At 37.6% G+C, this 203,098-nt stretch overlaps 5 protein-coding genes and 5 long non-coding RNA genes across 13 annotated transcripts; 4 read left to right on the top strand and 6 right to left on the bottom strand.

Annotated features, from left to right (window-relative positions):
• Positions 1-17,895: 17,895 nt before the first annotated feature.
• Positions 17,896-20,297, bottom strand: LOC123867345. Its single transcript, XR_006796392.1, has 2 exons — positions 19,479-20,297; positions 17,896-18,076 (listed from the first exon to the last, which is right to left on the bottom strand). It is a non-coding gene; the product is annotated as an uncharacterized LOC123867345 (long non-coding RNA).
• Positions 20,298-26,120: 5,823 nt separating this feature from the next.
• Positions 26,121-42,409, top strand: LOC123867699 (peptidoglycan-recognition protein LF-like). Its single transcript, XM_045909879.1, has 8 exons — positions 26,121-26,255; positions 26,805-27,006; positions 27,691-27,806; positions 28,114-28,304; positions 34,896-35,028; positions 37,303-37,501; positions 39,239-39,357; positions 42,122-42,409. Exons 1-8 carry the CDS (start codon positions 26,186-26,188, stop codon positions 42,325-42,327), a joined length of 1,236 nt encoding a protein of 411 aa, XP_045765835.1. The 5' UTR covers positions 26,121-26,185; the 3' UTR covers positions 42,328-42,409.
• A 1,709-nt stretch (positions 42,410-44,118) lies between these two features.
• Positions 44,119-48,693, bottom strand: LOC123867913. 2 transcript variants are annotated; one of them, XM_045910245.1, is made up of 4 exons: positions 48,484-48,693; positions 46,433-47,255; positions 45,134-45,286; positions 44,119-44,370 (listed from the first exon to the last, which is right to left on the bottom strand). In XM_045910245.1, exons 1-4 carry the CDS (start codon positions 48,570-48,572, stop codon positions 44,224-44,226), a joined length of 1,212 nt encoding a protein of 403 aa, XP_045766201.1. In that variant the 5' UTR covers positions 48,573-48,693; the 3' UTR covers positions 44,119-44,223. The 2 variants fall into 2 exon arrangements, with proteins under 2 accessions (XP_045766201.1, XP_045766202.1); XM_045910246.1 differs by having other exon boundaries at positions 46,697-47,255.
• Positions 48,694-50,751: 2,058 nt separating this feature from the next.
• Positions 50,752-90,890, top strand: LOC123867357 (tachykinin-like peptides receptor 86C). Its single transcript, XM_045909357.1, has 12 exons — positions 50,752-50,904; positions 57,952-58,187; positions 65,191-65,386; positions 74,303-74,414; positions 75,741-75,842; positions 76,494-76,628; positions 77,145-77,222; positions 80,450-80,600; positions 84,719-84,915; positions 88,426-88,550; positions 90,452-90,589; positions 90,852-90,890. Exons 2-12 carry the CDS (start codon positions 58,074-58,076, stop codon positions 90,875-90,877), a joined length of 1,374 nt encoding a protein of 457 aa, XP_045765313.1. The 5' UTR covers positions 50,752-50,904; positions 57,952-58,073; the 3' UTR covers positions 90,878-90,890.
• Positions 90,891-100,733: 9,843 nt separating this feature from the next.
• On the bottom strand, positions 100,734-117,975 carry LOC123867815. Its single transcript, XR_006796513.1, has 4 exons — positions 117,683-117,975; positions 111,330-111,337; positions 101,891-101,893; positions 100,734-100,746 (listed from the first exon to the last, which is right to left on the bottom strand). It is a non-coding gene; the product is annotated as an uncharacterized LOC123867815 (long non-coding RNA).
• On the top strand, positions 106,960-181,821 carry LOC123867808 (tyrosine kinase receptor Cad96Ca). Of its 3 annotated transcripts, none has more exons than XM_045910078.1 (11): positions 106,960-107,139; positions 141,864-142,149; positions 167,356-167,588; positions 167,951-168,451; positions 168,808-168,915; positions 172,518-172,659; positions 175,218-175,369; positions 175,891-176,073; positions 176,495-176,634; positions 178,739-178,880; positions 181,145-181,821. In XM_045910078.1, exons 2-11 carry the CDS (start codon positions 142,089-142,091, stop codon positions 181,367-181,369), a joined length of 1,887 nt encoding a protein of 628 aa, XP_045766034.1. In that variant the 5' UTR covers positions 106,960-107,139; positions 141,864-142,088; the 3' UTR covers positions 181,370-181,821. The 3 variants fall into 3 exon arrangements, with proteins under 3 accessions (XP_045766034.1, XP_045766033.1, XP_045766035.1); XM_045910077.1 differs by lacking the exon at positions 106,960-107,139 and adding an exon at positions 128,046-128,294; XM_045910079.1 differs by lacking the exons at positions 106,960-107,139; positions 168,808-168,915 and adding an exon at positions 128,046-128,294 and having other exon boundaries at positions 181,145-181,820.
• LOC123867816 lies at positions 161,760-175,035 on the bottom strand. The gene is made up of 3 exons (XR_006796514.1): positions 174,859-175,035; positions 171,457-171,460; positions 161,760-161,769 (listed from the first exon to the last, which is right to left on the bottom strand). It is a non-coding gene; the product is annotated as an uncharacterized LOC123867816 (long non-coding RNA).
• Positions 163,167-169,397, bottom strand: LOC123867817. The gene is made up of 3 exons (XR_006796515.1): positions 169,311-169,397; positions 167,064-167,066; positions 163,167-163,176 (listed from the first exon to the last, which is right to left on the bottom strand). It is a non-coding gene; the product is annotated as an uncharacterized LOC123867817 (long non-coding RNA).
• A 2,048-nt stretch (positions 181,822-183,869) lies between the features above and the next one.
• Positions 183,870-187,755, top strand: LOC123867805. The gene is made up of 2 exons (XM_045910071.1): positions 183,870-184,892; positions 185,018-187,755. The coding sequence occupies exons 1-2, from the start codon at positions 184,582-184,584 to the stop codon at positions 187,293-187,295; spliced, it is 2,589 nt and encodes an 862-aa protein (XP_045766027.1). The 5' UTR covers positions 183,870-184,581; the 3' UTR covers positions 187,296-187,755.
• A 3,990-nt stretch (positions 187,756-191,745) lies between these two features.
• LOC123867818 lies at positions 191,746-192,410 on the bottom strand. The gene is made up of 2 exons (XR_006796516.1): positions 192,205-192,410; positions 191,746-191,914 (listed from the first exon to the last, which is right to left on the bottom strand). It is a non-coding gene; the product is annotated as an uncharacterized LOC123867818 (long non-coding RNA).
• Between the last annotated feature and the right edge of the window lie 10,688 nt (positions 192,411-203,098).

Genomic DNA, 203,098 nt, shown 5'->3' with positions numbered 1-203,098 from the left:
TTTAATTTTCACTCCTTGACGTCATCATAGATTCCTATGAAACTGAGTTCTGTACCTTCGAAGGAAACAGGACCTACCTTTATCGAACCTGTTGTTACCTAATACTACTTACCTATAGATGCAATGAAAATAATATTGAGCGCGCTCCATCTTAGGCTGCATCATCACTTGCTAGCCTGATTGCAGCCAAGCGCTAGTCTATAGGTATAGGTAATTAAAAAAAAATAATGTAGATTGTAGGTATTATGTATTGATTTGACTGTTATTCCGTTCTCTATCTCATAAATATGGGACTACCCTGACAGGAAAACCATTGTAAAGAAAAAAGAATTGTAAAAATCGGTTCTAATTTGACGGAGTTACCTACCTATCTACCAAGGTCGACAAAAATTGATTCCGTACCTATCCCGAAAGAAACCTATTGTTTATTTGGGATACCATAAATTATCTTCCAATTTGGGATTTTGTGAAAGGGATAAAAAATCGTCCAATTACCGTTTTACTATTCCACTTCGAACATAGGGGTGATCATAGTCATCATAGTAGAATCAACTTGCAATTTTACCACCTTAGATTACACCGTAACAACTAAAAAATTACTTACCTACAGTGGAGCGGTCAGTGATTCGTATTTAGTTATTTTACTCCTACTAATTTTGGTAGAATTAAGTAGTTTGAGCGAGGTGTTCTTAAATTTTTCTAGCGGTTTCTTAAACCATTAAAATACATATGATCTTGAATTTTAAGGGTCATTTAAATTTCAAAACGAGGGACCTTGCGATATTTTTGGAGCAGCAGTGATGTAGTTGTCATCAAGCGATACCTCCCACGTAAGTTGCGGTAAACCACAAAATTAGTGTCTGACATTTTCAAAATAACAACGTCTATTTTTAATTATTTTACGCTTTCAAACTAAAAAAAAACAGTCAAGTGCGAGCTGGACTAGCATACGAAGGGTTTCGTACTATCGTACAAGATAAAATACTTTTTTATTTTATTTTCATGGCTCCAATTTCGAAATTTTTATTATTTGTTATAGCGGCAATAAAAATACACATTGTTTGAAAATTTAAACTCTAAGCATTACGGTTCACGAGATACAGCCCGCTGACAGACAGATGGACGGACGGACGGACAGTAGAGAAGTCATAAGGTCCCGCTGACACTCTTCGGGTACGACACTCTGAAAAATTCCATAGTTAAATACAATTTTCTAAAATACTTACTTACTCGTATGACACGCATTTTTCTAAAGGGGACTAAAATATCGTTTCGACTTTTTAAAACTCTCTATTTTTTATGCTAACCGGGCAGTGGATATATTCGGGGATATAATTGTTATCTACTGTCTACTCCCCATGCTAGCCGGGCTGCTAAGTCAACTAAACACGTAACTAAAGCTGGATTCTTATATTTTTGGTTATCATATTGTGGCCCGCCTGAATCTATAAGTACTAATAAATAAAATTGGAGTGTCTGTCTGTAATTTTGAAATAACTACCACATATTAAGTTCAATTTGAACGATACCATAACTGAATCACACGTTTTTAAAATTTTTGTCTGTCTGTCTGTCTGTTTGAAAAGGCTAATCTTTGGAACGGCTGAACCGATTTTAACGGGATTTTCACATACAAGTAGAGGATTGACCAGGGTGTAAAATAGGCTACTTTTTTAACCGACTTTCAAAAAGGGAGTTGTGTTTTTCTACCTATGTACACCAAAATCTCCGAGATTTCTGAACCGATTTGCGTCATTTTTTTTTTAATCGATAGAGGAACTTTGCGACATTGTTTCATAAAAAAATTTGGATTCCAACTCCTCAATCCTGATGCTGCAGGGGATCTGACCAATCCACGCGGGCGAAGCTGCGGGCATCAGCTAGTAGACACTATAATTGCGTAGACCGATCAGATATTATCGTAAATTCTAAGAGCATTTTTTCCGGGTAATGAATCTGTAAATGTGTATTGACCAAAACCATTGATTATAACTATTGATCATGTAATACCGGTAATACCTAATTTCCGAGGTTACCTTGACAGATGACAGCTATATTTTTCACAAGAGTCACAAGGTTTTTATTCACTAATGTAGACTCATAGACCCTACTCGTCACTAAATGATAAGACCAGGTGAAACATAGGCTGTGATTGTGTAAGAGCAAGCACGGCTAGCTTGAGCAGTTGATCGTTGAGTAACTAGTAAATGGATCCCTCGAGTAAGTAGTCATTCATACACAGATACTTTCGCATATTTTATACTAGAGAATGCCCGCGACTTCATCCGCGTGGATTTAGGTTTTTAAAGATCCCGTGGGAACAGATTGATTTTAAGGGATTTTAATGCTTATGTCAATTACAGAGTGCGCGAATCTGACTCGCACTTGGCCGGTTTTTTTAATATTTAGATATTTATTTAAGACTAGCTGATGCCCGCAGCTTCGCCCGCGGGGATTGGTCAGATCCCCTGCAGCATCAGGATTGAGGAGTTGGAATCCAAATTTTTTATGAAACAATGTCGCAAAGTTCCTCTATCGATTAAAAAAGAAATGACGCAAATCGGTTCAGAAATCTCGGAGATTTTGGTGTACATAGGTAGAAAAACACAACTCCCTTTTTGAAAGTCGGTTAAAAAAGTAGCCTATTTTACACCCTGGTCAATCCTCTACTTGTATGTGAAAATCCCGTTAAAATCGGTTCAGCCGTTCCAAAGATTAGCCTTTTCAAACAGACAGACAGACAGACAGACAGACAGACAGACAGACAGACAAACAGACAGACAGACAGACAGACAGACAGACAGAGAGACAAAAATTTTAAAAACGTGTGATTCAGTTATGGTATCGTTCAAATAACCATATGAACTTAATATGTGGTAGTTATTTCAAAATTACAGACAGACACTCCAATTTTATTTATTAGTATAGACTAGCTGATGCCCGCAGCTTCGCCCGCGTGGATTGGTCAGATCCCCTTCAGCATCAGGATGAAGGAGTTGAACTCCAAATTTTTTATGAAACAATGTCGCAAAGTTCCTCTATCGATTAAAAAAGAAATGACGCAAATGGGTTCAGAAATCTCGGAGATTTCGGTGAACATAGGTAGAAAAACATAACTCCCTTTTTGAAAGTCGGTTAAAAAAGTAGCCTATGTTACTCCCTGGTCAATTCTCTACTTGTCTGTGAAAATCCCGTCAAAATCGGTTCAGCCGTTCCCAAGATTAGCCTTTTCAAACAGACAGACAGACAGACAGACAGACAAAAATTTTAAAAACGTGTGATTCGGTTATAGTATCGTTCAAATAACCATATGACCTTAATATGCGGTAGTTATTTCGAAATTACAGACAGACACTCCAATTTTATTTATTAGTATAGAAAAATACTAACACAGTTTACAATAATTCAGGTGTAAACATAAACTCGTAACTTGAGTTTTTCCGTACACCAGCTGCCAGTAGGTACCGTTACCAGTGGTACGGTCTACCTAGTTGTTACAAATTGGTTTTCACTACGGTTTCCGGTATTTATGTGGACATTCCCGTTTCGATAGAGAACCAATGAATGATTCATTAACAGCTACACTATTATACATGCGAATACACCCTACCTGTACCTACTTGCCTTCGAATTAAACGACTTCTGATGAATCTCTTAGCATAGTAATTATTATTATTATCGTGCCAAGAGATTTATGATAAACTAGCTGTGCCCGCGACTTCGTTCGCGTGGAATAGTGACTTTTCGCGCTTTATATAGCCACGGACGCTCAGGCGCGAGGCGCCGTGATTCTTTAAATTGACATAACTTTTTTATTTATGAACCGATTGACATGAAATAAACACTAAATCCTAAGTGAAGCTTACTACAATATATTAGTGAAAACTGTATCTAAATCGAATAAGCCGTTTCTGAGATTAGCGTGCACAAACACACAGACAAACAGACAAACAGACAAACAGACAAAAAAAAAATTAATTACAATTTCGGGTTCGGCATCGATATAATAACAACCCCTGCTACTTTTTTTTTATATATTTCCATTGTACAGACACCACTTTTCTACAATTTTATTATATGTATAGATGACATGTTTACGAACACGCTCGTTGAAGTAAACTCTACAGTCCACACGCCTATATCACCTATACTACGCCCCGGGCCTTAATAGAAGTGAGAATATTATTTATTTGATCATCCAAAATACTAATTGGACTAATTGAACTAATTGGTATTGGTTAATTGGTATTAAAATGAGCACTTTTAAAAATAAAAGTCTGCAATTTTTTTTTGCTGTTGTATCGAGTGAGATGTCAAATGAAAGAGGAGAAAATTCTAAGTTCAGGAATATAAATGTACTACAAAATATACCAAGCGACAGAAAAATTATTTTACCATAATATTTCAGCGTTTATTAAGACGATCGCAGTCGGGTTTTAGTTTTCAAATTTATCTTGTTGTCTGTTTGTGTCTCTATTTTATCTTTCCGCTCATCCGATTTTGAGATTTGGTACAGTACAGAGATAACTTGCATCCTGTAGACCGATAGGAATTGGATAGGATACGGAATTGATTTCCGGGATAAAGAGTAGGTCTGTAGACCCTTTATCCCGGAAATCAATTCCCAAGTTTTTTAAATCTAAGTCGTGCATCATCTAGTATTTATATAAAACAAGATGATGCCTGCGACTTCATCTAAGTGGATAGGTATATTATTAAAGTAAGTATATCCTACTAGTATATCCCTAGGTAATAAAGTCAAAGTCAAAGTCAAAAAAACCGGCCAAGGGTTATTTTTTCCAACATTTTGCACGATAAATCAAAAACTATTATGCATAAAAATAAATAAAAATCTGTTTTAGAATGTACAGGTAAAGCCCTTTCATATGATACCCCGCTTGGTATAGTTATCTTACTTACTTACAGACAGACAACAAAGTGATCCTATAAGAGTTCCATTTTTACTTTTGAGGTACGGAACCCTAAAAACTTACAATTTAGCCACCTACTTAAGAATTTGCTTTTAAAATCACTCTTGGAAATAGGAAAAAAATCCGTTCAGAACTATAATTTAAAAAAAAATTAGGAAACAGGCCAAGTTTTTCCACATCCTCTGCGAAGACTAATAAAGATGAACGTGAAGAATGCTTCGTCATTTATCTACCAACAGGTGAGATTACGACCAACTGTAGCGACTAAGGACTGACTTCGTCATAGAATAACAAATAAATTTTACCTGATTTATAAAATTTTGTAATCTCTCCGAGAAATAGTAACTTGAAAAAGAAACAATTCAAATTTTATTTTTTATTGTAAAATATGAATAATCTACATTTAACAGTAACATGTTTTTATAAAATAAAATAATATTATTTACAATTAAAGCTTGATTAATGGCATGCAAGTAGGTTAACTAAAAGTAGGACTAAAATTAATTTAAAAAGAGACTATGTTTGTAATATACAAGCCTGAATATCTAAACGATAATGGACTGGAGAGGACTGAAATCCGAAAAAGTAAACCTGGATTTCGAATGAGCCGTAGACCGTAGTCTAGAAGAAGCCTACTTATAAATACTAGGTACCTACATTACATACATACATTTGGTTTGTCAAAAGTCAAAAGTAAATTATTCAGCCTTTTGGCAGGATTTTTAAAATTTAGCTATCAATAACTTATAAAGCTTCATTTACACCAGAGCAACATAGTGCGACACTGTGGCATGCCACAGGACCGCATGCGGCGTGATGATGATTTATGTTGCAAAAAGGATTGCCGCATGCTGCAGGTTGTAAAATTAATGTTTGCATTTGTTGCATGCTGCATCGTTGCATTGTCGCTATTGTTGCTCCGGCGTTAAACAGTATCATCTAGTTCGTTATAAATGTTATGTACTTACCGCCCGGCTAGCATGGGCAGTAGATAAAAATTATATCCCCGATTATATCCACTGATTTGTATGACATCAGTGGATATAATCGGGGGATATAATTTTTATCTACTGCCCATGCTAGCCGGGCTGATTTGTATGACATCAGTGGATATAATCGGGGGATATAATTTTTATCTACTGCCCATGCTAGCCGGGCTGGTAGGTATTTACAAGTCGGCTAAATCTCACTTTTTTCGTTGTAGTAAATGAATATAAGCTGGCTCTACTATTTACCCATGGTCTTATAATATTACATTGTTCGGGCCGTAATCCCATGTACTATCATACAAGTTCTCTTCATGGGTAATTAATTTGATGATCTTGAGCTTACGTAACAGTTAACGAGGTGATTATTTATAATTAGAGATTGTAACGTTAATTATTGCTATTCACAAGAAAATACAATTTTCTTGTGAATACCAATAATTAACGTTACTAATTGTAGGTACACGTGTGAAAATATAGAAAAAAAAAATGCTTAGGTGTACTTAACTTATATAACAATATACTTAGATAAAATTGTAAATTGCAACCTATAAAATAACAAGTTAAAAGTTTGCAAGTCAAGTTAAATATCTATCTATATTATTATGAATACCTATGTAAGTATTTGTTTTTCTTCAGCTGAGCTTGCATGCCTCAGAATTTTCTATGTCTATAACTGGTTTCAAAGATGTACGAAGTCTGCTAATCCCACTTGGTCTAACTTGGACTATGATCAAAGCCTTTCTCATTCTGAGAAGACAGTAATGATGATCACAGAGTACGGATCAAAGGTTATATAACACGGACCACCGTGTTCCTGGGGATAACTTTAGATGCAAAGCTTCAATGGAACGCCCATATATCAACACTTGCTGGCAAACTCAGCTCTGCTGCTTACGCTGTTAGAAAGATTCGACAGATAACTGACGTGGAAACTGCAAAAATTGTATATTTTGCCTATTTTCACAGTATTATGTCTTACGGAATCTTGCTATGGGGTAAAGCGGCAGATATTGGAAAAATTTTCGTTTTACAAAAAAGGGCAATACGCGCAATTTATAATTTAAAACCGCGCGATTCCCTACGAGAGAAATTTAAGGAAATAGGTATTCTTACAGTAGCTTCTCAATACATTTACAATAATATAATTTTTGTACGACAAAACATCCTCAGCTACAAAAAAATCGGTGATTTCCATGACAGGCCAACTAGAAATCGTAATAAGCTCGCAACTCCTACGCTCCGCCTCAGAAAAGTGGGAAAGTCATTTGTGGGAATGAGTGTAATATTTTATAATAAAATTCCACAGTCAATATTAGACTTGCCTTTACCAAAGTTTAAAAAATCCATTAAAAGTATGCTCCTGGCAAAAGCATATTACACAATCGAAGATTATGTAAATGATAAAAAAGCATGGATTTGACTCGCTCCAGCAATGCGCGGGTCTGCAATTGCTTGTATAGTATAGAATATTATTGTAAATTGCACAATTGAAAAGAGCAACCGCCGAGTTTCTTGCTGGTTCTTCTCGGTAGGAACGGCATTCCGAACCAGTGGTAAATTATTTGACGATTCAAAAGCACTTGTAAAAGTTTATTTGAATAAAAATCTATTCTATTCTATATAATAGGAGTGGACTTAAATTCGAAAGGTCGACGGTTCAAATCCCACCCGTCGCACTATTGTCGTACCCACTCCTAGCACAAGCTTTACGCTTAGTTGGAGGGGAAAGGGGAATGTTAGTCATGATTCAAATGGCTAAAATTCTTTTATAAAAAAAATCTATGTGTGATGATGATGTATTTTTGTATCAATTATTACTGGTGGTGTTACACTATAAGCACCGTATATCGCGATTCTGGGATCGCAGGACTTCAAGAACATCCAGATACATTGCAACCCTCTAATTATTATTTTCTCGATACACAATTAGTATTCTAATGATTTAGAGGGCATTTTGTATTTAGATAAGTAATATTTTACTTCCCAAGTTTATCTGGATAGGTTTCTTCCCTAAGATCCCGCGGGAAATTCTCACCCAAGTGCATATCCGCTAATTTTAATTAGTACGAAAAATACTATCACTGGCAATAGATCGAATGCTTGAGTTTACTTCAAACAGGGTCCTACCCTACAATTTCAAAGAAGTGTATAATTTGTCTAGGTAGTGTACTTATGTAGTATAATTTTATTAGATATAATATCCTTGTTTAATTATCCTTAGCTACATGAAATTAAATAAATACCTACCTAATGATTGACTTTGACTTTTAACTTAAAATAGGTAATGACTAAAATAGGTAATTCTTGGTCCTTACAAATACCTAATATAAATTTCTACGTTGAGAACATTGAAATTTATTTATGTTTATCTAAATCGTGCGTTGTAAACGTTGTGTGTAGGTACGTTTCCGATCATTGAATTAAATCAAAATCGTTGTTTCCATTCCACTCTCTTAACCATTCACGTTTTAATCAGCAATCGAAGTAGTCATTCATTCTTAGGTTCGAAAGCATTCGAAATATTTTTTCAGTTCGATTATGAAGTATGCTATGCATTGTTTACAAGGTCGACTTGCAATTCTTTTCGAGTCATCTTGGCCGGCAAAAGTTTCCATGTACCTGAAAAAGAAAATAACATTGTTATATTAAAATAATATTGAAAGAAAGAAAGCACGAAATGTAAGAAAACTTTTTATTTGACCACCAACACTAAAAACTATTCAAGTAACAAGTACCCAAGTAAGTATATTGTGGATTTAGGAAATAGTAATTCTTATTATATTTGCTCGATGATAAGATATCTCGACGGACGACAACCAACTTTAAAGTTATCAAGCTTCATTTACGCGAGAGCAACAACTGCAGCAAGGTTTTTGGAGCCGGTGCCAATTGGGTATTTTCCTACATTTGAATTTGATAAATATTATTACTTTATTATAAACTATTACTTTATTATAAACTAGGATAAAAATAATGACGTACGCTGAAAAAAATATTAAAATCCAACAAAGATTTACAAAGTTACAGGCATTTTAATTTTGGAATGGGAGGGTCTTCTATCCCTTTCTCGCAAAACGAAAATTTGTATGAAACCGCAGGAAGCTACTACGGCATTAGCACGGAGTGACGTCATAATGCTATTATCGCTATCTCTGTCTAATCTGAAATATTTAAATGCTTATAACTTTTTTGTTATTTGATCGATTTAATTAGTTTTTTCAGTTAACGCCATTATTTTTATCCTAGTTTATAATAAAGTAATAAAAAAATTGGAGTAAAATACCCTATTAGACGCATGAAACGTCTACATTTCAGGCACCGACTCTAAAAAATATAACTATACTTTCATACTAACTATATTCGATAATAAATTAAATTATTTTTTACTTTTTAGTGTTGTTGGTTATTGAAGTCTGTTTTTTTTTAAAGTTTTTATTTCACAATTTAGTGGCCCCACTGTATTAAAATATGCTAGGTATACCTGGTAAAAAACCTACTGTTTACTAAGCTATTACACTGATCGCGACCAATCCACTCTTATCCATTGATGAGTCCTGTTCTCTATCGCCGAAGATATTCATCAGATCTTTACCAAACTAAAATGAAAATAAAAGTATGACCTACCAAACAAAAAAAGAATTATCAAAATCAGTTCATATTTGGCGGAGTAATCGCGTAACAAACATACAAAAAACATACAGTCGAATTGAAAATGTCCTCCTTTTTTGAAGTCGGTTAAAAAGTACGGTTTGGCCTTAATTAAGCACAGAAAATTCATGCATTATATGCTTACTCAAAACCTTACCTGCGTCTAGTTTAGCAATATTAGTTATATTACGTCGAAATCGCGCATCAATCGTTTTATTTGAAACTGTTACGTGTGCCAAGGGCAAGCGTTCAGCGGCGGCGAGCGAAACATATGAGAAAGTGCCGTTTCGACAGACAAAGCCGAACGATTGCATACTTTTCCAGACCAGTTTTCGATGCAATGCTCAAATGTATTGAGTTCAATGGCCCTACCTTTGTGTATTCTCTTTTATTTACTTATACTGAAGCGGGGTGAAATTCTAAAACACCAAGGGATCACAAGGGATTGATGCTCTAACATGACCAAGCTTCTTTAATATTTTTAAACAACTAAGTTTACATTTCAAGTTCCCTAGTAGTTCGAATTGCCTATGTAGGCTATACGGCTAGTCTGGAAGATACTAGACAGGTAGTTACCTATTTGCCTATTTACCTACTGTGATTGGCTCTATCGTTCGTGCCAGGACAACATTTCGCAAGACTTTTACGCATAATTTTTATTTTTAGGATTCCGTACCTCAAAAGGAAAATGGAACCCTTATAGGATCACTTTGTTGTCTGTCTGTCTGTGTGTCTGACTGTGTCTGTCAAGAAAACCTATAAGGTATCTACTTCCCGTTGACCTAGAATCATGAAATTTGGCAGGTAGATAGGTCTTATAGCACAAGTACTGAATAAATCTGAAAACCGCGAATTTGTGGTTACATCATTTAAAGAAAATTAAAATGTGTTTCAATTTTCAAAGTAAGATAACTAACTATACCAAGTGGGGTATTAGATTATGAAAGGACTTTACCTGTACATTCTAAAACAGATTTTTATTTATTTTTATGGATAATAGTTTTTAATTTTGGACCCTCAGTGCGCGAGTCTGACTCGCACTTGGCCGGATTTTGTTTTTAAAAAATTACTGAAGTTTTTGGCCTGCAGATTAATTATCTTTAAAGCTTCTTTATATTTCATCTATCTTATAATGTACAAAACTCTATAATAAGTTGAAAATTAGCTTAAGAAACGATAAAATAATAGCACAAGGGACGAATTTCTTAACCCTGAAATTTTCAAAAAAAGCAAAGAATTTTAAAAAAAATCATCAAAATTAGAGTGTTTCTGAGGACTTGCTATGATTGGCTATTTTACGGCTTCATTTACTCCACAATCATGTCAGATGAAACTTGAACAGGTAAACAAATAGTCAATCAAAAGCGGCTCCGACAAGAGAGAATGATTTTTCTTATTATTTTATCCAATTTGATAACGATATTATTCTTTTTAAGTAATGAAATCATTTTTATATTTCATTAAGTACCTATCATTCTATCGGTGTAATTTTTAATAAAATCAAGTCGTAAAATTTTATTTTATTTATTCAGCGTCTGTGCTTGACTACAGAACAATTTTTGGTAATAAAAATGATAACTTCAACCCTTTTCAAAGTATAAAACAAAAAACCACGCTTGAAATATCATGGCAATTTTCATACCTAACAGTTTTACATAGATCAAAAAGCTTTTCAGTTTTCGTCCGACACAGTGAGAGATTCAATTACATGTTTAGTAGTCTGTTTGTACGTTTGTCGGTTCATTAGTTCTCTGAAAATAGCTATCCCAAAAGTATTAATTAAATTTTGATAAATAAGAATAGGCTTTATTTTTACGTTCGGCGTTTAGTCATTATAAAATATTCAATATGATGGAAACGAAAGACAAAAATAAGTATCTGTACCTACTTCAAAAATAGAGTTTTTGCTAAATCTGTCGAGTTTGGTATCAAATGAAAGTTCTCGTGTTATATTCATCCGGTATCCAGGTGACACAAAGTCACGGGTAAAATGCTAGATAGTACCTACTCGTACATAGTAAATAGTTGGTAGGTATATTTGACAGCCTCCCTGGCCTGGCTGGTGAGTGCTGTGTCTTATAGGCGGGAGGAGGCTTCGATTCCCGGCAGAGGCAGGTTGAGAATTTATATTTTCTAAATGGTCTCTAGACTGGTCTGCAGCTGGGAGGCTAGTTACCACCCTACCGGCAAAGCCGCCAGCGCGGCGGTTTAGCGTTCGGGCGCAATGCCGCGTAACTATATGTGGCTAACGTACTAGTATATATAAATAAAAAAAATTAACTAGTAATAAGCATAATAAAAAAAACTCGAAAAATAAATACAACCGACTTCATTAACCACAAACATATAAAAGTAAAAAAATATTACTATTTTATTTATTTATCAAAATTTATTACTGACTATATTATGTAGACAAGAGTTCATGTAGTTTTATAATAACATATTGTGGATCAGGTGCCAATTAGTTGCACGATCGTTCACTCTTCATATTGTTTGTGACTCCCAAAGGTGACTCTGCATTGGCACCTTGTTGGCACGGACTTGAATTATTTTTTACTTTTTAGTGTTTGCGGTAACTGAAGTCAGTTTTTTTTCGACTTTTTTTATTTCACAATTTTTAGTGGCACCGCCTAGTTTAAAAATCTACTGTCACAGAAGACTAAATGAGTTACAAAGCTGAAAGTTTGCTACTTGGTGTAAAACGTTGACCCAAAACCAAATATTGAATTAAAAATTCAATTAAATTATTTTCAGAGGGGCCAAAAAAATATTTTTTTTTCTTACTCTAGCATGTGGGGAATCATTCTTTAAGAGTTCATTAAGTAGAGAACGAATATTTTTTTTATTTTAAAAAATAAGGAAATTGGTGCCGTCAAAATAATGTCACTTTTAGACTATTTTTTGACGGGTGCTATCTCAAAACTAGTTAGGAATATGAAATTTGGGTATATTTTGTTACCAAATACTTATTTAAACAACAAATACTGAACAACGATTTGTAAAATAGTTTGTAAGCTGTGACCAAAACAAACGAACATTTTTTAGGTTTTTCTTTCACGGTTTATTGCGATGTCCTAGCTCGGAAAACAAATATTTCATACACCCAAAATATGATGGTCATAATTATGTACGGAACCCTAAAAGAGAGAAGCCCGAATCGCATTTGACCGGTTTTTTAAATTGATTTTAATGTGTCAATTGGATTGTACTAATGCACAGTTAATTTTTCTACAAATTTCGTACGACACTAACTAAACAAAATATATCTAACACGTAAGTAGGTTTTAGCAAATGCGGTTCTTGCAAAATCGTCTAGCGAGTCGCGTTGAAATACGAGCGCCGCGTTTTACTTGAAAAATCATTGGTAAATACAAACAAGATAATTTCGCAAGTGGACACGAGCTATGAACGAAGAAGCGGCGATAGCCTTGTGGCTAAGACGTTGGTCTACTTCGAGGAACCAGGATTTCATCCTTGGAATTATCTATGTGCATTTAAAAAAATTAAATATCACTTGCTTTAGCGGTAAAGGAAAACATCGTGAAGAAGCTTGCAGCCGAGTCGCCATTTAAAAAAATTATAATTTCAAAGGTGTCTGCAATCTGCAAATCTCCACTTGGTCAGCGTGGTGTACCTTCCTACCTAATACTGTGCTAATTTGGCCTGAATTCTTCTCAATTCTCATTCTGAGACAAGATACGTGTTCAGTTATAGTGGACCGGCGATTGGTTGAGAATTGAGATGATACAGTCAAGTTATCTACTAAAGGAAACGTGATAATTAGTTTTTATAATGCACTGGCTGATTTGCTCCGGCTTCGCACGGGTGGGCTTATATTCTGTTCCATTAACTATACGGAGTAATAATTATGTAAGTCAATGACTATAATATAGGTATTTTATGTTAGGTTCCTTGTTTTGTACATTTGGACGACGTTTCTGACGCAGTGAATGAGTGCAGTGGTCTCGGAGATAACTAACTTGGGAAATTTATTTTCATTATCATGTCAACACATCGCCGGTCCACTACTGAGAACTAGTCTGAACTAGTCTAGAACTGAGAACAAGAAGTATTTAGGTATAATAGTCGACAGTAAATAGTTCACAAATCTTTGAGAACATTATGTAGAACTCGCAAGAAGAATATCGTGACAAAACCTGCATGGGTTTTGTCACGATATTCTTCTTTACCGTACCTATAGCAAGTGATAATACAAGAATCTCTATTTATCGGATAGTGTGGCCTAGGTTTAGGTTTTATTAGGTGGTTTAGGATTTTGGTCAGGCTACGAAATCGCTACGAAAGCAATATAACTTTGTATGAACTATGAACGTTCTCGGACGAAATTTTTCTTATTGCAAAGCGATTACGCGTTCCGGTACGATGAATCATATTGATAATAACTGCCATACCACTAGGTTAGCCAAGCCTGCTTCCATCTAAGACAGCTTCCTCAATTCATCACTTACCGTTAAGTACAATAGCAGTTAAGGTTTTGTGAAAAAAAAGAACTTATGTAAACGTATCAAATTTTTTCATACATAAATCAAGAGAAATGCCTATCACTCACCAAATTATTGGGTACCGGAAAGCATAGCGCCGTGTGACGACAAAATGTCGACGAAGCTCACTCACGAGCGTATCGAGAACCCGTCGAAAATCCCTCTGCTTCCCGACGATGAACTCGAATCCGACGAACTCGACGAACAAGACGAGCCCGACGAATTGCTGCAGTTACTATCTTTCCGCGAGAGTACATATTTATGCGCACTCTTTCTCCTTTTCAAAAATCTGTCGAACACTTGTCTTATTGTCGAATGTTTTCTGTCAAACGGATTTGGAAACATTTTAAACACTTTTTTTCACAACACTTTCGTGCGTGCTGTGACGCTTCAGTCAAATGAGTGTGGTATCTACTGGTGGCGTGATCGGTCGAAAGAGGGGCGGCTTGCAAAATGATAAGGTCAAGTTCAGGATTGTATCGGTTGGTAAGCCGGTGGATTACCTAACGCAGCAGCTGTATGAATTACGAAATACAGAAGTCAATGGTTGGTATTATTTGTATATACCTAAGGTCCAGCTGCATGCCAGGCGGTTAAAGTTAACGGATACCGTTAATTTTTGACCGTCAATAAAAGCAAAATCAGTCAGGGTTATCTTCGGACTACCAAAATTCGCTTCCTCGTGCTTTGTGCCACAATATTGGACCATAAAATCATGATGTTTATTTTTCTAACCTTTGCCAATGCTATTGGGTAGGTACCTTGGGTACTAGCAAAGCAATGGATAGTGCCTCTAGGGATGCCTTTATTAATCTATGATCGTAAAAAAAGAAACGTAAGTAGAAGAGACGTAAGTGTAGTATGAAAACAATATGCTTAGTAATACTTATGTCCTAAAAGAACACACGAACAAAATCAATCGAGAAAAACTACTGAATTCTTAGTAAATAAGTCGGTAAGTACTTATTTACAAGCCATGATTTAAGAGGGCTCTCTCCGTCACTCGTTTCATACAATCGTAGTTCCAATTTCATGTGAATATTAAGCAACCAAAGTCCATGAAATTTTGCAGACATATTCTAGAAACTAATATCTATGTCTGTGGTTTTCCAGATTTTGGTTAAAATATTCGGTTTCAAAGTTACGCAGTTTTAAAAAATTTCATACAAATCTTTGAGCCCCTGTAATTTTTAAACTACATATTTTTAGAAAAATCTAAAACACCACAGACACAGATATTAGTTTCTAGAATATGTCTGCAAAATTCCATGGACTTTGGTTGCTTAATATTCAAATGAAATTGGAACTACGATTGTATGAAGCGAGTGACGGAGAGAGCCCTGTTAAAAGACGAGATGTTATAAATTATTATAAAATTTCCTACGTTGCTGTTTATGATAAGAAATATAAAAATGTAAAGTCTCAGAAATGTCCTAGAAAGTATTTTATAACAACAATAGTCTTTTGCGCTATTTAATAATGGGTAATAGCAATTCAAGAAAAAGTCATGGTTAAATCAAACAAGCAATTATTGTTTCAGCGAAGAATGGAAGCAACGCAACTTCTTCACATTTTCACACACTTCATTAGCTTCAAAAAATAAATGGAAGTTTATTTCAAGATATGTTAAGTCATTAGGTACGATAATCGTAGTACATATTATTATTTATTATTATGTTTGTACGAGATGCCTGTATCGAACCTCGACTGCCGAAAAGGACGCCGAAGTCTTAATCACTAGCCTATAATATCTACGCTTCATCCATCTAATAACGTCAATTATATTAGCGCAAAAAGTTTACACGTAGGTACTAGGTAGTTAAAACGAAATGAATAAACCATTGTTTCAAAATCATAACTTAAAGAGGGGTCTCTCAGTCACTCGCTCCATACTAACGTAGTTCGTCTCTCATTGGAATACTAACCAATCATACTCAATGGAATTTTGTAGAAACGTTCCGGGAACTAATATCTATGACTGTGGTTTTCCAGATTTCCGTTAAAATATGCAGTTTCAAAGTTACGCGGTCTTAAATATTCACATACAAATCTTTGAGCCCCTGTAATTTTAAAACCACATATTTTTAGAAAAATCTAAAACACCACAGGCACACAATATGTCTGCTAAATTTCACGGACTTTGGTTGCTTAATATTCAAATGAAATTGGGACTACGATTGTATGGAGTAAGTGACGGCGAGAGCCCTGTTAATACATTTTCTTGTTGCGCTAAATAATAAATATTTCATTTCAGTGAAACATACTTAATAATAGTTTTAGCGGGAACGCGCAGATCTACTTTTACTGGAAAATAAAATTACGAATCTCGTTGAATGATTCTGCAATTTTCGATATGTTTTGGTTGTAATTAATTACTAGAGGTTTCTTTAATGTTATTTACAGATAAACAAACACGGTTTAGAACAGGTTTTTGTAATGATATCGCCAATTAAATCTACGTCAATAGTATTAAGGATGCATTAGCTACGAATAGATCAATAACAATATTATGAATTCATTTTTGAATATTTTGCACCTATTTACCTACTTATATAATCTTTGGAAATTTTGATACTCGAATCATTTATTCAAAGCAGGTACTATTGGTACCTACTCCTTTTGATGGTCAGAGTTGTTAGATTTTTATAATGATACTAGCTGATGCCCGCAACTTCGTGCGCGTGGATTTACATTTTTCAAAATCCCACGGGAACTCTTTGATTTTCCGGGATAAAAAGTAGCATGTGTGTTAATCCAGGGTATAATCTATCTCCATTCCAAATTTCAGCCAAATCCGTCCAGTAGTTTTTGCGTGATTGAGTGACAAACATCCAAACATCCACACTTTCACATTTATAATATTATATTAGGATAGTGGTAATAATTAATTACGTAAACTTTAAACTAAAGCTACTAGGGTTCCAAACTGATATCAATTAGGTAGGTACATTTACTTTTTTGAAAATTTTATAGTAAACCTAGCCTTTGTTGTTTAATAGACTCGCGCACCGAGGACGGAGCCCTCGGTGCGCGAGTCTGGGGTATTTTTTGTGATAAATCAAAAACTTTTATGCATAAAAATACCTATAGCTATAGGTACCTAACCACTCACTTAGATAAATAGTGACTCTGTTACGACAGTGACGGCTCAACTTAAAATAATTAAATGTTTGACTAAAATGGGAGTCAGGCAATTTACATTTGCATAACATTTAATGAGATAAGGTTTTTGAAAAGGCCCAGTATCAAGGGCTTAGGTTGGTAGGTACCTACCTAAATATGATTAAAAAATTCCATTTTAAAAAACGTTTTATTTTTGAATATGGTTTGCCGTTTGAATGTTCAATTTCATTGGTAACGACACCCACCGCCGATGATACCTAATTATTTTTGACGTGACAACGTCTTATAATTCGATAGAGCCGGCTGCACGCACGAAAAAACATGACTCATGCGGCGTTACCTCGCTTTGAGGCGTTCCATGTAAGGCTTGAAGTGCAAGCGAGAGCGACAAAGAAGCACAATCGGCCTTTGTTGTCACGTTCAACTATCGTCAGTAAACCGACTTTACAGACAACCAATTTTTTAACGTAGAGCCTCAGTAGTCAGTGGTGGTGTCGTCACCAAAATACATATAAACCCCCAGCAGTAGTGTCATCCAGTGGTATCGTTGACAAGGCATGAGCAGGCCTAGCTGAAGAAAATTTTATTTGAAAATAAATAGCAAGTGGCAACATAGAGATGTTGCAAAAGAGTGACAAACTATCCAACAAAATATAAATAATTATATAAGACCAATTTTTTTGCAAACAAATGAAAAACAACTTTATCAAAGTATTAATTTATTTGATAAATATATGATAACAATCTGAGCACCTTCTTAGCATACTATGACATTGCGTTATGATAATAATATACCAACTAAACCTATGCCGACTAATCACATCAGTATGGTTAGATGTAGTAGCATTGACGTCACCAAACCAGTTAAATGACCCCTCTCGACCTGAGGACAAGAGAAAAAAGGTTAAAGAATTGTGCAGTTAATAAAATTTGGAACGTAGAACATCAGTAAGTAAACATAAAATTAAACAAATCTATTGATATGTAAGTACTATAGGAAGACAAACTAACGACTGACATAATTAATGGGTTTAGAAATTTTTAAGTACATATCAAAAATTGCGGGACCAGCAGGATTTGAACCAGCATCTTTTGGGAATCGCGCTCAATGCCTTGACCACCCACTAGGGTGGGCTTAGAAACTTTTGTATAATAGGTTAATATGAACGCCCAATAAGAAAGGATTTTGAAAATACTCCAACGGACTTTTTGAAAAACCTAATTCCAGGCGAACTCATAGTTATTATCGGAATGGTCTCTGTAGCTTTAGTAGGTTTTGCCCGCGGATTACCCACATGGAATTCGGGTCAAATTGTATCTCTGGTTCTAGGTACTCGACTAATCAGACTTAGCGTAGTGTTGTAAGTTTATCTTTAAACTTAGGACATCTAAGTTTAATTTTTAACAAAAAAAATTAATAGGTGAATGTAAAAAATACTATTTCAATTTTATAATGATACGTTAACTAGCAACTAAATTATTATTGATAGTTCAAATTATTGTATTATCAAGACATTGTTATCTCTTGAATTTGATCCCTACTCTTAGCCTGTTCAAAAAAAAACTGCAAATGTATACATTTCAAATAATTGTATCTAAGTTATAGATAAGAAATAGTTTGTCTTTATATTTGATTGTTCGCAAATCATTGGATCAATTGAAACTAATTTCAGTGTGTTAGTAGTTTAATTTAATTAAAATCGGTCCCCCCGAATCTAAAATACGGATTAAACAGAGAAGGCAAAAGCAAATCGGTGATATTTACAGCCACTTTGACATATTTCATGAAATCAAATATTATCAACCACTACAATTTGACATACGAATACTATTAAACCTAATTATATCTATTTAGATAGTAAAGTGTACCTACGTGTTAAAGATTGTGTGTGATTGACCTACTCGTTAAGTATTTCATCATGCCCTCATAAATTGTGACCAAACTGACCTAAATGAACTTAATAATACTTAAGTTTAATCAAAGTAGCAAGAAATAATAAAATGCACTGCACACTAAAAGTTTCTACAGGTAATAAGAAGCAACATTTGAATAAATAGCGTAAGGAGACACAAATGCAATATTCTAATTAAAATGGCAAAAAATAAAAACCTAAAATCATGGACTTCCTAAAATTAACATCTCGAATTCGTATCTTATGTTCTACAAGTAGGTTTAGAATAAAAATTTAATCATCTAAGAACAGAAAAAAACATGCTGAAATTTTTGACAATCTAACTGTGGCTACTTGTTAGAGTATTTTAAAAAAAATTGATTATGTACCAACCTTTTTATTGAGTGGGCCACAGCAAATTAGCACAAACACTGAACCATCCACAACTTCATCTTTTTCCGAAGAATTTATGGACGCTCTCGTTACTGCTTGATGAAGACATGGATAAATCGCTGCTTACTCTCTTCGAAAGGTTGCTTTTCTTTCTAAAGCTCAGTCTCGTCTCTCCTTTAATAAGCCTGTCTAAGGCTTGCCTCAACGCCGAGTGTTTCCTTTCAAATGGATTTGAATACATCTTCACTATTGATAATAACTTATTTATTTGTTAACCGTGCGTGCGATCGCTTTGAATTATCACAACAATCTGATGATCGCCGATGCCTCCCACTCCTTATATACGAGTATACTCACATGTGGTGTACACGCAGTTCAACAAGTCTACGGAGTACGGACGTCATTATTTTTTGTTTCAATACTTAGGTCTGCGTTGAAAATTGATGTCACATTGTTATTGATGTGGTTTTTATCCGATTCTGCGTGAGATTATTAACTTTCGAGAGTTCTTGCTAAGTTTAGACTCAGGTTAATTTTATTTACGTCTTCGGAAGGAAAACGTGTTAAAAGCGTTGATCGTTTGTTTACGCTTTTAGTTATGAACGAAGAATTTGCGTTAGCAAGTTATTTCCATGATATCTTTGCTAATATGCAAACAACTGTGAGTGATATAAACACTTGTTTAGAAACAAAACTAAGATGTTTGTTTTTCGTTAATCAAATAATAAGAATCAGGGATTTTACATCAATTTAAAATAAATTATAAATAGGTTGGTAATTGGTATTCACTTCTACCTAATACCACACTTATACTTACTTATCACCCCAAAAGGCAATACGTATCACCAAAACTGTGGTATTATGCACGTCTGTTGTGATTATCATGCCTTGAAGTTTTTTGGGGCAGATGTAATCTGCCATTTTTTTCTGCTAGCAGACAGCCTGGCGAGTGTTGAACTCTTGAACGAGGTCGCTCACAGCTTTCATTGGCATTTATTGGTTGGTCCATCGTTTTTTAGGGTTCCGTACCTCTAAAGAGAAAAGGAATGCTTACTTCGTTGTCTGGCTGTGTGTGCCTCGTGTGTGTCACTTCGTGGGAGCCTTCAATTCAAATCCTATAGAACAGGTACTCCAGTTGACCTAGAATCATGAAATTTAGCAGGTAGAAACTCTTATAGCACAAGTAAAGAAAAAACTGAAAGCCGTGAATTTGTTGTTACATCGTTAAAAAAATATAGTGTGACCGAATAATCTTAAATATATATAGTAAAATATAGAGTTGTTTGAAAGGTGGCTTGATCGAGAGTGTTCTTAGCTATAATCCAAGAAAATCGGTTCAGCCGTTTGAAAGTTATCAGCTCTTTTCTAGTTACTGTAACCTTTACTTGTCGGAGGTGTGATAAATTTTTAATTTACACTTGTAAGTACTATAATATTTCAGCGTTTATTAAGACGATCGCAGTCGGGTTTTAGTTTTCAATTTTATCCTGTTATCACTCTGGTGAATGACAGTTGAGATACTTAGTGCTTTTATCAATTTCCGATTCAAGGATGGGCGAGAGATACGAGCAGTAGTTTACAGAAGGGCAACTGGCAACGACCTAAGGTCAAGTGACGCAGGTCACTTTCTCTGATAAAAATATAATGACTAAGTAGGTTTTACCCACAGTTATTATTATTCTACTTCCGCTTAGGTACTTTGAAATCCAGTTAAAATACTCCTAGGAATGACGTATGGTGATAAACATTGATCTCTTTTATTAACAGTATTATTATTTCGTAGTCGTACTTACCTACCAATCCTTAGGTCGTCATGGCAAACCGAATATTGCGAATATTATGTCGTACAAATATTGCGCAAATATAACCGCATAAGTGCGAGTCAGACTCACCGAGGGTTCCATACTCGGGTATTTTTCCGACATTTTGCATGATAGATCAAAAAATATTATAAAAAATATATAAAAATCTGTTTTAGAACATTAGAATGCACAGGTAAGATCCTTTCATGTTATGATACCCCATTTGGTAAATCACATATAGATGGATGGCACAGTCCGTGTTAGGTATATCTTGTACGAGGTACGGAACCCTTTATGTGCGAGGCCGACTCGCACTTGACTGCTTTTTAATATAACATAGCAGTAGTCAGTTCATGTATAAAGTCACGTAATTAAAACAAAAAAGTCTTATCGAAGGCCTGGATGGTCAGGGCTAGAGTCACGGCTTAGAGATAACCTAGATTTGGTTATCGATTTTCATTTGTGGACTGTGGTTGGTTGGAGTATTTATAGACAGACTAATAAAATTATTATTTATATATATTTTTCATCATCATCATTATCAAGCGATAGATGCCCACAGCTGGCCAGATGTTTCTTGTAGGGACTTTCGTGGGACTTGTACATAGGTACCATGGTCTTGCGTTGACGGCATCCAGCGGGTCTCTGCGACTCACTTGATGTCGACTCCAGCACTCCACCTAGTGGGAGGTCTTTCAATGCTGGGTTTTCCGGTGCGAGGTCTCCATTCTAGCACCTTGGGACCCCAACGTCTATCAGTTTCTTGATCTATGTGACCTGCCAATTGCCACTTCAGTTTCGCAACCCGTTGAGTTATTGTCGATTACTCCTGTTCAGCGTTCAGGAAACTTCGAAATGTCTTCTCGTTCATAAGTCCTTGAAGACCAGTCTATGAACAGTGCGTATTACCAGTGACATATTATGGATCCAAGACATAGTCGCTAACATATTATTTTTCAATGTTCATTGATTAATTATTTTAAAATAGGTACATACCATACATAATAAACGTTAAAAAAATGAGAACACGAACCCTAACAAAGTCTGGATTCTGTTTCATCGAAAAATTTACGTCATTATCATTTCAACTTATCGCTGGCCCACTACTGAGCACGGGTCTCCTTTCAGAATAAGAAGGATTTAGGCCTACCTACCTTGCTGGCCAATAATTGCGGACTGGCGGACTTTACATACTTTACATACTTTTAGCCCCGCAGGTTTCCTTGCGAAATTTTCCTTCATATTAGAAACGTTAGTTATGGGAGCTACCTAAAAAAAATGGTAGGAGTTTGGGACAATAATATGGTGAACCGTGAATCCAAAATTCTTCCGCATAGTAGATAGAATAGAATAAAAATATTTTTCCAAGTACCTACCTGTACCTACTTTTGAATCGTCAAATAAATCTACCACTGCACTGGTTCGGAATATCTTTCCTACGAGAAGAACCAGCAATGCAATCACAACTTTTGTGCTAAGGAGATAGTTCTTTTTACCTGACCTGACATCACTGTACAGTGTACAGGCATAGGGTACATGCGGAGTAAACTATAGCACAGTTCACGACAGTGAGTCCTAAAGGGAAATTCTAATAAAACATCAAGGCGTAGACGTCACTGGCGGGCGTCAAATGGTGGTCAATTTTTTTAAATTCATTATAGCCAAGCGCTTGGCCACAATCACACCTGATAGAAAGTGATCATGTGGCGATGGGACACGTTTCTTGAAGATGCCTATTCACACTTGTTTTAAAGATACCCAAAATACAGATAAATGTTAGTACATTTGACCAGGTAGCCCTATTTTTCTATGATTTCACGTCGACCTCACTCTAGTTCACTCTAACTATAGAGTTAGGGAACTCTTGGTTTGATCCTGAATCGACATCTGTCAAATATTAGACTAGAGGTGAAATCAAAGATACTTAGTAGTTCCATAGCCTACCTAGCCTGCCTACTTATTTTGACGCCTGCCAGTGTAGGTAAAGCCTCGACGTTTTGTTAGGACCGGCGCACATATGGAGGAGCGCGACCGAGCGCAGCGCAGAGCATGCCCGCAAAATTTTCTAATCACATGACACATTACGCGAATTTCTACCAGAAAATGCGCGAGCACGTGTGGGACTGCGCGCGGATGCGCGAGTATCCGCACGGATGCACAATTGATTTTAGATATTATTTCAATGCTGACAATGTCGATAATACTTTGACTGTGAAAAATGCTCTGCGCTGCGCTCCGCCATATGTGCGCCGGTCCTAAGTTTCATAACGTCGTGAACTACGGTACAGAGCACTACGGGAGATATGCAGATCTCGACCTCGCTGATCTCTGCTAACGTCAAACGTATCAGAACGACGTAAACAGGTGTATTAAGCCCATTATAATCATTGCTATCATCGCAAACATCATAATGCAACGTAATTAATTGCAATTTTGTTTACGTGCTGTTTTATGTAGCTTGCGTGGGTGAGGTTAGTTTTTAGTATTTGTGGATGATTTGTGGTTTTTGAAGTCGGTTTTTTTTTAATATTTTGGCTGTCCGATTTTGGTATTTTTTCAGTCAGTGAATACAGAGTCAAGCCAAAAAATATCGATCAAGTTCGAGTCAGACTCACACACGAAGGGTTCCGTACTATAGAAACCATAGAACTTTTGACGTGACAACGTCTTATAATTCGATAGAGCCGGCTGCACATACGAAAAAACATGACTCATGCGGCGTTACCTCGCTCTGAGGCGTTCCATGTAAGGCTTGAAGTGCAAGCGAGAGCGCGGAACGAGCGACAAAGAAGCACAATCGGCCTTTGTTGTCACGTTCAACTATCGTCAATAAACCGACTTTACAGACAACCAATTTTTTAATTTTAATTTTAATGGCGGCCATATTGAAATTTTTATTATTTGTTAATATGACGGCAATAGAAATACACATTCTGTAAAAACGTCATTTCACTACCTTAATAAATGAAGAGTTGAAATTTTCACAGAGTGATTCAGCGGGCAGTACCGTAATCGGTTCACGAGATACTGCCCGGAGAGACGGACGGACGGACGGACATCAGAGGCTTAGAAATAGGGTCCCGTAGGGAATACGGAATCCTAAAGAGTTCATTAGTTGGAAGTTGTTCTGTCTCATGGTGGTATATTGACCTGTCTACTGTTATCATACTTGCACACTGACCTAATACTAAAAGATGTAAGTTTCCTTGTACATTTAATAATTGTTGTCTGAACAAAATACTATGAGTAAGTATGAAGGGGAATAACGTTTTTAAGATGTCTATTGTCACAATACTATCTGCTCAAAGGACGTAACGTATCAATCATGAACAGATACTCTTTTAGGAACAGGTTCTTTACAATTTCTTAGTATACCACAAAGTTCGTAATGTGTTGCTTTTATCCTTCCAGATACGGTAATTCTTATATTATTTACAAAGAATAGAATTACATGATATAAAACTTGGAATAGGTAACTATTTACAATTTAATTACCTACATATTTTTTGAAAGCTAGTTATTCTTATATGATACTATTATATTATAAATATAATAGTATCATATTACTATTATAAATATAGATTACTAGCTGATGCCCGCGACTTCGTCCGCGTGAACGAAAGTGCATGGTTTTAAAATCCCGTGGAAATTCTTTGATTTTTCCTACTATCTGACCAAGCCAGGGAAAGAACCAAAAGATCATGAAAATATAATATCCAAAAATAATAAACATTTTAAGTAGGTAAGTAATCTGTCAATTAATCAAAGATATTGAGCACAGTGTATCAGTTAGATAAAAGGAAAGTACCTACTTACCTACCTGCTGTTCCAAAATACACATGATTGTAGATTATAGGGAATTACTTAAAATAATATGAGTATTTATATATCATAGGTAATAATATAATAGTACACAAATAATTCATATCGTTTCCTGTTTTAGACAAGATTATGTAGGTACTTCTTACGAAGATAAAGTAACAAATGATTTATAACAAGAGAGATGGTAATAAATCCACATTTTTATCAAGTTAGGTAAGGAAAAGTTACCTATTATATATTTTTACTGACAGGATGGTGATTAAATTAATATTTACCTATCGATCGTTCTTTTCAAAATTCAAATACTAACTGACTATAATTACGAATGCTCAGCTGTTGTTATCTGTCGAGGAGTTAACTTTATCTTAACTTTAGTAGTAGGGTTAACTTTAGTAAATAATGTTACTAACATATAAATATGGACTATGTATAATGGTCTGAAATAAACGTTATTATTATTATTATTATCTCAAAACCTCTTTATTGGATCTTTAGGCAATGTACATAAAACCACCCACCATCGAAACAAGAATCATGGAAACTGATTTACCCACAGACGTGAACCGCTGGATTCACCCGATAAAAAATAAATGATTAAAGTTTAAAAGTATATGGCAGCAGGGGGTCTGCTAAGTGCCTGGCATTGCATGACGTGATTTCTAATATTATTCCGAAGATATATTTACTTTAATTATAGATATTTTGACGAAAGATTTTATGCATCTTTGTTACCTGTTATCTACCAAAGCCACGATGATCCAAACTTCATAGTCGCTGAGCGTTCCTACCTGCGTTGGGGACAGTGGGCATCAGAAACTTTCAGCTTTCGAACCTTGGCCCTCACGGGCTCTTAGACCAGCAAATTAATGTCAGTTCTGTTCATTCTCAATAGGGTTAACTTGATGGGGTTGTATTATAGAACTCTTTTATCAGGATGTGACAGACTGGGGATGTACCTTATCCTATTCAATTGCTACAAATACCAACGTATGCGGTCATTCGTCTCATTTCTAACAAAGTCTTAATACCTATAGATACCTAACGTAAAGTTTACAAAAAACAGTTAGTGTATTGAATGTGAAGATGGCTATCGTACGAGTATTTACTGTGATTTTCCTTGTGATTGCTACAGTCAGTCAGTCTCGAATGGCTGGTAAGTTCCTTAAATCTCAGTAATATTTAAAACTAGATGATCCGTCTGGGTGGATATAGGTTTTTAATCCCACGGGAACTCATTGATTTTCCGAGACAAAAGGTAGCCTCTGTACTAAATCAGGATTTAAGCTATTTCTATTTAAAATTTCAGTCAAATCCGTCCAGTAGTTTTTGCGTGAAAGAGTTACAAACACACACACACACGCAGTGATTTGAAAGTGTGTCTGTTTGCTATCTTTTCAAGGCCCATCCGTTAACCAATTTTGATAGGAAAAAAACTACAGTAGCTGATATAGGCTACTTCCCAGAAAAATGAAACAGTAAAAGAAAAACTAAATCCACGTGGACGAAGACGCGGATATTATCTTTTTGGTAGAGAAATAACTATGAATACATGGCTATTTTTATCCCGGAAAATTGAAGAATTTCCATGGGACTTAAAACAAAAACCTAAATTCTAGCAGACGAAGTCACGGGTATCGTCCAGTCTAATTCGAAATTGTAGTCAAAAATAATGTTATTTTACCTTTTATTTTGCCTATTTCAGTTGCCGATTGCGATGCAGTGCCAATAGAAAAGTGGGGTGGGAGTCCCTTAAATAGGTCTAAGGATCTGGAAAAACCTGTGAGGATTGCCGTTATACAGCACACGGTTACTCCAGAGTGCACAGCTGATGCCGAGTGTGAAGAAGCAGTTAGAAAAATTAGGGAGATGCAAACCAAACATGGCTTCGATGATATTGCGCAGTCGTGAGTAGATTATATTAGCTTATATTATTGTTCTTCTTTATTCTCTGGGGCTGTGCACGTCCTTGGATTCCCTATATCGCTTGGACCGTCTCCGATTTAACTGTGATGTTATAAAATGGCAATGCTTTACAGCAGGGGTATCAAACTGATTTTCCTATTCAGAGCATGTTAGCAGGCCAGAGTCAAAAAAAACTAAAACACATAGGTAGTTACTTAATTGTTAAAAATAACTTTATTTAGTTATATAGTTAACACAGATTCTTAAATAAATGCAATGAAAGGTTTTTTTTTGAGCCAGAAGATTCGGACACCTGAGTCACAATACAATTACTCCAAGGAGTTCTCTTGTTTTTGATTAGATTATCAAGACTCATAGAAACATTATTTGCCGCGCAGCGCAGCTCAAGTGCGTTGGGACCTTTAGCCTCGCGTTAGAATCGCGTAGGGCTTGCTTGCACGCCTCGCAAATCCGCTGTTTAATGCATGCGTGGAGACATCGAGTGCCGACCGTCTAAAAATTCTCAATAGTGGCGAGGGCCGTATTGAATTGGCTGAGGGCCGGACCCGGCCCGCGGGCCGTATCTTTGACATACCTGCTTTCCGACATTCGGCTGCGATTGCTGCTACTCCTCAAGACGTCCTGTTGCTCGGGATCGTAGTAAATATTTTTTTTTTGTTTTTTAGATTCGTTATTGGTGGGAACGGGAAAGTGTACGAGGGAGCTGGGTGGAAAGTCGGAGCACACACTTTGAGATGGAACGACAAATCCGTCAGCATCTCTTTTATCGGAGATTTTAGAGGTTGGTTATTAAAAATAATCATATAAGCTAGAAAAAATAATAATAAGTAAGGTACTAAAGTAACAGTATGAAAAATCGGTCAAGTGCGAGTCGGACTCGCATACGAAGAGTTCCGTGCAAGAAATAACACTTTAATTTATTTTAATTTTCATGGCGGCCATAAATACTCATTCTGTGATCAAATCTCTACCTATTACGGTTCACGAGATACAGCTCGCTGACAGACAGACGGACGGACAGACTCCGGATCTTAGTAAGAGAGTCCCGTTTTTTGCGATTTTCTTCTAATATAATCATGGTTTTTCAGATAAATTGCCAACACCCCAAGCTTTGAAAGCCGCACAAGACTTCCTCGCTTGTTCTGTAAATAACAAGAACTTAGATGAAAAATACCACCTGGTTGGGCACCTTCAACTCTCCGCAACACTGAGTCCTGGAGCCACGCTGCAAAGTCATATCGAAACTTGGCCGCACTGGTTAAGTGATATCAGCGGAATTTGAGATTAACTTGGAATTTACTTTTTATTTATTTAAAATAATGTATGCATGAGCTTTGTATGTTTCTATGAAATCTCTTCTTCATAAGTGAGTTTTCTTTCATAAGTGCGCCTGTAATGGACAAGCATACTGCAGTGAATTTGTATTTTTTATAGTCATAACTGTATGGAAGTTGTTGGTGTAAATAAAAATAAATTATATATGAGTATATACTTGTATTATTTACCAAGCATTCTAGGTGTTTCCATCGCCTGACTGTATGAAATACCTACTATCTCTTTGGGCTACGTCATCAGCAAAGATTGGATTAGTATCTAAGAATTCAGTGGGCATCAGTTTATTAAATAGACCTTTGCGTACTCTTTCGTTAGACTGTAGTTGTCAGGGAAAATTCCACACAAATACACCAAAAGTCACTATAAAATTTACGTTTGTGAGTGGAAAGAATTTCATTTTGTACTACTCTATATTTTATTATTTAAAGCCTTTGCCCACAACATTTTCACGCTTTTCGAACTCGATACAAATGGTTCCTGGTAGTGCCTTGTTTACTTTGATCTTCAGCGTAGGTATGTTAAGACCTGGGCACACACAGCGCGATACGGAAACGAAACGCAATGACATTGTGTTCAACAAGACTCTAGAAGTTGTAACAAAGTTTACGTCGAGAAAAAGAGCTCTGAATGATTTTCTTAGGGCCGATTTTTCAATCGCCAAATAATTTTAACTGAGAAATAAAAACGTTTTGACCGATTTAGTATTGGAAATCTGTCAAAATTCATCAGATAAAGTATGAGCGATTGAAAAATCTGTTCTTAATGTTTCTTTTTTTTTCATTTTTTCCGTTTGGATACCGTACCTACATGACAATCCTAGTTGCACCTCTCTTTTTGAGTTTTTACCAATAAATCACCCAGGTTCAAATTCAGAAAAGTTCAGGACTCGCTCGAAAGAAACCAAATTTTCGAACGGAAGTATAAGAATTTAGTTCAGGTTAAATTTCTTTTCATAGTTAGAAAGAAGAGTACCGCGATGAAGAAGTAAGAGTAAGAGTAAGTCAAGGAAGGCCCAACAGACCCTTTGCTGATGACGATTTTGAATATGATCAACACTTGATCGCATGCTAAAGCCTAGCTGTTGCACTCATGCGCTGTCACCATCGTGATCTGGTGTGACCTGCTTTATAGAGTAAGATAAAGGACCAACCATTGAATTCCCATGTATTATAAATCGTATTCGCATACTCGCGCGTTCAGTATGATTTGCCATGCCACAAATTGCCGTCGCGCTTTGTGTGTGCATAAGCCCTTATTAAATCCAACTTGTAGCACGTTCCTTCTCGCAAGTGATAGAGTATTTTATAGGTATTTAATTATTTATATTACAGTGAGTAGCAGCAAACCGAGGAATAGCAGAGGCTTTGTTATTTCCTCTTTATACCGGTATATTTCTCTTAATTGAGTCTTTAACTAAAGATACCTATTTTAGAGTAAATACCGAATAATAAAATTATAATAGGGGTTGATTTTTATTCTTATGATGTCTCAAATTTAAATATTTTATTCAAGTATATCAATATTTTGGTCAAGGAAAAGCCACCAATAAAATCTGTGTGATAGTAATCTAGATTAGTAATGAGGATAGGTGTTTTATCCCTTGTTTCACTTGTTTCATTGAAGCTTGCCGCAAATCTAATAAATTATGCCACCTCCACGATTAACAAATATCTAATAATTATTATTATAAACACAGACGTAACTAATTTGAGATAGTTGCCGGCGTTTAGGTCTATGCTAAACACTTTATTAAACGATTTTTGTTAGGTTGATCGTTCCTACATAAATGTACCTATGTACATGTACCTAGTCATCCGGCGAAATTGGCAAAAGACTTTTCGGCTACTTTACTTCATGAACTCATTCAAAGTTCTTCAAAACGATTTTAAAATACCTACCTATTTAACGATGTTCGAGGGAGTTAGTAAATCAAAACATTTTTATTTCGACTCACGCTTTAGACATTCAGGAAATCGTACCCTGAAATTTCTTTACATACCCGTATTTTCTTTCCAAAATTTAAATGATATGTACCTATTGTTCTGTATAGCGGTTATAGATTTCAATAACTGTACTTACTTAATTTAAATTTAACCTAAGTGCCTATAGCTCTTTTATGATATTTTTGAAATGGATGTGTCAGAAAGTTTGGACGAAACTATAATATGTTTTCCTTGGTTTGCTTTGGAACTTTAAAAATTAGATCCAGTGGAATATAATACAGAATATTCGCGAGTTATACCTATCTCAAGCCATAAATAATATTTAAACTGATAGCAGGATCAAAGATCTTATGTGTTGTAGGTAAACCTAACTATTTGTATTGTATGCTAATTAGAAAATTGGGAATCTTTTTGCACAGTAATTGCCAAAGTTTATTTTAGTTAATACCTTCCAAAGCAAGTTAGGCGACAGATCATGTTCAGTAGTAACCTACATTATTTTGTTTTTTTTCTTTTCAATTACGAGAACTAGAGTAACCGACATAGCTCAATGGATTGTGAAGCTACAAGTGTAAATTAAAAATTTATAACACCCCCGACAAGTGAAGGTTACAATAACTAGAAAAGAGCTGATAACTTTCAAACAGCTGAACTGGTTTTCTTGGATTATAGCTAAGAACACTCTCGATCAAGCCACCTTTCAAACAAAAAAAACTAAATTAAAATCGGTTCGTTAGTTTAGGCGCTACGGTGCCACAGACAGATAAACAGATACACAGACACACAGATACACAGACACACAGATACACACGTCAAACTTATAACACCCCTCTTTTTGGGTCGGGGGTTAAAAATGACAACGGGCACTGGGCAGGGCACATAGTTTGAAAAACCGAAGACGTTGGGGTCCCAACTGCCAAGGTGCTAGAATGGCGACCTCGCACCGGAAGAGCGCAGTGTTTGAAGACCTCCCCACTAGGTTGGCAGACGACATCAAACGAGTCGCAGGGAGCCGTTGGATTCAGTCGGCACAAAACCGTGGCATGTGGAAGTCCCTAAAAGAGACCTTTGTCCAGCCGTGGACGTCTATTGCTTGATGATGATGATTAATCAGATTTAAACCGACTTCGACAACGTGGTAAGATCAGAGGTATGGACCTTGGCAAAATAATGTAACAATAATAATTAATTAATTAGTTTTTATCTATGACCTCCCTGTTTGGCTATGGCAACACTCCCCGTCTCAAGTCCCTTTTCTTGTGCGTGAACTCGATACCTGTACCACGGACCCTGTGTCTAGACAATTTATACTATTAAAATAAAATAGTCAGCTTATAAGTACATAAATCAGTTTTATTTTTCATCATCTTATGTACAAAACATCAGACCTCTATATAATATTCAGGCTACGAACGTCTGTTATAGATCACGTTTTCAATGCACGTGAGGTCTAGAGGTCAATGGTCTTTTAGTTTAATACGATTATATTATTATGTTAAATTATCACGCTTTTCTTACATAGTATATTGTATACATAGTATTATGTTAACGGAAATGTATGAAACATAGGAATTGTACGCAATTAGAAAGAAAGGAAAACATTTACTTAAATAATTGTGCCACACATCACATCTTATAACTACCTACTCATGAGTAACAGCCCGTTCCCGCTTGTCGGCTATCGGGCCCGGATACATTTAATCGGATGTTGCACGTTAGAATATTTTGACACAAAATCGGTTCAGACAATTAGTGAAAACAATTAGTTTAAATTCTAGATTGCGCGTAGTGCCCTCTTTTGTAATTCGATTTTTTTTCCAATATTTGCCGCTTTACCCCATAGCAAGATTCCGTAATTATTTTCTTATTCCCAAGATGAGTGTTGGATGGCAGAATTCCAGGCAAAAGAGCTCAAGGTCGCCAAAGACGCAAATGGTTGGACGATATAAGAGGGTGGACAGGACTTAGTTACCCGAAGTTGAAAGAGGCGGCTTTAAATGAGAAGCTTTTCGTATAATGATCGCCAAACCTCGTTTCGAAGAAGGCACGCGATGATGATGATGATGAAGGTTCCTTAAGACATAATGCTGTGAAAATAGGCAAAATATTTAATTTTTGCAGTTTCCACGTCAGTTATCTGTTGAATCTTTCTAACGCGGCGTAAGCAGCAGAGCTGAGTTTAGTTTTGATATATGGGCGTTCCATTGAAGCTTTGCATCTAAAGTTATCCCCTGGAACACGGTGGTCTCTTCTACTTTCAACATATCATTATTTATCATTAAATTAAAATCATATTTTGTCGTCTTGGTATTGGGCAGTACGAATTCGACACACTTAGTTTTCTTTGCATTTAAAAGCAAATTGATAACAGTAAACAGATAATAATAAGTGACTTGCGATATGGTTCTATTTAAATCGTCAAAACTATTCTCATTTCTATCGACTTTAAAAATGAAAGGCATATCATCATCAAATAGTATAATATCGTAAGTATTTTGGACGAAATAGGGTAAATTGTTTATATATACCAAGAACATGAAGGGAACTATGATAGAGCCTTGAGGGACACCAATTAGTGAGGCTGATCCAGATGACTTCACATCATTTACACATACAGTTTGTATACGATCACTGATATAAGACGCAATGAGACTAAGCGCAGTGTCTGTGCTCCATCTCCGAAGATATTGATCAGATGTTCTCGATTTTTATATGGGATCACCAGGGAAGTATACACTTTCAAACAAAAAAAAACCCAAATCGGTCCAGGTGTCTTCGAGTAATCGGGGAACATACATACAAAATAATAAAAAAGATTCCGACGAATTTAGCACCTCCTCCTTTTTGAAGTCGGTTAAAAATGTACTGTAATGTGAGGGTTATCAATTACGGATTAAATGTGTTAAATGTGTGTTGTTACAGGATAATTTCAAAAATTATTCATTTTTCAGAATAGAAAAGTAATAATAATAAAAACCAAAAATAAAAACAAACTTAAATCTAAATTTTACAAATACCAAACCGAGCAAATACTAAAATTAATCAATTGTTATGAAAAAGGAATAAAACTCATATATACCTACCTATTTTTTTTTAATACGCACTTACAATAATAATAATTATTTATTATTGAGAGAACGCCGCGCGCCTGCTCGTTTTTCCCTGCAAAAACTTTGTGCCATCCATACTTATAATTTTACAATAAGGCATTCAGCGAATACAAGATCCCACTCTGACCTGAACGTTTTGACGTGAGGGCTCAGTTTGAAGCATACCACTAGTAGATAATACCTTAAACTCACTTCACTGGCTCAGCGACCTGGGCAGGCAAGATCGTGGTCTCCGGCTTCAGAAGCTTCCACTCTTGCCTTTCTTGCACCACGGCGAACCAATCAGCTCTACCAAAAGCTAAAGGTTAGGTACCGCTACATCCTAGGGATCGCTGAATCGACCAGTTATTTAGCAGAACGATATAATAGCTAGAAAATTATTAAGTAATTAATTACGTGATGGTAAGACTCGTCTCTTGGAGGAAGGGTTGTCGCTTGTTTGGGGTTCATTTTTAGATATCTATTCTAGCAGCATCCCCCATTCAGGCGACCTACTCTAAGGCGGGTGTGGCGGCCACCAGTGCCAGACGGGCAAAAAGACAAATATTATGAAAACTTAGTTTTATTGTATTTGGGGCCATGATGCCCAGAGGCTCCATATAAGTTTTGGTGGGTTTGTAACATTATTAAAAAAATGACGCCTCATGCTCTAAATACAGCGATTTATTTCATATCAATGCATAAATAGAATAAAAAGCGTAGGTAGGTTATTCCCCTAAATGATACCGTATTGGCCTTTTATCTGTACTTCATTATTTTTTACAGTGTCTACTTCATCCATACTAATATTATAAATGCGAAAGTGTGTCTGTCTGTCTGCTACCTTTTCACGGCCCAACAGTGGAACCGATTCTGACGAAATTTGGCACAGGATTAGCTTATATCCCGGGGACGGATATAGGCTACTTTTTATCCCGGAAAATCAATGAGTTCCCGCGGGATTCCTAAAGACACATCCACTTAACCGATTTGTATGACATTTGGTAACGAAGTAGCTTGCGTCCCTGTTATCGAAATAGGTAACTTTTTATACCGGAAAATCAAACAGTTCCCACGGGATCTATAAAAATCTAAATCCACGCGGACGAAATCGCGGGCACCCTCTAGTATTATATACGTTAAAGTGTTTGTCTGAATCTACCTTTTCACGACGAAGACACAGACAACAACAAAAATTAATGTATGAGAGCATGCATTTAGGAGACGGAAGTACTGTATCCTAGTTTTAACATAGGTCCGTTTTTCTCAGTCCCGTTCGACACTTTGTTTTCCGCGACTTTATCCAAACTAACGAAGACGACGGAATTAGCTAGTTGTTAATTATTATATTATGTTGGGTGACTCATGTGCCTCGTAGCAGCACCAAAACGAGAATTGATTATGATATGACGTCTGAAAATCAGTTCGTCTCTGTCTTGTTACTTATTAATGAAAAGGATGCCCTGAGGATTTGCAAAGGTCTTCACCTGTGAATTGTGATAAGACAGGTTATTAACTCTGTATCTCCGTTGGTCAGTCTATTTTACGAAGTTCGACTGGTGTGAGCTGAAGTGCATAATGATTTTAGTTTTTTTTATAGCTTTAGGTTTAGTTCAGTGGAGTCGTGTGGAAGCCGGTATGTATGACGCTATCATTTATTCCGTTCTGTTAGTCTGTTAGGAACAAGCCGGAAAAAAAACAATAATCTAATAAAACGTTTTCCATACCTAATAGGCAATAAAGTCATTGCTAATAGGTATGGAAAAAGTAAAAACGTCAAAGGAATAGTATATTTCATTACAAGTGCGGAAAGGCTGTCATTGCAAAGAGTTCCGACAAATGTCTACCCGAGCTGAAGGCGAGGGTTGACAGTCGGAACGAGTTGCAATGACGGTTCCGCACGTGTACTGAACGACTATTTTTAATACAGTTGCGAAAAAATGAAGCAATTTAATAAAATAATAAAAACACAATAAACTCAACTAACTTAATTTAATTTAATTTAAAACAACTTCATTGTTAATAGATATATAAACTAGGGTCGAAATTACTCGTTTTAGGCAACCAAAAACTAAACTCGCAAAGAAAATTTCTGAAAAATGGCGCCAACCGTAGAATATAAGCAGAGTTTTTTTTTCTTCACCCATTCTGGTAGGCAAAGGGAACTATGCCCATACAGCCAAGTCTTCAGTAGAAGTTTTTTATTGATATGAAATGAAAATGAAATTTAATGAGATGAAATGAAATGAAACCTAACCAAACTCATTCAATCAAATCATTAAATCTGATATTGAAACAAATTAGTAGCTTCTTATTAGAAATACGTATTTGCATGAATCATAAAAACTTCTATGAATTTTTTTAGTAAAAACTTCATGGTTGGTTTTTCTTTTTAATATTTTGACAGTTGGGAAAGAAAAAGCACGAGTGCGGGAAAGGTAAAGAAAAAGCACGAGTATGTAATAGCCCACATCCCGAACGCTATACGTCCCTGCAATACGCCACTTTTTGAGCAACTGTATTAAAAAAACATTTCTTCTTCCAAACTCACAAACTTTACCTCTTCATAATACTAATAAAGACTGCTGCTTAAATAAGTTGGAAAAATATACAGGGTCTTCGGATCATAAACTTAATATTATTCGAAAAATAAGTAGATACATACAAAAACCAGTGCTTAAGGCTTGTTATAATTTGTTAAATATAGATTTAATTAATTGGGTATTACTGTTAACACGTGTCGCAACTAATAAGACATTGCTATGAGCTATCTATACCTACTAATAAATAAAATTGGAGTGTCTGTCTGTAATTTCGAAATAACTACCTCATATTAAGCTCATATGGTTATTTGAACGATACCATAACTGAATCACACGTTTTTAAAATTTTGTCTGTCTGTCTGTCTGTCTGTTTGAAAAGGCTAATCTTCGGAACGGCTGAACCGATTTTGACGGCATTTTCACAGACCAGTAGAGGATTAGCCAGGGAGTAACATAGGCTACTTTTTTAACCGACTTTCAAAAAGGGAATTGTGTTTTTCTACCTATGTACACCGAAATCTCCGAGATTTCTGAACCGATTTGCGTATTTTTTTTTTAATCCCACGGGAAAGTTCCCACGGGATTTCAGACCCTAAATCCACGCGGGCGAAGCTGCGGGCATCAGCTAGTTAAGAATAAATCAAATCAAATCAAAACCTAATATGCATTGGATAATATCATGATGCCGGGATCAATCTTGGTTAGCCTGATTTGCGGGGTTATTAGCTAACTCAGTGTCTAACAATGACATAGTGTTATACTATCCTACCAACTAATCAATAGATTGAAAATAAATGTCAAATGAGCTCGGTAGCTATCATAGAGTGTTAGACACTGAGTTAGCGAATCAGTAGGCCGATCTAGTCGGTGTTCATCATCACCATCATCAACCGGTGGACGTCCCCTGCTGGACCTAGGTCTCTTGTAGGGATTTCCACACGCCATGATCTTGCGCCGCCAGAATCCAGCGGCTTTCTGCGACTCGCTTGATGTCGTCCGTCCAGGCGTCCACCAAGAGGAGGGGTCTCCCAAAGCTGCTCTTCCCGGTGCGAGGTCGCCATTCCAGCATCTTGGGACCCTCCGTGCCCTGCTTATTTACCACTTCAGCATTCGCAACCCACTGAGCAGCTACTCGTATGTCGGTTATTCACCTCATTTCTGATTTGATCACGTACCTCTACATAACTTCCAAGCATTACTCTCTCCATCGCCCGCTGAGTGACTCTGAGCTTTCTTATGACTATATCTTTATATAGTTAGCGACTATGTCTCGGATACATCACGCGATATTATTTATTATTAAATAAATTATGGGTAGGTATCTACACTAAGTATTTATAATAATTGTTATTTTCATCCCACCTCAGAATGTGACGTAGTGAGCAAGAAGAAATGGGACGGTTTGAATCCTATTCATGTGGAATATCTCCCAAGACCAGTGGACTTGGTCATTATACAGCACAGCGTTACAGCTGGATGCAGCACCGATGCGGCATGTGAAGAGCTGGTCCGAAATATCCAGGACTACCATATGGATCAGCTGAAGTTCTGGGATATTGGAATGTCGTATGTATCAATTTTATGGTTCCTTTTATCGAAGGGTGCCAACGGCACTCTATTACTGAGCCTCTGCTGTCCGTCCATCCGCTCATCTGTCTGTCTGTCAGCGGGTTGTACCTATCTCATGAACCGTTCCTATCATATGTAGAGAGTTGAAATTTACACAGATTGTGTATTTCTATACCATGTCTGTGTGTTCGTGTATTTATGTGTGCTATAACAAAAAAATAATAAAAAAATCGAAATGGCCTAAAAAACATACGATGGTAAGGCACCCTTCGTGTGCGAGTCCGACTCACACTTGACCGACTTTTTTATTCGATGACAAGATAGCAGGTATTTGACAGCGATGGTTTTACCTGATGGTAAGTATATAACGATGAACTTGGAATATTCGTTCTTTATTTCTAAATGCGTTAACAAACGTTTTATTATATTTTCCTAACGGAGTTGATATAATAGGTATGTGACTTCTCCATAATACTCCCATGTCTGTCTGTTACCGTTTGACGGCCTATCCACTTAAGCGATTTTGACGAAAGTTAGGTACAGAGATAGCCTGCATCCCAGAAATGGAATTTTTATCCCGGAAAACCAAAGAGTTCTCACAAGATATGATGATACATTTAACAGTTACATTGAAAGTTAGAAATGGCGCTGACTTTGTCGTCAACCTAATGGACGTCCACTGCTGGGCACAGGTATCTTATAGGGGTTTCCAGATCGCGTTCTTGCACTGCCTATCCCGCCCTGCCTGCTCCTGGGCTGGGCTTTTCAATGCTTTTAGGGTTCCGTACCTTAAAAGAAAAAACGGAATAGGATCACTTTGTTTTCTGTCTGTCTGATTGTCTGTCGTGTATATGTCAAGAAAACCTATAGGGTAGGTACTTCCTGTTGACCTAGATTCATGAAATTTGGCAGGTAGGTATAGGCACAAGTAAGGAAAAAATCTGGAAGCCGTGAATTTGTGGTTACATCTCGAAAAAAATGAAAATGTGAAATGTGTTCATAACAAATAATAATTAGTATTTTCAACTTTCAAATTAAGATTACTATGCCAAGTGGGGTATCACATCTATTATTTCTAAAACAGATTTTTATTTATTGTTATGCATTATGGTTTTTGATTCATCATGCAAAATGTCGGAAAAAATACCCGAGTACGGAACCCTCGGTGCGTGAGTCTGACTCGCACTAGGCCGGCTTTTGTAGTGAAAAATATAAAAATAGTTTATAATTACGGTCTATTTGGGCTGCAAAATTCCAAACACCAGTCTGTTTTTTATCTAGTGCTTTGGTCTATAACCACTGGTGAAAAATGGATATCTTTAAATTAACAGGGCTCTCTCCGTCACTCGTTTCATACAATCGTAGTTCCAATTTCATTTGAATATTAAGCAACCAAAGTCCATGAAATTTTGCAGACATATTCTAGAAACTAATATCTGTGTCTGTGGTGTTTTAGATTTTTCTAAAAATATGTAGTTTTAAAATTACAGGGGCTCAAAGATTTGTATGAAATTTTCAAGACCGCGTAACTTTGAAACCGAATATTTTAACAGAAATCTGGAAAACCACAGACATAGATATTAGTTTCTAGAATATGTCTGCAAAATTTCATGGACTTTGGTTGCTTAATATTCAAATGAAATTGGAACTACGATTGTATGAAACGAGTGACGGAGAGAGCCCTCTTAAGTCTAATACTAAATAAATAAATAAATAAATAAAAATAAATTTCAGGTTCATGGTAGGCGGTAACGGCAAGGTGTATGAAGGCAGTGGCTGGTTGCGCGTGGGAGCCCACACCTATGGTTATAACAGGAGATCTATCGGCATATCCTTTCTTGGGAACTATAATAGTAAGTATTTTTGTAAAAATCAGTCAAGTGACTGTCTGTCTGTTTTAATCTCTTAAAAGACCCTTAGAAAAATATCCATACTTGCATACTAATTAATATTAATATTATAAATGCAAAAGTGTGTCTGTCTGACTGTCTACTTTTTATCCCGGAAAATCAAAGAGTTTCCACAGGATTCTTAAAGGCCCATCCGTTTAACCGATTTATTTTAAACTAACTATTACCCGCGGCTTCACTCGCGTGACCTAAGGTTTTAATAATAATTGAAGTTTTTTACAATATTTTCTGGTGCAATGCTTAAGTTATTTTGTCATGTGTTATAGCATGCTATCCTGCGAGAACTGTTTATTTTTTTTGGAAGGACAAGAAGCCTATATATCGCTTTTTAAGTCCTCGATTATGTCTATGCAAAAATGATGTCAATTCATAATTAGCTCTGTTGCGGCGTTATTGAACGACAAATGCGTGAAAGATATAGTGCTATTCCGCGGAAACTGTTTGTTTTTCCGGGATAAAAAGTGATTTCCTTCCCCGAAATGTATCCTAAGCATGTACCAAATTTCATCAAAATCGGTTCAGCGGTTGAGCCGTGAAAACGTAGCAGACAGACAGACAGACACACTTTCGCATTATAATATTAGTATGGATGGAATTGATACAAATGTAGCCTTGCATCCCGGAAACTGAAATAGACAACTTTTATTCCGGAAAATCAAATAGTTCCTACGGTATTTTAAAAACCTAAATACACGTGAACGAAGTCGCGGGCATCATCTAGTTAAAAAAAAAACAAAAAAAAAAACTAAATTTCAAGAAACTGCGCATTATGCTACTTACTATATTTATTAAATGTATACCATATTATCTTTGCTACGATATATATGCCAGAAAAGATAGATCGGAAAATATATGATATTGACGATTGCGGAAGGTTAATTAATTAATTATTAATTATCTATCAGAAGCGTTTTATCGGCTTTTGTGCATTATGTAAAAGTTTACATAAATACCACAATAATTAATTGGTATTTTACATATTAACATTTTACCATATTTTTATTCAATGTTTTTTTTTTCTTCTGTTACTTTAGTTTTCCGGTGTTTCTGTTATTTTATTTTTTTGTTATTTCCGTTATTTTAAAAATAGGGTAAAATGAGAAAAATAAATAAATGAGAGAAATAAAAATTGGTATGATATTTTTCGCTACCCACAGCGAATACCGCGTATAACGAACAAGCCTTAATGTTCTACAAGGTGTGTGAATCTGCCGATCGGCAGGCTAGCGTGACCGGAATCCTTCTCGTTCTGAGAAAACCCGTGTGTCAGTAGAAGACCGGCAATGGGATTGACGATGATGATTTCAAATCGTACACACATACTCGCGCATTCAGTATGTTGTGCGTGCAGTTCGAATTGCGAGTTACGAACCTCTAAAATTCGAAATTCGAATTCGAAAGTTTGGCCTTTGATGCCGGATGCAGAAACTAATAAATAAATAACGTAATTAATATTACGGTGTGCTATTAATGTGTTAAAAAGTCTAATTAATATTAAGCCCTTCGTTATATTTTATTCGTTACGAGAGGACGCCCGCGACTTGGTCCACGTGGATTTAGATTTTTAAAGATTCCGTGGGAACTGTTTGATTTTGCGGGATAAAAAGTAGCCTATGTCCATCCCCGGGATATAAGTTAACCCTGTACCAAATTTCGTCGGAATCCAGTATATGAAGTCGCATGCGTCATCTATTTTTAGATCTTGCATCCTACAGACGCTTTTTGCCCAGGATAATCAAAAAGTTCCCACGGGATTAATCTTCTACTGATTGATATGAAATTTTGTACAATTGTTATAGACGTTTGAATGAAAGTTTCTTTGGATTTGGTTTCGCTGCAAAAAAAATGGACCACTGAGTAAAAGACAGTACCTACCTACCTACTTATTGATCAAAGTAGTTTGGAATTACTCAATTTGTTGGGATGTAACAACGGACTGAATTAATATTTACTAAATCGTGTTAAAGTATAACTTCTATAGGTGTTCTGTTTGTTTAAGCCTTTAGTCAAGAGATAAACCCTTCACTAACTTAACTTTGGGTAGTGCTCGAAGCTTTATAGTTCTTGGAACTCAGAAAAGACATCTTTAATCTTCAAAAATGTTTATATAATTTTAGCTACATAATATCAAAATGCAGAAAATAGAAAATGCTCGCGACTTCGTCCACGTGGATTTAGGGTTTTACAGGCCCCGTGGGATCTGTTTGATTTTCCGGGATATAAAGTTGCCTGTGTCAATAACAGTGACGCAAGCTGCCTCGGTATCGTTAAGCGGAACCCTTTGGTTTTCTGGGATAAAAAGTAGTCTATGTCCGTCCCTCGAATATAAAGTAGGTAACTCTGTACCCAAAAGTCCGTCAGGACCGGTTAAACTGTTAGGCCGTGAAAAGGTAGCAGAAAGACAGACAGATATACACACTTTTGCATTTATGATCTTAGTATGGAGTATGGCTTGCGTATATGGCAGGATCCGAACTTGATAGTCCCCTGTTTATCGCGTGGCACTTGGCAGTAGGTAAGTGAAACGTGGTGACCGTGGCCTAGCGATCAAAGGCGTTTTGTGCGCGATGCCCAGGGGAGACGTAGGTTTGAATCCGGCCGGTTCCGCAATTTATGATATTTGTATTTGAAATTATTTAGAAAATTCCTTGGGGTGTAGGTAAAAAAATTACTATACCTACTATTAATAACCATGTTTACTTTACAGACGATGAACCTAAGCCTGAACAGCTCGAAGCAGTGAAGAATCTTATCAAATGCGGTGTGGAGAAAGGTCACTTATCACCGGACTATCATTTAGTGGGGCACAAACAGCTGATCAGCACGGAGAGCCCTGGACGGAAACTGTACAGAGAGATCAGGACTTGGCCTCACTTCTTGGAAGATGCTTCAAGTATAACGACTGGATCATAAAAGTTAATTCGGTCTGACTATAGTTGTTTCTTCTTTTTCTATTTACCTTGAAGCTAAGTAAAATTAAAGTTATATCTTCTTGTTCTATCTATTTAATACTTAATGTCCGGCATTCTGTTAACAACTAGCTAATGCCCGCAGCTTCGCTTGCGTGGATTTAGGTTTTTAAAAATCCCGTGGGAACTTTTTATTTCCCAGGACAAAAGTAGCCTATCCGTAATTCCCGGGATGTAACGTGTTTCTGTACCACTTAATAGTACATTACAGTCCAGGCCTGAAATAAAGCGATTACTGGCCGAGTAATATTGGAAGGCCGAGGCGAGCCGAGGAATCTGCAAGCGATTTCGGCCGAGACTTTTCCGAATGGACTGGAATGTCCTCCCAGAACATACGCGAGCATACAGATCACAACGTGTAGAAGTTTTTCGAGAATTTTATTCTAAAAAAAACTAATGACAAAACAAATTATTTAATTAAATCGCGATGGCTATCGCAACCATCTTATCACGACTTAAACACCGAAGGAATTTAATAATCGTTCCGAATCTCATTTTATTGAACAAACTTCATTTTTATCTAATCAAATTCAAATCAGTTTTTATAAATACCCCAACAATCTTGTTGAGGTAATCCATTTTCACCGTGTGTGACGTATATTGAATGAATGAATATACTTTTATTGTACACCACAAAATTAGTACAGAAAAACACATACAAAGCACAACGAATATAGGCAGGAATAGGTACCAAAATGGTGCAAAGGACATAGCTACAGATATTAGTGGTAGGTGGTGCAAGTAATATTAAAATGCATTTGTATGTAGTATTCGAATAAATAAATACATAAATATATAATATATAAATAAATAAATACATAAATATTTAAATAATGTAATACTTATTATAAATAATAAAATACATAATTTATAGACTAAACAAATATTAACAAGTTATATGTAAAACAATAAATATGATAGGTACATAGATAAATAATAAATCCTCACACTATTATTAAGACTATTAGAATACGTTCCAATAAACCCGATGATGCTAAAGTGACAAACAGTAATCTTTGATCAGATATTAATGGACTGAGCCTCCCTGATTACGAGTATATTATACTTATAGGTGTAGAATCTTGAGATTTTGCATATAAGTTTTCTCTTCAACGTATATACAGGGTGTTTGGTAATTAGTATATTATGACGACACGTACCCATGCTACTTTGATCTGATAAATACAATGCTGAAGTATGACAAAATAAAATTATGAAAATTTCCATACATATTTTTTTTTATGTAAAAATTTTTATGATCCTAACGTGCCCTAACTCACTGAGATCGTTGCCTCCGCCTATTTAATAATGGCCAACGATCTCAGTGAGTAAGGGCACGTTAGGGTAGTGAAAACTTTGATATATTTTTTTTTTAATTTTGTATGGAAATTTGTATAATTTCATTTCGTCATTATACTTCAGCATTGTATTTATTATTACATCAAAGTAGCATCTGACGTGTCGTCATTATAATTTATACTAATTACCAAACACCCTGTATATACGTCCCAATAAGAAAGAATTTTCCGAAATTTCACTGAAGCGAAGCGAAGAAGTTTCTAAATGTTATGTATTCTAAAGAAGGACTATGATAAAAATACAATATGTTGTAAACAAATTTTAATATTTACGAAACGAAAAAGTATTTTACTATTTCGTATACGTTACGTACTTATCTATATATTGTATTTCTTTTGCAAATTATTACGAACAGCGAGATTTTGAAATGTACGCAAAGCTATGGGAGCTATGGCCTAATTGAACTGTGATTTGACTTGCAGTTCAAAGGCAGGCTATCACTGTAGAACCTTAATGTAAACATTTAGGTACATTTCAGGAGTCAGTATAAACGATTTACAATCGAATCCTGCAAGTGTTCTCCTTCCTCCTGGATCTGCAGCCTCACTTCGTAGTGGGATCTGTACCAAATCCACCATCCCAGTGCGTGACGAGTCAGAGCGGATACTATCCAGCAGTAGTAGCACACCTGAGAAAGACAACGTCGCTGATCAATTATTCAGAACTTCTAACTTTGGGTAGAATTGATAAGTTAATTTTATCCAGTCTATTTGTAGTCAAAAGCTAGTTAAAATGTTCTTAGTTCAGATTTTAAGCAAAAATAGAAACGCCAAGGTGGATTGATAAACTGACTTTGCTAGAAATTAACATGGATTTAGTTTTTTCGATATCCATCATCAGACCGCATGACTACACCTCTCTTTAGTTGACCTTTCACGAATACGTACTACAATTCCTCGTTTCTGATTAGCATCGGCTCAACACAACCCGCCTAACAAGCTGCTCAACCTGCCCGTAACATCACATACCCGGTTTGCCTTTGAGCAGCAGATCCGGGCGAGGAACAGTGCCAAAGGAGCATTAAGCTTAAAAGCCGAACGAGTTCAAACAAACTCTGAGAGTTTTGCTGATAGGTTGAGCCAAACGGAAGTCGAAAATATTATGTAGAAGTTATATCGCTATGGTAATTGCTGATCAATAAAAAATTCCAAACATATGTGTCGATCCGATTATGTACATAGCAACCTTAAGGCAGGTATGCTCTTCCATTTTCTGTTTTCCACGCCACCTTTAAATCAAAAGTAAATAATAGGCATCTTATAGGTAAGCACGCTCTACATTAGGCCACAGTATCACTTACCACTAAGTAAGATCACGTTCAAGGGCTAACTCTGAAAACTTAACAAGCTGTAGGTTTAGATCGGTAGAACTGGAAGGAATAATATGCTTACCAGGGTCATGCAAGCTAACACGAAGGTAGAAGCTAAAGGCCACGGCGTCAACTGGTCCTGAGTCATGAGACCAGCAAATGTCCGCCCCGTGAGACCCGCGGCGACAACCGCGATTGGTGTCATTATCAAAATACCGAAGAAGTCGACCATCATCTATAAATATATCAGAAAAACAATGTGTAGGTAGTTTCCTAAATACTTAAGATACCAGTAACAGGCATACAGACAGTTAACAAGTACTTAGTGGCAGTGAGCAAGTCATGTCTATAGAAGAATCAATGACTGCTTGGGCAGACGCGTTCTGGAGTGGAAGCGAGTAGTAAACGTGGTGTGAACTTGGATGGAACTAACTTGGATGGCCTGTGTAATCGCGTAATTTGGTACATGCGTTCAGATTTTTTATTGATTAGAATTAGAATTCTAGGGTACTTCCTGAAGTCCTAAAAGACTAAAATTTGGTATACAATAGGATAGGAATTGCATACACGCAACGAAAAAATTAAGAGGCCCCATCCACCGCTTCGTATGGGGGAAGCATATCATTAAGTCTATCGCTAGAATGCTGTGAGGATAAAATGTCCTTGGCTATATTAAACGCACTAAGTATCAATTGTGTAGCTTTTACGGTTTCAGATTTATCGACATGCTAACCCTCTAGTCAAAAATTCTAGATAGAGTACTTTCTAAAGTCCTAGAAGACCGAAAATTAGTATGTAGGCTTAGAATCGCACATTGAATCTGTTGAAGTTATCTGCTTCAAAATTGAGTTGCGAGATTCTATCCAAGCAAACATGGAATACATACATTGCAAGTTGAATAAAAGAGGCAACGATAGAGAGTGTGCCATGACAATGACGTACAAGATATAGATCTCAAACAAATAAAAAAATCTAGGGCACCTGTCGAAAAGAAATGGAATCCCACCAAAATCATTTCATGTAAATTGGGTTGCCAAGACTGACAAGTTCATAATACTTTCATTGTTAAAAAGTTATGAGATCTCTAATAGAGCCAAGCCCCTAGCTTAGCTTTGGATTGTGCTGCCCCTGGAACCTATCCAAAGTTCGAAATATATAACTCTTGTATTCTTGAATGTATCACATTCAATATAAGTTTATATATGTTTTTTTTTGTCCGCCCGTTCAACCGAGAATGCTCGCAGGCGCGACACGCAGAGAGGTTCGACCCCCCGCACCCCAGCCACGTCGCACGCCCTGGTTTAATGCAGGAGCACTAAATACCACTTTTCTAAAGAAACTGCATATTTACCCAACGCTTACTGTTCCTAATAATACTCACATGCTTAGAATTATTGCTAAAAATCCACATAACAAGTGACTTTAGGACGCCGAATTTATGTACGCGTTTCGTGACATACTTAATCCCACATAATTCACATCTAGACTTTCCGGATTCTGTCAACCATCTCTCTAAGCATTTGACGTGAACTTTACCAACAGTCCCTCTGCACGAACAAGCTGATATTAGGCGACCCGATTCACTAGAAACTGTTTCCCCACTATGACAAATACGGCACATGTATTCCATAGAATGACTGCTTACTCTCTCTTCTTCTTCAGTATTCGCAGCTACTTCAGTTACTTGCTTGAGAACTTGCAACTCTATTTCAGTTTTGTCATCTTTAAGCAAATCGTCCCCACAATCGACTGCATTAATACCAATATTTTTTTTCGGACAAATACTTTTCTCTATCTCTGGATCTTTTCGCTTTGGGCTTCTTACTTTGATACGGTGAGTTCGTTTTAAAGTTCTTTCATTTTGAACATTATTGTTTCCTATGTTTTTGTTTTCTATAGGTTTTTTATTGATTTGGTTATCGTTCATAACATCGTATTTTGAATTATTTACAATTATCGAATCAGCAGTATTCATCTTCGTAAATAAGTCAATATTACTAGAACTTGCAGTTACGTCTTTATCGGTACTAATTATATTTAATTCTAGTATCGTTGCCGTGGACGTAGCACTTTTGCATTCCGAAACGAATTCTAGCATGGATGAATTCTTCGAAGTGTTTGCATACATGCTATTTCTAGATTTTGTGTTCTTGACACCCGACAGATTTTGTGAATAGCTTATGCCTACATCAGAATCTAGAGAGCTAAAAATGAATTCAAAATGTGATTTATTAGATTGTTGTTTTAAAAATATAAATTCGTTTTTATTCATGTACTTTATTATATTTAACTGCGATCTCACCTGGTGATAAGTGAAGATGCAGTCTAAGATGGTAGCGGACTAACACGGTTAAAGCCATACCCTCGATCGATTTACACCAAACCGCTAAATCGATTGGCGGCACGGCTTTCCAGGTACGATGGTAACCAGCCACAAACGTAGCTTCCCACCAAACAAGACAAGAGACCATTTAGAAAATACTAATTCCCAAACTGTCCCTGCCGGGAACGACCCCGAGACCTCGCACTTATAAGACCTCAGTGCTCTCTACTGCGCCAGGGAGTTGTCGAAATTTATGTTCTTTTAACTTTTCATTACCACCGAAATAAATAGATAAGAAATCTATTTTTGGTATTAATATTAACGTAAAAACAGTGTCGAATTATTATCCTATTACGAATGTTCAGTACACTTGTGCCTACGACGTATAATTATTATCTACAACAAGTGTAAATTAAGAGGGCTCTCTCCGTCACTCGTTTCCACTCGTTTCATACAATCGTAGTTCCAATTTCATTTGAATATTAAGCAACCTAAGACCATGAAATTTTGCAGACATATTCTAGAAACTAATATCTATGTCTGTGGTTTTCCAGATTTCTGTTAAAATATTCGGTTTCAAAGTTACGCGGTCTTAAAAATTTTCATACAAATCGTGGAGCCCCTGTAATTTTAAAACTACATATTTTTAGAAAAATCTAAAACACCACAGACACAGATATTAGTTTCTAGAATATGTCTGCAAAATTTCATGGGCTTTGGTTGCTTAATATTCAAATGAAATTGGAACTACGATTGTATGAAACGAGTGGAAACGAGTGACGGAGAGAGCCCTGTTAAAAATTTATAATACCCCCGACAAGTGAAGGTTACAGTAACTAGAAAAGAGCTGATAACTTTCAAACGACTGAACCGATTTTCTTGGATTATAGCTAAGAACACTCTCGATCAAGCCACCTTTCAAACAAAAAACCTAAATTAAAATTGGTTCATTAGTTTAGAAGCTACGATGCTACAGACAGATACACAGATACACAGAGACACAGACACAAAGATACACACACCAAACTTATAACACCCCTCTTTTTGGGTTGGGGGTTAAAATAGAAAGTGTGAAACATATCTATGAGTGTGAATAATTCAAAATCTACCTGATCTGAGTTTCAGTGTGTGTTTTTGATTTTTGTCGCTTTGCTACATCATTTTGAGCATTAAACCGTCGCCGTCGCGCACTCGGCATTTTACAAAAATTTTGAATTTTTATAGGAAGTTTAAGTTATTTAATTAGACTTTTTTTACAAAATTTTCATGATTTTCTTGTATACCCTTCTTGTGTATTTTCGTGTATTGTATGTATGACAGCTGTCGATCATGGCATGGTTAGATTGAATCCAAGATTGATTCCCTGAATCACTGACCCCTACTAATAGATATAAGTAGTACGCTGGACTTGCTATTGCCAACCTATTTTTGAAGCAACTTCAGTATCACCTTTTTGGCATTGATAACAGCAATCAGCATCATGTTAGCGTATTCAAACCTAAATATTAGAGATGAGACAAGTTAACATAGTACCAACACGAAGACCATATTTTGACACAAAGTGTCAATTTTAATTCCCGGTACGCTTGCAATTTGACATCTGCATAAAAAATAACTGTGTAACGCGAAACGGAACGTCGTCGCGTCACTTCACCGCTCTCGTTCTGACAGGTCTATGGCCGTCAACAACTATCTATGGCTAAGTTAACACTCAACGTACATTGTTTTATAATTTTTGTGTATCGGTCTCTCTGTGTGTCTGTGCGCTCTTTAAAAAGGTATTTGAAAGGCGCGTTTGGAACCCTAGTCCCTATTAAGTTTACAAAATCAACTTACAACTGTCATTTTCTATGGAACACTTTATCTAGCGTATTTGTAAATGTCTATAGCTGCTGGGCTTTGAATAAATGGATTGATTTTTATTGAAATCGGGTTTATACAAAAAGGTTTTTATATTTAGCAATTATTTTTAGAGCATGCAACTTTTTGAAGGCTAAGCTAGGCTTCTCAGAGGCCTTTTCAAGTCATCATAGTCAAACCTTGCGTGGTCCGTGCAATGTACCCGGGTAACATAGGCAACAATTTCTCTTTATGGAATTAATAGCTATAGCTGATTGACCCGACAGAAGTGGGTGTTCGTCCACGCATTGCTCTGAACCCGAGCAGAGGAGAAGGCGCAGCAGACGCACCCTGGTGCATAACTCCACACGAGGTATAAGATTGGTGGAGAAGTTGGAGGCAGATTGGTCCGCTTCTAGCACTTTCTTATTTGATGCATGACATTGTGCGATAGTTCTGCACTACAGGATGTCGCAAGGTCATACTAAATGGATGTGTTGTGAGTTGTGACTATTGTATGATAAAATGTTTCAAGGAATTGATTGAAGTAAGTACGTTAAATTGCAGCGTGCGAGGACGATACAGCACGAGGATCCTCGCATGCTACTCAAACGGATGTCAACGCATATTATTGAAATGATTGTTATTGCACCGTAGTGTCGTTTGATTTACAGTGTGATCTATCAATAGAAATACACATTCTATGAACTTTATACAGGGTGTAACCAGAACGCTAGCAAAAACTTCACGTTATTATTATACTGCCTTTACACTGTAATAGTTTATGAGCGCCAACTCGCCAACAAACTGCTGTCACTTTGTTGTCTGTCTGTCTGTCTGTCTGTCTGTCTGTCAAGAAAACCTATAGGGTACTTCCCGTTGACCTAGAAACATGAAATTTAGCAGGTAGGTAAGTCTTATAGCACAAGTAAAGGAATAAATCCGAAAACCAGGAATTTGTGGTTACATCGTTTAAAAAAAAATGGTTTGAATTTTGAGTTGAGTGCATTGATTGATTAGCCAGTCAGTCAGTCAGTCAATATTACCTTCTACCTATATAATATATCGCAAGGAAATGGTATAACCTTGCATTTATGAAATACTAATTGAAAATGATAATATTGCCCAATAGAACCTAAATGCAATTTTGGTACTCAGATTTCGTTCTGATCCAAAATCCCAGGGGAAGAAGAAGAGTGCCAAAATGTTAAGTTAGGTTTGATTAGAACTTATATACTTATCCATGTGCCTTATGCTCAGTATTTAATCATATCACTAGATTTGCTAAGTGAAACGGGCAAATTGAGTTGTCTTTTTACATCTCGCGGGATTTAACATTATCTCTGAGGGATTTGACGATATCCCGGTTTACGCGATATCTCTGCAACATATATAATATTTATTTGATTTATTTTAAAGTTTCTATTGCTTTAAAAGTACTGAAGCGGCCCGCTGATAGTTCATGCCGTGAAAATTCAACGTACAATAAACACTCCTGAAGTCCTGACGCCAGTTTATGTAATAAGCTCAACAGAGACGGTCCTCTGCCAAAGCTTCCAACGCAAGTTAGTTTCGCGCGCCGTAGTGTTAAATAAAATTTGTTGAACTTGTTTGATAAGACGTGTTTGTTGATGACAGTTTAATTGTTTGTTTTGTTTTATTGGCTTGCAGGAGTTACTGAATTTTACTTGGTAAGTTTATTAATTGTTCTTAGTTGTAAGTTTTAATTAAAAAAGTTTACACGTTAACTTCAGATTGGGAACTATTACAATCAAAAATTAAATTTCTTACATATATAATATATTATATATATAGTATCCATATTAATATTATAAATACTAAAGTGTGTCTGTCTGTCTGCTACCCTTTCACGGCCCAACAGTTTAACCGATTCTGACGAAATTTGGTACCGAGGTATCTTGCATCCCTATAATTGACGTAGGTCAATATAAAAGGTAGGTAGGTTTATCTCGCAAATCAAACAGTCCCCCGGGATTTTTAAAAACCTAAATCCACGCGGACGAAGTCGCGGACAGCCTCTAGTATTTTATATATTTTATACAGTTTCAACTAAATCACATGAACGATTCACGAACACATAGGTAACGAGCTTAAAGACAGACAAATATTCCTATCGTTATAGAGCCCACACCAATTTTTCTTTTTTCATCTGTTTGTCTGTTTGTTTAAGCTCGCTTCATACTGAAACTACTTAACGGATTTGAACGCATCTTAGCATACTTAGAATCACATATCACATATGAAGATTACTCTAAACCTGAGTCAGACTCACGCACTGAGGGTTCCGTACTTGGGTATCTTTCCGCATTTTGCATGATAAACCAAAAACTATTGCGCATAAAATGAATAAAAATCTGTTTTGGAATTTACAGGTTAAAAGCCCTTACATAATAAATGATACCCCACTTGGTATAGTTATCTTACTTTGAAAATTGAAAATACGAAATATTTGTTCATGAACATATTTTTTTTGTGGTTTTTCCTTTTGAGGTACGGAACCTTAAAAATGAAAATCCCTTTTCAGGTTAGCCCACTTCTATCTCTCAGACTGCATCTCACTTATCTCACTTACCACCAGGTAAGAATACAGTCAAGGGCTAACTTGTATCTGAATTAAAAAAAACCGGCCAAGTGCGAGTCAGACTCGCACACTGAGAGTTCCGTACTCGGGTATTTTTTCCAACATTTTGCACGATAAAGCAAAAACTATTATGCATAAAAGTAAATAAAAATCTGTTTTAGAATGTACAGGTAAAGCCCTTTCATATCATACCCCACTTGGAATATGGAACCCTAAAAACGTAACAACGGTTTGCGTGGTACCAGTTTGAGCGGAATGAGTGTTCCCTAGTTATTAACTTCATTGGTTTCCATGTAGGTACAATCGAGCACCATAAATCTCTCTTAGAAAATAATAAAGAACCATATACCTACTTATAGTTCTTAGTTATATTACGAACCAACTTTTTTTCTGAGCTGACTTAAAAATATAAACAAACTAAACAAATCACTTCTCGAAGAAACGTGTGCGAGTCGCTTCGCCTGGTGGCTTGAAGTTTGAAGTAGAATCACACTTAATATTATAAAGGCGAAAGTTTTTGTGTATGAGTGTGTATGTTTGTTACTCCTTCACGCAAAAACTACTAGACAGATTTGACTGAACTTTGGAATGGAGATAGATAATATCCTGGATTAGCACATAGGCTACTTTTTATTCCGGAAAATCAAAGACTTCCCACGGGATTTCTAAAAACCTAAATCTACGCGGGTGAAGTTGCAGGCATCGGCTTGTTTCCATATACATTCGAATAATCGAAAATTGGGATCTCTGAATGTATGAATACAAGCGATTTTTGTACATAAATATTATTAATACATAATGTTAGGTCATTATTCAAAACAACAAATACATCAACTTATCAACAAAAATCAATATTTAATAAAACATAAAGAATTTATAAAGATTTATATGACTTCGTCTGTATCGGTGTTAGCTGGCGGGCGTGTTCTGCCTTTTTGGAGTGTTTTTTTTTTTTTTTTTTGTTAAAACTGACTGGAAAGCGCTCTAAGGGGGTGCCGTGCGTATGTCGGCGAGCGAGCGCCGGCACAGACGGGGTCCACACTTGTATAGTTTAACTAACTTGTTACAAATAACTACAAACTTGACATTGGCTAATCTTTGTAAAGCCAGACGAGAGAGAAAAAAAAAAGATTTATATTAAAAGAACCATCTAAGTTAAACTTACCATGACGACTCAAATTTATTGTTCCTACATTAATAAACAATCTTCTGAAAAGTTTTTAAAAAAAAACGCATTAAACGCAAACTTAAAAATATTTTTTGGAGCAACCTGTATAGTGTGTAACTATGGATCACTGCAACCGGTTTTGCTGGCAGCGATGTTAACGATGTTACACGTCGAGCTGCACATTTTTCTTACCTACCCACTAGGTATTATTTATCAACTATTGGCGTCACTCAGAAAAGCAGGTATTTTTATCGTATTATTGGAATGTCCTCCCATAACCAACACAAAAAACACAGGTTCAATGTGCAGAGGTTATCCGAGAGTTTTAATCTAAAAAAACTAATGCCAAAATAAATCATTTACTTAATTAGAGCGTGATTGCTATCACAACATCTAACTATCCAGTTAACAACCCAATTACCGAAAATATGCGATATCGATCCGAATCTCAGATGGAGACTAAACTCAAACCTTCAAAACACCAGTATTTATGCAAGTTCAATCTTGTTGGCCTCCTAGCAACAAATTGTATGACATCGAATGAGCCAAATATAGATTTTATCAAACTACCTTCATTAGATAAATTAATAATTTTATATTATTGTTGAAAATTCAAATCAATTTTTAAAAGTAACCTTACACAACCTTACCAATTTGTCATTATGCTGGTTTTATTATATACTAACTAGTAACTATAAGCCAACTGTGGTTTTTGTGGCACTGAATGTAACAAAAATGTCCTGTAAATTCTATTAATTTAATAAAAATGAATTTAAAAGAAAATAGTTCTGTTAATAGCAATTAATAGAATTTCATATTTTTCTAGTTACAACTCTGAACTATTTTAAGCTGCGATCGATCGGTCAAATGAAGTTCAAATCCAATTTTAGAGCTTCTCTGCGATAGAACTTGCTTTATAACTGCACTTTACCCTTTGACGAGATTACACCGTTAGTAGATTTCGATAAAATAAAAATGCGAAGAAAAATAGATTCTAAAACAAAACATTATTCTAAAATATTTATCTCATAACAACTTAAAAGTCTCCAAAAATTTTTTTTGCTATTGTATCGAGTGGAATGTTAATAGAAAATTCTGAGTATATAAATGTATAATATACCAAGCGACAGTAAAACAATTTTACTCTAATATTTCAGCGTTTATTAAGACGATCGCAGTCGGGTTTTAGTTATCTTGTGTTTGGAAAGCATTTCGGGCTACAAATCTGTTTGCAAAGCCAAAAATACAACTAAAAGCTAGAAGCTGAAAATAATTACCGCCAACAAGTTTTCCAACTGCAGCTCACAGAGCTTGTCAAAATTACAAGGCACAAGTTGAACTGTGACACCGGCGGCGTATTGGTTTTGAGTTCATATTGAGCAGGATATAATTTTGGATTTCTAACAATGTCTAACAGTGGCACATTACAGACATGTTATGATCACATTACATAGCGTATAATTCGTGCTCGATGATGAGTAAGACAGAAGATAAAAACGCATGAGACTAGAAGAGACAGCGCTCTACAAATGGGAACCATCAAGTGTTCACATTCGTAAAGAGAGTAGAATTTTAAGTCTTTACTTTAGATACGTATGTACTATCCAGGTATTTCTTTTTTTACATACTTTATGATATTATCAGCGACGTTTACAAGTCTTATTGCTAATGATAATATTATTATTTGGTTTTCAAGTATTTTTTCAGTTAAAATTATAATTCGTATTTTGATGAATTTTCAAAGTCAAAATCAAACTCATTTATTACAAGTGTAAGTATTATGCATAAAAAAGAAACTGTTTTAGAATGTATACATAAACACCTTTCATATGATACCCCACTTGGTACAGTTATCTTACTTTGAAAATTGAAAAACATTTTAATTTTTTTTAATGATGTAACCACCAATTCACGGTTTTTGGATTTATTCCTTTACTTGTGCTATAAAAGCTACCTAACTGCCAAATTTCATTTTTCTAGGTCAACGGGAAGTACCCTATAGGTTTTCGTCGGATGGATGGACGGACAGAAAGACAGACAGACAACAAAGTGATCCTATGAGGGTTCTGTTTTTCCTTTTGAGGTACGGAACCCTAAAAATGACTAAATGAGAATTATTAGCGGTTGAAAATTTTCGTAGCATCTCGTAGCATTCGTAGTACTCCTACGCGTAGTCCTACGAAAGCGTCTGCGACCACACAACCACGACTCGGCTGGTTGCATGCGGCCCATAAAACATGAAACTAAGGTTGCAGGTCGCGACAGTCACGGAGACTCTGTAGCTAGACCAGCAGCTAGGCCAGTAAAAAATGTACAGGTAAATGACACACACACACACACACACAAAGTGCCCGTGAACAGTTTTTTTTAATTTAAATTTACAGACTAGCGCTTGGCTGCAATCAGACCTGTTAAGGTGCCCACGCACTTGAACTGAACTGCAGCTGAACTGTGCGTCGCGGCAGCGCGCTGCACGATATTCTCTTCAGCCGGTACGCGCGTCGCGGCTGGAGAGAATGCAGTTCAGTTCAAGTGCGTGGGCACCTTTAGCAAGTGATGAGATGGAGCTAAGATGGAGCGCGCTTGCCTAGAAGTTGCATATTTTCTCTAGACTTGAAGGTACCCAGTTTAAAAGTAGAAGGGAAAACTGAGGCCGCGGAAGGGTGTTCCATATCCTAGCGGTTCGGATTAGAAACGAGGAAGCAAATCGCTTCGTACGTTCAGCGCGTACGTTAGGAACAGTGTGCGTTTGTACGGTTTACCTAAAAATGACTAAAATAATAATGTTTGAATGTAAGTATATTATTTTTAATATGCTGAGTCTGTTGTAGGCTACTACTCAGATAAGGTTGCGTTTGGAACTGTCGTAGCTTTAGTTTTAAGTAACCATTACACCATCTTACAAATTCCGCAGTTGATAATTTAATGTGTAGTGTATAATGAGAGACCCAATTTGAATAAATTATTTGATTTGATATAAACTTTCGTCATGAAAGGTGCTAAATGACTGCAAGATTAAGAGAAAAATTATAAACGAATACAAAGTATAATTTTTTAATAAATATGTGGTCAATGGCGGATTGCGTGCGTGTACTTTATTTAATGCTTTTGAGAATATTTAAAACCCGTGTAGGTTAAGTCTTAATGAATGTTTTTTTTTAGATATTTCACAAGCTACAAAATGAAAAATCTCACTCACAAGAATAACAAACAGAATTTTCGAGTAAAGGAAAAAGTGTTTTAATGAACGGTTGGAAAAATAAATGCACTCTCTTTTTTCTTTATCTACTTTATCTACTTTTTTCTTTATCTATAGGTTTAAGCACAGTAAGATAAGATAATAAGATAAGGTACTAATTTATTTGCCAGAAAGTTGCTACAAGAAAGATAGAAAAAAATAGGAATTAAAACTATCTGTAACTTCTTTTAAGATTAGCATTTAATCTAGTACATGCATACAACTAATTTTTGCCCAGCATGCAACAAATTGCAATGTAAATACATTGACTAAATACTATACAAGTGTAAATTAAAATTTATAACACCCCCGACAAGTGAAGGTTACAGTAACTATAAAATAGCTGATAACTTTCAAACGGCTGAACCGATTTTCTTATAGCTAAGAACACTCTTGATCAAGCCAAGCCACCTTTCAAACAAAAAAAACTAAATTATAATCGGTTCATTCGTTTAGGCGCTACGATGCTACAGACAGATACACAGATACACACGTCAAACTTATAACACCCCTCTTTTTGGGTCGGGGGTTAAAAAGTATAGTTGGTAGTTGGCACATCCTACTATGATTTTGCATTGATGGTATTATATGTCAAAAACATTGACGTGAGGGCCAACAACAATTGTACAATGTTTCAAACCAATGGAATGGACAATGTCTAGATGCATAGTGACGAACGAACGAACATTCGAACATAAATTTTTAGGGTTCCATATCTCAAAAGGAAAAAAGAACCCTTGTAGGATTACTTCGTTACCTGTTTGTCTGTCGTATCAGGCAATTTAGGGGAATCAAAACCAATAGGGTACTGTCCGTTGACCTAAAATTATGTTTTAGCAGAATTTTGGCAGGAAGTAAAGTCTTATTGCACACGTAAAGGGAAAAATCCAATAAACGTGATGATTTGATGTTATATCACAAAAAAAGTCTTCTCGACCAAATAATTTTATTACTTTACTTAATCACATTAAGATGGCGCTGTCCTTCATTAACTTGCAAGTTTCCGTACCTGAAAAGAAAAAAGAAACCTTATAGGATCACTTCGTTGTCTGTCTGTCTGTCAAGAAAACCTATAGGGTACTTCCCGTTGACCTATGTAGAATCATGAAATTTAGGCAGGTAGGTAGGTCTTATAGCACGAATAAAGGAAAAAAATCCGAATATCGTGAATTTGTGGTTACATCACAAAAAAAAATTAAAAAGAGTTCATGAACAAATAATAATTAGTATTTTCAATTTTCTAATTAAGATAACTATACCTACCAAGTTGGGTAACATATGAATACCTGTATATTATATATATTATATATTATATTATATACCTGTATACTATATATTCTAAGACAGATTTTTATTTATTTTTATGCTTAAGAGGGGTCTCTCCGTCACTTGCTCCATACAAACGTAGTTCCAATTTCATTTGAATATTAAGCAACCAAAGTTCATGAAATTTTGCAGACATATTCTAGAAACTAATATCTTTGCCTGTGATTTTCCAGATTTCTGTTAAAATATTCGGTTTCAAAGTTAAAATAAAATAAATAAATAAAATTTTATTTTATTTATTTATTTTATAACTACTTGTTCGAGATTTCTTGTATAATAGCACAGAATCCTTCGTGTGTGAGTCCGACTCGCACTTGACCGGTTTTTATTTGTATCAGATAATTATGCTAAAGTGATAAGTGGATAGCTTGTTAAAAAGTTTCATTTTATACGGCTGTTTTCAGTTGGTACAACTTTTGAAGAAGTTTATAAGAAGAATTTCCCGATTGCTAATTGAGTTGTGAGTTTTAGTAACATTTTGCGAAATAAGACGGTGAACTTACGAGTGTGTAGAATTCAGTCTTTTATGACTAACAATGGAGATTTTGGAGGCAAAATGGATGTGATGTCTAATATAACGTTGCTGAGAAAAAAGTTTTACGCAGAGTTCAAGAACCAGACTGATAGGAGTGGAGTTGAGGTAAATACTTAGCACTAGGTACTAATATTATAAATGTGAAAGTGAGTCTGTCTATTACCTTTACAGAACCCATTGGTTTAATTAATCTTAACAAGATTTACTATATCCTGGCGGACTAAGTCACGATTATCGTCTCGTAAATTATAAAAAATATTTAATTACCCTGCCGGGAATCAAATCCTGGACCTCTCGCGTATAAGTCCCAGCACCACTGCACCAGGAAGAATGATAAAAAAGGAACGAAAAGTGCCTACCAGGAAGTTATTATTAGAATTGATATAATTATTAAAAAATTCTGGGGTTTTTTGCGTAAAACTGAAAAGAAATGGCAGTAATTTATATTGATTTCAATTTATGGTCGTTATATTTGAAATAAGCACCCAATTTTGTAGCAAAAGGCAAAAACAATATCATTATTGTTTTTGCCCTCTTTAAACGTTTTAAATTAAATCCAATACGCCCCGACAGCAGGGTCAAAAGAGTAACCGTTTCGAATAGCAAATTAAATTCTTTTCCTCGAAAACGAGTCCATATGCAGCTGGTCCTTATGGTAACAACGAAGAAGCCATTAGCAACAAGAAAGTACTTATTTATATACTTATTGAGCCCATTTATTTTAGGAAATACTGGAACTTATGTATTTAAGCTCGTTCGAATCCCATAGTAACAGCCTGTTAATTGGAGGAATAGTTCTTCGCAGGAATTCATTTAGTTTTGGGCAATTCATTCGAATAGTTTTATATTATTCGATTGTTGTTGTTATTTGATAACAATCCAATAACAATTGAACTATTAGTTACATTAGGACGGCTGCAGGGGGTGCGAAAGGAAACAGCAGTTCCTTATTCTAATTTTATTTCTAACAACTTACATTATTATTATTATTATTATTAAGCCTTTATTTACTCCTTATTTTTACATAAGTATAAAAGTTTTTCCTACAACTATCTAGTTATTTTATTTTACAATTTTTACCTTATCTTTATGTTAGTTTTATTAGTAAGTAGGTTTATTATTATGTGTATATTTTGTATGTGTATATGTGGTTTATATGTTTTGTTATGTACAGTGTTGGTTAATAAAATTGTTAGTTTACAAATTTATATTTATGTACCTACATCTATATCTATATCTATTGCTAATTTCTAATTTTGTCTAATTTTATTATTTATTAATTGAGTAGGTAGGTAATCACTATACAATATAGATAAGGATCCCATATTTGGGTATTTAAGGCCTCCCTCCGGTTCTCTTAATTTTTTGTATTTTTCCTCAATGCAAAATCTTGAAAAATCCGTAATAATTATATACATTAGGTAATTTTTTTTTTTTTTCATATTATTTCTTCCTTTGATTCCTCGCGTTAGTAATCAGTAGGTATTCCAAAATTTTCCTTTCATAAATACATTCCGTTTTGTTCAATTATGTAAATAAATCCTGTTTCTATTCTATATGCATTTATCATAAAATTATTATATTATATGCATGGTATTTTAAATGGTGGTGATTGATATCTATTTTCGAACCGGGGGGGTTGTGGTCTTACTCCTCCACGGTGACCGGCCGTCTTGGAGGAGGAGGAGGGTGGCACCTTATATTGTAAGTAAGTATTACATTAACTAAGCCTAACTGTTTGTACCTATGTTAAGGTGTTGCTGCAGCGTCTGGATTCATGTATTCATGCATTTGGGATGTCTTTGTTGGTCCAGTAAGATGTCAGGTTGTTGTTTTTATGAGGTTGAGTCGTCTTTTTGGGTTTCCTTGTATTTTTACCATGCTTGTCGGGAGGAGTTTCAGAGAGATTGCGTTTATTTCCTCGTTTTGTGTTTTCACTTCTCTCTTTTTCTGGAACGATAATTAACTTATCATATATGATTATAACTTTTTTGCCTTTTTCCCGTTCTTCCTTCGCCATTTCTTGAAGTTGTTTTCTTTTCTGTAAAATTTTTGGTGGGTAGTCTTCTTTTATGTAGTAATTTAAATGTTCAAGTGATTTTTTGTTGCGTAAAATTTCAATTTTTCTCCTGTATGTCGAAAGTGTAACAATAACAGGTCTAGGTTTATCGCATTTTTTACCAATTCTTTTTATACCTTGTATTTCAAAACTAGTACAATCTATCTTCATAATATCACTGAATATCTTGAGAATATTATTATGTAAATCTTCGTAATTCTGTTCTTTTTCCTCGACACCAAAAATAACGATATTTCTCTCCCTGGCTTGTTTTTCGAGAAGGTCTAGTCTTTGTTCTTGTGAACTAACTGTGACCTCTAGATTTTGTAGTTTACTTTGGATGACGTCAAATTTTTCGTCGATTTCGTTGACTCAACAAAATCAACAACTTACATATTATAAATTAATTATTACATAAAATAATCCTAATTGCTCCGCCAATTTGTGGCGGAGGCTTCTAAAATCTAAAGCTAATTGTGATGTGTCCGTGCCCAGTCCTCGCGCATGGTGATCGCGATTTTGACTGTGGGAACGGTTAGCAGGCACGTCTAACGTTGCGGCCTGACTATGCCTGCGTAACAAATTGAAAAACAATCGTTTCTTAAAATGTACAAATTCATTGCAGTATGGTTGTCCACATTGATTTTAGAAGAGAGCCACGTAATTGTCCATTACAGGTGCACTTATGCAGGAAAATAAATATAACATGCACTAACCTAAATTAATACAATATTTGACATTATATCGTCGTTTTAGGATCAAACTCGTTTGGGCTGTAAAAAACCAGCCAAGTGCGAGTCAGTCTCGTGCACCGAGGGTTCCGTATACTTGCAATTTGTTTCCGACAATTTGCACGATAAACCAAAAACTATTATGTGAATTTAAATAAAAATCTGTTTCAGAATGTACAAGTCAAGAAGCCCTTTCGACGAAATGCTGGAATAATATCCCTCCTCCACTGAGAAATCTATCTTCAGTTCCTGCGTTAAAGAACAACCTAAAAAAGAAACTCCTAAACGATCAAAAAACTCTAATTAGTTCTAGGTTATTTAATTTGGTGGCTTGAAGCTGCTATTTGCTAAATGTATATAAATATGTAAGTAAATATACTACATATTTTCATATATACTTCGCTCGTATCTCGGTATCTCGTATCTTAGTAATTATATACCTTATCATACCTACATGTTAATTATGCTTTTATTTTTATTTATTTCACTGTCTTTCTAACCATGATCTTAATACAAAACGACAAGTTTTCAAGATTTCTATTTACACACTATACTTATGTACATTAACTATTTATTTTATTTTAACTCGAGCTCCTGCGCGTCACTCCTCCTGGTCCTGGCAGAATAACATGCTGAGCCGGGGCCTTTTCATCTTGTGCCATGTGGGTGCAAGAATTAGTTATTATTAAGTACTTATTAAAATCTACTACTATTAACCCATTACAGCCTAAGTTTGTCTATACTTGTTGATGCACACACAAGATGAATAAATTAATTTTCTTTCTTCTTTCTTTCTTTCATATGATACCCCTGGTTTGTATAGTTATCTTACTTTGAAAATTGAAAATACTAATTATTTGTTCACGAACACATTTTAATTTTTTTTTGTGATGTAACCACAAATTCACGGTTTTTGTATTTTTTCCTTTACTTGTGCTATGAGACCTACCTAGTACCTACCTGCCAAATTACATGATTCTAGGTCAACGGGAAGTACCCTACCGTTTTCTTAAGTTCTTAGGTTTTCTTAAGAGTCATGACACACGGACAGATGGACAGACAGATAGACAGACAGACAGACAGATAACAAAGTGATCCTATAAGGGTTCCGTTTTTCCTTTTAAGGTACGGAACCCTAAAAATACAGTAAGTACGTGGGTTGCGCACGTGAAAACACAAGGGCTTCTAATGTTTATTACTCACGAATGGAGTTAACCCCAAAAGTTTCAACAAAAGCAGCCAGACAGCCTTCAGAACCTGCCAAATATTATATTTAGAATCACTTACACGCCATTGAGGCTTTGTTAGACAATTTCCACCAATTAGATTCGACCTGACCAAGACCCAATTTCAAGCACCAAGCACGTACACGTGACACGCGTCACGCGCGTGGTGACGCGCGTGAATCCTTAGGCATAACTGCACACATTACGTCTACGCGAACGTTCACGCCACTCAAGCGGTATGCCATGTCTCATACAGTTCCATACGTCTACACTCTACATAGTATTAGTACACAGGACGGCTTGGACTTCGTCTGTGTTGGTGTTAGCTGGCGGGCTTGCTTTGCCTTTTTGGAGTGTTTTTTTTTGTTAAAACTGACTGGAAAGCGCTCTAAGGGGGTGCCGTGCGTATATCGGCGAGCACCGACACAGACGGGGTCCATACTTGTATAGTTTCCCCAACTTGTTACAAATAACTACAAACTTGACATTGGCTAATCTTTGTAAAGCCAGACGAGAGCAAAAAAAAAAAGCGGGGGTTGGCCGTTTAATGTTCGTGAAACTATTACATGACATAACATATTTAAAGGCCATAAGGAATAGTTTGTTCCACAATTACTAATTTGTATTGTACTTCGTGATTGTCGCACAAGCTATTCCGGGCTTAAATGTCATATCAAATAAAAATTTCACGAACAGTAAACGGCCAAGCCGTACTTTTTTAAGCAAGATGTAGGGGTTTGTAGTATCAGAGCTTGTAAGTAGAGTTATTTGTTATTTATTGTTATAAATGTGATATAGCCAAGAGCTATACACTTGGACTTGGTATACATAGGCTGCACTAAAAGTATCGGGAATGGAATATTTCCACTGTCCCTGTTATAATAAAATCTTTTTAATTGAAAACTCCTAGGTTTTAAAAATCGAATACCATTTATTTATTTAAAAAAAGATTCTCGGTCTTTTCACAATGTCTTGTCAAACTTGTTTAGTCGTTGAGAAAATGGAATTGACTCGAGAAAATTCTAGAGCGATGATTTGTTATGACTTTCGAAGTGGTTTAACACAAAAATAGTGTGTTGACCGGATGATTTCTGCATTTGGTGATGAAGCCCCATCCAAAACCACAATTTATCGCTGGTTTGCTGAATTTCAACGTGGACGTGTCAAGCTCAGTGATGATCCCCGTCAAGGTCGTCCAAAAACTGCAGTCACCCAAGAAAACGTTGATGCTGTGCGTAAGCTGATTGAGGAACATCGACATGTGACATACCGCGAAATTCAGGCAACTTTAGACATTGGCATGAGTCAAATACAAATAATCCTGCATGAACAATTAGGTGTAAAAAAGTTGTTTTCCCGATGGATACCGCATTTGCTCTGTGAAGAGCAAAAAGCGGCTCGCGTTACTTGGTGCGTCAGAACTCTCGAAAGATTCCACGCAGGATCCTCAAATGCTGTATACAACATCGTATCAGGTGACGAATCCTGGATATACGCGTACAAACCCGAAACAAAAAACCAGTCACGAGTTTGGGTGTTCGAAAATGAGTTAAAGCCAACAAAAATTGTTCGTTCACGAAGTGTTCCAAAAAAAATGGTGGCTTCGTTTGTCTCCAAAACCGGCCATGTTGCGACTATTCCTCTTGAGGGACAAAGAACAGTTAATGCAGAATGGTATGCTAGCATTTGTTTGCCACAGGTCGTTTCTGAACTCCGTAAAGAGAACTGCAACCGCCGCATCATCCTCCATCACGACAATGCGAGTTCTCACACCGCGCACAGAACAAAAGAGTTTTTAGAGCAAGAAAACATAGAATTATTAGACCATCCGCCGCACAGCCCCGACCTAAGCCCTAATGATTTCTGTACTTTCCCTAAAATAAAGAATACATTGCGTGGTCAGAGATTTTCATCACCTGAAGAAGCTGTGGACGCCTACAAAACGGCCATTTTGGAGACCCCAACTTTCGAATGGAATGGTTGCTTCAATGATTGGTTCCATCGTATGGAAAAATGTGTCAAATTTCGCGGAGAATACTTCGAAAAGCAATAAATACATTTTTAAATAGTAATGTTGTGTCACTTCCTTGATTCCCGAAATTTTCAGTGCCGCCCTCGTAGGTCCCATGGCCAGCACAAATCTAAGCTTAGCTAGGGGCTTGGCTCTACTAGAGCTCTCATAACTTTTTATTTTCTTGGATTGCGCCAGTATACTTGATAGGCAGCAAATTGTTACAAGTCAACTTCTTTCCGGCCTTTAATTTATAACTTCCTGATGTTATTCGTCATCGCTGTAAGCTAGTGTTCTCTTATATCCACTTTCAACGTTTACATAGAAGATAATATTACTATTTTTAACCCCCGACCCAAAAAGAGGGGTGTTGTAGGTTTGAATTGTGTATCTGTGTATCTGTCTGTAGCATCGTAGCTTCTAAACGAATGAACCGATTTTAATTCAGTTTTTTTTTGTTTGAAAGGTGGCTTGATCGAGAGTGTTCTTAGCTATAATCGAAGAAAATCGGTTCAGCCGTTTGAAAGTTATCAGCTTTTTCTAGTTTTCTTATAGAGGTTTTTGTGTCGGGGGTTTTTTAAATTTTGAGTTATCCTCAATTATGTTAGATACTTATGTTTTTCCGATGACAAGTTAACCCTTGACCGCGATCTCATATTGTAAGTGACAAAGCAAATGATTGGCGATAAGTCTTTCCCAGTAAACCACCCACTTGTAGTGGTAACTATGAAATTAGCATTTTTGAAAAATGCTATGTATTTCACGGCGCTTCGCTGCCTTCTCCATATCGTGCGATAGAGAGAGTTGCAAGTCCAGTAGGAATTGGCCTACATTTTATTCTAGAAATATTGTTTCGGGTGATTTTTATTTATTTGTATGCATAATATCTCGTTATATATATTATAGTTTTCAATTGATCGTGCAAAATGTTGGAAAAAATATCCGAGTTCAGAACTCTTGGTGCACGAGTCTGACTCGCACTTGGCCGGTTTTTTTGGCAATGAATCCACAGACACGTAAATTTTTAAACGTGTGCCTTTTCTGAAGTCACGTAAAATGAATGTGCAATTTTAATCCACAGATCATCTACACTTGGAAAATGGATTTTAACCAAAGTCTCCTGGCCGCAGCGACGGTGCTGGTGCCGCAGGAGCCCTCCGCTTCCCTTTTGGCTGCAACGATGCCTGCTTGGGCGTACAACTCCTGGGTGGGCCTCTTTACGTTTATGATGACTGTTGCTATTGGGGGAAACGCCATCGTCATATGGATTGTTGCAGGTAATAAACCACAGGGGCACATAGTTTAAAAAAATCGGGCAAGTGAGAGTCGGACTCGCACAGCAAGGGCTCCATACTATCGTACCTACAAAAATAACACTTTTTTTTTCAAGGCGGCTGTTTTGAAATTTTTCTTGTTTCTTGTTAAAGCGGCAACAGGCATACACATTTTGTAAAAATTTCATACTAATACAAAATAAATACAATGACAGACGTAATATAGGGTCCCTCATAGATTTAGTTTTAAGCTTACGTCCATTAAGTACATTAAGTAATTAATTATTATCGTACAAATCCCATAATTTGACAGTCAAAACGTCTATCATGATACCTACTCAATTTGAATAAATGATTTGACTCTCACTCTTCGGGTGACTATCAACATGAAAATATATAAAGCGACAGAAAAACAATTTTAGTATACCTAATGTTTCAGCGTTTATTTAGACGATCATAGTCGGGTTTTAGTTTTCAACTTTATCTTGTTACTAGGTGTGGTGTATGTAGGTATAATGAAATATATATTAATATGTGGGTACTCAATAAAGTCAGTATTGAATCAGCCATGCGTGTTTCACTACATGGTGGCAGCGGGTTTTAGTTATTTTATGGAAAAAGTTCGTTAGTTAAAGTAAATACTGCGTAATTGGTCATTAATAGTGTAAATTAATGAATCGCGGTATGGAACACGCGCGTCCTCCGGCGGAATTAGTTGTGGAAGGCGGCCCTGCCTCGCGAGCTGACGCGTGGCGTACGTGGCGCAAACAATTTCATGTATTCCTAAAGGCATCCGGAGTGGCGAAGGAGCCTGCTGACGTGCAGGCTAGCCTGCTGATCAATCTCATAGGCCCTGCTGGCTACGACGTATACACTACGTTTACCTATGACAAAGGTGAAAGCGAAGATGACATCGAGTGCCTATTGAAGAAATTTGATGAGCATTTCGGCACGAAGCCGAACGTAACCCTAGCGAGATTCAAGTTCTTCACGCGTTCCCAGGATTCATCGGAAACCATCGATCAGTACGTGACCGCGCTGAGGGTTCTTAGTCAATATTGTGAATTCGCACAGCTCAGAGATAGCTTGATACGCGATCGTATAGTCTGTGGAATATCCAATAATACGGTACGCGATCGGCTACTGCGCACGGAGGATCTGACCTTGGCCAAGGCCGTACAGATATGTGAAGCTGCCGAGATGTCAAAGGAAGAAAGTCGACTCATCGAGGCGTCCACGTCTGAGGCGTCAGTGGACGCGATATGGAAGGAGTCCGGTCGAGGCGGCGGAGGGCCGCGAGGTGGCGGCGCCGCCGGGCGGCGGCGCGCCGCCGGGCGACTCGGCGCGGGCGGCCCGCGCGGTTCTTGGGGAGCGCGCCGCGCCGCCACACCGCCCGTCTGTGTTTCCTGTGCGAATGATCGCTGCGCAGGAGATGATTCCTGTCCTGCGCGAAGTGCTTCTTGTTTTGTGTGTAATGGACGTGGGCATTTTGCTAAATCAAAGAAATGTAGGGGCAAAAAAGTGTTAAACGTGAGTGTCGACAGCTCTGATGATGAAACGTTTTACGTGAATATGGTGATAAGTGAAGTTAAAAATGATAAATCTTGTAAGGAATGGTTTCAAACCTTTGTATGTAATGGTAAGCGAATTCAGATTAAATTAGATACAGGGTCTATGCTGAATGTGATGTCTAAAAGTGATTTTTTAAGACTAGGTTTTTCATTAGATATACTTAAACCGTTTACTAAGCGTGTACAATCTTTTACGGGTAATGAGATACCTATATTGGGTGCTGGTGATTTGGTATTGTCGCATGAGAATAAAAATCACAACTTAGTGTTTGTAGTGGCCGATTTAAATTGTCAAAATATACTTGGATTGAACGGTTGCATAGCATTGGGGCTGATAAGCAGAGTGAATGCGGTTGAATTTTCTAAATACCAAAGTAAATACTCAGATTTATTTAGTGGCTTAGGCAAATTGCCTGGTAAATACTCAATTTCCATAAATAATAATATTGAACCAGTTATAATTCCTCCGCGTAAAATTCCTCTCGGGCTACGTGATAAATTATATTCAGAGCTATGTAGAATGGAAACATTGGGTGTGATAAGAAAGGTGTCTCACCCAACAGACTGGGTGAACGCTATTGTTGTAGTTGCTAAAAAGAATGGAGAAATCCGTCTTTGCTTGGATCCGCGACCTTTGAACCGCGCTATTCGACGCGCACACTATAGTTTACCGACCGTAACCGAGTTGGCCGTTAAGTTGCGTGACGCAAAATATTTTAGCGTTTTAGATGCGAGATCTTCTTTTTGGATGATCGAGTTAGACGATGCGAGCGCTGACCTTTGTACATTTGGAACGCCGTTCGGTAGGTATCAATTTTTGCGTTTACCGTTCGGTATTAATTGTGCATCGGAAGTCTTTCACGCTAAAATGAAACAACATCTAGAGGACTTAGAAGGAACAGATTCCTTCATTGATGATATTATTGTATGGGGGCGTACGAAAGAAGAACACGACACGAGACTCGAGCGCTTACTACAGAGGTCAAAGGATATCGGTATAAAATATAATTTTGATAAATGTAAGTTCGGCGTGCAAGAGATAGTTTTCTTAGGTCATAAGTTTAATAGTAATGGAATGCAACCCGACGACAGTAAGGTAAGAGCAATATTAGATATGCCTTATCCTAGCGACAGGAAAGGTTTAGAAAGATTCCTTGGGATGGTGAACTATTTATCAAAATTTATTCCGAATTATTCAGAATCCGTTGCGGTATTAAGAAGTTTATTAAAAAAGGACTCCGAGTGGGCATGGTACTCTAAGCACTCGGAAGCAGTAGATATTTTAAAGAAAAAATTATCGTCGGCACCAGTGTTAGCGTTATACTCCACGGAGCTGCCGGTGGTGGTGTCGGTGGACGCGAGCGCACACGCGCTGGGCGCGGTGCTGCTGCAGGCGGGCCGGCCGGTTGAGTTCGCGTCGCTTACGCTCACCGACACACAGGCGCGCTACGCTCAGATAGAAAAGGAAATGCTCGCGATCGTGTTTGCCGTCGAGAGATTTCGTCAGTATTTATTTGGTAGGCGAGATATAACGGTGCAATCGGATCACAAGCCTCTGGAAGCTCTGTGCGGCAAGTCTCTAGCGTCGGTTCCTATCCGGTTACAACGTATGATGATGCGTATACAAGGGTACGATTTGAAAGTCGTGTACACGCCCGGAAAATACATGTACATAGCAGATACTCTGTCGCGAGCCGCGTTACCGGATTTAATGAACGATCGTATAAGTGCTCAAATCGAATCGCAAACGTGTTTCTTAATTGAAAACGTGCGTTTTAGTGACGAAAAATTAGAGCTCGTTAAAAAGCATATCGCTAGCGATGCTGAAAGCAAATCACTGATTTCATATATACTCAATGGTTGGCCGACACATAAAAAGAATGTTAATGAAAATCTTCGATTATTTTGGCAATATAGAAATGTACTGCAATACGCGCATGGGTTGATTTTTAAAGACGATGTACTGTATATACCTCAAAGCTTACGCAGGTTAATGCTGGACAGAGTACACGAGGGACATTTAGGTATAGATCGCTGCAAGCGGCGGGCGCGCGACGTCATGTTCTGGCCCGGCATGGCCCGCGACGTCGAGCGCGCCGTGCGGGGATGCGACGCGTGCGCGCTGCATGCGCCGACTCCGCGACGAGCGCCTCTGCACCAGCATTACGTACCGAATATACCGTGGCAAAAGTTAGGTTCAGACATATTTGAATACAAGAAGAAACATTATATTATTCTAATAGATTATTTCTCGAACTATGTAGAAGTAGGAATGATTAAAAATTTGAGTAGCACATCGGTGGTAAATTTTTTGAGAGAGCAATTTGCACGCCACGGCATTCCTCTAGAACTCATAACGGACAACTCGACTGCCTATAGCTCACGTGAATTTAAGAAATTTATGTCCGAATGGGAAGTCCGTCACGTGACGTCATCGCCCCACTATCCACAGTCGAATGGGAAAAGCGAACGCACAGTAAAAACGATTAAACAATTGCTCAAAAAATGTATCGACTCCGGTCAAGATTTTTATGTTAGTTTACTGAATTATAGGACGACGCCGCGTGATGGTATAGACTCTCCGGCACAAATTCTCATGGGTAGACGTCTTAACACAAAGTTGCCTATAAATCATAGGTTATTGAAAGAAAAAGTTGATAATGACGCTAACTACAATGCCGTGTTAAAACATCAGAAGGATATAAAACAACATTTTGATAAACATGCGACTCCGCTCAGGCATTTGTCAGCTGGCGAAAGGGTGATTCTTGCAGATGGAGTAAGGCGCAAGCCAGTTTCAGTGGTAGCACGCGCACCGGAGCCGCGTTCCTATTTCGTGCGAGACGACGCCGGCCGTGTGTGTCGTCGCACGCGTCGTCACCTCGTAGCGCGCACAGCTCAGCCTGATGCGGGTACTGATGGCGACAATATCAAAACACAAGCATCCAATCTGGTATCAACGGATGATAAAGAAGGTTCGCCTCAAAATACCAAAACTGGTGGTCCCACACCTATAAAGCCTACTGGCTCAGGTGTGGTGACCAGAAAAAGGGCGAACCTCCTGGCAAGATTACAAAATGAAAACGTCTAGTTCAAGTATTTTATACTTTAATACTAAGTTAATACTAAGTACCCACTTCTTATAATATATTTTTTATATTAATTGTCATTAATTAGGAATTAATAAATAAGTGTTAATATATTATAAGTAGATGTCATATAAAAAAAAAAAAAAAAAAAAGGGAAAGGTGTGGTAGGAATAAGTAAAATAAATATGTATAGATCTTAGAATGAGGTAGAAGTTTATACCCATTGTGTTTGAAGTAATTTTAAAATCTTATGTATTCTGTTTATCATGTACCTACCCTGTAATTCATAGACTTATTATATGCCAGTGGCACATTATTATATAAGAAGGGAGATGTGGTGTATGTAGGTATAATGAAATATATATTAATATGTGGGTACTCAATAAAGTCAGTATTGAATCAGCCATGCGTGTTTCACTACACTAGGTATAGTAGAATTTTAATATAGTTGGTCAGCTAGATAAAAAATTTACGCATATTCATTTTGTAATTTGGTTTTTTTCTTTGTGGACAAATTGACGGGATTCGGCCGGGTCGCCAAACTGGCCTCCTTTGTCGCTTCGAAGCCCTTTTTACTATGTGAAAACATTTGTCAAATAACTGTCTTTATTAGCTTTCCCATATGAAAAAGTAATATTGAGTCGGATATTTGCACATTCAAAAGAAATCCGACTTTATAGAATTGTAATGAAAAATCGAATACACAGGTTTTTGGTTCTCATAATTTTCGTCAAACGCTTATAACACCTTTATGTAAGTAAATATGTTGTGTACTATGGTGTTGATACGAAGTTACTCTATGATACTAACACTGGCATTTCTTGCTTTACTATAAAAAATTGTTTTGCTATCCACTTAAAAATATATTTTACGATACAAAAGGGTATCGCTAAAAAAAGCACTCGGGCAGACGGACAGACAGACAGACAACAAAGTGAACCTATAAGGGTTCCGTTTTCTTTTTGAGGTATAGAACCCTAAAAATTATTATTATTTGCGAATTTCCTGTAATTACTTAAATATATATTCCTTGATATATGAGAATTTCCAGGGATCCTCTTCCTGTGGACACACGTTTTACTTTGAACACATTAATTTGGTACATAGTAATTAGTATCATGTTAATGATAATATACTAATTATTTACTGTATTATTATGATAGTAAGTAGGTAATATGGTGTTTACTTTGGAGAATTCGCAAATCAAAAATATTTGGTTTACTTTGAAATTTAATCATGAAGTAATTACTGATGATAATGAAAATTACTGCCGTAAATTCTTTGATGGAATATTCGAAATTTTTCAGTGCCAGGCTATTTTTGTCCTACCTACCTACCTGTACCTGTACCTTCAAAGGTTATTTGAGCCACCCGAGCCCGACACCCGACTTGCATCGCTTCGCCTCGTGTGCGGTCACTATAATAGGTAGTTACCGCATACGAGGCTCACTACATCAACTCCCACCAAACTCGTCACAAACTACTGGATTTTCATTATAATACTAGAGGTGTAAAAGTAACGAAAACAAGCGTACCCGTATGCATTCGTTACTATAACAATTAGTACTCGTTACTATCGTATCGTTACTCGTTACTTTTGATACCACGTTAGATGAACGAATCGAGTCGTATTGCGTACGACAGTATGATGTCGCGGCGTCGCAACATTCGTAATTTGTACAAAACATACTTAGGCCTACATTACATACAAAGCTGCGTAAGGTGCAATTTCTTACTTTTCCGTATTTTGAACCAGACGTGTGTTTAAGTTATTCTCAATTTAGTTTGATTTAATAAGTGTAGAACTACAAGTGAACTGCTGACGTAATCTACTAAAATATTTAAAAAAATTACCTTGAGCTTGAGCTTATGTTAAATATCTATACTAATAAATAAAATTAGAGTGTCTGTCTGTAATTTCGAAATAACTACCTCATATTAAGCTCATATGATTATTTAAACGATACCTTCACAGAATCACTCGTTTTTAAAATTTTAACAATAAACTAAACAAACATCGATCTTTGTAACGTACGTTTTTAAATTCACCGAGAGAGCGCGTCTGCGCGTAAAACATACGGTCAACAAACATTTCAATGCACGCATCTACGTTACTTGAACCGAAACGGTATAGGAACGGCCATACGACGCAAAATGCGAGTAACGAGATGCATTTGTGAGTAACGTTTCGTTACTCGGTACTAGATGGCGCACCCGTTACTCAGTAACGAATACATACGGTTCGCTACAGCTCTATAGAATACTAGTTGATCCAACCTGGCGTCGCGTTGCACGGGTGCACTATAGGTAGACTTCTCACAAAGAAAACAATTAATAGACTTACTTAGTGAATCAATCATTTGTTTACAATACATAAACCGAACTGAAATTACAACAAGATAAAGTTGAAAACTAAAACCCGACTATGATGCGATCGTCTTAATAAATGCTAAATATTATAGTAAAATTGTTTTTCTGTCGCTTGGTTTATTTAATGTTGTAGTACATTTATATTTATGAACTCAGAATTTTTTCCTCTTTTATTTGACATCCCACTCGATGTAATGGCAAAAAAAATTTTTTGGAGACCCTCACTTTTTTGATATAACATCCGTAAGTTCATTTTTTTGTATAAAATATAGCCTATTTCACCCGGACCTTTACAACGAACCAATTGACACCTCACTAATCAAAATCGGCCCAGTAGTTTAGGCGCTACGGTGTAACACACAGAATCTGGATACAAACAGACATACATACATAGACTGCTAAAATCATAACTCTTCCTTTTGGCTTTGCCGTAATCGGGTAAAAATCAGACTGGTTATAATTGGAAACGAATGAAAATGATGTTTTATGTTACTGTTTTAATAATTAAGTTATGTATTTCGGTTAAAAGTTTACCTTTTACACCGCTCACCATTGATTTACATATCCACCAGCAACACCGCTATTTCTGAAACCGTAGATCTTTACGTAGACTTACCTGATAGTACAACCTTTATAAATAAAATATCGTTAAATCGATTAAAATTTGTCGGAGTTATGGAGTAGCATCGACAAAAGTTTATTTATCATTCCCTTGAGAAAATTGGCTTTTGTATAAAGGGTTTTATTTAGCGTGGGTGCTATTAATCAATTATCTAACTCAAGCGATCCTATTATTTTTTGGGATATTCGAATACTATCCCATTATGTTCACTCGGAGTGTTAGCTATAAAATTATGCCAACAGCGTTTTCAGCGCTTTTATTAGCACCTGTAGGCCTTATAAGCCTAGCTAGTCTTGTACTGGACCAATTAGGTCTTAAATGATTCATGTGTCGTATGCAGTGTGATCATGAACTCATGGACTGAAGCTAATCTGGCATGTAACTGACATTAATACACTTATCTATTATAGAACGCAAAACCTCAGAGCAAAGTCTGTTTGTGTATCCGCTTTTAACTATACTCTATCCACGGAAAGAAGTTAGTATAGCACTCTCTCTGTTACGTAATCCCATACAAATGACAGAGCCAAAAATCCCAGTTGGTGTTAACCATTTTGAGTCATCAATAAATCACATACGAAACTATATTTGCGCATCGATGTATTTGCGCAAATGTTTTTGAAAACAATTTTGAATTTAATTTCGAATGTTTTAGGGTTCCGTACCTCAATAGGAACAAGTGTAAATTAAAAATTTATAACACCCCCGAAAAGTCAAGGTTACAGTAACTAGAAAAGAGCTGATAACTTTCAAACGGCTGAACCGATTTTCTTGGACTATTCCGCGCCTACGATCCAAAGTATCTGAGTTTTCCAAAACATCATTTTCAAATAAATAATTATGTATCTAGGCAACGTCCATCTTGACAGCTTGACATTTGCCAATTGATATAATATTATGAACCTAACGGTTATATAACCTTATTTTCTACAAGAAAACTAGAAAATAGCTGATAGCTCTTAAACGGCTGAACCAATTTTTTTGGATTATAGCTAAGAACACTCTCGATCAAGCCACCTTTCAAACAAAAAAAAGTTAATTAAAATCGGTTCATTCGTTTAGGCGCTACGATGCCACAGACAGATACAGAGATACACACATCAAACTTATAACACCCCTCTTTTTGGGTCGGGGGTTAAAAAAAGGAACCTTTAATAGTTCCCATGAGTTTGTCAAATGTTCACGCGGACGATGTCGCGGGCATCTTGGTTTATAATACGTGCTTAATTTGACAGCTCAGGATATTAATACCTGCTTTATTTCACAGTTCACCGACGGATGCGAACAGTGACGAACTATTTCCTGGTGAATCTCTCCTGCGCGGACCTGTTGATGGCGTCCCTCAACTGCCTGTTTAATTTCGTCTACATGCTTCAAAGGTACATTACTCCATTTATTAAGTTCGCAACGTTCGCAATCCAAGTGGAAGTGGTTGCGAGCTGTAGGCGTGCCTATAAACCTGACACCTCCTTATAAGCGCTGTGAGTGGGAGTGGCATCGATTCCGGGCAAGGTGAAGAAATTATCATTTCTAAATTGTATCAAGCCTAGTCTGGTGGGCATTGTCTGTTACCACCCTTAGGCAAAGCCGTACTGCCAAGCGATCAAGAGTCCCGCGACATTGTCCAAACCAATTCGGGGTATCCCCGTTCAGGTTAGTTAGCCCACTTCCTCCTTAGACTGGATCATCACTCACTATCAGGTGGGATTATCCACAGGAATGGAGTTGTGTTAGCGCGGCGCGCGGCACGCAGCATCTTTTTTTTAACCCCCGACCCAAAAAGAGGGGTGTTATAAGTTTGACGTGTGTATCTGTGTATCTGTCTGTGGCATTGTAGCGCCACGACTCGAACCATTCGAACCGATTTTAATTTAGTTTTTTTGTTTGAAAGGTGGCTTGATCGAGAGTGTTCTTAGCTATAATCCAAAAAAATTGGTTCAGCCGGTATCTTTGTACCCGTAAAACAGATTATTTCACAGATTACTGTTTAAAAATTCCGTGGGATCACCACGATTTAGGAATGCAAGAATTCCTTACAGTATCAGGGTTGAGGAGTTGGGTCTACCAGTTCAACGATATTATAGTCTTTACTTGGTAGGTACCTTCAATATCAATTTACAACCGATAAGTAGTTTCTAAATCCCATCAGTTCTGGTAATCAGGTCCCATGCAGCATCAGGATTGAGGAATTTGAATCCAAATTTTTTGAGACAATGTCGCAAAAGTTCTTCTATCGATTAAAAAAAATTACGCAAATCTTTTCGAAAATTCGCAGATTTCGACGTACATAGGTAGGTAAACACAACTTTGCCTTTTTTGAAAGTAGGTTATAAAGTAGCCTATGTTACTCCTTGGTTAATCCTCTACTTGTTTGTGAAAGTACCGCCAAAATAGGTTCAACCATTCCGATGTTTAGCCCGTTCAAATAAACAAAAATATTAAAAAAAAAAAAAAAATTAAAAAGTTTAATTCAGTCATGGTACCATTCAAATAACCATAATATGAGCTTAATATTATGAGGTAGTTTATTTTTTAGCTGAGATACAGAGTTTTATTCATAACTAGCTTATGCCTGCGACTTCGTCCCAGCATAGCCCATTCCATAGTGTGCTAAGCGACTTTGAACTTGTCGACCAGGGCATTTTTAGTGTCCACCTTTCAGCGCCACATATAGGACACACTCTAAATAATGTCCTGTGTTTCAGCGACTGGGTGTTCGGAGAACTCTTCTGCCGGCTTAGCAACTTCATAGCGAACGTTACGGTTACCGCTAGCGTGTTCACCCTCACCGGGATATCCTATGATAGGTGAGATGATATATTTGTCTTTGCGAACGACGACAATATGACGATTAGTTGAAGTGCCTCAAATGCAACTAAAATTAAACCTGCAAACGCATTACACCCTGTACCGAACCATATATGTATATAAAGCATGCTGCATAAGTTCGCAAGGCAGCTTTCAGTGCTATCCACGCGCGTTGATTTCTTGTGAAAATGGAATCATGAGCAAGGGTCCTAAAGCCTAAAGGCCGGCTATGACGGCTTAACGCACTTGTTTATCGGAGTATCTGACTAGGTTCAAACCAGGTGACCCGCCTGCTCGTTTGCTCGCTATTTTTATTAAAAAAACCCTTCCGGTGTCTTTAACCGTTTTGAGTGGGAAACATATCACAAACATGTTTAAAAAACATTCGTAATTCAACTCGAAAACATGGTTTCGTATGTGATTGGCAATGATTCTATGTACCTTTGTGATTGGTTGGTGACTCAAAATAGTTAACGCTCACTGAGTTTTTGTCTCTTTGTGGATAGAGAATAGTAAAATTAATAACATTAATTTTGTTCCTTCCCGAGATTTTATAATCTGCAGCCGAATCAGTTAGCCAAAAATTAGGCAGCCAAAGCAGAAGTTTTGTGGTAAGTATAAAATGTATTTATTGACTGACTTTGCTATAGGTACCAAGCGATCGTACGTCCAATGCGACCAAGGATGTCTAAGAGGTACTCCCTCATCATGATCGCTGGGATATGGGTGAGCGGGGTGCTGCTAGCTATGCCATGCTTACTGTTCTCCACTACTAAGCAATATCGGTAGGTAAATAGAACGCGGGTGTTTTATCTATCTCCTAGATAATGTCCGCGACTTCATCTGCCTGGATATGATATATGTTTTTAAAAAGCCGTTAGCATTCATTGATTTTCTGGGATAGGTAAAAGTAGACTAAGTATGTCTTAACAACTAAGTAACAGACAGACAGACAGACAGACACACAAGCACACAGATACACTTTCACATTTATAATATTAGTAGGGAAGTATGGATTAGCTGAAGGAAACAAGTTTCACTTTCATCCTGTAAAATTGTTGAAATTGCGATAGTAGCAGCTGTTGCCAGCTCGCATTCGCTTGTCCTTCCCTCGGATACCAACTCTATGCCTTTTGTCAAGAATTGTCTAAGAGATGGGCTGTGAAAAGCTAACAATCAAACAAACTTTCACATTCATAATATTAGAATGGAGTTAGGATACGCATGATTAAAAAAAAATATTATTTATTTTATTTCTAGACTTTTTTTTTCTAAAAGATGTTTTTTTTTAAATCCTACAGATCAAAAGGGACTATAAAAACTGCATGCCTGCTGTTGTGGCCAGATGGTCTGCCTGATGTCTCACATATGGATTTTGTGTAAGATGTGAATATAAGTATACTAGGGAAACGCTGATAATAAATTTTAAAGGTTTCTAATGTGATGTTGTAAATAAACACTTTTTTTGGCTAAACCCTACGGAATAGATCAAAATAATGTACTACAGTATTGTACACTTTAAAAGGGTCTACAAGGGTCTAGGGATAACCCACCAGTTTTATCCTTTAGGTACTTAATACGAGAAATAATGACTTTTGCGAAGCGATTTTATGCATTACAGCATTAGGATTAACGCTGTATTTATTTAATGGCTATTTTAACACAATTTTTCTATAGAATTAAGCATAACTTCATTCAAAAATTTATGTGAAAATAAACTATGTTCTTTAACAAATCTATTTATGTAGTTTTGGTAACAATCCATTAATTTTATCTAACATAAAAATAATAATAAACATCACTCCAAATTGCAATAAGCAGCCATTCAATAAAAAAAATTGTCGTAAAAATAGACATAGATATTAATTAGTTTCTAGAATATGTCTACAAAATTTCATGGACTTTGGTTGCTTAATATTCAAATGAAATTGGAACTACGTTTGTATGAAGCGAGTGATGGAGATACCCCTCTTAAACATGTTTTCAATTGTTTTCAATGTGAAAGATTTTCCTATTGTGGTAAATTTAGCACTTGAAATCTAAAATTTTTTGATTTTTGTGAGAGCGCAGCCTTAAACAAAAAAAATCCAAATCGATCCAGGCGTCTTAGAATATTCGGGGAACATAAAAAAAAAGATTCCGACGAATTGAGAACCTCCCCCTTTTTTCGAAGTCGGTTAAAATGCAGCGACATAGGTGGTTGCGGCGGTACCGGCCGGCAGAATTTTAGGTTCACTAACGTTAGTCAGAGGGGCATTTTAACTCCCTGGGTCTTGTGCATAATCTGCCGTAGAGTGTGTCTACGGTGCTGTAGTAGCCATCTGTATCCGTAGCCGTTGAATTCTAGCGCCCCGGCCCCACGTGACCGCGCCCTCTACGATAAAATTTTTTGCTAAATATATCGAACGATTGTATACAAAATAGCAGAAGTTATACAAAATTAATGGGTTTAACTAGATGTTTGCTATTTCTAACACGAATCGATGCAAGTAATCTCTTGCGCACACTTTTTAGCATCTTATTTAGGGCTAATGAACATGCGAGCGCGAAATTTAATAATAAATATTATTAATGAAAAATGAAATGCAGACGGTATTATATGAAATATTTTATCAAACTTTGTGAGAATTTGCTTCGTGATTTTGCACAGGCTTCCTAAGTAAGGCAGTTCGTGTTACGGAATGAAATATGATTTTTCACGTGAACTTTAGTATTTTACACAATCGAAGATTATGTAAATGTGGATTTGACCTGAGCTCGTACCAACAACGTGCGGGACTATAATTACATTTATACATGCCATAATATTGTATTTAAAATGCAACTGCTGAGTTTCTGGTTCTTCTCGGTAGGAAAGGAAAGGAAAGTGGTAGATGCTTTTAACGATTCAAAAGTGCTTGTAAAAGGTAACCTTTTTCGAGTAGCAATTCCGCGAAACTATTGCATCAAAAACCTGTCGCACTTAATATCAGGACGACCAAAGCCAAGACGCGCCAAATGGCGTACCTTTTTCTTGAGCCAAATGGTGTACCTTTTTCTCGAAGCATTTCGCCGTATTTTCGAACCATCATAACTTCGGTCTGGATGACGCTAGAAAGCTGAAATTTTCAGTATAACGTGTCCTCAGCAAATTTACCAAATATACCTAGTATCAAATATCTAGCTTTTTTGGTTCCAGATTTGGATCATCAAAACCTCTAGTCGAAACCTCTTAGGTACTTCCCGAAGTCCTAGAACACTAAAATTTGATATGTAGACTAGAAATTGCATACAAACTACAGGAAAATTAAGAAATTGGAAGTTTTCCCCCTCCTACCTTTTGTAAAGTCTATCGCTAGAATGCTGAATTTTTCAAAATAATATGTCCTTGGCAGACTTATCAAACGTACCAAGTATCAATTGTCTAGCTGTTATGGTTTCAGATTTATTGCCATTCAAAACCCCTCTAGTCAAAAATTCTAAAGTACTTCCCTAAGTCCTAGAAGACTGAAATTTGGTATGTGCCTACATAGGGATTGCATTAAAACAACAGGAAAATAAATTTTTCCCAGTTTGTACATTAAAAAAATGTGTTTCCTGAAGTCCTAAAAGACTGAAATTTGACATATATGCTTTAAAATAGAGTGCAAGTTTCCACCCAAACAAACATAGTTACATTTATTGCAAGTGGAATAGAAGCTTTTAAAAAAAGAGGTAACGATAGATAGCGGGCCATGAAACTGATGTAGGTACCTACAAAAAATAGATCCAATAAAAATCTAGGGCACCTGCCAAAAAGAAATGAAATCCCACCAAAAACATTTCATGTAAAGGTTGCCAAGACTCACAAGTTCATAATGTTTTCACTGTTAAAAAGTTATGAGATCTCTAGTAGAGCCAAGCACCTCGCCAAGCTTAGATTTGTGCTGGCCATGGGACCAAGTCCAAAGTATATAGCTCTTAAATGCTCTTGACTCTGTCACATTTATAACAATAAATAACAAATAACTCTACTTACAAGCTCTGATTCTACAAACCCTAAATCTTGGTTAAAAAGTACGGCTTGGCCGTTTAATGTTCGTGAAACTATTACATGACATAATATATATAGGAATAGTTTGTTCGACAATTACTAATTTGTATTGTACTTCGTGATTGTCGCACAAGCTATTCCGGGCTTAAATGTCATATCAGATAAAAATTCCACGAACAGTGAACGGCCAAGCCGTACTTTTTTAACCAAGATGTAGGGTTTGTAGAATTAGAGCTTGTAAGTAGAGTTATATGTTATTTATTGTTATAAATGTGACATAGTAAAGAGCATTTAAGAGCTATATACTTTGGACTTGGTATAGGTCTCATGGCCAGCACAAATCTGAGCTTGGCTAGGGGCTTGGCTCTACTAGAGATCTCATAACTTTTTAACAGTGAAAACACATAAAACTTGTGAGTCTTGGCAACCTTTACATGAAATGTTTTTGGTGGGTGACCCTTTTCTATAAACACGCCATCACACCTAACACATAATATATGCATAACCGTGCCACGCTAATGCCACGCTAACACCCACGCAGCTTGCTTGTTGGCTGGAACCTAATCGTTCCTAATTGTTTGATTCCTTGTGCAGGTATCAAGTATTATTCTTCGTGATCACATACGTAGCACCCATGCTTGGAATGATATTCTTCTACACGGCAATGGGGCGAGTTTTGTGGGGTTCGAAGTCTATTGGCGAATTGACGCAGAGACAGCTGGACTCGATACACTCCAAGAGAAAGGTATGGTTTTTCAACCATCTTATGTTTAAGTATTCATTTATTATTACATTACATCAGACTGATAGTATAATCAGATGGTAAATAGCCTAGTGATTAAGATGTCGATGGGAGGGTCGGGGGTTCGATCCCGGCACGCAACTCAAACATTTCGGTCATGTGCGTTTTAATAAATAAATATTACATTTCGGAGTTAGTGGATGAAGGAAAACATCGCGAGGAAACCTGCATGCCTGAAAGTTAACCAACAAACAGCTTAAATTAGAGTTCCTCTAGGTATAATGGGGTAATATACCTACGAAAAAGTTTACTTGCCATGGTAAGTTATAGCTGGAACACACTAATTTCAAAAACCGTGCTCTCACCGATACTGAGATACCGCGTGATATTTTAATTGGATCAACAAAAATGAACTAAGTACAACGGATTCGCAATACTTAATAACATTGATTTGATTTGTTTGACGAAGTAATTATTCAAAAGTACCTATTTGTACAAGTGGCAAATGTTAGCTCAAAGTCACTATGTCACAAGATAAAGTTGAAAACTAAAACCCGACTCTGATCGTCTAAACTCTAAATAACGCTGAAATATTAGAGTAAAATTAGTTTTCTGTCAATTGGTATATTTTAATGGAGTTATACATTTATATGTATTCAGGAGCTCAGATTTTTTTCCTCTTTGATTTGACATCCCACTCGATACAATAATTTTTTTAGACACCTCCACTTTTTAGGGTTCCGTACCTCAAAAGGAAAAACGGAACCCTTATAGGATCACTTTGTTGTCTGTCTGTCTGTCTGTTCGTCCGCCCGTCCGTTCGTCCGCCCGTCCGTTCGTCCGTCCGTCGTGTCTGTCAATAAAACCTATGGGGTACTTCCCGTTGACCTAGAATCATGAAATTTGGCAGGTAGGTAGGTTTTATAGCACAAGTACAGGAATAAATCTGAAAACCGTGAATTTGTGGTTACATCACAGAAAAAAAATTAAAATGTGTTTTAATTTTCAAAGTAAAATAACTATACCAAGTGGGGTATATGAAAGGGCTTTACTTGTACATTCTAAAACAGCTTTATTTTTATGCATACTTAATAGTTTTTGATTTATCGTGCAAAATGTCGGGAAAATACCCGAGTACGGAACCCTCGGTGCGCTAGTCTGACTCGCACTTGGTCGGTTTTTTTCTATGTTACATCCGTTAGGTCAATTTTTTTCGTATAAAAAATCTATAAAATACCTATATCACCCGGACCTTTCCAACGAATCAATTGACACCTCATTCATCAAAATTGGCTCAGTAGTTTAGGCACTACGTATGAACACACAGCATTTGAATACAAACATACATACATACATAGACTGCTAAAATCATAACGATCATAACCCTTCCTTTTGGATTTGCCGCCGTCGGGTAAAAATACAATGTTAAGTATTTTCTAAAATGTTTCAAAATAAACAGTTAGTGGTCCAGCAAACTGGAGGTCGTCCCACGCTGCGGTTGTTTGCAGGTACGCGGTCGCCATTCCCGAAACCGTTCGCCCCAGTTAGGTTTGCCAGGCGTCCCGGCTTTAGCCGAAATGTTTGGCTTTTTCCGTTCGTGTAATCTTTTCTCAGACTTTTCCATAATGTTTCTAAGCACATGTCACAAGAATCATGTTTGGCAGGTATTTTAGGTCTTATGGCACATAGTAAAGGTATAAATTCGAAGTTGTAGTTACATCACAAAAAAAATTTTTAAATGTATTTATGAACAAATAGATTTGTATTTATTATTCCAGATTTCTGTTAAATTATTCGGTTTCAAAGTTACGCGGTCTTAAAAATTCATATACAAATCTTTGAGCCCCTGTAATTTTAAAACTACATATTTTTAGAAAAATATAAAACACCACAGACACATATATTAGTTTCTAGAATATGTCTGCTTTTGCAGACATATTCTGATTCATGAAATTGTTTCATGGCCTTTGGTTGCTTAATATTCAAATGAAATTGGAACTACGATTGTATGGAGTAAGTGACGGAGAGAGCCCTGTTAAGTCTGAGCAAAGTCAAAGTGCGCTGTATAGATCTCAACTACACACTTCTATAAATACTCTATAGATCTCAGGCACTCACTTCTTTAAATTTAGCATAAATTATCTGATGTTGGTTGAGAATTTGAGATAGGTATACCCATTAAAGTATAAAGTATCAAGCCCACCCACAACAAACTAATATCAAATGCCAACTACCATAATAACTTGTGAGTTGCAAACTTACGTCAGTAGGAGGATTATGCGGTCAATCTCGTGCTACCAGTATTATAACTATCAGTTTAAATTTTACTCTCTAACTATAGTGGAGTAAACGAAACCTTTTCGTCGGAAGACCTCAGAAACAGCTCCGATTTTGATGATTTTTTTTTAATTTTAGTTTTTTATATATTATTTGATATTTATTTGATTTTAAATAATATGTAAAAAACAAAAATTAAAAATCATCAAAATCGGAGCTGATTCTGAGGACTTCCAAAGAATAGCTATTTTACTCCACTACTAGGAAATATTTGTCTTTATGAAATACTAGAGGATGCCCGCGACTTCGTCCGCGTGGATGTAGGTTTTTGAAGATCCTGTGGGAACTGTTAGGTTTTCCGGGATAAAAAGTAGCCTATGTCCGTCCCCGGGATATAAGCTAACTCTGTACCAAATTTCGTTAGAATCGGTTAAACTGTTGGGCCGTGAAAAGGTAGCAGACAGACAGACAGACACACTTTCGTATTTATAATATTAGTATGGATAAGTTAATATGCCATATATTTTTTTATTTATACAGATTTACTAAGCTTTTACACTGATCGCGAGCAATTTGCTCTTATCCATTGAGGAGTTCATCAGTCATCTGCTCTCCATCTCCGAAGATATTCATCAAATCTTTACGAAATTTATATGGGACCACCTGCACAGGATACCCTTTCAAACAAAAAATAATAATTTCCAAATCGGTCCAGGGGTTTTTGAGTAATCGGGGAACATACATAAAAAAAAAGATTCCGACGAATTGAGAACCTCCTCCTTTTTTTGAAGTCGGTTAAAAATAGTAGGTACATTACTATCCAGCCCGGAAATAAAGCAATTTACGGCGGAGCTTGGAAGGGCGAGGCGAAGTATTTCTGAAGTGCAAATATGCCAGCATTTCAGAAAAATTTTAACACTTTAATGATATATTTATAACTAGCCGATGCCCGCGACTTCGCCCGCGTGGATTTAGGTTTTTCAAAATCCCGTGGGAACTCTTTGATTTTCCGGGATAAAAAGTAGCCTATGTGCTAATCCAGGATATTATCTATCTCCATTCTGAATTTCAGCCAAATCCGTCCAGTGGTTTTTGCGTGAAGGAGTAACAAACACACACACACACACACGCACACGCGCACGCGCACGCGCACGCGCACGCGCACGCGCACGCGCACGCGCACGCGCACGCGCACGCGCACGCACGCACGCACGCACGCACGCACGCACGCACGCACGCACGCACGCACGCACGCACGCACGCACGCACGCACGCACGCACGCACGCACGCACGCACGCACGCACGCACGCACGCACGCACGCACGCACGCACGCACGCACGCACGCACGCACGCACGCACGCACGCACGCACGCACGCACGCACGCACGCACGCACGCACGCACGCACGCACGCACGCACGCACGCACGCACGCACGCACGCACGCACGCACGCACGCACGCACGCACGCACGCACGCACGCACGCACGCACGCACGCACGCACGCACGCACGCACGCACGCACGCACGCACGCACGCACGCACGCACGCACGCACGCACGCACGCACGCACGCACGCACGCACGCACGCACGCACGCACGCACGCACGCACGCACGCACGCACGCACGCACGCACGCACGCACACACACACACACACACACACACACACACACACACACACACACACACACACACACACACACATGAAACGTATATAACTTGGCTACCTTAATTTAGACGGGCAAAAAAAAAACTTATTCTAGTCCAAACACACTGTCGAATGTTAGGCTTTTAAAAGGTAATAGACGATAGACGAACACTAATCTTTTTTTATTTTGTTAGGTGGTGAAGATGTTCATCCTTGTCATAGTCATCTTTGGCATCTGCTGGCTGCCCTATCAATTGTACTTCGTCTACGCCCACTTCAACCCGTCTGTCATGTTTATGAAGCATATCCAGCACATCTATTTGGCGTTTTACTGGCTAGCCATGGCCAATGCAATGGTCAACCCCATTATCTACTACTGGATGAATGCCAAGTAAGTATGATTACTCAAATATTATAATTGAACAGCAGTTCAGTCACACGTGAGCAGCTTGAAATATTGGCGAACGTATGGCTCACGTTGCGACTGGATATCCAACTACCTCTTTAATCATTTATAATATTAGTATGGATCAAAGAATTCCTAAAATCCCAATATTAAATTTTCTTCACTTTCATTTTCCGTTGTAAATGGAAATATTGGCAATCACACGAAAATGTTATAGCTCTCCAGGTTTCATAAAAATGCCTTACTTTATACGAATATATTGTTCACTTATCTTTGAAATAAAGTCACGAAACAAAAATTCTAAAAAATAAGGTGTATTTACACATTCACGGAAGAGAGAGCAGATTGACGAACGGGATGGGAGCTACCTCTTCAAATATTCTTCCCTGGCACAGTTCACCAGTCACAGCAGTCGTCAAATGTTATCTATATTTCACGCTAGGTAGGCTATGAAATGACTAGGTATCCTTATTTAGGACTTCGTCTGTGTTAGCGTTTGCTGGCGCGCGTGTTGTGCTTTTTTGGAGTTTTTTTTTTTTTTGTTAAAAGTATTTAACAAAAGTATTAAAAGTATTTTTTGATGCTGGAACCATGCTGGAACTGACTGGGAAGCGCTCTAAAGGGGCGCCGCGCGTATGTCGGCGAACGCCGGCACAGATGAAGTCCATACTTATATAGTTTCCCTAACTTGTAAATAACTACAAACTTGACATTGGGCTAATCTTTGTAAAGCCAGACGAGAGAAAAAAATAATAATCTTTATTTAACGTATGGATGTAGGAAGAAACAATTCTTAGGTAAAGATCTTTGATTTCACGTCACCCCTAGCCTAATATTTGAGAGATATCGATTTCAGGATCAAACCGAGAGTTTCCTCACTCTAGTACACTCAGTGTCTGGTCTTGCAACCGTGCAATGGCGAGAACATACTACTTGACAACGGACTAACCGTGCACCGTGCTGTTACTGCGAATATGTAAATGCAGGGTAACTATAACAATTACTACAGACAGACAGACAGCCAGGTGCTCGCTTTGAGTTTATATCTCGCGACGACATTGAAAGATATTGAACGTGATATAAAAGTTATACTATCAATATTACCTAACTGTTGTATAAAAAATGTTATTAAAACACTAAGGCAAAGACTCAGGCATGGAATTATTAGGTACTTGCTTCAAGGCCTTCACGAGTATTTAATACCTAGTTATGTGGAGTTTCATATTACACATAACTAGGTACACATGTGAGTGGGCCGTACTAGGAACTGATTATTTTATTAGTGATGAGACATCTGTCAACATACTGTCAACATGAAGCCCATTCAACACAATTCTAACTATAGACGCTCGTGTGGGTCGCTTCGATTCGATACAAAAAATAACTGTCATTTTGTTTGTACAAACGTATCTTCTAGCCGTAATTCCAGCGTACTTCTAAAAGTTTATTTCAGTAGCACTAGGGTAGGTACTTATATTTGCTTTCAATTTTTATGGCAAACTAAAGCTTCAAAGGACAACCAATTAGTAAAAAGTTCTTCTAAGAGCTTTGTTGATATTACCCTCCATTTCAAATACGCTGCTTCCTGCAAATGAATGTTTGCTTTAAAACGTTGTGGATTCACTTTAGAGCTGGTTGATTCGCGTTGGCCCCCGCATTGCTGCCCTAGTTGCATTAGCCTCACAAACAATTTTAGTTCAAATTCAATTTTTTTATTGCGAATTTTTTTACCCATGTACCAGTGGAGATGAGATAAAAAACAAAAATTGGTTGTCTGTAAAGTCGGTTTACTGACGATAGTTGAACGTGACAACAAAGGCCGATTGTGCTTCTTTGTCGCTCGTTCCGCGCTCTCGCTTGCACTTCAAGCCTTACATGGAACGACTCATGCGGCGTAACGCCGCATAAGTCATGTTTTTTCGTGCGTGCAGCCGGCTCTATCGAATTATAAGACGTTGTCACGTCAAAAAAGGTACAGCCAAATTCTGCCTACGTAGGCTGCACTAAAAGTATCGGGAATGGAATATTTCCACCATCCCTGTCATATTAAAATCTTTTTAATTGAAAACTCCTTGGTTTTAAAAATCGAATACCATTTATTTATTTAAAAAAAGATTCTCGGTCTTGTCACAAGGTCTTTTCAAACTTGTTTAGTCGTTGAGAAAATGGAATTGACTCGAGAAAATTCTAGAGCGATGATTTATTACGACATTCGAAGTGGTTTAACCATCGATGGGTTTAACACAAAAACAGTGTGTTGACCGGATGATTTCTGCATTTGGTGATGAAGCCCCATCTAAAACCACAATTTATCGCTGATTTGCTGAATGTCAACGTGGACGTGTCAAGCTCAGTGATGATCCCCGTCAAGGTCGTCCAAAAACTGCAGTCACCCAAGAAAACGTTGATGCTGTGCGTAAGCTGATTGAGGAAGATCGACATGTGACATACCGCGAGATTCAGGCAACTTTAGACATTGGCATGAGTCAAATACAAATAATCTTGCATGAACAGTTAGGTGTAAAAAAGTTGTTTTCCCGATGGATACCGCATTTGCTCTGTGAAGAGCAAAAAGCGGCTCGCGTTACTTGGTGCATCAGAACTCTCGAAAGATTCCACGCAGGATCCTCAAATGCTGTGTACAACATCGTATTAAGTGACGAATCCTGGATATACGCGTACAAACCCGAAACAAAAAACCAGTCACGAGTTTGGGTGTTCGAAAATGAGTTAAAGCCAACAAAAATCGTTCATTCACGAAGTGTTGCAAAAAAAATGGTAGCCACGTTTGTCTTCAAAACCGGCCATGTTGCAACTATTCCTCTTGAGGGACAAAGAACGGTTAACGCAGAATGGTATGCTAGCATTTGTTTGCCACAGGTCGTTTCTGAACTCCGTAAAGAGAACTGCAACCGCCGCATCATCCTCCATCACGACAATGCGAGTTCTCACACCGCGCACAGAACAAAAGAGTTTTTAGAGCAAGAAAACATAGAATTATTAGACCATCCGCCATACAGCCCCGACCTAAGCCCTAATGATTTCTGTACTTTCCCTAAAATAAAGAATACATTGCGTGGTCAGAGATTTTCATCACCTGAAGAAGCTGTGGACGCCTACAAAACGGCCATTTTGGAGACCCCAACTTCCGAATGGAATGGTTGCTTCAATGATTGGTTCCATAGTATGGAAAAATGTGTCAAATTTCGCGGAGAATACTTCGAAAAGCAATAAATACATATTTTAAATAGTTGTGTCACTTCCTTGATTCCCGAAATTTTCAGTGCCGCCCTCGTATTAGCATGCAATATGTTATGATCTAACAACTTGTATAATACCAATACTAATTATTTCTTGTATAACTTGTATTGTATTAAGCATACACTGCATGGAAACCTATGGTGGAAGTGCTTTAAATGTGAATTTGACATGAAATTTCGACATTTACAAAGCCAAAGTTTTTCAAAACTCAACTGAAACACTCTTTCCCGACAGGTTCAGGTCCTACTTCCAGACAGTGCTCCTGTGCAGGTGGAGGATGCCATGCTACCGGAAGAGAAGGCCGCCACCAGAGTCGCCCCCCGACTACGTGTCCCAGTCGGGCAGCAGATCCCGATCAGGTTTTTACTCGTTAACGTAATTATTGTTTGATGTGCTAATAATAATTTATTTGGTAACAGTTGTTTGTTTCTCCAGATCATATTTTAGCTACGGTAGCCAAACTCAACGAAGAGTAGCCACATAGCATGTTCATTGACATTAAGTTGCTGGTCAAATGATTTCACCACATCGTTGACTATATGTGTAATAATACGTAGCTTTCAGGTAAGTACCCTAAAAACATTTCATCATCATCATCATCAACTAACAAACGTCCACAATATAGATCTCTTGTAGGGACTTCACACGCCACGGTCCACAATCCAGCGGGTTCCCTGCGACTCGTCTGATGTCGTCCGTCCACCTAGTGGGGACCCCCACTAGGTTGGTAGACCTACCAACGCTGCGATTTTCAGTAGGAGGTCCCCATTCCAGCACCTTGGGACCCAAACGTCTATCGCTTTTTTGAACTATGTGCCCTGCCTATTGTCACTTTAGCTTGGTCACCCGCTGATCTATGTGAAAACATTACACTACTTTTTTCGGCAGTCATGTACAGAATCACCTCTCATGACCAACGACCAAAGAAATAGATCAATGAATTCCACGAGACTGAAAAAAAAAATTAAGCTTCCTTAAGATTTATCTGGGTTGGGGGCGCGCTCTTGGAAAGGCCTATGTCCAGCAGTGGACGTTTACAGGCTGATGGATGGATGGATGGATGGAAGATTTATCTAACACTCATCTAGAATTTCATAACTCTAATTATTATTTTCAAGGTTTTGATTTTAACTTTTTTATCGAGGCGACTAAAAATAAAATTTGGTATTGAATTCTTATAACTAAGTTATCTAAATTCAATTTTGTCTAATATGTAGGCGGGTAAAAATCTAAGAATTCAGATCTTAAACTACTTTCAAGGATTCTCATTTTCTTACTTAATCAAGTACCTAGATTAACAAAAATCTGTGAAGAAAAATAGGTACCTATTCCGTGCATAGTTCTTGAGTTGTAATTTAAAAAAGACCCTTGGGATTGAGTATATTGGGTGCTAAGTTTTCAGGGCGAAAGTGGATACTCACTGAAGTAGGTACATAGTTTCGTATATTTCGTATACACGGCATATAGTGGCATATAGTGGAGTCAATGAAGCCTTTTCGTCGGAAGTCCTCAGAAACAACTTCGATTTTGATGATGCTCTCTCGGGATCCATGCAAGAACAGTTGCATCGCTTTAGTTTCACTAAGTATAGGTTATATTAGAGCCAACAATTCTTAATTTCTCCTCTGTCTCGTGTATTTCTAGTTCCCTTTTTAGCATCAGTGACAACAGACAGTACCTACAGCCCACAAATTAGCCGGCACGTAGACACGACCGAAACGAGATCAAGCGCTCCATCTGTAGATGCTTTAGATGTTCTCCAAGGCACAGGAGTACACCTAACACCGTCAACTTCCTAGCTCTAAGTCTTTTTTTTTAATTTGTAGATTAGCGCTTGGCTTCAATCAGACCTGCAAGCAAATGATGATGTAGCTTAAGATGGAGCGCGCTTACCTAGAAGATGTCTATTCACTCTTGACTTGAAGGTACCCACATTAAAAGTGGAGGGGTAAACTGATGCTGGAAGGGCGTTCCTTATCTTAGCGGATCGGATTAGGAACGCCCTTGAGGCTCGGACGACCGAAAGATACTTAAACGCGAGCTGCGTCTCAAACGAGTGTGCACACCTACGAGTATCTGTAGCGGTCATCAGCGCGGCTTGCCGACACGTCGCACAGTTTGTGTGGACAACGATCTGAACGTGGTGAAAGTCTACGATTATTGAATCAGTGATTACAAACGTAAAACTAGCTACTAGACCAGCGTAGCAGCCAAGTAGATAAGTTCTATAACAATTTTGCGGCAGTGTACGGTTCCGCAGGTGTCGCGGGGCCCAGAAGTTCAAGAGGAAATGCAGCAGTCGCATGGCCGCGCTTGTCGTCTCGGACGCCCGAGCCGCTGACGCAGAGACCGCCTTTGCCTGCTAGCTGCCCACGGTGTCCGAACCGGACCTACGATGGTAACATGGACCCCTTTTTAGTTCAAAAGGAAATATAGCACTCGCATGGCCGCTGGTCGTTCACCAAACTAAAATGGGAGTACCTCGGAAGTATGACCTACCAAACAAAAAAAGAATTATCATAATCAGCTCATATTCGGCGCGTTACAAACATACTAAAAAAGCATAGGTAGGGAAAAAGGTCATATGTCAGAAAAAGTAGGTAGGGAACCCTCGATGCGCGAGTCTGAATGGCACTTGACTGGTTTTTGTTTTGTTGCAGCTATCATCCATGGGCGAAAAGTGTAAAGTTCTACATCGGTGTACATAATATTAGAGCATCGATCGTTACCACTCTAGTCTGAACGTCGTTTGCTCAACCTAAAGTCTAAGGTCTATTTTCGCTTACAAGTCCTTAGGTAAGTAGGTAATTAATTGATATCTATACTTAATTAATAAATAAAATTGAAGTGTCTGAAGTATAGAAGCAGGCAGGGTTATTTTACGGAAGTCCATAATATACAAGGAACCAAAAGCTTAATTTGCTGTAATCCGCCAAACCAAAGAAATCGGTATGTTGCAACATGCAGCATGCGACATGCACCACTCGCCCTCCCGACTCGAATTGTGACATGTGATGAAAAATGGATTCTTCACGATAATCGTAAGCGGAAAATGCAATGGTTGACCCCAGGTCAAACGCTGCAACAGTGTCCTAAAGCAAAGCTTACCAATAAAAAGGTAATGGTAACTGTTTGGTGGTCTCAGCGTGGTGTTATTCACTATAGCTTTCTCCGATCTGGTCAAGCAATAAAACGGCAGATGTCTACTGCGCCGAACTCCGAACAATGATACCGAAACTAGCAGTGAAACAGCCCCGACTTATGAATCGATCTTCATCATTATTGCTCCATGATAACGCGAGACCTCATACAGCACGAGAAACCGTTTTAACTCTACAGGAACTGCAATTAGAAACCATTCGTCACCCTCCGTATTCGCCAGACCTTGCTCCAACGGACTACCATTTTTTTCGTGATTTGGACAATTTTCTGAAATAAGGCTCGACTCTCGACGACGGAATTTTTATTTATATTCATTTCGGCCGACCAATGACGACTCGACAGAGATGTTGTGCCCCCGCCCATTACGTACAGTTCTAAATTCTTACTAGTGCCTAGTATTCACTGTCGGTTTTATCATCCCTAAGGGCTTACTACCATCGTAAAACTTAAGTATTAATTGTCATTTTTCTAATGGTCTATTCGAAAAATTGTTAAAATAGGTAGCTTCACTAATACATGTATGTCACTGCCGAACCTGTATCCACTTCCATGTCAATTTTAACACCATCAATACACATCGGTATGCTCACCGGTCTGTAACTGTTCAATGACAACTGATTCAGCTCCTCTTCCAGCTCCGACGGGTTATTCTCTTCCGAATCCGCGGTTTGCGAAGCGGCGACATGGTTAACCCCGCGCCGCCATCGGCCTCGTACCGTACTCTGACCTCTCCGCTGGGGACATACGCGTCTCAGGTGCCCGAGGCCAGGACACCAGCTGCAGACGAAATGACGAAATCGGCACGCTTCCTTCCTGTGGTCTCTGGATCCACAGGCGTCGCAACGCCCTGGCTCCCGCCCCGGGCCTGGCTGCGATCCGCGCCCCCGGCCGCGGCTCCCCGCTGAACTCAGCGCATGCACCGCACCCGCACCCTTTCTGCTGGTGCTGGGCGCCTCGGCCGCCACCGAGAGATTAATTCTATTTGAAATAAAATTAATCTCTCGGTTAGATTAATTTCGGAGAGTTCTACTTTAATCTCCCACATATGTTATGTACCGATGTATTTTGATTTAAAAGACATTCAAACTAACTAATTGTTAGAATTTAGATATAAGTAGATGTGAAACAAAATAAATGTGAATGTAATAAAACAATTATAATTATTAAAAAAATATATGGTCTCAATTCAATTATTATACTTATCAAATAATAATAATATTAATTTAGAATCAGGTGCCATGGAGCACTATGATTTAGAGAAATTATTCAGTGTAACTTATCTAAAGGCGAATCGCATATCAGATGGTTAGGCCGACCGCATTTTGTATACGTTTTCGTACGATTTTGACATTGAAACACATACGAAACGCTCGAGCAATTCCAACCCCCAAGTACTATTGGATACGCACAGACGTGTGAGTTAGTCGTACTTATAGTGCATGATAGTTCCGAAAAAAGTCCAAACCTGTTGGGATTTTTAAATACACTTTCGTGCGATAAACATAAACAATAGATCTAGAAAAATTTATTAAGTTGGTTAACCGACACAAATGTTTCTGGGATTAAAGTGGGATCAAAATGGAATCAATGGAGAGAATTATATTTAAGAAAGCAGATTATTCATCACGCACCAAACAGGACTTCACTATTAAAGCGATAGATTCGGGAATGGGACTGTCTATTTGACAGAAAAAAAACGTATTCAGCGTGCGCACTCAATTCGTACGATTCGTATATTTTTGTACAAATACAGCACTAATTCGCATGCAAAGTGTGATCAACTTATCCGTGTTTCCGTTAAAGTTAAATGTATTATGTATCCCAAAATTAAAAATAGTCTACCCAACTAACGGAGGTGGGTAAAATTGGGCGTATCTCATAGTTTAGTACATCTATGAAAAAAAATGTACTTACCTACTTTAACGAATGACATGATACCAAGCCTCTACTTTATTATGTGTGTTCTGTCTTACTGATGAGTGGTTACTCATCAGTAAGGAAGAAGATACAAAACGTACAATAGTAGAAGAGATAGTGTTCTACAAAATATGTGTCTTGGGTTTCTATCGTACCTATCGTAGTTGTAAGACTTCACTTTATTCACGTTTGTAACGTATATATCTACTTCTATTTTATACAAAATATTATTGACGTTAATCAATTTAAAGATCAAGAGCTTAAAATGAGCGTTTCTGTACAACTTAAAAAAATATATTTAAATAAGTAAGATAGAACAAAATAAAAAAAAACCGATTTAACGTTGAAAAGCTATAAGAAAAAAATAAATGTTTTTCATTATCAACTTCAAACAATATAATATTGTAATATAGCGTCACCGTAGAGCGAACAGTCATTTAAAAAAAATTGGTTGTCTGTAAAGTCGGTTTACTGACGATAGTTGAACGTGACAACAAAGGCCGATTATGCTTCTTTGTCGCTCGTTCCGCGCTCTCGCTTGCACTTCAAGCCTTACATGGAACGCCTCAGAGCGAGGTAACGCCGCATGAGTCATGTTTTTTCGTGCGTGCAGCCGGCTCTATCGAATTATAAGACGTTGTCACGTCAAAAATAGCAAATTTTATTATTAATGCCATCAACTTCCTATATTTTTCTATAAGTTTTTATCTGACTATAATTTCAATTATATTAACGTGTTATAGTTTTTATTTTACGAGTGCGAAAACATATCATTATAAACCTTAAGGGCGTTTATGCACTCATTCGTATTCAGTTCGTATTCGTTTTCGTAAAAATACGATTCGTAAATGTACGTTTTGTAATATGACGGCCACTACGGCCGTCATATTACAAAACTTACGTGCATTTATTACATACATATTTATGCTCAGTATTCTATGATAATAATAATTGATAACATAAAATACTGACCATAGTTTAGTGAAACACTTCATAATATTAAGATTATAATATACCCAATAGAACCTAAGTTGTTGTTAAGTCATGGATGTTTATATTTTAATCTAGATGACTTTTGGACCTTCCTGAGGCGGAGCGTAGGCGTCGCGCGCCTATTACGGTGTCTAATATCGATCGCCAATTTATATTATTAGTATGTATTGTGTATGTAGTATAATTTATAGTAACATATGTCTAGGGCCTGATTTGGTTGCCGCACCTACCCGTGCTATCCGTCGAACGATCTGTCCGTCTGTCGTGTATGTCAAAATAACCTATAGGGTACTTCCCGTTGACCTAGAATCATGAAATTTTTCAGGTAGCTAGATCTTATAGCACAAGTAAAGGAAAAAATCCGAAAACCGTGAATTTGTGGTTACATCACAAAAAAAAATTTAAAATATTATGTTCATGTTCTTTTGACGTGACAACGTCTTATAATGCGATAGAGCCGGCTGCACGCACGAAAAAACATGACTCATGCGGCGTTACCGAGGTAACGCCGCATGGAACGCCTCAGAGCTCGCTCTGAGGCGTTCCATGTAAGGCTTGAATTGCAAGCGAGAGCGCGGAACGAGCGACAAAGAAGCACAATCGGCCTTTGTTGTCACGTTCAACTATCGTCAGTAAACCGACTTTACAGACAACCAATTTTTTTTTCATTTGTTTGAAGCCTCGTGAGTATAGTAATTTTCGACTTACCTCATGACTTTTCGTTCTACGGACACATTAGGTACCTTGCATGAGCTATAAAGTTCTATACACGCGAAAATGAATTAAAGTTCTGCAGAAACATTATTAACTCAACTAAATATCGGTGTATTATATCTGTTCCTTGTACAGAATATACATGTCCTAGTTTTTAGTTATTTGTAAAATAAAATATTCAATAATCTATTTTCAAATGAGTGTGGATCAATATAATTGTCTTACTGGAATTTCTCGTTGTTGTTGACGTACATCTATGCTAAGGTCTAAACGTATTCGCGCTGCGCTGCGCGACGCGCCAGCGCCTTACTCCAGCAAACTCATAATAATTTATTTGAACTGGTTATTTATAAAGCGTTCTGGTTACACCCCCTGTATGCTCCACAAACTCTTATATAAACTACAAGTATTTGCCGCGCTGCGTCGCGCAGCGCAGCTCAAGTGCGTTAGAATAAGTAGATTAAAATGCGACAGTTACATTAGTAGAGCCATTTTAGTAGGTCAGTTTTTAAGAATGTATATAGGTAAGAAAGTAGCGAAAGAGGTAACCTTGTAAAGCGGTTTCTTAAAAATAAAATCGACCAAGTGCGAGTCATACTGGCGCCCCGAGGGTTCCGTACTTGGATAATCCGAAATTTTGGAAAAAATACGGTTATTTATGCCGCATACTTTGAGACACAAGAGAATCAAAACTATAGGTAGGTACTTTCCGTTGACTTAGAACCATAAAAATTGGCAACAAGCAATGTCTTAAAGCGCAATTAAAGGGGAAAATCCGAAAATCACAATTTTATTAATATCACATTTAAAACGATTACAAACGCATATATTATATATTTATATACCCTTACCTATAACTATTGTATGCAAGCCAAAATCAAAATTAAACAAGTAGGTATATCTATAATCTATCTACCCGATCGGGGAATGCACTAGTAAGTTATGAAACCTGTTTATTGTGAAACTTTACTGGCTTAATGTAATTATCTAGATTAATAAGGTTAAAATTATGTAATATGTATAATTGTAATAGCTAGAACACTGGGGTTAGTTTGATATTCAATTATAACAATTTAGATATTATATTACATAACTTTAATTGATGATAGTAATTAATGTGTGCATTTTATTACGTTGCTAAATGTATGTAAATAAATTATTTTAAATATAAATAAAAAAGACGTGTTTTTTAGGTTTCCGTACCTCAAAAGGAAAAACTGAATCCTTATAGGATCACTTTGTCTGTCTGTCTGTCTGTCCGTCCGTCCGTCCGTCCGTCGGTCCGTCGTGTTGTCAAGAAACCTATAGGGCACTTCCCGTTGACCTAGAATCATGAAAGACAGGTAGGTAGGTCTTATAGCACAAGTCACACTATTATAATATTATAAAGGAGAAAGTTTGTATGTGTGTGTGTGTGTGTGTGTGTGTGTATGTTTGTTACTCCTTCACGCAAAAACTACTGGACGGATTGGGCTGAAATTTAGAATGGAGATAGATTATACCCTGGATTAGCACATAGGTTACTTTTTATCCCGGAAAATCAAAGAGTTCCCACGGGAATTTTAAAAAACCTACATCCACGCGAACGAAGTCGCGGGTATCAGCTAGTAAAGGAATAAATCCGAAAATCGTGAATTTGTTGGTTACATTATTTAAAAAAAAATGTTTCAATTTTCAAATTAAGATAACTATACTAAGTGGAGTATCATATGAAAGGGTTTAACCTGTACATTTTACAGATTCAACAGATTTTTATTTATTTTATGCATGATAGTTTTTGATATATCGTGCAAAATGTCGGAAAAAATACACGAGTACGGAACCCACGGTGCGCGAGTCTGGCTCGCACTAGGCCGGTTTTTTATTAAGGTAATAAACAGAAGGTAATAAAAAGAAACGTCGAAAATCGCCTTTTAAATTGGTTCTACTATTTGTAGTCAATTTGTACTATTAATTAAGTAATTATTAAGTAATATTATATAAATGTTTTACACTGTTAATTACTAAATGTTAAATAAATAAGAATGTTTAGTTTTGTGCATGTATTTTTTTCGTATAAAAGAATTTAGAAAAATAAAATCCCGACCATTAAAAGTCCGAATTCTAATTTTGAGTTTTTATTTCAAAATCCTTTTTGTCTGATAAATGCAATCAATACTCAAGAATTGAAATAATATGTAGGTACATGAATCGGTTAAGCGTATGGACCTTTAAGGATCCCGCGGGAACTCTTTGATTTTCCGGGATAAACTCTGTACCAAATTTCATCAAAATCGGTTAAAATGTTGGGCCGTGAAAAGGTAGCAGTCAGAGATATAGACACACTTTCACATTTATAATATTAGTAAGGATTTTTGTTCGTTATTAGATAGTTGAGAAAGTGAAGAAGTTTAAAAGATAATCTGCGATAAGAACTTCTGTGATATTTGCGAAAAATAGTATATGTATCTTTGGCAAAGTAACAAAATATAAATTATGTAATTGGTACAGTTTCGGAGCCCTTACTGGTTACTGGTTCTCTGGAGAACCAATAAGGATTTTTTATTTTAGTACTCACAAATTATTATTAATTGAAATGTCTGCAACTTAATAACTTAACAAAAAGTTGGCAACGTGCCTTACTTTTTTTTTAAATAATTTTTAAAGAAACATATACATTTATTCTGAAAAGCACAAAACGATCAATGACTTAAAAACGGGCCCTTTTTACCCGTAGTAGTTTCGAGGTCATTTGATAGCATTTTACCTCTTTTATAGGTTATAAAAAAAAGAGACCGTAACGTTTTGCTGATAGATATGGTTTAAAAAATAGTAAAAATTATTTCCCCGCTTTAAAAGGTTCCTGATTTTCTATTTCTGGTGACTTCCGACGAAAAGGTTTCATTGACTCCACTAATTCCACCGAATTAAAATTCACATTATACCTACACTGCTCCATTTATATTTCACCTCTTTGTATGTTGAAAATAAAATGCGGGCGATTTAAATGATTATGAATGATCACGTAACAAATTGGCTTCATGGCATATTTTTTTAGCTTCAACCAGATTTGCGTACCCCTACATTATACATATTATATGCCAATGCTGGAGGCCGCTGGATTAAAATCCAATGAATAACCAATGAACTCGTCCTGTGGAGGATTTAGGAGAACTGCGTTTCAATCATTTTAATGGAGACTAGATTATCCCTGCAGCTTCGCCCGCTTGAATTTAGGTTTTTATAAATCCCGTGGGAACTTTTACTCCATTAACAATATTATACTCCAATTTCATAAAAATAAAGTTCTCAATTCAGCGCCATATTTTTATGATATAATATGTAGCTACACTCCTCCAAGATTTCTGGACCAATTTCGCTGACTGTTTTATTCGATAGAGGTAGGTAGTTTCCAAGATAATCCCATAACTTTTTTTTCTCCAACCGGACCCCTCAATCCTGATGTTGCAGTGCAACTGGTACCTACTCCCCATCTAAGCCGTGGGGCTTCAGGAATTGCTGGGGGTGAACTCATATTGTAGGTTCCTACCAGTAATAATATTAGTACAGACTTCGCCATTGAATTTCGAATTACAACTCGTCAATTTTAATGCTATAGGGCAAATACCTAATACATAGGCAATTTTAATGCTATACACTTACTAGGGGATGGAGGAAGTTGATATTAAATAAATATTGTAGAATGTACTGTAAGGTGCTTTTTTATTTTTATTCAGATACAAGTTTGCCCTTGACTGCAATCTCACGTGGTGGTAAGTGATACACATAAAAAATTCAAAACATGTATAAACGAAACCCTGTCTGGGCATGAATCCCGTTGTGATGGTACGGGGATCGTCTCTGCTTGATATTTGGTGATTAGCTATAATGAGGAAATTCTTAAAAATAAATCGGCTGAACTTAGGGACACTTTTGGCATTTGGAGTCATATGTTATTACACGTAATGCCGAGTACATGGCAGGCACAATCTGTCGGGTGTACAATGTAGACGTCCCCAGTCAAACTACCAGACTTTCGCGGTTTAAAAGATGAATTTTAATTCAACTCTCTCGGAAGAAATCCTGAGGAGGAAAGGCAGTTAGATTATACGTTCTGGCTTGAATGAAGGGTCGGTTGATACATGTATATGCCGATTCACTTTCACACTTCACATTCACTGCCGGACTCTACTTCTGGACGTGCGAGTTCTGAATCGAATTTTTTCTTATTTCAAGTACGAAATACATTTTTTTTTAATTGTATGTCCCCACGTTTCTTAATTTGTTAAACAAATTACAGTGCGCTAAAATACGGTAGACCCATAAAATAAACTTTTAAGGGTCGAAATTAAAATGGGTAGCATGATTTTCCGAGGCCGGAAGTAGGTACGTTTCTTTTAATTCTAACGAGAAGGTTGGACTGAAAGCAATATCTGTGTCAAATTCATGAGTTTCCGGAACGTTGTGTTTTAGAACATGTAATGGATTTTTAATGAAGCTTTTAAGATCACCCAATTTCTGAAAAAAAATCAGTTTCAAGGATGTTGACCTCCTTGGCGCAGTGGTGAGCGCTGTGATCTTATTATTTGGAGATCCCACGTTCGATCCCGGCAGGGGTAATTTAGAATTTACACCTTCTAAACTTTACTACTTTAGTCTACTTTACTTTCTTTACTACTTTAGTCGATGGGTTCCCAACGAGTCACACTGTTACTGGGGGTGTGACTCGTTGGGAAGATTTATCTTACTTTAGGAAAGGATTCGATGTGGTCTGGTGGCCAGTGGCAGGCTTCCGCCATGGCTAGTTCCCACCCTACTGGCAAAGCCGTGCTGCCAAGCGATTTAGCGTTCTGGACCGATTTGCGTAATTTTTTTAATCGATAAAAAACCTTTGCGACATTGTTTCATAAAAAATTTTGATTCTAACTCCTCAATCCTGATGCTGCAGGGGACCTGACCGCCAAAACTGATGGGATTTAGAAACTGTCTGTTTTAAATTGGTTGATTTTAAAGGTATCTATTTCAAGAATAACTTTGTCTGTAAGGAATTGCATTGATAAATCCTGGCGATCCCTCGGGATTTTTAAAGGATCGTCAGTTCAATAATGTTTTACGCGGTACAGAAACATGTTGCATCCCGGGAACGGGCTATTACGGAGAGGCTAATTTTGTCATGGGAAATTAAAAGTTCCCACGGGATTTCTAAAAACCTAAGTCCACGCGGGCGAAGCTGCGGACATCAGCTAGTTGCTAAATATAGCTATAAGATGCAGACACATTTATGATGTATCTATTATTAGGGTATATCGTGATGTTATGTATATATGGAATGGCTTGAATATTTAAAAAAAGAGGTGATTCTCAGATTTTTTACCAGCAATACCACATACAAGGGGGCAGCATGCTACATAACAAGATGGCGGCGTTAGTTCCAATTTTGGCCACGCGCCAAAATATCCTTGTCGCACTGTATTTTTAGGTCTTGGTACCTACCTATATAAAATATACCAAATCAAGTTAGTATTTCCAGCTTAAGACATCACAATTTGGCAAAAAGACGTTCCTAATCTTAGTTTGGACGCATTACAAATTGGTTTTTTTAATTGCAAAATTTACAAACTTTTTAACCTTGTATAGGTACTAATTAATACTAAAAAAATCAGCGTGGTAAAAAGAAATTCAAATAAAATAACGTAATATTTATTTTAGCCCTAATTAACCTGACCCTTAACATTTTAACTCCTCATCATTGTCTGTAAAATTGCTTTTCAAAGAAGACAATACCTACACCTACCTATTGATATTATTGCTATGTTATCTTTTTTATTTATTTATTTATTTATTTTCATGTACCAAAATTGTAGTTACAAAGTTAAGATAAATTAAGCTATGTACAAAGGAAATGCTTATCTCTAAACAGAGATTTCTTCCAGCTTCCCCGTGCAGGTTGTGAGTAAGGTGCATAAATACGTGTTTTATTAATAAAACCGACTTCAAAAACCAAAAACACTAAAAAGTAGAAAATAATTTTTGTTTAGCTACACATGTAATGTACCTAGGTATGAAGTCGAGCGAGCATATTAAAACAAAATTAGAAATCCAAGAGTGAAGCTCGCCCGACTTCATACCTAGGTACATTACATGTGTAGCTAAACAAAAATTATTTTCTACTTTTTAGTGTTTTTTGTTTTTGAAGTCGGTTTTATTTTTCTTTTGAAAATTTTTTATTTCACAATTTTTAGTGGCCCCACTGTACTATAATATGCTATGCCCAGTTAAAACCCTACTGTTTACTAAGCTGTTACAGTGATCGCGAGCAATTTGCTCTTATCCATTGAGGAGTTCTGTTCTCCATCTCCGAAGATATTCATCAAATCTTCACCAAATTTATATGGGACCACCTGCACAGTATACCCTTTCAAACAAAAAAAAAATTTCCAAATCGGTCCAGGGGTCTTTGAGTAATCGGGGAACATACATAAAAAAAAAAAATAAAAAAAAAAAAAAAAGATCCCGACGAATTGAGAACCTCCTCCTTTTTTGGAAGTCGGTTAAAAATTAGCTGACGCCTGCGACTTCGTCCGCGTGGATTTAGGTTTATCTAAATCCCGTGGGAGCTCTTTGATTTTGTGGGATAAAAAAATTTGGTGCATGATATACCGAAATTTCATATTCTTAGCTAGTTTAATTATTGAGATACCTAGGTAGCCTCCGTCACAATAATGGTTCAAAACGGATAACTTTGACGGCACCCCATTTCCTTATTTTTTGAGATAAAAAAATAAAAATATTGTTCGTACTCAATGAGTTCTAAACAATGATACCCCATAGTTAGGATAAAAAAAAAATTGGCTCCTTTATCATGCATGGCGGGCCCCCCTGAAAAATAATTTAATTTAAATAAATTTCTAATTCAAATAGGTTTTGGGTTAACGTTCTACACCAAATACCAAAATTTCAGGTTTATCTTTGTGTTCTGGTAGGTAGTCTTTTGTCACACAGTACGCGGCGTTCCTGAATTAAGGAAATTATTAAAATATCTACCTTGTAGTCCGCCATTTACGTACCTATTTGAAGTCAAGTCAACGACTGCAGGCCGCAGGGACGCAACGTCGCGCCACAGATCATATATTAGTCCCTTGGCATTTGTGGACTGTAGTTGACGATAGGTATATTTAGGTACCGTATCCTACCCTCCTCCCTACTACCCTACAACCCTACCTCATAATAACACCAGTAACAAAGCTACGGCCTACGAGTAGGTAGCGTAATAATAAATAAATAATATTATTATATCCGTGACACAAATATCCTTTCAGTTGATGCTTTACGACATTCGACATAAAAAGTAAGATCGAAGAAAGAGGAGTGCTGTGCAGGAGGGGTTAAAATTACTCATGCGTGTAATAGGGTTCGCGGACTTTATATTGCCTACCTACCTCTAATAAACAGACTATGTAAACTTTATGTAAACAAAAAGGTAATTTTCACAGCTTTTCAAGCATATATCGAGACTAGGTAAGTAAGTATAACAATTATTCAAGAAACACTCAAATTACTATTGATGGAGGAAAAATAATGTTCTTAGATACACACCTATTACCTGTAATAATTACAGATTGCCTAAATTCCATAGCTGAGTAAAATGAAGTTTAGGCTAGAAATTTTGTTAAATTTTACAAAAAGCTATTTAAATTTGTTTCCAAATCACGATTACACTTCATCGTAATTTAGCTATAAGTACCTACGTTTTCAAAATTTCTTTGCAAGCATGGAATTTCAGTGGATATATTTTAAGTTTCCTGTGAATCACGTCATATTAATATATTATATAGATAACTTTCTTTTGGGACTTCGTCTGTGATGGCGTTTGCTGGTGCGCGTGCTGTGCTTGTTTGGAGTGTTTTTTTTGTTAAGAGTGGTTGGTTTTTGTGTTAGTTGGTGTTTTTTGGTGGTGGAACTGACTGGGAAGCGCTTTAGGTTGGCGCCGCGCGTGTGTCGGCGGACGCCGGCACAGACGGAGTCCATACTTGTATAAATTCAATAACTTGAAAATATCTACACACTTGACATTGGCTAATCAGAGTAAAGCCAGATTTAAAGAAAAAAAAAAACTTTCTTTTGTAGAATGTTGGTTCCGAGCCAAAGCAGTATTGGTACGAAATGTTTTTGCCACAACGTATCTATTTATTTTCTAAGAAGGTACAAATTGGTACCTAGAGGAGATTAAAAGCTTCAGGCATATTACACATTAGATATAAAAGTAGTTTTATTACGTCCTCAGACGATCATGAGTATTCGAACAACTTGCAATGTCGGCCAAATTAATTACCTCGTCGTAATTCTCGTTTACTTGCAATGACAATACGCTCTCGTTACCTTTGTAGTAATTGAATCAACTACCTGAACGTAAGGCTAATGGGATCTAATTAGGCCCCATTTCACCAACAGCGGCTTATCCGAGAATAAAGTTATGCCAAGAATAAAATTAACCGCTACATTTACTCTCGGATAACTTAAAACACATTTTACCAATTTAAATTCATATTAGAATTTTATTTTAATTTAAATTAGATTAGTTATTGTACCTTTGAATGAGTCAAAATAATGAAGAAATGTCAAAAACTGAGATTATATACGTATTGAAAATTTAACGTATACTTATTGCATAATATTTAAATTATACGTAGTGAAATTGGTCCTTAATGAGATGATGAGATTAGAGGCCTAAGGGCGCGCTTTAAACCCATGCAGCCATAGTTATTCCCTTGACGGCATTTTTACACGTTTAAATAATGAAGGTATCCAACTTCATTCTTCTGCCTTAAATGTATGGTTGCTTCCGAGAGCTACATATACCCCATCTATATCTATACATATAATAAAATTGTAAAAAAGTGGTGTCTGTTCAATGGAAAAATATAAAAAAAAGTAGCAGGGGTTGTTATTATATCGATGCCGAACCCGAAATTGTAATTAATTTTTTTTTTGTCTGTTTGTATGTTTGTCTGTGTGTTTGTGCACGCTAATATCAGAAATGACTTATTCGATTTAGATACGGTTTTCACTAATATATTGTAGTAAGCTTCACTTAACATTTAGTGTTTATTTCATGTCAATTGGTTCATAAATAAAAAAGTTATGTCAATTTAAAGAATCACGGCGAACATTTTTAACGTACAGAGTACGTACTACACGCCTCGCGCCTGAGCGTCCGTGGCTATATAAAGCGCGGTCACTATTCTTTATTTTTTACCGTACTCGCACCGCCCGCGCCCTCCCACTTCTAAACATGTGGTTTGCACAAATTAAACGTAGTGGAAGGACGGACGGTGCATATCGCACGCTGCTTGTTGCATCATACAGATTTGTCTGTTTCAGCATTGTAGCAAAATTTAAAATTTTAGTTCTATTCTATTCTACAAAGTAACGCCTACTTTTTTACAACATTAAATACTAATTCACACTAGCGTCAGATCCCTTTTTTTTAATTTGTTTGGAGGAGGAAAATCCTCATGGAAATTAACTGATATATCTGACTTCACTACAGATGTTATCCTGTGCAATGAATCGTACATTATGGGTTGAATTTTGGTCAGCAAACCTGCGAGGAAAACTAGTAAATCAAAAAATAGACATATCCAATTCCACTGACCTTTCGTTCAAAACTTCAAAGGGCTGTTACGTTAAGTATCTGATAAGACCATGAAAACCCTTTCAACTTCTTACAAAAGATTTGCCTGTATTGTCATGACCAGTCTCAAGCCGTATAAGATGGTGTGGGTAGAAAGCAAATCTAAGGGCCATCGTCCACGGCAATATTTTATAGCGATACAACAGCGCGTATCTTAACCAGGCCACGCAGCAGATGCGGTATCGACTTCCCGTTGACCTAGGTAGGTTTTGGCAGGTAGGTTAGTCTTATAGGACAAGTAAAGGAACAAATCCGAAAACCGTGAATTTGTAGTTATATCACAAAAAAAAAGTTAAAATGTGTTCATGAATAAATAATAATTAATTCGTATTTTCAATTTTCAAAGTGAGATAACTATATCAAGTGGGATATCGTAATATGAAAGAGCTTTACCTGTACATTCTAAAACAGATTTTTATTTATTTTTATGCATAGTTTTTGATATGACGTGCAATATGACGAAAAAGTACCGCAATCTATGTCTGTGGTTTTCCAGATTTCTGTTAAAATATTTGGTTTCAAAGTTACGCGGTCTTTAAAATTTACATACAAATCTTTGAGCCCCTGTAATTTTAAAACTACATATTTTTAGAAAAATCTAAAACACCACAGACATAGATATTAGTTTCTAGAATATGTCTGCAAAATTTCATGGACTTTGGTTGCTTAATATTCAAATGAAATTGGAACTACAATTGTATGAAACGAGTGGAAACGAGTGACGGAGAGAGCCCTGTTAATAAAAATAAGTACCATACTCAAACCAAATCATATGCCTGCCAGCTTAGACTGCGTTCGTCTTCCATCCACTACGTCAATTTGCGGTCAAGGGCTTCGTTAGACGTTCGTTAGACTTGCCTGCACAGAATGTCACGGCAATAATATCATAATACAATTTGTATTCCATCGCTGCGGGTCAAGTCTTAATCTACGCTCGGTGGTTGGATCGACTACCAAGTTCCGAGAAAATCTATAAATACCGTAGTGTTCGGAAATAGCACTTCGATACGGATATTGCATTGGCCTTCAGAACCGAATGAAAATCGATACGCTTTTGTGTTGTTTCAGGATCAAATACCTGTAAATAACCTACATGTACCTATTTAATAAAACCCGACTACGATTTAATAAACGCTGAAATATTATAGTAAAATCATTTCTGAGCTGTCGCTTGGTATGTTTTAACATTTACATTCATGAACTCTGAATTTTCTCCTCTTTCATTTGACATCCCATTCCATTCCATCAGCCTGTAAGCGTCCACTGCTGGACATAGGCCTTTCCAAGAGCGCGCCACGAAACACGGTCCTCCGCCTTCCTCATCCACCCACTACCCGCTGCCTTCTTCAGGTCATCGGTCCAGCGGGCTGGAGGTCGTCCCACACTGTGCTTACGGGAACGCAGTCTCCACTCCAGAACACTTCACACTCCAACGGCCGTCGGTTCTACGACAGACATAGCCTGCCCATTGCCACTTCAGCTTGCTAATCCTTTGAGCTATGTCGGTCGCTTTTATTCTTCTGCGAATTTTCTCGTTCTGGATTTTATCCCTGAGAGTAATACGAAGCATAGCTCTCTCCATAGTGCTCTGAGCGACTTTTAGTTTGTGGATGAGGCCAACTGTGTCCACTTTTCCGCTCCATACGTCATCACCGGTAGGACACATTCACTGAAGACGATTCGAAAACCTGACGTAGCTCTGAAAATGCTGCCCAGCCCAGCTGGATTCTTCTGTCAGCCTCCTTGTACCCTCCTGTAAGCCTCCTTTGACATCCCACTCGATGCAAAAAACTTTTTGGAGATCTCCACTTTTTTTGATGTACCTAACATCCGTTAGGTCAATTTTTTTCGTAGGAAATATATGCCTTTGTTACCTGGACCTTTACAACGAATCAATTGACACCTCATTTGTCAAAATCGGCCTAGTAGTTTAGGCGCTATTAACTTACATACATACATGCATACATTCATACATACTCACATTACATACATACATGAATACATTCATACATACATACATACATACATAGATTGCCAAAATCATACCCCTTCCTTTTGGCTTTGCTGTAGTGGGGTAAAAAAAGACTTGAGGGCACCACTGTGTAAATAGCTCAAATCCGATAAGTTACTGAAAATAGACTTTTTCACCTATCTAGCTCAAAAAAGGCACTGTCGTAATAGTTTACAAATTGCGAAAAACCAAATAAAATTTGAATTTCGCGGGCAGACCCGTCGTTTGCCCCCTACGTAAGCTAAGCGAATGAGTTTGAAGGCTGGTGGGGGAAGGCTCTCGCGCAGTTTGACGTGAACCAGCGTCAATTGTTCTCGGTTTTAGAACGCTGTGATTGTAACATCACTAGATCAAACATAATCGATACAAAATCGTAGTGAAAGTTATCAAATATTGTGATGAGCGATTATCGAAGTTTTTATTTTCACTTGTGATTAGTGATGTGACATGGAATAGTAACATAGTACTTAATACCTAGGTAAGTTATTTTATTCCTAAGTGATGTAGGGTGATGATCAATTGTGACCTTTAAAGGCACGTATTAAAATGTACGGCTATTTAACTCATAAATACTAAATGCCTGCTTCTGAAGCATCTGTTTAGCTTCCGATGTAATAACTAATTTGTCAACGCTAATAATAATGACTAATATTGGATCATCGATGTATTGGATAGAATGTTTATTTTGATAGGCAGGCAAGTGTTGAAAAATAAGGCACCTTTAACACAGAATAATATATGAGGTACTATCCTTTGATCCCCCTTTTTACATGAGCGCACAATCCTATCCTACTTCCTATTTTTAACCCCCGACCCAATAAGAGGGGTGTTATAAGTTTGACGTGTGTTTGTGTATCTGTCTGTGGCATCGTAGCTCCTATACGAAAGTTTTTTTTGTTTGAAAGGTGGCTTGATCGAGAGTGTTCTTTGCTATAATCGAAGAAAATCGGTTCAGCCGTTTGAAAGTTATCAGCTCTTTTCTAGTTTTCTTATAGAGGTTTTTGTGTCGGGGGTTTTAAATTTTGAGTTATTATTATTGTTATTGTGTCCGGTGGGATGTCAAATGAAAGAGAAGAAAATTTTGAGTTCATGAATGTAAACTATACTATAGCATAAAAATATACCAAGCGACGGAAATCAATTTTATTTACTATAAGTATATATGTATAATGTTTCAGGACGATCGTAGTCGGGTTTTAGTTTTCAACTTCATACAAAAAAAAAGACTTGCTTTAAAACTTTACTTGAATAAAAAAGTCTATTTCTATTATGAATAGGTAAGTAGTTGAAATCGCACCTACTCTTGGTAGGTGGGTACTCTAAGGCTGAGATCTATAGAGCGTACTTTGACTTTGCTCAGGCTTAAGACACTGTTAAAACGAGACAGCGTCATACCGCTGCCATAAATCTCTCTCGTTTCAACTGAAACTGACGTCTCAGCAAAATCTCAATTCTTTTTTTTTTCAACCTTATTCTAGTCATAATACGGAGAGACTAGATCTCTCCGTATCTAGGTATTATCCCAAGAAAACTAAACGCAGAGAGAGGGAATATTGCGAAGGACTACTGTTGGAAGGTAGTAAGGCAAGCAGAAATAGGATTTTTTTGCTTAGAAGATATCTTTTTGGATAATAGACGATTCCTTTGATAAGGTTGGTTTCGTAAGGGATGAGACAGCTTTACTTTGTTTCTTCAAAGATATTACGGCCCGAGGTGGGCTTAACATAATGACATCTCCTGTCTAAGAATACCATAGGCCTTATTTCGGCAAAGATTAGGCATTTTTGGCAACTTTTTTATCGGAACAGTTGCAATTTGCAAGGAATTTCTTATATGTTAGTGGCAAATAAGAAAACTAAGTAGTTAGTAGTAGTAAACAGTGTTCTGGTACGATGTCTGTAAAAACCAAAGGGGTATGGGTTTAATAAAAAGTGCCATATCGCTTCCAGTTTTTTTTTAATTTATTTATTCATATCAATTCTACAAGATTCTTAAAATTAATAACTCACCAAACTGGTGGGCCAGTTTGTTGGCTTAGACATTAAACCCGCTGCCATCTAGGACTGCATCGTCACTTACCACCTGGTGAGATTGCAGTCAAGGGCTAATTTGTCTGCAATGGGAAAAAAAAAACAAAAAAAAAAACTATAAGACTTGACAGGTAGGTTTCTTTTATGAAGTAGGTAGGTAGGTGCTCGCTAAGAAGCTAAGATAAAAAGTTTAATAAAAAGCGTGAAATAAAAATTAAATAAAAAATTTAAAAACCTCGGACACCCCACCCCTAAAAAGTAAAAATATAATAAGTAAGTATGTATTGACAAATTAAGTTTAACCTATACTATATACTACTAATAAATAAAATTGAAGTGTCTGTCTGTAATTTCGAAATAACTACCGCATATTAAGGTCATATGATTATTTGAACGATACTATAACTGAATTACACGTTTTTAAAATTTTTGTCTGTTTGTCTGTCTGTCTGTCTGTCTATCTGTTTGAAAAGGCTAATCTTCGGAATGGCTGAACGGATTTTGACGGGGTTTTCACATACAAGTAGAGGATTGACCAGGGAGTAACATAGGCTATTTTTTTAACCGACTTTCAAAAAGGGAGTTGTGTTTTTCTACCTATGTACACCGAAATCTCCGAGATTTCTGAACCGATTTGCGTCATTTCTTCTTTAATCGATAGAGGAACTTTGCAACATTATTTCGACGGGTTATTACGGATAAGCTACTTTTGTCCTGGGATATCAAGTTCCCACGGGATTTTCAGAAAACTAAATCCACGCGGGCGAAGCTGCGGGCATCAGCTAGTATAATTAATTGTCCAAGCGCCCGTTGAGTCGGGGGACCGCTAAAGATAACAGAAATTCTATTTCTTTCTAAAACGGATGGCTTTCAAAGCTGTTTTTGTTATTTTAGGTACCTTTAACAGTCCCCCGACAGGACGAGCGCTTGGATAAAAGCTTTACTAGTTAGATTAAACTTAAACGGTCAATATATACATACTTTCTTAATATATTTTTACTTTTTAGAGGTTTCGGTCGGGGATTTTTAAAATTTTCAATTTAATTTTTTTATACTTTTGCACGATGCGACGCGAGCGACGTTCGGACAGTGTTCGAGATACGAGAAAAGTGCCATTTGCTCGGTCCAGCTGCTTGACGGGCGCATCAAGCTCGCATCAAGCAGCTTGTTCAAGCAAAACAAATCTAGCAAAACAAATCTACGTGCTTGACGTCAATCCGCTTAACCCTGTTGGAAGCCTTTAACAGGGCTCTCCGTCACTTACTCCATACAATCGTAGTTCCCATTTCATTTGAATATTAAGCAACCAAAGTCCATGAAATTTTGCAGACATATTCTAGAAATTAATATCTGTGGCTGTGGTGTTTTAGATTTGTTTTTAAATATGTAGTTTCTAGAATATGTCTGCAAAATTTCATGGACTTTGGTTGCTTAATATTCAAATGAAATTGGAACTACGATTGCATGAAGCGAGTGACGGAGAGAGCCCTGTTAATACTTACACTTAGTATAATTTGAATAAGCCCGTTATGTCTTTAACGATTTAAAATAATTGGTAAACCTACCATACCAATTGTATTGGAAATTTGGACCATCATGTATTTCAAAAGGTTTTACGTTTCGGTAGTTTTAAACAACAGGTAACACAATACGCTCGAGTTGATTTTCATTTTCAGATAATTTAATACAGTACAAGTGTAAATTGAAAATGTATAACACCCCCGACCAGTGAAGGTTACAGTAACTAGAAAGGAGCTGATAACTTTCAAACGGCTGAACCGATTTTCTTGGATTTCTTGGACACTCTCGATCAAGACATCTTTCAAACAAAAAAAACTAAATTAAAATCGGTTCATTAGTTTAGGAGCTACGATGCTACAGACAGATACACAGATACACAGAGACCCCTCTTTTTGGGTCGGGGGTTAAAAATATACTTCAACTTTTTTTCAATGGTTTAAATTTTTCTGACCTTAACTATATTTCTAGCTAGACTAGTCGCAATGTGCGTGACCTAAGCAAATATACGTTTTTTTTGCATTTCAATTACTTTAATTACTTAACGTTATTTATTATTTATTATTTATTAATATGCTTAAGCTTAGATATTATATTAGTTAAGTTTTCTGAGCCACAGACGGACAGACGGACAGGCAGACAGGCAGACAGACAGACAGACAGACAACAAAGTGATCCTATAAGGGTTCTGTTTTTCCTTTTGAGATACGGAACCCTAAAAATAAGTGTTATTTCTTCGTGTGCTGTAGTAAGTAGGTGGCCCACAGCATTTGTAGCACATAATATGTATATTATGTACATACTGCAACGCACCTTAGAGGAGTCTCATTAAAACACGCACAGAATCAACAACTCTTTTATTGTTTAGGCCTCCAATATTACAGTGTGAGTTTAACTCGTAGATAGGTACTTGACCGATTATTAGATGGTAGGTACAGCAACGTAGAAAGCGCCGCTTCTGCGCTTATTTAATTACTAGCCGATGCCCGCGACTTTGCCTTAGGTAGTCGCAAATGAACCACAACGGTTCCTATTAAACTTTTTTTTTTAAATGATTAGATTATACCGAACAGGGTCCGTTGTAACTATTTCAGCTAAATGAATGAGTATAATGTTAAACGCCTTAAACTTCCGGGAAGCAGACCGTACATGAAATGGTCATTGCCGGTTTAATGAAATTGGTGAAATATATGTGGCCCCGGGCATTAGTTGGAATTGGGAATGTTTTATGAAGTTTTACGAGTAAATAGCGTCCTACGTATTTTGCAAATTCACAAAGATATTTAAGCTTTTTATTTGGCACTTTGAAAGCGTCAAATATATAAACCTCTGAGGACCCTCCTAGTGCCGTGGTGAGCGCTGTGGTTTTATGAGCAGAAGGTCTTAGGTTCGATTTTTGGCAGAGGCAATATGGGAATTCATTCATAATTTTTAAATTTACTTTAATGTGATCTGGTGAGAGGCTTGCCACCCTACCGGCAAAGATGCTGTCAAGTGATTTAGCCTTCTGGTACGATGCCGCGTAGATTAGTATTTATCTATTAGGGGCACCCTGAGAGGGTACCTGTTGATTTTCTAAGTTTTAGCCTGTTTCCATCTCAGACCCCATTGCACTTATCATCACGTGGTTCAAGGTTTAAACTTGTCATCCAATTCAAAAATGCCTTTAGGCTTACATTAAAACAAAATCTTTTATTTTATGACCCTTTTTATTTCACGCAACTCTCATCTCATAAAACAACGCTCGTTTGGCCTCAACCGCATGCGCAAGTATGAAAATATTTCAAATAACAAAACAATGGATGGAACATTTCACAGGAACGTTTTCAATATTATAGCAACTTCCCGGCGCGGCGGTAGGCTTTTCTGTGCTAATAGTACAGGACCGTCCAGGCGAAACCAGCTGTACTTCCTAAGTGGTTTTACAAGTTTCACGTTCAGAATTTAAAATAATAAAATGTGTACCTAAAAATCACCTCATTTATGTTAGATAGAGGACATTTAAAGGACCTCGTTACCAGCATAAAACTGTCCAGTGCTACATAAGAATGTGCGGGTTATTCAATGGGTATGTGAAATCACCTCTAAAATCACTGTGAAGTAATGAAATACATGATACTTAAAATGAAAATGATTTAAAAAAACTACGAGTGATTGAGTTATTACTTTAAATCTGTACAAAAACCGCTCTACACTTCACTTTAGATAAAGCTCTTTGGTTTTGTACGGACTGTGTGTTAGGTAGGTAGGTACTTATTTTTGCTAAAGTTTGTAAACTTTTTGTTTTGATGAACTTTGCATGTTTACAATAGTTTGAGTTAGATTGATAGGGGTTTATTGCTGAGAAAATAACATTGTACCGACTATAAATAATAATTCCTATTCACACCAGTGACTCAGCGATGCGACGTTTCTTAAAACTTTTGTATAGGGACCAAAATGCCCGCGATTTCATTCGCGGCATCTATACTAATAAATAAAATTGGAGTGTCTGTCTGTAATTTCGAAATAACTACCACATATTAAGGTCATATGGTTATTTGAACGATACCATAACTGAATCACACGTTTTTCAAATTTTTGTCTGTCTGTCTGTCGGTCTGTCTGTCTGTCTGTCTGTCTGTCTGTCTGTTTGAAAAGGCTAATCTTCGGAACGGCTGAACCGATTTTAACGGGATTTTCACATACAAGTAGAGGATTGACCAGGGTGTAACATAGGCTACTTTTTTAACCGACTTTCAAGAAGGGAGTTGTGTTTTTCTACCTATGTACACTGAAATCTCCGAGATTTCTGAACCGATTTGCGTCATTTCTTTTTTAATCGATGGAGGAACTTTGCGACATTGTTTCATAAAAAATTTGGATTCCAACTCTTCAATCCTGATGCTGCAGGGGATCTGACCAATCCACGCGGGCGAAGCTGCGGGCATCAGCTAGTTATTAAATAAAAAGCTGCCTACAAAACTTACTGAATTATAATTTTCGAGAGCAATTTGATTTTTTTTTTAAACTACCACAATTTGGAATATAGTAAGTACTAATTTCTTGCCCTATTTGGTTGACCGGGCTCAATTACTTAGTTCCTAATGACTCGTAGAATAACCCCGTAAATAATGTATCGACTTATTGTTATATTTCATCATCATCATCATCAGCCTGTGGAAGTCCACTGCTGGTCATAGGCCTTCCCTAAAGAGCGCCACCACACCCGGTCCTCAGCCTTCCTTTTTTTTTTTTTTTTTTTAAATCCGCCAATCGGATAGTACCAAAATACTTTACTTATTACCCCAAAAAAACTTAATTAGCTGCCATATTTTAACTTGTGACCCTAGACTTAAAACAGCACGAAATTAGATAGATGGGTAGGTAGGTTAGCTCGCCTGCTCGTTTGCTCGCTATTTTTAACCCCCGACCCTAAAAGAGGGGTGTTATAAGTTTGACACATGTGTATCTGAGTATTTATCTGTGTCTCTGTTTGTCTTGTGTCAATTGACAAATGTCAAGCTGTCAGGATGGACATTGCCTAGATACATAATTATTTATTTGAAAATGATGTTTTGGAAAACTCAGATACTTTGGATCGTAGGCGCGGAATAGTCCAAGAAAATTGGTTCAGCCGTTTGAAAGTTATCAGCTCTTTTCTAGTTACTGTAACCTTCACTTGTCGGGGGTGTTATAAATTTTAATTTACACTTGTTGTATAAAAAGGCTTGTGGTATCTAGCAATTTAAATTTAAATAAAGCACTGGCGTCAAGCTAGCTGGGAACGACTTAGCGGCTGGGAACGAGGTCGTAGACCAATTTACGCATTTATAGTTTTTCTTTAAGCGCCATAATTGCTTAAATGCTTGCAGAGTAGCTCCTGAGAACATTTACGATCTATAAAACTGTATAAGAAACTGAGACTGCCACACCAATAAAATACATTTTTCTCAATAAACGGGACAAAATTGGGATAGAAAAGCCGCAAGCCATTTATTGAAGTGACGACCGAATTTTATTTTATTTTGTCTGGACTAGATACAAAATTGCACCTACGAGTATATGTACTTACTAGCCGATGCCCGCGGCTTTGCCCGCGTGGATTCAGGTTTTTCGAAATCCCGTGGGAACTCTTTGGTTTTCCGGGATAAAAAGTAGCCTATGTGCTAATCCAGGATATTATCTATCTCCATTCCGAATTTCAGCCAAATCCGTCCAGTAGTTTTTGCGTGAAGGAGTAACAAACATACACACACACACACACACACACACACACACACATACAAACTTTCGCCTTTATAATATTAGTGTGAAGTGTGATAAAGTATACAATCAGGATTAGGAAATAATGGTAGTGTAGGTAGGATTGGCATCACGAAGAAGGATCTTACCTTGAACTTGCGCTATTTGAAAATTATAATTATAAAGAGCCTCAATAGCTCAACCGGTAAAGGAGTGGACTGAAAACCGAAAGGTCGGCGGTTCAAACCCCGCCTGTTGCACTATTGTCGTACCTACTCCTAGCACAAGCCTGACGCTTAGTTGGAGAGGAAAGGGGAATATTAGTCATTTAACATGGCTAATATTCTTAAAAAAAAAAAAAAACTACATTGTCTCTGCGGGCATCGATACCGGATTGGACAAGAATTTTTATGATTGGAGAATTCGGCTCCGGCTAGACATCACAGCTGGGATAGGAGTATGGGTTTAATGAAAACTGCCATACTCCTTCCAGGTTGGCCCGCTTCCATTAGAGTGCATCATCACTTACCACTTAGGTGACATTGCAGTCAAGAGCTAGGTACCGTATAAACTACTATACCCTTTCCCGTTTAGCCCACTTCCATCGAAGAGTGCATCATCACTTACCATCAGAGTGACATCGCAGTCAAAGGCCAATTTAGAGTACAGGTTCGATGATAACGGGAGCTCAAAGGACATTGTCATAATTCGCCTAAGAATCAACATTCATTTGACATATACAATAATTCTTAGCATAATTTAAAACCTTTACTCCAAATATTAGAATTTCACGGACACTTCAGAATATTTAATAAAAATAATTAAATAGATGTTTAATTGATTCCCATACGTTTCCGTTCACCGTTATCCAATCATCGCTTTCAGCGCTTGATCCCTATGGTAAAAGATAAGAGCTCAAGTAGGTTAAAGCGCTAAGTGCAACAGGAGAAAGGGCTGGTTGTGAGCGAGAAACAAATACGGCTTATGTTAGCGTTCGAGTGAGATGGAACACAATCGTGTTTGTATTCTTTACTCTATGTTGTTCAGTTGATGCTCATTATGGGCTTTAATGACAGAAAACAATCAAATGTCATACTCAATTGCTACTTTGAGTTTTGAATTTTGATACCACCAAATAGGTTTAGTAGAAAAGTGATAAAAGTATATAGGAACTACTAATTTAATTCAGTCATTCATATTCATAAATCATAATTCATACTTAATAGATACCAAGCTTTGTTTACCTACCTACTTACCTCTTACGAATGAATATCCGAGTAGGTACCAAATAAGCAAAATGAGTGCCTATCTACCTACCTAAACCAAAGCTATTTTGACAGCATTTAACAGAAACCTCAAAGACATAGGTATCCATAAATAAGTACCTACCTAATGAAACCCGAAACCGAAACGGGACTAGCGAGGTAAAATATAACCTCAAAATCGAAAACATTTTTGATAATAACTAAATTCTCAGAAGTGTCCGTTGTTTCAATCTACTTTCGGGGATTTAAAGAGGTTTTTTTGAACCGGTTCATCAATATTTTATGACTGTTGGTTTTTAGGCGAAACTTGTATGGAGGCAGAACAATGTCCTTTTTGATCATTTGGATTTCATGTTACTATTAACCGGAGAAGGTGGATAGAGTTAACCGCGACTGTTAATTAGAAGGGAGAAAATTTGGGGCGTAGGCGATATGCCCAGAATTTATTGGTAAATTATAATCAAATTTTGTCGAATTTTATGGACATTTTTAGTGAAATTCTGAGTAAATATCATTAAAGCCGTGATAATATATGAGTGAACTTGATATATAAAAGGTCGTTAAACACGAAATAAGCTTAAAATCATTAATATTCATACATCTATACGTTAAATTAACGTCTTTTACTTTCTTCTTTCCCAACATAATAACAGCGGTCACCGAACTCTAATGTGCTATGGGTTTCAAAACCTACACAGTCTTCGTTCCAATGACTGACTATCATTTTCCGTCTTACTCCATCCTAAGCTGTTTGAAAGAGACAGCATCAAGATAAATTAGCAAAGGCATAACAGCAATTTTAAATGCTTTCACACGAGTGTCTAGAAGTGTTTGAAATGATGTAATGTTGTTTTATTCAGAGCCATGATTGTTTAGTGGTTGGGCCTATGTTTTGAAAGTGCGTTGGTTCATTTTTTGATGTTTTTAACCCCCGACCCAAATAGAGGGGTGTTATAAGTTTGACGTGTGTATCTGTGTATCTGTCTGTGGCATCGTAGCGCCTAAACGAATGAACCGATTTTAATTTAGTTTTTTTTGTTTGAAAGGTGGCTTGATCGAGAGTGTTCTTAGCTATAATTCAAGAAAATCGGTTCAGCCGTTTGAAAGTTATCAGCTATTTTCTAGTTACTGTAACCTTCACTTGTCGGGGGTGTTATAAATTTTTAATTTACACTTGTCTCTGATATACCCTACCTACTATACTTTATCTATTTTATGAATAAACTAACTGATTCATATTTAATATCCGATGGTCTAGGAAATAGGGACTTGAGATTATTAACGTAGTAAAGATTTTTGAGAAATTCCTGATTTTTGAGAAGCCGGGATGGTTAAGCTAATCACGAATGAAAAATATTTATTTACGAATAATATTATAACAGGCTGATAATATAATATGTTATAATAAACTTATAATATTATGTTACCTACATATTATAAGTGTTTGCCAATTGTTAAAACCACTTAATAAACTTTAATAAAAAAACATTTTATAAATTAAATTAATTCATTTAATCAGTTACCTCTTATCAAGTAAGTAGAAAATGTCCTCAAGATGTGGAGAAAAAAGCGAATCAGAAAATTTATTTTCTCAAACATGCATGGAAATATTGTCATTATTTTGAAAAAAGAATACGCGAAGTATAGAATTTTCGGAGAAAGAAAATCAAATCCATTGCTGCCCGGCTAGCATGGGCAGTAGATAAAAATTATATCCTTCGATTATATCCACCGATGTCATAGAAATCAGTGGATATAATCGGGGATATAATTTATATCTACTGCCCATGCTAGCCGGGGCGTTTTTGAATTTGGAACATTAAAACGCTCCAGCATTTTGTCATTCTTGGCATACCATAGTCGCTTTGCTTAGTACAAATTGCGTTTACGTGGTTGTATAGCCATAAATGCGTTTGCCTGTCGGCACAGATGTTATAAAAAAATTGGCGGCAAAGCTGAAAATTCGTCTTGAGTAGTTACATACCTACTTAATAAATATAAATTTAATAATAATTAAAATGAGTTTCAACGGTTCAGAGAGTAAAATGGAGATTAATTTCACTCCACTAGATTTAAGGTCAGAAGCCAAATTGGCAATAGAAAACCTGCTTTCAGCGAAGTCAAGAAAAATACATGAAAGTAATGAAAATTTTATGAGTTGGAAAAACGAGAAAAAATGTCAACATTTTCTCCGAAACAATATTTTTGGCGTATTTTAATGAGATTGCTAAAACTAATAAGCCATCTACATTATGGGCAATTGATTCCATGCTGAAATGTACAGTTCATGTTAAAAACGACATTTGATCTGGAACAATACAGAGATATTTAATAAGTAGAAGCAATGGGATCACAATGACACTTGGTATAAGAGTTAATTGAAAAAAAAAAGCAAATGGCGGACATGTAGGTAGGCCAGGCCCATAGGTACTAAAATATTTAAGACCCTTTGAATACGGCAGAGGTTTTCACATAAAAGCATAGTACCTACTCTACCTATACGAGCTTTAAATATCTAACATTTGCAAATGGAGAATTATTATGTCCACTCCAATGAATATAAATAAGAATAACACGAGGTAAATAATGGACATGTATTTAACTAAACCCTAGTTGATTGGAATGGATGGAACAATGGATGTGTCTACTCACAGCAAAACGGAGTCCTTTCACCCTGACTGCTAATTTCCGGAATATACCTATTTGTTCCGGGCAACGTGATTAACTGGGCATTATTAATAAGGACCGGCCATTATTAATAATGCGAAAAAGCGATGAGCAAAGTGATTAATTTATCACTTTGACCGGCCATTATTAATAATGTTCGACGGCCCGTAGTCCATGTAATAAGTCAGTGTTTGAGATAGCTTGAATTTATCACTTGGACCGGGCAGTATGAATAATTCCCTACTTGTAGCCGGGCAATGTGATAAATTTGTCTTAGGTTAGGTTAGGTTAGTTTTTATCAAAATAAAAGTAGGTAACTAATGATGTTATTACATTTTTAACTGTTTATTTTTTAACTACTATGTTCAATAGTTTATTTTTTGCTAACTTTCATGATAATTTTGTAAGTTTAATTTCATTTAATAAACAAAAACACTACAGTTCACCTATTTTATTACTTTTCCCAAGATAGGGTGGGCATTATTCATAATGGCCGGGAAAAGTGATTAATCATGCTGTTTTAATCACATTGTCCAATTGAGTCGGGCATTATGAATACAGACCGGCCATTATTAATAGTGCCCGGACTTATCAAATAGCCCGTAACATATCCATTAATATCACTGATCACATTGATCTCCTAGGTCTCGACATCTCTGCTAATATCAACTTCGGAAGATCCATCGAAGCCAAAGCCAAGACCACCGCAAAAAACTTGGCATTCTTAACAAGGTCAAGCAGTACTTCACCAAGAAATACCTACCTAGACACATGAAGTAATTATTCAGACACAGACATTTTATCAATTACTTAGCACATGCATTCATAATGCAATAGTGGGTCGGTACCATGTTATGGTTTCGTTACACTGTGCAAGTGATCTGGGAGAGATAGCAACTTAAATGGTTAACTAGCATGTCAGTTCTATTCACCTGGTCCAGTCAGAAAACGATGAGCTATTTAGATCATTAAGATAGATAAATATGGAAAATGGGGAAGGTAGTTCGTCTTGTTCTTAATTGAAGGACGTCCACCGCTGGATATAGGTATTTTTACAGTGTCACCACTGCACTCGTCACGTTCTTGTACCGTATGTGTAGAGACTACTCGTACATCTAGGATCGCCAGATAAGGAAGTTGAAAAGGAGAGAAAATTAGTGTTATTTTGTAAAAAAGAGGATTTCAGATAAATAAGGAGGGCATACTCATATACTAATATATCTAAAAGTCTAAAAGTGTGTCAGTCTGTTGGTCTGCCGCCCTACCTCAACCGATTGATATTTATATAATATTATTTTACGTAAATATTCAATCATAGTCGAACAGCCAGCGTGTGAATTTCGCGTTTTGCAGTATGTAATTATCCTTTTGTACTTATTTATTTTGTGCCAAAACGTAGGTCGGCTATATTGTTATAGATAGGTACTTAGCCTGTAGGTCAAATCGCACGGTAGCTGGCACACACGCAGGATGTATCACCCTCATTAATCTCATTAGTAAGTAAGTTGCAAGCTGATTTACACTTCATTATTACACAGTAAATGTCCGAGCGAGGAATGTTAGTTAAGTAACAAGACTCAGTGGGAACCGGGACCTTTGTGACTCATAGGGCGCGGTCTAGAAATTGAAAAGGGGTTAGTTAAGATGACTGATGAGAGAGTAGGTACTGTCGCGGTCGCTGCTTTAAGCTATCAAGTATATAATATGATATATAATGAACTTTTTTCGTAACTAACTGCACCTACTTTTACGTATATGACCTCAATTCCACGATAAATTATGTACTGTTTGTTCTTGAATCTGTAAACTTAGTTTTAATTTGACATACCTATTACTCACTACATGACATACCTACAAATAGAAACTATTTATTTAATTTATTTAGCGCTACTAATTTAATAATTTAATAATTATGTAACATTAAAATTAATCTTAATTTATAATGATTGAAATGATTGAGTATAATAAATGTAATTAATATATTGTAAATTGCGATGCCCTGACAGGGCGTCATGTAACTATACTTATCTAGCTTTAAGTTATATAGTTATTAGTACATGACAGCAATGAAATAAATAAATAAATAAATAATAATAAAAGCAGTAGGTACGTAAGGATTTCTTTGGAGCTCAGAATAGTTAATAGCCAGAAATAGTTAGAATCCAGAGACCGCGAATAGGTACCAAACAAGGCAGTAAAGCGTAGTCTGAGGACTTTCGAGCACTCAGCCACAGAGGCCCGGCCCTCCAGCACGATAGACCGACGATACAAAAGAACGTGGAGGAAAATGGCTAGATGAGGAACGCGGTGTGATGGCGCTGATTAGGGAAGGTATTTGTGCCAAACGATGGAAGTCCACAGGTTGACGATGATGACAATGCTAATGATGAAGTACCTACCTCAGCTTGAAACTTAATATATCGAATCAAAATATCAAATGTCTATGCCAGAATAATAATCACACCTCGATACTTCACACCACGACGTCGTCTCAGAGGGGAGTCATGTAGCGGTTGCCACCTTCACAAGATGTCGCTTCTAAAACTCAATCAATCAACAACGCTCGAAACACGAACCCCAGCCTGATAACTTACGACCCGCGGCCTAGATGGCAGCACGGGTAGTTTAATTGGAAACTCAAGGAGAAACACGCAACTTTCAATCGCATTGATAGAGCGTTTACCAAATTGCACTATATATAGAAGTTTCGACGCACAACCGTCGGACCAGCTGGCGCTACCGAGCACAACACCGCTCGGTTGGGAAATTTCCCTATTAGTGCGGTCGAGCATACAGACACACAGCTCCCGTACAAATATTTACTTCTGAGTAGGTATCTATTGGATATATTCTGTGTTCAGTGTGGCAATTAGCCCCGCCGCATCACGTAATAGTACACGGCCGTACCACATCCGAACTATTCTCTATACAATATGTCAACAAAATTATCGATATACCTACATGGTTGCAACTTGCAATTAGTCAAGTAAACTTTACCTATGGCATCCTATGGTTTGATAGTGAAGCAAATAAGCGCAATCAGGTAAATATCCCTATCCAATATCCATAGTCTAAAGTAGGTATAATTATTTACTTTTCCATGCAATGCTTGCAATAATTATACCGACATTGCATGCTTTTATAAAAAAGCATGAATATATTGCATGCTTTTCGTCTCTGTGATACTGAATCTTCAATCAAATAAAAATAGTCTTGTACTCGTAGGTATCTATGCAGCATTGTTCTAAAAAGCTAAATCTTTGCCAATAGAGTTATAACTAGCCAAGGCTCAGCCTTCGACTCCACTATCCACTCCAAATCAAATCGGCGCCAATTTAGAAATGATTGTTTCCCAAATTGCTTCTGCTAAGAATTTAAGGATCCACTTTTAACCACTTAGGACCGTAGCAGGATTTGCCAGTTACTACTGCGCCACGGAGGTCGTAAAATAAAATAAAATAAATAAAAGGTTAATGAAATGAATTAGTCCACGGTAAATACTAATAATTTCATTTTTACCCACTTTGTTTTATATAAAATCACAATACTTTAAGGATAAGATACCTATTGTTTATATATCGTTTCTCATGTAAATGAATTCTTAATGAGAATAAAGTTTCTTTAACCGTAAGTATCTTTGTCTAACTGTACAAATTGCAACATTTTCTATATGAGTCAAAACTTTGTGTCTTCAATTATTTTTTTATGGTTTCCTAGAAAATGGGAGAAAAGTGCAAGTCTCGGCCAAAATAGCAATTGCCAAGCTCGTTTAGTTTAAAAGGATTCGGCTGGAATCTCGTCCTTTCAAAATCACTTTAAAAGTCCTCGCCTTCGCCTCGGTCTCCCAATATAACTCGGGCAGTAATCGTTTTATTTCAGGCCTGGACTGTAATCTACTATTACTTCCTTAGGAGACAGGACCTCATACTATAGTTTGTTAACACGTTTTTGTGAAGTTAATAATGATTATTTTATTTATTTATTTATTTCTTTTCAAGTCAATCGATGTGATCGTGACTTTTGAAAGACGGTAGGTACGTTAATTCGAGACGTACCCGTCATTTTCACGATTTGTGATAGTGTGAGCACGGCCATTTAAAAACCTTTGCCACCGTTAAAAAAATCAAAAATCGGGAAAAATATCGACAAGGAAAAACACGAATTGTCCTCGTGTGAAAGAGCCCTAATAGATAGAATCTAGATAGGCACTCGTTCGTTTTGATCCTAGCATTCGTTATGACCTGCCATTTCACCTACCATTCAATGTCAATCAGACTGCGGATTTACAATTATTATAGTTGCCAAGTAGGTACGAGTTGATTTTTTGGTGTGTAGTTGAAATATGAACACTTATTGGCAGCAGAGCTCTGAAGAAGTTTTGTTAATTTTAGAAAGAACTAGAGTTTTAAATTCAGTTAAGCAGTTTTTAACCCCCGACCCAAAAAGAGGGGTGTTATAAGTTTGACGTGTGTAACTGTGTATCTGTGTGTCTGTGTATCTGTGTATCTGTGTATCTGTGTATCTGTGTATCTGTGTATCTGTCTGTGGCATCGTAGCGCCTAAACGAATGAACCGATTTTAATTTAGTTTTTTTTGTTTGAAAGGTGGCTTGATCGAGAGTGTTCTTAGCTATAATCTAAAAAAATTGGTTCAGCCGTTTAAGAGTTATCAGCTCTTTTCTAGTTTTCTTGTACAAAAGAAGGTTAGATAACCGTTAGGTTCATAATATTATGTCAATAGACAAATGTCAAGCTGTCAAGATGGACGTTGCCTAAATACATAATTATTTATTTGAAAATGATGTTTTGGAAAACTCAGATACTTTGGATCCATCGATGTATAAGGATATGTCATTCCCATATAAATCCGTTTACAAAAATGAGCCTATAAAAAAATAAATATTACGTCATTGAACTCGTCAGTGAATTTGACGCGAGCGTCAACTCTCTATTATTAAAAAGAACAAGGATGGAATGGAGCTGTTTTGTGCAATATTTCGTCAATTTTTTTTGCGTTAAAAATATTATTAGTGCAGATATGAGCATGTAATGAATCTAACAAATAATTTTCACAAATAATATGTAATAATATAACCATATAGTTAATATAAACCATAACCAAAAAAACTTCTGTAGTACGGAACCCTCGGTCCATTTTTTTTTTCTTAAAAAATTGCAATTTTTGGAAGCTGTTTATTTGAAAATTATAAATACAATAACTTTAACATAAAGTTTTTTATTTAAGTTTAGTCATTTTCTACCATATTCAAAATAGTTTTCAACTTGAGGTCTTTTAAAAATAATCATAATTTTTATTTATATAATCTACTTATCACAATTTTTGTAACTTTTGCATGTAGTGATGCATCCATAGTAGGGATATAAATAAATAATAAATATTTTCAAGATTTTTCGGAATTCGCGTGGCATCCACATGAACATGTTGCTATCTATCTATCTATCTATCAATGCGGCAGCTTCGCCGTTGCGGATGCGGATGCCCGAAAAATTGCTAAAATATAGCTACATCATACGTACGACGTATACATACAAAATACACACATCGTTAAATAGTTAAACACATACATAAACATACATAGTTAAATACATAAAAAAATACATATAAGCATGTATACACTCAAACATACATATACACAAAAAGTCGTGGATCAAACGCAATAGGGAGATAGAGGAGGTCATTTTCAGCAAAAAAAATTTCTACAGCATGGCCATATTTAAATTGCCCTAAGAGTTATGAATATTTTAGTGTTTTTTAACAAAATACCAAATTTTCTTACAATTAGACTAATTAAAAAAAAATGAGATAAAAAACAATAAAACAAACGATGTTGTGTCATTACTAGATAATGTATCAGCACTACAAACCTTCTATTGAGGCTCTGGCTATTAAATTACAAGAGCAATTAATTTTTTTCCAAAACTTTTAAAGCGTTACCAAAAATTAAGTGTCACTTTAAAAGCGCACTGTGAAAAAAAAATGTACTACGGAAAAGTGACCCTGTATCAGAAAAACTTGCTGATTTAATGCCAATTTAAATGAGTTATAACACATTACTCTTTGTTTCGTAATTCTGGTATTATAATCGTTTTTTCATATCAAGGTGCAAATTTCAGTAGATTAGTTTAATTCAAAATAATTTTGAATATTATCATGCTGCTAGTTAAACTGCTAGTTTTTTGTACGTTGGAATGCTAGAAACATCACTGTGCTTGTCACACTTAAAATTTGTTAAAAGAACAGAAACTCTTCACTACCACCACGTGCCAGAACTACCCAGAACGCCCTCTTTTCTAGGAAACAAAAGGATAAAAAAACTATGCCTCTCTTTCACATCCTTCCTTATTCCAACAATGCAAATAGAAAGGATGATTAGTGTGAACGAGAGGCATAGTTTCTTTATCCTTTTGTTTTCTAGAAAAGATGAACTACTTGTAAGACGGTCGTTCTGGGTAGTTCTGGCACGTGGTGGTAGTGAAGAGTTTCTGTTCTTTTCACAAATTTTAAGTGTGACAAGCACAGTGATGTTTCTAGCATTCCAACGTCCAAAAAACTAGCAGTTTAACTAGCAGCATGATAATATTCAAAATTATTTTGGATTAAACTAATCTACTGAAATTTGCACCTTGATATGAAAAAACGATTATAATACCAGAATTACGAAACAAAGAGTAATGTGTTATACCTCATTTAAATTGGCATTAAATCAGCAAGTTTTTCTGATACAGGGTCATTTTTCCGTAGTACATTTTTTTTTCACAGTGCGCTTTTAAAGTGACACTTAATTTTTGGTAACGCTTTAAAAGTTTTGGAAAAAAATTAATTGCTCTTGTAATTTGATAGCCAGAGCCTCAATAGAAGGTTTGTAGTGCTGATACATTATCCAGTAATGACAAAACATCGTTTGTTTTATTGTTTTTTATCTCATTTTTTTTTTAATTAGTCTAATTGTAAGAGAATCTGGTATTTTGTTAAAAAACCGAAAAATATTCATAACTCTTAGGGCAATTTAAATATGGCCATGCTGTAGAAAACTTTTTTGCTGGAAATGACCTCCTCTATCTCCCTATTTCGTTTGATCCACGACTTTTTGACCACCCTGTATAGTTTTCGCGACTTGCAACATCCGCATCCGCGTGACTATACATTGATTATTATTATTGCAGATGCAGATGTGGATGCCCAAATCAATGCGTAACCTTCACAATTGCGGGTGAGGATGCGAATATCGGAAACATCGCTAGTCTACTAGTACAAATATACATACATAGTAAAACAGTTAATTATATACAAACATACGTAGTTAAATACTTACAAACATACAATCATAGTTAAATATATTCATGATCATAAGTAGTCTGTCATACGCGAATAAAAAGTTTTACTTCAAAAAAAATAACACGACTCCATTCTTTCTGTATTCCAATTTTACGATATTTTTGCGGCAAATATTTAATCATAGCAAAATTAAAAATATACCCAGCTTATACGTTAAATTAAATGAGAAAACGATATACTTACAAGTGAAATGTTATTCCATCTTTTTTTTGATGGATTTCCGTACGGTTTTTGCAAGATTTGACCGCACATGACGGCATTTTCGACAGTCAAAAACACGTGCGATACGATAAAGCGTGTGCGGCCGACTGATGCGTGATAAAGAGACTTTTGCCAATTCTCTTTAACTTGTGAGCGCATTTTTTTTCTTCTAAGGGCCTATCCATATACATCGATGTTTGGATCGTCGGGGGTGTTATAAATTTTTAATTTACACTTGTACTTTATTTATTTATATTAAACTTGGTTTAGGCCATGGTTTAGGCTTCGAAAGAATTTGTAAGTACAATACGGCGAAATACCGCGACGATGACGCTACCGTTACAAAAGTCACTGACCATCGGACGTGCTCTCGCAAGTTAAACGCCTTGAGACAAGCTTATGAGTTCCGTGCCGTTCCGAATATAGTAGGTACAACAATAACCAGCTGATTTCTTTCAAAGTGCCGATTCTTTTAGGCAAGCGCGCCCATCTTAGGCTGCATCATCACTTGCCAGCAAGTCTGATTGCAGTCAAGCGTTACTATAAAGTATAGACTAACACTTGGCTGCAAATAAATTACATTAACTACGATATACAAGGAACCAAAAGCTTAATTTGCTATAATCCGCCATACCAACGAAATCTGTATGGTATGCAGCACCACAATGTCTCATTGTAAGGTATACATCTCCTGAGGATGCCCCGGTGTCGGGGCGAAACCCGCGTCGAGTGGTGTTGGAATTTGTGTGGTGCTGCGTACCATACAGATTTCGTTGGTTTGACGGATTATAGCAAATTAAGCTTTTGGTTGGTTAGAAGATTAATTATTATTAATTTTGAGTATAATATGAGACCCTGCCTATTTCTATTAAAATAATTTATCTATCTATTGCAGGTAACTTACTTTGATAACAAAGGATAGCTTAACAAAGCCTTTGTAAGTTTATCAGTGATATAGGGATAGGCATTACTTACAAGTCAGTAAATTATAATACAGATTCATAGAATAGTTTCGGATAGGACTTCCTCTTATCAATCTAATGATTAAGTGTCCGAGGGACCGAAAACAATTTTGATCCTTGGTGAAAATCACACTAATATAATAAAGGCAAAAGTTTGTGTGTAGGTATGTGTGTATATGTGTGTGTGTATGTTTGTTACTCCTTCACGCAAAAACCCCTAGACGGATTTGGCTGTTTGAAATGAAGATAGAAAATGTTCGGGATTAGCACGGAAAATCAAAGAGTTCCCACGGGACTTCGAAAAACCTAAATCCACGCGGACGAAGTCGCAAGAATCAACTAGTATGTATAAACATACACCTAGCAAGATATTGCTCCATGTGGCCGATTGGATTTTGGAGTCTATAAAGGATGTAAGCTGGGTTTTTATTCTAAGGATGTAAGTCATATACAATTCAGACAATTTTGGGTTTAAATAAATGGTACTTAATAATAAATTAATCACTGATCAAGAAGCACAATTATATAAAATCCTTTATGGAACCTCAATTTTTATGCCTATTTATTTTACGATCGAGCTTGCTTGAGCTCTGGAGCCTCCCGGGAATTTGGGAGCTTTTAATTTTAAAGTATTTTAGTTTAAAAAGCTAAATAAATTAAAGTTTATAAAATTGAAGAGCTAAAAGCTATATTATGCTACCTAAAAATAATAACTAATAATAATAAATAATATGCATAAAGGAAACGAAAACGAAAAAAAAATTGAAACTTGTTCTGATCAGCCATCCTGTTTTAAACCTGAGTGAATGTTACTTAGCCAAAACAGCCATGATCAACTAAGTGGTCACCAGGTCTGAAGCTTATATTGCTTAACTTTGTAACTTCTACCTAAATTAAATACCTTACGCTAATCAAGTAGCTTACTTCACATTTTATGGGCAAAGTAAGAGAAAATAACGCAACTTCATGCAAACCTGTGTTTTCCCCAATACGACATCAACCTGCTAATTCTTCAAGCGAAGCGAGTAGAATCAACTTAACTTTTATTCAATTGTAATCTTTAATACAAGATCTGTAAAGCTGTGATTCAATTGTTGATTAGTTACTTGTGGTGGGGTTTGATGACATTGTCAAGCCATAAGTGAGCAGTCAGTAAGTAGCAAGACCCGTGCGCGTGCGCTGTCTGACGCCATTTTGTTTATTTCAAACTTCGAAGCCTTAATTTTTTGTTCAAGGCGGTCAGAATAAATTGTTGGCGGTTTTATTCACAAGGTCATACGGAAATTACACATAGTTGAACAGATCCGTGTGCTAAAGTTCTATGAAACGTTTTAATGTGATATTAAGTAGGTATAGTGAATGTGATGTTTCAGTTATAAAATGGGATTTTGGATTATCATTGGCGTAACGGTACGTATATTTTTAATTTACCTACTTATTAATATCTCAATCGAAAGGTAAAATTCATAATAAACTTTTTGATACTTAATGAAGTTCACCATATTGTTCCTTGCCTTAGTGCAATTATTAGGTAAATACTCGTACATAGTAGGTAGGTACAATATTTTTTGTTTATGATAAAAATAATAATAATTTTGATAAAGTATTTGCAACAATAAATTACAAATGTAATAAAACATTTCCTTCATGCCACAGATTAAAAGCAAACAACTATTTCTGAATTAAAAGAATGACTAGGGAATTCCGTGAACAAAAGCTGACAGAAATAACCAGTAAAAAGGACCAAGTTAATAAATCTAATTACAAAAATAGATGCCAATATCTCTGAATTTTTATTTTGCTAAGCTACCTACCTAGATACTTAAAATAGTTCTGTACCTATATCTGATACTAACATTGTTAAAGCTAGTAACGAAGGTTTATTTACAGTGAAATTGTCTAACGTAAGAAACTAAGTAGGAATAAAAAAAAAATGAAACAAACACTTGATTCAAACACAAAAGATAATAACAGATAGGCAAATAATAATATAATTAAGCATTACAAAAACAAGGACATGCAAATTCTGAGATTAATCCAATTGGCAAGTATGTACCTATTAAGTGTCAATATGCGATGGCCACATGTCGAGTCGAATTAAATTGAATATGTCGATACTTACCATATAACTTTCTATTGATTAATGAATGGATGTTGAACGCGGGTCCAGCGACTTTCCACTACGTACCTACTGCACTTTCTCTAGACTTGTTGCGTCACTGTGCACGAGTTCGGTGAATTACACCTACTATGAAAACAACAAAAAAAGTTGAAAACTAAACGCTGAAATCTATACATACATACATAATAAAATTGTAGAAAAGTGGTGTCTGTACAATGGAAATATATAAAAAAAAGTAGCAGGGGTTGTTATTATATCGATGCCGAACACGAAATTGTAATTAATTTTTTTTGTCTGTTTGTCTGTGTGTTTGTGCACGCTAATATCAGAAACGGCTTATTCGATTTAGATACGGTTTTCACTAATATATTGTAGTAAGCTTCACTTAACATTTAGTGTTTATTTCATGTCAATCGGTTTCATAAATAAAAAAGTTATGTCAATTTAAAGAATCACGGCGAACATTTGTAACGTACAGAGTACGTACTACACGCCTCGCGCCTGAGCGTCCGTGGTATATAAAGCGCGCTGAAAGTCACTATTCCACGCGAACGAAGTCGCGGGCACAGCTAGTATTAGAGTAAAATTGTTTTCTGTCGCTTGGTAGGTATATTTTTAATGTTGTAAGCTCAGAATTTTCCCCTCTTTCATTTGACATCCCACTCGATACAATTGCAAAAAAAATATCTGGAGACCTCCACTTATTTTCGAAGTAACATCCGTTGGGTAAATTTTTTCCGTATAAAATACTAGCTGATACCCGCGACTTCGTTCGCGTGGATGTAGGTTTTTTAAAATTCCCGTGGGAACTCTTTGGTTTTCCGGGATAAAAAGTAGCCTATGTGCTAATCCAGGATATTATCTATCTCCATTCCGAATTTCAGCCAAATCCGTCCAGTAGTTTTTGCGTGAAGGAGTAACAAACATACACACACACACACACACACACACACACACACATACAAACTTTCGCCTTTATAATATTAGTGTGAAAGTGTGATAGCCTATGTCACCCGTACCTTTACAACGAATCAATTGACATCTCAGATTAATTTAATCTAGACCATTGCTCACTAGTGTGCACACAAACACAGATCGGACTATGATAGTCGGGTTACCGAATACACAGTGCTCTATTGCCTCCTCTAACAGTCATAGTCCGATGAAACGGAAATCTGACACGACCGGAGAGACTTCAGGTGGAGGACCAACGTCGACTCACAAGTTTTCTGACGCACGGGGTCGTAACACCGACCGCTTCCAAACAACGGGCTGCTGCCTGCTACTGAAAATTTCACATGTAGTTGTGGTGTTGTCCGTCTGAATGGACACTTAATTGAATTTATCACGGTTGTTGTTCAGCATATTGAGCCTTATTGAGAAATAATGGACCGTATGTAACTCGCACCTAAATCTAATTTGTACCTACTCGTACAAGACACGCCAAACAGGTTTCTTGATTACGATTTTATTTTAACATAAATTTGTAGAATCCTTCGCACAAACACGCTTTGTCTACTCTTACCCACTAACTCTTTGGACAGCTAAATTACCAAAGCCAACACTTAATATGCTTCTGAACGATTAACTGATTCCCTTTCTATCATTTGATTGAGTATATAGTACTTATTTTAGATTTCTTTGGCGTGTTACCTACGCTATGGGTATATGTATTGACTGGGCCCCTCAATTATTTCAAGATGTCGAGTTCATTAAACATTCTTTTCTAAATATACAAATAAAAATCAACTTGAAAGCTATTGGAAATAATTTACGAAGTAAAGTAATAAAATTAAAACGATATTATACCGACGTAATACCTACTCAGACAAATATCATAAAAAAATTACATAAAAAGCATTGAGTTCGGGGAATACTAATCAGACGATTTTGAGAATACGATGATAAAAAGACGATACTCTTACATAACTATAAATTAATTGGAGTGAGTCAGTAACTGGTACCTACGCTACGCTCGGCCTACCCACGACTTTTCCCAACGCGTTGCAGTGATAAGTGAGCGGCAGAAACAAAATGTAAAGTGAGATAGTTCAGAGGGCTCCTCCGTCACTCGTTTCATACAATCGTAGTTCCAGTTTCATTTGAATATTAAGCAACCAAAGTCCATGAAATTTTGCAGACATATTCTAGAAACTAATATCTATGTCTGTGGTTTTCCAGATTTCTGTTAAAATATTCGGTTTCAAAAATACGCGGTCTTAAAAATTTTCATACAAATCTTTGAACCCCTGTAATTTTAAAACTACATATTTTTAGAAAAATCTAAAACACCACAGACACAGATATTAGTTTCTAGAATATGTCTGCAAAATTTCATGGACTTTGGTTGCTTAATATTCAAATGAAATTGGAACTACGATTGTATGAAACGAGTGACGGAGAGAGCCCTGTGGGTGGTTAAATGCTAACTATTAAAAAAAAAAATCGTTTTGAACAACCACTTTACACTAAAAAGTAAAACTAATTTAATTTATTACCAAATATACATTTTTTGGAGCCGGTGCCAATGAGGTGCCAATGTGGAGTCACAAATAGTATGAAGAGAAGACGGTTCGTGCGGCAAATTATTTATTATTTATCGTATTACACCGATATTACACCGCTCGCGAGCAATTTACTCTTATCCATTGGGGACTTCTGTTCTCTATCTCCGAAGATAATCATCAGATCTTCACCAAAATAAAATGGGACCACCTCGAAAGATGACCTACCAGACAAAAAAAAACCGGCCAAGTGCGAGTTAGACTCGCGCACTGAAAGTTCCGTGCTCGGGTATTTTTTCCAACATTTTGCACGATAAGTCAAAATCTCTTATACATAAAAATAAATAAAAATCTGTTTTAGAATGTACAGGTAAAGCCCTTTCAGATGATACCCCACTTGGTATAGTTATCTTATTTTTAAAATTGAAACACATTTTAATTTTTTTTAATGATGTTACCACTTTGCGGTTTTCAGATTTGTACCTGTATTTGTGCTATAATACCTACCTACCTGCCAAATTTCATGATTCTAGGTCAACGGGAAGTACGCTATAGGTTTCTTGACAGACACGCAAACGGACGGTCGGACGGACAGACAGACAGACAGACAGACAGACAGAAACAGGCAGACAGACAGACAAACAACAAAGTAAAAATACCTCAAATCGGTTCATATTTGCCGGAGTAATCGCGTAAAAAACATACAAAAAAAAACTGCAGTTGAATAGAGAAGTTCCTCCTTTTTTGAAGTCGGTTATTAAAATTAAAGAAAAAACTCGTACGATGTTCATCAATGTACGGACCTATACGTCGAAATGTCACAATTATATTTTACGACTCAATATCCATTTATCTTCAATGTAAATTACTTTGTATTGTGCTATATGAACGGCTCAATCGTCTAACAGTAAATTTTTATAATTGAATTTATGCATGATCGACAAAATAATAATTTATCTAATTGGACTCTCGACTCTCAGGTTGAAATCTATAGAGAGCACATGACTTTGCTTAGACGTTAACAGGGCTCTCTCCGTCACTCGTTTCATACTATCGTAGTTCCAATTTTATTGCAACCAAAGTACATGAAATTTTGCAGACATATTCTAGAAACTAATATCTGTGTCTGTGGTGTTTTAGATTTTTCTAAAAATATTTAGTTTAAATTTTTAAAATTACAGGGGCTCAAAGATTTGTATGAAAATTTTTAAGACCGCGTAACTTTAAAACCAAATATTTTAACAGAAATCTGGAAGACCACAGACATAGATATTAGTTTCTAGAATATGTCTGCAAACTTTCATGGATTTTGGTTGCTTAATATTCAAATGAAATTGGAACTACGATTGTATGGAGCGAGTGACGGAGGAGCCCTCTTAAAACGAAACAGATTTATGCCAGCGGAATAGCGCTGTTCGTTTTAAAAGTCAAAATGGTTCTATATATTTCTGTAGCCTCAAGATCTACTCTTGCAAATCGCAGATCTGGCCCTATCACGTGTCATAACTTATATCTATTAAAAAGGAAGAGCTGACTGACTGACTAACTGATTTATCAACGCACGACTCAAACACGAACGGATTGGGCTGTTTGGCATGTAGATAGGTTATTATGACCTAGACATCTGCTCAGAAAGGATTTTTAGGGTTCCGTACCTCAAAAGGAAAAACGGAACCCTTATAGGATCACTTTGTTGTCTGTCTGTCTGTCTGTCTGTCCGCCCGTCCGTCGTGTCTGTCAAGAACTTCCCGTTGACCTAGAATCATGAAATTTGGCAGGTAGGTAGATCTTATAGCACAAGTACAGGAATAAGTCTGAAAACTGCAAATTTGTGGTTACATCATTTAAAAAAAAATTAAATGTACTTCAATTTTCAAAGTAAGATAACTATAACAAGTTGGGTATCATATGAAAGGGCTTTACCTGTATATTCTCAAACAGACTTACACGCTTCACGGGCTTGGTCGCCTATATCCAGCGGTTCCCTGCCACTCGTTTGAACTCGTCTGTTCATTTAGTGGGGGTTCTTCCAGCGCTGCGCTTTCCGTTGTGAGGTCGCCATTATAGCACTCTGTGACCCCAAAGTCTATCGGTTTTGAGCTATGTGCGCTGCCCATTGCATTTTTAACCGACTTCCAAAAAAGAAGGAGATTCTCTATTCGTCGGTTTTTTTTTTCATGTATTTTTTATGTATGTTCCCCGATTACTCAAAACCCCCTGGACCGATTTGGAATTTTTTTTTGTTTGAGAGGGTATACTGTGCAGGTGGTCCCATATAAAAGTGAAGATCTGATGAATATCTTCGGAGATGAAGAACAGAAGTCCTCAGTGAATAAGGCAAATTGCTCGCGATCAGTGTAATAGCTTAGTAAACAGTTTTAACTGGGCATAGCATATTATAGTACAGTTGGGCCACTAAAAATTGTGAAATAAAAAATTTTCAAAAGAAAAATAAAACCGACTTCAAAAACCAAAAACACTAAAAAGTAGAAAATAATTTTTGTTTAGCTACACATGTAATGTACCTAGGTATGAAGTCGGGCGAGCTTCACTCTTGGATTTCTAATTTTGTTTTAATATGCTCGCTCGACTTTATACCTAGGTACATTACACATGTAGCTAAACAAAAATTATTTTTTACTTGTGGTTTTTGAAGTCGGTTTTATTTTTGTTTTGAAAATTTTTAGCTTAGCACATCACAACCCGTTTAGCTATGTCGGTCACTCTAGTTCTCCTACGTATATAATAGTCTGTTAATGATCTCAACGTAACTTCATTGTGAGAGTGCAGGCAGTTGTTAGGTATTCCTGGCAGGCTGATGCTTCCACTCAAATTAGATTTGGGCCTAGTACCTATCACTGGCACGTAATTGAGCCGGAATAGTCTCCTACTCTAGTTGCTCTTCGCTCTTTAACTCTTTTCGTGCTTTATTTTTATTTAAATTACTAGCTGATGTCGGCGATTTTGTCCGCGTGGATTTACGTTTTTATTAATTTCTTACATATTCTTATTTATCTTATTTAAATTTTACTATAATTTTGGCCTCTAATATTAATTAGCTACTATCTTGTCTTATTTCTATCTAATGTTTTAAATTACACATCATCACATGTACAAAATTTTAAAAAGCTTTTTCTTATTTTTCTGTTGATAATAATTTCAGGGATCGAGTGCAGAATTAAATTTACTTTTACACGAATAAAAAGATTGCGTATTTAGCTACATGAATAAAAAGATGCAGTAAAATCCTGTCGATTGCGTGACCAGTCTGAAGTAATTGATTAATCGCAATCCTAGCAGCTACATACCTAGGTAATAGGTATACATTATAGCTTAGATCGACGCGATCGATTCGTATACATATATAAGTATAATATAGGTATATCTATTATATTTTATATGAATAGCAAGCATCCACGCGGACGAAGTAGCGGGCATCAGATAGTAACTAGTAACATTGCACTACTTTTTCACGCCGAAATATAGATTTTATCTGTTTAATACGTCCGTAGAGAAAGCAGGCACTCTCTAGTGGTCGTGGACTCTTGGTCAAGTGGACCATATTTATTAGTGGACCGCAGTGGTTCTTTCGCTCGCTGTACCGATTGGAACGATACCATTCATTTAATAATGCCTCATTGATCTAGTGGCTAGCGTATTTACTGACTGCGCATTGCCAGATTTTGTTGTTGTCTGTCTTTGTTGTCTGTCTGTCCGTCCGTCCGTCGTGTCTGTCAAGAAAACCTATAGGGTAGGTACTCACCGTTGACCTAGAATCATGAAATTTGCCAGGTAGATAAGTCTTATAGCACAAGTAAAGGAAAAAATCCGAAAACCGTGAATTTGTGGTTACATCACAGAAAAAAAATTAAAATGTGTTTAAATTTTCAAAGTAAGATAACTAGACCAAGTGGGGTATCTTAATAATTATGAAAGGGCTTTGCCTGTAGATACTTCTAAGACAGATTTTTATTTATTTTTATGATTTGATTATGATATGCATTTGATTTATCGTGCAAAATGTCGGAAAAAAACCCGAGTACGGAACCCTTGGTGCGCGAGTCTGACTTGCACTTGGCCGGTTTTTGGGGTAAAGCGGGGTTTTGATACATTTTGAGTAGGTAAATAAGTTTAGTCGACTAGTTTCGAACCTATCCAGGGTTCTTTTTCATAGGGACTCTGCTCGCTGCGCGTCGCGGTTGTTACATTCTATACTTATAATGGAAATCACTCACGATTGATTTTAGGTTTTATAGGTAAATAAGTTTAGTCGACTAGTTTCGAACCTATCCAGGGTTCTTTTTCATAGGGACTCTGCTCGCTGCGCGTCGCGGTTGTTACATTCTATACTTATAATGGAAATCACTCACGATTGATTTTAGGTTTTAGTTATCACGGTGAACGTGAGGAAACCTGCATGCCGGGGAGTTCTCCATAATGATCTCGAAGGTTGTAAAGTCGCCGATCCTCACTTGAACATAATGGTGGAACTATGGGCTATGGCCAACCCCTTCTCATTCTGAGAGGAGATCCGTACTCAGTAGTGAGCCGGACGATGGCTTGATGATGATAATGAAAGTATTCATTTGATACAAAGAATACCAGTTACCTATCTATTCATATCGCGTCGCTTTCACGGACACGCCGGGTAATAGTAGGTAGGCACCTACGCCTAAGTATTTCAAATTACCAGTCGATTTAATAATAATAATTGATCTCCATGAAAATGTCAAGTATCCATCACTATAATTGTATATTAGTTCTTATGGCATCACGATAGTAAATCCCTGAGAAATTGGGCGATTATTTGAGACATAACTCGTTATTTATTCATAGCTATAGAACTAAAATAGTAATAGAAGCGCTGTTTTAGCGGTCCGTCTGTCTGTCGTGTCCATCAAGAAATTTTAATTTTTTTTTATGACCCAGTTTTCATGGCCCTAATGTGCCCTAACTTACTGAGATCGTTGGCCTCGGCCTATCTAAAGATGGCCAACGATCTCAGTGAGTTAGGGCACGTTAGGGTCATGAAAACTTTGACATGATTTTTTTTTTTTAAATTTTGTATGGAAATTTTTATAATTTTATTTCGTCATTATACTTCAGCATTGTGTTTATCAGATCAAAGTAGCATGGGTACGGTGTGGTCATTATATACTAATTACCAAACACCCTGTATAACCTTCCCGTTGACCTAGAATCATGAGATTTGACAGGTAGGTTGGGTATCATATGAAAGGGTAAAACTACATTCTATAACAGATTTTTATTTATAATAGTGTCGTGTGTTTTCGTGCAAAATGTCGAAAAATATCATTCCTCCCCCTTATCTCCGAAGTTTACCAGTCGAAAAATCTGAAATAATTATGGTCAATAGAAGTTTATGTACCTTTAACAGAGCTCTCTCCGTCACTTACTCCATACAATCGTAGTTCCCATTTCATTTGAATATTAAGCAACCAAAGTCCATGAAATTTTGCAGACATAGTCTAGAAACTAATATCTGTGTCTGTGGTGTTTTAGATTTTTCTAAAAATATGTAGTTTTAAAATTACAGGGGCTCAAAGATTTGTATTTTTCTTTAAAAAAAGGCCCAACTTTGTGCTCGTTTTTCTAGACAACGAAGCAATTTAATGAAATTTGGAAAAACCACAGACCTAGAAAATTTAATGAATATTATGTAGTAAAAAAATTATCGTTATATATTTTATATTGTTATAATTATGTGGGAACTACGAAAACCAGAAATTACACCCAGAAATCTTGAAAATTTCGTGCTGTCTCGATTTGTGCAAGCGGGGTGGTGAAGTGCGGGGGACGACACGTGAAACTGACAGAAACGGACAGTCTAAACACACGGGCCACATTTAGACTGCACCCGACTCCAAACTTGTCGATAGGTCTAACTAAATACATTTCAACTTGCGTTAGACGTATGCGTTACCTACTCAGACGTTGCCTGTAGATAAAAATATGTCTCATGTTTGCTGGCAATAGCGCATGCATCAAACCCTGCAAGTTGCAACTCTCTTGCAACCTATTCCTCACGCAATACGCACAGCTTTAATATTATAATTTTTGACAATGTATACTATATGTAATGCCATATCACAGGTCACTCTCTGATTTATTGCTAACAATTTACTTCCAAATGCAAAGAAATCTAAGTGTGTTGAATTCACACTGCCCAATACCAGGACCTTAAATGACATAAATTCATTGATAAATAATCATATGTTGAAAATAAAGGAGAACCCCGTGTTTCTCGGTATAATGTTAGTTGCAAAGCTTCTATGGAACACCCACATATCAACACTTGATGGTAAACTCAGCTCTGCTGCTTACACTGTTAGAAAAATTCGACAGGTACTGACGTGGAAACTGCAAAAATTGTATATTTTGCCTATTTTCACTGTATTATGTCTTACGGACTCTTGCTATGAGATAAAGCGGTAGATATTGAGAAAAAAATGTATTACAGAAAAGGACAGGACGTGCAATTTATAATTTAAAACCGCGCGCTGCCATACAATAAAAATATAAGGAAATAAGTACCTTATCTATTATCTTATAGTAGCTTCTAAATATATTTACAACTAGCTAATGCCCGCAGCTTCGCTCGCGTGGATTTAGGTTTTTAAAAATCCCGATCCTTTCATTTCCCAGAACAAAAGTTGCCTCTCCGTAATAGCCCGTCCCCGGGATGCAACTTGTTTCTGTATCACGTAAGAATATTTAAACGGATTATCCTTTTCAAATCCCGAGGGATCACCAGGATTTAGGAATGCAATTTCTTTCTTGAGGTCAACGACAAAGTGTTTACTTGGTATAGATACCTTCAATATCAATTAATAATCGACACTTTTTAAATCCCATTAGCTTTAGTAGTCAGGTCCCCTGCAACATCAGGATTGAGGAGTTTGAATCCAAATTTTTTATTGAACAATGTCGCAAACTTTCTTTATCGATTAAAAAAACTACCCAAAATTACGCAGTTAGGTTACCTGCCAAATTTCATGGTTTTGAGTCAACGGGAAGTACCCTAGAGGTTTTCTTGACACACACGACAGACAGAGAGATAGACAACAAAGTGATCCTATAAGAGTTCCGTTTTTCATTTTGAGGTACGAAACCCTAGAAAACGTAGGAACGGCATTCCGAACCAGTGGTAAATTTTTCTGACCATCCAAAAACACTTTGAAGTTTACCTAAAAGTTTACAGGAATAAAAATTTATCATTGTATTCCATTCCATTTCATTCTATTCCATTCTGTTCAAAGATAAATAGATAATAAAAATATTTGTCACCGAAACAATAATTTACGATACATCGACCAATATCAATTTTACTGATGACAATCTGACTATTACCAAAGTGAACGACTACTATAATATCTATAGTACTACTATAATATTATGTTAGTCGTATATAAATACGACTAACATAATATGTATTATAAATTGTGTGCCGTTTGCATTCTCACTAGGTTCTCATTAAGTTTGTTTTATTTGGTTAAACTTTCTGGCATTTATATTGTTATGACGTTTAATTGGCAAACAGTCTGTTTATTGGCTGAAACTCAAAAATTCAGCCAATCACAACAAAGAAAATATTGTAATAATGATTGATGCAGCTTTCTGTAATTGAAAACAAAATATTTGACATTAACTTGAATGTGACAGTGTTTTCCGAATAGGGTTGCCAGAGGCCCCGTATTTTACTGGTTACCCCGTATGTCATGATAGAGAAACCGGTAATTATGAAAATAAAATACGGGGCAAATAAAACTAAATATTTTTAGGGTTCCGTAACTCAAAAGCAAAAAGAACTCTTATAGGATCACTTCGTTGTCTATCAGTCTGTCTGTCTTTCCGTCTGTCCGTCTGTCCATCTGTCCTTCTATCCGTCTGTCATGTGTTCATGAACAAATATTAGTATTTTCAATTTTCAAAGTAAGATAACTACATATTATATCAAGTGGGTTATCATATGAAAGGGCTTTACCTGTTAATTCTAAAACAGATTTTTATTTATTTTTATGCATATTTTTTTTAATGCATAACAGTTTTTGATTTCTCGTGTAAAATGTCGAAAAAAATACCCGAATCGGAACCCTCGGTGCGTGAGTCTGACTCGCACTTGGCTGGCGAAACCGAACACTGACGTTATGTCCAGTAGAAAGAATATTTTCCTTTTGCGGCAATGCGTAGCCGAAACCCACTCGATATTGATCATGGTCGAAGCCAAGGCGGCGGGGCTTGGTTTGAGGATGTTAGCCTTTTTTTATACAAGTTAGCCCGTGACTTTAATCTTTTCTAGTGGTAAGTGATGATGCAGTCTAATTTCTTGGCCGTTAGGGCCATACTAACCATATAACTAGCCATGACCGAAGCCTCCCACCAGACCAGAAATTTAGAAATGGCGACTGCGCCTGGGAAGCCGTCAAAAACCTAAGCCTAAAATAATACTTACACTATTTCTTGCATTTGCTTACCAATTTTTTTTTGGAAATATATCAAACATTTCGCGCTCACTTCACTCGCGCTTTGAATTTGTATTACTTGGTGTAAGCTCCGCAATTTCGTTTGCATGAATTTAGAGTTTTAAAAATTCCGTGGGGGATTTTCCGGGCTAAAAAGTTTATGTCTGGGATGCAAGTTACCTCTGAATAGTAAGTACCAAAATTTTGGTAAAGAAGATGGGCCGTGAAAGGGTAACAAATAGATAGGCAAATAGATATACTGTCGTATTTGTAATATTAGTATGGATAGGGAGCTTTAAAAATAAAATCTTGCTATGGCTAAACTCATTTCCCTTTCACTTTAATTCTTTCTGTAATTGAACCAAAAACACTTACGCTCACTGCGCTCGCGCTTTTTTATTGTTGTATTTTATCTCACTGTCAAATTGAAAGGCGAAATTCCACTAACCAGGTAATTAGCCCATAAAGTTGAGCGAATGTTATTTTCCTCATGACAGGATTCAGTTCCGGCCCTGATAAAACCTCTCCCGAAATCGATTCCTGGCTACGGCCATAGTATTGATACTGTGAAGGTGGAATTACAAGTTAAATGTAAATTTAAGTTAAAATGCAAAGATTGTATGCATGAAATGTATAACATTTTGCTTTACAAAACTAGAGTTTTTAAAAGCTATTTAAATAAATAAATCTTTTATTTAAAATCACATTGCAAACACAGTTCACCAATCAAGACACGGCAACATACAGAGAAAAAATACAAAACTTACAAATAAACTGAAATATCTAAATAGGCTTTCCATGCATTTCAGAGAGAACCACCGCCTATTTCTTCAAATACTTCAAATTTTTAAATTTCTTCAAATCTAAACCCCGTATTTTTGATGGTGGTAGCCTGTAAATCAAAAAGAGGCAGGTGGCAACCCTACTTGCCACATGACATTACAGAATGAAAAATTGTTTTCATTACTCGGTAAGCCTACTGCCATAGTTTCACAGAAAGTGTGACGGTAGTTGTGACCTCTGATTGGTCGACTCTCTTTCACTATTTGCTAAAATTGATGATTGCAACAACAATTTTTTCTTTTTTGTAATCAAAAACAGAACACGGACGTCATACAGGTTGACTAATTGCAATCATTTCTGACCGGCTAACATTGTTCCGCTAGTGGCTCAAACTCACTGTCGCAGCAAGAACATGGTAAATTCAGCCAATCACAGCAATTAGAATTGGTTATCACAAATGCACCGATCTAGGAACCGAGAATACACGAACCAGGGCAGATAGAGATGAGAACAATAATATCATACGTAGGAAATCGACGGGGGATCGTTGACAATGATCCTCTTAAGCATTTTACAGAAAAAATAAAACTAAACCTATCACATTTTTTTATATTAATTAATTATTAATATAATAACCAAACTTTTGTAGAAGTTTGGTTATTATATTAATAACATTAACAAAGCTTTGCGGTTCGTTAACAAAAGTAATTCTTAACGTTTTACTTCTGTTGTAACGGAACCCTAGGTGCGCGAATCTGACTCGCACTTGGCCGGTTTTAGGATTCCGTACCCAAAGAGATGATAGATCAGTCAGTTAGTCAGTTGGCCAGTCAGTCAGTCAGTCATCCAGTTAATCAGTCGGTTACCTTTTTCTTTTATACTTAAAGGTATTTAAATAACTTCCAGCTCCTTCACGAGAAGCTAAAGCATTTTGATTTTATTTCCATTTCATAAGCGTTTCCTCTAGTAACCATTTACATTTCTTCATCCTTGGTAGTGTTTGTGTACATTTAGATAGCAGCCTTCTAAATCCGGTATAGAAGTAGTTTCACTTCAAAAACATAACAATATATTTCTCTTGTTTCAGATCAACTTTTTTGGATAGCGCAGTGAACGTCCGAGTAAACAAAACGATAGTAAAATAGTTATAATCAGCGATGCACACCGCCACATTCCATTAGCTATTGTGTGCAAAACAACAGTTATCCAACTGATTTACCGCGTGTGTTAACAAAGGTGTACATGTGATGTGGTCATACAGGGGACCAATGAAGCGACGCGGCCCGCGGCTTATCACCAACGCATCGGGTCAATGAAAATGAATATGATAATCCATGTTATTATTGGCATCGTGTCAACATGCATTGTTTTTGGTGAGTATGATGCACCAACAAATCACTGACTGACCTATAATTATTACTTTTCTAACTTACTAACTTTCTAATAATTTACAAGATATACGAGTAGGTACCTACTTGGTACTTTAATACTTGGGCCGTGACTGGCATCTTTGATTGATGTAAGATGTTATCGCTGAATTCCCGCAGGAACTCCGGAGTAGCACCTATCCACCTATGAAGCTTCAATAGCTCAACAGTTAAAGGAGGTTGACGGTTAGATTGGGGTTATTTGTAGTTAGATCGAACATTTAACAGGGCTCTCTCCGTCACTCGTTTCATACAATCGTAGTTCCAATTTCATTTGAATATTAAGCAACCAAAGTCCATGAAATTTTGCAGACATATTCTAGAAATTAATATCTATGTCTGTGGTTTTCCAGATTTCTGTTAAAATATTCGATTTCAAAGTTACGCGGTCTTTAAAATTTTCATACAAATCTTTGAGCCCCTGTAATTTTAAAACTACATATTTTTAGAAAAATCTAAAACACCACAGACACAGATATTAGTTTCTAGAATATGTCTGCAAAATTTCATGGACTTTGGTTGCTCAATATTCAAATGAAATTGGAACTACGATTGTATGAAACGAGTGACGGAGTAAATTGGAAGCTGTGTTTCTAACATTGCTCTGCCTGATGAAATGAATATTGCAATAAGATTACCGATACTTTAACTAACAGAAGTCGTTAAATTATCGATCACGTTTGATAAATCTATGATCACTTTTTAATTAAATTAAATTAATTTATTAAATTAGAGAGATCTTCGAAACTTTGATAGAAAGAAAACTAACTCTCTTGCATTAGATCCACCAAGCATTAGATGTTCTTAGAAAGTACTAGGACAAAAGGAGTTTACAGCAAGTCTAGTTTACGATCCGTATGTGGCACACGCTCCCAGAGTCCAGTTCACCTACACATTGGTAGACAGTTTTTCTATGATCCTTGTTCCCATCCCGTTCGCACTTATGAAGAAATGGAACTTGTATAAGAGAAGACAAACGGGTTCGTGTCCCTTAGTCATTGACGTGCTCTCCATGTTAGGCAGTACCTACCTATTACAATATTACAAAAATTCCATGTGTGTTGTTTTTCTTATTTAACCGAAGGGAGACGTGTGTGGAAAAGGGATACAAGGTGGCGAATACTCTGGCATGCGATATTCTCCACCATACAATACCAAAGCAACAGGAATACAACAATTGTAAATTAAAAAATTATAACACCCCCGACAAGTGAAGGTTACAGTAACTAGAAAAGAGTTGATAACTTTCAAACGGCTGAACCGATTTTCTTGGATTATAGCTAAGAACATTCTCGATCAAGCCACCTTTCAAACAAAAAAAAACTAAATTAAAATCGGTTCACTAGTTTAGGAGCTACGATGCCACAGAGATACACATATATATACGTCAAACATAACACTCCTCTTTTTGGGTCGGGGGTTAAAAGGATTAAAAGTTGAGTTGTTTTTAACATAAGCTTCGAATTATCCGGATTCTATTACCGCACGAGTTACTGTAAACTACAAAAAACCGGTCATGTGCAACTCGGACCTCGCTCTTTTAGACATCATATTATTTTGGCTGTTTGAAATATTAATTCCAGAGAGCTAGAACATCGCAATAAACCGTGAAAGATAACCCCAAAAAAATTTCGTTTGTTTTAGTCACAGCTTATTAATTATTAACCCCCGACCCAAAAAGAGGGGTGTTATAAGTTTAACGTGTGTATTTGTGTATCTGTGTATCAGTGTATCTGTCTGTGGCATTGTAGCTCCTAAACTAATGAACCGATTTTAAGAGGGGTCTCTCCGTCACTCGCTCCATACAATCGTAGTTCCAATTTCATTTGAATACTAAGCAACCAAAATCCATGAAATTTTGCAGACATATTCTAGAAACTAATATCTGTGCCTATGGTGATTTAGATTTTTATATTTTTAGAAAATTAATATTCAAATGAAATTGGAACTACGATTGTATGGAGTAAGTGACGGAAAGAAACGTCCCTGCCCTGTTAACGTCTAATGCCAATTGAATTCGTTAAAATCGTCTAACGTCAAACGGCATTGTGAATGCCGTTGTGCGTTGATCGTGGCTACATCTACGTTTGGGAAACGCCGTTAAATATCGCGTTGGTGGCCGTTAGAGTCGCCGGGATCTAAGCACGTTATTTTGTTTTAATATACGTTCATTCATGCCATTGCGCTTTGAATTCAAAACTTTGTGGTTCAAAATATTGTTTGACACCAATAATTACGGATCTCTCAAGAGTATAGAAATGGGAAACGATGGGTAGGTAACTTGATTTAGTAGGTAACTTGAGTGCCAGCGAGAGTTAATGAGGCTGTAATCAAATTTCCTAGCTACGAATAAGTTACCGCTATAGGCTCAAAGGATTTCCGTCAGTGGCCCTTTACGGACTCCGGAAGCCCTTGTTAGCGCATATTAGTTTATAATTATTATTGAAGAGTCAAATTGAAAAAGGGTTTTAAAATCAGAGAGAAACAAAGTTTGTTTAACTTTCCTACTTTTAAATTCCGCTTGAATTTCCTTTTTTATATGCAACTGTATGAAAACTTTGATGATTCAAACTTTTCGTACAGTTTGTTGATAATAAAATTATTCTAAAATAATAATTAAAAAAAAATTGTTATTATTGTCACACTAATATTATAAAGGCGAAAGTTTGTATGTGTGTGTGTGTGTGTGTGTGTGTGTGTGTATGTTTGTTACTCCTTCACGCAAAAACCACTGGACGGATTTCGCTGAAATTCAGAATGGAGATAGATAATATCCTGGATTAGCACATAGGCTACTTTTTATCCCGGAAAATCAAAGAGTTCCCACGGGATTTCAAAAAACCTAAATTCACGCGGGCGAAGTCGCGGGCATCGGCTAGTAATTTTATAAATTATTAGGGTTCCGTACCCGAAGGGTACTAACGAGACACTACTACTAAGACTCCGCTGTCCGTCTGTCAGAGAGCTGTATCTCGTGATAGGTAGAGAGCTGAAATTTTCACAGAATGTGTATTTCTATTGCATAATATATTAGGTTGGCAACATATAAACCCGCCATCTCAGATTAGAAATCTTCTTTATTTTTTGTATTGTTAAACAAAATTATTTTTCAATTATATAAGCACCATCATTATGAACTACTTGTCGCCAACGCGTTGGCAGAGATAGAATGCCTTCCTTGTAGAAGTCCTTGGGCTTTTGATTGAACAATGGTTGTCAGTTCACTTTTCAGATGTTCTTCATCCATTATTTTTTTATCTTGTAAATAATGTGATAGAGAACGAAACAGGTGGTAATCAGACGGCAAAAGGTCTGATTAGTACAGTGGGTGGAGAAGGACAGTCCAACCCAGTGAGATAATTTTTTCACGAGTTACTCTAGAGTAACTCTGTCTGTGTGGCGTCGGGCGTTGTCGTGTAAAAAGTAAACTTTACTTTGATTTTTTGGTAATCTAGCTGCAAATAGCGCCTGTAATTGTACTATTGGTTGGCAAAAGCTCCCAATAAATAATCCCTTTTATTCCCCACCATACACTTAAAATCACTTTTTGCTTGCATCAGGTTTTGGTGTAGGTAACCTATTTGACCTATTTCTCCAGCTCTAAGCCACTGTCACTTAATAGAGTACACCTTCACCCATTATAGCGCATATATTGGAAGTTGCCTGGGTCGCTTTCCGACCTAAACGAAATTCCTGAAGTAACAGCAGTCGTGGTTCCCTACGAGAAATTTCCATGATTTGCGTAACTTTTACTGATTGAAATGCAGTCATTTACATGATTGTGACGGCCAACTCACGCTCTATTTATATACTGTACGACGTTATTCCAGACGTTTCCGTAACAACCTAGAAGTTGGTCGAAATAATGTGGCGGGTTTATAAGTTGCCAACCTAATACAACAAATTGCTACTAAACATTTCAAAATTACTGCCTTGAAAATTAAAAAAAATATATATAATGTTATTTCTTGTATGATGGTAAGGAACCCTTCCTGTACGAGTCCGACTCGCACTTGTTTTTTATTATTTTTTTGTGATGTAACCACAAATTCACGATTTTCGGATTTATTCCTTTACTTGTGCTATAATACCTATACCTACCTGTCAAATTTCATGGTTCTAGGTCAACGGGAAGTATCCCATAGATTTTTTGACAGACACGACAGACGGAGAGACGGACAGACAGTTAACAAAGTGATCCTATAACCATTAAGTACTTATAATATAAGCATTACTTACGTTATTAATTACCTGAAATAAAATTCATTTTTTTTTTTAGTATGAACCTACCAGAGCCACATGGTCACACTAGTGACCCAGCTCTTTAAATGAGAAAAAAAAACATTTTTTTATTTATCATTTATTACAGTTTCAATATTTTTAGGGTTCCGTACCTCAAAAGGAAAAACGGAACCCTAAATATATTGAAACTGTAATGCTTATTTGTTTTAGGAGGGATTATGTTTCTTAAGGCTACAAGTACCTACACAGGACGTCGTAGTATACCTATTCGAAATTAATCTCCATTCAGATTTTAAAATCAGCTCTAAAGGAAAATAATGCGTGCATTTTCCGCCTGCATAAAGTAGCCTTAATAAGACCTGTCCAGTGCAGCTGGAATAGATTAATCTAGACTTAAGTTAAGGGCTGCGGCACCTAAGTCATTTATTTTAAATCTAGAAAAAAGCTGAAAGGGATTATAAAACGAAAAGGTCACTGAATGAATGACTGACTGATTACATCTTAAACATCGATGATCTTAATCTTTTAACTTGAGCGCTTGGCAGGAGTTGCCGCGATACTAAGTGTCTGGCAATGTACGACGTGATTTTTATTACCATTCCGAAGAAAGTATAAAAAAATTAGACTTTATTTTATACTTTGACTTGAGACTCTTCCTTGATTTTTCACACCTATATTATCTGTCATCTCCCAAAACTACCGTGATCCAAACTTCATACTCGCTGATCTATCCTCCCTGTGTCTGGACTCGGGGACAACACGCAGATAAACCTTTCAGCTTTTATAAAATAACGAAGGTCTGGCACGCGCTAGCTCTGTTTCTAGGTACCTATAAGATGATTGTGACAGGAAATAACATTGCTCAGGTTCTTATAGAGCAGGCTGGAATCCCGTGTCCACAGTCCTCAATCGCGATTATATTTTTACGACTTCTTACAACTCGAGAAGTGGGAAAATATGTTTGCGTACGTCATACGGAGGACAGGTGAAAATTGAATCTGCACTCGTTTGACTTAATCACGATGAAATATCAACCGTAAAGTCTAAGTTATAGGATCTAAAATAGTTTAAGCAAAGGATCGTAGTCTACTCCTATTTTTTTAATCCCCATACGAGTGACTTCCAACTGTAAATCGTTTAATATAAGAGTCTTTTGCTATAAACAAGGCTGTTCAGTAAAGTTCCATGCCTTTCTGCAGCCCTAGTACAATCTGACGCACACACATGGAGGTGGCCTGGTTGCTTCCATGTATCAAGGTCACATACGTGCATCTATCTCCTTCGCACATCAACTTAAATTACAGGGATGACAAGGTCGTGTATATTGGACACACGTTACTTACGCGTCATGATTGTATTCGCAACAGAAACTTTCGCGTACAGTATGTCCTAACTACTTAGTACTGAGAATCGAGTTTCTAGTCAATCGCAAACTCTAATGAGGACTTTAACTACAAACAGATATAATAGTGTGTAGATCTAGGTACTGAGTACTTAAAAACCTACTTGGTATTCTGTAGGAAAGTCGCTGGAACGTGTGGATTTCATCTAAGGAAGGCACCTACTTATTTTGGGCTTAATTGGTTTAGCATAATAATGAATTAACTTACCTAGACACGAGTAACATTAACCCAAAATGTTGACTTTGACTAACAAGTCTTATTACCGGTAGCGAAACTAAAGTTGATAATATAATAACAATTTAGGCACTTACGACTTACCCTTAGATATAGGTAGGGGGAAGTGGGGCAGATAGATGCAAGGGGCACCAAAGATATATCTTTTTGGATTAGAGATGAATCGTGACAACACTAAAATATAGTGCATTGTGTTGGCTTGGCACTGCAAAAAGCCACCAAACAAGAAAAGAAGAACAACGCTAAAACACGTCTTCATATGTGTTGCACATACAGTAACAACCTCAGCTACATCCAATAAGTTTTGAGTTTTAACACCTATAAACGTTTTTTGAGTACATCTAAGTTAAAAACAATGCAGAAAGTACAAAATATTTTAGCGATCTCCTATGCAATCTTAGAAAGATTCATATTATACGTAATGATAATTAATGGATCCCACATGTGTTTTTTATTTAATTATTTCAATTAATTTACGTGGTTTCAGAATTAACCTATACTTTTTAGAAAATGATAAATGATGATTAGAAATGTTTAAAAATCCACATAGCTTCATCCTACTGTATAGCACTTTTGTACGGACGGTGCTGGAATACTGCTCAATAATTTGGTCCCCTTGCTATGCTGTTCATTCTAATAACATTGAAGGCGTTCAGAAGAAATGCCTGAAAATACTCTCCTACCGGTGTGGAATCTCCAGGCAAATACCATCCTATGCTGGTCGTCTTACTAAATTTAACATGACTCCCCTCCATATTCGCCGTAAACGACAAGATTTGCTAACCCTACATAAAATACTACATTCCAATATAGACTCCCCCACTTTACTTTCTCAGATAAACCTTAATGTTAGATATGTAAATCGTAAACCAAAAACTTTTATACTGGAAACTTATAAAAATAACACCTCATTTTATAATCCTGTTATAAGAATGTGCCGCTACTATAATAATATAACAGATATAGACTTAGATATTTTTGATCACAGATTTAATATCTTTGCTAGGAAAGTAGTAAAAATAATTAAGAAAAATAATAGTATAACATTGTTATTTCGTCAAATTCTTAGGGTAATATTTGTTGTAGTATAAGTGTACTTATTAAGTGTTTATATTAAATTTAATTTATTAATATAAAATAATAACTAAGCGTGCCTAAAAAACCATAGTCATGTTGTGCGACCATATAGGGTTACAATAAGGTCAAGATGTTGCAATTTAAGAATTAAGTTAATGTAATTATTGTAATCTGTTTTGGTTGACAATAAATAAATAAATAAATAAATAAAATGTCGTTTAGGGTACAATGATACGGTTAAGTCCAGGACAATATACATCCATGCAATATATAATTTAATTTACCTATAGAAATATTAGAAATATACAAAATCATGAAAATAAAGAAATGTATTCAAAAACAATTTCAAGCAGGATTTACTGAAGGAAACTAGGACTTAGAAATCCTGAAAACATAGTTACAAAGCCTCAGAAAGCCTGAAAGAAAAAAGCGCTCCAAAAGGTTTGCTTTACTGATTTGGACTATATTTTACCAACACTACAACTCTTTAACAAAAGTATCAAAGTAATAATCTAAAAATACTTTTCAATTAGAATGATGTTTTTCCTATTTTCAAAATCTTATAACTTTTTTATCCCTTTATTTAACCAGTTTTTTTTTTAAATTGCAACTGAGTATAATATTTATAAAATTTGTTACGCATACAACAAAACAAAAAAAAATATTTTGTGATATTTGAGAAGTGAAATGTCATTTAGAATTTTTCTGCATCAATCTGCCCCACTTCCCCCTACAGGTTACTTTATACGCGCTTCTCTAAGTATACAAACGTAATGTGCTGATTATTCTATTATTTGTTGTTCTAGATAAGTAAGCCAAATTATCTATATTTATGTTTTCATTATTTTATTCTCCCCCGATACCAATAAATATTGTCATAATAGAATTAAGTACATTTATTTTCAAAATTATGTATGTCCCTTAAAATATCTTTATTAACAAGTTTTGAGGCAACTTCGTGCGTAAATAATTATGTGTTTAGGTCAAAAAAATATATACTTCTGCTATTTTAAATTTTAAATTGCTAACAACTCGTTTTAACTATAAATTACAATAATAATTAATTATGAATGTTAAATGATGTCACATAAAATCTATGTGGTAAGTATGTGAAATTTAAGCTTTTCCTATTTAAAAGTTTAATACCTAGGGATAAAAAATCTAATTCTCTCTGTCTGTAACTTTCTAAATCAGATCTATACCTGAGTTATTATTTAATAAAATTGGTTCACGAAACATTAAAATGTAACGGCTACCATAAAACGTGTAATATTAGAATCCACCGTAAAATCATCGTTATGAAATGCCTAAAGGCAGTTTATGCTTAATTGTTTTTAACATAAACTGTTAGATAAGAAAACAGGCATTCAACGTTTCGTAGCGATAAAATTTCCAATCTCTTAACCATTACATAGACTCATCAGTCAGCATAATCATCTTCAGCGCTACATCTCTTTGAGAGCCCGGCACGGCTCCAGAAGATTTCTCTATCTATCTCTGTCATTAACATTCGTTATCTAGCTCTTTTTTCCAAGCCGTTTGGCTTCTTGGTTAACTCCACTCAAAGATAAATGTTAACTCCTGACGGCCACCATGCTCGAGAAGATTTCTCCATCTGTCTCTGTCATAAGCACTCATTTGCCAGCTTTTTTGTCCAAGTTCGCTTGGCGTCTTGGTTAACTCCACTTAAAGATAGATATTAACTTCTGATGACCGTCTCTACTCCAGAAGACTTCTCAATCTTTCTCTGTCATTAACGTTCGTTTTCCAGCTCTTTTTCCAAGCCGCTTTGCATCTTGGCTAACTCCACTGAGCAGATAAAGTTAACTGGTCTTCATCTGTGTTGGCGTTTGCTGGCGCGCGTGCGGTACCTTTCTGGAGTGTTTTTTTTTTCGTTGAAAGTGGTCGGTTTTCTTGTTTTTCGTTTGGGTTAGTTTAACCAACCCAACAAACGATCAATTATATTAATCTTGCTACTGGATTTCTTCCATCTTTGATGGTAATCAATTAATTTTCTACATTAATTAATCGCTGAACCAAATAGGGATAATTTATTGTAAGAGCCCAGTGATGGACAGACTGGTCTTTACATAAACTTCCAATTTACTACAGTTCGTTTACTTTACGGTTGTTGGTTACATATAAACAAGTATAAAAAGGCCCTGACATTAGTCGGATAAGGCAGCATTAACAGGAAGCAGATTCCAGACTTGATGGTGAGACATTCAAGGTGTACTGTAGGATTAGTTCAAGTTTGTATATCTCGTTAACGTTGATAGATTTCGAGTATCGAAACACTAACATCAGAATTATTAAGTGGTCCTTAACTGCCTTGTTATAAGGCAGTTAAGTCTTATGTTCAGTTTTAGCGATTTTTATTTTGCAAAGTTTCCGCTTGGGACGCTGGAAGTGGATGTATGGACGATTTCAAGCCTTAAATGGAATTTTAAATTAATTTCACTTTGTTGTTGAGTAAGTATTGTATTTTTATAGTCGAAATCAATCAACTTAATTAATCAACGCTGTCGAGAGGTGAATTCGTACTAATACTGTTTCGCTCAGAGCGACCTATGCGTAGAGTTCAATGGGGTAATTATAGCTTAATTACATTAGATTACGGAAAATATTTGTAGCTGGTAAGTAATAAACTTTGCTTACAACGTTCTGTTTTTTCGCATCCTCATAAATAAGGATTCTTCCGGCTCTTCTCACGTGTTTAGTTGACCTAATCCCGACTAGTTTCGAACCCACCCGGGGTCCTTTTTCACAGGACATCGCGCTTTATTAGCAATGATTTATCACGACTAATATTCCACTTTTCCCCTCCAACTAAGCGTAAAGCTTGTGTTAGTAGGTACGACAAGAGAATAGTGCAACGGGTGGAGTTGAACCGCCGACCTTTCGGATTTCCGTCCCCTTCTTTACCTGTTAAGCTATTGAGGCGACAAATGTTTTTTTGCTTTTGCTTTTTTGTTGAGGCTTTATTTATAATAGAAATCACTTACGATAATTTAAATTCTAAAGTAGGTAGGTATTTTACCACGCATTTTTCACGCTAAATGCTATTAAAACTTAATTTGTGCATCGTCTTGACCGTTTGAAATTCAAATAAGTAGGTAATAGTTTTTTCTTCTTTAAAAAACCGACCAAGTGCGAGTCCAGACTCGCGCACCGAGGGTTTCGTACTAGGGTATTTTGTCTGACATTTTGCACGATAAATCAAAAACTATTATGTATAAAATTAAATAAAAATTTGTTTTAGGGTGTACAGGTAAAGCCCTTTCATATTATGATACCTCCACTTGGTTACCTAATTCTGTTCGAATCGAATAATAAGACTTAAAGAGGTTCCTACTATTCCTGCTCAAATTCCAAAAATAAAATATAAAGTTCCAAAGTTATCTTACTTTGGAAATTGAAACACATTTTTTTTGTTTCTTGTGATGTAGTAACCTCAAATTCACGGTCTTCGGAAATCCGACTCGCACTTGGCCGGTTTTTTTTGTTGCGGCCACTGAGATGATATGTTATTTTATAGAGCTATTTTAAACATGTAATGCTGATAAACAACTTTGCTCTGAGTGATATTGGAGCTGAAATATTTGAATTTGAAATACTTATTATTAAACTTTAAGCGTGAATACCAATTTCAACTTCACTTTCTAATTGAATATTTTTATTTAAGGTGACGCATTCCAGTGTTTTCGCCTCTAAGATATAGCAATATACTTAATCAATTTATTTCCATCCGGTTACTTTTAACTTCTTCAATAATTCCAAGTCGATGTCGGATCAAGCAAATTCACCTACAGCCGCTAAATTCAATAGCACAATGAATCCATTACAAACACAATCAAAGGCATTCAACGCTTCACTTTCATATTTCGGTGTCAAAATCAGTTGGTTTAGTAACACGCGATCAGCATACGTAAGTGATAAGTAACGTTACGTGTCGCTCGTAATCCAAGGCTGGGTGAAAGTTCACTTTCACTGGCGCCGCGTTTATTAAACCAGTTAGTTATCCTCGTATTTTTGCATAACTATTAATGTAAGGTCTGAGTCACTGATAGCCTGTTCGATACTCTATCCATGGAAAGAAATTAGTAGGTATAGGGCTCTGAATTCAAAGAATAGTTTAAATAATGACTTTGTAACTTAAATATGAATGACTTTGTACAAATTTTGCATGCCTGATTATATAAGGTGAAACATTTCTACTGAACATATGTACTTAATAAGATCTCCCTGTAAAAAATGTTTCTGCAAATAAAAAATCTTGAATCTAAAAAAAAACTTGAATCTGTCTGTTACGTAATCCCATACAAACGACAGAGCCAAAAGTCTGCTCAGCGGACGTTAACCATTTTGGTCACCAACCAATGACAAACATGCTTTAAAACATTCGAAATTCAATTCGATAATATTATACTAAAATAATTTATTATTATTATTTATTATATTATAGATATAACTTACTCTCACGCCCGGTTACAAAATAGATATATATAAAAGCCAAAGATAATATAATATACTTACATATATAAAAATAAATAAACCTACATACACATTTACATAAATACATATTTGTACCGGGCGGAGGATTACGCCCCGGCAGGGGAGACCAAACGGCCGGGGGTCAGGGCGACAGGTTGAGAAAGCGGCGGACTATCCTAGCCGAGTCTAGCAAGACCGCTTTTTGCATCCTGGCTGCGAGCGAACTGCCACGGAACCCCAGTCGCCTCAGATGGTGAGCGAGGCTGACTGGGATCAACCCGTTTGCAGATATGACGATTGGGATGATTTCGGTGGACTCCACATGCCACATGTCGGAAACCTCGTGAGCCAGATCAAGATACTTGCGTTTTTTCTCCGTCTCAGCTCTCACGAGGTTCTCGTCATATGGAATGGTGATGTCCACCAAAAACACCCTCGACTGTGCCCGGTCCACCACCACAATGTCAGGCTTATTCGCTAGAATAGTCCTGTCCGTGATGATGGACCGGTCCCAATAGAGCCGGACTCCGTCGCGCTCGAGTACCGGCACCGGTGTGTACCTGTAATACGGCAACCTCTCATCCAGGAGACCGTACTTCAGAGCAAGCTCTTGGTGAAGGATTTTGGCTGCTTGGTTGTGTCTGTGCAGATACTCAGTGTTGGCAAGCGCCGAACATCCCGAAAGCACATGTCTGAGTGACTCGCCGGGATGGCGACAAGCTCGACAGATGTCGTGAGTGCCATCCTTCAGAATGTACTTTCGGTAGTTCCGCGTCTTGACCACCTGATCTTGTATCGCACAGACAAACCCTTCGGTTTCCCCGAAGAGGTCACCAAAGCGCAGCCATTGCACGGACGCTTTTTTATCTACGTGTGGCTCATTAAGAGCTTTAAAAAAGCGTCCGTGCAACTCCCTCTCCTTCCATACGGTCTCCCGGTCAGAGGTGCTAAGTACCACCGGTTTCTGCCACTCGGTTTTGGCTAAGGATAGTGGAGTGAGTCCTTTATCACATTCTATGACCTCTCTATGCATGGGAGACCCCCTCATCGTCTCAAAGTAGGTTCTGAGACTGGATATCTCCCGGTTATGCATGGTCTTGACGCTTAATACGCCTCGACCTCCACACTTCCGGGGGATATACAATCTCATCACAGACGATTTTGGATGGTGCATGCGATAGAGAGTCATAGTCGTGCGGACTTTTCTGTCCAGGGCGTCAAGTTCGGTCTGAGTCCAACTGAGCACGCCAAAGGTGTACATGAGGACGGGCATAACCCAGCCGTTATAAGCTCGGACCTTATTGGCGCCTGACAAATAACTTTTACAGATTTTTGTCAGACGGCCAAAAAAGGCCTCGCAAACAGACTGTTTCATGTCCGCCTCTTTTACACCCAGAGATTGTGACATGCCCAGATACCGGTATGACTCAGCTTCGGAGAGGGTCTTAATGTTGGATGGCTCGAGACTAATCTCGGCCGAATGAGTAACCTGTCCCCTCTCCACATGTATGACCGCACACTTGTCCAGTCCAAGCTCCATCCTGATGGAATTGCTGAACTCAGTGGTGATGTTCAGCAGCTCCCTCAGGCGGGTGGCATTGGGTGCCAGCAGTTTGAGGTCATCCATGTACAGAAGGTGAGGTACTTTTGTACCTCCTCTCCGAAACTGAAAGCCTGTCCCCGAGCCCTCCAGCAGGGTGCTAAGTGGGTTCAGAGACAGGCAAAACCATAGCGGGCTCAGACAATCACCCTGGAAGATACCCCGTCCTATCCTTATCCGGTCATCGGCAGCCGCCAACCGCTCACCATGGAGACACAGGATCGTGCTCCATTGCCCCATGCATGCCTCAAGGAAGTCTCGAACTGCACTGTCAACTTTGTACAGCTCAAGGACCCTTAAGAGCCATGAATGGGGCACCGAGTCGAATGCCTTTTTGTAGTCGATCCAGGCGGCGGAGAAATTCCGACGGTTGCGTTTGACCAGTTGGCCCGCAACGGAGTCGATGAGAAGGAGCTCCTTAGTACCACGACCACCGCCCCGACATCCGTTCTGAGCCCCAGACATGATGTTATTCTCGTCTATGTGACGGGAGATCTTGAGGCTCAGAACGGATGTCAGTGTCTTATAGATGGTAGTAAGACACGTAATGGGACGATACTTAGCCGGGTCGGTGGCATCGGTGGACTTTGGAGCTAAGTGAGTGATCCCGGTAGTGAAAAGGCTCGGGAGTGCCCTCTGCTCGAGAGCCTCTTGGAATTGTCGAGCCAAGGTCGCATGGCAAACCGAAAAACCTTTCAGCCAGTAGTGATGCAGTCCGTCGGGTCCCGGGCTTTTCCAGTTCGGAGCCCGCCTTACTGCACCAGCTACATCCTCCGCAGAGATGGCGACCGGGTTCATCGGTTCTATTCTGGCACATGCTTCCTCTACCGCCGCAATCCAAGGCCCCTCCTCATGCTCCACCTCTCTCGACCACACCCCCCGCCAGAAAGCGACTAGGTCGGCCGGGTCCGGTCGTTGAGAGGTAGAGCAGACTGCTGGGCACTCCAGTCTTTTGTAGAACCTTTTCTGATCACTCGAGAAGAGACGGTTTTGCTGAAATCGCTCGACTCTTGCCGAGTATCGTCGGATGCGGTTCCCCCATGCAGCGATTTTCTGCTTCAGGTCGTCGATGCGCTCTGTTAGCTTTTGCGCAATGTCAGGCTGGTCCAACCTGACCCCACACCCGTTAAACGCAACTCTAACAGAGCGCACAATCCTTGGCCTAGTGTTGCCCGACCTGAAGCTTTGCAGTCTGCCAATGAGGACTCTGGCAAGAGTGATACGGTGTTCTATTCTCTTCTTCCAGGCCGGTTCCGCGCTGCGCCTTGTGGCAGCAGCACGCCCCGGTCCCGGAGTCTTGGCACCGATGAATCGGTGCACGGCTAGCGCCGCACCGAAGATAATAGAAGCCGTATCACCCAGGCCAGTGCTGCCCTCCAGATGTTGTGGCAGCATTTTGTTTATGGCCTCAATGACATCCCGCGTCGCTACATTTAGTGTAAGTCGGGAGAGCCGCGGACGATTCTCTAGAGGAGCACTCCGGATTTCAGAAATCGCCTCTTCTAGAATCCCTCTCATCCGCTCTATATCAAGGGAGACTGTTCCCTCAGTGTCTTCCTCCACAGGCAAATCTTGTGACGTGGTAATTGTCTCCTCGCGGACAGACGCCGCCTGGGAGACGATTTGCTCTGCGGTAGGTGCTGAGACTTCCGGAACAGCCTCACGTCGTAATCGTTCGAGCTCGGTAGCGTTGAAGATGTTAGAACGCTGAATATACCGAGCCCGGTCTGCCAGGTTTTGTTCCGTGACAGTTAAGTTCGGCTCGAGCAGCAGGAACTCGCGGTACATTGCCGCTCGGTAGCCAGTCCGTCCGGTTTCCCCTCCTGTCGCCCTGTAGTACGCACGCATGACATTCTCGTTCATGAGAGAAGTCCAGCGCATGCGGCGTACACCACCAGCGGCGGGCGCCGAAGATCGGGCCCTGGTGGACCCTGTCGGAGCCAAGCCATCTGGTGGGGATGATGGATATGTCGACCGGCTAGGTGGCAGCGCCGGTCGACTGGTGGCACTGGCGGCCCGCATGCTGCCACGCCCAGCGCCAGCTCCAGGCGCGCCCTGGCGACCCCCAGGCAGCGGCCCTATTCGCTCATTCCTTGTTTTGTTATCCATCATATTAAAGGGGGGGGGGGGGGGGGGCGAGTGGCGGCTACATCACTCGGGGTCCACTCAGGTCCCCGAGGAGGCTGTTTGCGGCCAGCGCGCCGAGCTTTGGGGAACTTGGATGTTGATCAGTTCCCCAGTTCCCTTAGTCGCCTCTTACGACACCCACGGGATGAGAGGGGGTGGCAACATTCTACTCTGCCGGTGCCACACGGCCGTTATTATTATATTTATTATTATTATTTCTTCAACTTTATGTTCACTTCGGCTGTTGTAGCCTAGTCAATATAAAGTATACTGCGATAACTTGAAAAAAATAAATTGTATTCAATTTTCAACACAAAACTTGAGTCACAATATCAGGTGCAAAATACATTTTGACATTTAAATGCAAGTAGGTATATGCTATATAATAATGTACTTATCAAAATTTCATATTCCTAACTAATTTAGTTTTGAGATAGCCCCTGTCACAAAATTGGTCTAAAACTGACAGCTTTGATGGCCCTCAAACACTCGGTTCAAAGTTTTGTAGAGCGGTACCTCTCCTAGGCTTTATGTACCTCAAAACGATATAACCCTTCCTTTTGGCTTTGCCGTAGTCGAGTAAAAAGTCACCCTTATAGAATCACTTCGTTGTCCTTGTTGTCTTTGTTGTTCAGATTCATAATCATTGATCTGATCACACTATAATATTATAAAGCTGAAAGTTTGTATGTGTGTGTGTGTGTGTGTGTGTGTGTGTGTGTGTGTGTGTGTGTGTGTGTGTGTGTGTGTGTGTGTATGTTTGTTACTCCTTCACGCAAAAACTACTGGACGGATTGGGCTGAAATTTAGAATGGAGATAGATTATACCCTGGATTAGCACATAGGCTACTTTTTATCCCGGAAAATCAAAGAGTTCCCACGTGAATTTTAAAAAACCTACATCCACACGAACGAAGTCGCGGGCATCAGCTAGTACCTAATAAGAATTACATAATAATAACATAAAATGATAGTGATAATAGAAGTTGGCACAATTTATCCGGCAAACTTACTGGAACCAATCTCAGAACACATAAATCATTGTATTATTATGACAGCAAATGTATTTATTAGAATGGATGGATGGGAGTGTGCGTCAAAGTTACGATGTCCCCGACGTAAGTAATTTTGACGCAATCATCACAATCTTCTTGGCTTTAGGCAGGGCCGCATTTCCAGTGATGCTGTGAAGCACTACACAGCGCGGCACAATGCGTTGAAATAAACAGTGTTGGCATCGGCCAAAACCTCAAACAACTCCATCAATATTTACAACTCATTTATTACTTTATCATTCTATTTTACAATCTTACTTCTCTTATCATTTATTAATATTAAATTAAATTAACATTTCGTATAACATTTGCACTATAAAAAAACATATTCCGTTCCCTCTTGTCTTCTTACTCGAATGTCAACCCCGAATCGAACCTCGAATACAATATTATGACATTATAGTTTTTTTTTATATATTTTTATTATTGTCTATGCAATCTATTTCAAAGAGGTTTTACTAATGACATTAATTTTATATTATTGACTTACGTAAGTTATACAGACATACAATTCATACATCATGCGCTACTCATAAGCTCTTAATTCATATTATTAAACATAGAATTATATCACATATTAATAATAAGCATATGACCCTAACAGCTCGGCCGTCCTGTTAAAAGCGAGTCCCTTCGCGATTTAATCTTTTTAAACTAAAAATTACCATAAAAATATAGAATTATATCACATATTAATAAATAAATCTCAATAATAAGCAAATGACCCTAACAGCTCGGCCTTCCTGTTAATCGCGAGTCCCTCCGCGATTTAATCTTTTTAAACTAAAAATTACCATAAAAGTATTCGATCTTTCTAAATTCATTTTAAAAGCAAAAAAAAAAACGACATAAAATTGTACACATTGCCGAAACATGAATACACAGTAATTAAAACAATATTCTTGAGTGTATAATATAAAAAAACAATAATCGTTATTTATAAAATAATAATTTCAATAATTAATTTTAGTATTTTCATATAAGTATTCACATAGTACAGAAATAGCACGTAGGCTATTAACTGATTACAGGATTGTTATACTAACGCTTTTAATGAGATGGACCTCATTATAACTTCAATGCTATTCATCTAAATGCCCAGAGCATTTTTGCACATTACCCTGATATGTTTTCCTCTTTCGATAGTAAAAATATACACGTGATTTTAGCTACCTTCAACATCTTACTCTCTACCATGATTTCATTTGATTCGCAATGGCCAAATTGGGCGCACTGGTGGAGGTGTAGCTATTTACATAAGATCACACATTCCTTTTACAATTTCAAATTCCTTGCAACCATCATCCACTGCTGAACATATTTTCATAGAGATAATCTTTGGGCATGAAAAACTCCTTCCTGGTGTCTACTGTAGTCCAAATCTAGCGGTTGACTATTTTTCGTCATTTGAAGTCCTGGTAGAGCAGTTCACCCCACTTTATAACCACACTATCGTCATGGGAGATTTCAATAACTGCCTGCTCAAAAATGATAACAGAGCATCGCGTCTGAAATCTCTCATAAGTGGCTCTAACTTACATATACTCCCTCTTTCAGCGATTTACGTTTTTCCGAACTGCGTACCACCTCGATCTATTCCTTGTATCATTTTTGGTCATGTTGAAAAGCATGACCAGTGCAAAGCTTCTGCCTTTTCGTACCACGACTTATTCTTCTTGTCTTACAAATTACAACTTTCTAAAGTTAAACCGAAGATAGTTCCCCAGCGCAATTTTGGTAGAATGGGCTTAATCGATTGCGCGAGGATGCTGCTAAAATTAGTTAAATGTAGTCTCGGAGGTTGATAGCGTTAATGAAATGGTATTTGTATTTAGCCCCTCAAACACATACATCTTTAACCATTCCATTGATTCCAAAGTTTTCCAAGAGCGTGGACATCAACAGATTACGGTACTGACATTGCTTGATTTTAGTAATGCCTTCCATACTATAGACTTTGATATTCTACTTGCTGTATTAATTTCTCTTAACATACTCGTATCTCCTGAGGTAATTGGCTGGTTTCGAAGCTACTTGCATGGACGCAGACAACATGTACGAGTTCAAGATTCATTTTCTAGTTGGTCTGTTGTAAGGGCTGGCGTCTCGCAAGGTGCCGTGTTGTCTCCTCTCGTTTTCCATTTTCATTCATTCGATTTGCTCCCACATTACTTCTCTCTATTGCCTTTATGCCGACGGTTTCCAAATCTATTTACAGTGTAAATTACAGATCTGCCCAACACTATTAATTTGATAAATGTAAATCTTTCACAAATTTTAAAATGGAGCAACTCGTTTGGACTAACAGTGAATCCAAAGAAGACTCAGGTTATCATCATCGGAAGTCCAAAATTAATGTCACGAGTACCACTAACACAGCTGCCGCCTGCCATGTTCGATGGGTTTCATAAACCGGGACAAAGTCAAAAATCTGGGAAAAATTTTAGACACCACAAATGATTGAGCTGAGCAGGAAGATATTTGGTGCAGTCGGCTCCCTCCGAAGATTGCGTCATGTTCTTCCTATACCCACTACGGTTGCGTTAGCTCAGTCTCTTCTTCTACCAATCCTCGATTACCCTAATACCTGTTATCTTAACCTAATTGAGGATCAACTGAACAAACCTGTGTATAAGCTTAAAAATCTGTATAAAAGGTTCATATTTGGGCTACGAAAGTATGACCCCATTTACGAGTTCCGCCGTAAGCTCAAGTGGCTCCCGATTCGACTTCGTAGGAATGCCCATATTCTTCATCCTTTTTACTCTATACTATTCAATCCCTCCACTCCTCTTTATCTTAAAGATCGATTTGAGTACTTATGTAATATAAACTCCTTTTCTCTTCGTTTTCAAAATAATCTACGGTTGAAAATACCTACGTACTCCTCTTCCTATTATGCTAAATCTTTTACTGTTACCGCTATACTGCTATGGATATCAAACAGTCTGAATCACTGTCTATATTCAAAACGAAACTGAAACTATTCTATTTATCCTCAATCTGATGAGTTTATTTGTTTATTTCTACTTTTTATTCCTCGTATCTGTCGTCTATTCCTATTCTTATTCACTTTCATTATGTACTTATCAATCGCTTTATCGTTAACATTAACTGCAGATACTTGTTTTATGTAGAAGAGAGTGATTTCATTGTTGATTTCATTCCTGTAACAATTTGACACCAACCCACTCCAATATAGAATTAGTACAACTGTGTAGTCAAAAGCTTATTCCAACCTATTTTCCTCAAATTGTCGATTTTCAGTTCTAAACCACTTTAAAACTGATTCAGTCTTAGAAAATGGCAATACAGTATTACAGTGCATCATTCGCTTATCTATCAGTTATTTTGCGTTTATTGTTAGAAATATTATCATTTTTTTCTTAATATGAGTGCCAATAAGCTACTCAATTGAACTATGATCTAGCCTAATATTATGACCATGTAGTTTACTTTTAATCTAAGCTTATAAATTATCTTAAATACTACATCTTAGTCGTTCTTGAATAGACATACACTTTGTTCACATGTTCTTTTATCACAAAATATTAATTTCACTATGATAATATTGTTTCAAAGATTCACTGTAACAGACTCATTTACGATTTCTATAAGAAGCTTAGCATCGTCTTCGTCGTCATCATCATGAACATCATATTCGTCATCATCACCACCATCATCATCATCGTCATATTCATCATCATCATAATCATCGTCATATTCGTTAATATCATAATCATGATCGTCATACTCATTATCATCATCATCATCGTCATATTCGTTACTATCATCATTAGAATCATCATTATCATCATGATCATCATACTCGTCATCATTATCATCATCATCATCATCATCATCATCATCATTGTCGTCTTACTCTTCATCATCATCATCATCATAATACTCTACATCATTATTATTATCATCATCATCATCATCATACTCGTCATCATTATCTTCATCATAATCGTCGTATTCATCATCATCATCATCATGATCGTCATCTTTATCATCATCATCATCATTGTCGTACTCATCATCATCATCATGATCGTCGTACTCATCATCATCATGATCGTCGTACTCATCATCATACTCGTCATCATTATCATCATCATGATCGTCGTATTCATCATCATCATCATGATACTCGTCATCATTATCATCATCATCATCGTCGTACTCATCATCATCATGATCGTCGTACTCATCATCATCATGAGTGTCATACTCATCATCATCATCATCATGATCGTCGTACTCATCATCATCATGATCGTCATACTTATCATCATCATCGTCGTCATCATCATCATCATTATCATGATCGTCGTGCTCATCATCATCATCATCATAATCGTCATACTTATCATCATCATCACCATCATCATTATCGTACTCATCATCGTCATCATCATCATCATCATCATCATCATCACCATCATCGTCATCATCAGAAACCCATCGCTGGTCCACTACTAAGAACAGGTCTCCTTTCGGAGCCAGGACTTAGGCTATAGTCCACCACACTGGGCAAGACCACCCATATTGGTAGATTGGGTAGGCACCACATAGTGTATCTACCAGAGATCAGCTAGTAGAAAGTATATGTATCTACTTATCGTATTAAACATAACCTATGTTCCTTCTGCATAAAATAGCTTTTCAATGGTGGAAGAATTATTAAAGTCGGTTCATTAAATCAGAGTTTATCAATTAATACGAACAAGCACATCTTTCCTCTCAATAATATTAATATAATAAGTAAAGATTAACAAAATTAATATTTTCCTTCCATGCGTAATACGCAACATTCGTATTAAATATTATGTAGGTAATATCATTGCTATTTCATTTACTTCGACCTTAAAATTATTTCACTAAAATCAGAATCAACATAAACAACCCTTAACACATATCTATGCCCTTAACCCTCTTTCTATCAATTTGTATACCACCGAACTGAACCGAAATTATACCGTGCTTATTAAATCATACATTGTAAATTACATTGTACTACATTGTAAAAATAATTTTAGTCATTTCTGATATGTATGAAATATGTAGGTAGTCATGGAACTTATAATGTGTGTCAACTGTCACTGGATATGTCTAATTTATCAATAAACCAGTCAGCATCGGAATCTCGTTGTTTTCATACATAACAATTTCCATTGATCTTCTGATGTTCTTTTGTTTTTTTTTCCCCAGTCTTTTTGTGCGCAGTTTAATCACCCACTTTTTTTTAAACATTTTGTTCTTTACACTCATTCATATTTTTAAGTCCTAACTTTATAATTCCTCTAATTCTTGTCAAAGCAAAAAAAAAAATGTTTTATACTCACAAATTGTAGGCACTTTGTAGGCGTGAAAGGAAATTTTTTATATCCTTGTAAGATCCCACTTCTGAACTGTTGGCATCGGCCAAAACCTCAAACAACTCCATCAATATTTACAACTCATTTATTACTTTATCATTCTATTTTACAATCTTACTTCTCTTATCATTTATTAATATTAAATTAAATTAACATTTCGTCGAACATTTGCACTATAAAAAAACATATTCCGTTCCCTCTTGTCTTCTTACTCGAATGTCAACCCCGAATCGAACCTCGAATACAATATTATGACATTATAGTTTTTTTTTATATATTTTTATTATTGTCTATGCAATCTATTTCAAAGAGGTTTTACTAATGACATTAATTTTATATTATTGACTTACGTAAGTTATACAGACATACAATTCATACATCATGCGCTACTCATAAGCTCTTAATTCATATTATTAAACATAGAATTATATCACATATTAATAATAAGCATATGACCCTAACAGCTCGGCCGTCCTGTTAAAAGCGAGTCCCTTCGCGATTTAATCTTTTTAAACTAAAAATTACCATAAAAATATAGAATTATATCACATATTAATAAATAAATCTCAATAATAAGCAAATGACCCTAACAACAGGGTGTCACTAGAACGCTATAAGACGCTGAAAGACCGGTCAAGTGCGAGTCACTTGACCGGTTTTTTAATCCCGAAGAGCAAAATGACGTTTCGTGTGTTGTCTGCTTTGTACGACTCTACTTAGCGATAAATATTTGTAGGAATTCTTGTCAAAATATGTGTACTATGAGACCACAAAATATGTTGAGAATAATTCCAATTCAAAGGAAATATGTATGGCTCGATTCTGAATTTATGAATTTTACATATTGTCAAAAATTCCTTAGGTGAATTATTTTTTGTATTCTGTGTTACACGTTTCGTATGTTTATTTTACTCTTTTTGCACGAAATATTATTTTATTAACAATATAGTCTGTAATGAGTCTATCGAAAAGTTTAAAAAGAAAAAAGAAAAAATCGAGTTATATCCATCGATGTGTTATATCGAAAAGCGTAATCCCAAGTCTAGACCATTGTATTTCGCTAGTTCAGAATACAAAGGGCAAAATGGCAAAAAATTATAACACCCCCGACAAGTGAAAGCTACAGTAACTAGAAAAGAGCTGATAACTTTCAAACGGCTGAACTGATTTTCTAGGATTATAGCTATCCAAAGTATCTGAGTTTTCCAAAACATCATTTTCAAATAAATAATTATGTATCTAGGCAACGTCCATCTCGACAGCTTGACATTTGTCAATTGACATAATATTATGAACCTAACGGTTAGTTAACCTTCTTTTCTACAAGAAAACTAGAAAAGAGCTGATAATTTTTAAATGGCTGAACCAATTTTTTTTGGATTATAGCTAAGAACACTCTCGATCAAGCCACCTTTCAAACAAAAAAAAACTAGATTTAAATCGGTTCATTCGTTTAGGCGCTACGATGCCACAGACAGATTCACAGATACACAGACACACAGATACACACGTCAAACTTATAACACCCCTCTTTTTGGGTCGGGGGTTAAAAATATTTATCTAATCTTTCTATCTATATCTATATCTATACCTACTATTTTTTTTTTTAATAAATACAAGTAGGTACAAGTGTAAATTAAAAATTTTCAACACCCCCGACAAATCATTTTCAAATAAATAATTATGTATATCTAGGCAACGTCCATCTTGACAGCTTGACATTTGTCAATTGACACTTGAATATTATGAACCTAAGGGTTATCTAACCTTCTTTTCTACAAGAAAACTAGAAAATAGCTAATAACTTTTAAACGGCTGAACCAATTTTTTTGGATTATAGCTAAGAACACTCTCGATCAAGCCACCTTTCAAACAAAAAAAAGTAAATTAAAATCGGTTCAGTCGTTTAGGCGCTACGATGCCACAGACAGATATACAGATACACAGACACACAGATACACAGATACACACGTCAAACTTATAACACCCCTCTTTTTGGGTCGGGGGTTAAAAATATTTATCTAATCTTTCTATCTATATCTATATCTATACCTACTATTTTTTTTTAATAAATAAAATTGGAGTGTCTGTCTGTTATTTCGAAATAACTACCTCATATTAAGCTCATATGGTTATTTGAACGATATCATAACTGAATCGCAGGTTTTTAAAATTTTTGTCTATCTGTCCGTCTGTCTGTTTGAACGGGCTAATCTTCGGAACGGCTGAACCGATTTTCACGGGATTTTCACAGACAAGTAAAGGATTGACCAGGGAGTAAAATAGACTACTTTTTTTAATCGACTTTCAAAAATGGAGGACTTGTGTTTTTTATATCTATGTACACCAATATCTCCGAGATTTCTCAACCGATTTGCGTGTTTTTTTTTAATCGATAAAGGAACTTTGCAACATTATTTCATAAAAAATTTGGATTCCAACTCCTCAATCCTGATGCTGCAGGGGACCTGACCACTAAAGTTGAGGGGATTTAGAAATTGTCGGTTATAAATTGATATTGAAGGGAAACAAGTAAACACTTTGTCGTTAAACTCGAGGACCCAACTCCTCAAAACTGATGCTGTAAGGAATTGTATTCCTAAATCCTGGCGATCCCTCGGGATTTTTAAAGGATCATCCGCTTTAATGTTTTTACGTGGTACAGAAACAAGTTGCATCCCGGGGATGGGCTATTACGGAGAGGCTACTTTTGTCCTGGGAAATCAAGTTTCCATGGAATTTTCGAAAACCTAAATCCACGCGGGCGAAGCTGCGAGCATTAGCTAGTATAGAAATTAAGGTGCATAAAGGTGTGTATGCACCAAAACAAACCGAAACGAGCTGAGCTCAGAGGGAACGTCCAGGATTAAATCAATCAGTGAGCTTGTAATATTATCACATCATTTATCAGTTATCACCCTAATTAATATGATTACCAATGTGATTGGTACACACGTTTTTGCCCCAGCGCGGCTGGTTGATTCGCTAACTCAGAGATCACCACTGTTTAATAGCCACATAGCGCACTTAACATTTATTTGTAACTAGCTGTGCCCGCGACTTCGTTCGCATGGAATAGTGACTTTTCGGGCAGCATATACTCTGTACGTTAAAAATGTTCGACGTGATTCTTTAAATTGACATAACTTTTTTATTTATGAACCGATTGACATGAAATAAACACTAAATGTTAAGTGAAGCTTACTACAATATATTAGTGAAAACCGTATCTAAATCCCCTAACACCCTCTAATAACAACCCCTGCTACTTTTTTTTAATATATTTCCATTGTACAGACACCACTTTTCTACAATTTTATTATATGTATAGATCTACGTTTGCTAAGAAATTTATTTTATTATCGCTCAGTGAAGCAGCAATGTAGAACCAACCAATGTCAAATGAGTTTGATGATCATCTTTAGTGTTGATCATTGAGTTAGCGAATGAACTCGCTGATCGCTCGGCATTGCTTCAGTTGAAGTTCCATGTATAATATTAAAATCTTCATTTCTTCCTCTTTGTCTTGCTTCCAGCGTCGTCACAAATGATGCCGCCTGGCTTCAGCTTGCCAGCCATCACTCACGTGGAACGGAACTGGTATGTGATGTCCACGGACCCGATTGGTGCTGTAGTTACCAGGGTACATCGGGATCAGACCGGCACAGAATCAGTCACCTACGGCCTAGAAACTTCTGGGCCACCGACTCCTTTCAAAATTGATCCGATTTCTGGAGTCGTCAGAGTCAACGATACGCTGAAAGATAAGGTAAATAATGAAATTTGCTATGCATAAAAATCTAAGAATATTAAAGTATCTTCTTACATAATATAATTTCATCATCATCATCAATAGTCAAAATATATCCCATTTTTTAGACATTAATATAATATTCAATATTAAGTATCGTGAAACAATTTTTCAAATTCTCTTAAAAATGGACATGGAATGAATCTTGAAAACAACAACGACCCTTCCCCTTCTACAAAAATTACTTCAATTAGTGTGAGTTTATACCACTTTTTGAGGTATGCCATTTTTTCTGATGATGAGATTGCAGCCAATTAAGTCGGCAAACATAAACACGTTTACTAGGTTATTATCACTAATGAGTAATATTTTGATTTCAGGAAAATCGATCTTACTCACTATGGGTGACGGCATCCGATGGAACCTCAATTCCACAACGTACTGAAGTATTTGCAACAGTGACCGACAATTCAGGATCAAGACCAAATGCACCTCGCCCACCGCCATTCGCCATTCCAAACTATCCAAATATACCACTAGTACCAAAGTTCCCAAGACCCACAGAAAGAACTACCAAAACCCCAGTACCCTTTATGTCAGAAATAACTGTACCTGATAGAAAAATAATTTCTAATGTCACAACAACGGCATCATCTGTTAAAATCGATGAGCCTCATGAAGATAAAATGGTAGAGCAAGAGGAGACCAAGCGCAATGTTTCCGAAGTGCCAGTAAAAGAAACTCCTATAGGCAGTGATGTTCCTTTGACAGTAATCCCTCTTGTCGCCATAGGTGGCTTGGTGGCTATAGTGGCTGCAGTTATCATATTTGTGTGGAAAAAGAACAACAGTAAAAGAAAGAAGCCTAATAAGGAAGATATGGTAAGTTCAGAAAACGGTTCTAAATACATCTAAATCAGATCTGAATACAATGTAATATAAATTCAGATCTAAACGGCTAATAAATCATTAGATACAAATTAATTAGTGACCTCGTGTAATTTTAAAATAATTATTACTAGATGACACGTCTCGGCATGGCTCGGGTGGAAATTCTAAAAATCTTTTCTTTATTAGTGGGAAAAATTTAGCAGGTTGATATTCTTATATTGGAGACTGCATTTCAAAGTTCCAATTTTAGGACGTTTGTTTTAGGATGATTACAATATATCTAAACTGAACCCAAAACGAATTGATCTTTGATTGCATGTCTATGATTTCGTTACCGTTGTCCACAGAGCAAAGACTCAAGTGGCATCGTGCTACAAGACTCCACTTTCAACATGTGGGACCGCCCACGTGCTTATTCCAATCGATATGAGTCCTGGGATGCCAACCATTTACAGGTCAGTCTGTTTCTCTCTCATCTGTTATCTGTCTGGGTCCTCTATTGTCACTTTGTATTTTGTATTCCCTGTTCCCTTTAAGCTCCTCGAAAGCTTGTATTCGTTTTTTAAATAGAATATCTACTTATATATTACTATTTATTCTATACCAAGATCCTTTGCTATATTTGCCTATTTATAATTATTTTTTAGGTACGTATATTTATATTTATACACCAAAAAATTTTAATGTCCATAAAAAATCTGCATAGTCAGAATTCGATACCTAATACTTTTAAGCAGTTCAAAAAATTGAAATCAAAATAAGTGGTCAATTTTTTGATATTATTCATTTCTTTTTTTTATTATCTTAATTTTTATGGGACTTTTATTCGAAACAGACACGACAGTCCCACAGCCCAATCGTAGCCTAAATCACAATCAATTAAACCAACTAAATGACAATAAAATTATGTATTACATAATGGAATGCAACAAAAGAGATATAGCGTAAGTAGGTATAATGTGTTTTTGTACATAGTGTTTGTACATAATCTTTTCATATATTCGGCCTTAAAAGTTTTATGCTAATTAATAAGTAATGGTTTATAAATAATTATTATAAATTAAACAATGATGTTTTCAATGTTATGCAGAATAATATAAATACTTACTGGAAATATAATTACAGCAATCGTTATACAAATACCAATATTACGCAACTAACTAGATTCATCATTGATGGAGCTAGGTATTTTTCCACACATTAATTATATACCTACTGCTATTATAGAATTGTATTAGTTTGTTAGCATACACATTACGCGAAATCAAATACAAAAAAAAGAACATTTGTTTAAGTATAATTTAGTTCGATTAAGGATTGGTCTCCGCTCCGACAGCGCAAATATGTACATAAGGAGGTTCACTAAATTCGGGGATATAGGAGTATGTATCTTGATTCTTGACCCAATTTAATTTGTCCCAAAATTACTTAGTTACCTATTTGGTTTTCAATACAAAATCAGTTTTCGTTTGACGGCAATCATGCCCGAAGGTAAGCAGTGATGGTTAGAAAACTTTTGGCTAGAAGATTAAAATATGAATGAATGTAAAGAGCACTGAATCTTGTACGGTTTCAAGACTTACTAGTATAGTATAGGTACGAGACCTATATGCTTTTCTCTTTAGGCACATAATCTTTAGGGATATGACATGCTTTAAAAATGTGGTCGGAATCGGCACTTCTATGTTCCTTGTCACTAATAATTTCTATACTTCTTATTGAATTTTAAAGAGTTTCTAATATTATTTAGAATTTTTAATGAGGAAAGTTTATAATGTATGACATAATTTACTATATACGGGGTGATTTTAGAACCGTGGTACCACTACTATCGCACTACTATCGACTACACTTGTTTGTTTTGAAAATCTAGGCACTTTTTTTGGGTAAAAAAATTATATATTATCTGGACAGAAACTCGAATCTGTGAGAATAATAGTGGCCGAGCGCCACGTGACAACCGCGCTGTTCTGAGACAGCATCGCGGCAGGGTACTATTAATGGTTTAACTATTCTCACAAATTAGTCGATACTAGAGGTTATTTCTTAAACTGGACCTTTTCAAGTAAAGATTTTTATATAAACCTGTAAGGATGATACTACCATTCCCGCAATTGAACTGCCATAAGCCTACGTTCTCGTATTAGTTTACAAATTGCGAAAAACTAAATTAAATTTGAATTTCGTGGGAAGGCCCCTCTCATGCCCCTTAAGGCGATTTACTTAGCCATGGCTCTAAAAATTCACCGTGCATAATTTAGAATTTTTGCTTACAAAATAGCAAAATCGTGACTCGTAGAAATCATGGCAAAACATTATTTGAAGAAACCTCACGTTAACGTGTCTAGTAGTGATAGTGAAAACTAAATTGTAATACAACGAAATAACAATGTTCTAGTTCAAAAGTGAACACAATAATCCATACTTCCTAACTATTAATATTATAAATGCAAAAGTGTGTCTGTCTGTATGTCTGCTACCTTTTCATGGTTTAGCCGAGTTTAACCGATTCTGACGAAATTTGGTACACGGTTAGGTTATATCCCGGAGACGGACATAGGCTACTTTTTATCCCGGAAAATCAAAGAGTTCCCACGGGATTCCCAAAAACCCATCCGCTTAAGCGATTTGTATGAAATTTGGTACCGAGGTAGCTTGCGTCCCTGTAATTGACATAGGCAACTTTTTATCCCGGAAAATCAAACAGTTCCCACGAGATCTTTAAAAACCCAAATCCACGCGAATGAAGTCGCGGGCATCTTCTAATAATAAATAATATAATTAGTGTTTGTAGTTTGTTTTGTTTATCAGACTCGCCCACCGAGGGTTCTGTAATTTAGAAAAATAAACATATTATTATATACCTAGTTGCCTAGGTATTCTACTGTTTACCGGTTACTCTACCGTCTCAAAAACAAATGCATTTTATTCAGGACCGCACAACTAAGATTGTTAGTAAAAGTTTATTGCTGATTTCTAAAAAAGTAGCCACGTACGAGTCTGATTCGCACACGAAGTGTTCCGTACCGTCGTACGAAATTACCACATAATTTTTTTATTGACATGAACATAAAATAAACTTAAAAAATAATCTATACTAATAAATAAAATTGGAGTGTCTGTCTGAAATTTCGAAATAACTACCTTATATTAAGCATTAACATTAAACGGCTAAGCCGTACTTTTTTAACCTAGATTTAGGGTTTGTAGAATCAGGGCTTGTAAGTAGAGTTATTTGTTATTTATTGTTATAAATGTGACATAGTCAAGAGCATTTAAGAGCTATATACTTTGGACATGGTATAGAACCCATGGCCAGCACAAATCTAAGCTTGGCTAGGGGCTTGGCTCTACTAGAGATCTCATAACTTTAATCATTATGAACTTGTGAGTCTTGGCATCCTTTACATGAAATGTTTTTGGTGGGATTTCATTTCTTTTTGGCAGGTGCCCTAGATTTTTTTTTTTGGGATCTATTTTTTGTAGGTACCTACAACATTTTCCTGGCCCGCTCTCTATCGTTACCTATTTTTTTTAAAGCTTTTATTCCACTTGCAATGTATGTAACTATGTTTGGTTGGGAGAAATCTTGCAACTCAATTTTAAAGCAGATATATCAAATTTCAGCCTTTTAGGACTTCAGGAAACACATTTTTTTAATGTGCAGACTAGGAAAAGTTTTTTCCTTTTGTTTGAATGCAATCCCTAGCCTACATACCAGTCTTCTAGGACTTACGGAAGTATTTTAGAATTTTTGACTAGAGGGGTTTTGAATGGCAATAAATCTGAAATCATAACAGCTAGACAATTGATACTTGGTACGTTTGATAAGTCTACCAAGGACATATTATCCTGAAAATTTCAGCATTAAAATTCAGCAGGAATAAAGAAACTTATATAGGTACATACACCCTGAAAACATTATATTCCGTTTCTTGGGCAATCAATTAAAACGTGGTATCTACGAAATTAAATATGTAGTCTTAAAATACTGCTGGTACCTACCTAAACTTACTAAGTAGGTACATATATATTTTAATCTGGTACTTTTTTCTAGATCTCCGAAGAAACGACCATAAATAGCAAGGAGGAGCCGCGAGACGAGTGGGAGTTCCCGAGGCATAGGCTGAGGATATTTAACATCGTGGGCGAGGGCGCTTTTGGACAAGTGTGGCGGGCGCAGGCTATAGATATAGACGGTGAGTAAAATACGAGAAAAAGAAAACGACTTCAAAAACCATAAACACTAAAAACACTTGATACTTTTAATGTATTCGAAAGATCTTTACGCGACCTTTCATATTTATTTCTCTTTATACTTACCTAAATGTTGTTCAAAATAGAAAGTCAAAATGCAAAACTATCATACATAAAAATAAAATAAAATTTAGCCGTTTCCTAGTTCCATGTGTAAGGTTATTTTTAAAAATTGATTTGAGTTGTCAAAAATAATATAAAATTATTAATTTACCTAATGCAGGTAGTTTGATAAAATCGATATTTGGCTCATTCGATGTCATACAATCTGTTGCTAGGAGGCCAACAAGATTGAACTTGCATAAATACGGGTGTTTCGAAGGTTTTAGTTCAGTCTCCTTCTGAGATTCGGAGCGATATCGCATATTTTCGGTATTTGGATTGTGAACTGAATAATTAGATGTTGTGATAGCAATCACGCTCTAATTAAATTACTTATTTTGGCATTAGTTTGTTTAGATTAAAACTCTCGGATAACCTTACACATTGAACTTGTGTTTTTTTGTGTTGGTTTTGGAGAGGACATTCCAATAATTCGATAAAAATATTTAAATAATACCTGCTTTTCTGAGTGACGCCAATACATGTAATGTATTTTTCAATTTACGATATGCCTTGTTACGGTATGCCTACGAATTTAGCCTTGTTTGTATTTGTACAATATAGTTTTACTGAAAATGTATAAAATGCAAAATTATTACGAACACAAAAAGAATTGAAGAATCTAAACCGTTTAATTTGTTATTTTACACATTAATTACTAACCGACTTCAAAAAGGAGTAGGTATATACTTAGTTCAAAGAGGATAGTGTACATTGTACATCAACTCCATAAATATGTACGCTTTTGTCTACGCTCCATAAAGATTTTTGGACCATCTAATTACATCTGCCGAAAATGAAGCAATAATATCTGTTTCGAGTAATTCGGCTGGATAGTGGATACTGTCACTTGTGAAACGTTTGTTTTCACAGAATCACAAAGGGGTTCATTATGAGTTCATATAACATTACTGTTGTCCAGGAATACAGGTCTGACTGAACAAGATACTCGTCGATCCCTAAATGTTTGCCGACAACAGCGAATGATGATTTGCTTACTGGCTATGCTATCGTTACCTGCCGACTGTTAGCTTAGGTATTGTCAATACCCAATAATGAGATCGTAAATGTTTGTAGACTTACTTGCATGTTTCTGATTTCTGCAGTATTTTGTAATTAACCTAACGTTGAGTGTCGCGAAAAACCTGCGTAATTTATGTCGCCCAAAGTTCGGCAGCTTGATTTTTGACTTGAAAAGGTAGCCAGACACACTTTCGCATCTAAGTATAATATTAAGTATGGACTTCGTCGGTTACCAGCAGATAAAAAGAACTTTTATCTTGAACCTGCGCTGTGGGTAACTTATCGATATATTTAGTAGTATGAAGTTTATGGACTGAGAGCCCGTGAGGGCCAGACTTTTATAATTTTATAAAATCTGAAAGTTCTCTGCGCATTGTTGCCAACACAGGGTGACACAACGATCAGCGAGTATAGAGTTGATCATGGTAGCTTTGGCAAAAAACAGGTAACAGGGCTTATAAAATCTTTCAGCAAAGTATAAAGTTGATTTTTTAAAACATTTTCTTTGGATAAGTATAAGAAATCGTCATACATAGCCTGACACTTACGAGTAGTATCGTACCCTTGCCAGACACCCTTGAAGTTTAAAGTTGACGACTCAAAAGTACCTGTAAAAGTATATTGGATAAAAAATATTTTTCTAAAAAATGATATGAAATGTGCACATTTCACACTCTGTAGATTCGTTCGAAAGTTAAACTTCCCGTACACGTACAGTATTACTACTGTCCAGAAAAGTAAGTATGGAATTTCATTTCTGGACAGTAAGGTAATTACAATAGCTGTAGTTGTAGCTGGAAAGTAAGTTTTTTGGAATAATGTTTGTTCCTCACAACTGTTCAGAAACGTTACTATGATAATTTTGAATTTGGTAATCTTCCTTCCTGAATATCTTGTATATTTTTAATATTCATTTTTTTTTCTTTAGCTTAAATAGTTTGAATTCGGAACTCTACCAAACAGCGCTTTCAGCACACAGCATGCTTATCCGTATCGCATTCATTACTTTCAAAAACTTTTTTTTCTTCATATTATTAAAAGGCGCGAATTGACTGTTCTTTTTAAATTATTTATAAACAAGTTACCTACTAGACAAAATGAGTTTAAGTGAGGATAGTATAGAATTTGATAGCACACCTAATTTGAGAGCGGATGTTGAATTAGCAAAATCTATATTTTTTAAATTTTTTTGTTTAATTTTTTAGAAAAGTACTATATATGCCTCGACCGGCCGAATGTTTATCTGGCCTCGTGTTATAGACGTCTTCGCCAAGGCTCGGCCATCTAACTCACACTCGACCAGAAAACGCCAACTTCCCGGTCTCGTGCAGTCTATTGATTTTGGTTAAGAATTAAAATTAATCATTTTTTTCAGGTAAAAAAGGAGAGCAAACCGTGGCCGTAAAAACTTTAAAAGAAAACGCTTCAGAAAAGGAGAAAACTGACTTACTCCAAGAGTTGACTGTGATGAAGAATCTAGGCACACATCCTAATGTAGTCCGGCTTATAGGATGCTGTACAGAAAAGGTGTGTTAAAGCCGAAGCAAACGAAATGCAAGACGGTAGTCTTATTGCCTATTTCCGCCAGCAAAATAAGACGTCTATGCCTCATTATATATGCTTCATTATAATATTCAAACTCAAATCTTTTATTCAAAGTTCATTGAAGATTTATTACTTAACATTGTTATTACATAATCAATGACTAGTCAAGCCCAATTTCTACAACCGCACCGCACGCCACCGCGCTGTAAACAATTTTATCCTCACCACCTGGGCGCCTGGTACATTTTGACCACCCCTTATACCAGATTGTATTTTTCATGCACATGCAAACTGTGGCACCGACTCCCTTGGGGTTCTCATTAGATTTCAACATGGAGTTGCAACAAATTCATGAAAAGCCGGCAACGTTTTTGGTTCCTCTGGTGGTGCAATATTCACGGGCGGCGGTAATCACTTAACATCGGGTGGCCCGCCTGCTCGTTTGCTCACTATTTTTATCAAAAATAAAAATCATTCATGTCCTTTTTGCTAATTGTTCACAGGAACCAACCCTGGTGATAATGGAGTTCGTAAGCCTGGGTAAGCTGCAACAGTTCCTCCGCGACTCGCGCGCCGAGCGCCATTACGGGAACACGCACGGGGGCAGCCAGTTCCTCACGTCACGAGACTTGACGCACTTCGCCTTCCAAGTCGCGAGGGGCATGGACTTCCTTAGCTCTAAAGGGGTAATGTGTTTTAACTTTAAAGACAACTCCACATCGAATCAGTTAGTTAACCATCTCTCAGTGGCTGGTTGTATATCTAATTCATCATCATCATCATACACCGGCTCACTACTGAGCAAGGCTCTCCAATAAAGTCTCTCTTGTCAAATTCTACGAGAGTTGATGAGACGTTGAATCTCACACTAAGTACACTGACCTTGCACTCTCTCTCGCTGAAGTGAACGCGCACTGCATGTCCTGTTCAGTGAACCTCACCCATACCTTAGTGTTGGAAGATATTATGATTTTAAAGCCATTTTTGATTCAACATTTTTTGAAGCGAAGCTTCTTATCGGATTACTAGGCACTAAACTGGCAAAAGCAAAACGAACGGAACATCGTGGCACCTCAGCTTTTAATCCGTTAAGCATTTCTTCCACAGATAATCCACAGGGATTTGGCAGCGCGCAACGTGCTCATCACCGAGGAGAGGACGTGCAAAGTGGCAGACTTTGGCTTTGCGAGGGACGTGGCCGACACGCATGTTTACGAACGGAAGAGTGACGGACGACTGCCAATCAGGTAAACATTACCTACCCATCACTACCAATATTTCTTCTTCTTTTGTTAACAGATTCGTGTCTATTGAAAATCTATACTTAATAAATAAAATTGGAGTGTCTGTCTGTAATTTCGAAATAACTACCTCATATTAAGCTCATATGGTTATTTGAACGATACCATAACTGAATCACACGTTTTTAAAATTTTTGTCTGTCTGTCTGTCTGTCTGTCTGTTTGAAAAGGCTAATCTTCGGAACGGCGGGACCGATTTTGACGGGGTTTTCACATACAAGTAGAGGATTGACCAGGGTGTAACATAGGCTACTTTTTTAACCGACTTTCAAAAAGGGAGTTGTGTTTTTCTACCTATGTACACCAAAATCTCCGAGATTTCTGAACCGATTTGCGTCATTTCTTTTTTAATCGATAGAGGAACTTTGCGACATTGTTTCATAAAAAATTTGGATTCCAACTCCTCAATCCTGATGCTGCAGAGGATCTGACCAATCCACGCGGGCGAAGCTGCGGGCATCAGCTAGTATTACAATAAAACTTAAAGCTAGTATTATCTAATTACTACAAATCATGCCCGCGTGGAATGGTGCCAAAAATACTGGCTGCATTTCCACGATGAGCAGCCAGGCTGATCCGTTACTCTAAAAATGAGCCAGCCCTTCTGTCACCCGATGAGGCTATTAATCGCAGCGAAATGTCTCGTAATTTTTTTTTAGCATTAAGACTCCATGGCCCCAGGGTCTCTACGGCAAACGGAACAAAAATGTAATTCTCGATAAGAGAGGCATACCTACTTCTTCTTGTCCTTATCACACGCTAGGTGGGTATGTGGGGTCAGCACAACTTGTCTTCTTCTTCCATTTACTTTTTATATCCGTCAACACATTATCCCTACCAATATCATGAATGCGAAAAGTTTGGTTGTTGGTTTGTCTCTCAAAGTATTTTCTCTATAACCTGAAGTGCAAGTTTTCATGTAAAAAATCCGGATATTTGCCAAAATAGAATGAACATAATAGATTACAATTACTTTAACAATTTATTAAACTTTAAGGAAAATATAAAAAAATTGACTTTATTCTTCGAAGAAGGATTCTCTTTGAAGAAGATTTCTTCCAGTGTTGGGGAAGTTGCGCGGAGAAACTTTCAGCTTTTATAAAATAACGAAGGTTTGGTCCTCGCAGGCTCTCTCTCTAATGTTGAGGCTACCTTGAGGTTAACCTCAATGCCCAACAGCACCATAATTATTGCGATAATCAACGTAAAATCAACGCGTTCGACTAACTGAGTAGCCACACTTGGACGGTTAACGTCTAATACCCAATTCGCCAATTGAATTGGGATCAAGCTCGTCTAACCCCAGACGGCATTGTGAATGCTGGTGTACGTTGATCGTGGCCACCACGGGGAAACGCCGTTGAACATCGCGTTGTTGGCCGTATGTGGCCGGATCATGAACTATAGGCAAACAAATAACATGTCACGTTGTATGCGTAAAGCAAACACGCGTCAAAAGTTCCAACACGTGTCAGATGTGGCACGTGGTGTGGGATCACAGCAATCTGGTGAGGTCGTGTTGTAGACAATGTCAGGTTTATGGCTATATCTCAAGTTATCCTATTCCTAGTTCTCTTCGATAGCTCTTGCGTGAGAGCATGCTATTTCAATACTCATATACGGGCGGAACATATTCAAATCGACATTCACTATATTAATTTATAACAAAACCAATCAATATTTTAAACAAACTAGACATAATATAAGTATAATAATTATGTTATTTATTTAGTCAATAAAGAAATGTATTATGAAATAATGTGTAACTTTTCGTACAAATAAATATATCGCAAAATCAACGAATTTTGCGATATATTTATTTGTACCTATATCTGTTCCAAGTTTATTTACTCACAAAATTGCTTCAAAATTTGCCCAAAATTCAAAGTAGGTATCTCAAAATATTTCAAGGATCCATAACTTCGGAAACAAATATAATAGGTACTCCCAAGTTTAAGACAAGATTAATTAATATCCGGCCAATTTTAAGATCTAGGGCAATATAATAATTAATCAGCGAAATTGTCTCTCTAAAAGTGGATTTTTTCAGATGGATGGCACCCGAATCGCTGTACGATGACATATTCAGCGTCAAGTCAGATATATGGAGCTTCGGTGTTCTCCTCTGGGAGATTGTCACCTTGGGCTCCACGCCGTACCCGGGCTTATCCGCCGGGGATGTAATGAGAAAGGTACATAAATATATAGACTCACCGCTGTATGCTTCAGCACGCGTACCTCTCGAACCCTAATCCTGTTTTCTTGTTTTCCGCACTAGGAAGATACTTTAACTTGGTTATTCATAGAAGTGTTTTCTTACTAATATTCCATTCCATTCTATCAACCTACTACTGGACACTACTGGCGTCTACTGCTGGACATACTTAGGCTTTTCCAAGAGCGCGCCACCAAACACGTTCCTGCGTCTCCTTCCTCATATTATGATAAATACGAAAGGGTCGGTCTGTCTATCTATCTATTTGTCTGATTTAAACCGACTTTGATGAAATTTGGTACAAGATTAGCTTGCATCCCGAGGACGGACATGGGTTACTCTTTGTTACGAAAAATCAAAGAGTCGTCACGGAATTTGACAAAACTAAATCCACTCAAAGTCGCAAGCATCTGTTAGTAAAAATTGAACATTTGCAAATTTTGAAACTTGGCTTTACCAGTGGCAAATTATCGAATGTTTGCACGAGAAAAAAGTTTTTAAGCCGACTTGATGGGAGTCGCCATTTCAAATATGAAATCGCTTCCAAAAACTTATAGCCTTTAGAACGAGCTTATAAATAATATAACACCTGGAAAAGCTATTTAACTTTTCCATGTTTTCCAAGTTTCAAAGAGGATGCGTTCCGTTTGCGATTGCATTAACATTTTCCACCTGATAAGATCTTGCTTATTGGTAGGTAATCCTGTCACATCGTATCTTAAAGAGTAGGTACATTTATATTATACTAGGTGTGTGGGGCTTTTAGAATCTTCTGATTATTATCACACTAATATTATAAAGGCGAAAGTTTGTATGTGTGTGTGTGTGTGTGTGTGTGTGTGTGTGTGTGTGTGTGTGTGTGTGTGTGTGTGTGTGTGTGTGTGTGTGTGTGTGTGTATGTTTGTTACTCCTTCACGCAAAAACTACTTGACGGATTTGGCTGAAATTCAGAATGGAGATAGATAATATCCTGGATTAGCACATAGGCTACTTTTTATCCCGGAAGACGTTCAACAAAGAGTTCCCACGGGATTTCGAAAAACCTAAATCCACGCGGACGAAGTCGCGGGCGTCAGCTAGTTGACAATATTGTTGACGACAGTAGTATTAATTATTAAATTATACGTTCCGAAGTAGTCATAGAATTATTTGTATGGTAGCTTAAGAACTACATCCGACTTCTGTCATCCGATATCTCTCTGGCATCCGTGAGCGGTCCGAGTCCGTGAAAATACGAATATAAAAACTCGGACCGAACTCGGATTTTGCTTACGCACTCCTATCTCTAATCCAAATCCAAGCAATTCAGTGGACATCTTTAACATATCTACGTCATAATTATGTCCGATTTGAATCCGAAGCACATCTGAGATATTCTCACGGATGACGGAGAGAACTCGGTGTTAGAAGTCGGAGCTAGTGCGTAGGCTACCATACAAATAGTTCTATGACTACTTCAGAACGTATTTTCACGGTTTCGGATCAGATGCAGTGCGTAATTGCCCTGACAATATCTCGGATGTGCCTCGGATTTATATCGGAGTAGGTATAACGTAGATTTGTCAAAGATGCCCACTGAAAAGCTTGGATTTGGATCAGAGGTCGGATTAGTGCGTAAGCATGAGCGTAAGGATATAATTATCAGAGTTCGGTTTGAGTTTTTATATTGGTATTTTCACGGACTCAGATTAAATAAAATAAAAAAAAGTCAGTCAGTCAGTCTGATTTTCTTTTTATATAAGATTTTTTTAACCACCGACCCAAAAAGAGGGGTTAAGGAGGGAGGGTAAGTTTGACGTGTGTATCTGTGTATCTGTGTATCTGTCTGTGGCATCGTAGCGCCTAAACGAATGAACCGATTTTAATTTACTTTTTTTTGTTTGAAAGGTGGCTTTAATCGAGAGTGTTCTTAGCTATAATCCAAAAAAATTGGTTCAGACGTTTAAGAGTTATCAGCTCTTTTCTAGTTTTCTTGTATAAAAGAAGGTTAGATAACCGTTAGGTTCATAATATTATGTCAATTGACAAATGTCAAGCTGTCAAGATGGACGTTGCCTTGATACATAATTATTTATTTGAAAATGATGTTTTGGAAAACTCAGATACTTTGGATCGTAGGCGCGGAATAGTCCAAGAAAATCGGTTCAGCCGTTTGAAAGTTATCAGGTCTTTTCTAGTTACTGTAACCTTCACTTGTCGGGGGTATTATAAATTTTTAATTTACACTTGTTATTGTTCCAGGTTCGCGAGGGCCATCGTCTAGAGAAACCCGAACATTGTCGACGGGAGCTCTACAACATCATGTACTACTGCTGGGAGGCAGAACCAACCACGCGGCCGGACTTCAAAGAAGTAGTTAACATGTTAGAACGGCTGCTGTGCACTGAAATGGACTATATCGAACTCGAACGGTTCCCGGACCACTCGTACTACAATGTGCAACACTTGGACGGGGAAAAGTTATAGTTACTAGGGATTTTTAAATATTGTAAATTGTCTACTAATCACACCTAGTGGGTAGACCACTCATATTAGGCGAACGATGACATCAGCCAGAGAGTCGCAGCGAGCCACTGGATTCAGCCACAGGTGGCGCAAGACTTTGGTGTGTGGAAGTCCGTACATGGACATATTATATTCAGCAGTGGACGTCTTTCGGTTGTTGTTGATGATGATGATTTTGCCTAAAAAATAGATAGCCCTATATGGGGAACGAACTATAAATTTTTAATTTGAATACGTGGGAACTGGACATCTGCTTGGGTGTAGTAAACTAAAGAATACATAGAGGTGTTCGTCGTGTAATCCATACTAATATTATAAATGCGAAAGTATGTCTGTCTTTCTGTCTGTCTGCTACCTTTTCACGGCCCAACAGTTTAACCGATTTTGACGAAATTTGGTACAGAGTTAGCTTATATCCCGGAGATGGACATGGGCTTATTTATCCCGGAAAATCAAAGAGTTCCCACGGGATTCCTAAATAGCCATCCGCTTAACCAATTTGCATGAAAGGAACCGAGGTAGCTTGCGTCCCTGCAATTGACATATCAAATATTTCCCATGGGATCTTCAAAAGACGAAGATGCAGGCATCCTCTAGTACAAGATAAAGTTGAAAACTAAAACCCGACTGCGATCGTCTTCATAAACACTGAAATATTATAGTAAAATTATTTTTCTGTGGCTTGGTATATTTTAATGTTGTAGTACATTTATATTTATTAACTCAGAATTTTCTCCTCTTTCATTTGACACCCCACTCGATACAATAGCCAAAAAAAAATTTGGAGACCCCACTTTTTTTCATGTAACATCCGTTAGGTCAATTTTTTTTCGTATAAAATGTAGCCTATGTCACCCGGACCTTTACGACAAATCGATTGACACCTCATTCATCAAAATTGGCCCAGTAGTTTAGGCGCTACGGTGGAATACACAGAATCTGGATACAAACATACACACACACATACATACATACATACATACATAGACCGCTAGAATTATAACCCTTCCTTTTGGATTTGCCGCAGTCGGGTGAAAATAAGAAGAATGTTAAAGAGTTATTTCATTGTTAACTGATACTTTTAAAATGAATCACGTCAAATCGAGTCATGCCATGAGCACATCTACTGTTTTTCTTTCCCTATTTTCTTTCCAAATCTGTTTTATTCACTCTAAAGAATGCTCGGATCAGTCCAAAAGGTCCAGACGAATGGTCTTCCTTTCGTCTGTCGTCGTCGAAAAGGACCTTTCGTGATGGGTCTTACCTACTTACTGAAATAAAATGATTTTCTGGAACCTTTTTTTGATTTAAAATTAAGTCCATATTTAATATTACAATGTTTCCACAAAGTAGGCATGATGACGCATGTATTTAAACAATAAAATTAATAGGTATGCACACATTTTCTTTAATACTTATTATTTTCATCACGCCAAAAAATATGTGTTGTATAAGTACTTATAAAATAGGTAAGTTTGTATAAAATAACAGTAGTTAATTTATATTATCAAACCTTTGTGATTTGCTAAATAGGTATTAATAAAACTAAGTATTCTTTTACGAGAATTATAATGACTATGTTAATACATTAACATTAACTTTGTCTTAATTACTATGAAGTTGATCTTGAAAGCTCCTACTTCAACTTGTATTTACTAAGTCGAAAATAAAAAAGTTCTATTCACACGGCGATACTATTTATGCTTAGTATGAGATTTCACATCTCACATTATATATATATATTTTTTTATAAATAATTATATAAGTTAAAAATTTATTATTTCTTACCGAAGCAAAATAAAAATACCGAAATAAAAACGACAATGTAATATTATGAGATTACTTAGAATATATAAGTTATTTTATGAGAACTAGTTTTTATACCGTAGGCAACTAGTCCATTATGTGCGTTATGATTTTTTTCGTCGACTGTAAACTTTTTATAGTGTAATAGAAGCCGTAGCCAAACCCGGCGCGGCGTCAGAGCAAAAGTGAGTGTAAACAAATAAAAATCGTAAAATAGCGTGCCCCACTGCTATGTATGCCTCCTATTTCCACGTACAGTCCGACAAGGCTCTTTTGGCGCGTGACCAAAATCGGAACTAAAGCCGCCGAGAAGTGTACTTGACTGATAGTTCAGTGTGTCGGCATAAAGCGACAACTGCGTCCGCACTCAAGTGCCAAAAGAGCCTTGTCGGACTGTAATTAAATCCAAGAACCGACGCGGTACCAGCGCGTGGCGGTGCGGCGGGCGCTGCGCCCGGTATGGCCTAGCAGTATAAGTATTCTGTGGGCATGGCTCCGGCTTCATGTACAGGAAGCATTAGAGTGGTTTCAGATCACCATTTTTGCGTGTTTTGAAAAACGCATTTTGGCATCTGAAACCGCTCTTATTTTTCATTAATATCATGTGAACCTTACTTTGTATAATTGTATAAATAAACCATAAATGTAAAAATAGGGTACCGTCGTGACTCGTTACTTCGTCTGTGGTACCGATCTTCGCCTAATTTTAAATAAGTTAAGGTTTCCAATATAAGTTTAAGACAGGCTGCGAATATAAGTACTGAAAACCATAGTATTTTTCAACTATGGCAAGATTCTGCGGATTGTTTGTGGCTAACTTCACATTGTTGGTGACCAGTGCGTTTTTGCCGTGAAGCAAACGACACGTTTTTTTTTGTCTGTGTTTAAACTTTAGTTTTAGCCAATGTTACAGAACAGGTAATGCTAAACTTTTTATTTTATTATCACCTTAATCTAATCCCCTTTCTTATGCCGTTATTATATTCTATCTAATTCACGTTTAGAAGTCGTATTTGAATAAAATGTTATTGAGGGGATAGCGGCGGCCATCTTGTTGCCAAACTTCACCTGCCCCTAGGGCTGTCGCTCTTTTTGTTTCATAATTTATACTACTATACAATATATTTATTTATAAGTGGTATATTTGTTTATAATCGTGTTCTTGAAAACGAAATTTTCAATATCATAATCCCATATAGATTCGCAAGGGCGAAAAATCATTCGAGAGGTTTCATATTATCTGAGATTTTTTTATTCTATATTTATCTATCTTGAGCAAAGCTTGGTTGCCCACGTCCCTTGGTAATGGGTGATATCACCTAGAATCGGATTTTTAATCGAAACAATTGATTACAGAACTACTCATAATGGCAAATAAAAAAGAGAAAGTGAGTAAACGCAAAAAGCGGCCGTACACTGCTAAACATTCAGAAACTATGATAAACTTAGCGGTGGAAGCATTAAAAAAGAAGACAATGTCGTCATACGATGCAGAAAAAGCCTTTGGCATACCTCGCCGAACTTTATTGGACAAGCTGCATAATAAACACCCTAAGAGACCAGGATGCCCAACAAGACTTACCGATCAGGAGGAAGATGAAACAATAAAAGTTTTAATTGCAGCCGCCGATTATGGCAGTCCTTTGACTCTTTTGGATTTGAGAATTGTCGTATACAGGTGATGTTTGAAATATTTTGTATCAAGAGATTTATTGAATTAAGGCATCTACTACATTATTCATTTCTATTAGTATTGGAAAATAATGATAGTTGGGTTGAGAGTAATATATTTTACATTTTCAGATATTTGGAGGGCAATGGACGACTTTCAATTTTTAATAACAAATTACCTGGAAAGAAGTGGGCATACTCTTTTATAAAAAGAAACAAACCTAAATTAACCCACAGAGTGATCCAAAACATAAAAAGGAGCCGAGCAGAAAAAAGTCCCGATGAAATGAGAGATTACTTCACAAATTTAAAATCATCACTAGAAGGCGTCCCTAGTGAAAATATTTTAAATTACGATGAGACAAACTTGACAGATAATCCTGGGGTCCAAAAATGTTTGTTCAGAAGAGGAATTAAGTACCCCGAAAGGGTGTTAAACTATACGAAGGGGGCTATATCTATAATGTTTGCAATAACTGCAGCAGGAGAATGTCTTCCTCCATACGTTGTGTATAAGGCGGAACATTTATATACACAATGGACACTTAATGGACCTAAAGGAACCAGATTCAACCGTTCTAAATCGGGATGGTTTGACAGCCATTTATTCGAAGATTGGTTTGAAAGTATGATTTTACCATGGGCTCAAAATAAACCTGGTAAGAAAGTTTTGATTGGTGATAACCTAGCGTCCCACATAAACGTCAAAATTGTAAAATATTGTGAACAAAATGATATATGTTTCATATTTTTACCCCCAAATTCAACACATTTAACCCAACCCTTGGATGTATGCTATTTTGGTCCCTTAAAAAAACTATGGAGGGAAATTCTATTAAACTACAAAATAAAAAACCCGAGAGAAGCAACAATTCACAAGGGACATTTTCCAAATCTACTCAAACAACTAGTGGAAAAACTTAACGAAAAAAATCATAACATAATCAGTGGATTTAAAAGCACTGGCATTGTGCCATTCAACCCCGACAAAGTAATTAGTAAAATGGCAGGTTCAAACCAACAAACGATGACATATACTATTGACAATGCATTATTAGACTGGCTGAAGGAGACTCGCAGTGCAGATCCTAATAAAAAAGTACGAAACAAGAAATTAGATGTGCCACCGGGCAAATCGGTTACCGAAAAAGATTTTAAAGATTTAACAACTCAACAAAAATTAGTAAAAACAGGAAAAAGAAATAAAAGGCAAAAAGAAAAAAAACTTAAAACTGTGCAGGTAAATTCTGACTCATTGCTGCAGCCATTGCTAATGCAAAAAAATCCTGAAAGCCTCAAAAACTTGTGTATCAGGAGTGTCAATACTTACTTACTTCCATATAAGCAAAATGCTGAGGTATCCTTGTCGCAAGAATCAAATGTTAAATATTTGGGTGAACTTTCAAGGAATGATAAAGAAAATATGCCATTCATTGACATAATCCCAGACTGCCTACTTCAATATAAGCAAAATGCTGAGGCATCCTCGTCGCAAGAATCAAATGTTAAATATTTGGGTGAAATTTCAAGGAATGATAAAGAAAATATGCCATTTATTGACGTAATCCCAGACTGCCTTAAAACAAACCAAACAAAAATTATTATAACCTCTGATGTCATTATCGAAGCTGGGCCGTCTCAGAAAATACTGCAGAATAAGAAAGGAAACAGGAATTTGAAAAAGAAAGGGGTTACAACAATCACACGGTCTGCCTTACACATGAAACTAGTCCCAATTAAAAAGAGACAAAGAGTAGTAGCTGAACAAAGAAAAGTCCTAAAAGAAATAACACAAGAAACAGAAGAAGAGGAAGAAGAAATGACAGATACTGTTGAAAAGGAACCAAATGATGAAATTAAAGAAAGAATAAGTCGAGAAACTACTAAAGCAAAAAAGAAGATGCAAAAGCACACATCTGTGAAACGAAGAAAGAAGAGATCTAGTAGTCAATCTAGCTTAACAACTGACATTGAAATGAAAATAGATGATACGGATGATTCAGAATATGAAACAATGGACGATTTCATCGCGACCTGCCAAAAAGAAGAACAAGAAAACATAGAACCATCAATACACTACGGAATTTCTGACATTGAATACTTCACAGAAAGTGATAATAAATTAAAAACAGACTCCTGGATTTTAGCTCAATTTGTTACAAAAAAGAGTGTGAAGCACTTCGTAGGAAAAGTAATATCAATAAAAAATAACATTCCTGAGGTCAAATTTCTGAGAAAAAAGAAGGAATCGAAAGTTAACCGAGGATCAGTTTTTACTTACCCTACAGTTGATGATATTTGGCCTATGAAGCATTTAGATGATATTATTTTAGTACTGCCTGAGCCAAAAATTTGTCGACGAGGTCAAATCATATTTAATATCGACTTGAGTAATTACAACGTACAATAGTTATTTTACTTATACTATTTTCATGAAAATGAATGCCTCATTATATTATTTTTAGTTCTTATGTCTTTGACTGACCTGATTATTAGTAATTGTTGAGTTTATATTTTAAGAATTGTAAGTCAAATATTGTACCTTGATTCTGTTTTTTTTTTGATAACTGTTTTTTGTTACTATACTATTAAGCTAGAAGCAACTGATTACTAAATATTTGTATTTTTATGTCTATGCTTGACCGAGTCTGATTTAATGTCTAAGAATAATAAATAATACTATTATGAATAAGAATTTGAAGATCATTACGAGGCAAATTTTTTTAACATTCCCTTTGTTTTTGATAACATTTAATCTACCATTTAGCTTCAAAATAAGGATTAAATTATAATATGAGCTTTTATGTCGAACTGACCTAGTTGAGTCTGATTTTATTATTTATTATAAAAAAATGGAAATATTGTTTTTACGACTTTTTTGATTAAATATTTTAGGCGCCTACGATAAAAATATTTAAAATTAAAAAAACCTTTTTGCTCAAGCCATCACCCCTCTTTATTTTGCAGTGAGGTAAGTTAACATGTTTTTTGGCAGCCCTATCAGCGTTATAACTAAAGTATGCAACTGACTTCAGAACGCTACTTATCTTCGCCTACTATACATTTTTTTCAAAAACCTAGTCTATAATGCTTTAGTAAGGTTTATATTCGACTGTGACATTTTAAATTGCTTAGACTTGTTGTACTATGACGTTTTTCATACAATTGTTTAATAATTGATGCTATGGCGTGATGTAGGCGAAGTTAGGCAAACACACCCATACTTCGCCTAATCACTTTGTGATCGAATTTTCCACCTTACTTCACTTGTTTTAAGACAGATTTTTGTCCTGTACAATAGCTTTGGTCCGAAAAAGTACTTTTATCATTCAGTGTTGCCAAATAACTTTCTAGTTTTAGCGCCAACTTCAAAATTATGTCAAAACCCAGGCGAAGTTACGAGTCACGACGGTACACATTTTTTTGCAATAAATTTTGTTTCATTGATCAAAAATTTTGTCTTATACTTTATTGATGTCCCTGAGTAACCTAATTACGTTTGGTATTTTATTTAAATAACATATTCAGAACCATAATATTTTTTTTTATTCTTACTCTTTATTTTAAGGAGTTTTTTTTCGTTTGGAATATGTCACTCCGTAAGGCCACATAACAAACCTACTTACTTGCGTAAGGCTTCCTTGTACAACCGTAACGGAGCCCTAGCCTCATCCGACAGAGGTTGGGATAGGGCTCCGTTACAGGAGGTACCAGCCAGGTAACCTCCTCGTGTGCCTGAGTGTTCCGAATCCCTTTCGGGAAGAGCAGCGCTTGGGCCGGTGTACCCTGGTAACATGGTTAACGATTCTCTTCATGGAATATTGTTAGCCATGGCTAATTGACCTGGCGGGGAGGGGGTGTTGTCCACGCGTCCCTCTGAGTTTCCTTAGCAGAGGGCGCAGTAGACGCACCCATGAGGTATTGCCCCAGGAGCGGAGGGTGTGGCTGTGTTGGGTGGTTGGTGATGGGGCTTCATCACCCATCCAGTCACTGGCTGCCCCACCGGTCTCTCGCCTGTCCAGTTTGGTGACAGGTGAGAGAGATGTTGAGGGTGGGGAACGTGGAAAGGGAATTGCCCTTCCCGCGAACCCTAGCCCTCGGGAGGACCTGTGGGTGATGGACACGGGGTAGTCCGTCGCTCACTGTGTGGTCCTCGGGTTGGTTGGCGTGCTGTGGTTCCGGTATGCCTCTAACGGTGTTTGGGGGCACGTAGTGTCCCAGTGGTGGGTCTGCTGAAGCGGGTATCCGCTGGCGGAGTAACGAGGTGTTTTCGGTCCCTTGTGCTCCGTCATCAGCGGTGGGATGGAACTTCGTGAGGTTTTAAGTCGTTAGGAGTCCGACTAAAAACCGAAACCGAAACCGAAAGTCCGACTTACACTACATTATTATCTTACAAATGCAACAACTGACTATTAAAAATTGTACAATGTTACCTGTTTAAATATTTTCTTTAATTTGCGTATTAAACGAGTTACAATCCGTAAACTTAAAATTAGTTCAGTAAATAATAGATTACATACATAAAAATACCACAGCATATGTAAAAGAGAAACCGAAACTAACAACAATATAAAGTTAAAAAACTATAACCCGACTGCGATCGTTTTAGTAAACGCTGAAATATTATAGTAAAATTGTTTTTCTGTCGCTTAGTATATTTTAATGTTGTTGTACATTTATGTTCATGAACTCGGAATTTTCTCCTCTTTCATTTGACATCTAACTCGATGCAATAGCAAAAAAAATTTTTAGAGACTCCCACTTTTTTGATGTAACATCCTATGGTATTGACCTAACGTCAATATTTTTCGTATAAAATGTAGACTATGTCACCTGGACCTTTACAACGAATCAATTGACACCTCATTCATCAAAATCGGCCCAGTAGTTAAGGCTAACTAAACTACGGTGGAACAGATAGAATCTGGATACAAACATACAATACATTTATGCCCAATTTCACCAACGACCCATAAGATTTAAGTGACCCATAAGCATATTTAGGGGCCAGTTAGGGGATCGTTTCTGTTTCACCACTTTTAAAGGGTCTCTTACTGACTAAACGGTCCTCTAAATATATGAGATGGAATATTGGTCCCATAAGTGACCTCAAAACGACAACATGGACTGCTAAAATCATAACCCTTCCTTTTGGCTTTGCCGCAGTCGGGTAAAAAAGAACCCATATTTATTATTTACTATATTTTATGCTGTGTTATTTGTGGTTAAATCAGATTCCGTAAGCAGTGTTACGAGAAACCTCGTGTTCAATATTACTTCTCTCGGTTCAGTTGTTTTCCCTAGAGAGATTCCCCACAGTTTTCGAGAGCTATTAGTATTGGAATAACGTACCTACTCAGAGATGTTATAGATGTTATTATATCATATCATATTATGTATAACATCTGTAAGAATCAGAATTCAGAACAAAGTTGTTTAACTACTTATTACTCGAAGACCGATTTAAGTATAAAAATATACTAGCGGATACCCGGCGCTAAGAAAACGATGTAGTACCTAATGCATAGTTTAAGTGGTCTAAAACCATCACACAAACTTTCGCCTTTATAATATTAGTGTGTTTAGTGTGATAGTGTGACGTGATAAGACCTACCTACCTGCCAAATTTCATGTTTCTAGGTCAACGGGAAGTAGGTACACTAGGTTTTCTTGACAGACACGACAGACGGACAGATGGAAAGACAGACAGACAGACAACGAAGTGATCCTATATGGGTTCCTTTTTCCTTGTGAGTTATGGAACCCTAAAAATATGAGGCATTTGGACTCTCAGTGATAAAAAAATATGAGATATTTCACCGCGATTGATAGCCTCATCTGATGACCGAAAGATTGGCTCATTTTACAATTTTGAGCAAACCATGTCCAGTGCGGAAATGCAGCCAGTATTCTTGGCACCATTCCACGCGGGCATGACTTGTGCAGTTAATAAGTAGATGAAGCTATCTTTAAGTTTTAATGAAATACAATTTCACTAGATGAGTTTTAAATAAGTACGCTAATAACGCTTTTGAGCAAAAGTTTTGGCTAAGACAAACAACTTGAGAAAGCTTATTACTGTAAGGATTCTTCATCAAGTTTAAAGTCAAGAGCCTGCCTTAAGTTAATCACAATATACTTAAACCCGTACGTAAGTTAAATTGAATATTAACACTGAAACATGACTTAAGTATTTCAGAACTTCCTGATGAAGTTCCTTATAATCAATTTTAAAGTTTTATGGGAACTAATGAAAAAACAAAATTCAGCATTTCCTTGTAACTTAAGTCGGCGACTGAATGGGTAACCAACTTTGAAGGTCAGACTTTGGTGTATAGTTTTCTTCGTCCGTTCCCGTGGTCGCTCGGTCCCATTTCGCCCAATTATTATTGGTACGGGTTATGACCCCGAGCAAGGAACACGACGAATACTGGGTGGTACAGTTAACAACATCAATGTGCGATTCAAGAGGGAGTGTTGGAGGTTTCATATTTTACGTGTATATGTTACACCGAATGGCTTGGGGGATGTTGGTGGGTGGGGCCCTCACATTTCGATCAAGATGCTGTTAGTACCTTCCAACTGTCTCAAGAGTCTATGAGTCGCGGTTATTCTCACTAGAATCTGATAATAATCGTAACCTGAGCTTGTAACTATACGTTTACGTACACTTTTTCGCACGCATCTAAAAGATCCGGGAGCCTACCGTTTATGCATGTAGAGTTTCTTTACTATTTAGACCCCCATTAAAAAAGGATTTCAAATATTCCACCTGAGTAAAGCTCAGTCAGTTCAGTCCAGTCCAGTCCCGAAGTCAGTTAGTTAAGAGTTCGGAGAGCCGGGTGGCAAAATAAACAACATCAATGTATAATACAATTTATTGGGGCATCTGGTGCAGCGGTGTCATAGTTTCGCTTTCACTTGTTTCACGTATATCACCGAGTGGCCCGGGGGGTGGCGCTGGGTGGGCCTCACGTTCCGCTCGATCGGGAAACTGTTAGTGCCTTCCAACTGCCTCAAGAGGCCCAGCTGTGGAGCAAATGTCGTTATTAGAAAGGGGCACTGTTTGGTAACAAATACACGTAGTTTACTAGAAGGAACATCGCAAACATAACTTTAGGTAGGTACTAATCAAATGTAAAGACCATCGTTAATTAAACTTTTACTTCTTACAACATTTTTTTCACTTGCTTCGTTTTTTTAAAAGAAAACCTACAAAACACAAACATTTAAGAAACTTAGGTACTTAATATTTATTTTGCCGATGGTAAAAAAAGTAAACTTATATTATTTAGTAGCATTGAAATAATATAACATACTATAATGACCATCGCAAACAAATCTTCCACGCGATGTACACGTTTCATAGTGGTGTAAAAGCCGCAACGCTTATGCATAATTTGACTGTCTATGCATTAGTGAAAGCTTGATTTACATTCGTTTAGCACTCTCAAAGATTACGATTAAAGTAGACACGGCGGGAATAATTTATTTTATGTTACTTTTTAAATATATATTTGTTAGTTGTGTGTATTATGTAAGCGTGAGCGCAAGGGATTGACTAAATTATGTAGGTAGGTATGATATCACTGCAATAAAGGAATCCGTTAAGATATAATAAATATGCACTTGAAAAGATAGCTTTATTATCTACTTTACTAGCTATTGCATTTATCAGTTCAACATATTATTCATAATAGAATTCAATAAATTATGCACTTAATGCGTCTCTCTGAATAATCGTGTTAGCTTAGACCAAAAGGGGCGTTATAATTTAACTATTTTTATAAGTTATTAAATGTTCCTTCATATTAAGCTTGCGCGAGGACATAAGCCACAACGCGTAGAGGCTTATCAAGAGTTTTAATCTTTAAATAACCTAACTGCAATATTAATTTGACCGGGGCGCAATTGCTATTGCAACCACTCAATCAAATTGGCGACCTAAACACAAAAGTATTTAATAGTCGTTGAGTCTCGAGTCGGAGCGAGACTGGCTTAAATCATCTCGAGGTCGTCCACGCGGACCCTTTCGGGTCCCGGGGTGACTGGTCAGGGCGATGGCCCTCTTCAGTGGTGGCTACGCCGCCTGCGACTGCGGGCGGGGCACGGGGTTGGACCACTGGTCTGGGTGTCAATTCCGGATTGTCATGTCCGGTAGTGGCCGCACGGCAGTGCGATCGAGCCCGCGGATGTTCGCGAGCGATCGGCTACTGCGGCGGCGTGGGATGTCCGTGAGGCTAACGCCCGCGGCTCGGCGAGGTCGAGCCCGCCGGCGATGTTCCGGCGAGCGCCCGTCAGCCAGCGGCGGGGAAGCAGTGGTGTCTTTTCAGGTAGTCAGGTCACGTGGCAGACCTAACTTGTCCGGCGGACGCCGATGGTATGGCGCGATGCCCCGCAGGTGCTGGGCTTGCGCTCCATCGGCGCGCGCGAACATCGAGGTGCTCAGGCGGCGAACGTGGTCGTCGAGGCTCTCCATGCGCAGGTCCCTGGAGATGACCGCGTTCCGTACGAAGCGTGGAGCTCCGGCGATGGTGCGGAGCGCTAGCGACTGCTGCGCCCGCAGCGACTTGCGGTCCGTTTCGCTTAGTAACGCGTACCAAGCTGGGGCCGCGTAAGTGAGTCGCGTGCGGACGTACGTCTTGTAGACGCACAGCCTCGTACGGAGATGCAGGTGGGACGCCAGCACTGGGCGTAAGAGAGCCCGTGCGGCGCGCGTCTGCGCGACCACGTTCTTCACGTGGGATCGCATCTTGAGTCCCCTATCGATGGTCACCCCCAGGTATTTAGCCGAGGGCGTCCACTCGATGGTCTCTCCTAAGAGCGATACCCGTGGCGGCGGGGCAGTCCGCCCGAAGGATACCGCCTGAGTCTTCGCCACGTTGACCTTCAGCCTCCAGTCATTCAGCCAAGCGGGAAGTGCATCCAGTGCACGCTGCATTTTGATCGCCGCGTGCGGTCCTTTGATCGACTTTGTTATGAATGCAGCGTCGTCGGCGTACAACGCCAGCATGGCGTCGCCGACCACTGGGATGTCGTCCGTGTATCTGCCATAGCAGACGGGCGACAGGCAGCTTCCCTGAGGCACACCGGCTCGGATGGGGCGCTCCGTGGACAGGGCGTCTTCAACCGCCACTTGAAAACGTCTGTCTCGCAAAAAGGTGGCCACAGTCTTAACTACTCGACGGGGAATAGTAGACGTGGACAGCTTGTAGATGAGCCCGGTGTGCCAGACGCGATCGAACGCCTTCTCCATGTCGAGGAATACTGCAATGCACCGCTCTCGCTTGTTCATGGCGGCAGCGAGATGGTGCAGTACCCTCGAGACTTGGAGCGTGGTGGAGTGTTCGGCACGGAAACCGAACTGTTCGTCGCGTGGCTGAATGTGAGGCGTGATGTGCAGCAACAGCAACTTCTCGAAGACTTTCGAGATCGTCGACAGCAGCGTGATGGGACGGTAGCTCCCAGGCTGCATGATGTTTTTCCCCTGCTTCGGAATCATGATGACTCGGCCGAGCTTCCACGACGATGGGAAGTGCCCGGTGCGGAGTATCCCGTTGAATAGCCGCGTCAACGTCGCGATTGCTCGCGGGGGTAGGTGACGCAGGGCTTCGTTGGTGACTCGATCGGGGCCGGGCGCTTTGCGCAGTTTAGTTCGTCGAATCATCCGAAGGACTTGTCCAGGGGAAAATACGACGGGGTCTTCCGTCGGCGCTATCGGCGACTCGAAGTATGCCTCCAAGTGTCGCTCGATGGCTTCTTCGTGCTGCACATCTGTGGTCGGGTTCGGTGTGAACTGCGTCTCCAGGTGGTCCGCAAAGATCTCCGCTCGGTCCTCGGCACGGTAACGTGGGGTTCCGTCACCGGCCAGGAGGGGCCTAATCGGAGGCGGTTTCCCGGAGAGTCGGCGGCAAAGGCGGTGGATGCCGGACCAGTCATCGCCGGCTCGCTCGATGGTCATATGCCAAGACTCGTCAGCGATAGTTTGTAACGCTTCCGAGATCTTGGCGGCCAGAGCGTTGAGCCGCGTCTTCATGGTCGGGCACCGCTGGTTTTGCCATGTCCGGCGCAGTTTCCTCTTCTCCTCCAGCATCGCTTGGATGTAGGATGGGAGCTGGCGTGGTTTTCGCATGGCTGCAGTGTCGAGTCTGGACTCTCGAAGCGCGGTGGACATAGTCGCGCTGAGGTCCTCGGCGAGTCGGTCGACGTCTGCAGGGCTCTCCACTCTAAAGGACGGCGAATGCTTGGCCATGTGTTCGGCGAAGATTCGCCAGTCCTGGCGATGCTTTGGCGGAGGGAGAAGAGAAGTCATCGGCGTTGTCTTCAGCGTCAAGAGGACTGGTTGGTGGTCGGAGATGAGGTGGTCATCCAGTACGTCTAACGTCGGCGTGGCGGACAAGCCACAGGTGACGGCTATGTCGATGACGTCAGGCGTATATGCTGCGGCGTACGGGTAGTGCGTCGGGACCTCTGGCCCCAGCACCACGTACCCGTGGCGGTCTGCATCGTCCAGGAGGCGTCTGCCGTCCGGACACATGTGGTTGGAATTCCACGCCGTGTGTTTCGCGTTGAAGTCCCCGGCGATAATCGTGGGCAGTGGCGAGTCCAGCAAGGTGTGGACGTCAGCCACTGCGAGGCGATTCGTCGGCGGCTTGTAAAAGGCGAACACACGGGTGGGTTGGCGGTCAATGCAGACCTCCACGCCCAGTGCGTAGGTCGTCTGCAGCTGAGGTACTGGCAGCACTTGGTGGATGACATTCCGACGGACCAAAACTGCTAATCCCCGGTAAGCAGTCCCGATCGGCGAGGCGTGGTCCTCCCGGTAGACGTGGTATCCCGAAAAGTTCAACCGGTCTACTGGTCTGAGGTGAGTCTCGTTGATCAGGCCGATGTCCACTCGACGCTGAGACATCAGGTTCTTGAAAAGACGGGCTTTTTGTGACGAAAGCCCGTCGGCATTCCAGAATGCCACACGGAGCTCACTCAGAGCTGCAGAGCTCCATGATGCAAGCGAGGATCAGCGGGGCTGGATCCCGCTGCTCCTGGATTGCCAACAGAACCTGGTGTAGGGTGCCGATGACTTTGGTAAGTCTGGAGTCCAAGTGGCCGGGGGCCGGCTGAGGTGCCGGGCGCGGCGCGCCCTTCCGCTTCGCCTTCGTCTCCCTCGCGGGAGCGGCGACCACGGTGGGCTTGGACTGGGCGGCGGGCGGCGCGGGTGCAGCCGCCGTCGGGCGCTTGGTGGGAGGCTGTGGCGCGGCGGGAGCCGCGGATGCGGCCGCCGTCGGGCGCTTGGCAGAGGGCTGTGGCGCGGCCGGCGCCGTGTCTTGGCGCGGCTGCGCGCGCTTGCCACGTCTGCGGCGGCGCTTGCGGCCCGGTTGCTGCTGTGGCTGGTTGGCGGCAGCCATGAGCGAGCCGGGTGCGTCGGCCTCGGTTGTCGAGGCGGCGGCGGCGGCGCGCGCCGGTGCGGTGCGCGCGACAGTGCCCGCCCTACGGTTCCGCAGCTCCTTGCGGAACACGGGGCAGTTGGCGTTGTTCGCCGTGTGCGCGTCGCCACAGTTGGCGCACGTCGGCGGCTCCTCTTTGGGGCGCGGACAGTCCCTGGCTGCGTGGTTTCCCGCACAGGCCACGCAGACTAGGGGTCGGTGACAGTTCACCGAACTGTGCCGCCACTGCTGGCACCTGTGGCATTGGGCGGGCCCCTTCCTGCCACGCCAGGCCTCGATGATGATGCCGGGCATACAGAGGAGCTCATGCACCTCGTATATGCCCGGTGTGATGTCTGGAGTTCGCTGCAGCTGCGCGAACATGAGGCATCCAGGCCTGCCTGGACGCGCGGGGATCGTCCTCACGTGCTCGGGGACGTATCCAAGTTCGCGCAGCTCTGCCTCGACGAGCTCCGGCTCTGTGTTCGCCGGCAGACCGCGGATCGCGACTTTGAGGCTCCTTTCAGCCGGCAGCGAGTAGCAGAACCAGGAGATTCCGCTGGCGCTCTCCAGCTGCGTAAGGTAGCGCTGGATGGCGCGGAACTCCTGGTCCGACTTAGGTATGAAGCGGACGCCCTTGCCAAATGGGCGTCCGTTGGGAGCGTGGCCGAGGAGCCTCTTCAGCTCGCGGAAGTGGGTGGGCCAGTCCGGCAGCACCTCCACGATCAGCGGAGGGTAGCGGGCGGCCTTCGACTTCGGCGCCTTGCTGGGGTCGACGGTGGCGGCGGCGGCGGGCGCTGGCGCAGCGCGCACTGGAGCAGCGCCCGACGGGGTTGTCTTGGGCCTCTTTGCAGCGGCCGCAGCAGCTGCGTAGGAGGGGCCGGGCTCACTCGCCGGCGCGGTCTCCATGGGTTCCGGAGACAGGGCCGGCATATTTGGTGGAGTGAAGGCCGGTGTTTTCTCTCCTCTCCTTTGCGGCGGAGAGGGAAAACGGCCCACAGCGATGTTGTGCTGTGGGGCCGGGAAGCGCGGCGCGCGCGGCGACGGAGAGAGAGTCGCCGGCGCGGCGGGTTGGAGCGATGCGCGCGGCGCGGCGGTCGGTGTGGTCGCGGGCGCGGGCGCGGGTGCGGCGCGCGGGGCGGCGCTCGCGTCAGCGCGGGACGCGGCCGCTCCCGGGTCGGCGCGGGACGGCGCAGTGCGGGACTCGGCAGACGGCGCGGCTGCGCGCGGGTCGGGGCAAGGCGCCACGGCGCGGAGATCGGCGCGGGGCGCGGAAGCGCGCGGGTCGGCGGCGCGCGGATCGGCGGCGCGCGGGTCGGCTGAGCTAGCCGGCCAGGAGATGGCCGGCAGCGATGAGGCCGGGGAGGAAGGAGCCGGCGAAAGTGCGAGTGGGCTCGCGGCGAAGGACTCTTCGCCGGCGCCCACTGCCGGGCTGTGCAGGGCTGCTGCGGCGCGGGCGGCGAGAGTCGCCTGGCCCGACGCGATAATAGCCTCTAGGGTGTCCGATGATCGGACGAACACCCTGCGGCGGATGGGGCGCGGGCGCGTCGCGCGGCGCTGCGGAAGCGGCGGTGGCGGCATGAAGCACTTTCCGCGCGTTACCACCGGCTTCTTGAACGCATGCGCACAGCGCGAGTCGCGGACGCGAGAGCGCTATCGGAGCGCTGGCGGACGAAACGGTGGCGGTCCTTGCCTGGCGTGAGCCCGAGACAAGGGTGTCGGCACGTCGACCCCACCGGCCCAGCTCCCGGGGCTTGCCGCTTGTGGCAGACCGGGAGACTAGACCGGGAAGCACGAACGCGTGATTCCGAACCACCCCCGCTGGACGCAGTGAGTTTCGGACAGGCAAGTCGCGAAAATGGTCCGAAAGACTGTAAGCGGGCTCCGAACGCCGGTGCGCAAACGATTCGAGCGCACTCGACGGCAGACGGGCTCGTCTCTGGCTTAAAAACCGTCAAGCAGCCGTATTTATACAAATCGATTCAAGATGGCTGCTCGGAAGCGATCGTGTGACGTCGAATGAGTCAAATATCTGTTTTATTATTTTAAATTTTAAATAGTTTTTTTGAAAAAGCTAACAGTCGGCCATCCAAATTGGGTCGTTCGACCTCGAGCGACGAAAATAAATATTAGGCCAGGTTGTCCAGAATACTAATAGGGGCACGGTTGTTCGTAATACTACGGGACCAGGGTTGTCCCGACACATTTTATTCTAGGACCAGGGTTGTCCCTTAAAGGGTGTTGAATGAGTGGACCAGGGTTGTCCCAACACATTTTATTCTAGGACCAGGGTTGTCCCTTAAAGGGATGAGTGGACCAGGGTTGTCCCAACACATTTTATTCTAGGACCAGGGTTGTCCCTTAACTTCGAACTATATTCATTTGTGAACTATATTTTGTATGCTTTAAGTGGATTTTTGCGTTAATTCTATCCCACTTTCTGAAATGTTAGCTTAGACCAAAAGGGGCGTTATAATTTAACTATTTTTATAAGTTATTAAATGTTCCTTCATATTAAGCTTGCGCGAGGACATAAGCCACAACGCGTAGAGGCTTATCAAGAGTTTTAATCTTTAAATAACCTAACTGCAATATTAATTTGACCGGGGCGCAATTGCTATTGCAACCACTCAATCAAATTGGCGACCTAAACACAAAAGTATTTAATAGTCGTTGAGTCTCGAGTCGGAGCGAGACTGGCTTAAAAACCGTCAAGCAGCCGTATTTATACAAATCGATTCAAGATGGCTGCTCGGAAGCGATCGTGTGACGTCGAATGAGTCAAATATCTGTTTTATTATTTTAAATTTTAAATAGTTTTTTTGAAAAAGCTAACAATCGTTCTTTTTTTGAATTTTTGAATATTGAAGGATTGCCCACAGTAATTTCTAAGCTAAGCGCGTACAAACAGAAATAGGGACTTTGTTTTATAATAAGACTAGCTAATGCCCGCGACCTCGTCCACGTGGATCTAGGTTTCTAAAAATACCATAGGAACTCTTTGATTTACTGGGATAAAAAGTTACCTTATCACTTTCCAGATCTTTAACTAAGTAAGTATATCCATACAAAAAATCACATCGATCCGTCGCGTTGCTCCGATGGATTACAGGACAAACAAACACACTTTCCCATCACTACCTATATTATAAATTTGAAGTTGTCTTGGTTTGTCGCATTGGTCCTTCAACCATGTAGAAACGGAGTGACGCGCAACGGATCGATATAATTTTTTGTATGGGTAGGTACTTATAGAGTTTTTAAACACACAAATCTACGTAGGCAAAGACGCAAGCTTCAACTAGTATACAACATGAGTAGTGATGAAGTCTTCAGAGATAGAGGCAGAGATCAGATGGAGGCATAGATGAGATAGTCCCAAAACAAGATAATCTGATAGTAGTGATAGATATTGTAACGTGTGGTATTTATTGTATATAAATATTAAAAAGAAAACATATAACTTCAAATCACTGATCTCCTTACGACTAGCGACATCTGTGCGTGGCGGGTGGAACTAGTTCGGCATCTTGGTGATGCTTGTAACAGACATCATAAAAGAATTTATTTATTATTACTAATTATTAATTTACGTTTGTTTAAATATTTGCCTTTTCCTTATAAAAGGATCTATAAAATACATTTGTAAAAATTTCACATGAGTTAGGGAGTTATTTTTAAAACTGACAGGTGGTCAGGAATCTGGGGCCAGAAAAAAAAAAAGAAAAAGAAAAAGAATTTGGTGTGACAGCTTGTCTTTCTTTTTTCGATTCGCCTTGCAGGAAGATGTCGTAGTTACAAATTTTAAAAATGATAACGATAGTTTAGGCTGGGAGTTTTGCTAAAAATGTTTTAGGATAAAGTTCTACCACGCGGCGGGTGGCTGTCGGCCATCACGATTTGGTGGCGACATGGGTGAAACGTGCGTGTTGTTATGTTGTTGTGATTAAGAATTTTTTGGAATTTAATTGAAATTTAAACAATTTGATAAGAAAATCATCATCATGGTCCCCTAACAACCTTATAATTTTAAAAACCATGATTGGGTTATAAAATAACGCTGAAATTTGAGAGTTAACACGCGTTTTGCTCGCTTCACGTTTGGATTGAGGAAGCGTGGACCGCCAGTAATCCATAGGAATCTCTTGCATCTTTTACCCTGCTCGTCCGTATGACACACGGCCACAGTCTGCATGAGCCGCGCGTCCGGAGCGAAGCTTGATTTTTCGGAACAGGTGTTTCCCTAAATCTTCAGGATATTAAGGTGGATTCTCTCCAACATATTAATTTTTTTTTTGTGAAGCTAATTCAACTATTTTTGTATTTTGGTTTACGTTTATATTAATTGATGGTTTACACTAGATTGTGACATATACGTTCCTAAAATCGTAACTTATCATTAAGACGAGTAACCTAAGATCATAGTGAGGTGCGTTGAATGCGGACAGCACCTTGAGATAGTATAAAGCATCTCTCATGTCTCTGTAACTAGTCGAGTTAACTTTAATTGTAAATCTATAACCAACAACAGAAGAATTAAATAACTATTTCTAAGGTACTCGAGGTTTCAATTTAATAATTATCTTTTTCCACATAAATCCCTGGCTGTACAGAGCTGATTCTGTTAGCGTGTCTAGGTCCTAGCAACGCACCTAGAGTTCCTGAAAGACCTAGGACCTGGATATGTTACAATATTATACAGGCTGTAACCAGAACGCTAGCAAAAACAAATACAGGTGATAGAACTGATGATTACTGATAAGATACCAAAAAAAACTGCAAAAAATTAGCAGAAAATCTGTATTTTTTAAAAGTTCATAATATATTGTAAACTAGCTGATACCCGCGACTTCGTTCGCGTGGATGTAGGTTTCTTAAAATTCCTGTGGGAACTCTTTGATTTTCCGGGATAAAAAGTAGCCTATGAGCTAATCCAGGGTATAATCTATCGCCATTCTAAATTTCAGCCCAATCCGTCCAGTTGTTTTTGCGTGAAGGAGTAACAAACATACACACACACACACACACACACACACACACACACACACACACACACACACACACAAACACACACACACACACACACACACACACACACACACACACACACACACACACACACACAAACTTTCTCCTTTATAATATTAAGTGTGATAGAATATCATACTAACGCTAGAGGTCAACGAACGTTCCGTAAATAGGTCACTCGAAGTTAAGGTCGCGTCATAGGTGGGGCATTGACCCGAGTTTATACAATGCACGCTATACAATGTGGGTTTTAAAAATACTAAATCACTAAAAATAGTTTAATAATAACTTAAATAAAGATTTGCTAGCGTTCTGGTTACATCCTGTATTTTGTACAATATGATGGTCTTATCATTGCATAGCCCTGAGTTTTTTCTCAGGCAACCATTTGTTTTAGGTGGTGAAATATAGTAGATAAGCTAAGAGATATTTTATACACCAATGAAAAATATCGACTAGATAGGCAATAAATAAAAGTGAAGAAAGACTGTTATTTATCACTTTTTTCTGCGGAGATTATTTTAATTTTGCCAATATTTTTGGCTTATCTGACTAGCACAGGCAATGGTTCATATTGCAATTTAGTTGGACACAACCTCTTCGAGATCTAAACTAAAACGACAGGACTATTTCACAAAATGATAGGAAAAAGGATCTCTCTCCGGTGACCTGTTATAGTTCCTAGTAGACGAAAGAGGAAAAAATCCGGTCAAGTGCGAGTCAGACGAAGGAATTCGAAGGGTTCCGGACCATCGTAACAGAAATCTCAAACCAGTATAATTTGCAATTAATGGCGGACAGCGTAATTTTGATTTGATTTAGTAAATTATTTCAGCAACACGAATCTTTATTTTTTTTTTGTTATGAAACCGTAAATTCACGGTTTTCGCATTTATCTCTTTACTTGTGCTATAAGACCTACGTCATGTTTCATGATCCTAGGTAAACGGGAAGTAGGTACCTAGTACCTACCCTATAAGTTTCTTGACAAACACGACAGAAGACAGACACACGACGAAGTGTTCCTATTAGGGTTCCGTACCTCAAAAGGAAAAACGGAACCCTTATAGAATCATTTTGTTTCCTTTTGAGGTAAGGAACCCTTAAAAATCTGAAAATCCGCCAGCGTTCCGGTGCGATGCCGCGAAGAAGCCGTCCAAGGGGTATTGTATGGGTTTAATAAAACTGTCATATCCCTTCCAAGTTAGCCCTCTTCGACCTTAGACTGCATCATCACTTACCACCAGGTGATATCGTAGTCAAGGGCTAATTTGTGTAGGAATAAAATAAAATAAAAACATTTTCACATTTGAGGAGCGTCGGAACAAAAACCGATAAATCACATTGTTATCCGACTTCAAAAAAAGGAGGAGTTTTTTTTGTAAATAATAATACCTCTTCTAGTACACTATATTCTATGTTTGTTACTAGTCGGAATTGTAGTAAGTATTTACTCATTATTAGAAGTGAACAAGGCCTACACAAAATAAATGAGGGTCACATAATTTGATTAATTTTAGAACTGAAATCGATAGAAAACCCCAGTGCCTAACTATTTTTGGCCCAACCCGGAAATTGAACCCAAGGACCTCGTCATCAACAATCGAGCATGCTAACCACAGAGCAACGAGGCAGTTGGATGGATACGTAATAGAGAGAGGTTTATCATTACCTGTTCACTACCGATTTGTACGGGTTTCTCGTATATGATCCATGTGACACACTCGGTGTATGGTGGCGTTGTGAGCGAGCCCTTGTAAGT

This window comes from Maniola jurtina, chromosome 8 (assembly GCF_905333055.1).
Source record: "Maniola jurtina chromosome 8, ilManJurt1.1, whole genome shotgun sequence".
Lineage (NCBI taxonomy): Eukaryota > Metazoa > Arthropoda > Insecta > Lepidoptera > Nymphalidae > Maniola > Maniola jurtina.
The sequence above is the reverse complement of the archived record's forward strand: the minus strand, read 5'-3'. Positions and strand labels throughout refer to the sequence as shown.

Coding starts and splice junctions, on each gene's coding strand:
- LOC123867699 (XM_045909879.1), top strand. CDS start 26,186: ATGGCTATCGTACGAGTATTTACTGTGATTTTCCTTGTGATTGCTACA. Junction 26,256..26,804: donor CAGTCAGTCTCGAATGGCTG/GTAAGTTCCTTA, acceptor TGCCTATTTCAG/TTGCCGATTGCGATGCAGTG. Junction 37,502..39,238: donor TTCTGGGATATTGGAATGTC/GTATGTATCAAT, acceptor AATAAATTTCAG/GTTCATGGTAGGCGGTAACG.
- LOC123867913 (XM_045910245.1), bottom strand. CDS start 48,572: ATGCCGAGTGCGCGACGGCGACGGTTTAATGCTCAAAATGATGTAGCA. Junction 47,256..48,483: donor CACACTGAAACTCAGATCAG/GTAGATTTTGAA, acceptor ATTCATTTTTAG/CTCTCTAGATTCTGATGTAG. Junction 45,287..46,432: donor TTAGCAATAATTCTAAGCAT/GTGAGTATTATT, acceptor ATATATTTATAG/ATGATGGTCGACTTCTTCGG.
- LOC123867357 (XM_045909357.1), top strand. CDS start 58,074: ATGACTAACAATGGAGATTTTGGAGGCAAAATGGATGTGATGTCTAAT. Junction 58,188..65,190: donor CTGATAGGAGTGGAGTTGAG/GTAAATACTTAG, acceptor TTTAATCCACAG/ATCATCTACACTTGGAAAAT. Junction 88,551..90,451: donor GGGCAGCAGATCCCGATCAG/GTTTTTACTCGT, acceptor ACGGTTCCGCAG/GTGTCGCGGGGCCCAGAAGT.
- LOC123867808 (XM_045910078.1), top strand. CDS start 142,089: ATGAAAATGAATATGATAATCCATGTTATTATTGGCATCGTGTCAACA. Junction 168,916..172,517: donor GGGATGCCAACCATTTACAG/GTCAGTCTGTTT, acceptor ACTTTTTTCTAG/ATCTCCGAAGAAACGACCAT. Junction 175,370..175,890: donor TAGGATGCTGTACAGAAAAG/GTGTGTTAAAGC, acceptor AATTGTTCACAG/GAACCAACCCTGGTGATAAT.
- LOC123867805 (XM_045910071.1), top strand. CDS start 184,582: ATGGCAAATAAAAAAGAGAAAGTGAGTAAACGCAAAAAGCGGCCGTAC. Junction 184,893..185,017: donor TTGAGAATTGTCGTATACAG/GTGATGTTTGAA, acceptor TTACATTTTCAG/ATATTTGGAGGGCAATGGAC.